General features: G+C 38.9%; 1 protein-coding gene across 4 annotated transcripts; it reads left to right on the forward strand.

Annotated features, from left to right (window-relative positions):
* Positions 1 to 16253: 16253 nt before the first annotated feature.
* Ccdc85a (coiled-coil domain containing 85A) lies at positions 16254 to 211987 on the forward strand. Of its 4 annotated transcripts, XM_059274990.1 has the most exons (7): positions 16254 to 16514; positions 22228 to 23182; positions 169123 to 169199; positions 199307 to 199441; positions 202902 to 203021; positions 206328 to 206426; positions 210245 to 211987. In XM_059274990.1, the coding sequence occupies exons 1-7, from the start codon at positions 16254 to 16256 to the stop codon at positions 210332 to 210334; spliced, it is 1737 nt and encodes a 578-aa protein (XP_059130973.1). In that variant the 3' UTR covers positions 210335 to 211987. The 4 variants fall into 4 exon arrangements, 2 of the variants coding, with proteins under 2 accessions (XP_059130973.1, XP_059130974.1); XM_059274991.1 differs by lacking the exon at positions 206328 to 206426; XR_009381707.1 differs by lacking the exons at positions 16254 to 16514; positions 22228 to 23182; positions 199307 to 199441; positions 202902 to 203021; positions 206328 to 206426 and adding exons at positions 49083 to 49188; positions 50945 to 51214.
* Positions 211988 to 288358: the final 76371 nt, after the last annotated feature.

Genomic DNA, 288358 nt, shown 5'->3' on the forward strand with positions numbered 1-288358 from the left:
TGCTGTCTACTCTCCTTGAGTGTGCTTATTTCTTTTTGTTCTAGAGCTTTCAGGTATGCTGTTAAGTTGCTAGTATTAGATCGCTCCAATTATTTTATGTAGGCAATTAATGCCATGAACTTTTCTATTTAGTACCACTTTCATTGAGTCCTATAAGTTCAGTATGCTGCGTGTTCATTTTCATTGAGCTTAGAAAGTCTTTAATTTCTTTATTCCTGTCCTGACCCATTTTTTATTCAGTAGAGAGTTGATCAGTTTTCATGAGTTTGTAAGCTTGCTGTTGTTTCTGTTGTTGTTGAAAACCAGCTTTAGTCTATACTGGTCTAATAAGATGCAGGGAGTTATTTCAATTTTCTTATATCTATTGAGACTTTATTTTTGTCCAAGTATGTGGTCAACTTTGTAGAAAGTTTCATGAGGTGTAGAGAAGAAGTTATACTCTTTTGTGTTTGGGTGGAATGTTCTGAAAATATCTGTTAGGTTCATTTGTTTTATAATGTCAATTAGCTCTGGCATTTCTCTGTTTTGATTTTGTTTCGATGACATGTCCATTGGTGAGAATGGGATATTGAAGTCTTCTACTATCAGTGTGTGAGCCTCTTATATGATTGAAGTTGTAGTAGTGGGTGTCCCTGTGTTTGAGGAATCGATGTTGAGAATTAAAATGTCATCTTGGTGGATTTTTCCTTTGATAAATATGCAGTGTCTTTCTCCATCTCTTTTGACTAATTTTGGTTTGAAGTCTAGTTTTTTAAGTTGTTAAAATGCCTACACCAGCTTGCTTCTTAGGTCCATTTGCTTGGAATATGTTTTCCAACACTTTATTGAGGTTATGTCTATCCTTGATGTTGAGGTGTGTTTCTTGTACACAGCAGATGGATGGGTCCTGTTTTCAAATCCATTCTGTTGATCTGTGTCCTTTTATTGGAGGAATTGAGTCCACTGATATTGAGAGATATCAGTGACTAAGGATTGTTAATTCTTGTTATTGTGTTGTTGGTTTTGGTGGTGTTGGTGGTGTGCGAGTGTGTGTGTGTGTGTGTGTGTGTGTGTGTGTGTGTGTGTGTGTCCCTTCTTTTGGTTTGGCTGGTGTGAGATCATTTTTTTTCCTGTGTTTTTATTGGTGTATTTAACCTCCTTGGTTTGGATTTTTTATTCTAGCACCTTCTGTAGGGCTATATTTGTAGATATTGTTTAAATTTGACTTTATCATGAAATTTCTTATTTTCTCCATCTATGGTGATTGAAAGTTCTGCTGAAATTAGTCTGGGCTGGCATCTGTGGTCTCTTACAGTCTGCAGCACATATGTCTAGGCCCTAATGGCTTTTAATATCTCCATTGAGGAGTAAGGTATAACTCTAATTATTCTAATTAATTTTACTTGTTTTTTTTCCTTTGCAGCTCTTAATATTCTTTCTTTTGTTTGTATATATAGTGTTTTGATTTTTTTTTTAAGATTTATTTATTTATTATGTATACAGCATGTATGACTGCAGGCCAGAAGAGGGCACCAGATCTCATTACAGATGGTTGTGAGCCACCATGTGGTTGCTGGGAATTGAACTCAGGACCTCTGGAAGAGCAGTCAGTGCTCTTAACCTCTGAGCCATCTCTCCAGCCCCGTGTTTTGATTATTATGTGCTGATGGGAATTTCTTTTCTGGTTCCACCTATTTGGTTTTCCCTATGCTTCTTGTACCTTGATAGGCATCAACTTCTTTAGGTTAGGAAAATTTTCTCCCATCATTTTGTTGAAAATATGTTCTGGGTCTTTGAACTGGTATTATTCTTTTTCCTCTGTTCCTATTATTCATAGGTTTGGTCTTTTCATAATGTCCCAGATTTCCTGTATGTTTTGTGTCAGGAAATCTTCTTATTTAACCTTTTCTTTTGACTGATATATCTATCTTCTATTGTATTTTCAATGCCTATGATTACCTTTTCCATCACTTGTATTCTTTTTGTGAAGCTTGCCTCTGTAGTTCCTGTTTGCATTACATTTTTCATTTGTAGGAGTCCCTCAGTTTATATTTTCTTTATTGCTTCTATTACCATTTTAAGGTCTTAAACAGTTTTGTTTCCTTCAACTATTTGCTTGTGGTTTCCTGGCTTTTTTTTTTTTTTTAAAGGGATTTATTCACTTCCCCTTTAAGGACCTCTACCATCTTCATATAGTTGGCTTTAAGGTCTTTTTTTTGTGTGTGTGATTCAAGTATGTTAGAATATTCAGGGCTTGCTGTAGGATGATAGCTGGGCTATGGTGGAAACATATTGCCCTGGATGTTATTGATTATGTTATTACACTGGTGTCTAGGTATCTGGAATTGGGGTGATTATAGGTTTAGGTTCTGATGTCTGGGTTTGTCTTTGTTGGGTAGCTGTTTTGTTCCTTGGTTTCTGTTTCCTTTCTGGGTTTTTAGAGAGTGTGTTGATTGAGTGTTGCCTATTTTACTGGCTTTCCCAGCTGATGTGTTCATGGGAAAGCTTTCTGGTGTTAGAGGCTGGGGGAAGGGAAGACCAGGGGGAGATGGTCCTAGGGGTCCACAGGAGATGTGGACAGAGGGAAGGGGAAGCTGCAGCTGGTATTCTGTTGCAGCATTGGGGGTGACCAGGAGGATTGGTTCTGGGTTAACAGAGAGAATGTGGAAGTCCCTCAGGTAGCCTCCTGGTCTTCTGGCAGGAGTGACCAGTGCTATTATCAGTTTTCTATTTCAAGTAATATTTATGTCTTAAATACAATTTAGAATAAATATAATTGTGTATAAATTATTTTTCTTATGATGATTCATAAGTTTGGGTTTTCAGGCTATTATATTGTAGTGGCTTTGAATAAATGCCACTTTACAGGAAGATGTATCTTTTTACATTTCTCTGTGTAATTTGAAAGTGCCCTTTCTATATACCTTCAATATCAATATCACAGTGTTAAAATTGTTTTGCTTGTCATTTTGATAAAGAAGAGATTAAGATAGCCTGGATGAGAACAAGATAATCAGCCCTCTACACCATCAGTGGATTTGCTCAGCATCCAGTCAACTTGAGAAAAGTCGGGTTTGGAGTAAACTAATGGTTCTTGTCTTTATTTCCTAAACAATACAACTCCTTACTCAGCACATTCACTGCAGTAGGGCCTAACACAGAATGATCTAAATTACACAAGATGGTGTGTTTATCTTATATTTTACTGAAGAAAGTTGACTATACATGGGCTTTTTGAAATTGTGGCAAGGAAGGACTGTCCTAGAAACCTCCTCCCCAAATAGAAGCTGTGTGGGGTATAGAAGGAAGGCTTATTAGCCTGGCTTCTTGCTCTGAAGTTAGATCCTATATTGGTGTCTTGTCATTGATGCTTTTACCAAAATTTTAAATGATCTGCCACAAAGGAAAGGTGTAGTGGATACTTGTTCTGTGACCCTGAAGCACAGCCCTAGAGACATAGCAGGTAACTGCTCTACCTGCCTATGACCTTGAAATATATGCCCCTGGGGCATGGCCTCTTGGCTACCCCTTAAGACCTGAGATACATATATGCATCTTTCTCTTCGTTCCCTCCTGGGACTTGGATGTTGGGACAGTCTCAGGTGTGGAAGAACAGAGTGGGTTTATGCCTCATCTTTTTCCGGACCCTGTGACAATTCCTGTTTTGTCTTGTGAGGTTTTTTGTTGTTGTTGTTGTTGTTTTTATTTTTTATTTTTCCTTATAAATCCCTTTGCCCTTTAAGCAGACTCCGTGGTTTTTTTGCTTTATCTGGCACCCAACATGGGTGGGCCATCCATGGCCCTTATCCATGTGGAGAAACTTTCACATGGGCTAGTCTTTTTACACCCCCCACTCCCCCCTCACCCCCTTACCCCCCCCCCCCCCCCCCCAGCTCACATCCTGCCCAAGGCTTCCATAGGTTTGGTCAGAGCATAGCAGTTCCCTTCTGCCCACCTCGCTGGTGTGGAGATAGTATCCGTAAGCTGCTGGATTCCCCTCACATCTTAGGGTGCCTGATGTATCTCACCACATTTGCGCATTTGCTCTGTGTGCCACTCATGGGCAGCCCGGGTGATCTGTTGCCTGCTGGAGCTGAAGGCAGCTCAGATTCTACCCACGGAGACCGGGTTCCTCCTGAACCGCCCCTACGTTCCCAGGCCTGGAGTCTCCCGACCTGCGTCTATGTTCCACATTGTTCCACAGCCCAGAGCTAGCTAGCACGAGATCTCTTCCTTGCCAGCAATCAGCCGCGCCCGTGGAAGATTTGTACTCCCCATTTTGAGCTACCGCCGAGTGCCTGCGTGCCGCAGGTTACCAGAGCTCTCTAGGGCACTCCCCGGAACAGTGCCCGGCGTCGCTGCCGCTGCACATTCCTCACCAGGGATTGATGCTGAGAGCTGGCCCAGCCCGCGCACCTGCACGCCCACTCGCCCCTTGTCGCTCAGTAGCCGGCCAAGGGGTTGGACAGACTTGACCTCCCCCGACCCTCTCTGCGCAAGACTGCGCGATGCCGGCTGTATAATGCTGGTTCCGTGGTCCCAGACACCAGCAACTAACTGCATGCCTTTTCATGGTCACAGCTGTGCACTAGCGCAGTGGGTGAGACAGCCTGGGCCCACAGACGCCAGAGAGTGCCAACGGGCAGCTCCCTCGTTATTAAACCTGTTCTTTGTAGCTGTTTAAGCCTATACAGGTCAACATCTTTGGAACAGAGCTTCAGGACCCGCTTTAGGGCTATACCTCCGACACCTGCTGGCCGAACATCGCTACTACACCCAAAATTTGCCCAACATGGTAAATTACCTCTAGAACATCTAGACACTCAGGACAATCTCTCCAGGAGCTTATCTGAGATAAAATTATTCAATAAATTTATACCTCAAACTGATGAATGAGTGAATAAGTAAGTAAGTAAGTAAGTAAGTAAGTAAGTAAGTAAGTAAGTAAATAAATAAATAAATAAATAAATAAATAAATAAATAAATGAAATTTTTACCTTTACAAATTTAAAATATTTCTCATAAAATGGCGGATAATATAACTATTCAGGAATTTAAAAACTTCTTTGCTTATACTATGGATGAAATTTTACAAGACATATTTGACCTTCCTGGAGTGTATACAATGTTTGCCATAGTAATGATTAGCATAATGATTCATATCATATCATTGAAAAACTGGCTTAATAACAACACCAAAAATGAGACATTAATGGGACTGATACAGATTGCACAGCTTCAATACATAGAATGGGAGGCAGCCTTTCATCCTGGACCTGTGTGTATTGAAACCACTCCTCTCCTCTTTTAATATGCTGAGAGAGGGTCAAGATCATGAGAAACTCTTATTGAGATGTTCAAGTTGAGATCTCAAAACCTAAGGGGAGCATCTGAGGCTGCTCAGCATGCAAAGTAGAGGGGAGACAAGAGAAAAGACCACGGCCCTTGGGTTAAAGCGGATGTGGAGCACGAGAGAGTGCTAAACGGCCTAGGTCATGGGAGATCAAAGATGAGAGGGAACTCAGATTTGGATAGGTTAGCTTTGGGAAGCCCACTGAACATGCATGCTGTGCTGTGCAGGGAGAGCAGACCGTGCACTTTACAAGCAGACTGATGAGAAGCCGTCTGTAATGTTTGGTCTTGGTGGTCAACTTCACCACATTAACAGATATCTGAGACTGAAAAACCACACTTCTGTGTGTCTTTGGGGGTGTTTCCAGAGAGGATTGACATGTAAGACAATGACTGGTGAGGAAAGATCTGTCCTCAATGAAGCAGCAACTTCCATTGGGCTGTAAATCCTGGTGAAGAGAAGTCTAGGTAGGCCGTTTTCTTTGCTGAGCAGTAGTGCCTGTCATCACTGCACTCGTCCACCCATGCTGTACAATCCAGTCCAATAAATCTCCTTGCACAATACATACACATTCTTTTGTTTCTGTTATAATAGAAGATCCTGACCAGGTCCAGTTTCACTAAGTGGAGAGTTAAATACTAGAGGCCCTTGGAAGCCCAGGTGTTGTGTGAACAGGCTACTTTGCATCTCACTTTCCCAGCCACTGAGATTAAGCTGAGTTTCTCCAGGAATTGGTATTGATTTTTCAACAACTACACTGGTACATGAGAGCTCTCTTATGCCATCAATGGTCAGAGTTTGACACTCCGTGTGAAATAAAGGACTTATAACCACCTGTCTCTAAGAGCCTGTCTCCTTGTGCCTAGAACTCATTTCCAGGTTTTCAGATGTTAGGGATGAGCTCAGAAGTATATTTTAATATAAGGCAATTTGTGCTTATCCTTTAAGTTTTTTTCAATTTTTGAGAATTCTATGAGAAAGTACACTGTATTTACATCTGTTTGAGTCCCTTTCCTTCCCCCAACTCTTCCCATGACCCTCTTGAATTTGTGACCTCTTTTGAATTTATGACCTCTTCTGAGATTATTATTGTTGTGATTATATGTATACATATGTACACATATACATCTTACAAAGTCCAATTAGTGTTGCTCATATGTATATGTATTTAGGACTGTCTACTTAGGCCTGGGTGACCTATCATGAGACTTGTCCCTGAAGAACACTCCCTTAGCAGCCATTGACTGCTTATAGCTCTTCATCTAGAGGTGGGGCCTTGTGAACTTTTTTCCCAGCCATGTTGGCATGACTGTTTTTGTGCAGGTCATGTGCTAGCATGTATTGTTGAGAGATCATGGCTGACAGCTTCCTTGTCATGTCTAGAAGAGAGCATCTTTCAGTAGTCATCCTGGTCCTCTGGCTCTTAAAATCTGTCTGTCCTGCCTTCATGGTGGTCCCTGAACCTTAAGTATAGGAGATATGTTGTAGATGATCCAGTGGGCTCAGCCCTCCACAGTCACTTATTCTCTGCCCTTTAGCCAGTTGTGTCTGTAATGGCCTTGATCTGTTGGTTATCAATTTTTTTTATGAGGGGGAATAGCTGCACTTTGTGTATGAGGAGAAGTATTTAGAAGGTACTTGGACACTATATTAACTTAACAAAATGGCAGTAATAGGTTTTCTTCCAAGGTTTATGACCTTTCCAGCCATGGGTTCTTTCCTATTAACTTCCCTTTAAGTAAAATTAGGCAGTTGTTAGTTACTCCCAACATATCAGTGCCTTCATTGCACACTTGGGGTATCTTGCCATGCTGGTCATTGTTGTGCTCAGTTTACAATTTGGAAGGACTGATGATAACTTCTTCCTCGGCAGCTTGCATAACACTTCTGACACTAGGAGAGCTGGTGCTCAGGAAGGAGGTTTCCAGGTCAGCACCAGCTTGATCATTCCAATTTTGTAATGGACCTGTGTGGTGTCTTCAGCAACAGATTTGGCAGGCAACCAAGAACAATAGCCTTGATTATTAGGGGTTTCTTGGACCTCCTGACAACTCAAAGGGAAGTATCGATTGCTGGTATTGGGATTTCTGTCACGTAGTCTCTGGCTCTTGGGAGAGCATTATTCTCCATGTGGAGTAGCTCCATTTAAACTATATCTGTGTACATATGTATTTATTATATGTATATTTTAAAGTAATCTTATAGAATATAGGTTTCCCTATGGCTTTTTCAAACATTCTTAGTATTATTTATCACCCCTCCCTCTCTCTCCCTCTTCCTTTCCTCTTCTCTGTTAGGTTGATCTGTTTATCTTTTTGGAATAAAAAAAATACATTTCCACTGCAGAGTCACATTTAGCTTTTCAGCCTGTTACCATAGCAAGAGCTCTCTATCCCCAGCTTTCCCTGGCTGCGTTGTTTATATTTCTTGGCCAATATCTGAGGCATTTCTCTTCTCAGTCTCATGGCACCGCTGTCTACTCCCTCCATTTGTGGTGTTAACATTTGTGTACAGTACCTGTGAAATCACATGGAGACTTCATGTGCACCCCTCTCCCTTCTCCATTTGTAGAAGAGACAAAAACATGTTGATTGGCTGTTTTCTGATGCCAGCTGCATAGTGTTCTTAGGCTTGGGACATTCCACTGCTAGTTGTCACACATGTGTTGAACTGAGAGTACCCTGTCTGCGCTGGTAAACAATGACTCATTCCTTCTGTTGTGCTCTTGCCCCAGCACCATTTCTAGGACTCAGAGCTCACAGAATGCTTACTCAGTTTTTATTTCTGTTTATTTCCCTATTTGTTTATATCATTCCTGGCCTTGTGAACTCTCATTTTTCCTTTCCTGATTTTTTTGATTTTGTTTATTTTCTCTGTTCTCTTATTTCTAGCTCAGGTGAACATTTTTCACAGACTTGCCAGTTGAGGAAATTTGTGTGTGTGTGTTTTCACTGAAAGGGAAAGTTCAGCATTGTATTCTTTCCATATGTACTTCATTTAACTCAGATGCTTTTCTGGGAAGAACCCCATGTTAAAAACAAACAAACAAACAAACAATAATAATAAAACACTAAAATGATGCTTCATTCCAGCAGCTTATAAAGTGGTCTACCCTTTGTTGGGGTATTAGATGTCACCTAAAGCAATGATCAGTTCAGAAACTAATAGAAGTGAGGGAGGATCGAAGGATTGGAGACCTATGGAGGCAAGACTATAAGTACCAATTCTAAAACAGATGGGCAGTACTTAGAGCAGATATAAGGTAGGCCATAGGAAGAGCTACTGCGTGATTTAGTAGGCTGAGGTTTTTCTACTAGGGTACCCAGCTTGGGGGAAGATGGAGCTTGGAATGCGGCTTATGGCTCACCATACCTGACTGGGCCATTTTAATGTGAATAATTGATTAAAACTCTTCTGGGCAAGTCTTCAAGACATTTCTGGACAAGGTTAACATCTGTGCAGTAGATTGAGTAAGGCAATGCACTCCCCACTGCAAATAGAGCTAATCTAATCCATTGAGGTCCTAGCAAAATAAAGGTAGAATGAGGAAGAATTCTCTGTCTGTCTTCAAGCTGGGGTAGATTTTTGATTTCACACTTGGACTCAGACTATAACCCACACTGTTGTTCTCCTGGTTCCCAGATCTTCAGTGTCACATAAGTCAATACTGTTGGCTCTCTAGCAATCAGGCTCAGCTCTTGGGTCTTCTTAGCCTCTTTAATTATATTCTATAATAAATCAATGTCTGTACGTTCTGTATATATACATCCATCCATCTGTCCATCCACTCATCCATCCAGCCATCCACCTGTAGGCCTGTCTACCTGGTTTTGTTTATCAGGAAAACCCAGAGTAACACATAGCTGGACATATCATTGCAGAAAGGTGTAGCTATTGCTACTCATACAAAGCTTCCCTTATGGATTAACCAGGACTTCAGAGTTGATTTGGGCATGGGTATGGAAAGATTGGTGGAAACAGCTGAAAACTCATGTTCCCCTTTATTTCAATGTAGCTTAGGGGTTGGCTGTGGGGTGAAACTCTGCTTAGTCAATCTTGCAACTCTAGAGGGACAGAAGCAAACAGGACCTTAGTTCCTTGACTGGATGAGTGATGAATCTTTAGAGGGTACTTTGTTGGTTGGAGAGTAGCAAAGTAGGGATGAATAATATCCATCAAATACTCAAACTTCACATGTTTAGTCACATACTATAATTTAGGAACATATTCCCTTCATATTTTGACAGAAGACCTGATTCTTACTGCTCTTTTCATTTTAAAGGTATAGAAACCAGAGCTAGAAAGGAGATGCCATGGCCTAGTTGTAACTGGAGGTCAGTTTTCTGTCCTAGTTAAGCTGTACTCTGGGCTTCTAGTAGCTTGCTATCTTAGTTCCACACAATTTCAGATTTTACTGAAATCCTCTGGTCTAAGTTGTTAGAAAATATGGGATGATCTTCTCAGGAACATACTTTTCTTAAAGCACCAACATTGGGAATCTGGATGGTATGGAGTTTATGTCTTTTGTAATGAGATAATGGGCCTATCATTACATATGCTAGTGTAGTTTCCTGCGGTCATTGTCTGAGGCCTTGTCTATTCTAATAGCTCTACAGATGAGAATCCATACACTTTCAAATGCACCCTGATAGCACATGGACACATATCAAGTATAGATTTACACACACACACACACACACACACACACACACACACACACACACACACGACACATGTAAAATGTGGCCATTTTATTCAGTGATTTACTAAAATGAGTACTCAAACTTTACTCAGGCCGCCATGGTATTACAGAGACCTCTGTAACAGGCCAAATGAGAAGTTTTGTTTGCAGTACCTAAGGTGCTTACCCTCAGCCAGTAGTGAACAAATAGCAAGAATGTATGATGTAATTGAGAATTCTGTGTGTCCCACGGAGAAGATGGAAGTCACCTGGAGAACCCATGTGTTAGTTTGGTTGTGCTTCCCACTACTCTGCTTGCCTTTATGATTCCTTGAACTTTTTTACATAAGCTTCCTTCTGGGGCACTGCATGCAAATTAAAGCAACATAGTCATCTACACTTTGAACCAGAAATAAGAGGAATTGGAGAACCAGCACATTATATTTACAAGCACTAGTAACAGATTCTTGAACAGTTGTCTAAGCAATGGTAAGCCTCACATTCACACATAACTGGAGGAGGGTTAGTAAACATTCTAGGAGGAGAATATTTAAAAGAAAATGACAGAAACAGATCTCAAAAACTACTTCAGAATTATCTTCCCTGACAAATTACTGCTTACTGAAAGGTTCAGCTCTAGGTCGCAAAGCTGTGGCCTATTAGGGACAGGAAGAAGCTATTCTTAGGTCTCAAGTGAGCTTTCACTCTCTTTGACAAATGAAAGCAAGGCGAGCCTTACTTTCCAGCTCATATACTCTTGGATGTGATAGAAGCTTGAGCACTCTACAGAAGGATTTCCTCTAAGAGAGGAACACCTTAGATTGTAAGGGATTTTCCTCTAGTTCACTATTGGCTTCTATTTGACTCTGGTTTGTGTTAGTGCCTGACTCTGGTGTGCTCACAAATCACCTGGGGCCCTGTTAAAGGACAGATGCCTCTTCAATAATCCTGAGATACAGGTGGAGAGCCTGATTACCCAGTGTTGCTGGCCCGTGGGGCTTGGGAGACCTTGTAAAGACAAAATGAAGTTTCCCTCTCTGGTCTTTTAGTCCCTTTCCACTGTCCCGCTGGTATGATCTCAGGGTGCCTGGGGCTGTCATTTCCAACACCATTCCTCATCTATAACTGAGAGTATTTAAGAGAGCTTTTGCTCACTGTTTTGGCCATTAGATTCAAGATGAGGGGATCCATTTTCAGTGGTGCTGGTTGGCGATGTTGTCTGTTTTGGTGCTGTGAAGTTGAGACTTCAAGACAAATGAACCAGCCAGCAGCATGGTAGTGCAGAAGCAGGGAGCTTCATGTGTCAACATCTCTCTCTGATGGGCATATCACTAGGTTTAGAAACTTCCAATAGTCCTAGAGAAACCAAAGAGACAAGCCACTACTCCCTTTCTGGTGCATTATTCTACAACTAGGACTCTTTACTAGGTGGCAAAGTCTAGAGACTCACCTTCTGCTATCCTCAAAGCCTGTTCTCGTTTTTTTTATTTGCCTTTTCACTAATGCCCCAAAGTTTTATTTTTTATTGCTTTTTAAATTTTCATTTACTTTATTTTGTCATTTGCTCTTTCAATAATGCCCAAACTCTGTCTCATTGAATTCACCACAGAGGACCTCAGGCTGCCTACTTGGGGGCTCTCAAACCTTTTCTCCCTTTTCTAGCAAATGTGGACGTCAGAAGCAACTCCATTACCAGCTGCAAGAGTTTGGCCTGAGCCTCAGACTCCTTCTCTGAAAATGAGCTAGTAACGCATCCTGTAGGTGATCACTAAGACTGTGCATTCATTGTTGAGAAAGCACTTCTCCAGTCACAGTGTGGCTGTGACACTTTGAAGCAGGGCTGAGTCTGTTCTGAAGGGCACTGAGAAGGACTCCATTTTTAGTCTCCTATTTAACACACTGAATTTTTCGGGGTGAGGGGAACTTGACACAAACATCTTGGTTGATACCACAGCTGTCAGAGCCTGGACTGTTGGAGAAAGAGAGAACAGACTTCCTTCCTAAACTGCCTGATCCACTGTGACTTCCGTATACAAGACAAAACAAAACAGATCTCACACAATGTGTGACGAGGTGTGGTGTTTTCACTTGTAAGACATGAACCGAGGGACTGCACTCTTCCAGATGTGATGGCTCAGGGTTGAGGACAAGCAGCAGTGGATGAGTTCTGCAGGGATTTTGCCTTGCAAGTCAGCCCTGATAGGTAGGCCTTGCATTTAGCACTCTCTTTTCTCTGTCCCCGAGGTTATGGATTCTCAGAAATGTTCCACGTGATGGAGCCTGCAGTGGCTGTGGTGTTGTGTGTGATCTGTTGTTTCCCATATGGAGATCCCTTCAGGAAGCCTTCCTCCTTTTGTGCTTTTCTTGTGTGCACATCAGAGCACAGGCACCCCAGGGACTGAGCTGCAGACACATTTGAACAACTTTTACTGAGCTTCTACAACAAACACTTTACTGGCCAGGTGTGGTAGAGAATTCACTGATGAATGAAATCCTTGCCCTCCGAAAAGGAGGGGGCTGGGTGGGACCAGTAGTTATTCACCAGCCATAGAGCCAGGAAGACAGCAGCAACTAAAGCATGCCTTGTTTTAGGTGGTATTCTACTGGCTTCCTGTAGAGGCTACAAACCTACTGCCTTAAAATAACAGAAATGCAGTCTTTCATAGAAAGGCAGAAATCTGAAACGAATCTCAGAGAGTTGAAATGGGTGTATCAGGGGACTGTGTTCCTCTGAAAGGCCCCAGCAATATCTGTTTCTGACTCTCCCAGCTTCCAGTGGCTGCTACAGAGACTGGAGGAGACTGCAAGGCTCCAGACCCTGCTTCTGTGGTCCCACTGCCTCCTCCTTGTCCCCTGAGATACTGTGATACCATCTCAGACTCTCTCTTCCCAGATTGGTTGAGACTAAGGATGGGAGGGTGTATTTCTTTTTGCATCATTGTGACCATATCTAGCAAGAAGAACGGTGGGAAGATGGGGGATATTTTGGCTCATAGTCTTAGCAAGTCCATCGGGCACAGAGGGCATAATTCTGGACTCAATTGGGTGTCAAAGGTGAACAGTAATGCATTTGTGCTGAGTTTTGCATGTTTCCTGGGAAATTGACTCTTGGTGAAACAAGACAGAATGTTTCTATAGTTGCCTGTACTTCTGGGCTCAACACAGATAAAGTGAGGTCTATTCTGTCTTACCATGCAGATTGCTTTTGTCTGGTATCATTAGCAAAAATCCTGTCAACTGAAGGCATTTTGCAGAAATTTGAGGCTAAATCATTATAGTCACATTTTATCCTAATTTTAAAAAATTTTGAAAAGGTTCCAACTGTTTACCACTTCTCCAACTTCCCCCACAGAACAATTAATTAATTACTAAACAGTATGAATAATTAATTACTTAACAGTAATTAATATTTTCAAAATTAAGAGGGCTTGTGCATATGTTGTGGGTTGTAAGACAATCCAAACAGAGAGACTAAAAGAACCCAGACAAAGAAAAGTCCCTGGAATGCTTGTTCCCTTCAACCTCATTCTTTTCTCCTTTTAAAGTCAGTTAGGAAGTGGATCTTGTCTTTAAGGAGTTAGGGGTTCACAGAGGGAAAACACAGTTTCTTAGCTGGCCTACTATTGGGTGACTTACAGACATTAGACCTTTCTTTCCCACAGTTCTGGAGCCTGTGAAGTCTAAGATTAGGGGTCAGTAGTAGAAGTGGGATATGCTGAAAGTGTACCTCAAGAAGGGGACTACAAAGGATGAATGCATGGCAAAGGAGCAGAAAGGACACAAGATAAGTCTGAGGAGTAAGCTGTTGTCCGGGGATAAGTATCATGGTGGTTCCAAGGCCCAGACAAGAAGCTGCCCCTGGGCACTGTGATCAGTGGGCTTGACTTCAGAGTCCCCAATGACAGCACTTAAACGCTCCATCCCTATGATGGCCTAAGTGCCAGTAACTCCAGATGGTTCATTTAAGAACAAGTAGCAAGACTCAGAATTCTCCATCTTCCATTTTCTCTTCCCATCCCCAAACTGGTCTGAAGCACTGTCTTGAAGACCTTCTGTGCATTTATTTGAGAGACAGGAAAGTATCAAGAAAATTGCATGGGATGTAGTCAAGACCATCACAACGGGGAGAGACTGGAGAAGTTACCTGAAATGAAAGGGTGGGATGGTTGTGGACCAAGGTGAGCAGTCGGAAGTGCTGGAGGACTAGCTGAGGCTTGGTCTCTGTCTAAGAATGCTGACTGACAAGTCAAGCTCCTTCCCTCTGCAAACAGGAGAGGGGAGCCACCTTCTCGGTTTATTACAGTGCCTCCATGTCCCAAGAAAGATTTCTGGGTTGTAAATCTGACCAAAAGTTGATGGGGAGGAGAGTTAGATCCCAGTGTGTGAGAGAATGTTGGAGGAAGTACATGCTGTGAGAAGGAAGGTCAAGGGCTCAGATATAGAAGCCTTTGGAAAGTCAGTTACATGATGGGTGGGGGTTGGGGACAGGAAGATGTCTTGGTCAGGGGGCAGCAGTACGGCCTTCCATTGCTATCTAGAAAGCAAAAGTCTCAGTCCCTAACTCATCATCTTTTACTAGGTGGCAGCTTTAAAGAGGACACACAGTGCCTCGCTGGTGGGACAGTGATTGAAATCCTCATGGTGAGGGAAGCCTGGGGTGGGATAGGGTGTATGATTTTGTAAATTTCCAGTCCTGTCAGCTTCCCAGAAATGACGTTGTCAGGGCCTTGTGCAGGACCTTTAGGAAAATAGGTTATTTTCAGCTCAAAGAGGGTTGCACTCTACTTAACCAGAGGCTAGCCCATGCATAGAATCCAAAGAATTTCCTTCTGGATAAGACCATCAAAGGCCAGCCCAGCCTGCTGCGGCCTGCAGCACAGAGGAGAGGAAAGATCCATTGGTATTTGTTGGTATTTCAGCTCCTCTGTGGGAGAGCCTTGCTTTGCTGAGGCAGGGGGTGTGCAGACCTTAAATCCAGGTCCCAGAAGAAGCAGAAGTTATTTTATTTTCTAAAGGCCTTGATGTTTCTCAAATGAAAATTTAAAAGGCTCAGTACTTCCCCCTTCTTCATAAGATGGTGAGTTTTTAGAGAAAACAAAGGCCTGGGGGTGGGGTGGATGTTCCCAAAGAACTAGGTTCAGCAGCTGCTTTTCTGAGCTTCAGGATTTTGTGACCTCGGTACAGGCTTTTTCCCTCTTTTCCAGTACCGCGAAGTGTATCTAGCTAGTTATCCCATAGGTCTTGTTCTCGTGTTTTCTGCATCTCCAATCCTTCCAAGTACTGAATGTCTCTCATTTTGGTCAGCAGGCTGTCTCTCCTGCCTGGTAACTAGTCTGGCTTGCAGAGATGGAAGGGAGGGGACCACCTTCAGTCACTTGGTGGCGCGCTCGAGCCTCGAAAGGCCCTGGCGACTCCTGCTCCGCACCTGCTCTCGACTCTGGCCCCACCCGCATCCCTGCGCTCTTAGAGCCGCGCCCCCATCCATCCCTGGCTGTAGAACATCGAATGCTCAGGGTCCCGGGAAGCAGCCTGAGTGGCAGCCGCTTCTACCCCTTGCCTGAGGCGCTGCGGGATGCTGGCGCCCGGGGCGCCAGCCTCCTCCCCCTGCCGCTCCCCAACCCTCCCCCCTCTTCCGGTGGGCTCTGAAAACCCAAGGCTTCTCAGAACAGTTTAGGATCAGCCGAAGGAGGACTACAGCCAGCCGGCGGCGCCGAGCCTTCCGGGAAGGGCAGCGGCGCGGCGTGCTAGAGTCTTCCTGGGAAGGCCGGGCGCTCAGCAAGCCCTGGGCAGCTAGGAGAGCAGCGGAGTCCTGGGCTGAGCAAGGAGGAGAGAAGGGCGTGTGCGTGCGTGTGACAGAGAGCGGTGGTGGTGGTGGGTGGCGACTGTCTCGATCTGGGCGGAGGAGAGGGCAGGGGACCGAGGCAGAGTCCTCTGGGTGTCCCCGCCCGCTCCCGCTCCCCGGCGCCCTTCACCATGGACTTGAGTGGAGTTGGGATGGACCACTGCAGCCACCCGCGGCTGGCTGTCGGGCCCCGGGATTCGGCAGGTGCGCGCGCGCGGATGGCGAGGTAGGATGGCCGCGCAGCGCGATCCCTGCCGTCTCCACTCATCGGTCCCCGGGCGGTGCTGCTGACACTCGGAGCGCACAGGGGTGTGGGCGGAGGCCGCCCAGCCGCGCCCGCGCCTTAGCCAGTCACTTCGCCTCTTCCACCCACTCGCACCTGCCGCCGCGCGGATACCATGTCGAAGGCGACTGGAGGCGCGGCGCCGGCGGCGGAAAGTTGTCCCTCGGCTCCAGCGGGCGTATCGGCAGCCCCGGGCGTGGAGGATTTGTCTAAAGTGACGGACGAAGAGCTGCTGCAGTGGAGCAAGGAGGAGCTGATCCGCAGCCTGCGGCGCGCGGAGGCCGAGAAGGTGAGCGCGATGCTGGACCACAGCAACCTCATTCGGGAGGTCAACCGCCGCCTGCAGCTGCATCTCGGCGAGATCCGAGGGCTCAAGGTGAGCATTGGGCCTGGCGATAAGGCCGGGCTGGGCGGGGAAGGGATCTGGGAGTGGGGCCGGGGGTGGGGTGGGGTGGGGGGAGGCAGTCAAACTTTCGTCCCTCGGTCAACAGGTGAGCTTCCCCTTTCTCCTAGTAGCATCCCTTGTCCCCATCTCCAGCCCTTAAGAAAGTTTTCCAAACTTTAGAGGCTTTTGCCTCCTTCTTATGGGGACTTAAAGGCATCTGGCTTTCTCTTTGACTCTTCTGATACTAGGGGAGCAAGAGCCAAGGGTGCCAGAAGTCAGGGAGGGACACGGTGAGCACGGGGAGCTTAGAAAGTCGATGCTTTAGGAATTAGGTTACAGTACCCCGCGGGAGAAGACTAGTGAGCTTGCCACCCCAGGCGTCTCCACCTTTAGGGGTCTAGTGTAGCTGCTCTGGCGTCACTAGCTTTCTAGTGAATAGAGGGCAAAGAAAGGGCACCGCTGCTGGGAACCGGAGAGAAGGAAGCATCGGACTCTACCCGAGAAGCCCGTGTGAGTGTGCTGTGTGCGAGTGAGCCTGATTTCTGCCTTCAAGTCTTAACTAGCTCCCATGATTTCCTTAGCCTAAGGTTGGCGTCACCTGGAGTTGCTTTACTTCCCTGCGCTAGTCACTCCGGATTTCACATTGATTTTATTAAGCGTGGGTGGGGACCACTGTAGAAGGCGCCGGTAAGTGTCCTTAGTGATGTCCTTAGTTCTTTTATGTTTGGAGAGCTCTAATGTGCTAGCCAGGCTGCCACAGACCCACCGGGAACCGCCCTGCCGCTGTGCACTGCAAACTTCCTCTGCTCACAGCTCGCCTGGTGCCTTCTGGTATTCCTTCCTCTCATTGTTCTGCTTTTGTTTATAGGAAGCCAGACACAAACGAAACCAAAGTAGGAACCCCAGGGACCAAATTCCCTCCAGGCACAAACTGTTCCTGTCTCTCTCCTCTCCCACTGTTTGTTAATTGCCCCAGCTCTCCAGCTCTGGGATTCTGGAGTACTGAGGAATGGGAAGGGCCAGATGCTCCAGGCTCACCTATGTGTGAGCCCCAGTGGAAATGACTCTCTCAGGTCCAAACCCAGTGTCACACACTCCCTAGTGTGGGAACAGATAGGAATATTCCCACAGTCAAAATCTTTCTCGTTTTAATTCATTACTAATGGATTATTTATTAAGTACCAGACTCCTCGGGGAAATGAGAGGAAGGCTAGAATAGTAGGAATATGATCTTGGAAGTAAGGACCCTCATCTACCAGGGAGGCAAGCTTGTGTAATTAATTTCTCAGATCCTTGTTTTGTTGATTAATAAAATATGGATGATAAGATCTACTTCCTAAAGATGTTGTGGAAATAAGGCACAGCACTGTAGAGGGAAGGTTTGATGCTGAAACTGACTGGTAGTTATTGTCTTCAGGAGAATGCACCCGTGTAGAACCACGGGCCTCTAGAGCTGGGTGTCTCAGGCAAGGCTGGGCAATAGCGTTTGTTTGTGGTGCTGTCGTTTAGTCTTCTCTCATGGTTTGAAACACAATGTGTACTGGAAAAGTTTTTTCATTAACTTCCTAAAGGTTTCACTCAGATAAAGAACTAATGTTAATAACATGTGCAGGTCTAGGAGAGAGTGTGGAGGAGTGGTATTAGGCCACATTATCTGGTCAATCCCTCCAGTAGCCTCATTTAGAGAAAGAGATATTGGGTCAGTTAAAGCAATTTTACCCTAAGTAGTAAATTTCAAGGTCTGGATTCATGACCTGATATTACAAGGTTTTGTAGGCTACCTCCTTATCGAGTTCAGAAGCGATTGAGGCTGGTCCCTATGATGTTCTTTTGTGGCTTGGATTCCAGAACCCTGACTAGGGGTGACCAGGGAATGAAGGAATGACAACACACAGACACATGAAGAGAAGGTGGGATTTGGTGGGACGTACTCAACTCTGATGGAAGAGTGGAGCCACAGCATCCTTCAATCTCAGTGTGTTTGTCATATACAGTTGAACAAGGAGGCAGAGTTATTGCATATAGGGAAGTAAGAGGTGAGGTTATTATATGTAGCTTAACAAGGAGGAAGGTTTGGCTAATCAATGCAGGAGGTGTCTCTGTATGGGAGCAGTCTTCAGGCTGTGAACACCTGGGGAAGGGAGAAAACTACAGTGATATTTCTGCACACACTGTCAATATTTTTGACATATTTGAACCCGAGGAAGTCTTTGTCATCCTTTTGAGCCTCACCTGGGTAGAGTTTGCCACTCCCATGGGGCTATGGTATTAGGGTCCTTGACATGGCCATGCGCATGTTAACAGCACTCACTCAGGAGACCACTTACTCCTAACAGGTCATCTCCTATCGCAAATTCTGCTTCCTTCTTGTGGTAAACATGGTAGTCCCCAGGCCTTTTGTCCATCCTGAGTATATTGTGGTTTGAAGTCTCTTCGAGGCCAGTGTTCTCCCTTCTGTTCACCAGTTGGGATGAGAGCTTCCTTGGATTCCATAGGGAGCCATGAATATGCTTGATTGAATGAACGATGGGTACATTTTCTTATTTTTTGTCTTAACTGGAAGAAAGTGATTCCATTTGGGGGTCCTCTGAGGGTCTGGCACTCTTGAAAACTGCAAATGTTGAGTAACTGGGATGACAACACCTGTAACCTGACTTTAAAAATCGTATCTAACTATTTTGAAGTGGTTAAGTGGGAGTGCCATTGTACAGTTTGGTCAGCTTAGGGAAACTTGGCTCTCAGCCTCAATCTTCCAATCTGTCCAATGGGGATTTTGATAGTATCTGAGGTTTTATGAAGATTAAACATTGCACATGTACAGAGAGACTGATGGGTTGAGAATGCTTTCTCAACAGAGTAATGTTTAGAAAAGGCTTAGTGGATGTTCTCTGTGTCCAGTGTGTGGATCCAGAAGACATGGTGAAGGGGTTTTTGTTAGAGTTCTGGTGCTGTGAAGAACTGAAAACCGTCTTTTTGTGCTGCTGAGTCTGGTCCAGGTGGGGACTGCTCTGGAGGAATTGAGTAGCTACAGCTGTGTTGCACTTATTAATTTTATCACTTGCTCAGTTGCTGTGATGAAACACCCTGGCCACGGCAGTTTGTAGAAGAAAGAGTTTATTTGTACTTATGATTCCAGGGAGATAAGAGTCCATCAGGCATGGTGGCAGGAGCAGGAAGCTGAGAGCTCACATCTTCAACTGCTAGCACAAAGCAGATAACGGAGATAACAGGTGGAGGAGTGAGCCCACCTCCTGTAACACACTTCTCCAGCAAAACATCGACCAGATAGCAACATCAATTGGAGGTTTGTTCAGAGCCTGGGGGTGGGGGCATTCTCATTCAAATCACTATACTCCTTAACCCCCCATATCTGCAGAGAACATAAAGAACCACATGAAAACAATTTTCTTGTACTAGAGACACAGCTTTTAGTAGGTTGAAATCTTGAGTGATTTAAACTTTTAAAAGGCTACTTTAGGCACTTAAAGTAATATCTTGTGGCCTGTGGAGATGTTAAAAGAACATCTAGTTTTTTTGTTTTTGTTTTTTTAAAAGAAAGTCTATATCTTAATGCGCCAGATTTGAAGAAGCTAGTTCACAAGGTTATTGGTTCAAGCTGGTTGCTTATCTGTCCATCAATCAAAGGTGAAGAAAATAGATCAACATTGGAAACAAATAATATTCTCAAGAACAGGAATAGGAAGCAGGAGCTATGGAAGGTGTAAATGGGCCCACACTGCTGGACCACCTACTCTGGAATGTTGGAAAGTGTCCATTTCAGTTCTTAAGGAAAAGCCTATGATAATAGCAATCCTGTACATTATCATTCTGGATAAGTCAAGAACAGCCACAGCATAGACACATCCAAGTGTTTTCAGGTGGAAATGCGTTCAGATGAAGAACAACACAACTTGAATTTCATCTCAAATGCCTTGGTGGAGCTAAATGTTGATTAATTTTTAAAGCTTATCAAGATTGATTTTATTTGGTATCATTTTCTCTGAATACCCAGAACTTCTGATTTCTTCTAAAGCATCAATATCAAGTGATAACTTACCCTCATTCTACTGTACATCCCAATATAACAGGGTCCAGCTGAAAACAGCATGGAATTCCTTTTGGGTAACTACAGCTGTAGCTTGTTTGGTCCATAGACCTAGAGCTTTAAAGAAGATGGACATTGAGATGTTCATAAATACATATTGTGTTCACTGTATGTGTCCATGCAGCAAAGAATGACAACTGTGTTGCATAACTGGAAAGTTTCCGAACCCCAATATTAAGCCTCTCCGCTGATGCAGTAAATCAGTAAGTCTAGGTTTAATCTGAGCAGAACATTCCTGGGTGGTCCCAGGGGAAGAGGAGAAGCCATGAGGGGAACCAGCAGGGGAAGTCCATGGGCCATACCTTAAATATCCTCTGGGAGTGGAGCTGCTTGGTGGGCTTTCTCAGGTGTGGGGTCTCGGGGGGAGAGAGAGAGGTGGGGCTGAGGTGAGGCTTCCACCTAAACATAAACAGAAACTTCAGACATCTGATTTTCACATTGTCAGAACTGTACATGAGGCAGGTGATGAAGGTCATGTCTAGTGAATGCTCAAGTATGCCAAAGGCGTTAAGCATTGGATTGAAGTGTCATCTCATCATGGGTGATGTTATGGTACTAGGGGACACTTCTCAGAGGAATCGTTTTGTGTAAGTTCATATCGAGAAAGGGATGACCCTGTGTTCTTATAAAGAGTAAAAGGTGTAGGTGGCATTTGCTGAGGGGTGCAGTTTGGGGAGGAGTATTATAATAGCAGCAGCTCTGGTTTATGGTAAATGTTGAGCTTAGGTGAATTCCCAGTGGTTATGGTCAGTAAGGGTGGATACAGTGGACTAGATTGCCACCAGGGGGCACTGTGCTTTTCCCTAGGGGTTGGGGGAATGGGACAGCTCATCCCCTGTTGAGTCTGAAAACTTCACAGCAGCGTTTGAAAGATGCTGCCTCAGCCTCTCCACAGTCACAAGGCATAAACAACTTTCTTTTCCTCTTCTCTTCCTTTTTCTCTTTTTCTCTCACTGGCATGAAACTCACTGTGTGGCCTAGAATAGCCTTGAAGTCCTATGGAGGCTCCTGCTTCTGCCTCCCAGGTTTCTGGATTACCTGTGTAAGCCACCATGCCACCATCTTTGTCTCTGAAGTGTAGGGCAATAATTTCCTGTCAAGGCTGCTCTCCAGCTGCTGGCAGAATGAAGCTCCTGGAAGCCCAGGTTCTTCTGTAAAAGGGTCATAATTATTATCCCCTAAACTCTGGGGTGAAAAACTGAATAAAATAACTGTTAGAGTATCCCTTAGGGAACATAACCAGTACCTATAGTTTAACTTCATGGATATCTGCAATCTTTCAACTTTCTGTGGTCTCTTACCTGATGTACAGTGGTTCTCAACCCTCCTATTGCTGCTACCCTTTAATATGGTTCCTCATGTTGTGGTGACCCTCAATCATAATGTTGTTTACATTGCTACTTCATATCTGTAATCTTGCTACTGTTATGAATCATAATGTAAATACTTTTAGAGCTAGGAGTTTTCCAAAGGGGTTGTGACCCACATGTTGAGAACCTATGTAAGGATTCTCCAGTTCTGGGACTTTCCCTGGCAAAGGTCTAGGCTCAGTGCCACCTCTTCTGTTTGACTCCATTGAACTCCCATCTCTCTTTTCAGGATATTAACCAGAAACTCCAGGAGGACAACCAGGAACTGAGGGACCTATGCTGTTTCCTGGATGATGACCGGCAGAAAGGCAAAAGGGTGTCCCGGGAGTGGCAGAGATTGGGTCGCTACACGGCTGGGGTGATGCACAAGGAGGTGGCCTTATATCTACAGAAGCTGAAGGAGCTGGAGGTGAAGCAGGAGGAGGTGGTAAAGGAGAACATGGAGCTTAAGGAGCTCTGTGTGCTGCTGGATGAGGAGAAGGGCGCAGGATGTGCAGGCAGCCGCTGCTCCATCGACAGCCAGGCCAGCCTGTGCCAACTGGTGGCCACCGCCGCACCCTATGTGCGGGATGTGGGTGATGGCAGCAGCACCTCCAGCACCGGCAGCACCGACAGTCCTGACCACCACAAACACCATGCTAGTGGGGGCAGCCCTGAGCATCTCCAGAAGCCCCGAAGCGAGGGCAGCCCAGAGCATACCAAACACAGGAGCTCCAGCCCTGAACATCTGCACAAACCCAGGGCTTCTGGGACCCCAGATCACCCCAAAGCACTGAAAGGACCTAGCCCTGAGCACCACAAGCCCTTGTGCAAAGGCAGCCCGGAGCAGCAGAGGCACCCACATTCAGGGAGCAGCCCGGAAATGCTGCCCAAACACGTGTTGAGTGGAAGCCCTGAACATTTCCAGAAGCACAGACCAGGGGGCAGCCCAGAACATGCCAGGCACAGCGGAGGGAGCCCTGAGCATCTCCAGAAACATGCCCTCGGTGGGAGCCTGGAGCACCTCCCCAGAGCCAGGGGAACAAGCCCAGAGCATCTCAAACAACATTACGGGGGCAGCCCTGATCACAAGCACGTAGGTGGCAGTGGAGGCAGCGGCGGGGGCAGCAGGGAGGGCACCCTCCGACGGCAGGCTCAAGAGGACTCAGCACCCCATCACCGAAATGTCTACAGTGGCATGAACGGTGGGTCAGTACGCGCTGGGGAACTGCTTTCCTCGGGAACTCAGCAGACCCCTGAGAATTCAGAGGTGCTCTCCAGCAGTTTTAGGAAGGGGAGTACTGGCTAAGTGTGGGTAGGTAGGAGACCTGACATTTCTCCGGGATAATGATCATGCGTTTCTTCTCCACTCTCCCCATATTTATTTTATCTTATATAGCTTGGGTGTGAGGGTAGGGAGGAGAGGTGAACTGTCCATCTTGGGCTGCTGAGTTGCCAGAGTGAAATCTGTACTGTGTTGGATAGAAATAGATTCATTGACTCTGACCTTGAATGTTTTCCTAGCTGTTTGCTGTTTCCTAACCAGGGATCACTTGTGGCATGGCTTCCAGATGATTTTGAAATCCAGTGAATAGCTTATGTATAGGAAGAAATGAATATTTAAACACAACAAAGAAATTTCATGTCCCTAAACAGTCTCTGTGGGTTTTGCTTAAAGACCTATGCATGTACCTTTATCTTGAATTTTTTTTTTAAATTTTCTGTCGGGTTGGAGGTGGTAGCATCAATCTGTGACCTCTATTTGCATTTAAAATGCAGCAAACGATTCCTTCCCTACTCACAGCCTATCACCCTCTTCTCCACAGTCTCAGCCATATTCTAACAGGATGTACTTGCACTGCAGGAGATGTCTTTCTGGGTCATTTAAGTGTGCCTGTTTAAAATGTGCACTGTCTGGAGGCTGGAAGCGGAACATCCACTGTATTTGCTGAGGCAACATTATACTAGCGCTTTTAAACCTTTTGGAAGAGGCTTAATTTTCTGCATCTTGGTTCTGAAATCACTTTGAACCTGAAAAAGAAATCATTTCTTAAAGAAAATAAAAAAGCCTAACTCCCCCCATAATTCTTCTGTGTTATCTATGGTTGGGTTGGAGTGGACATGATTGGTTTTTATCAACTGTCGTTTTTCTATTCAAGATATCTGAAATTTATCATTTTATTTGAAAACTGCTCTGGAGTCTGTGGGCAGCCAGCTCCAAGCAGGGGTGGAGGCGGCAGCCAGGTTTTGCAGTGACACAAAAGGGTAAATTTTCAATATTGTGCCTGGGGATTTACCTGTTGGGTTCCATTTCATCCTAATCCTTCTCTCTAGTGCTGAAACTGACTCTGGAAGTTTGCCTTCCAGTGTATCCAGTGTTCTTTTGAGTGAAAAAGGAGAGGTGGGGGCATTCAAAGCTGCAGGTTTCTTTGTTGTTCACATTGAGAGGTGGCTGGGAGAAGCCAGTCCCCTGTTGTGGTACCCTGATGGCTGCTGGCAACTTGGCCCTACAGCTCTCCATAAGAGTCCAAAGTCATTTAGAAGACAATTTGGTTGCTGCTGTCATGAGTTGGGTCACTCTTCATGACACTTGTCTTCAGGGGACACCATGGGTTAATGGGAAGGTAAACTTAATGACTTTTCCATTTCTTGATTAGTTTTTAATGAGCTTGAGAAGTAACTCTGTGTACTATTTTAAGGAAACTTTTCTTAAAAAAATACTGAGGGACAAGTGATTCACTTACAAAATGGTTATTTAAATAAAGAACTACAGTTCATTTTTTATCTTATGCTTAAGACATTACTCTTTTCATTTACAAATATTATTGTATATATTTATTGGGTAAAATGTGGTTGGTTGATACTGTATATACAATGTGGCGTGGTTAAATCAATCTAAATAGCATATCCATTACCCAGCTCACAAATCATGTTTGTGTTGGGACATTTGAAGTTTGCCTTTTTAGTTATTTTGAGATACACAATACTTTGTTAGTGCCTGTAGCCATCCTGTCTATGCCTATGCCTACTCCTTCTGTCTCTTCCGACTCAGTGGCAGAGTGTTTGTGTAGTGAGTACAAGGTCCTGAGTTTGATCATCAGCTCAGAAAACAAAATCATTGATCAAATATGTGTGTCTATTCTTGGAGTTTCCTATCTTGTTCCATTGGTCAATGTGTCTTTTAAAAAGTTTTTTATTGTACTATGTTGTTTTTATTATAATCACTTTATAATATGTTTTAAAATTGAATGTGATGCCTCTAGCTTTTTTTTGTTGTTGTTGTTGTTTAATATTGTTTTGGATATTCAAGATCATTTATATATTCATTTTAATTTAAGATTTTTTGACCATTTCTTTGAAAAATGGCATTGAGATTTTGGTAAAGATTATGTTGATTCTTTCAAAAGCTTGTAGTGGTTTTACAGTATTAATTGTTCCAATCCATGATTATAGAATATCCTTTAGTTTACCTTTATTTTTCTTCAATTTATTTCATTAATGTTTTATAGTTTTCAGTATACAGACCCTTTACCTCCTTAATTGTGTGTATATATATGGTGGTGCATGCACAGATGTGCTCCTGTACTGAGTTTGGAGGAAGGACATTAGGAGTCATACTGTATCCCTCTCCTTATTTCCCTGAGATGGGGTCTCTTATTGAACCTGGAGCTAGGCTGTGACCATCTGTTTCTGCATTCCACTCTCTGCCCCCCAGTGCTGGGATATCTGGCTTTTTATGTGGGTGATGGAGATTAGAACTAAGGTCCTTATGCCTGCTTAGCAAGTGCTCCTACCCACTGAACCATTTTACCAGATCCTCTTTCTCTAAATTTATATAGCTCTTTTTGCTATTTGTTATTGTTTTTCCTAGTATAAGTGGGATTCCCCTCCCCCTTAATTTCTTTGTTGAATAGCTGCTAGTAGTTAATAGAAATGTTACTTATTTGAGGTCACTGGGTTTATTGTCCTTCAAGGTTACCTAATCTGATTACCAGGTCTAACATGTTTTTGTAGATACTTTAGAAATATCTCTATAAAAATCATGTTACCAGCAAATCCAGGCAATTTCATTTCTTCCTTTCTTAATAGGATGTCTCTTATTTGTACCTGGGCAAGACTTTCGGTCCTGTGATAAACAGTCATGAGCGTGGGCATCTTAGAGGAAAACGTTTACACTTCCTCTGCTGAGAATGGTTGTAATGCTGGCCTTTATTGTGCTGAGGTGCATTTCTTCTCTAATCCATTGGCTTCCTTTTTTGAAAAGATGTTGATTTTTGTCAAATGCTTTTAAGGATGATATCAGATATGACTCATTGTTACCTGAATTTAGTTAAATTTAGTGGGCCAAACAAATGATTTTAAAAATATAACAGTATAATAATTTAACTATAAATCTATTGTAATGGTACCATTATTGAAAATTTCGTATGTAGTTCAATTCTTGTGTCTAAATATTTTCATTTTTAAGTAATGGCTCTTCTGCTAAGAGTTGATATCCTCACCACAGTGTGATTCAAGCACATTTGCATTGCATTTTTATTTCAGTAATTAATTGGAAAATGAAGTGGCACAATGAGATATTTCCGGATCATCAACCTGTAAACTTGGGCATTGGTAGCTTGTATTTATTCTGCCATTACAAATTAATTTTTGATATGGATGGTAAAACATACTTTCCTCTACTTTTAAATCCACATACAATTTGTTGTAATCATTGGTGTATGAACAGATAAGAACCAGCCAGGAAGTTAATCCTGAATTGCAGATTGACTGAGTCATTTCCAGAGCCACTCTGTTTGGGGTTGGTGTGAAATATGAATGCTGTGGATTAAGCTCTTGCATATTTTTGCATGAACAAAAAGCTGGTGAAAGCAAGTGAGAAGGTGGTTTGAACTGTGGCAGCTGAAACAGGTAAACAGCCTGCAGGGTGTTGTCCTCGCCAAGGAAGTGCATTCCCACAACCACACCCATGCACACTGAGGGAATCTTACTGAAAACATCTCAGCTGACTGTGCCTCCATCATCTTTAAGTTCTCTCATGCTTTCACTTATAAACTCTGGAGTCTTTGAAATTTATCTATTAGTTTCCTTTGGTTGCACAGTTGATGTAATCTCCAAGTAGAATGCACAGGTAAATTTTAGATAACATTTTCTCTTTAAGTTCTAATAATCATTTCTTATAGCCTTTTGAAAAACAACAGAATCAGCACACAAAGGCACATATCTTCAAAACTAACCCAGATCTTTGAACATGGGTGTACTTCCATGTTCAAAGGGTAAGTTTCCTTTTCTTCTTAGTTTATAGAGTTCCATTTTCGAAAATGAAGTACATTCAACATTTACTGCATTTCAATATTAAGGCATTGGCCAACTTATCAAAGTTGCTTATTGTGCTTCAGAATTACAATTAGAGTCCACAAATAGCTAGCTACTCCTAGCTATAAATCTTTACAAACTGGACCCCAAGCATTGAAAGGGTGGGTTTTATTACCTGACTCTGTTGAAATCTGACATTAAGCTGAAGTTTCTTAGGAGGTGCAGGTGTCTTCTTTCACAAGACTTGCTTGCAGATGAAGCTGGAAGATCTTTGCTTTTTTTAAAAGCAGGATTCTAGCTCAGGTCCTGGATACCTTAGATTACTCAGGTTCTTTTTAGCAACAGCTTTTCTCTGTTGATCAGAGACAGTTTACCCACTCAGCATTATCAGAAAACAAACAATTAATAAAAGTTTTTGATTTTAATTCCAGAGGCATACATTGTTGGTTATCATAAAAAGAGAAGGGAAATATAGAACAAACAATAGCCTTTATTGTATTGTCTTCTTTTTCTAAAAGCATGAGGGTCACATAAATGATCCCTTTGCTTCTTTTGAGCCCATTTCTTTTCCTCCCGCCCTCCCTCCTTCTTTCTTTATTTTATCTTCTCACATACAATTCATCCTGAGTGAAGCTTTCCCTGCCTTCACTTCTCCCAGTTCTCCCTTACTTCCCCTCTCCACAGCTCCCCCACCCACCAGTGTCTCTCCTGAGAAAAGAACAGGCATCAGCATGACACAAGATGCAATAACACTAGGCACAAACCCTCACATCAAGGCTGGCAAGGCAACCCCGTAGGAGAAAAAGAATGCTAAGAACAGGCAACAGAGTCAGAAATACCTCCATTCCCACTGTTAGGAGTCTACCCAAAATACCAAGCTAACAACCATAGCATATATGCAGAGAACCTAGAGTAGATCCGTGAAGGCTCTCCAATTGCCACCCCACTCTCTGTGAGCTCCCATGAGCCCTGCTTAGTTGAGCCTATCAAAAATCAGGTATCCATAGGTGTGTGGATTTATGTCTGGGTCTTCAATTTGATTCTATTGATTGACATGTCTGTTTTTATGCTGTATTGTGGTTTTTAGTACTATAGCTTTGTAGTAGAGTTTGAAATCAGGGATGGTGATACCTTGGGAAGCTCATTTATTGTTCAGGATTGTTTAATTGTCCTGGGTTTTTTGTTTTCCATATGAAGTTGAGTATTGTCCTTTCAAGGTGTGTTAAGAATTGTGTTGGAATTTTGATGGTGGTTGTGTTGAATCTGTAGGTTGTTTGTGGTAGGACGGCCATTTTCACTATATTAATCCTGCCAATCCATGAGCATGGAAGACCTTTCTATCTTCTGATATCGTCTTCAATTTCTTTCTTCAAATTCTTGAAGGTTTTTTTATTTTTAATTTTTAATTTTTATCATACAGGTCTTTCACTTGCTTGGTTAGAGTTACCCCAAGATATTTTATATAATTTGCTGCTATTGTGAAGGGTGATGTTTCCCTGATTTCTTTCTCAGTCTGTTTGCCATTTGCATATAAGAGGGCTGTTGATTGTTTTGAGTTAATGTTGTATCCGGACACTTTGATGAAACTCTTTATCAGCTGTAGGAATTCCCTGGTAGAATTTTTGGGGTCACTTATATATACTATCACGTCATCTGCAAATAATGATACTTTGGCTCCTTCCTTTCTAATTTGCATCCTTATGTCCTACAGTTGTCTTATTGCTCTGGCTACAACTTCAAGTACTATATTGAATAGATATGGAGAGAATGGACAGCCTTGTCCTATCCCTGATTTTAGTGGAATTGCTTCGAGTTTCTCTCCACTTAATTTGATGTTGACTTACTGGCTTGCTGTGATTTGCCTTTATTATGTTTAGGTATGTCCCGTGTATCCCTGGTCTCTCAAAGACTTTTATCATGAAGGAGTGTTGGATTTTGTCAAAGGTTTTTTTGGAATGCAATGAGATGATCATGTGGTTTTTGTCTTTCAATTTCTTTTTATGGTGGTTTACATTGACTAACTTCCATATGTTGATTTCATTCCATATGAGATCCCTACATCTCTGAAATGAAGCCTACTTGGTCATGGTGGATAATCTTTTTTTATTTGTTCTTGGATTTGGTTTGCAAGTATTTTGTTGAGTATTTTTGCATCTATGTTCATAAGGGGAATTCATCTGAAATTCTCTCAGCTAAATCTTTGTGTAGTTTGGAGTATTAGGGTAACCCTGGCCTCATTAAATGAATTGGGTATGTTCCTTCTGTTATATTTTGTGGTAGAATTTGAGAAGTATTGGCATTAGCTCTTCTTTGAAAGTCTGTTAAAATTCTGTGCTAAAACTGTTTGGCCTTGGCCTTTTAAAAAATCTATCTATCTATCTATCTATCTATCTATCTATCTATCTATCATCTATCTCGAGAGATTTTAACGACTGCTTCTATTTCCTTAGGGGTTATAGGTCTATTTATACTGTTTATTTGATCTTCATTTAACTTTGGTAAATGGTATCTATCAAGAAAATTATCCATTTTCCAATTAGTTAGAGTACAGGTTTTTAAAGTATGCCCATTTGATTCTCCTGATTTTCTTGGTGTCTATTGTTACGTCTCCCTTCTTGTTTCTGATTTGTTAATTTGAATGTTTTCTCTCCATCTTTTAGTTGGTTTGGAAATACTTTGTCTATCTTGTTGATTTTTTTCAAAGAACCAACTCATTTCATTGATTCTTTGTATTGTTCTCTTTGTTTCTAATTTATTGATTTCAGCAGCTCTCTGTTTGATTATTTCCTACCATCTACTACTCTTGGGTGTGCTTAATTCTTTTTGTTTAGAGCTTTCAGGTATGCTGTTATGTTGCTTGTGTGAGATCTCTCAACATTTTTTATGTAGGCACTTAGTTCTATGAACTTTCCTCTTAGCATAATTTTCATAGTGTATCATAAGTTTGGGTATGTTGTGTATTCATTTTCATTGAATTCTAGAAAATCCTTAATTTCTTTCTTTGTTTCTATCTTGACCCAGTTTTCATTCAGTAGAGAGTTGTTCATTTTCCATGAGTTTGTAGGCTTCCTGAAATCCAGCTTTAGTCTGTGGTGGTCTGATAGGATGCAGGGAGTATTTCAGTTTTCTTGTGTCTGTTGAGATTTTCTTTGTGACTGAGTATGTGGTCAGTTTTGGAGAAAGTGAGTTTGGGTGAAATGCTCTGTAGATATCTATTAGGTCCATTTGGTTCATAATATCTGCTAGCTCCAGTATTTCTGTTTTAGTTTTTGGCTGGATGTCTTTTACATTGGTGAGAGTTGGGTATTAAGTCTCCCACTATCAATGCGTGAAGGTCAGTGTGTGATTTAAGCTTTAGTAATGTTTTATAAAAGTGGGTGCCTTTCCTTTGGGGCATAGGTATTAAGAATTGAAAGATCATCTTGGTAGATTTTTCCTTTGATAAGTATGAAGTGTCCTTCCCTGTCTCTTTTGATTAGTTTTGGTTTGAAGTCTATTTTGTTAGACATTAGAATGGCTACACCAGCTTGTTTCTTAGGTCCATTTGCTTGGAAAACCTTCCACCCCTTTACTCTGAGATAATGTCTGTCTTTGATGTTAAGGTATGTTTCTTTTATGTAGCAGAAGGATGGATCCTGTTTTACATCCATTCTGTTAGTCTGTGTGTTTTTATTGGGGGAATTAAATTCATTGATATTGAGAGATATCAATGACCTATAATTGTAATTCCTGTTATTTTGTTGTTGGTGGTGTTGATTGTGGTAATGGTGGTATGTGTGTCTGTGTGTGGGGTTCCCTTCTTTTGGTTTTGCTGGTGATTTTTTATTTGATGGAGATTATTTAATTCCTGTATTTTCATCAGTGTAGTTAACCTCATTGGGTTGGAGTTTTCCTTCTAGTATCTTTTGAAGGGCTGGATTTGTGGATAGATATTATTTAAATTTGACTTTATCATAGACTATCTTGTTTTTTTCCTCCTATGGTGATTGAAAATTTGGCTGGCTATAGTAGTCTGGGCTGGCATCTGTGGTCTCTTAGAGACTGCAGCACGTCTGTTCACGCCCTTCTGGCTTTTAGAGTCTCCCTTGAGAAATCAGGTATAATTTTAATAGGTCTGCTTTTATATGTTACTTGCAACTTTTTTCCTTGCTGCTTTTAATATTCTTTGTTCTGTATGTTTAGTGTTTTATTATTTTTGATGAGGGTACTTTCTTTTCTTGTTCAATCTATTTGGTGTTTTGTATGTTTCGTATACCTTTCTAGGCATGCTCTTTTTTAGGTTAGGAAAATTTTCTTTCATGATTTGTTGAAAATATTTTCTGGGCCTTTGAGCTGGTATTTTTCTACTTCTTCTATTTCTATTATTCTCATATTTGTTTTTTTCATGGTGCCCCAGATTTCCTCAATGTTTTGTGTTAGGAATTTTCCAGATTTAACATTTTATTTGACGAATGTATCCATTTCTTCTGTTGCATCTTCCATTCCTGAGATTCTCTCTTCTCTCTATTGTACTCTGTTTGTGAAGTTTGCCTCTGTAGTTCTTGTTCACTTACCTAGATTTTTCATTTCCAGGATTTCCTCAGTTTATATTTTCTTTATTGTTTCTATTTCCATTTTTCAGGTCTTGAACAGTTCTATTTATTTCCTTCAATTGCTTGTTTGTTTTTTAAATTGACTATCTTAGCTTTTTAAAAGTTATTTATTCATTTCCTCCATTTTTTTTTGTTTATTTGTGTTTCCCTGGATTCTTTTGATTGTCTTCTCCTCAATTCCTTTAAGGGATTTATTCATTTCCTTTTTAAGGACCTCTATCATCTTCATAAAGTTGGTTTTAAGGTCCTTTTCTTGTGCTTCAGCTGTGTTCAAATATTCAGGGCTTGCTGTTGTAGAATATTCTCTGGTGGTGACCTATTGCCTTGGCTATTGTTGATTATGTTCTTACACTAGCATGTAGGCATCTGGGTTTGGGGTGATTATAGGTCTTGGTGCTGATTTCTGAGTTTGTCTTTGTTGAAAGGATGATTTGTTCTTTGTTTTCTGTTTTCTCTGGTCTTTTGGCAGATGTGGCCTCTGGTTGAGCAGGATGTCTCTCCTTAAGTTGAGGGCTGGGCCGTGGCAAGAGGAGGGATGGAGGGATTGGGGATAGGGTTGGGTGGGGCACTAAGAGAGTTGAGGAGATCCTCTGGCAGGTGGCCTACCTGGACTTCTAGGGGCCTGCGTAGTATATGATCAATCAGGGGTCTCTGCCCCAGTTGCTTTTGAGTACATGTCAATGGACAATAACTGTGTTCTCCTACATCACCCTAGCCACCAGGACGTACAAAAAAAATCCTTTGATCAGAATAAGTCAGGTCTCTTTAGAGGAGCTTTGGCCTCACTGGTAGGAATGGCAGAGTTACATGCCCAACTCTTGAGAGTTTCTTGCTTTCCTTGTGTTGGCAGTTTAGAGACTCTAGAGACAGAAAGAGAGGTTGTATCTCCTCTTCCTACATAGGAGCAAATGTATCTAGACACCACCAGTCCTTCCAGTTTGGGGGAGGGCAAAATTAAAGCAAGGTTTTCTACATGGCTCATGCTAACCTGGACTTAGTGATCCTTCTGCTTCCTGGTCCACCTCCCCAGTGCTGCGATTCCAGGTACGCTGGTTTTATAAAACTGCTCTTCATTGTGCTGGTTTCTAACCTAGGTGCAGATTAAATTTACTGTGGCCTTGAAAACATCAGTTGTTGAGGCCTTTACTCATGTATGCAGATGATGTTGACTGGGTGCTTCCACAGGCACTTAGTAGTGGTGTGAATGACCAGGCCAGGAGAAAAACCATTCCATGTATAAGGAGCTGTGGGTTTGCATAAAAGCCTCAAACACTAAAGCATTCTGGGAAATGAAGAACGTTTGCTTCTCTTTTCCATTGATTAACCCCATGAATAGAAGGACTGAATATAGCAGGTATTGTGAGTCTTCACTTCTCTCAACTCTAGGTCAGGGCTGTCTGAACGTTCAACTGCTTTGAGGAAGAAAAATCTGTATTTTTGGTCCATGGGGTTGTCAGGCTACTTTCAGGGGAAAGCTGACATGTGAGCAGTGGAGGATTACCTTACTATTTAAAGGCTTTGTGTCCAGCTGGGAAATGAATATGGCTTTCTATATCATTCACAGTGGAGATTGGTGGTGTATATAGATCACACAAGCCCTGCAATGCTGAGTGTTTTCCACAAGACAATGCCACATTTGAAACCTCCCACTTCATTGGATTTTGCCCAGAGTTTTACACTGTTTCTAATTTTATACCAAGGTCATTAATAAATAAGGAAAACCACATGAAAGTAGCTTTATCTGTAAGTATAAGATAAACCTGTAGGAGGAACTCCGCAGGATTTCTCCAGACTTCCAATCCAAGGTTGTCTGGGTTATGCAGTGCTGTTTGATAGCAGAAATGATCACTCTTTGAAAGCAAAAGCCATAGCACTGCATATTGATGCATCCAGACAGCAGAAAAAAATTGAAGGTCTCTTGAGAGACCTTTAGTTATGGAATGTTAGCAACGAGTTTCATCTTGTGTATGTTGTGTTGTGTTGTGTTAGACAGTTAATGGGACAGATAGTGTGTTTTTTCTTAAGATCTTAGCATAATTTGGTAACTATATGTATTTTGATAGGAAAGCAATTGAAGTTTTGAAAAGTAGAATCATACTTGTATGCATAAAGCATATTGCACTAATTGTAAAAGCCATTTGATTAAATGACTTAAAAATCACAAAGTATCTAAGAGGCAAGCAATTAGAAAACTTTGATGATTAAAACAATTTAAGAACTTTTAAAAAGTAGAATTTATTGTACCATACTTGTATGTGCAAAACATCTTGCATTAATCATGAAATATATTTAAATGACAAACTATTTCAAATATTATGCTTTTTGTTTATGACAATCCCAGAGTGTCTGAGAGGCCATTGGAAAACTTGAAAGGTTTAGGAATGTGCCAGCTGGTGCTGTGACCAGTTTTCACCTCCACTGGAAGTGATTCCACAAAGCTATGAATGTTCTTTAAATCTAGGTGGCCAGGATTTTCTGTAGGAAGGTTGTTCATGTTTGCCCATGTGTATGTATTTATGTACATTTTGATAACTCAAATATTGTATCTGAACAATGCCAAACACTCAACTGATTATTTAGTCAAGCAAATATTGAAATGCCACTTTGGCATTTCTGGCACCCAGCCACATGAGCTGTTCCTGTGAATTCAATCAAGAATCTCTTCCCATTGGTAAAGGGCCTATTCTTTTACACCCAATTTAAATTATTTAAATATTTCTATATTTTGGCAATTGCAACTTTTAGAATATATAATAGAAATAATAGGATCATTGAACTGGAATTTAGAGCAAAGCCTGTGAAATACAAACCTGTGAGCTGTTGAGTTTCATTAGGTAAAGACTTTAAAAACGTGACCTGTGGATATAGATGCATGGGTGGATGTTCATCACCACATAAACAGGAAAATACTATGGGAACGAGAAATACTATGGGAACTGCCTACTCAGTAAAGACAAAGTATTCTGGAAGCATTGTTGTAGGGATCTTAGTTAATCTTCACTCTCAGAAACAAAAATGTGAACCCAAATTTTTTCAAAGTTATAAGAAAATGAACAACCATAATGCTTGTTTTTGTAGCACCACAGGGCCAGCCAGTGTGACCTTGATGGGAAGACATTTTCCAGACAAAGTTTCTGATAGAGGCTTTCACACTTCTCCAACTGTACTCATGTCCCTGGATGGGGCATGGTACTATGCTATCATGCTATCAGGGGCACTGTCTTCCATCTCAGGCAGGCCTCACTCATGTTGTCACTTCTGATAGTATACTGTAGCTTGGGAACGTGGACAGCCACAACTGTTTATAACTCTATGTGTAAAGAACAAATGAGCTGTCCTTCTGTGAGTAAAGTGTCATCTCTGTGTATTTTGCCTTTATTTTCCTCTCTCTGGTGTGTAGCATATTTATGTGTGTGTTTGTGTGTGAGAGCATTCATGTGGACACAGAGGTTGACCTCTGGTGTCAACCTTACACATCACATTGTTGGAGATGTGGTCTCTCCTGAACCTGGAGAGCAGCAAGCTCTGGAGATTTGCCTGTCTTTGCCTGCTAGGATTACAGATGTGTATGATCTGAATACAGGCCCTTATGTTTACCAACTCAACTGTCTCCCCATTGCCAATTTGGCCTTTTCAATATTTATTCTTTATTTCCCAGGTCTAGACTATACTTCAGATAATGAACTTTTCTGTAATATAAGAACTGAAATAATTATGTTTTTGGTAGTTTGTCATAAGCATGCCCTGCGCTTAATGATATCTTAACACATAATGTGTATGATGAGCATTGTATATATTTGTAATATTAATTTTGAACTTGATTCCAAGACGTATTCAGGATAGTTTCATGTTCTGAAATGAGCTGATTTTAAGAAAGCCGGGGAAATTGAGAGTAGACCAGAAGCACTTGAAAACAGACGAAATCTTGGCACTCATTTATGGTGGTCTGTCATCGGGGAGGTTCAGTGACAGAAACCGCATTCTCAGGAGTGGCGGGCCAGGGTTTCCAGGAGGAAGAAGCTGCTCTTTCTTAAGCAGAGTACCTAGAGAGGCAGGAGGGTGGCAGAGGGCACAGCAGGTTGTGTTCTTATCCTGAATAAGTCAAGGCCGCATCTCCTCTCTAAGATAAAAGGTGATAATTGGGCTGTGTAATGTGGCTGCTTACCTCCAGGGTTCATGTAACTACTCCAAGTCCCCTGTATTCAGAAGCCACTGCAGCTCAGACTGGCAGGGAGGAAACTGCAGGAACAGAACCCTCAGAACTTTAGGTCTCCCTGCTTTTCTCTGGGGCAGAAAATGGTGGATTTTAGAGTTATGCAAAGACTATACTCACTATTTGTACGGTTTCTCTGATTTTTCCACTTCCTCCCACTTTCCCTTTCTCTCTACTCCCTAACACTCCCCTTTAATTTCTTTCTTTTTCTTTTTGTATTTGTGTGTCTGTGTGCATGTATGTGGGGAGTACATGTGTGGTCGTGGGGGGGTACAAGTGTACATGTTTGTGTGAGGTACACGTGTGTGTGTGTGTGTGTGTGTGTGTGTGTGTGTGTGTGTGATACATGTGTGCATGTGTGTGGGGTTACATGTCTGCATGTTTATGGAAGCTATATGTGACTTCAGGTGGGTGTTGTCCTAGATAACTTTCCAATTCATGTCTGAGACAGTTTCTCCTTGAGCCCCAGAGCTCACTGCTCAGCTATAGAGTGGCTAATAGTTCCTGGGGATTCTCTTCTCCCTGATGGCCACCATCGTCCCCCACCAGTTCTGCAGTAACCAAGGCTAGCTTTTATGTGCATTCTCAGTATTCAAACTTAGGTCTTCACGTTTGTATGACTGGCAGTTTGTCAACTGAGCCATCTTTCCAGCCCTCTGTACCTCTTTGTCCTTGACCATATGTAGAGTTAAGTACCTTATATGTACATTCATTGAACATTAAATGCTTTGAATTTAAATAACTGAGTGACTTTCCCCACATGTATGTCTTTTACCTTCATTTTCAGTTACAGAAAAGAAAATTGAATCCTTTAAATCTGGCAAATGAAAATTCACATTTTTGACTACTGGTATGGTTGGGGTACAGAAATGCTTTAGCTGATTTCTTTAAAGGTGTGTGTTTTACTTTCTAAAGTTAAAATACATCATATTTCCCTTCCCTTTCCTTCAGCCCTTCCCTATGGATTACTCAGCGTCTGGGGATTTTGCTATGTCCGACATGGGATATCTGGGGGGAAAAGTCTACATACACTTTGCTCTTATGTCTGTTAACTTTATTCCTCTACGACAAAATTCTATCAGTTCAGCTACAGCTCTGTCAGGCATTCAGGGCAGGAATAAATCTAGACACAAAGCTCTTTGTCCCTCTACTTCTCTGGGATGAAATCCTACCTACATAGCTTCAGTTCCATCCTGACACTCAGTTCCTCTTTGTCCTCTCATTTACTGTCCTCTCATAGTCCTGCTAACAACTAAGTTCTTATGCTTCCAGCCTCACCTTTGTCCTGTTTCTTTGCCTTCCATTTCTACTTGCTCTCTACTCCTGGCTCTGATAAACTCTAGGAGAGTTCTGCCTTACCATCTACTAGGCCTCTGTGTTCTTCTCTTCTCCCTGTTCATGCCCTTCTGTCTGCCTCTACAGAAAACACCTGTTTCTTCTCCCCAAGGCCACTGAGGTTCCCTGTTTGCCCTACCTTCCACCTTGATATGTAAAAACATCTTTTGTTCTCAGTCAATTGCTTTGGAGAGCCACTTAGGCCTCAAGGCAAGGGAATGGTCTGAGCTTCATTAGCACAAGAAACAAAGCTATGCATCTCCAGCCAGCTTGTCTCTTAGGCTCAGTGAAGGAGTTACCTAGAAGTTCAGCAGGTCTGAGGAGCTGAACTGTTTGCCAATTGGTCTGGGAATATTTGGGCACTCAAGAATTTCATAGTAGAAGACAGCTGAAATACTAAAAGCTGGATAACAGCAAATATTCTTAATAAATGGCTTGCCTTTTGATAGACCCTTGGCCAGTCAAAGTATAGCTTTAATACACAGCTGAGTCTCTATAATATATTCTTGTGGCCCACCACACTTCCCATGTACCTACCCCTTGCTCTCTATCAAATTCATACCCTCTATTTCTTTAATTGTTGTTATGTATGTGTGTGCACCTAAATATAGAAATATAAACTGCTAAGTTTGTATAATGTTACTTGTATGTATATAATTTCAGGGCTGACCACTAGGTATTGGATAACCATTTTCAGGACTCTTCCCTGGGAAAGATTATTTCTCCTCCTCCCAGATTTTTGTAGTTGACTATAGTTTTTTATCTAGGGTTGAGGTCCCATGATATTTCCCTCTTCCATGTGAGTGTGTCCATTGGTATCATCATTGTTCAGGTCTTGTTTATGCAGGTGATAAGACTTCATGGGTGTAGCTTTGTTGTGATCAGATCGAGACCCCCAGAGAGACCACCAAAGACGAGCATGCCGGAATGCAAAAGCAAGGTTTAATCCGGGATATCCAAAAGAGCAATACAAGCCTAGACAGAGACTTCGTCCAACAGATCCAATGCAGTGGATGCTGGAGGAAGTGTCCGCCTTTCTGCAAGTTCAGTTTTTAAAGGCAAAAGCCACAAGGTTACATCATTTAGGGGTGCTAGCATGGGTAAAATTCTGATTGGCTCACTTCTAGGGACTCCCTAGAAATCATGGCTTAACCTTACTTCTAAGGGAGTGGTTGCCTGCCACCATTTCTCATTGGCTGCCCTCAGGTGGGGACATTTTTATGGTCAGTTACTCTGGAAACCAGGGAGAGGACATTCCATAGCCCAGCAGTCATTACCTCATGACTACCTTTTGACTCTGTACTTTTACACTTCCTGGTTCCTGGAATCTTAACTGACTAGTTTTAGTAACTCTTGACCTATTCCAGTAACTCATGGCCTGTATCTAAAAGGAGAAATCTTAGGCCTTAGTTTTAGGGTGAAAGCATTTGGTCTTATTTCTAAGATGGCTCATTTTGGTCTCACAGCTTCTCTGACATTGCTAGGAGACAAAATCTCACAGCAACTTCCTGTTCCTCTGGCTCTTACAAGCTTTCTCCCCCTTTCCTCCACTATGATCTCTGAGCCATAGGTGCAGGAGTTGTGTTGGGGCTGGACACCACACAGTCACTTCCTCTAAGCATTTTGATCAGTTGTGGTTTTCTGTAGAGGTCTCTGTCTATTGCAAAGTAACTTTTTAATTTTATTTTTTGCTGAGGAGTGAAACCTAGTGTAAGGATAAATATTCAAACATTCAGATGTAGGTAAGGAATTATACTTGTTAAGTGGCAATTTAGGTTTTCCTCCAAGATCCATGACTTCACTAGCCTTGGCTAGGTTTCCAGTACCAGGCATGATTTTCCTCTTGTTGAGTGGGCCTTAAGTCCAGTTACTGATAAGTATGCCTGCCACCATTGCACCCTTAGAGTTACCATGTTATACTGGTCATTGGTTTAGTTCATAGAATTATAGCTGGGTAGGAGTATTGGTTGCTTTGCTCCCTTGGAAGCTTATATGGCGCCTTCTGATGCTATGAAAGATAGTCCCCAGGGAGGAAGCTTTCAGGTCAGATCCAGTCCAGTCCTCCAGATCTTATGTCCCAAGTCTTTAGCCAATAGGGATTTACCTTCAACCTTGGGAGGCAACCAAGGGCAAAACCAATAGCTTATAATGTTTTAGGTGTCACTTGGACAACTCTGACCAACAACTCAAAAGGGTCTTCTCATACTTGGTCTTGGGATTTTTGTTAGATAGTTTATAGTTCTTTGGGGGACCATTGTCAGCACAGATATGAAAACTTTATTTAAACTGTATATTTATATGTATACATAGACCTATATATGCTATATATAATTTTAGGTAGATTGAACTGGCAAGTTTTATGTCAACTTGACACAAGCTAGATTCACTAGAGAGGAGGGAGCCTTGATTCTTGTTTGAGAGAGTACCTTGCCCGGTCCCGCGGGCCAGGTTATTTGATGAGACTCGAGGAGGCACCTCCTGAAAGATCAATGGGGGCGAGAGAGAAAGGAGACCAGGCGCGTAAAGGAAGAGAGAGACATTCTGAGTTGCGTCGAGGTCTCCGTTTATTGACTGGGTGTTGGGGCTTATAAACAGGGCTTCAGGCAGGGAGGGGGAACAGGGAAAGCACGGAGAGAAGAATGGAAAATTCCTAAGGGAGGGTGAGGTCGCTTTGGTCCCAGGCCCCTGCAGCTGGCTGATTAGCAGGTACTCCAGGAAGTTGTACAGCCCGAGGTTAGGCCAGGAACTTCCTGCCTTTGTAAGGTTTGATAAAGTAAGGACACCACTGTCCGGAATCGGTCCCCAACAGTACCTCAATAAGATGGGCTGTAGGTAGGTGTAGTTAGTTTTTTTTTTTTTCCTTTCTTTTGTTTTTACTCTTTTTCTCTTTTGTCTCTTTGCTCTTTGGGGACCCAACACCCAGCTTGCAAATAAATCACACATGGAGACTTTTTCTTACTTATAAATGCCAAGCCTTAGTCTGACTTGTTTCTTGCCAGCTTTTCCTAACTTAAATTAGTCCATCTACCTTTTGCCTCTGGGCTTTTACATTTCTCTATTTCTGTATATACTTACTTTCACTCTTACTCCATGGCTTGCTATGTAGCTAGGTGGTTGGCCCCTGATGTCCTCCTCCTCTCCTTCTTTTCTTGCTCCCTAATTTTTTCTTCCCAGATTTCTCCTCTATTTATTCTCTCTGCCTGACAATCCAGCCTATCCTATCTCCTGCCTTGCTATTGGCTGTTCAGCTCTTTATTAGACCAATCAAGTGTTTTAGACAGGCAAAGTAACACAGCTTCACAGAATTAAACAAATGCAACGTAAAAGAATGCCACACATCTTTGCATCATTCAAACAAATGTTCCATAGCATAAACAAATGTAACATACCTTAAAATAATATTCCATAACAGGTAGGCCTATGGGGTATTTTCTTAATTAGTGATTGATGTGGGAGAGACCAAGCCATTGTGGCTGGGACCACCCTGGGCAGGTGGTTCTCGGTTCCATAAGAAAGCAGACTGAGGAAGCCTTGGAGAACAAGGCTAAGTAACACTCTTCAATGGCCTTTGCATCAGCTCTTGCCTCTAGGTTCCTGCCCTGTTCGAGTTCCTGTTCTGACTTCCTTTGATGATGAACAGATATGAACACATAAGCTAAATAAATCCTTTCCTCCCCAACTTGCTTTTGGTCATAGTGTTTCAACGCAGCAGTAGAAATCCTGCCTAAGACATAGATTAATAATACTATGATTCCTCGACTTTTTCAGACATCCTGCTGTTATTTTGCTCTCTTCCTGCCTTTTGTATTTATCTCTTTCTACTGTCTCTAATTAAAACTCCCCCATGATTTTTCTTATTTCCTCTTTCAGATCACTTGTTCCCTGCTTTGGCCCTTTCTCTCCGACCCCCAAATATGGTTTCTTTTTATTTTCCTGGTTTCTGAAGTTACTCTACATCTGAAGATTTGAAGCTAGGAACTGCAGATAAGAGAACATGATGTTTGTCTTTCCGGATCAAAGTTATGCCACTCAATATGATCTTTTCTAGTTCTATTCATTTAACTGCAAATTCATGATTTCATTTTTTTCCACATCTGAACAGTATTCCATAGTGTATATGTATCACATTTCATTACGCATTTGTCAATAGGAGGAGAATTAAATTGTTTTCATTTCTTAGCTGTTGTGAATATAGGCCTGCCTACAGCCTTATCTTATTGAGGCAGTTCCTCAGTTGAGGTTCTCTCCTTTCCAATGACTAGCTTGTATCAAATTGACATAAAATTAGCCAGCACAATGGACCCTTTGTCACCTTGACACACAAATATATCACTTTTAAGCCACAGACTTTCCTTTCTTATTTATCCTCAAGATGTCCTCTCTCTCTCTCCCTCTCTCCCTCCCTCTCTCTCTCTCTCTCTCTCTCTCTCTCTCTCTCTCTCCCTCTCTCTCTCTCTCTTTTTGGCTAGTTTGGCCAAGGATCTGTCAGTCTTATTTATTTTCTCAAGGCATCAGCTGTTAGATTTGCTTGCTGTTAGTTTTAGCTTTATTGCATTATGATTTATAGGATACATGAAGTTATTTCTTACTCTGAAACTTTTAAGATTTGTTTCTTAGGATGTGATCTATTTTTTGGTCTGTTTTAGAGAACATTTCATATTCTGCTGGGTATCTAGATAGAATATTGTATAGATAACTGTTAAGTCCATTTAATGTATGGTCAGTTAATTCTGAGGTCTTTTTGATTAGGCTTGTTGTTGTTTTATTTTGTTTTGTTTTTTAGATGACCAGTCTATTGAAGAGAGTGGGGTATTGAAATGAAATAACTTACTATTATTGAATTGATGTTAATCTATGTCCGTAACTCCAGTAAGTTTTACAAAATTGGATGTACTCAAGTTTGGCATGTGTATGTTTAGGATAATATGTCTTCTTGGTTAAATGTTTCTTTGATATGAATGAAGTATTCCTTTTTATCTCTTCTGACTGGTTTTAGCTTGAGACCTGCTTCGTCAGAGATGATAGAAATACCTGCTTGTTTTCTGGGCCTGTTTGACTAAAGTACTTTTGTCCACTGTAAGGAGGTGCTCAGTATTGTGTGACAGAACTTTTCCTAGGGAAGAAACTCACTCCAGATACAGAACCCACGACAGACCAAAGGGAACCAATGACAGACCACCGTATGGAATACCAAAGTCACTCTGGGTGAACTAATGAGTTCTCTTGGGTTATTTATAGGAATATTGGTGAAGGGTTACTTACAAGAGCAGAAGTGACTCAAAGAGAGCTATATCACCAACGTCCACCCTAGCATGTGGATTCACAAAATCTGGGAACTTGGAGCACACTGTATAACCTGCAGGCAGCTCAACAGGTTGGAGAACATTCTTTCCAAGTGACTCTGGTCTAAACCTCTTCTAAGAAGCTCTGCTAATTTCTGCTTCTAGACATCGGTTTGGTCTGATAGTCTTCTTTTTAGCTTGGCTTTTTTTGTCTGAGAGGGACTCTCAGCTTTTATTGCTTACTCTGGCAGGGTGGGGGTGGGTGGTGGGGTCGAGTGGGGTGGGGTGGGTGTGGGTGGGTGTAGTGCATCTGGTCAGTTTTCCTTCAGGGTGGAATGTTTTACTTTCGGAAAAACTGTCATACAAGAACCTTCTGAAGCTAAGATGTTTTTCTTCCTATCAAAAGATATATGGATTTTGTTTTTTGATCCATTCAGCCAGCTGTGTCTTTTGACTGGAGAATTGATGCTATAATATTAAAAATTATTATTGAAAGGTATTATCTTCATTACTGTTCTATTGCTGAGAGAAGTCACCACAATCAAAGCAACTTTAAAGAAAGCATTTAACTTTCTTAACTTTCAGAGGATTAATCCATGACTATCATGGCAAGGAATGTGGCATCAGGCAGGCAGGTGTGGTGTTGGAGCAGGAGCTGAGAGCTCACATCTATGGTCAAGTTGCAAGCAAAGAGAGAGAGAAAGACACACACAGACAGAGAGAAGGAGAGAGACAGAGATGGAGATAGACAGAGAGACATAGACTTGTAGGCAGAGAAAGAGTCTCTCACACACATAGACACACACACACACACACACACACACACACAGAGAGAGAGAGAGAGAGAGAGAGAGAGAGAGAGAGAGAGAGAGAGAGAGAGAAACAGACAGAGAGACAGACAGAGATAGAGAAGCAGATACTAGGTCATGGGCTTTAGAAACCTCAAAGCCCACCCCAGTGACACAGGTTTTCCAATAAGACCACACCTCCTAATCCTTCTCAAATAGTTCTACCAACTGGGAACCAAGCATTCAAGCAGATGAACCTATGAGGCCATTCTTATTCAGACTACCACAGTGTGTGCTTGTCCTTTTTTTTTTTTTTTAACTTGGCACAAGGTACAGTTATCTGGGAAGAGGAACCTCAACTGAGAAAATGCTTTCATCAGATTGCCTGTAGTCAAGTGTGTTGGGGCATTTTTCTTGATTAATGATTGATGGGGAAGGGTTCAGCCCATTGTGGGTGGTATCGTCCTGAGGATAGTGGTCCTGGGTTGTATAAGAAAGCAGGCTCAGCAAGTCATGAGTAACAAGCCTGTATTCAGCATACTCAGATACCATTGTGTTATAGATACCTACATGTTTGGAATAGTAACCTGTAGTCTAGGAGCCATAGACTATACCATGTAGCCTATGTGTTTAGTAGGTGTTATCATCTAGGTTCATTTAAGAACACTCTGATATTTGCTTAATGACAACATCAACTTTTTCATGTCTTAAAAAGTATCTCTGCTGGGTGCAGTGGTGCATGCGTATAGTCCCAGCCACTCAGGAGGCTTAGACAGAGAGAATCATGTGAGTCTAGGAGTTCTGGCCTATAGTGTGCTATGCTGATAGAGTGTCCTCACTAAGTTCAGCATCAACATAGTAACCTTCCATGAGTGGGAGACCACCAGATTGCCCAAGGAGTAGTGAACTGGCCCAGGTTCGAAAGTAATCCCCGCGACCCCACTGTATGCTTGCACATGTAGAAGCACATACGTAGTTACTTGTTTTATTATAAATTCACTTGTGACTAGATGTTTATTTCAATGTTAAAAATAGAAATTAGGACAGTGCAGTTAAGTTCAGTTCAGAAAATCATGTAATAGAACTTAGTTATAGAGCTCTCTGCACTAGAGATATCAAAGTATTCAAGTTTCCAGTCTTTTGAAAAAGAATCTAACTGACTACTAGAGCTGAATGAATTGCTCAAGGCTGGTTTCCAGTTGGTATAGAACTAGAGAACTTCAGTTACTCCTAGGGCACAGAGCAGTTATGTGAAGAGGGCAGGGCATTTGTTCTAGCTTTCAAGGCCACTTGAGGGAGGATTGCTTAATAGAAATGGAACCATTTTTATCCCATTCCTATTGAAAAGTTAAAATACTGAGAGACATAGAATGATGAGAGTGTGAGCTGGTGGCTGGCAATAGACTCTGGCTTGAGAAAAGTTCTAGAAGATGAAGTGAGTTCAGTTTGTTTCCTAGGGTTCTCTGGTCCACGCATATGGGGTATATACGGTTTACAATAGAGTGCCATTTCCCAGATTAGTTTTTTATGGGGAAAGTTTTCTCAGTCTTAGCCTGGAGTCCAGTAACTTTGCTGCTCTCATGGACTCTGCCTACCCCATGGCTACATTCTTTTCTGAGATGCATTCTTGGCAAGATGGCCTGACCTTCATCCAGTCCTCACACACCCACTTGTACACTAACTGCCAACATGCTATGTGTCTGGAGAAGTGTTGACTTCTGGTCAGCAAACAGCAGAAAGGAACGGGACCAGGAATGAGGGGACCAGCCAGATGGCAACACCAACTGCTCTCAAGGAGCTGTGCTTTTAATAACTCAGCTCACTGCAAACAAAACTAATTAAGCCAGTTATTCTGATTATGATACTACAGGCAGAAGTAAAAAGTATACTCACATTCCACTTTTGATGGCATTTAAAAGGTCAGGATATCTGATTTCTTTTTCTCATAGCAGTTGGTCTGTCAGGCTACACTTGAGAATTCAAATTAACTGTATTCATTAATTCAGCATCTCTCTGATTTCCCTAGATAGCAAGTGCCAATTCACCCTTCCACCTAACAGAATAATAAGACCCTGAAAGGCGAGTCATTAGTCATACCCGTAGATGATGAATTAGATATGATTTAATGGGAGAGGAAGATAAGAGTCCACTTATGACAAAGGGGAGAATGAAAACAGCAGATAAAGTCAGTCTAGAGACCCCAGTTTCTGAGGGGAACCTCCATAAAGAGTTGGCAAGAGTCTGTCTGTTGGGTGATACATCCTGCTCACAGGCTTAGGTTGATTAGCAGGGCAGGTACATTTAGTGCTACAGAGCCCACCCAGAGTTACTCTACCTGTGAGGCTATAGGGGAAAGTAGATGATGAGAGCTGGTTATAATTATGATGAATTTGAAGTCTTGGAATAAGTCTTACCCAGGTAGTTTGTCATGAATAGCCTCCCTAGTATAGTGACTTTCATGAGAAACTATTAGGAATCAGGCTTCTCAAACTCTGCGGGGGGGCAGACTTGAACTTCCTGATTCCTGCAGTGTCTCCTCAGCATTCATACAGATATCAATTCTTTAGCCCTTTCTATCCTAACACTATGTGCAATGTAGGTTTCATATCTTTGGGTTTTTGTTGTAGTCTCGCAAAACAGTGGGCACACTCTAGGAATTATTGGTCTAGTACACAAACATGTCTTTGAAAACACTTACCTAGAGTATATACAGTTGTGTATACAGTAACACTGACTTAGTGAAAGGCAAAGGATTTATAGGGTCTAAAGAGAAACCAGAATATATGACACTGACTTAGAAAAGAGCCTGGCTGGTGTTACTGTGCTGTTGACAATGCACAGCTAGTTATTTTTACATGTGTGAGTGTCTCTGGAATGTCACCCACATGGTAAAGTTACATGTAGACACTCATCTTTAAATGGGCATATCTAAGATTTACTTATACAGATTAAAGCAATGGAAAACAATTTGATAAACCTCTTCATCTCACCCTTCATCTAAATTCCTTAAAATGATGAAAGGTTGAGCAGAGTTTAAAGAGTGTGACATGCTAACTTAGGTAGGGTGGGTCGGTGTCACGTGTGCCTGGCTGCAGTTTAGATACAGAGTTGGCTCTGCTGCTCTCTTGCTGTGTGCCTTTCATACGGTGTGGCACTCTGGGAAAAATCATCTGGGAGTGAGAAGTCTTACATCAGCCGTCTCAGAATTTGGGCTTCACAAATAAAATTTGGGGATAAACATGGAAATTGCAGCTTTTTGCATCATTGGGTATAGACAATAAAATAATAATCCAGTGCCACCATTTCTTCAAAGAAGAACCTTTGAACATTCAAAAATAAAACACATACATTGAGTAAAGAACAGCCTGTCCCCAGAGAAATAGCTGGCGACATTTTACTGATATGTAACTTAAATTTTTGTTTGTTTGTTTTGGACTAAAATGTAGTTCTGGGATCTGATTCATCAATGCCATCCAGTGTGTGCTTCTAGTAAAGAATATGCTTTGGAAATTTATTTTCATTCCAGTTATAAAAACGTAGTTTCATGTCCATAAACATAGGCAAAGTTGAGGTGAGAAAGCTACAAGACACAGTCCATGCAGTTCCTATGCAGTTCCTTTTATTTCCTCTCAGTGGGACATGAAGTATGAAGACTCTAATCAGTTTAAATTGAGCCCCCTTTCCAATCTGTGGCCCTACCTAACTTTCAGACATCATGAAGCTGAGCTTAGTCTCAGCATGGAGAATGAGGACAGTTTCTAAAAAGAATTATCTGCAAATGTGGACATTTCACCATGCATGGCATGACCCAAATCCACTGCTTCAAGTTCCGTCTGTACTTTTGTGCACAGTAGGAAACTTGTGAGGGTTCCAGCAGTCCATCTAGTATTATGGATTGCCCAGAGTCTGGGGAAGACGATATGTCTGGGTGGGATATCTGAGGGAAAAAAAAAATCTATGTACATTATGCTCTTATGTCTGTTAACTTTATTCCTCTATGACAAAATTCTATCTATACAGCTACAGCTCTGTCAGGCATTCAGGGCAGGAATAAATCTAGATACACCAAGCTCTTTGTCCATCTACTTTATTTCTCTGGGATGAAATTCTGTCTACATGGCTTCAGTTCCATCCTGACACTCAGTTCCTCTTTGTCTCTGTGGCGAGCACATACCCCGTTTATGGGGGAGGAATAATCACTCTTGATTCAGACTTGGTATAACACTCATTTATTCACACAGTAAGATTACAAGCAATATTTATCCTGTCTTCCAAGTGGAAACGGGAATACCTCTCCAGGTGTACAGGTCTGGACTCGCCATGTCTGTTCCTCTGGATCTTGGTCAACCTCGTCTGTGCTGAGGGCAGGAGCCCAAGTCTCTGAAGGAGAAGAGTCGTCTCACAGGAGGGTCTGAGGAGCTCTGTTGGTCAGGTCTGAGGCTTCATCTTTTATACCCCTTTCTGGCTAGGTTTCTAGCCTTATCACAACTTCCACACATAACTTATCTCTACTCCATTTGTGGTTTATTTACGTCATTCTATTCCTGACCAGGGTTGTTCACACTAGGTCTTACTTGTTCCTTACAATCTCCTCTTTTATTGCCCTCTCATAGTCCTGCTAACGACTAAGCTTCCAGCCCCATCTTTGTCCTCTGTTTCTTCGCCCTCCATCTCTACTTGCTCTCTACTCCTGGCTCTGATGAACTCTGTAAGAGTCCTGCCTTACCATCTACAAAACCTCTGTGTTCTTCCCTTCTCCCTGGTCATGTTGTTCTGTCTGCCTCTACAGAAACACTTGTTTCTTCTTCCCCTGGCCACGCTGTTCTCAGCCTCCCCAGGAATGTTGCTCCATCCTACCTTCCACCTTGATATGTAAAAACCTCTTTTGTTCTCAGTCAATTGCTCTGGAGAGCCATTTAGGCCTCAAGGCAAGGGAATGGTCTGAGCTTCATTTGCACTAGGAACAAAGCTATGCATTTACCACCTGCTTGTTCTGCCTATGTGACCTTATCCAAGTACTGGCCTGAGTAGGAAGTTCATACAAGAATTCTATGGGAATTGTGAGCACAAGAAATTTATAACAAGGCACAGCTGAATATTAAACTGTTTAACACCAAATAGTTCATGCTAGATGGCTTGCCACTTGACTGACCCTTGGCTTGGTCAAGGTATAGCTTTAATACACAGCTAGACTCCTTATAACATATTCTTGTGGCTCACCACATAGTATGTTGAATGGATCCTTTTCTCTCAGAAGCCCCACAGCAATGAGTCTGAACACTATAGGTGAATACAGAACTTAAGAAAGTTTAGGGAGGGAATGTGGGGTTTGGGCAGTTCTAAAGTCTGCTGATGCTGTTTCTTTTGCTTGGGCAAGTCGCGGATTGCATGTACTCACATGTGCTGACCATTGTGAAGTGTGCATTCTGTTGAGACTCTTACCTTTCTTACTTTTTCATGTTGCTTAGTGTGCTAGTAAGCTGGAAGATCAGAGTGAGGACATCACTTTCTGTTCCATCACAGACAGGATTATCTCAAAATTCTATTGTGTCTGCCTTATCTGTTGGCAGAGTATGTTTGGTTTATTAACTCATATGTGGGGGAGAGTAGGCCATTGGCAAGCTAGTGGTGAGACAATGGCCCGTGGCTTTCTTTGTCCTTTATCATGTTCTGCGTTAGCAAAAGGTATTGTCTGTTTTGTGTACAATAACAGAATCACCAAGAATGGATACTTTGCAAAGTAAAGAGGTTCATTTGGCTCATGAATTTGCAAGTCCAAGAATGTAGTTCTGGTGAGTGAATGACTTCTGGTGAGGGCCATGTTCTATGTTATGCTCCAATCTATGGCAGAAAGTGGAGTGCAAGACAGCAAAGAAGATGCCAGACTCACCTGCTGTCTGAATAACTAATCCTCTCAGGCAAGGAGTCTGATCTCAGGACAAATTAGTCCCTGTTAAAGACTCTGCCACTGCTCAGCACCATTGCATCACACTGAGAAACAAGCCTCAGCATGAGTTTTGATATGGATTAAACTATTCACTGTGTACCACCAGAGTTTGATTGTCCTGTCTAGGAATCTTTGGCTAAAAATGCACATTGTCCTCTTTCTTTGGCACTTTAGTATGGTTATTTTACAGCTAGAGCTTGAACTTGTTTAGAATAAAGCCTTCAGTGAAACTGGGAGGGTCATGGGTACTGAAGGGAAGTGTGTACTCTATAGCGGTTTCATTATAAATCATTGCCTTGACTAATCAGGCAGCCATGCATTCTAAGTAATGGCAGGGATAATGGAGATTTATTACAACAAATTAAAGGCTAATCAGAGTGTGTCCTGAGATAAACACCAAAGTAAAACAAACAATGACAGTAAAGGAAAGGCTTATGAGTGTGGTTGGTAGAGGGAAGGCGGAGTCTGTTCATATTTCTCTTGTATAAGTTTCTGCACTGTTCTGTAAGCAGATGAGAAATTGAAAATACACATACACTCGTTTATTCCAGAAATATTTATTTTTGTGTTCCACATGGGTGCAGTATAATGATGGACACTGCCAGGTAGGGTAGCATAATGAGAGATTAGAAGTTTGGGGTCTGACATGTCCACAGTATAAGGGAAATAGTGACTGGGGCTGTATAACTAAGAGCCCAAGGGACAGGGTGTGTGGTTGGAACTATGGGATTTTATGGTCTGGGACATGGCTTACAGACTACATGTCATATTGGGGTTGGCTACTCAAAAGAGGAATGCTGTGTGGTTGGTTCCTGAGCAGTGTTTGTGTTTGGGTGACAGGCATGTGTGAGCTCTGAGAGGCTGTAGAGGTGAAAATAGTAGTGTTTAAGGAACAGTGAGAAGGTTAGTAGTTGGGTGCTGAGCTGTTGCTTAGGCTGTGACAGTACATTAGACAGTGTGTGAGGCCAGGTTACATGAGCATTGGATGTCAGCGCTGGATGTTTTCTAACAGCACAAGAGGAGTCATGGGAAATGGGAAATGTTCTCATATTCACTGTTTTCCTTGTTAAGTTGACCAAAAAGCAATGTAAGGGAGAGTTTATTATGGCTTATGATTTGAGCAGACACAGTTATGGCAGGCAAGGCACGGAGGCAAGCTGCTCTATGGAGGACACAGGGTGGGGTGGGGTTAGCAGCTGCTTGTTCATGTCTCCTCAGTGCAATCAGGTTTGCGGTGTAAACATGAAGACCTGCCCCCAGTGACTGTTCCCTCTAGTATTCCCTTCCTAAAAGTTACACACCTTTGTAAGACATTGCCACCAGCTGAGTATGTAAATAGTTGAGTTGCCAGAACAGTTCTTCATTTTTCAGACTTTGGGATTAAACTTAGTGGACCAGGGAAGGAAGTACCTTAGTACAAACAAAATTCTTATTGGAATTTTATAACTCAATTTAATTCTAATAGTTTATGTCTTTTTTTTTTTTTCTCCTAAGGGCTCCTGAACTAAAAGGTTTTACATCAGTATGTGAGGGCTTTGTTTTCCCTGATTTAAGCCGTTCAGTCCTCTTCAGATTTTATTTTATTTTTCCAAGCCAGTGTTACAATGAATTACGGTTTTGCTACTGTTGGAGAGTTTACAACCAGAGAGTCAGCAGTTAAGAGAATCCATCTTCCAATTAGAGCGTCTGAGACAATAATAAAGATGCTCTAAGGTTTTGGGAAAATACAGCCTCGTTGTCCAGAAGGCAGACATACACTGACTGGTAAGTGAAAATCAATTAACTAATTCTTTACAACAACAGAGATAGAAAAATAACCTGGGAACATTGTCAACTCTGATTCCTCAGGTGTAGCAGTCAGTGTATGACTTCACCACTTTATCATTTTATGTTTTTCCTACTGTAGTGTTTTGACCTCATTTTATTCTGTTGTGTTCTCTATCAAGCCTTGCATGATTTTCATATCTCGCTTCACAGGACGTGTAGAATTTCTTGGGGCTGGTGGAGGCTATGTTGGGGAGTAGGGTCTCAATCACCCCACTTACCTCATCGCAGATGCTTTCCAACTAAAGCACCCCTACATTAAACTAGTTGATTGTTTATACTTTTGCTTAATGTCTTCCTTGAAAAAAAAGTGACTTTTTAAAGTTAGAAAACCACTAATCTAACCTCACGAAACCAAAAGAGACAGTAATTTTGGATGCTCAAGTCAGGCTCCTGGGTCAGTAAATAGATGTTCCTGAACAATACTATTTCTTTTCTTTTTTGTGTGTCTTTGCGAAGCTGGGTCTTCACTTTCTCCTCTTTCGTGTCCATCACCTGATCCTGGTTTTGTGAAACTGTACTGGCCAGTTTCAAGTCAGCTTGATACAAGCTAGAGTCATCTGAGAGGACAAACCTCAGTTGGGAAAACGCCTCTAGAGCAGTGGTTCTCAACCTTCTTAACACTGCAACCCTTTAATGCAGTTCATGTTGTGGTGACCCCCAACCATAACATTATTTTCATTGCTACTTTATAACTGTAATTCTGCTATTGTTATGAACCATAATGTAAGTATCTTTTTTTTTGATGGTCTTAGGTGGTGAAAGGGTCTTTTGAACCCCCGGGGGTCATGACCCACAAATTGAGAACCACTGAGATCAGGCTACAGGCAAGCCTGTAGGACATATTCCTAATTAGTGATTGATGTAGAAGAGCCCAGCCCATTGTGGGTGGGGCCATCCCTGGGCTGGTGGTTCTGGGTTATATAAGAAAGCAGACTGAGCAAGCCATGAGGAGCAAGCCAGTGAACAGCTCCCCTCCATGGCCTCTGCATCAGCTCCTGTCTCCAGGTTCCTGCCCTGACTTTCCAATGATGGACCAAGATTTGGAAGTGTAAGCCAAATAAATGCTTTCTTCCCCAACTTGCTTTTGGACATGGTGTTTCATCACAGCATTAGTAACTAAGATAGATGCCTTCTGGAAAGAAATCAAGCTTTTTGCGATCTGCCTAAAGCTACTGAGATGATGATAATATTTAAGATTCTTAGGAAGTAATGAACTTTTCCTAAGAAACATAACTCAATGTTTCTATTTGAATCATGAGCCCTTGCCCCTTTCCTGTGCTTAGCCGATCTTTCCTTAGTCACTATGTGTACAGAATCTGTCTTAATGGTTTGATTAGATTAGTGCTATCTTTCTATGATATCAGTGAGTCACCATTACAAAACTTTGAGTTCCAGTTTTAGTTTCTTATTCTGCCTTCAATTCCAAGCCTTACAAGAACACGGACTTTTTTAGAGGCAGTTTCTTTTTATAGTATTCAGAATGCTAAATTTTATCAGCTTATAAGCAACTAAGCTAAATGGCTGCTTACAGCAATTCTATCTATAAATGAAATCTGAGGACAGTCTCCCTCTGCTACCCCTTATGCACACACACAAATGCATGCATAAGCCAAATGCTAGCAACACTAGAAGCTAAGCTCATGGCAGCAGGGTCTCTTGAAAGAGAAGTATGCATTACATCCCAGGTGTCGTCATTCCATGCTGTCCCAGCTGCCAGAATGGTAAGTCAATGAACAGCAAGAAGAATTGGCGAGAATTTACTAGGCACAGGGTGATTTACTTTCCTGTGGGTCAAGACATGTCCTGAGCCTAGCTCTACTCACAGGGTCCTTCAGCTTCCATAGTGAACGTGTCAGCTTCAAAACGATCAAATGATTTGTCTGCGCCATTCCCAGCCCACTACTTTCACCTCTTTCAGGCTCATCCAGTGTATGTGGTAGATGAAGAGGAGGTAAGGACAAAGGAACACTGTCAGGAGAGTTTTGGTTCTTTGTCTCAGGATGCTTCTTTTTTATCTTAATACTGGCTTGTGTACTTCATGGTCTCCAGCATTCAATTATAAATGCCTAAGTACCCAGAATTTCCTTGGTACTCCACAGTAGCCTCAAAACCCATCCACTTATAATCTAGATGGGAAGAGGCAAGGATTCTTCAATTTTCTCAAGGCTCCCTTGTACAAACAGAGTATCAGTCCACTGTAGCAGAAACTAGAAACTTAAAAAGGAGCCTTGAGTCTAGTGTCAATGTTTGACCATTCTGAGCCTTTATACCCTTAAAAGACCTGGTGACAAGGTCTGAGGATGGTGGCAAATGCAAGCTGGCTGCCCAAATTACAATTAACTCTTGATATTCCAGCTTCTGGTCAGGTGGTGTGGCATAGTGATTTCACAGACAATACATAAGAATGCTCATTCCTTCAACGCACTTGAAACTGAACATTCTTATTGAATCTCATGTGATTTTTTTTCTGTGTTCCATAGAAAGAAAATTAAATAAACAGATGAGCAGATAAAACCCCAGTCACTTACAAGAAGATTAATTTAAGCCTGGCTGATATTTTTGATAAATTGCAAAGACACACATCTGTTTTCTCTCTTTTTCTTTCTCATAATGAACTGTGTAATATTCCTTATTGAGTAGTTTAGATGGTAATGGCTCCTTTCAGTTGTTTAGTATACTCACTTTAGAGAAAGATTTTAATGTATAGTGGGCTGCAATGAACCAGCTCTATCGGTAGGCCTCCACTTGTTATAGAAAATTTGGAGAACTTGTCATTTCTGCTTTTGAGATCTGACAATGCACATAGTCCAGGGACAAATGGTTCTGATGAGTTAGAAAATTTTGTCTTTATGGAGGTGTCAAAATACAGAATAAGAGAAAGCCAAATCAGTCCTCACCTGACAAAAACTATTTATTTATTTATTTATTTATTTATTTATTTATTTATTTATTTATTTATTCACCTGACAAAAGCTATTTATTTATTTATTTATTTATTTATTTATTTATTTATTTATTCGCCCGACAAAAGCTATTTATTTATTTATTTATTTATTTATTCATTCATTCATTCATTTATTCATTTATTTATTTATTTATCTGAGCTACTGTTACGTGTTAGGTCATGCTTCCTGGCTACATGAGCTCATATTTACCTCTGAACATACTGGTCCCTGACCTTGGTTGACATCACCATGATTTTCAGTAACTAAATTGTGAACTATAAAATGTAGGGGAGATTTGAATGTAAAGTAGATGTTGGAGTGTTGTTGGGGTCCACAGAGGTTTCCTAGTGAGATCTGAACTTGCTTTACACAGCAGGGCTGCATAAGGGGATGGATTGACCATGTTCATGGTTACCAGGTGTTTGGAAGAGTCTGCACTTGGCTGTGCTAAGGGAAGGTCTTTTGCTCCACCCCTTGGCATTTCTATAAATAGCCCTTTAGAAGAGACTGAAGGGGCTGGTGGGTTTTGACTCAGGACCTCCCTAGGCTATCCTGTGTTTCTGTCTCTCTCCCTCTATATTTCTATCTAAATATTTCTCACTTCTCACTCAAGAGTACCCTGGGGGAAAAAGTGGGAGCAGGTCCCCCACAGAGTGTTGAGGAGATTACAGTCTTCAGTGGAGACTCCCCGACTGTGTAAGGAAATGTAGCTCCAGAGGCTGGAAAGGCAGCAAGGCTGACACACTGCTGGGCTAGCGCTGTCCTCTTTGCAAGAGGCTCCCAGTGGGAGCAGAATAGTTTGTTTCTTCTCTACATTGTGTCATAGCTTAGAGGACTTTGGTTCTGGGGTTGGAATTTTGTGGTGGTTTCTTAACATATATGTCACATGCCTGGGGTAGGAGAAGTGGTGTTCTTTGGGCAATCTGTGCTGTCCGGGGGAGATTCCAGAATTTCCATGTGGTCCAGTAGCAACCTGAATGTTCACTTTGGGGGAAAGAATAGCAGGTGTGAAAAACTCCTTTAGAGCTGAGTTAGAGAGACTCCATGGAGTGGGCCACATTCCTTTGGGCATGTCCTGTTTTTCACTTGCAGGAATGTGCTCTCATCCCCACTTTTCATTTCTTAATCCTGGTGTGTGCACTTCTTCCTGTCATACCTCCTCCTGGGAAGCATGTGTCCTTCATTCGCTTGATTGTTATTTTCAATATGTTCAAAGACTACTGTTACTATTATTGTAGATAATGAAATCATATTTGGTTCTAGGAATTCCTAGACACTTTAGAAATAGGTTTTTTTCTTTTTTTTGTTGTTGTTGTTTTTTGCTTTTTTTTTTTTTTTTTTTTTTTTTGAGATAGGGTTTCTTTGTGTAACAGTCTTGGCTGTCCTGGATCTCACTTGTAGACCAGGCTGGCCTTGAACTCACTGAGATCCACCTGCCTCTGTCTCCCAAGTGCTGGGATTAAAGGAATGCACCACCGCCTGGCTTGAAAGCACAGTTTTAATAAAATGAAAATATCTAAAACTAGCATTGCAATCATTTTTATTTTCACTGGTGTTCCTCCTTCAGTGAACTAACGAAAGAAGTAGTTTCGCTGCCTGGGGGACCAGCCTCCAGCAGCATGGGGCTCAAAGGGAATCCACAGAATCTGCAGGCACTAAGACTGAGGGGTTAGGGAAAAAGACACTCACACACTCTCTTGATGGTTTCCTTCAAACCTTCTTTTTACTCTTTTGCATTCTCTATTCTTTATTTTCCTGGTGATTTCCTTCTTTCATTCTTGATGTTTTCATTTTAACTCCTTCTAACTCTCTCATTCCTGATGTTTTTATTTAACTCATTTTAACTCTATCTTTAGTATTTCCCTCACAACTTACATACCCCAGCAAAATCTTCCAGGCAGTATAAAAATTACAATGTTGTTACATTCTGTTTTTTGAGTGAATGATTACAATGAATACAAGTAAAAAAAATTCATGTTTTCCATATCCCTTACTTGATTAAGCATTTTATGTATTACAGTTAAAAAACAAATGATTCCAAGATCCCACATACATTCATACCCAAGCAACTTGTTATAGATTAACAGGGTGTAAGCAAGCAAGATATTCTTTTACTGGCAAGCTGCATTTTGTGGTTATAAAAAAAGAACCAATCACTTTATTACTTATCTTGAAAGGTAACCTTATAAGGAGTCTTAAAGGAATCACAAACCTAAACTGTATGTGAAAAACAATCAATCAGCTCTACTTTAAATCTTTAGGGTGCATACCCATTCGTTAATAGTTTCTTATATCAAGAGATTGAGGGCAGAAATGGGTGTAAGGAATTAATCATCACCTTGGTCATCAACCAGTCCTAGCAAAAAAGATACTATAGCTAATGATAACTGGGCTGCTTTGTTCTTATTCCCTGACCTTAATGAGTTCCTCATTCAACTTTGTGCTTTTCTAAAACTTTAGATTGTCTTCTTGGGTTTCTCATCTCAAAGCTATTTGACAAAAAAACACCTTAGTCTAACTTTGTTATTTGCAACGCTTTGTTTCAGCTATGATGTACTCCAAAACCTGTGTACACATCTCCCAACATTAAGGTTAAAAGAATTTAAGCTAGCTGGGCTACTGGGACTCATTTGTTTTTCTCAATTATTAATCCTAGTCACAGTCTATATGGTTCCTCAATAAGAATTCATGGTTCCAGCTGTGTAACCCTTCCTTGTTTTATTTTTAATCATCAAAACTATTTAAACTAACATTATTAATTGTCAATTAGAAAATACAGCTTAGGAAGAAACCATCTTCATAATAATCCACAGGTAAAATGCCCACTAGAATGGAATGTTTCCATGAGATAAACACACTACATTACAGGCAGTGGGGATCTCATTCACAGCATGCTCAATACCAGAGAAACATAGTAGCAGCAACCATTAGAGGCACAGCAGAAGCAAAAGACATTCTGGAGTCTGTGGTCTCAGGGCCTTGTCTATCTGAGATTCAGTCATCAGGGATTTATCTCCTGGTGGGCTGACACCTAAACTTCAATTGCCACCTGCTGCTCCTCCGACATGACCTTTGGAATACTGGATGCTATCTCTCCCTCTTGATTGTCTAACTTTTCAGACCATATACAGACATAGGCAATCTGTACTCCCAAGCAGTTCTTTTATCTGTCTCCATCTCTGCTGTTATTTCCTTAGCTCAGACCTACATTGCTTCTCTCCTGGGGCCAAAGGTCATGGGCCCTTCACCTTTACTTTTCCATCCTCTCTGATACCTTCTCATTTCAAAGAGCCCTGGATTTCAGAGTAATTGTACTAAAATCTCTATTAGAGCAGCCTGATTCTCTGATAATAAGCCAATAGTAGAGTTTCATTACCTCCAAAATAAAACCTAGTCTCTCTCTCTCTCTCTCTTTTCTTTTGTATGTTGTACAGAAAATCTGTTGTACAGTTTAGCTCTTATACCACATATTTAGGTTGCTTTATCCTTCTTTCATAGTGGTTCTCAATCTATGAGTTTTTTCAGGGGTTGCCTAAGATCATCAGAAAACACAGATATTTACATTGCAATTCATAGCAGTAGCAAATTTAGAGTTATGAAGTAACAGTGAAAATAATTTTATGGTTGGGGGTCACCACAACATGAGGGTCACAGTGTTGGAAAGGTTGAGAACCACTGCTGTAACACATCTACAGTTCAAGCTGCTCTGGTTGTAGCTGGCTGCTTGCTTCTAAGTATTTGCTAGGTATATGTTTTAGTTAGACCTTCATTGCTGTGGATAGATGCCATGACCACGGCAACTCTTATAGAGGAAAATATTTAATTGGGGCTTACTTTCAGTTCAGAGGTTTAGTCCATTATCATCAGGGTGGGAAGCATGACAGCATGCAGGTAGACACAATACCTGAATTCTACATCTAGATCCGCAGGAAACAGGAAGAGAGAGAGAGACTGGTCAGGCTCGAGCATCTGAAACCTCAAAGCCCACCTCCAGTGACAAGGCCACAGGCCATACCTACTCCAACAAGGTTACACCTCCAATAACTCCACTTGTTGAGTCTGTGGGGGCCATTTTTATTCAAATCACCACAGTATATCTGGCCAAATTTTACACTGGAAAGCCTTCTCTGGTGTTCCATTTCCTTGCCAAATGTTTCATTGCTGTGTTTTGTAGCATCCCATAGCATTTATTTGAGCATAATAGTTTGTTTACTGTCTGTCTTCCCAATTCTAATTTAGATCTCTTAAGGGAAGTAAATCCTTTGTTTCCTTCCATCAATACTTGGAATAATAGTGCTCTTGGTAAGTGTCTGTGAGGTGGCTGGCTGAGTGAAGCCCGCGGGGATCCCGTTCTGGATTTCTCTCTTTGAGGAGCAGTGTTCTGTGTGGACTTACAGTGGGAGAGAGGAGGCTTTGGGTTCATATTTGATAGGGAGAATGCATCACTTTCTGTGTTGTTCACACTATAAGGGAAAACGTATTTATTTGGGAAGATAAATAGGGATGATCTTTATCCACAAACCATCACTTGATTATTTCTATGTGCGTATCACCAAAATATAAAGTTCACTGAAGAATGTGTCTGACTGAACTTGTGACCCTTTTCCTGCATCCCCCAGTGAACAGACTGTATTTCCACAGAAATTCTATTAGAAGCTGCCTGACAGGGAGAAGAACATGCTGTTTGGAGCCAGGTGCCCTCTGCCCAGATTCTGGCTGGAGTTTTTCATAAGCTTCGTGCCAGTGGGGAGGCTTACATTCCTTCTCAGTAGCTCATCTTCCTTAGGAAGTGTGGGCAGCGGTTCTGCAGAATGCTGACGAGTGCTGGAAGTTTTGCCTTTTTTGCTCCATAGAGAACATAATAGTTCACTTCCATTTTTATTTGTTTGACAACAGAATAGCCATCTCCTTTAACTCTTAGTTGCTGATTGTGTTGTTTCAACCTGGGCAGCTAAGAAGCTAATATAGTTACCATTAATGATGCACAAAAGGGACATAACCTCACAGAATCAAGAAAACTCAAGGGGAAGAGCTCTCCATTCATAGAGACTTAGTCAGGGCTCCAGACTTCCCTGTTTGTCCTTTATTATTCTGTTTTGAGACAGGCTAGTCTTGAGCTTGATATATAACTGAGGATGACCCTGAACTCCTGATCATGTCTCTGTCTCCCTGGTGCTGGGATGGCAGTGATCACTTTGGCCACTGTAGTTTGCCAAAGCAGTAAGCAGTGAGCTAGGCTCTGGCTGTCTTTAGACTTCAGGAGTTTAGGTCCACTTAGACCTGGAATTAAGTCAACATTTCACAGTTATTTGTTATTTCTCCCCCATGTAGACAGGCTGCGAGTGGCTCCATGGGAAAAAACCGGAGCACCTTTTCTGACAAAGATCTGCCTCTAAGTTAGGATCAGGTGTGTGTGGCCAAGAGGTGAAGCTAAGAAGCTAAAATTACCTACTGGAAACAAAAGCAGTTCTTCTAGGAACGCCTTTTTGTGGAGTATGCTGGGGGAAGGGGGTACAGATGACTTCTGCTTGGGTAGCTATACTCTAGGAACTAGGCCAAACAGGCATTGAACTGCCTCTTAAAATTTTTATTATTCTGCACTCTAGGAACCCATTGAAAAAGAGACTAATGCACATTTAATGACTGGATTTTAAAGAGTATTTATTTCAAGTATAAAAGTTGCTGTTGAAGTGATTTTCTCTTCAGCCTTGTCTCAATTTAGGCACAGACAGAGAAAATCCTCGTAATTGGAAATAGAACAACCCAAATAGCCTCTTTTCATAAGTGTGGCCTCATCACAGAGGCTGCAGGTTGGTGGGGAAGCTTCATAGTGAACTGAAAGTTTGGGGAAGGTCAATCAGCAGCAGGTAATGAGAGAAGCATGATGCATCTATAAAGCTGGGTAGACATGTGGACCAGGATTGGCTGGTGGAAGATGGTGATTCTGAACACTACTGAGATATGACTAAATGGCTTAGCACAACTTTCTGGGGGAAAAGCTTCTGTCAGTGTACTGTGTAAAACACACAGGTTTAAATCCTGGCATTTCCAATTGCTACTTGAATGACTTTAGACAAATTATATAACCTTGGGACTTAGATTTCTCATTAAAAAATATTTTGTGTGTATGTGTGTTTTGCCTGCATGCATGTCTACATACCATGTGTGTGCACTACCCATGGAGGGCAGAAAGAGGGTCTCCTGGGGCTGGAGTTACAGCGGGTAGTGAGCTGGCATGTGGGTGCTAGAATTGAACCTGGGTCCTCTGGAAGAGGACCTAGTGCTCTAAACCACCAAGTCATCTCTCCAGCCCAAGGGCTCTCATTTTTAAGAAGAGTCTTGTAATAAGTCGCACTTTATAGAATGTCTAATTAAGAGAATGTGTAGGTAAATCAATGATGCCTGTATGCAAGTGCTACACAAATGTCTAATCTGAATTGTGAGGATTTCCCAATGATCATCATGCTGTTTGCAAACTATAGGTGAGGACCAATGATAAGGTAAGTGGGAAGCATGCATATGGTCAGTGAGTTTTGTGGTTGTGATGGTTTGATTAGGAATGGCCCCCATAGGCTCAAATATTTGAATGCTTGGTCATCAGGGAAGGGCACTACTTGAGGAATGAGGTTGGAATAGGTTGTTGGAGGAAGTACATCACTAGGGGTGGGCTTTGCGATTTCAAAAGCTTAAGCCAGGCCCAGTTTCACTCTCTGCAGGCTGCCTATGAATCTTGATGTAGAATTCTCAACTTTTCCAGCACCGTTTCTGCCTACCTGCTGCCATGCTCCCTGGTATGATGACAATGAACTAAACCTCTGAAACAGTAAGCAAGCCCCAGTTAAATGCTTTTCTTTGTAAGAGTTGCCAGGATCATGGTGTCTCTTCACAGCAATAAAATACTGACTAAGACAGTGACTTACGCTTAGGTATATGGTTCATTTTGAATTAATTTTTATGAAGTTTTAAAGTTAGTGTCCACATTTTTTGGAATCATGTCGACCTCCAGTTGTCTCAGTGTCTTCTGAAAGGATGTTCTTTCTCTATTGAACTGACTATTCCTTTGTTAAAGGTTTTTTTTTTTTTTTTTTTTTTTTTGGTTTTTCGAGACAGGGTTTCTCTGTATAGCTTTGCGCCTTTCCTGGGACTCACTTGGTAGTCCAGGCTGGCCTGGAACTCACAGAGATCCACCTGGCTCTGCCTCCCGAGTGCTGGGATTAAAGGCGTGTGCCACCACCGCCCGGCATTGTTAAAGATTAATAGATATAATTATGTAGATCCATTTCTGAGTCCTCACTTCTGCTTCATTGATAGTGTGTCTATTCTTTTGGTAATTTCACATTGTGCTAATAGTTACATAGTGGTTCTTTGGAGTAATTATAAAGTTTGTTTTAGATGACTCCAACAAGCCCATTGTTCTTCAGTATTGTGTGTGGTGGTATTGTGTTCCCCAAAATATTGTGTACCTTAATAAACTTATCTGGGGTCAGAGAACAGAAAAGCCACAAGATACTTAGGCTAGAAAATGTTAGCACACACCTTTAATCCTAGCATTCCAGAGGTAGAAATCCTTCTGGATCTCTGTGAGTTCAAGGCCGCTTTGGAAACAGCCAGGCATGGTGACTCACACCTTTAATCCCAGAAAGCAGCCTTTAATCCCAGGGAGTGGTGGTAGAAAGCAGAAAGGTTTATAAGGCATGAGGACCAGAAACTAGAAGCATTTGGCTGGTTAGGAAGCATTTGGCTGGTTAAGCAGCATTTGGCTGGTTAAGCGTTCAGGCTTTCGAGCAGCAGTTCAGCTGAGAGCCATTGGGATGAGGACTCAGAAGCTTCCAGTTTGAGGAAACAAGACCAGCTGAGAAGTTGGCCAGGTGAGGTTAGCTGTGGCTTGTTCTAGTTCTTTGATCTTCCAGTTCACCCCAATAACTGGCCTCAGGTTTGATTTTATTAATAAGACTCTTTAACATTCATGCTACAATTGTGTTAGCCATTCTTGGTCTTTTATTTACCTACCTAAACATTAAAATCAATGCACAGATACACATAAAAATGTTTTGTTTTAAATTTTATTTAATTCCACTAAACTTGTAGATCAAGCTTAAAAGAAATGGTATCTTCATTATATTGAGTCTTGTTATCCATGGGCATGTATTGCCTCTCTATTTATATCTCATTTTTTTCACTAGTTTTGTAGTTTTCTGCATATAGACTTATTTTATTAGCTATCAGGTATTTTACATTCTTCTAGTTGACTTTTAATTCCAGCTCTTCACTGATACAGTTCTTAGCAATAGTTCTTTTCTTTTATTTTTTAATTTTTTAATTTTTTTATTTTTTTTTGGTTTTTCGAGACAGGGTTTCTCTGTGTAGCTTTGCTCCTTTCCTGGGACTCACTTGGTAGCCCAGGCTGGCCTCGAACTCACAGAGATCCGCCTGGCTCTGCCTCCTGAGTGCTGGGATTAAAGGCGTGCGCCACCACCGCCTGGCAGTAGTATTTCCTTTTCTTGTCTTATTATGTGAAGTGAGACTTCTAATATAATGTTGAGCAGGAATGGAGAGAGAATATTTCACCTTATTCAGGATCTAGACTCTAGCTTCTTACTATTAAATATGATATTAACTATAGAGTTCATGGCTAGATCAGTGGTTCTCAACCTTTGGCAAACCTCTATCTCTAAAAATATTTTCATTATAATTCATAACAGTAGCGAGATTACAGTTATGAAATAGGAAAACAACTTTTTGGTTGAGGGTCATCACAACATTAGGAACTGTATTAAAGGGTCACAGCATTAGGAAGGTTGAGAAACACTGTGTGTGTGTGTGTGTTCGTTCATGAGTACATGTGTACATGTGTGTATGTGTGTATGTGTGTATGTGCATATGGAGACCAGAGGACAACCTCAGGGATAATTGCTCAGATGTCATATACTCTTATTTTTGAGACAAGGTTTTTCAGTGGCCTGAAACTCACCAAGCAGGCTAAACTCCACTTCAACCCTGCTGTGATTACATGCATATGCCACCATGCCTGACTCTTTCTGCAAGGATTCTAGAGCTTGAGCTTGGATTCTCGTGCTTTCAAGGCCAGCACTCTACTGACTGAGCCATCTATTCAGCACTCAGCATTCCTTATTAAGTTGAGAAAGTTCTCTTCCTAGTGTTTATAGATACAGGTCTCAGGTTTTGTTAAATGATTTTTCTGTGTCAGTTGATAGCATATGCTTTTGCCTTTCTAGGATTTATTCTCTTTGAACTTGTTAATTTAAATATCAGTCTTGGTGCTGAAGATTCTTTGGTCTTGTACATCTAATGGACTTTGTACATTAAAACATTGCTACATAGCAGGGATCAGTAAGCTAAGCTGTAGACTGTGGACTATGGCCGCTCCTGAGCTTGTTTTATTTGACCTGAAAGCCAATGTTTTTTTTAATATTATAAAATATTTGAGAAAGATTCAAAAAAATTTTGTGGTGTGGGTGATGCCATTCAAATTTTATCACCCACAAATAGTTGGAACACGACGGCTCTTAGTCAGAAGAGTTCAGATGTTCTTCAAGCCTAAAAGATTTAGCATTTGGCTCTTTGTGCAAGAAATGTTTGCTGTTGTGTAATATTCTACATGAACAGCTCACAAGCTATCTACTCAATCTACTACTGATGAGTTTGTTTTGCTAGTTCTTGTCAATTATGTAAAAAGCTGTCATGAATATATTTATGTGTGCATATTTGTGTACCTAAGCACACAGACTTTGCATGGAGTATCATTTCTGAGCCATGCAATATGTCTGTGCTTGACTTTGTTTACAAGGCCACATTTTTCAGAGTGCATTGATATTCCAGCCTCCTTTGCACTGTTGGTGGATGGACTCTTGATTCCTCTGAATGTTCACCAGCTGCTGGTATTGTATAGTTTAGTGCTATTTGCTGTCTTAGTTAGGGCTTCTATTGCTGTATAAAACACCGTGACCAAAGAGCAAGTTGGGGAGGAAAGGGTTTATTTGGCTTACACTTCCACATTGCTGTTCATCACTGAAGGAAGTCAGGACAGGAATTCACAGAGGGCAAGATCCTGGAGGCAGGAGCTGATAAAGAGGACATGGAGAGGAGCTACTTACTGGCTTGCTTCCCATGGCTTGCTCAGCCCATCTTATAGATCCCAGTACCATCAGCCCAGGGATAGCACCACCCACAATGGGCTGTGTCCTTCCCCATTGATCACTAATTGAGAAAATGCCTTATAGCTGGATTCATGGAGGCATTTCCTCAAATGAGGCTCCTTCCTCTTTGATAACTCTAGCTTGTGTCAAGTTGACACACAAAACAAGTCAGTACATTTGCCAACATGGTAATCTAGTTTTTCTTGTAGATTTTTCTTCCTGAAGAACAGTGAAGGCTTATTAAATTTTTGAACATTTTTCTGTATTATTTCCCTGTAACATGAATTTCTAAATAGTTTTATTAAATAAAAAATTCAGGGGAGCCAGGTATTGGGGTGAATTTTGAAGGGTCAGAGAAGCAGAACAAGCCACAGCTAACCTCACCTCGCCAACTTCTCAGCCAATCCTGTTTCCTCAAACTGGAAGCCTCTGAGTCCTCATCAGAGTGGATCTCAGCTGAACTGCTGCTAAAAAGCCCAAAAACTTAAAAGCCTAAAAGCTTCTAGTTCCTGGTCTTCATGCCTTATATGCCTTTCTGCTTCCTGCCATCACTTGCTAGGATTAAAGACATGTGTTGTTCCCAAGCAAGACATGAGAACTCAAGTCCTGGGATTAAAGGCATGTGCTACCATGCTCACCTCTGTTTCCAGTGTGGCCTTGAACTCAAAGAGATCCAGATGGATTTCTGCCTCTGGAATGCTAGGATTACAGGCGTGTGCCACCACTGCCTAACCTCTATGTTTAATATGGTGGCCGTTCTGTTCTCTGACCCCCAGATAAGTTTATTGGGGTGCATAATATATCAACCACATTTCTCCCCCTTTCAACACACTCATATTACATTATGTGTGCTTTCTTTTCTGAGCCTCCAGCCTACTCCTCTACTCCCTACCTCTTTTAGTTTTATTTAAATGTGTGTGGTTGTTTTTGCCTGTGCACCATGTGTGTGCGGTGCCTGAGGAGGCCAGAAGAGGGTGCAGGATCCTCTGGGACTGAAGTTACAGATGGTTCTGAGCCACTTTGTAGGTGCAAGGAATGGAACCCTGGTCCTCTGGAAGAACAGCTAGTGCTCTGTCCTTTTGAGCCATCCTTCCCGCTCCTACTCACTTGTTTCTGATTTTGAACTCAATTGTATTCATACCATAAATCCCTCTAATACCTTTTTATTTTAGTAATATTTTCTTTTTTTTTTTCCTACTTATTTTTATTTGAAGTCCACAGTCTATATACATCCACCTAGGCAAACACTCATACACATAGACTAAGAATAAAATAAAATCTTTGAAAAAATGGAATTGTTATCAAGATAAACGTGTATACTATGGTATAATTATATATAGCAATTCAGTAAGCAATTATCAATTTGAAATGGCTTATGTGTAGAGTAATATTCTGCTGAAAGAAAGATGTACTTTCAAGAACTGGGACAAAAACCACTCAGAAGGAGTGGCCGGTTGTTTTCTAGAAACCTTATCCCTTATCCATTCATTGCAGGCAGCTTAGCAGGTCAGACATTTCTGAGAAGGTATTTTGTACTTCATTATTATTTCTCAATAGCTAAATGGCATTCCGGAAGATTGCACATCAGAAATGTCAGTATTCTTAATGACAGTACAAACCACAAATGGATTGTCTAAAAGCTCTCTGTGACTGGCTTTACCTAACAAAGTAGCGAAGGTAGTTCATCTCTACTTTTTTGTTGCTTTCTCATTTCCCAAAATAGCATATAATGAAAATTTCCCCACAAATCTGGAGGGAAAGGAAATGTATGTTAGGTGGTCAAGGATATGTGGCTCTTGATTTGGCTATATATGATTTCTCCACTGCCTTTAAAGATCTTCATCCAGCCAATTTGTAGCACTGAATTGAACTATATCCATTGTGTTTTCAAAGCGAATTTCCATTTTGTGAGAACATCACTTTTAAAGTTCTAATTCTCTTGGTATTTCTTGTGGTTCTTTTCTTCCTGACTTTCTTCCCAGGTATGCACATAGCAAGCACTAGCTTATGAATAAGAGATGAATCACATAGAAAAGTCTGAGGTAGGCTGGACTCACAGGTGGTCACTCAGGAATAGAATCTGTCCATGTGTACCATTTATCTTGGCATTTAAAATCATCAGCTGCCAAGGCACTGAGTGTTTGTGAACCACATATGAACTTTTGCAGTGGAAGTGTATCAAGATGGCTAATCATGACATTCACTTGATGCATCTGGGAAGAGGGAACATCAGTTGGAGAATTGCTCCTATCAGGTTGGCCTGTGGGTGTATCTGTAGGGCATTGGCTTAATCACTAGTTGATGAAGGAGGGCCTGGTCTACTGTGGGTGGTGGTATCCCTAGGCAGGTGGGCCTGGACCATATAAAAACAGGGAGTTGAGCAAGCCAGAGGGAACAAAGCTATTCTTTCATGGCTTCTGCCTTGGCTTCTCCCCGTGAGGGACTGTGACCTGCAAACCAAATTAAACCTTTCCTCCCCCAAGTTGGTTTTGTCCATGATTTATCACAGCTGCAAAACCAAACTAGAATGTACTTATCCAGCTCTTCCTTTCATCATGGTTTTCTCCGTCAAACATTGACGGATGCTCATTTGGCTAAGTTGGAGCTAGAAGGACACCGTGCACGTGTCCTACCAGTTGTTTGCTTACTCCAAGCTGGCTTGTGTATTTCCAGACCTCCTTCATGTTGCTTGCAATTATTAAACATCTAATTTCAGAACTTAGTGAAACAGTATGTAGATGATGAGCTAAGAATTTGTTTCTATGAAAAACAAATGAAATATTCTGGAGAGTTTCAGTAAAGTTAAGTTGCTTAATGAGAAATGTCATGTGGTTGGAGATGGATAAGAAAATGATAAATATTTGGAAACATAATCATAAAAATACAGAATTTTCTAAGCTATAAATTTCTGATTCCATTGTGAGGATTTTTTTTTTCTTTTTGAGATGGAGTTTCTCTGTGTAGCTTTGGAACCTATCCTGGAACTCGCTCCGTAGACCAGGCTGGCCTTGAACTCACAGAGATCCACCTGCCTCTGCCTCCCAAGTGCTGGGATTAAAGGTATGCATCACCACCACCAGGCCCATTGTGAGTTTTTTAGGTGTGTTTCTGTCTCACTTTTGCTTTTTGAGAAAGGGCTCACCTTGTAGCCCTAGCTGGCCTAGAACATCAGCTTTTGTCTCCTTAGTGGGATTTAAGTATATGCCCCCACACCCAGCCAGCTGTATTAGAGAGGAAAACTAGAAAATACTGGTTCTTTTTAATTGTGTGTTTCTCTCCCTCCCTCCTCGGCCATAGTTCAGCTTTTAGAGAAACATCTGCTTACATTTATTACATTAATGTTGATTGTCAAATTGAAGTTTTTAATTGAGATTACAAATTTAAGTTACAAGCACGATGTTTTGTTACTCATAAAATGATTCCTAGCTTTAAAAATCACTAAGATACTGGAGTTAGGCACCATTTTAGGCAAAATGCTGAAGTACAGGAACTCTTGTTTTTGTGCACAGCTGTGCAGAGGGAATTCCCTGGGAGGATGCTGAACTGGAACACTTCGCCTTTTCCATTTTCTTTTTTAATAGAAGAATGAATTTGTGGACCTAGTCTAGGAAAGTGCTGTGCAAGCCCTTCAGCTATTAGGGAACCCATCATGGATAACTGAAACACAGAGAGTTAACGTCATTGTAAATCTATTTTCCTGGCACATTATATTCAGGGGCACATCAGCCACATTTTTCCACCCATTGACAACATATGTATCTGAAGTTTCCAGTTTGAGATGTGACTGGGAAATAGAGCGGCAGATTTAACCAATACTCTAGAATTTAGACATCCAAATATGTTTGCTTTTTCAAAATAGTGACAGCAGGAGGCTCAACAATTATTTGAAAGATGCTGTGTTTATTTAAAGTCATTTTTAGAACTCATTTGAAATTGCTTTTAAAGACAGTTCACAGGCTTTGTGGGATCACAACTGACTTGCTTCAGAGACATTCCTGATTTTAAAGCAATGGCAGTTTTACCTATTGTGATTTGTCATTGTGGTTCCAAATAACAACCTATCTACCACAAATACCAAAGTTTTCTATGGGTATGATGTTCACATGTGTATGCTCCAGGCCTCAGAGCTCCCAGATTAATTTCAGGAGTGGCAAGTTGAACAAGGATAAACATCATTAAGATATGAACTACATAGTGAGGTGAATGCTTTAAAGAAGGGTGCATTTGGATGTATATATTGGTTATTAAAAATTAGATCATTAATATTTTTCTGGAGAGGTATCAGCAAAATATTTCTTAAAAGACCAGATTATAAATATTTTAGACTTTGCAGTCTGTATATCTCTGTCACCCCCATTTCATGCTGTATAAAACAGAGACATAATACATGAATGAACACACATGACTATTTGCAAACACAGACAGCAGGTTGTATTTTGGCCCTAGATTGCAGTATGTAAATCATGATACTGTTTATTCCTGAAAAGCAAATTGATTATATATCTGAATTTCATCCACAGAAAATATTCATTGAAATTATTACTTTGGTTTTTGATACAGTAATTACTATTCGATAGAACAGTCAATTGTATCAAAGGAAAATTGGCCAAGGTATAATTATAACCGAATATTTTTAGTAATCAAACTATAGGGGAATTCACTTTTATATTGTCAGTTAAAGGGACCTCTATGGTATTCTGACCACCACTGTTTTTTTGTTTTTTCGAGACAGGGTTTCTCTGTGTAGCTTTGAGCCTTTCCTGGAACTCACTTGGTAGCCCAGGCTGGCCTTGAACTCACAGAGATCTGCCTGGCTCTGCCTCCCGAGTACTGGGATTAAAGGCGTGCGCCACCACATCCCGGCTACTACCTAGCATTTTTTAATGCATAGTCATCTTTTAGTTTGTATCAGCAATATATTTTTTATTGATAAATCATATATTGTTGTATACATCTGTCAGTTTTTGTTTTTTAAGATTTATTTATTATGTATACAGTGTTCTGCCTGCATGTATGCCTCCAGGCCAGAAGAGGGCACCAGATCCCACTATAGATGGTTGTGAGCCACCATGTGGTTGTAGGTAATTGAACTCAGGACCTCTGGAAGAGCAGCCACTGCTCTTAACTGCTGAGTTATCTCTCTAGCCCCCACATCTGTTAGGTTTTTAGAATCTCTTCTTCAACAGAAGGATAGTTAGATTGCTTTCACTTTTGGCTATTGTGAATATCGCCACCTAGAATTTTTGTACAGAAATGCTTTCATAATCTTGGATAAATATTTAAAAATAGAATTGTTAGCTCATGTAACAATATATGTGACCGAGTTTCTGTTGTTGTGATAAAACGCCATGACTAAGAGCAACACAAGGAGGAGACTATTTAGGTTTACAGTTCCAGAGGTCTGAAGTCTATAATGCTAGATGTCTTAGTTTGGTTTCTTTTGATGTGGCAAAGCACCTTGAACAAAAGCAGTTTTGTTCAAGGGAGAAAAGGGTTTGTTTCGGCCTAGACTACCAATCTCAGTCCATCACTGAGGGAAGTTCAATGTAGGAATTTGGAGGCAAAAACTGAAGCAGAAGCCAGCAAGGGGTGCTGCTCACTGGCTTGTTCCTCATGGCTTGCTCAGCCTGTTTTCTTATACAATTTGGGACCACCTGCCCGGTGGGGGGGAGGAGGCACCATTCCTAAGGAGCTGGGCCCTCCCATGTCAGTCATTAAAAAGACATTACCCGACAGACTTTCCTATGAGCCAATTTTAATGGAGGCATTTTCTCAAAAAAGATTCTCTCTTCCCATGCTGTGGAAATAGTTGTTATACTGCATTGTTCAGTGCATAGCTACCCCCAAAAGTCCATGTATGTTCAATACAGATGTATTTCCTGAATATTTTGAACCTGTGAATGCAAACTTATGAAAATAGTGGGCTGACTGTGCTCAGCATTGGGGATACATCCTGAGTCATTTCAATGTGCAAACTTTAGTGCCTTTTACTCCAGAAGGGAACAAAAGGCAATGAAAGTCTTTTAGTGTCTGCAAGTGAATAACTGCAGCTGCTATGGTAAGAAACGCCATTGTCATGTTATTGCACATCTACAGCAATCCGAGTAGCTGTGGATGGTATCCTTTGTTTTTAGCTCCACATAGGAGGCTCCTACAGTTCAAGAATCTATGGCTCGCTATTTTAAGGATGAAAGCCCAACGCTTTGGTATGAGCCCTTTTCTTTACTTTTGTGTGTGTGCTTATTTTTAAGACATCAACCTGTAATCCAGAGATCCTCTTTCTATATCCATTCTATTCAGTTAAGGATGTTGATCAAGGTCTCAGATCTTATCAGAGCAAAAGAGTGTTGCTTGGCAACTGAGAAAAAGATAAAAGGTTTCATATTTTAAAAATTCAGGATTTTCCAGTTTATTTTGTTAAAAATATTTCACTATTTGTGGGAAAACGTCTTGGAGGAAGAGAAGAGACTATGGCAGCCATTCTTGCAGTTGTGCAGTCAATGTGAGCAGGGATTGGACTTTATTTATCCTTTGGCCCATGTGTGTATCCTGACTGTGTCCTCAGCTCCTGCTCTGAATATCTGTCCATTGTGTATGATGCTCCTCTTCCCCTCCTCCTTCCCTCCTTTCTCCTTCCATCTCTCCTCCTCTCTTCTTTTTCACCTTCATTCCTTTCCTAAATTTACATTGTGTGTTTAAAAAAATATTATAGCCCAGTAGCCCACAAGCCTTCTTCCTCAGCAAGCCACCATGAATTGAGAGCCTTATCCACTGTCGGGCCCACTGGGATTTCGGATTATTTTCCGTTTATGTCAGTAGTGATGACACATTGGCCTGATGTCTCTCTCCCCTGCCTGAGTGTAAGTTTCTGGCTGTGTTTTAGTCAAGTTGATGTTACTGACTTGGCGCTTCCTTTTCACTCTGAATGGAGAGAGAATAAATGGAAGATGTGAGACAGCTGTTTGTAGTGATGGGTCTGGAGGCTGGGGCATCCGAGAGCATGAAGGGGAACCTGGCCTCTGGCGCTGCACAACTAGCAAAGGACATCGTGCAGCAAGAGAGTAGGAGTTCATTCTGACATGGCTCTTTTGCTTTATGGCTGAGGATGAACATTAGGAAAAAGAGAGAAGTGAGCATCTATTAGCTTCTTTGAAAGGTGCATGAACTACCTTAGCTTCTCCATCCTAGCCCTGCCTTTTAAAGCTTCAACATCTCCCAGTAGTACTCCAGGCCAGGGACCATGCCGTCAGCACACAGGCCTATTCTAGATCCCCTCGATGGGCTGCTTGTTGGTTGGTTATCTGATGACCTTTTGAAGTTTGCTCACCTCCATTTGAAGACTTTGGAAGAGGTTCTATAATTTGGCCATCTATGTGCTCTGTGTGGTGCTTACCACTTTTTTGGGGCATTTCATTATGACCAAAAATCCTATAGCAGTCTGATTTTTGAATTATAGAAATTGCTGGATTATTGAGAAAGGAAGAGGTGCTTTTTCCAAGGACATTCTAGAACATCACTTAAGACTAAAGTTCCCTCACTGCATAGGTTTAGAATATCTATTTAACTGAGAGCTACTTTTGTGAAGTCCTCCAGGCTAGTATTAACTTTCTGTTTCTGTTACTCACCAGCTCTGTGACAAGGGAAAGTCTTTTAACTTTGCTGTGCCCCACTTCCATGTAAGTAGAGACTGGTAATAGCAGTCAGACTAAGAAATTGTTCTCAGAATTCAATGAGATGATATAGTTTCTGGCACATAGTATATAATAAACATTTACTCAATTGTAGTTGATATACCTCGCATTTAGTGCAGTAACTGAGGTCTCTATGTTATGTATTTTCTTCTCTGACCGTTCCTTCTCCTCTTTGTAAGATTTAAATTAAAATTTAAAATTAAATTGAGAAATCTTATGTTCTAGACTTTGTGTTAATTGATCTGGTTAAATAATGAGTCATCTCATTTTACCTTTCCCACTACCTGACAGAAAATAATAGAACCTGTGGTGACAGTAACTGTCAAGTTTATGAACTTCTTCCTGCTTAGGAGTGTTTCTGTCTGTCTCTTTCTCTCTACTGAAAAACTAAATCAACAGAAAATATGCCCCCATAGTACATGATGGCTGTGATATGGATACTTTTATCAGCAAAACTGAATGCCTGTCTTCACTGTTTGAAAAGTTTGGTTCCCTTAGATGGAATAATCAAAATCTTCACTTACAATTCATATCCATCAGGTGCTTCCTTTACAGTATTAGGTCATAGGAAGCTTAATCTCACATGATCAAGAAGCAGGCTTACATCTGTTAATTTCTACACGGTATCTCACTTATTTTATTTTTCCTTTTTTTTACATATGTATATTGTTTATTTTTAAAAATATGATTGATAATAACATTGCCACTAGTGATAATAGTAAAATGTATGATATCAATGATTGACAGTAAAATGTATGATATCAATGATTGACAGCTGTTTTAGATCTCAGTTATATGAAGTTTTGTAATTTGGTCCTTGGGGTTTGTTTTGTGAGTATTGGCAGCACATCTAGTTTATAGATGATAGAGGTGGAAGGGTAAGAATAACGTGTGAGGACAGAGGAAGAGGAAGGAGGACAGTGGAGCCCCATTTGACACATGATGGACATCTGACTTCTGCTGGTAACCAGGTAGATTTTTTTTTTCTTGGCCTATTAGTCTCTTTAAAGGCAGAGAAAACATTCCAAAGCACAATTGCAAATAACCAAGTCTGAAGCCTAGATAGTTTTTCTAAATGAAGCATAATTTTTCAAAGTAATACATGGTACAAATTGAGATTAAAGAGTCTACATCACCTTTTTATTTTCTTTGTTTTAATCTGAGGGCAAGATGAATTAGTTCTCAACAGATGTGTTTTTGCCAAGGAATCAATATGACTTCACCTTGAACTAACTCTGCACTAACATAAGCAAAGTATATCTAAGTTTTACTTCTGATGCTTCATTGGGAAGACATGAATAAAAGACACACACACACACACACACACACACACTTCTGCAGTCTCTTATTCTCTGCATAATGACCAGCTGTGAGTCACTGTGTTAATCATCACTTATGGCAGACAGAAACTTCTCAGGTGAGAGGTGGCAGATGCATTGATCTATGGTTATAATGATAAATCATTAGGAGTCAGTTTAATACTATGTCCATTTATCAACATAATAGTAATAGATTCTACCTAAGGAGAATCTGTCTAGCCATAGGTTCTTAGCCCAATAATGATGCCAAGCATGGGTTTCATCCTGCGTAGTAGGACTTAAATCTAATCTGAAAGTGGTTTGTTGCTTCCGTGATCTTTGTGCCACGATGACATCAGTGGGCACAACTTATAAGGCTAGCCATTGTTGTAGCTGGCAGGGTTTATAGCTCTTTTGTCTTACTATTGTTGCCTAATATCTGCTTTGGTGCTTAAACGAGCTGCAAAGCATGATCCCTATGGGGGATCTCTTTTTACGTCTTAGCATTGTTCTAAAAAAACAGAACAAAAATTGTGATGTATAGTCTAGTAGTCGCCCTTTATACTAAATGGCAACTTGTCAACTGAAGTTACAATTTAGAAGCAAACCATATATATAAACAATTTGGTCCTTGAATACTATTTAGTGTTTTTATTAGATTCTGACTCTGTAGGGTCTGATTACTTAATAATTATGGCTGCTTAGTCACTCAGTGTGAGACCAGAGTCTCTCCTGAAAAGTTTTGAAGAATCAAAGTATTTTAACTGCCTTGTTGATGAAAGATCTTAGGCTAATCATATTCTCCCCTGCCTGAGATGGCAGGAATAGCATCAGTTAACAAGATGAGCTCTTGAAGCCTATGAATACAGACGGTCTCTCAAGAGACGAGTCCTTTCATAGCCTTCACTGTCAAAGTCAGCCTGAAAGAAGGCAGCAAAGCAGTTAGAATCATCTTGACTACTCTTAGTATAGATAAGCTGATGGGCAATGATTTTAAATGATCCTACTTTAGAACAAAGGAGCATTCCAATGTGACCAACTTTATGGGTAACTAAATGACTTTATAAAACTGGAACTAGTTATAGACTCATGACTCTTTCTGAGAATCCATAACTTGGTTTTTTACTATAGACCAAGCTTTTGGAATGCTTACCATTGGAAAGAGTTTTTGGTTTTAGAGAGAATTGTGTTTAATGGCCCTGCCTTAGTTTTTCTTAGTTACTGTTCTATTGCTGTGATGAAACACCATGATCAAGTCAACTCATACAATGAAGCATTTAATTGGGGTCTTGCTTATAGTTTCAGAAGGTTAGTTCATGACCATCATGGCAGGGAGGCAGGGAGGCAGGGGGGGAGGGGGACCAGGGGGGAGGGGGCAGGGAGGCAGTCATGGTGCTGGAGCAGTAGCTGAGAACTCACAGATGATCTATAAATTGCAGGGGGGGGGGAGAGGATGGAGAGAGAAGGAGAGAGAGAAAGAGAGAGAGAGAGAGAGAAAACTGTGTCTGGTGTGAGCTTTTGAAACCTCAAAGCCACTGACACATATTCTCTAATAAGGCCATATCTCCCAATCCTTCTCAAATAGTTCTATTAACTGGGGACCAAGCATTCAAACATGTGAGTAAGCTTATGGGGGACCGTTCCCATTCAAATTACCACAGGACCCCTAATATTTGAGGCTATGTGTATCTGTATACATATCCTTCCAGGAGAGAGATTCTCACCTATCCTGGGTTCTAGTTACAACTTCAACTTCCTTACTTTGTGTTCTCCTCTCTTTTCTTCTTTCTTTCCAGTAGTTCTTCAGTTCCCTGCACTTTCTTGGGACAGCTAGCTCCATGGTGATGTCAGAGGGCACTAACCTCACCATCTGACAGACAGCTTTCCTTCTTTATAATGCTGTCTTTTTCACCATACCTCTTGGTCTCCATTTTTTTTCTTCTGGACTTGTGGTGATAATATTGTGTACCCTAATAAACATATCTGGGATCAGAGGACAGAGCCAGCCACTAGATTAAATATAGAGGCCAGGCAGTGGTGGCACACACCCTTAATCCTATCACTCCGGGAGGCAGAGATCCATTTGGATCTCTGTGAGTTCAAGGCCACACTGGAAACAGAGCCAGGAGTGGTGGCACACACCTTTAATCCCAGGAAGTGGTGTCAGAGCAGACAAAAGTATATAAGGCATGAGGAAACACTCTCTTTAGGCTGAGGATTTCATAGAGGTAAGCTAGTGGCTGGCTGTTCTGCTTCTCAGATCTTTCAGCTTTCACCCCAATATCTGGCTCCAGGTTTTTTTTTTTTTTCACTAATAAGACCATTTAGCAATTCATGTTACATGGACTTGTTCTTATTCCTCTGTTTTGGACTCACCAGGATAGGATAGATAATGGAATATTTTCTCTGAGTTTGCCAAATACAGATAGACTAGACATTGTAAATGTAATTTTTACCTGATAATTATTATATAAAGTTTTATTATGTTAGAGTTAAAACCTTTCCTTTCCTTTTTAATTAGACAAAAAAGGGGAAAATGTTGTGGGAAAATGATACTTGTACATTGTGTGAAAATACATTGCTGTGATTGTTGTAATAAAAAACTTAACAGCCTAGGCAGGAGGTATAGGTGTGATTTCTGGGAAGAGAAAGGAAGAGGAGGGTGAATCTAGGCACATGAAAGACACCAGGAGATATGGAGAGGAAACAGTAGATGAAAGACAGAAGAGAGGTAACCCCACATGATAGAATATAGATTAATAGAAATGGTTTAGTTTAAGTAATAAGAGCTAGTTAGGAACAAGCCTAAGCTATAGGCCAAACCTCGGGATAAATAATAATGTCTCCATGGCATTATTTGTGAGCTGGAGGTCCAAAGAAAGTCCAGCTACACCTCTGTGTGATCTCTTAATGCTGGACTGCCCAAGGTCTTCCTCCTATGTTCCTCTTTTATTCTTGCCTGGTTAGGCAGATTCATCTGCCCCCATAGCTTTATATGTTGACTTAATGCAGATGCTGTCCCCGCAGCTGGGGCTTCTCCAAGGACCTCATGTGCTTGTTTGTAAATCCCTCTTCAGCATCTCTTTAGGGCATTCCACTAGTGTCTAATAAATAACATGCCCACAGCCAGACTTGGAATTTTTTTCTCAGGGCTACTTTCTTTCTAGAATCATTGACCTTAGAAAAATGGTACCCTCTGTTTTAAAAAAAATGAAAGAAAGAAAAAGAAAAAAGTTAAATTTGATCCCTTGCATGACTTTCCACATCCAATTCACTGGCAAGTTCATTTCCATAATTCTTCACAAAGTTTCCCCAAAGTCTGAATCTGTCCTGCAATCATCCAATTCCCAGGCACCATCACTGTACCCACCTAAACAATTTGATTTCTAGCCTCCCAAGGGACACCTCTTTTGATGCAGATTGTGTTGGATCATTCCCTCTATTAAAGCTCAATAGTGATGTGACTGTAGTAATATCAGAATTCCCTTGCCTTCCTCTGGAGAGGCCCTCCTTGCCTCATTGTTCAGCCCACACAGTCCCTCTCTCCATCTCTGGAGGCCACTGCACAGGTGTTGCACTGTCTGGGATGCTCCTTTGTTTTCTAGGCAGACTCTCATCATCATTTAGATCTCAGCTTACCTCTCCTGCTTCAGAAACTACTCAGGACTGCCAGACAGTTTTCTTGTTGATTTAGTTGCTAATTTATAATGTGAAACACTCTCCTCCCCATGAAGGAGGAAAGCACTCCAGCATGCTCATGATGAGCTGCTCACCTCTTTCTCCTTCTCAGCATCTCTGAGAACATCTATCTGGAAAGTTATTCTAGACTGCCATGGAACTTGAAGGCCCCTGGTGCAGGATTAACTTGGTTTTACCATTTTTCTGGATGACACAGAACTGGAGGGCAAGGTCAGCTCAGCAAATCGTAGCATTCTAATGCCCAGTGGGACCTCACACTTGGTAGGACCTCACTAAATAGCTCTTGAATTGTGCAGGTTAGGGGCTTCTTTAGACCTTCATTTTTAAGCAGCTGTTCTTATTACCTGGCAGTGTCTTGGCCACAGTTGCTTTTGTGAAAAAAATCAAGGCTCAGAGAACGTCATGAGAGAGGAGGCAGAAAGGTCTAGGTACCAGCCAGTAGAGGGAAGCCGCAACAGCTGGAAGCTTTGCACACACCAACTCACACCAGGCCAGGCTTATCTGCTCAAGACCTGCGCTGGGTCAAACTTGTCAAAGTTTCAGCATGGGTCAGGAAGGGGCCCTTGAGTCCCCACCCCATGCCTAAGTTAGGAGCTGTTGAGGGTTAATGGCTGCCAGAGAAAGAAGATACAGTCTCTTTTGGGGATGTAGACACTGGTACACAGTGAATGATTCCACATCCGTGCATGAATGGCCAGCAGTAATTGAACTTGGGACTATGAACTACAGGAAAGGGAAGGAGAGAGAGAGAGAGAGAGAGAGAGAGAGAGAGAGAGAGAGAGAGAGAGAGAGAGGAGGGAGGGAGGGAGGGAGGGAGGGAGGAAGGAAGGAAGGAAGGAAGGAAGGAAGGAAGGAAGGAAGGAAGAAGAGAGAAAAGAACATGAACTTGGGTGGAGCGGGCACTGTGTTGGTTCATTTATGTCAACTAGACACATACTAGAGTCATTTGGATAGGTTGTCCTTGAGAGTATAAAGAAGCAGGCTGAGCAAGCCATGAGCGGTAAATGTGCAGTGCCCCTCCATGGCTTCTGCTTCAGTTCCTGTCTCTCCATGTTCCTCCCCTGCCTGAGTTCCTGCCCTGGCTTCCCTCAGTGATGGATTGTACTGTGGAACTGTGGATTGAAAAAAACCCTTTCCTCCCCAAGTTGCTTTTGGCCATGGTGTTTTGTCACAGCGTTAGAATCCTGATTATGACAAGCACTAAGCGGAGATGGAGGGAGTTCTGATAGGTGGATATGATAAAATGCATTCTATACATTTCAAAGAATAATGAAGATATTGAAATTCCCAAAGTTGCATGGGGATTTTCTTTGTCATGTTTCCTTCTCAGCCATAATTTGTTTCCTCTTGAAGGTCCTCCGTTTTTTTTCCTCAAATTTGCCAGTTTCCTTTCAGTCATTCATGTACATTTATCCTGAGTTTCATTTCCCTTATGAATGTGCACTTTCTTCAGAGCCCACTTAGAGTTTTCCTAAAGATATTCAGAAGCGAGCTCTTCTTTTTAACATCTTTATTATGTATTCATCTTCTATCCCTATTTATACATTCTTTTCCTGTCCTGCCTGCTTTCTGACTTTAGGGAAGACACTATGTTTTAATTATTTGTTGAATAATAATTAGTACATTATGAAAGGCTGAACGGTTTTTATCATCTCTTCTGATAGAAATAGCTTAGTAGATATTCACATATACCTGTAAGCCTAGCATAAATGAGTTCATCTCAGGTTGTGAAAAATAATTTAGTTAAGTCAGAAACAAATCAAAACAGATGTGAGATTGGGGGCAATTAATTTCCATGGAGAGTTAGGAGCAAGATGAAAATATCTTCAGAGAGTTATTTGCAGAAGTTATAGCTTCTTCAGTGTTGTGTAGTGTGATGGGGAAGGACCTGAAGCTCAGTGCTTATTCCCAGTCTGTAAGATTGTGAATGGCAGTGTGGATAGCTTATTCCCAATATGTAAGATTGTGAATGGCAGTGTGGATAGCTTATTTCCAATCTGTAAGATAGTGAATGGCAGTGTGGATAGATTATTCCCAATCTGTAAGATTGTGAATGGCAGTATGGATAGCTTATTCCCAATCTGTAAGATAGTGAATGGCAATGTGATTAGTTTATTCCCAATCTGTAAGATAGTGAATGGCAGTGTGGATAGATTATTCTCAATCTGTAAGATTGTGAATGGCAGTGTGGATAGCTCATTATGTGATATGGCTTTAACGCCTACATAGGTAGCTTGTTGTACAGACTCTTAGCTTTCTGTTAACATCCATTTACTGTGGTACCAACTGGAACCTTGGTTAAACAGATATCATCAGATCTATTTTGAATAATAATATAGTGTTCATTATTATATTTATTTTATAATAATTATAATATGATCATATTACATTATCATATATAAATATAAAATAATAAATATATCACAAGTATAATGTAATATATATTATATTATAAATATAGCCTATAGTTGATTTTTTTTTAACATGTGAATGAAAAGGGTACATTAAGGAAAAACTCAAATCTGAACTGAAAAGGAGAGAATATATTAGAAACTGAAAGCAGACATTAGGTGTTCTTTTGTTCTAAGTTGATGCTTCTCTACAAGGCTTTCCTGCAGCAAACGTGTGGTGTACTGAGCTGAGCATATGGCTCTGCTGCTGCTGTCACCCTCTTGAAGGATGGCAGTGTCCTAGAGGAGAGAGACCCACAAAAGCAAATGCAAGTTCCAGAATGGTGGTACAAAAACTAGGGAATGACATTTATTTTTTAGCTGATAGGTTCAAGAGATACTCGGAGGAGGTATGTTGAGATCAGCTTTGAAAAGTGGTACCTTTTAATAAGAGCATACCTGCTGGTAGGGAAGCCACCAGCCAGCAAGAGGTAAAAGACAAAGTGTGAAAAATAGGAGTAGAAGACAATAATCCCAGTTCATTTTCTGGAAAAGAGGTTGAAAATGCCTATTGACTAAGTACAGTATTATTTAAAAACACTGGGATAGTCACAACTGCTCTGTAATAGGAACAATAGCAGCTTCCTTTGAGTCGTCATAAGCATTGGGAATCAAGAAGGAAGGGTTTTCCATAGTACTGGTACCCAGTGTGCAGTGTCATAGCTGCTTTGACTAGAGTGGAGGGTTCAGGGAGCTATTCCCAGTTCCAACAGACAAATGCCACAACCATGGCACTGGGAAGTTTGGAGACATGCATGCCTGAGGGATTGAAGAGAGAATCAGTGACAGTGTGATTTGTGCCTGGCTTCTATGGTCCAGTTTTCACTTGTCCTCTCTCCTAAGTTAGAGAAGTCAGGTTTTGGTAGTAATGAGAGAGCTGAGTGGCAGAGCAAGAATGAAGGCTGGATGATGCAGGGGACCTCATGCTCTTGACCGGAAGTGGTCACTCAGGTTTACTTCTTGTCAATCTCTACTCATGTTTCTCACATCTCACTTCAGATTGTCTGAATAAGGAGTGCTAAGTCAAGGTAGATAGGACGAAATAAACACCAGACTTGGCTGGCAGAGGTGTGGAGAGAACCCACAGCTCCTCAGTGAGTCCTTCCTTCACTATAAATGGAGGCTTCTGCATTTTAGCTTCATATTTATGCAAATTTCTTGAGTCTCCCAAATGCCCACAGCTCTCACTCATTTCTGAGTACCTAAGTGATACTGGTATTGTCTTCTGAGGAAGAAGCAGGGCAGAGGGTTTCTGGTGTAAGAATGATTCATTCTGGACTGTTGTTTTCAGTTGTGTTCCGCTTCTCTAAGAATTCCTTACTTACATGGCTTTTGGGGATGTGTTTCAGTTGGTTACTAATTTTTGCAAAATGCCGATATAGACACAAAAGGCCATCCTCCTGGTATGATGTTGGAGTTCGGCTGTGCTCTGACAGCCTCAGTGAGATGCTAACTGTACAGTTTGTCCAGTGTGGTGAGTACATCACTCAGCTGTGGCTTGCACAACTTTGACAAAGGCAGCTAGTCCTTTTAGATTGCTGGCATGAGTTAGAGACTAAAAGCAACCTGCAATTAGCCTGTCAAGTGTACTTTGTTGTGGTCATTATCAAAATTATAGGCAGGCCCAGCTTCCCTGGCAGGGAAGGTTGGGCTCCAGAACCAGACAGCAGGTGTCTGTGTCCTGATGTTGCTTTGATATGTCATGACTGAGATTCAGAGAATCGATCTCTAAAGCAGTTCAGTGGGGAAAGTCACATTAGAATGTGCTAAGCAAGGATGGTAATTGCTAATGTGTTGAACAGTTTGTTAAGCAATTTATCAGAACATTTCCTTTAAGCCCCACAACAATCCATTGAAAAAAGTACCTCCTTATGCTTACTTTAAAGATACAGAGACTGAGTTCGGGAGGCTTTGTCTTCCTTTCTCTTCTCCCTGAGTGGAGCTCTTCCTGACTTCTTACTGCGCTATCAAGTAGAAGAAAAGCGGCTAGGATGAGATTCACAGTGAGGTACAATTGCTTTTTTTCTTTTTCTTCCTTAAATTTTTAATTGAACCTTGTTGAAGTGATGTTTCCATAGTAAATGAAGGGAAGAATATTGCCCCCTTGTTTCAGGCCTCTTCTCAGAAATCAATGCCTTGCCCTAGAGTCTGGCACTGTGGTGTGCTATGCACGTGGTGTTGATTTTCTGAATGTGAGTACACACTGGGGAAATCGACCTTCAGTGTGCTGTTGTGGGGTTTGAAGGAAATGTTCTGTTAAACTGCTTAACAAAATGGTGACTTTGAGGGGTGGCTATTACCCTATATTGTAGAAGGGGCTGATGAGGTTTGAGAAGGTGTCTGTAGGCCTTTCCTAGCGCATACAGTCAGTCTCGGAGAGTGCTGGACTTACAGTGCAGGTGAGTTAAAGCATCCTGCTCTCTGTGCTCAACACTGAGCCAACTGCTTTTTCTCTCACTAAAAATAAACAAGCATAATAAGCAGTATATCCCTTTACTAGAAATAGCGTTTATCATCTGTGACCTTCCTAGCATAGTCTATGTAATCCATATTCTCATCTCTTGAACTCTGTGCATGTCAAGAATTTAGAATATGAAGAGAGAGTTTTGGAAGTTATTTCAAGGGCATATCTTTATGTGGATACTAGATTAACTGGAGTGACTAAATTGTGAGATTTGTTCATAGTCACAGGGTCTCTTTTTCTTATAAAAATTGATAGTTTTCTTTATACAGAAGTACTCTGCAAGAGTGAAAAAAATCAGACTGCTTTTGAAACACAGCTTCCGCACAAACTCCTCCTTTTTATGAAAGATTTACCCACCTCAGTGGTGTGCTGTGACCTCAGTTGTTAGGCTCTGCAGTGGGTTTTGTGACGGTTCTTTAACTACTCTAATTATTCTTTCATTTTTTTTCCCTAATGAATTGGAGTAGCATACTGATATGCTTACTTCTTACCCACAAGTGTGAAGGACCCTTATAATTAAGCATTCTCTTATTAGCAAAATATGAATGCAAGAGTTTCAGAAGGAAAGACAAGCTGCTCTCCAAAGTTTTAAATGATGAAGCAAAATGGCTCTGCATTTTTAAGTTCCTTGAGCAGACATTTTGTTTTTTGCAGCAGATGTCAAGGTCACTGTATGACTGTAGAGGCTGTAAATCCGCCCTTCATGGCTCAGGAACAGGGATAATTAAGTGTTCTCATCCTCAGTGTGGGTATCTGAACACTCCTTTTGTTTAAACACACTAGACAGGAGAGAGATACCTCTGGATCGGGAAGCCCCAGAGAGAAAGGACTGAAGTGACTTGCTTGTGCAGGCGCGGTCTTCTGCCTTGTCTTTGCTGACAGATTTCTCTCTGTTGGGTTTATCCACTATGCTTCTACTTCCTCTTCCAAATAACTTATAGGAAACTGTATGATGCCAGGAGAGGCCCAAATGCCTTTCACTTATGTTAGGGGCCTGTCTGAAAGGCCTTTAGAACAGCTCTAATGTTTCCTACTCAGGCTACTTGATGGGATGTAATTAGCACTGTTTGTTTTTGAGGATGGAAGGTTCATTAAACAGCATTTCTGGGGTGAGGTTTGCTTCGTCTAAGGTCTCTCAGTACTCATTAATCTTGGTTCTTAAGGCCAAAGCTGAGTTTAGGCTTTAGAAAGGGCATGGTGTGGCTTTATTTGAAGAAATATTTCTGAGCAGCAGTGGCAATCACTGGAAACATAATGGTTTAGCAGCTGATTCTTAGAGAAGTTTGTTGAGAGACCACCAAGCACACTTTGAAAAATTATCATAGTTTGAAACTCCTTTTCCTAGCTTGTTACTTTATGTGTGTAATGTGCCATATTTTTAGTGGGAATACTTGAGCCTTACCAAAACTTGACATACTTTTAAAATCTGCATATGACTCAAGTATGACTTTTTTTTCTGAAATTTTGGATATAATTCATATATGCTATGATTTATTCATTGGCATTTCAATGGTCTTAAATATTTAGGGGAACTATATAGCAATCAACTTTATCTCATTTTAATTTACTATTTGTCACACCAAGAAGGGACAGCACACCTGTTAGCAATTACCCCATTTCCTCTTCCTTCAGTGACTGGCAACCACTGATCCATCGTGTGTCTCTCTGGACTCTGCTGTTGTGGACCCAGGTGGACTCATGTAACATCATGTGACCCTTTGTTTTTGTGTCTTTTATTTCACATGGAGTTTTTAAAGGTTCATTCACTATGTATCAGTTATTTATCCTTTCCAAGACTGAGTAATAGTTCCTTGTGTGGATATGTACACATCTATCTTACTTATCTATCTATCTATCTATCTATCTATCTATCTATCTATCTATCTACAGATATAAATATCCACATATGATATACATATATCTCATATTTTATCATTTTATTTACCCATTTGCCAGCTTATTGACATTAGGCTATTCTCACATTTTTTACTATTTTGAATGATGCTACATTAATGTTTATGTATAGTACTTATGTGGGCATATGTCTTGAATTTGAATTGTTTTTGGTTACTCTTTGCCTAATATTTTGAGGAGATACCAAACTGGATTCCAAAGTGGATGCACCATTTTACATGCCTACAGGCACATGTGAATATTTCAGTTTCTCCTCATCTTTGCCCACATTTACTACTGCCTGTATTTGGACCACAGTTATCTTAGGTGTGGGGTAGTAGCTCATTATGGCTTTGATGTGCATCTCCTTAATAACTAAAAAGCTTATTTTTAGGTTACCAAATATATTATCTGGAGAAATGCCTATTCAAATCCTTTGGTACTTTTTGATTTGGATAATCTGGGCAAACTCTTTATGACTGAGCTTCAGGCCAAGTTCTCTATATAACCTAAGCATAAGCTGTTTATCAAACATAATCTGCAAACGCCTTTTTTGATTCTGTCCATTCCATTTTCTTGTGAGTGTCCTTTGAAGCACAAAAATTTTAATGTTGATAATAAAGTCCCCTTTGTATTATTTGACTTTGTTTTTGGAAATTGAAAACTCCTCTAAATCTTGTTTAAAGTATATGTTTTCTTGTAAGAGTGTTATAGTTTTAGTGATAATAACTTAAATTTTGATTAATTTGTTGCTATATGATATAAAGTAGATTCTGACTTCATTGTGTGTTTGTGTCTGTGTATCTGTGTGTGTCTGTGTATTCAGTTGTCCCAGTACCACTGGTTGGAAAGACTTCTTTCTTCAGTGAATGGCATTGCTACCTTGTCAGAACTCAGCTGACCCCACATACACGTGCGCACAATTGTCCTACACAGCTCTGTGAATCCATTTTCACACTGTCTCGATTGCCATAGCATTTCTAGTAAGTCTTCATTAGATTTATGACTTTTCCAAGTCTGTTCTTCTTTCTGAAGACTATTTTAGTTATTCTGGGTCCCTGGGTTTTTTGTTTTCACCTTAGGAACAAATTAATATTTACAAAGAATCTTTTTATGATTTTGATAGATTTTTGCCAAATCTATAGGTCATTTTGGTCTTTAATTACACATTAACAATGTTAAATTTTCTGGTTAATACAAATTTATTCAAGGCTTCTATAATTTGAACAATGTTTTGAAATTCTCAGTGTACAAATTTTACATTCTCCTGTTGTATTTATTCTTGTGGATTTCATCTTTATGAGTTTCTTTTTTCTTAATTTTAGTACTGGTAATATTTAGACATACAGTTGATTGGTATATATTGATATAATATTTTGAAAATTAAAAGAAATACAACTTATTAGAGTCAAAAAATACAACATGGTAGAATAATCAGCTTAAGTTTGATCTAGCTGTCACTGGGTATTTAGAAACTTCTACTGGAAAAAATTTTAGCTAGGTATTTACTTGTAGGTATAATTTTGTTTTGTTGTATGGACGGTTGATGATCTAAGAATCCTTTGTTTCTGACTTCATGCTGGGAAAATATGTTTATTTTGAGAGAAGCCATTTTCTCCAGTCATCTTTATAATTCAAGTCTGTGCAAAGGACTCAGAAGAGTTTTATTATTATAACATCCAAAAACATTTTATGAATGTTCATTAACTCATTGATAACTAACCATAGCAGAACATATAAAGACCATTAAAAGATGTAAACATAGATGAGTATACCATAGGGAACATGGGGGACACTCACGGTAGAAGATACATTTTTCCTACTATTCTTCTGTAAAATGCAGCTATGTTTGTTTTCTCATTTAGATGACTGAAAAGAAGGGAAGCACTGTGGGACAAACAAGCAGGGAGTGGGGATGTTAGTCTTGGCCTTCCTGTTTGCTGCTTCTCGAAGCTATTTAGAGGAGGCTAAGCTGTTCACAGGAGGAAGAGAAAGGTTCCTGCAGAAATGCTCCTGCCTAATGAGGCACAGGGAGATGCATGCTTCACCAGCTGTGCAGAGTGCCACAGCAACTTCACTTTTTTCTCTCACTGGATCATTTCAGAAAGTGACAAGGTATATAAGTGATATTACTCAGATGGCTGTTTCTAGATGTCTCAATTTCTGCAAGTTAGGATATGTCATCATGATAAATGCTGCTGCTTCTGAATATTCTACAGAAATATTGGTTGTGGGGGGAGGACATCTTACCAGCTGGCACAAAAACATGATGGATGTAAAGGGAAGCCATGTCCTGAGCCTAGCTGGCCCTGGCTGGCCCTGGCGGGCCCTGGCTGGCCTTGGCTGGCCTTGGCCGGCTCTTGCTTGGCTCTCTGTTCCAACGACTTCTACTTTGTGACAGTGCTGCTGTCCTCATCAGGTGGGAACACTGTACTCACATGAGGACTACTCACTGAACCAGTATGGTCTTCTAGGCCATTCCTCTTCATCCTGAGCACTTTTATATAGCAGGAACTGAGTCAATTGCTGTATTCATGATTTAATTGCTGTAAAAATACTCTGAACTGTATTTCCAAGAACCTCCATATTGCAGAAGCTTGAAGAAGGCAGGTCATTCGTGCAGTCATAAGATACTGACTGGCAAGGTCAGAATTCTGATCAGGTAGTCTGATTCTGTAACCCATATTCTGAGCTATTATAATTGCTTTGAAGAGCATATGGGAGTGGGCCTGGATAGATTATGGCAATGTCAGATTGGACTCTTAGCAAAAGGAAAAGCAATGTTTGTGACCTTTAGTTATAATGAACATGGCCAAGCCCAAGAAGATGATTTGTACCATGATCTTACCCTCACCCCTATCACTTTCCTTAAGTTACTTCCTGGTTATCAACCCTAGAGGGGAGCCAGAGGCTGGAAGGCTCTATTGCTGCTATCCACACAGATCAGAGATTTTGGGGGAGGAAATGGTCCTCACATAAGGCTTTGCCTTAGGCTAGAAGGTTGTACCCAAGTCTAACACACAACTTCCTGGGAAGTGAACCTATCTTTTCTCTCTTGCTTCCATTTCTTCCCATGGACTATATATGTTGCCTGGGTCCGTGAGACAGATTGACAGAGTCTTCTGGTTTCCAGGCCTGGAGACCAGACTGAACCTGGAAAAGTGTGTGAAAAAAGTCTTAGAAAGCCTGTTTGTGAATCTATTCCTGAAGGACAACCTCAGAACACACATTGCGGTGACTTTGAGGTCAGTGTGTCTTGGTCAGCAGCTGTATTTAGGCCAGTAAGCTTTGTGTGTACAGCATCTTTTCTTGATATAGAAACATGACCTTTTTGCACATTATGTGACTCCAGGCTTCAAGAAGAATCTTACATCTGTTTACTTTGCCTTTTAAGTAAAGACTAGCATTTTTTTCCCCTAGAGGGAAGGTCTTCCCACATTTGTATGTCTTGTGTGTTTTGGAAACCTTGACCCTGAATGGGCATGGCATGTAGCTGTTTCTCTGTCTACACCTGGGCCCTGGGGCATTATGTCCTTTGGCTGCTCCTTTCTCTGATAAACTTCCTGAAGGTTCAGCATTTTCTTTGTCTCATTAAAATTTAATTTGCTGTAACATTGCCAGCTCCTGCTGTGGCTATATTTACATGGCTTTGTCGCATTGTTCCTTTTGAGGACTCTGAAGCAGTAAATGCCTTCACTTGTGCCAGCATGTGAAGGACAGGTGGGCTGTGTAGGTGAGATTTGTCTGTTCATTGGTTTTGCTTCTCTGCAAGGCCTGAGGAAGAAGATGGTGGGAGGGGCCTACTTGGACCAAGGAATTGCTTGGAAATAACCATTCAAGAGCTTGGTACTTCAAGTTTTTTGGGATGTTCACTCAGTGTATTGCATTTTTAAAGCTAGAATGCTCTTGTAATGAGCAATGGAAATATTTCTGTACTCTGTTCTGTAACTGGCACAAATACAGCGGTGGTGTTTTAAAACCAAGCCTAAGCCCATGAAAAATATTCTCAGGAGTCAGAAAATAGAGTAAACTTCCTGTTTAGACATCATTGAGAAAGTTGGGGCACTGCTGTGAATCATGAATATAATTAATCTTAATAAAGACCCGGGAGTCAGATATCAAGGGTGAAAGCCGAAAGGTCAGAGAAGCAGAGCAGCAGCACCAGAGACTTCTCACCTCGACGAACTCTCAGACCAAATAGGGGGCAATCCTGTCTCCATGAATCCTCAGACTGAATGGACAAGGCCCTGTCTCCACCCGCTTTATATTCCTGTCTCCACCTCCCTAGTGCTGGGATTGAAATAGGGAGCCTCCCAGGTGATGGGGTCAAAGTTGTGAGCCACCACAGTCCCTCTCTGTTTTTCTTTTAGACTGGTTCAATTTTGAGTAGCCCAGAGTGGCCTTGAACTCCTGATCTTCCTGCTTCCTCTTCCCAAGTGCTGGGATTAAAGGTGTGTGCCACCACTGCCTGGCCTCTATGATTAACAAGTGACTAGTTCCTCCCTCTGATCTCCAAGCAAGCTTTGTCAGAACATAAACAAAATATCATACAACACTGCTGTTTCAAGAATGAGATGATAAAAACTTGATAAGGGGAAAAGAAAGGAATGAGGAACCCCCCCCCCCCCCAACAACATGCAGAAGGCAGCTGGATGGTTTTGGGAAGAAAGGAGACAGGAAGGAGATGAGAAGTGTTATTTATAATTTTGTTAGTCTCCTAAGAGACCCTCTTCCTAAGGAGATGGCTTTATTTCATTTGGTGTCATGAAGCAGAGATGAGGTGCCTGGGAACCAACAGTTTGTTCAGGGACCAAAGAATAGAGAACAGAGAGACAGTAAAAATGAAACAAACCCCAAGTAAGTAGGGCCCAGGAGACCACTCTGTCACAAATGCTTGTTATGTATGCATGAACAAGGACTTGAGTCTGATGTTTTGCACTTATGAAAAGACCTGGGCTCTGAAGTGCTCTTGTAATCCCAGTATTAGTGAGGTACATAGACAGAGTTCCTAGGGCTTGTCGGCCAAATGGCCTGGCCTCTTTGGAGAGTCCCAGGTCTAATTGAGAGACATTGCTGGAGAAATAAAGTAAATAGTTCTAGTGGTATGACATCCAAGGTGGCCCTCACATCCATATGCACACATGTAATGTGCATAAGTGCACATGCATATGGACACACATACAAAATACCAAAGAATAAACCTAACCAAGGAGGTAAAATACCTTATAATGAAAACTTGAAGATGCCAAAGGAACAAGCTGAAGAAGACACTAGGAGATTAGAAGATCTTCCATACTTGTGGCTTGGCAGACTTAATATTATGAAAATGGCTATGTTATTGAAAGTAATCTACATATTCAATACAACGTTAATACAGTCAATATAATCCCCATCAACTTTCAAATTATATTCTATACAGAACTAAGAAAAACTATCCTAAAATTCATATGGAAACAAATGATCATGACTAGCTAATATAGACATAATTAACAGAGTTCAATACCAGTGAAATGGTAAAGCCACCCTATCCAGAGGAAAACCCATCAATGTTATCCTAAGAAGCAGCCCTTGTCTACTACTCTTGTTTGTTACATTTCCCAGTGCTCAGGGTTAGCTGCCCTGGCTGCCCTGGCTGCTGGCTGGAGTCTGCAGGCTCCTGTTTTCACTGACCCCTCTGCACCTGCTGTGTCTCCTCTTACTGTCTTCAGTCTTGTTGTTGTGGAGCTTTGGCCCTTTTCTTTTCTCTCTCAGCCTTCCTGACCATCACTGGATTGCCTTTCCAGTGTAAAAAAATCTTCTAATGTATTGTGCCAGAACAAACCCTAGAAAGTGAAAGGGGCCCTGAGCAAGTAGAAGGTCTACAGCAGGACAGAAGGTAGCTGTGCCATTTGCTTAGACCTAGTTTTGTATTTCTCAATGGAGTCCATCCCATTATAGTTTCTCTGGTTTAGTCATTAAATATTAAGTACTTGTCTACACAGCTTACTCCTGTGGCACTTAAGAGTTGAGTGGGGGCGTAGTAAGCATTAATCAAATGATACAAAAATTTCAGCTTTGAAATATGTAATACATAAAAGGGGAATATATATGGCCATTGTGTACAATTTTTTAAAGAACTTATTAAAGTAAAATATATAGGAAGGAAGCAAACATATTATAGATGAGTAGTTCCATGTATCTTCACAGTGGATGCTCATATGGTTGACACAATGTTAAGAAACAGAACCTCACCAGTACCCAGAATGTCTCTTTGTTCTCCTTGAGTTCTTAACTTTTATCAAAGGACAAGCTGGTTGTATCTTTTTAATGAGGCAAGTCAGTCTAGAGATTTTTATTTTGTATGGTGGTCAGAGTTGAGATCTGAAGGATGAATAGGACAGATAATTAAGATAAGGATTGAAGGGAGAGTTTCCAGGTGAGACATTTCTTGGCAGGAGGGAGGATTTGATGAACTAAAAGAGCAGAATAGGATGGAAAGAGGTTTCTATACAGGATGAGACTGGAGTCAAAGGCAGTAGTGTAAAGAAGTGGGTAGATTTGAAAGGGCAAAAATTGACAAGTGTTGTTGATGGATAAAGACTGCAAAAGAAAGGTATTAAGAGTGATTTCTAAGTCTGTATTGGAAAGATGGAGGATTAATGAAACTTAATTTACTCTTCAGAATATAGATTTTGTGCCAAAGTCATGTTGCAGAAGGACAGGTTGTGATTGGTTTTGTGCCAATTTAAGCAGATGTGGGCTTTGATGATTTTTCAGTTGTAGATTAGCATATTTAGTTATTAACTGAATGGGCATTTATCTATGTATCTTTTATTCCCTTCACCTGAGGAGAACATGAGGGTATGAGTACAAATCAATAGCCATCTCTTCAATGACTGTTACCATAGCTTTGCAGAAAATAGTACCATCCAGTACTTTGCATGTAGATGTAGTCACATGATCAGCCTGGCCAGTGGGTCATGCATGGATATATACATATATACACATGTGTAGCTCAATGTATAGTATATGTATACTTTCCCTTTTAGTAGGCAGAAGTTATCAAATTTTATGGATAAGAGAGGATTAATACCTCAGTCCTGTTTTCTCAAATAAACCTTCTTAACAAGCTCTTAAAGCAGTGCTTCTCAACCTTCCTGATGTTTGGACCCTTTAATACAGTTCCTCATGTGGTGACCTGTAACCATAAAGTCATTTCATTGCTACTTCATAAGCATAATTTTGCTATTGTTACGAATCAATTTAATATCTACCATGCAGGATATCTGATATACAACCCCTATGAAGGGGTCATTTGTTCCCCAAAGGGGTGGTGACCCACAGGATGAGAACCACTGTCTTAGCAGGATCTCTGCAGTTTTCTTTGTGATTCTCCTATATAGATTTCATTTGTGCTGTCTCATTATACTTGGGAATGGGAGGATAGCCGTGGCATTAAGGGTAAGTGTACTATGCCATGAAACAAATTGAATAGAAAAGGCATTTAAATGGGTATCTATTATGTACGAGGATATCATATTCATTCCTATTATTAGATAATGCAAATACAAACATTAGCTCAATTAAAAAATTTTTTTTCCAACTGGAAGTTGATGGCACATACCTTTAATCCTAGCACTCGGGAGCCAGAGGCAGGTGGATCTCTTTGAGGCCAGCCTCGTCTACAGAGCAAGTTCCAGGACAGCCAGGGCTACAAAGAGAAACCCTGTCTTGAAAAAGTCCCAAAATAAATGTTTTTCAGCTTGTTACTTTGTGAAACTGGGCAGGGTGTTCAATGGTGAACTAAAACAAGAATGGTGTCTCTGATTATGCATGCAGCATATTGCAGGCCAGTAGAAGAGATGGGTTTAAAAATCAAAGTATCAACAACAGTGACACATATACTAAAAATAGATATATGGTGTTATGAGAGCATTAAAAATAGAGTATTGAATCTAGTTAAAGCATCTGTGGCAGCTTCTTTGGAGAACTGATAAGATGATCGAAGAGTAATATCATTTGGACAGAGAAACCATGGAGAAGAACATCTTATCTAATAGGATATTTTGAAGAAGTGAGAGAGAAAGCAGATTAGGATATATGGGAAAAACACAACCTAAATTCTAGGAACCAACAAAATGGATTATTTTTTTTTCCTTTCACTAAATGAATGATGTGGCTTGGTGTGGATATTCTGTTTTTTATTGGAATTTAGTGAAAAATAATTTAGGGATGTATCCGTTTCCAAAGTATTGTGATCACTGCAATGTGAGAAGAGAACACAGAGTTCTCACTCCTATGTTTTTCTCTATTGCTTACTTACTAAGCAATAGAGAAAAGTAACTTACCATGTTGGTTCATAACCCATTTCATTGGCCATGCTGATCCCATGACTACTTACATGTAATGTACTGGGTAGTGTTTTCTGTGTGTGACTATAATAACATTAATTAATGTAATTGTTATGGATATGTAGAAGTAACACATGTCAATAACTATGCAAATTTTGTCTCAATTATTTAGTGGTTGAAAAGAAATGAGTAAGAAGGAGTTTTAAAAGAGAGATAGCTTTTGGCACCTGATTATGAAGGCTCTGGGGGAGAGAGGAAGGAAAAAAGGTTTAGTTTCATTTTGTTCACAGCATTGAAAGCACAGGCTGTTGGAAGTTTAGGACTAGATCTTTCCAGAGGAGTAGGGCTGTAGAATGCATTGTGGGGTGGTATAAATATGGATGTGCGAGGTAAAGAGAAGCAATGATACAAACTTTACATATAGAAACACTTCCATGTCAATCCCAGGAGCAATAGCGGCATCAGAAGAGACAGAAGATGAGGCAAATGATGGTACATGGATGAATGTCAACTGTGTAAGGACATTGCAGTGCCATAGACATTGAAGATGATGGAGAGTAAGACCATGTTTTTGGTTCATTTGGGGGGACAGGAAGGACATGGTTGTTATGCTAGGAAGGAGGAAAAAATAGTGGAATTGTGTGAGATATTAAAGTCATTGCTCATGGCTTCATTTTAGGCAGAGACATAATGTTGGACACAATGATAGGCATAGAGTAAGGAATGTGGGGATAAAGAGAAAACAAGGATTCAAGAGTGAGTAGAATATACAGTAATGTGTAGTAACAGGGAAGGAGATTTCATTCTTAGAGAAATTTCAAGGGCTGCACCTATGTAGCATTAGGACCTGAGTTCTGTTATGGGAACCCATATGAAAATGCTGAGCATGGGGGCATGTGCAGAGAGGCAGACAGGCAGGTCTTAGGCTCTCATGGCCAGCCTGGCCTAGCCTAATTGGTGAGCACCAGGTCAGTGAAAAAGTCTGTCCCATAAGTGGAGAAAAGGGCTCCTGAGGGATAAAAATAAGGCTATCTTCTAGCCTCCACTTTCAAACACTCATGAACTCATACACAAAAGCATGTATGCATATAAACACATATGAGTACAAATACATAATACAAACTAGAGAACTAAAAATTATAAAGAGTCATTTGAAGCAGTGAACAGGTTATAGGAATAATTGAAAATTTGTGTGTCTTATAATTCAGAATCTTTAAGGATTTCCTGTATACAACCCTGACAGGTATGATAGGCTTTTTATTAAATCTAGTTGGTTGAGAAAGGTCAGAATTCAACTAGACCATGGTTACAGCCTAAAATATAGCAGTTAACCTATAGTTGTAGATGAATTTCTAAATGGTCTTACTAAATAAAAAACTTGGAGCCAAATATAGGGGTGAAAGCCTTAGAGATCAGGGAGATAGGTAAAGCCAGCAGCCAACCTTACCTCACCAACTCTGCAGCTTCCATATGTGAGCTACTTCCTGTCTACCCACCCCTTTATATGCCTTGCTTTTCTGCCCTCTCATTGGCTCTTAGCCCAGCTACCTCACTTCCTTGTCACTGTTTGTCCGTATAGACCTCCAGGTTTCTATGGTTGGTACTGGGATTAAATGCGTGTGTCACCATGCTTGGCTCTGTTCCCTAATATGGCCTTGAACACACAGAGACCCTGCCTGCTAAGTGATTTGAGTAAGGGCATGTGCTGCCTGACTTTGTTTAATTAAAATAGCTGGCCTTTTACCCCTGATCTCCAGGCAAGCTTTATTTATTTATTTATTTATTTATTTATTTATTTATTTATTTATTTTTGGTTTTTCGAGACAGGGTTTCTCTGTGTAGCTTTGCCCCTTTCCTGGAGCTCACTTGGTAGCCCAGGCTGGCCTCGAACTCACAGAGATCCGCCTGGCTCTGCCTCCCAAGTGCTGGGATTAAAGGCGTGCGCCACCACCTCCCGGCAAGGCAAGCTTTATTTATCAAACACAAATAAAATATCACCACATATAGTAGTAAAGGCTTCATATTGAATTAACTATGCATTTTCTGTTATAATATTTTTATGGGAACTCAGGTCCAACTGCTGGGTAAAAATGACTATGTAATTGTTTTAAGCTGTCAAGGGTATCTTATAGGTATCTGTATGTGAGAATTAATTAATGAGAATATCTTTCAGATGTCAGGATCCTGTTCATTATTAGTTTATTAAATGAGCACAATGTGTCCTTGGTGGCCTATTGATTAGCGTTATCAGTTTAAAACATGTCAGTCACCCTATCTGTGAATTGCCTGAAGAAAATTCAATTATAATGTAGTTGACTAAAATAAAATAGTTCATTCTCCTTGAGAATGAATTTTACCTATTAGAATTCATTTGTAGTATAAAATCAGATTTATTTTAGGAGATTTGGTCTTTGATGTAAAATTCAAAGTAACAGGCCCTTTTACTCCTTGTGTAGGAGATACACAGTTGACTTAGGTATTATTTATCTGGGTCTGATTTCAGCCAGATAAAGAAAACCTTCTTGATTCAATGCCTATCCTGTTTGAAGGACTTACTTAGGTAAATTCACTGTAACTTCAGAATTTGTGAAAAGAGTACAAACTCATCAGAAGACTTAGAATAAAATCAGCCACCACTTGTTAGTAATGCTGGATGAATATAGTTTATATTTCATTTTATGCTTGAAGTTTTTAAAAATAACTAGAAATAATCTCAAACAGATTCAACTTGTCAAAATGTTTGGCAGGAACAGAGAAAACGTGCTTATGGAGGTGAACTTGGCTGAATTCTATGTAGTAGTGCCAGGCCATCTCATTAACTCAGAACAACTGAAGTGGCTCACTCTGTGATTGAGTGCAGGTCATTTAGTATTCACGATGCTATGGTATGGACTTTAGGAGTGTAAACATAAGACTCGGTCTTTGGCTTAAGGGATATTAGAATGTCATACAATTTATCCAGAGGGGAAATGGTGGTAAGGTAAGTTACAGTAGGGAAGGCTTCATGAAGAAGATATTCATAATGTGAGGTGAGCCCAAATTATAGTGTAATGGTGGAAGGTTGGTATGGATATCGAGTCCTAAGAGTACAATGAAGAGTAAAGGTATAGGAGGAAAACAGGAAGAGCAGAGGTGAATGCCATTTTATGTGGCAGACACAAGGGAAGGGGAAGGAAGTCCCTGGAGAAATATCTGGGAAGAGTGTGACATTGCGAACATTATGGGGACCTTAGAATCCCCATTATGGGGACTGAGGATGTGGTACTCCTTTTTTTTTTTTTTTGTGGTACTCTCTTAAATGGAGAAAGTCAATAACAAAAAACATTTAAGAAGCTTAATCAAGAGTGTGTTTGGGTATGCATTAGAGAGAAGGGATATTGGAGACAGGAGATGAGTTAGAGAACAATTGTAATGATACAAATGAGAAATCACAAAGATTTGAACCAGGAAACTTGTTATCTAAACTGCCATGAAGGGAAGTTATCAAAAGTGCTGTAGATGCCTCATCATTGGGAAGAGAAGGGAAAGAGATTGGAGGTAGCACAAAGATACTGATTTCCTTTCCATCAACAGAAATAGTGAGATCAGAAGCAAGAGATGTTTTATTCAATGAATGTAACAGGTTTGCATGTGTACTTGTTATAGCCATAGTAGGACTTAATCAGAGATCTTCCGTGGTGTGTCTCCCTGTACTAATAGCATGGCATTGGAAGAATTAATCAGTCTCTAAGGAGGGAGTAGGAGAATGTAGAAGGTTGAGTACAGAGTTCAGCAGGCCACATTAGGAGAGGAGGTGGTAAAGGTGCAACAGAAGTGTGGCTGTGGGCAATGGAGGAGATACAGGCAGAGAGGAGAAGACTGGCTCTTGTTGGGACACAGGCCTATTCACTCTGTGGTCACACTGAGAGTAGGATAAGCAATGTGCCCAAGTGTGCAGGATCAGCCACCACTTTTACAACCCAGGGTACTCTTGAGTAGGGAGAAATGAGAAATATTAGCTAGAAAGAGATACCTAGATGATGAGAGGAAAGACAGAAAACACAGGATATCTTTGGGAGGGCCTGAGTCTGAATGCACCAGCTTTGAACTTTATTCCAAGGGGCTTTTTATCACAATGCCAGGGGGTGGAGCAAAAGACCTCCCCCTTGCTCAATACAGCCAAGTGTAGATCCTTCCAAACACCTGATACTCAGGTCCATGGTCCAGTCATCCTCTTTATACAGACCTGCTGGATAAAGTCACCAGGAAACCCAGATGGACTCCAACACCCAAGGAGAACCTCCAGACCTCTGATATGTAAATGTGGGATTCATTAATTCTCCTGTCCTCTTCTGGTTCTTGAGTGTCAACGAAGTTCTAGCCTTCAATTAATTCTCTGAGCACTTGCTTGGCGTGGGCATATGCCTAGATTTCTGCTTGAATCCAGAATTACTTTGGACTCTTCGGACCTGGCTTGCTTGGCTCGAATTGTTACCTCCCTAGAAGTGCCTTACACTTGTTTTCTAAGGACTGGAAACTCATCCTTTAACAGAAGTCTTGCTTCTGCTGACTTAAAATAGTGTCACTGTTTTGCCCTCTAAGACATAATAGTCTGTTTATTTGGAATCTGAAGAAATGCCACATTTGTAATTACTCATCTCGGAGGTTATTCCGAAAGTGGAACTATCTCCATTAAACACAGGAAGGCCTGGCTCCTTTGAATGGGATTGCAAACTCACTAAGTGTTGTCGTATTGAATTGAGGGATTTGTTGAAAATAATAGCTGCAACCAAACTCTCATTTAGAACAGGAAAGCAGAAGTCGACATGAAAGAAGAGAACTAGGGGTCAAAGTGCAAGAAGACTGAAGGATGCTGGAGCAATACGTGTGTGGAAAGTTAATTTATGTCTTTTGGTCTGTGTAGTGTGAGACCAAAAAGATAGGGAAGAGCGGGCAAGGGACAGACAGAAGATGACCAGTGTTGTGTGCATTTTTTTTTTATTTGCTTGCTTTTCCTAAGTATTTCAGCTAGAATTAGAGTCAGCATGAGGTAATGAGAAAGTTAGAGTCTGATAGACAAGCAACAGACTTTTTCCTTTGACTAATGTCCTTTTCAGGAAGATGTTTGTGAGTGTCTATAATGTGAGAGGTTATGTTTGAAATAAAACTTTAGTGGAAATAGTTTATTCACATTTGTACTTTAAAAAAATGAGAACTTTATCCAGGTTATTTTGAAAAGTCCCCCCCCCCCATTTTTTGTTATCATCATGTATATCTGTACCATACCGCACAGGTAGAGGTCAGAGGACAGCTTTCTGGGATCAAATTCAGGCCACTGGCCTTGTGTGGTAGACGGTCCCTGGCTCGCAGGTTCCTTAACTTCTCTAAGGTCTAGGTAGTTTATCTGCCAGCAGAAGTAACATGTGATGTGGCTTCATATTCCAGCCTAATGAGAGGACAAGGCTGTGTTAGCAATTGTGCTGTGCTGGTGACTTTCATGAGGTATGGCAGGCAAGATGTGTCATTTGGGGGTGAGGTGGCCTGGCAATGACATGAACCTTAGTAGCTGTGAAACACACATATGTTGCATGCATGTTTAAATAATTATTGACTTATTAAGTTCATTTATTTAGGATAAATAAATAAAAAATAAATAAAATTTAAAAATGTGGACATTTAAAAGAGTGCTGTCTTTTAAACATTTATAGTAATTCTGTTTGTTGGCTGCCTTAGCTGGCCCAGATTGTCTCTGTTGTTCTAGGGCAGTGAACCTTTCCTCTAACTCATATATCTTGCCTTTACAAAAACAACGTTTTAAATTATTTTTTATTATTATTATTTTTACATCCCGACTGGCAGTTTCTCCTCCCTCCTGTTCTCCTATTCTCTCCCCACTGATGTCTTCTCTGCCCCTCCCCCCAATCCACTCTTCCTCTGTTTCTGTTCAGATACTTCAGGCCTCCCATGAGTACCAACAAAGCATGGCATATCAAATTGCAGTAGAAATAAGCAACCCCTCTCCCTGCTTTTATTAAGGCTGGGCAAGGCAACCCAGTATGAGGAACAGGTTCCCAAAAGCCAGTCAAAGCCTTAGGGATAGCCCCTGCTCCCACTGTTAGGAGTCCTACAAGAAGACTAAGGTATACAACTATAACATATATGCAGAGGGCCTAGGTCAGCCCCATGTGGGCTCCCTGGTTGTCAGTTCTGGCTCTGGGAGCTCCTATGAGCCCAGATGAGTTGATTCTGCATGTTTTCTTGTGGTGTCCTTGACCCTTCTGGCTCCTTCTGGCTCCTTCTGGCTCCTACAATACTCCCATTCTTCTGCAAGATTCTCCAAGTTCCTCCTAATGTTTGGCTGTGGGTCTCTGCATCTGTTTCCATCAGTTTCCACTCTGAGGACAATTAGGCCAGGCACCAATCTATGAATATAGAAGAATATCATTAGGTATCATTACATTGACTTACATTGACTTTTTTTTTTTTTTTTTTTTTGCCAGTCATGTTTGGTTCTATCCTAGGTCTCTGGGCTGTCCAGCCTCTGGTTCCTGGTCCTCTGGGCAGTACTGTAGAAGGCTCCCTCTTGTGGTATTGTTCTCAGATTGGACTAGTCATTGGTTGGCTGCTCTCAAAATTTCTGTGTACTTTTACCCCAGTACATCTTGTACTTGGATGGAAAACTAAAAAATTTTAAGCACTTTATTTTTCAAAATAATCATGTACACATTTTTTTGTTTTTACTTTATTTTTCCTTTTAAGACATAGAACCAACTTGGATTAGTAATAAATGTAACTCGATCATCATGACCTTGGGTTTGTGTCCTAGGTGAGCTTGAGGAGTTTAGAAAGCTTCTTGGCAATTCAGTCTCCTGACTCTTATGTGGGGTTTAATGAGGCTTCCTTCATTCAAAGGAATGTGAAAGAAGCATGTTGGAAACCCCGGTGCTATGTAAAATACCACTCTTGAGTTAGAACCATGACTAAGCCTTGCAGAGAGAAACAGGCCAGAGAAGTGCTCATAGCACTGGGGCTGTATTCTTCTCCTTCCTTATACTGATGTTCTATGCTCACTGCCATTGCACTTGGATGGGCACTGCAGCAGGGGTGATGTCGGCATGGGCAGGCCTGCTGCCCTTTAGAGCATTCAGGTCTCAGTTAGCCAAATCCATATGTTAAGATTTAGCTCCTGAACCAGTCTGAAATTTAAAATGCATTGCATCTCAGTAGGAACTCTTTGAATGTATTCCCAGAATTTGTGATTTGTGTTAGTACAAATTGTCTAACATATACTGAATGAGCATCCAGTATGTGCAAGGTATGGCGTTAGACATTGGAAAGTACAAAGATTTATATGGTATGGCTGTGCCTTAAATAGCTTCTTTTTTCTTTCTGATGGAATGAGTTGGAGAGCATAAATGTAGCTAATTATTCATGGTCAAATGTGTTAGATACACAAGTTTTAATAGCATCCCTCACATGCTCCCTGCCTACATACTGAGGCTGTCAGTTGCCCAGAAGTCCAGCCCATGCCATGTTCTGGCTCTTCTTTTTCAACACCTTTTTGGTATCCAGTGTCCAGATGGACAACTACAAAGAGCTAATGAAACCCACATTCCATCTGTTCATCTATCCATCCAATAAGCATTTAGTGAACATCTGCCACATGATGTGTAACAGGGCTTTGGAGTGGTTTCAAATTAAGGAAAGACATGAGTTTACTTTAACTCTGGTGGTAAAAATCACACTTGCCAAGAGTCCAGTTGTTAAGAAATTTGTTAGGTCAATGGGGAGCCTCCTGTAGCTGTGCAATTATTTGCCATGTTCTCCTGATTCTTCTGTTTAAGACTTGGTTAAATTATGGCTAATAAGAGTAGGCTATGCAGAAAACACTATTTTCAAACTTCATACTATTTTGATATGAATATGAATATATCAGATGTTCTGGGAACTAAATGCTAACAGAATGATTGAGTTTGTTCATAAATACTTATTTCACTCTATTTTATGACTAATTACTTCTTTTCTTTCCCCTGTCTAATACAAATTAGTCTTATCTCAGATTTCCTTGGCTCTAAAGGGCTTTCTTTTTCTTCATGAGAAGAGCTGGACTGGGGATTTAGATGCTACTGGATAAACTGGTGTGAATCAAGAGCCCGTAGGTAATTGAGAGTTGTCTTCACCTCACTGGGAAATAGTCAGTCCCTATGGTGACCATCAATAAGCCATCTACACATTGCTCAGGTTTCATTAAATTCTCTGTGGTGCCCAGTAGCAAGTGGCAATAGTGTTTCTGAGAGAGCACAGCAGGGTCAGAACTCGTGTTCAAAGTAAAGTTGAGGCAGAACATGGATTTCTTCATTTCTGTTATGCTTCATGATAGAGTGAATCATCTTAGGCAAGCTCCTCGGTGCAACAAATATCCATGTAAAACCAACAGAACAGTTAACAAATAGAAAATGTAAGTACTTAAATCACTTGTCTCTACCAGGACAGACTTTTCCAATTCCTAACCCTAGTGGATTACTGAATTTAGGCAAAATATAGCTACAGTGTCTAATTCTACTGCATGGAAAATAGGGCATGCATCAGAGAACATTCTTTTCATCAAGACCGCTTAAAGCCTTGATTAACAAAGAGACCAGTGGAGACTAAATGAATACTTAGTTCAGAAAAGCACTAGAAATACACAAGTAGAATAAAACAAGTGAAAGTACTTAATTAGAATTTATAAGAGTTGACCTTTCATGAGCACTATGACATCCTATAGAAATAAGTAGAGACAAGAGGCACAGGAGTCCTCCTATGGAGAGCCTGACACACCTAGGATTGCTATAGTCCTGATTCCCAAGAAGGGGGCATCATAGTGTTCTTTGTCTGGCGCTTCGCACATGGTTAAGGAGAGCTCCTAGTTAGCACTCATTTCTATAAAACCTGGGTGAATGTGAGGAGACAAGTAAATAAATCTACCTTTTTGGCTTTTGCTCTTTTTAGGGGAAATACTCTGTAGCTGAATTGGAACACGACCATAAAGTTGAGATGAGCTGGGTGGTGGAGGCATATGCCTTTAATCCCAGAGCTGAGGAGGCAGAAGCAGGATGATCTCTGTGAGTTCGAGGCCAGCCTGGTCTATAGAGTAAGTTCTAGGACAGCCAAGACTACACTGAGAAACCCTGTCTTGAAAACAACAACAATAACAAAAAAGTTGAGATGAATTCCCTGTTCCACTGCCCGTTTCTGCTGGTCTGATGAGGTAGGTGGAGGTAGCTGACTTAGCTGACTTGCTAGCTGCTCCTAGAGAGCCAACACTAGACTGCAAGGCTACATTCTTAGTGTGCTCCCAAGTGTGTGCTGCAGTTGTACATTAGGCTAGTCCTGTGAATGGGAAAGGTGAGTATGCATATATGGAAGCATGTATTTTCTAGAGTAATGCCTGTGTCCATAGGAGATCTGTGCTCTGGAATGGGTTAGTGTGGACAGTTGAACCACCTTCTTTCTGCAGTATAGAACATGGGTCCTGGGAAGTGTAAGCTGCATCATTTTCCTATGTACTCAAGTCTCAAATTCTATCTCTAACCTGAACCTCCTTCAAGAATTCCAAATGACTGTATATACTAACCTATTTGATATTTCTTCTAGAATGTCCAGGAAGTTTCAAAGCATCACACATTGCAGACTCACTAAATCCTGCCCACAAACCTGCCAAATGCTGCTCCTCTGGCTGCCTGCTAAAGAATCCAGGTCTATTTCTAAGGACAGGATCTCAGGAGTCACTCTCAACTCTTTCATGGCTTAATTATGTCTCTATCTATCTATCTATCTTTTTTTTTTTTTTTTTTTTTTTTTTTGAGACAGGGTTTCTCTGTGTAACAGTCCTGGCTGTCCTAGAACTCACTTTGTAGTCCAGGCTGGCCTTCAACTCACTGAGATCCACCTGCCTCTGCCTCCCAAGTGCTGGGATTAAAGGCGTGTACCACCACCACCTGGCTTAATTATATCTCTTATATTCAACACACCAGAAAAATCTTTGCAGCTCTATGTTCAGAATATATCCAGAATTCACCTGTTTCCCTTACCATCTAGCCTCAGGCTCTCTTGTTTCTCTCCTGGACTGCACTTCCTGAATGTCTGAACTTCCTGCATGTAACTGTGCTTTCTGTCTCTATATTCACAGACGTCCCAAAAGACTCCCATGGGTCTAAAAGTAAGTGGCCGTACAGACTTAAAATCAGGCATGCTGTGATCTGACCCCTTGCCTTTTTGCTTTCTCCACCATGTTTATCTCTCTCTAAGTCATTGCTGTCTTTTTCTGTAGTCATACCAAGAACTCTTCTTTCTTAGGACTATTGTGTGTGCCATTCCCTCATTCTCACCTTCAGGTGTCTTCAGGACTTAGACTCTCACGTCCTTTGGGTTTCCCTGAAAAGGTCACACTTTAAGGGATCATTGCTATACTTGGGCTTGTAAAATAACACACTCCCAGTTCCTTACCCTTAGTTTCATCTCTGCCTTTTGTTCTTTTCTCCAGCGTATCTTCCACATGGTGGCTTAATGGTCTAGTGTCTCAAACGTTGCTCGTGGATGCTTCAAACTCTTTCAAATCTTAGGCAAGGTGTAGAAAGAGGGAAAAGGAGAAAACAGATGATGTTGAGCACAGAAGGAGAAAACAGATGATGAAAGGCGATGGACAAGCTATAGAAAGAAGAAAAACTTTTTATCATTTCCCCAAGAGTCTTATCCTATTCTGAATGGAAACTGTTCCTACTTTTGTCTCCCAGCCATTACTGCTGTCCTTTGCACCCATACCCCCAATTACATTCTTTCTACTAAAGATACAAGTTGTTGGGTGAAGGCTTCCAGGACGCATCAGCAGTGAATCCCAGCTGCTCTACTGTTGTGAAGCAAGCAACAGGCTAAAAGCCTATGAACGTTAAAGAGGGCGGTACAGTTTGCTTAGAAGAAAACTTGAGTCAGTGTCAGAAACATGTCCTATGGAAAATAAAATCTTGGAGGATTCTATTTGTAGTATCCATGTGTGCTTGCACACACAAAGATAGGCTCATCTATTACTTTTTTAATGCCATGAAGTGAATAGTGGAATATGTAATTATGGACAATGAAATGTGGTTATGGGCTTGGTCTGTGACATTTCCAACTGAGAAGCTAACACTGTTCTAAAATGGAACAGTGTTCACAGGTCCTAAAAATAGTCATCAGCTCCTCCTCCTCACCCCTTGACCCTAAAGTCTTGTTAATTCTGTGGGTCTCACCACCTCTAGCCAAGGCAGAAGAATGGATTTCAAGCCAGCATCCTAAGCCAATCTAACAAACAATATTATTATTTTTTAATTTTATTTTTAATAAAATATCTGAAGAAAGATTGAACAAGTCTATTGGCAGTAGGTGTTTTTTAAGTTCTCTTTGCCCATTTGCGTGTAATCCACACTTAAAATTATATTTATGCTATTTTAATTAATGCAGATTTTGATTCTTCCTCCAAAATGTAATTATTTAACATAGTGCATAGAGCCCCAAATTCATCTGGACTTGGGCCAGATCAGACAAGTTCAGAATGACATTTGGCTCGGGCATGCTGGCATATAGTGCTAGCCCTGGAGGCGTTGAGGTTTTGCTGAGTGCTTACAGCCTCTGTAGAGCAGAAAACTGGCTGGCTGACACAGTGAACCTAAGAGCATAACCAAGCACATATATGTTTTACTAAGAACATTAGAGAGTGGGATTTAGCATAATTCTAGATTATTTTGAACTTCCTTTAGACCTGTGTTTATGATAAAACCTGATTGGTCAAGTACCTATTACGATTTAGAAACATCTGGAATAGCTCCTTTAACATAATTATAGCAACAGACTAAATGGTTAGCAGTCTCATGATCTGGTGATGTTTGATATGACATGTGGTAGTTAAAAAAATCAACCATGATTTTTTTTCCTAGTATATTCTACCAAGAAACCAGGAAAGTAATTCAAATCTTCCTCCTAGAAAAAATTATTCAACTTTGTTTTTATTTTCTTTTAAAATTTATCAGTAGCTTGGAAAAATTCAGCTTTCAGTCACAAAATTCCATGTATATATTTATGAGTGATATCAAATTTGGAAGACTATTAATAAAGTTTATTTTACTATCATTTTGTAAGATTTGGAAGTCTTTTACACTAGTTTCTGGCTCTGGGCTTATATTTCAAGGCTGTCTTTCTTCACACCATTACTTGTTCCTGATGGTCATTCTAGGCCACATTTATTTTACAATCTCTTGTCTTACATCTTTAAGAAACAACAGAGAGGGACCACCAAGCAGTGGGCAATATCTGCATTCCCAGAAGCCTTTCTCTATCTAGACCTGGAGAAATGACTTTTCCTTCTTACAAAAAAAAAAAAAAAAAAAAAAAAAATCACATAAACATAGCCCAAAGTCCCAATTAAATGAACTCTTAAATACATTTCAGCTTGGTCCCCAAATCGCTGTGTACCTACCATACCCGTTAGCAGGGATGTATGCTTATAGGACAGGAGAGAGGCTGAAGCAGAAGGAGATGGTCTCATGGTGATGGTAATAGATCACACTTGTTCAGATTGTGTAAAATGTAAATCAGTGAGATCACGTTCAGAGGGCTCCTTCCAGGCGCTCACAAGAGGCTCCTGTGAGACCTGAGGTTATGCTTCATCATCTGCATCATAAATTGCCTTTGCTAATTAATATGCAATGATGATTCACTGAGTCCAGCATCAGGAGCACTCTCTAGAGGCAGTGCGACACTTCACCAGCAACCCCGATCCTCAGGATCACTTGGGTGTCATAATTTATGCATGCCCTTTGAAACTTCTGAATGTGGTTGACGCTGTCTTGCTCCTCCCACTGACACCATCCTTCTCACTCAAATGCTCACTTTTAGGTTGGGGATATGTTGATATTATGCTGGTTCTGGCACAAAGTAGAGTTAATACCCATCTATCCCCTTGTTATCTCAAATAGTCCATTTCTGTTCGCAGCATTATTTTGTTTTCCATATGTATAAGCTTTGTTAGTGGTTTTTATTTTATACTTAACACAGAGCATACAAATCTGTCAGCTAGATCACAGATAACCCTGTCTGCTAAGTGTTTTCTCACAGTAGTGGTTTTGTCACATTCATCTTGTGGAGAAATAGCCTGCCATGTGTTTTCATTATGCAGTAGGAATTCCCAAGATTTTAGAGGGAGATATATATATATATATATATATATATATATATATATATATATATGTGCTTATGTTGGTCCGGATCAGATGTTTGCACTTTCATTTACACTAATTAGTCATAGAAGCCAGAAAGGTGTGATGACTTAGTGAATAAAAGTTGGCAAAGTTTCAGAAATTATGCAAAAATTAGCATCATTTTTCTAAGTGTGATTCATATAGTTTTATACATTAGTAATGAAAACAATGTGTTAAAAATGGATCAATTAATTTTCTGTTCCTATTAGTTCACTAAACATCCTTGAATGCTGAATCTTTAGGATGAGTCCTGTGCAATCACACAGAATATATCTACAACTCACATTTTCAAAGAAAATGTGATCATAAAACACTAAAGAAAAGCTTTGCATGGAATAGCATCCTAGCAGTGTGGTTTAAACAGAGGGGTAAAAACAGAACATAATGTGGGGGTATCCAAATTTTGTTAGTGCTGGGCACTTCCTGAGCTGCATTTCCATTTATATCATGAATTGTTTAATCTAGAGGAATAGTTTTGTGTTATTTTTATGGGCTCAAATGAATTTGAATACTCCTCATTTTTATTTTGGTATTTTAGTGTACACTAGATGTTGCAATGTCTCAAAGGTTGTTTGGTCACATATAATTGAAATTTGAGGTGCTTTGAGTACCCAGAAGTCAGGTAGAACTATGGAAATTGGGGCTCAGTGGTTAAGAGCACATAATGCTCTTCTAGAGGACCCAAGCTTGTAACAAGCCTTTCTTTGTCCCGCTAGCTCCCAAATAATGACATAGAGACTTCTTATTAATTATGAAAGCTTGGCCTTTGCTTAGGCTTGTCCCCAAATAGCTCGTATAACTTAAATGAACCCATTTGTATTAATCTATATTCTGCACATGGCATTACTTCATTTCTATACTGCCCATCTTGCTTCCTCCGATCCTGGCTGGTAACTCCACCTTTCTTATTCCCAGAGTTCTCTCTCTATCTGGAAGTACCGCCTATACCTCCTGTCTGGCTATTGGATGTTCAGCTTTTTGTTACACCAATTGGAGCAATACATCTTCACACAGTTTACAAATATCCCATAGCACAAGCTTGGTTCCCAGCATCCATGTCAGGTTGTTCACAACCACTTGTAGCTCCATGGGATCCAATGCTTCTGGCTTCTGTGGGCGCTTAACGCTCTTATGCACTCATATTCCATAGACATGTAACTAAAAACAATAAAAGTAAATCTTTAAAAATTAATTTAATTTGGAAATTGAAGGCTCTGTTAGATAAGCCAGAGCTTTCTCAGACATTTATTGCAATCCATCATAGAAAGACACTAAATACCTCATGGTTCTGAGACTTTATCTAGTTGCTTGTTCTGTCTTATGAACAGTACCAATAACCTTGTCAAACCACCAAACCCTTTGAATTAGGATTTATTTTCACTACAATTAAAATAGGGAGGTAAGCTCAAGGGACTGCAATGACTTGCTCAAGATGCGACAGCTAAGCAGTAGAACTGTATCAAATCCAAGACTGCCTGGCTCCAGCATCTAACCTGTAATAATAATCTGTATCATTTCACCCTAGAATTGACTAAACAGCAGTGATGGGGAAAGAGTCAAACTTTGCTCAGTTATGAGGAGATGTAAACTTTGCTCAGGGGCTTATCTGGAGCAAGGAAGAGAGTAATTTCGGTAATGAGTTGTCATTGAACTCTATAGTGGGAGACTGCTAGGTCTTGAGTGAAGCAAGTGAAGGAGTGGACCAGGACAGCAAAGCTAACAAAGACAGGACCTGGAACCTGCTAGTTCCTTGGCTAGGTTGGTAGGACTCAGGCTCTCGAGCAGTCGGAGCACTAATTGGAGGTGTGAGTTGAATTGACCTCTAGCCCTTTTCTATGTTGGGTGCTCGCTTTGGGTTCATAGGCCCTACATAGCAGATGTTGGATGTACAGCTGGGCAGAGAGGCTGGAGATCGCCTTGTGAAAACACAAACTGTCAACACAGGCCATGCTGATTTTCCTTCTTCCACTCAAATTCCTCCAATAACCATCATTATATCACAAAGATTTGACCAATTATGAGGCCACCTATTGCTGAAAAACTACCTAGGCATGATGGAAGGTAAGCCATGGACCAAGGCGTTTGGTTTCCTGAGTGTCTAGATGTGGGAGAAGCACTTACTCAGCCAAGTCAGTTGCTGTGATGTTACAGATGTAATGTAAGGACATTAAACTCAGGAGTAGATATGAGTCAGGTTCTAGGATTCCTATTCTTGGGCAAGTGTCTTTGGTCTTTATAAAATGATGGCTTTAATGATATGCCATTTGGATGAGCTTCCCTCTTGTCCTATGATTTTTGCTAAGAGTTGGAACCCTGGATAGAAGCTAAGGAGATTAGATAGTGTGGGACATGGACATTTCCAAATATGTTTTTTTTTTTTTTTTTCTGTGTTATAGGCTGATAGTCTTCATTTTAAAGGGGCATAGTTTAACATGACAGATTCTCCTTGGTTTTGCTGTCCGTCTTCACTGGAGATGTTATCAAGCAATATTATAAGTATTAAGTGATGATGTTAAGTATTAATCCACTGGCTAGAGAAAATTGGATAGGAGGCACCAAGGGTAACAGGTTTTGTAATGAAGTTTAGCAGAGTGAAATGCAGAAAGAGGAGAAGTAATGAACTTGTCTAGAAAGCAGAAACTAGCACCTGCCATCCTGTAGAGGAAAGAACTAACCAGAAGCTGGAAGCAAGTAGATGGGCTTCACAAGATTCCTGGTGATGTTACAACTGCCGAGTCATACAGGGGTGCCAAAGGGATGAGTCTTAAATTCCCAACACACTGTGATTCAGTGAGATCATACACAGTGGAAGAGTTTAGAGATCCCTATACCTTTCTCCACCCAACATGATCATGTGATGTCCTCTCCATTGCATCCCATTCCTTTCATATAGAAGAATCAAGGTTTATTTTTAGGAAAAAATTATTGGGAAGCCCCGTGGCCAAGGATATCTTGTGTAGCAGAGAGAATGTGTGACTCACAGGGCTGAAAATTACAGATGTCATAAAGCTACATAGTATGTGCTTCTGAGGTAGGGAAGCAGGATATTAGTGTCTTGTGAAACAGAATATTTGAGTATAAGAGATTTCTGCCTGTATATTTGAAAATCTCACATATGTGAAGGCATTTTCACAGGCTCAATCTTCTTCAATGTGAGGCTCATGAATGTGAATATGGAGATAAAAATTACATGGCATTTGAGGGGAACATTCAATGGTAAAGTCAAAATAAAGTAAACTAGTAGGAAAAATATAAAGCTATGTGTCAAAATAGTATTTAAGAATATTTGAATGTTTATATTTGAGTCAGCATTATATAAACTAAGAACAGGATGAAATAATAAAGGATGATAAGGGGAAAGGGGATCTTATTAACAAAAATATATGTCACCAAAAAAACTAAAGGATAGTTTGGAAAGCAACCATCCTAGTAAGTAAATAAAAGCAATAGAATGGAAAAAAAAAGATATAAAACTTAGGAAAACCAAGAGACAATATTCAAATCTGATATGAAATCTAGAAAGAGATCAGAGAATGGGGAACAGAGACTTAACATAGAAGTAATTTAAAAATTCTCAAAACTAGAAGAAGCTTGTTTGTAAAGAATACACCAAGAAACTTAGTATAGGGTTGGAGAACCTAGAACAATAGAATGATTGTAGATTGTAGAAATCCATAACACAGAGAAAAAAAATATATAAAAAGGAATTGGAGTCACAGACCTATATTAACAACATTGGAGTTCAGAAAGCATAAGAATAACATCTTTAAAATTAGGAGCTTTGATTTTTCAACTTAATATTTCATTCCCAAGAAAATGAACATCCAGGTGTATGTTGCTAGAGTTTTCCTGCCTGGCCCACAGTCAGGACAAATCTCTTTCACCTGCCAGTCCCACAGCCACTCAGACCCGACCAAGTAAACACAGAGACTTATATTGGTTACAAACTGTATGGCCGTGGCAGGCTTCTTGCTAACTGTTCTTACAGCTTAAATTAATCCATTTCCATTAGTCTATACCTTGCCTCATGGCTCATGGCTTACCGGTATCTTCACATGCTGTTTGTCATCATGGTGGCGGCTGGCAGTGTCTCTCTGACTCAGCCTTCCACTTCCCAGCTTTATTCTCCTCCTTGCCCCACCTATACTTCCTGCCTAGCCAACGGCCAATCAGTGTTTTATTGATTAATTAGCAACACATTTGCCATACATCCCACAGCACTTCCCCCCCCCCTTTTTTTTTTTTCAAAAAGGAAGGTTTTAACCTTAACAAAGTAAAATTACATATAATTTGGAAATTTGGGCGTAGCTTCTCTTACTACTTCCTGCTGGAAGGGGGCGCTGTATCTTATGGGGAAACAAAGAAAATTTTAGAATTATGGAATAGTCCATGAGGCTGTATCATCTGAGCCAGATGCCTTCAAACCATTCTGGATGTTGGATCATCTGGGCCATGGTGTCATCGGAGACCTTTCAGGGGGTCTTGGCTGGTCAAACCTGATGTATCTTAATCTGGAACAATTCCATAGCCTTTGGCTTTCTGTGGAAACAAAAGAGACTCTTTTCCAAAGCAACATATCCTTATATCCAAATTTTGAAGTCAAGGTATCTTTAAAGTATACATATTGGTTTAACTCAGCTTCCTTTGCAATCAAATATCTCTCTGCAGTTAAAAATCCCAAAGACAACACAATCCAGATTCTCTGTGTAATATCCATTTTTACATGGCTTTTTTTTATACTACCTTTACTGTCTCTTTAAAGACTTTATTTTTAAAAACTGTTTATTTCTTTATATAACTGTATATATTCCTTTTTCTCTCTTTCAAGCCTACGTACATTTTTACATACATTGTAAACTATTACATCTGAATCTGTCTTATTGTGAATCTATTGCCTTAAACTGCAGCAGCTGTGGCTGCTGGCTCTGCCCACCTCAGCTTCCCAACATGGCTACGTTTACCACCAGCTCTGGGAGCTATCATGGGTCTATGCTTTTATCAAAGCAGCATGTAGTCCAGAAACCTCTTTTTTTTGTTTTGTGCTAGCAAAGGCTAAATCCACCATGCAGCTTAATGTGCCACTTGCAGAGGCCTGATTCCCGCCATACTGCAGGTTGAGCACGCACGCCAGGAACCCACCAGTAGCTGAAACCAGCAGCTGCTGCTCATTTGAGAGAGACAATTAGGAAGCTGTTTTTAGCTCCATTTTAGAATCTTTTTTTCTCAGTTTTTAGGTGGAAACTCTTGCCACCACGTTGGACGCCATTTGTTGCTAGAGTTTTCCTGCCTGGCCCACAGTCAGGACAAATCTCTTTCACCTGCCAGTCCCACAGCCACTCAGACCCGACCAAATAAACACAGAGACTTATATTGGTTACAAACTGTATGGCCGTGGCAGGCTTCTTGCTAACTGTTCTTACAGCTTAAATTAATCCATTTCCATTAGTCTATACCTTGTCACATGGCTCGTGGCTTACCGGTATCTTCACATGCTGTTTGTCATCATGGTGGCGGCTGGCAGTGTCTCTCTGACTCAGCCTTCCACTTCCCAGCTTTATTCTCCTCCTTGCCCCGCCTATACTTCCTGCCTAGCCAACGGCCAATCAGTGTTTTATTGATTAATTAGCAACACATTTGCCATACATCCCACAGCAGGTGTACAGCAAAATAACCACACTTTAGAAATATACTAAAATATATCCTTTCTCAGAAAGCTACAGGTGGATGTGCTCAGCAAGATGAATGGGTAAATCATGAAAAAGGAGGGCAGAGGTGACAGAAGTACCACACTAGAGAAAAAAAGGGAAGTCCTAGATTACATCTGAGCTGAGGCTGGGGAAGCCAATGCTTAGTGAGGGTCTAGAATAAAGCAGTCCATAGATTGCTGTTGCTTCATCGTGGGGACAGTAATACACATCTTTTTTTTCTTTTCTTTCCTTTCCTTTCCTTCCCTTTCCTTTACTTTTCTTTCTTTCCTTTTTTGAGAGAGGATTTCTCAGTGTGGCTTTAGTCCCTGTCCTGGATCTCGCCCTGTAGACTAGGCCAGCTGGCCTCAAACTCACAGAGATCCACCTGCCTCTGCCTCCCGAGTGCTGGGATTAAAGGCGTGCGCCACCACTGACTGGTCAGTAATGCAAGTATTAAAGCAAAGTAAGTTAAATGGTTTTAATGATAAACCTTGGTTACTGTCACTGAGGAAAGCCCAAAGTTAATGTGGTAAACATGACCATATACATAAGATTAAAACTTTTAAATATAAATAAATCTATATACAATTATATACTTCAGTATTATAAATCTAAAATACAATCATATAATTCAGTGGGCTTGTGTAATTATACCAGTCCTTGCAGGTAGTCTGTCACAGCTTTGTTTTTTTTATTCTTATTGTCCATCTGTTATCTATCTCAATCATTATCTTTCTCATATTTGGAATGTACTGTTCAATCTACACTGTGTATTAGGGCTCTACAGCTCATGTGTACGTGTGTGGGTGTGCATGTATTATTGATACTGTCTAGCAGGAAGGTTCTTCTTCCCCAATTAGACAAACAATTAAAAGACAGGAACATGGCACAGTACAAAGTGAAATTGCTTATTAGCAAGTACTACAGAATTCTTGGGAAGCAAAGGGGCCCCCAGAACTGGGGAGAGTACTGACTGTAAGGATTTGGGGTCTTCATTTGGGTTTAAGGTGTTGCACTCAAATTCCCTCTCCCTTTCTTTCTCTATTGATGTAGAGGTGTCTGTGTGCTCCTTCTATGGGCAGTGAGTGGGTCTTTGTCTCTGTAACTGCTGACTGGTAGGGGTAAGTGTGGATATCCTAACCTTCTGCTCCATTGTGCAACAGGTACAGAGAGATCCACTTCATGAGAGGGGTAGAAACTCACTCCTCAGGACAAAAAGTAGAAAGAAATGGAAATTTGCTGCCCCTTTCTGGGCAGAAAGAAAAAAAAGAAAGAAAAGAAGGAAGGAAGAAAGGAAGAAAGGAAGAAAGGAAAGAAGGAAAGAAAGAAAAAGAAAGAAAGAAGGAAGGAAGGAAGGAAGGAAGGAAGGAAGGAAGGAAGGAAGGAAGGAAGAGACCCTCAAATGGACTATTTTGTTCCCTTTCTCCAATCCCAGAAGCCCTTGGAACAGGACACTGGAGAAACAAGTTATTCCAAGCCCAGTTTGGTGAATCCATTGAATGTCGTGAGGTTTCCTACAGTGGGATAAATAAGCAGTTCGCTCACAGCAGTATGACTAACTCAACGGCAGCTGTGTCCCCTAAAAGCCTTCTGCGTGGTGACTTATGTGGCTCCATCTTAGAGTTCCCTGCTTGACCAAGGTAGCGCCCTCAGCTCTACCCTCAGGAACTGTACACTGTTTTTACAGTCTCAGGAACCTCATGTATGTTGAAACTTTCTCAGCTTCCTGAGCTTTCTTTCTTAACTTTCCAAGTCTCATGGGCCTCCTTCCTTCCTCCAGAAGGGGCTGTTTCAATTCAGAGGAAATAGCTACACAATAATGAAGTGCAGAGATACATCAGAGCCCACAAATCATTTGGGCCAGGTTCCTAACCATGTTCTACTTTGATTTTCTGTTCTCCTGTCTAAACACTTTCACTTAAAAAGCAACTTGGGGAAGAAAAGGGTTTATTTTCTTTAACAATTCCAGGTCACCATCAGGGAGATCAGGGCAGGAACCTGGAACCATGAAAGAATGCTGCTGACTGGCTCACTCACTGGTTTTAGCCCAGTTGGCTTTCTTATATATCCCAGGCTCCTCACCTGGGATAGTATTGCCCACAGTGGTCTGGACCTTCTCATATCAATCATCAGTCAAGACAATATCTCGAACACATACCAAAGGCTATATGATTGAGGCAATTCTTAGGCGATGTTCCCTCTTTCAGGTGAATCCAGGTAGTGTCTAGTTTATAATCAGGGCAGTATCCATGTGTCCAGTTTAAACTTAGTTAGGAAAGAAGGATTTTACACTCAGAGTTCAGTATGACTGATGGCTTTGTGAGACTTTTACACAGTATGAAATGAGAGCATCCCCCTCCTTATTTTCCTGTTAGGTAAATTTAGAAACTCATTAATCTTCTGTTTTTCTTCTTTCTAGAACTTTTAGGTATCAGTGTAAAATTATTCCCAGGATTCTACCACAATTGATTAACAAGGTTATAGACCTAGAAACTTGATTTCTTTTCTTTCTTTCTTTCTTTCTTTCTTTTTTTTGTTTTTGTTTTTTGTTTTTGTTTTTTGTTTTTTTGTTTCTCAAGGCAGGGTTTCTCTGTGTACCCGCTGTGGCTGTCCTGGAACTTACTTGGTCGACCAGGCTGGCCTCAAACTCATGGAGAGCCACCTGCTTCTGCCTCCTGAGAGCTGGTGTTACAGGCATCTGCCACTACCACCTAGTTAGAAACTTTATCATAAGTGCTTCTGTATTTATGTTCTGATTGCTGGTTCACTAGCTTCTGGGGATGCCTGCTGGATGGACCCAGGGAAGGTTTGGTGTCTTGGGAATTTTATTTTCACTTGAAGGTGGATGTGCACCTAGATTTCAAATGCAAACCACTGATCACTGAGCCAAGTATCTTCTGTTTCAGAAATGAACTCTGTTCACAATTTTTAGTTCATACTAAAGACACCAGGTCTTAACATGACTGGCATCACCCTTAAGTGCAGAGGGCACAGCCTTCAGATCCTTTGAGTAGGCTAGTTCTAAGTTTCTTGGAGTTCCTAGGACTCTCTCAATTATACAGTCCTTTCCTCTGGACATTTTATTTTCAAGTTCCCTTTTAGGTGAGAGGTTATCAGTTTTTTCCCCCATCTTCCTTGTTAAACCATAGAGCAGTACAAAGTATATCCCCACCACATGTTTAATTAACGCTTTTACATTAATTTTTTTCTTTTAAGGCAGGGTCTTACTACGTAGCTCAGGCTGTCCTGAAACTTAAAATTTTCCTGCTTAGTCCCATACTGGTAAGATTACAAATGTATGCCATATTGTTGAGATTTCATGGGTGAAACTTCTTGCCATATTTAAAAGATAGTGCCTAAGAAGTGTCTCCATCCCTGGTTCTTGCATTCTTTTCATCCCTTTTTCCATGATGTACCCTGTGACTTTCCATGTGGTGATCTAAACAAGACATGTAGAATGACCACACCAGTTGAAATGCCAACATAGATGGGGAAAATTTCACAAAGCCCTGCCTCTAGATGAATAGTTATGGGCCGTCATTGGCTGCTGAGAGGGAGAATCAGTTTTCTTAAGGGACAAAAGTGGTCAGGCCTAAATATATGTACATAAGAATAACACTGAATGAACTCAGTTGTATGTGATTGATATGTATACATATATATGTATGTATATACATACACACACATTTGTGTGTGTTACATATAATTATGTGTAGCTGGAAGTTTTCCTGTGTCCTGGCTGGCCAGCCAGTGGTCAGGACAAATCTTTTCCACTTGTGTTGAGCGCCAATTGTAGATGAATTTCTAAATGGTCTTATTAAATAAAAAACACGGAGCTAGATATAGGGGTTAAAACCTGAGAGAGATTAGAGGAATAGGAATAGCCATGAGCTAACCTCACCTTACCGATACCTAAGCTTTCAAATGCAAGCAACTTCCTGTCTACCCATGACTATATGCCTTGCTGTTCTGCCATCTGATTTGCTCTCTCTGTCCAGCTACATCACTTCCTCTTCCTGCCCAACTCTGTCACTTCCTGTCTATCTGCACAGACCTCCAGACCTCCATGGTTAACTAGTGTTGGAATTTAAGGTGTGTGCCAGTACACCTAGCTGTTTCCAGTGTGGCCTTGAACTCACAGAGATTCAGGCAGATGTCTGCCTGCCAAGTGATAGGATTAAAGGTATGTGCTAATACTGCATGACTTTTGTTTTTACTTATAATGGCTTGTTTTTTTTTCTAAACTCCAGGAAAGCTTTATTTATTAAAGCACAAATAAAATATCACCACATCTCAGCATCAGCACAAATAAAATATCAGCTATCCCCTTTTCTTCTTTTAGAAAGAGATTGACTATGACCAATTACAATTTGTAACTAACAACCTAAATAAATACAAACATCCATAATCCATTTTTTTGGGAATGTGGGTGTAGTGTTCTAGGCTACCTCCTGCTGATAGGGGTTGCTGGTAGTTTTATGGGGATCCTGAGAAAATTCGAGATAATAGTCAAGTCCTGGGAAGACTGGCTATAACTTTTGTTGATAGGTACCATCTGCTAAGGTTCAGGAGATCTGGCTTGCTCAAATCTGATCCATCTTAACCTGGAACAAATCTGTAGCCTCTTTGTTCCTGGGGAAACAAAAGCAGAGCCTCCTTTCCAAAGCAACAGATCCTTATATCCAAATTTTGAAGTCAAAATACCCTTAAAATATACATTTTTTGTTTAACTGAGCAGTTTTTACAATCAAATGTCTTTCTGCAGTTAAAAATCCCAAAGACAATATAATCCAGACTTTTTGTCTGATTTCCATCCTTACATGGCTTATTTTTTATATTACTTTCTCTCTCTCTCTCCCTCTCCCTCCCTCCCTCCCCTCCCTCCCTCCCTCCCTCCCTCTCTCTCTCCCTCTCTCTCTCTCTCTCTCTCTCTCTCTCTCTCTCTCTCTCTCTCTCTCTCTTCTCTTATTTTTTGGTTTTTTGAGACAGGATTTCTCTGTGTAGTTTTGGTGCCTGTCCTGGATCTAGCTCTTTAGACCAGGCTCGGCACAAAATGCATCTGGAAGTTTTCCTGTGTCCTGGCCAGCCAGCTGACAGTCAGGACAAATGTTTCCCACTTGCGTCCCCCAAGTAAACACACAGAGGCTTATATTAATCATAACTGCTTGGCCATTAGCTCAGGCTTATTACTGACTAGCTCTTACACTTAAATGAACTCATAATTCTTATTTATGTTTAGCCACGTAGATTGGTACCTTTTCTCAGTTCTGCCTTGTCATCTTGATTTCTCTGTGTCTGGCTGGTGACTCCTGACTCAGGCTTCCTCTTCTCTGAATTCTCCTTGTCTGCTTGTCTGGTCTATACTTCCTATCTGGTTACTGGCCAATCAGCATTTTATTTATCAACCAATCAGAGCAACACATAATCCCAGCATATTGAATGACATTCCACAGCACTTATGTATGTATACATATAGTTATAATATATTTATATATACATATATATCTATGTGTATATATATATATACACACACATATATATATGTAGGAAAGGAGGTATGTATTTAAATAATTCTGCATGGTCTCTCATTTTAACAGTGTGATTGGGCAACTTAGAATAGATGAATTGAGTCTTCTCCTCTTGAAAATTTCTTCGGAGTGAAATTTTCAAATGTTACTCATTTTCTCCTCTTCCTTATTGATTAATTTATAGCTTCCTGAACACTTTCCCTGTTGATTCTACAAAGAGACCCAGAAACTCATGGATTTCTATAGCCAAAAAAAAAAATCTTTGAAGATTATTTAACCATTTTCTCTATTTGACACTGGTGATGTGGATATGAAAAACTCATGACTTGTTAAAAGTCATAGGGCAGTGCTGAAATTGACTCACTAAATGAAGAGTGTTTTATATATTGCATTTGAAAATTTTCTGGAGGAAACCCATGAAAGGCATGTCCTCATTCACTCTTTAGCTAGTATTTGCTGAGCAGCTTCTGGGAATTATGCACTCTGTTCAATATGAGAAATGGCAGTATGACTAATTTTGACTCAGTGTCTTCTTGGGTGATGCTCCTAAATTTCTTCTTAGTACATGCCATAGCATGGTGACAGAGCTGCTTTAATTTCTAGGAGGCAATGAATGACTCTTGGTCTTATTTAGTAGCTGACAAACTCCCTGTTCCTGTGTTTAGTTTAGATAGTATCACAGAAAAAAATGAGATGTGGGTGGGAGGCAATGATGCTAACAATTCCATCTCATCGAGAAGTTATTTCTAGCTCATTCTCTCTTTCCGTCTCAAACATTCACGGAGGAGGTAGTACTATATGTTAATGAGTTCCAGTATTATCTAGTTTTACAGTGATTAAACTTCAGATCTTCCTTTCATGTTGGAGCCATTATATGTCTTAGTTTTTTACTTTTTAAAGATAAAACTTAATAGAATAAGCTGCATATGTTAAGTATTCATACTGTTACACTTTATGGACATACTGGCCTGCTACACTGTAAAGAGCTTTCATTGTCTATTGTAATTTTTGTCTTGATCTTTGTTTCTTATCAGTTCTGCTACACCAGTATTCCTGTGTGCATCATTTGCATGCTGTGCATTTTCTGTGATCTTTTATATGGTTTTTGATTGTGTTTCAGTTAGAATTACTTAGTATATTTCTATTTAATATTCTTGCTGATATTGTCGATACTCTACCTTTTTGTAACTTGTTTCTCTTTGTCCTGTCTTCCTTTCCCTTCTCTTTGGCACCTTTGTTTTATTTTAATTTGATCCAATACATTAATGAAATATTACAGTTTATTTTTTAAAACCATTTTAAAACCATTGCTCTGAAAGTTAGAGCATACATACAGAAACTGTCATTTCTCAGAATTTATGTTGTAAACTTCATGATTGAAGTTGCAAGTTGTTAAAAATAATTTTTTTTTAATTCAGGCCTGAAATTCACAATCCTGCCTTAGCCTCCCGAATGACAAGATGTATACATCATCATGCTCAGCTTAAATCCTAAATAGTTACTTTTATGGTCTTTTGTGTGTAGCGTCATATATTTTACTTCTGCTTGCATCCTAGACCAGACAGTGCAGTATCACTCTTTCTATACAAAGTCTGTTTTCTTTAATGAAATTAAGAGGGAAAGGCTGCCTCTTGTTGTTTACACAGTAGCTGTCTCCCATGTTCCTCTTCCTCCTTTGAAATTGGTATGATTTTCCTACAACTTGAAGAAATAGCTCTTTCTCCATCCTGTAGAAAGACTATTAGTGGTGAGGTAATACACACACACACTCGTATTCACACATACATACATACTCTTACACACATTCACACACATAGTCTCTCTCATACACACATATACTCATAACACATACACACACACACACACACACACACACACACACACAGAGCATAGCACACAGAGAAAAAGATCTTCTACAGAAAATAGTGGGGGAGTTTGAGAAGCAGAAGTCAAGTCCTTTCTTGAGGTTCGGGGTCTTTAGAGTCTTTCTGGGGGGTCTTCCCCTACCAATTTAAGGTTAATTAATTTGAAACCAGACAGAGAGTCTGATAGGTCCACAAGTTTGTTTTCGTCTGACCTCGACCTTCTCTGATGGTCCACAGACAGGGAGTCTACTGGCAGGAGAACAATCCCACCAGGCTTTGTCTCAGAGCAGGAGGGTGAGGAAGAAGGCAGCCATCTTGGAAATTTGCCATTCTTATTATCTGGGCTTGGCCCTCTCCCTGTCAATCTGCCTGTTAGAGAATCTAACTGCTAGTCCCTCATGCCTCGCTTTGAGGCTCAGACTGAACAACTTCTCCTTTGAGTGCAGATGAAGGAGACAAGGCTAAGATTTTGTGTTTATACACCCTCTTTGTTTTGCCACCCTCAGGGATGTGGTCACAGGGTGAGGAATGTTGGCTTGGGGATAAAGATGGCATTTCTGCTCCTGAATGCTCTGAGGGGAAGTTCACTGTCGTCCAAATGTCTGCTCCTCAAGTCCCTTCCATTTATTTTTGTGGCCGCTTTAATGATTTTTCTCTGTATCTTTGGTTTTCAATAGTTTGACAGTATGAGGTTATCTGTAATTTTGTTTGCATTAGTGGTTTACTGAGCCTTTTGGATCTGTAGATATTTTCAGCAATCTAGAAGAGAATCAGCCACTATTCCTTTAAATATTTTCATGCTCTGTTCTTCTGTTTCCATTTTCACCTAAAAGTTGCATCCCTTAGGCCAATTGGGATTGTTGAGAATATCTTCACTGAAATTCTTTTACACTTGAAAAAATATTTCATCAATATTATTTAAATTCAATAATTAAAAAAAAATCTGTCCTTAAGTTCAGAATCTTTTTTATTGTCTTCAATTTGCTACTCACCTGCTTGGTGCATTTTTTGAATTTTAAATATATTACTTTTCAGTTCTAGAATTGGTTCACTAAGGGTTCACCATCTGTGCTCTCACATGTCCATATTTCCCCTGGGCCCCTGCACGTATTTACAATACCTATTTAAAAAGTTCTCTTCTAATTCTTACATCTGGATAATCTTTTGGCCAGTTTACATTGGCTGCTTACTTTTCTCTATCATGTCATGTGTTCTTGCTTCTTTATATGACTTACAATTTATGTTGTAAATTCAGTGTCGAAGATACATTTCCTATATGGAATCTGGAGTATATTGCCTTCTTCAAAACCAAATTGAATTTTTTTTTCTAGTGGTGAGTTAAATTTCTTTCAGTCTTCTTGATCCCATCAAATGTACTTTTATGTTAGGATGGTTCTCTTTGAGGCTTGCTCTTAGGGCTTGGCCTTAACTGTAGAGGTGAACTCCAAGATGTGGCCTCTTCTATAATCTTAGAGAAGGGCTCAGGTCTCCAGTGAGACTGTCCTCCAGTAGCACTGATATCTGGTGTCTCTCAGAAAGGTGTGACACTTAGTGGCTTCTTTTAAATCTCTGAGCATTGAGGTATCTGCTTTCTGTCTGTCCTGCCAGCCTCAATGTACCTATATAGCGCAGCTGTTAAGTCAAGGCCCCATGGAGGAGGCCTGTTCCTTCTCCTTCATTTTTTTCATCTTTACCCTCTCTGAAGTCTTCCTCCTTTCACAGTTTGCCTGATTGCAAGAAATGGGACATGGTAGCACCCAACGTGTACTGTGCATATAAATGAGAACTACTTTTGGGGGTGTGAAAAGTTTTTCCAAATTTGGAATCTGACTTTAGGCCTGAAGTTCCCCTCCTGTTATCCTCCGGGTGTCCCTCTTCTCAACACAGCTGTCACTGGGGAGGCTGAGTCACAGCAGAGACCCTCTGGGAAAGCTGGTGATCTCTCCCCTTCCTGAGGCCCCATACGGAGCCTGGTGTTTGGATCAGCCTGGAACCCACAGTTGACAGCTCACTTTCCACTAGTGAGTAGTGTGGCAAGATCATTCATTACAGAGGGATGGGTGAACTGAGGGAACGGAAGTCTTCAGATTAGTTATTTATGGCAAGATTTTTCACGATGCAGCAGGCTTTGTAATCATTCACAGTTCCTTACTTAAATTTTCCTTTTGTTCAGTATTTTTTTCTTTGTAGCATCAAGATAATCATCTGCATATTTATTACCTAAAGCAGAAAGAACGTTGGAGATGAATCACAAGGAAAACCATTGCCAGTTTTAAAGTTCTTCTAATGTATAAAAACTATTTCAATGTTTTTGATTGACACTTTTCAATAAATAATGAAGTTATTATGAGTTATAATAAAATTAGTTATATCTCCTTGCATATTTTAGCTTCAGAGAATATGTTTAGTGATGTACTTTTGATGTATTATCCACAACTATGTTTACCTTTAATTTGGCATGAAAATTATAGAACCAACTTATGTGGAATATTTTCAGATACCTCAATGGAGAATAGCACATCATCTCCCAGTCCTGTTTCTGCTTTCCCTGTCATCCCATCACCATTAAAGCCAAATCAATGGTTTTTTTACTTCTGTTTTTATTTATTTTTTTAATGAATCTGGTTGTAATGAAATGGAAAATTTTAAGACCAAAGCATCACATTTAGCACCAACTTCTAGTGATATATGGCTCAGTGTCTATGCCAATGGTTGAAAGGACTTGTGGGGCCCTCATGCAATAAAAGAATGTTAATTATATCCAAAGGTTGATGTATGAAAAGCCTCATATGCATAATGCAGTAATTATACCCACATAAACTGACCCTTCTGTTGCTGAGTTTTGCTTACCTGGCAGTAAGCATCTTGGTAGTGCAAGCAGCCATGACTTAATAGCCCAGAAGGATTCAGAGTGTAGACCAGACTTAAACTTCCAGGTAGATTTGTCTAAACTGCAATTAGCATGTCAATTAGAAGTATATGTATTCACTAGTCAGTAGGCACTAGGACCCATGGTTTTTGATTGTTTGCTCAATTCAGTCTTAGTTCTTCATCTCTTTTGGGCATGGGATTTTACAAATATTTATTAATTCTCCCTGCATTTACTAATCACTTCTTAGTAATTACTATGACAAAATTGCAAATATGACCTAGAAAGTAAATTGTCAAGTAAATAGATCATCCAAGTGTTTTGGTATAGCATGGAGACAATGGAGGTGAGGTATCTGAACCAAGTCTTGAAAGATGAGTACGCCTTAGCCCTGCAGAGTGTGATCTGCGTGGGGAAAGGACATGATGTGAGAGCATGTTCCCCTTAGGTAGGAACATAGACAGTCTGGGGTAGATGGCGTGCAGAGCCCAGAGCAGTCAAGTGTAGGTGGCAGTGAGAGATGGGACTGGACAAGTGCACATGACCCCGTTCTCGAAAAGCCTCCTCAGTTGCCACCCGGAATCTTCTCTCCAGTGTCCTTTTATTTATGTGCTTTTTACAGAGTAAAAGCACTTCCAATGTCTAAATTGTCATGAACTTTAACTAGTCTAGTTTAAATTAATGGTTTTATTATTTTTAAAGGGGCTCAGTTCAACGCATTAAGACTTTTGAGTTGTAAAAGAACAGGCTGATAGCAAACCTTGTTTTCTTTGTCAAACACTTTTAATATTGTACCCACAGGTAAAGTACAAGAGCCTTTCTCTGTGACCAGGCCAAGCTGTGTCCCAGAGGGCATGAATGGTGCCTGTCCTGGTTCTGAGCCAGGCTCTCTCTTCCTCCTCTTCTGTGGTTCTGAGGAACTCTCCGATCTGCCGCTCTGCTTTGTGACACTGGACCACACCTGACCCGGTTTCCTGCTTTTGTTCTTGAGTCAGTGCTGACGGGACCCTGTGGTGTGGCCCTCAGACCGAAGCCGTCACTCTTCGGTCACTCTTCGGTCGCTCTTGGATTGTTTCGAACTCCATGGTCCACGTGAATCCTACAGCTTAGCATTTGTCTGTGCTGGCGTGATGCCCCTTGTCTTCCTCTGTTCCTCCAACCTTGGTTTTGGTGACAGATCCTTATAAAGACTGGCGAGGGAAGAGCATGCTGCCTTGTGTGTTTCCATGCTTGTGAAATAGACCCAGCTCTGCCATCTCACTATAGCCAATAAAGTCAAATGACTTTTATTTCTGCCTGTGGTGAAGTTTTGCTGTTGCATTGTTTCAGAATTATCCAGCTTTGGTTGAATTTACAGTTAATAACCATACTTATGGTGATTCTTCAAACCTCCAGAAGAAAAACAAGGAAATGGTATAAATAACTCTAAAATCTTGGAATCTTTGATTTACAGAAAACTGACTTTTGGATTTCTTTATGTTTTAAATGTAAATCATCATTATGCCTTGAACCCAGAGACTGTCTCTCAAGGAAATTTATTTGGATATATATATATATATATATATATATAAAACAATTATTTCTCAAGTATGAAGACTATTGGCTGATTAATATTGATAGAATAAAGATTCTGAATTAATCATTAATTAATTAATTAATCCAGAATCTTGGGTTAAACAGGTGATAGTTCATCAGGCTTCCTTACACCAATTCTTTTGGAGCTTTTAAAATGCTAGTGTGCATTGTGAGCTTCTGAGGTAAGAAAATAAGGAAAAAAGTAGTAATGTGTACTGTTTCTTAAATTCACATGACCATTACACTCTTTCAGGGTGTACTATTCTGAACTGATGTTGTGTGATAATCACCATGAGCACAACTGAACTGATTGTGAAACTTTCATCTTAAATGGATTGCTTTCTCATTTAGAGACAAATAATGAGTAGAACTAGACTATTGAGGAAATTTTTTCTTATTATTTTAGAAACTTGATGATTGATGGCAGAAACTGAATAGACTGATTCAAGCACTTTATAGGTTTTTATTTATTAACATTTAAAAAGCACTGATCACATCCCCTACCCTGAGCTGACTTGTGTGCTGGGCGCCAGGGATCCATCTCTGAACAGATAGCATCAGTTATTAGACTATGAAAACATCTAGTAGTGAATGCTGTAGAGTGACGGTAGCTACAGAGAAAATCAGGTGTGAGCCACTATGGCAGGAGTAGTTAGGGAGGTTCTTTTGAGTAGCTAGTGCCAAGGTGAGCTGTAAGGAATAGGGACATGTCAGTCCCTTGAAATAGGAAGAAGAGATCAATATAGCAGAAAGTCCCTAAAGTGGGAAAGAATAGTCAGAGCCAATGTGGTTGAAACTTTGCAAGTTAAGGGACCCTAGAATGCAATGAGATCATACTTACAGATAATGCACAAAGCCCTACAAGGGAAGTTACATTTTTAGCTTTCATTCAAAGAAAAATGAGAGCCCAATATAGAGATCTAGGAAAACAGCAACATAACCTGAATCTCTATAATTTGATTTGCAAGTTAAAACATTAAGCTGATTTTTCCCATAGAAACAATGTAAGAAGAGGGTCAAAGTAGGTAGGCCAGGTGTAGCCTGGCACAGGCCCATGAGAGAGATGGTGAAGTCTAGCTTGTCCTAGTGTGATTTTTATGGGTATAGATGGAAGAAATTAGGCAAATTTTGTGTCATGAGTCTCAGAAAAACAGATGCAATAAATTAAAACATTTATTGCAGCAAAATTACATTTTGAATTGCAGTATATTTATAGCTTGACAGAAAATGGACATTTTTCTTGGGTTTATCAAGTGTATCAACCTGTGGCCTATGCACATGTGCACCAGGATATCTGTGAATGGTTCTCACTACCAAGTTGCAAACTTATTTCAAACATTATGAGATTGTGTCTGTGCGTAGGTGTGCATGACTTGATTGTAGGATCCACAAGCAGGAGCTTTGCAGATAGTGTTGTGTCACAATGTCAAAGATTTGGACAGTCCTGTAATTCTTACTTTCCTGCTTTCCACCCTTTCAGAATCCTGCCTCAGTCTTTTGGGAAGGGGAGTAATAAGATTTAGTTGTTTTTAGGTAGCGTGGAGGATGACTTAGCTTAGGCTGTTTTTATGTTGTAGGTTAGAAACACCTGGTCCTCACATAGGAGCAGCCCCTCCTATCACTCAACGTGATTCATGCTGAGTTACTAGGGGTCTCTATGGAGTTTGTGTTCCTTTAGATGTATTTGTTCATTGTATGTGTATCTTCCTCCTGGAACCACAGAAGCACTGTCAGGAAGGATTTCTGATCATAGAGCTTGGGTCTTGGCTGAGTATGATCCCATTCCACCAGAGCCAACACTGATTATCCCATCTATAGAAAGAAATTGAGATGGGTTGTATTTACACCTATATATGCGTTGCTTTCTTTGGATATTTAGAAACAGTAGCTCATCTTAAGATCCCAGCTGATTAAAAGAGGCATTAGATTAACTCTCCAGCTTTTTATGTTATGACATACATTGAAACAACAGTTTTTACAGCAATAGGCAAAATACAAAAGACCCTCTCAGTTGGAGGTTTAGGCCCTAGGGTACTAGGTCACACCTCTGATGGAGGAGTAGGTTTGCATATAATGACTCATTAGCTACCTCTGAGATGTATCAGTTGGACTGTTCCAGAGTCAGAGACATTACATACAGAAAACCAAGGGCTCATCTGGCAATGAGCCTCTGATGTCAGTATTCTAAATCACAGCATTTGACAAGGCTGGTGTTATCTGCTCATGGGGAGTTTTTGTCTATTCTTAGTTTATTCTCTTGCTTATCTCAATGAGATAACTCTTCTCAGGGCTGACAATAACTACTTAGAGTTGATTCACATCTGTTTAGTTACTTGCTTTCTGTTAACATAGGAACCAACTGACCATTATAGATAAACTATTACCTAAGCATCATTAAAACTTGGGACTTATGTATGAAAAGAGGATCATGTTTCTGGATTTTAAGGCCAGAAAGGGGCCTTCCGGAAACTTTCACATTGAAGACTGAGTCCACTTCAAATGTTGAAGCAAGTGTTACTTGTTAGGGAGGGTATGGTTGCTCCTAAGGTCTGTATATCAATTTCTATCCTCCCAAAATACCCAACATGAGTTCATGGTGTTAGTCCAAACAGTAATGACAGTGACAGTGACTTTGGCAGTGCTGATGTCATGTTACTGAGTCATTGAACTGAACATATTACTAGATATGAATATGAGGCATAGTATTTACATCACCCAGTGCTTGGTTGGTGGGTTGTTTTTTTTTTTTTTTTTTTTGTTCAGTTTGTTTCCATTGACACAAGTAGTTGTTTCTGTTTTTCTCTATTCCCCAGATGAGTCAGACTCTTTACTGAACATCTGTAAAAGATACTGGTTCCTGGCCTAAAAGAAAAAGGCTGTTTGACCAATGCATTGTTTGGGTTTTAAATTGAGTTTTCACTCTTGTTGTTTTTAAGATTGTGGCTTCTGAACTCTATAACAGGCTTTGTTGTTGTTGTGCTGTGAGTTCTACATAAGATTTCCATTATATTTATGAAACATGTTCTTCCATGATTTGTTTTTTCACAAATGGTTGAATTTTCCTATGACATAAATATAACTAATGTGTAGATAGCTTTTTACTTATGTGGTTCAGGAGTTCAGCCCAGATACAGGTCAAGGAAAGCAAGTTGACATCTTTCTGAAAATGTGTCATTGGAGTCTACACTTCAGGACCCAGGTTTCTGGCAAAAGGCCTGAGTATGGTGGTATTTTATTTGTACTGAAATGTGATTTTAAGTGTATGTTAATAAATAAAGTTGCCCGGGGGTCAGAGCTATTAGAGCCATAGCAAGAGCGTGGCGGTGGTGGTGCACACCTTTAATCCCAGCACTTGGTAGGCAGAGCTAGGTAGATCTCTGTGTGTTCAAGGATACAGCCAGCATTGGAGACACACGCCTTTAATCTCAATCCCAACCATAGAAGACCTGGAAGTCTCTACAGACAGGCAGTTACGAGGCAGTCATGTGTTTGGGTTTACACCCAACGAGAAGGCAGAACAGAAAGACTATATAAGACAAACACACAGGAAGTAGGTCCCCTTTCGGAGAGCTCTCTTGGCTGAAGCAGGAAAGGTAAGGCTCTTAGTTCTGACCTCTTGGCTTTCTTCTCTGAATTGGCTCTGTGTTTCTTATTTAATAAGACGGTTGGTTACATCTACACCTGAGTGACAAGTATGGGCTCATCTATTGAGTTGTGGGCGTCTTCCCTCAGTATTGTTCCAAGTTAACACTGTTCAAACTATGAAGGCAGGATGTACATAGAAACTTTTCCTTGTGGGTGTTAATATCATTACTTAGTGCCGGGGAAACTCTTTAGCAAATAGAAGAAGAAGGTCATGTGTGGTGATATTTTATTTGTGCTGAAATGTGACATTTTATTTGAATGTTAATAAATAAAGTTTGCCTGGAGATCAGAGGTCAAAAGTGGTGGTAGCACACGCCCTTAATCTGATCACATGGCAGGCAGAGTCTCTGTGTGGTCAAAGACACAGCCAAACATGGTGACACATGCCTTTAATCCCATTACCAACCATAGAGACCTGGAGGTCTGTATAGACAGGCAGTGACGAGGAAGTGATGTGGCTGGGCTTAGAGCCAATGGGAAGGCAGAACAGGAAGGTAATAAAAACACAGGTTAGACAGGAAGAAGCTCTCTCTTGGGAAGCTACAATGAGGTGGTAAGCTAAGGTTAGTCAGTGGCTCCTCGCTATTTCTCTGATCTCTTCAGCTATTACCCCTGTATTTGGCTCTGTGTTTCTTATTTAATAAGACTGTTTAGAAATTCATCTACACTCATGCATGGTGGAGTTGCCGTCCCATAGAAGAACCAGACTGCATGCATCCCTGCCCAGGCAATGGATGTCTGTGTTAGGGTTCCACCAATGTAGCTGACAGGTTTTCTCAATTTTCCAATTAAGTCTATATGTGTTAACATCTTACATATGATGAAAAGGAGATGGAAGGCAGGCAGCTCTGAAATGGAAAAGATGCTAGTTTTTAACATTTGAGTCATAGGTAACAATTTCCTTTTTCAGGATGTGAAAATGACATCAAGAACTTCAGCACACCAGCAAGAGCCTTGGGTGTAGCTTTCATGCTGTGTTTTATTCTCTTTTTATGTGTTCCCCATGTGCAGAAGCATATATATATATATATCTGCCAAATATGCATGCCATATCTGCGGTCAGAACAGCACCTTGTTAAATGTTTATCTCAAAGAGCCAATACTAGTTCAAAAGGGCTTCTCCTTATCAGCTGTGCCAAAATGCTAGGAAAGAATTTTATGCTATTTATAACATACTAAGAAAGTCCTGGGGTGTGATAGTTACCTTAATTCCCTTTCCATAAACAACAAATAGAATGAGTTTGTGGACTGTCCCCACACCCACAGAAGGTGGAAGCACACATGTCACCAAGGGACCTTGCCATTAGCTATTAGTTACATGGAGAGATTCAGATGGTCCCCAACTAGGGTTCTTGTTGAAAGCAATGTTACAGTAGCATGTGGAGTAGTTAAGATAGTTTTCGAGGTTTCTCTTGTTGACTGAACATTAAGAAGACATTATCCTGAAATACTTTCTAGGGGTTGTAGCCTGCTTTATAAAAGAATCATAGGACCGAGCACTCAAGTCATAGATTTTGGGAATGAGGGAAGGGCAGCCTGTAGGAAGAGACTTTTCATTTTCCTTTGGAAGTACCAAGTTATCTCTAATAATGCAGAGAGAAAAGAGTTAGCAATTTAAACAATTTACATAGCAAATTAATAGTGCAATAATTATTCATTGGTTTATTTAAAATGGGCCAAGAATGCCTACTTTTTTAGTGGAAGATTATTTCATTGCACATACTAAAATAGAATAATGCCATATAGAAAAGCAATAAAAGTGAAGTAAGACTTTTGAAAACATATTAATGTATAAAATATTTATTGTACAGCGTCAGTAGTGTTTGCATTTAATCATTTTTATTGTAGATTGGGGGCTAGTCACTTCATTGTGAATTCTGAAAAATGAACAGAAGATGTTTTGCAAGCACTGCTTTTTCTGGAGTGTGCTCTCAGTGGGCTTTACTGAGGTAATACTGACTTGTTTAAAAGCAGGGTCATGTGTCTATAAGCACATTACAAATGCTTCCCACAGTGACACTAAAAGAATCAGAGGAAATGAGAGGCAAAGCTAGGCAAGGTTGCTGCTCTGGCATGGATTCTTATTGGTATGCTTAGTGAACTACAGATGAAGTAAGAAACTTACTCAGAACCATTGAGAAGTAGTTTCCTATCTGCATTTAGAATATTACTCCTCTCTTTCCTCCCCTGTCCATTCACCTATTCCCCCCTTCCCTTTTCTTTCTCATCTTTGAACTGGCCTTTGTTTTCCATATGTGATCCTTATGGAAAATACAACACAACATGTGTTCTGTACACAAAGTATGCAGATATGATTGTTCAGCAATTAGGACCAGGCCAGAAGGATGGTTCAGTAGAAATGCTCTTGCCACCAAGCCTGATCACCTAAGTTTGATCCCCAGAACTCACACGGTGGGAGGAGAGAATCAACTCTTGCAAGTTGACCTCTGACCTCCACAAATACAAGTGGCATGCATAAGGCTCTCTTACAAAATAAGCATAATAATTTTTCAAGCATTTAGCATACTTTGTTGTATTATTTAAATGCCAGAATAACTCAATTGGGAGATCACTAGACTGAAGAATTAAAGCCAAGAGTCAAGGTATTTATGTTAACTGAGAAAATGGTGATAGTTTCAAGCTGCATCACAATGTAGGGCCTTGGACTGTGGTTTCTCATTGGCATGCTTTCTGTGTTAAATTGTGAGGTCATGAGGGGCAGAATATCCTCCTCTCAGGAATGCCTAATAACACAGGCCAGAGGGCAAGTGAGTTTAGAATGAGCCCCTCTGAGTTTAGAATGTGCTTCTGGAGATGATGTGGATGTCTTGTATATTGGTATTTGGAATTAGGTCCTAAGTCTTATTCTACAGATTACTTTGGAAGACTGAATGTCAGCTAGCAGATTGTTACCTGGACCTTGGCACCAACCACTGGCTGTTTAAGATCATAAAAAGGTCTCCAAATTGGTAAAAAACCTTCCAACCAGGGACATGGTGCTCCACTCATAATGCTCTCAACAATGTATTTATCTCTGGAGAGGATTACAGCTGTGATTCCTGACGGTGTCTTGCATAGACTGCAAGGGGTTATGACGAGGTGGGTCTGACGCATGAAAGCCATGAATGCTTCCTAAAGTTGATGCTGGGTCAAAAAATGATTTTTTATTGGCAGATGCAACAGTTGAATGGTAACTCTCATCACAGATATTTTCAGGAAACTGGGGGCTGACTGAGTAGCACTGCTGATAAATGATAGAAAGGACAAGATAGAAGGGACAAGAATATGCAAGGTTAACATGATATCCAGGGTATGAGACTGGTAGGGTGATTGCTAAAGTGAGACGCTGATGTGTGATTAAATTCTCTGCAGGCCTAATTGCTAGAAAACACCACTGAATTTCAGATCAGAAAGAGCATCAGTTAGGGGAGCCCTCATTTCAACTCTCTTATTGGCTGCATTATAGGTTAAAAACAATTGTTCTTTAGTTGATAAAGTGAACATTCGGAGTAAGTGTTTAGATCCTGAGTTCTGTTTCAAGGCTGTGCTGAAATTTAAGAAATTCTAAAGGTAAACTTTACAAATATATACGGGATATCTTGTAATCTCCAAAGAATTGACAGACTTAGGTGATATTTTAGTTCTTTTAACTGACAATGTTTTTCCATTTCCTTCTTGGATAATTCAGTCCAGGAAATCACCTAATTGTTTGTGGGGGAAGCACTAATCAAAACAAACAAACAAACAAACACAACCAACCAACCAAACAAAAAAACCCCGAGAGAACAGTTGGAAATCAGAGAACAGGCAGAGATAGGAGGCTGTAAATTTAGGGTGTTACTAATGGAGTATTTAACCATGTATATCACTTATATCTACCTTGTAGCCTCTGAAATGCTGTGGTTTCATTTGCTTGTTAAATTCCCGGAGTTTGGAGGTCAGAGGCCTGGTTGGGGGTTGCCCTAAGAGAACAACCTGAACAGCTGACAGTGGCTAAGGCTGAGATCAAAGGACAGCATCATCCTCAGCTCTGCCATCCTCATTACCATTTGGAACACACAGGCTAGCAAATCCAGTCACACAGGCAGCAGATGCCAGGCTTAGCTGTGCATTAGCGGCAGTCCTGAGTAAAGCTTCCTGCACCTGAAGTTCTCATGCATTATTTATCCCAGTACCTCCGTTCTTGCTCCTCTTATAACTGCACTCAGTCTGGAAGAAGAGAGGGGGCACAGGAAACCTCAGTTCCTGGCTCTGTGCACTCAGAGAATATTGCCTGCCAATTTAGTAACCGTGATAACAGCAGCAATATCCTTGGGTAGCTTGTTTCCAGGGCATCTTTAATGGGAGAAGAGGATGTAAGGAGGCTATTAGCTGTGGCTATGTTAAGTTTAGAGTGCTGTCAGTGATCCTCTGCATGAATGCCCCCTACTGATTTCTTTCTTGATTAGCTTGTCCTAATGTTCTTGTTTGGATGCATCTGTACTGCGTGAGAGAATTAAAATTTATAACTTTGGCTTGAGAACCTGAGGTCATACACCCTCTATTCAGGAGTACACATCTCTTTTTTCCTTGCATTACCACTGGAAACAGATCTTTGAGCAAGTTTGTTGATCATTGATTTAATAGCCCTGGATACTGAAAGTGCCCAGAACAGAGGATAGTCAATTACTTTCTTTCTGACTTACAAGAGGAGATTCTAGTTGCTACATAGATTAGCCAGGACTGTAGTCAAGAAACTAGGTAACAGACAAGGCATTTTCAGCTAGCGAGGAGGCTAAATAAATTCTCCAAAGTAAAATTAGCCATGATTCTTGTTCTCATGCTTTCAACACCCCTGTTTCTTATAGCTGAATTAATAAGTCTTACATAGGGGCAGGAGTGAGTTTTTCACCAAAGGTCTATGGGACTTCACTGTAAGTACAATGAAGGCAGAATTATTTAGGTTCTCTAATGAGGTTATTCAGGTGGCCTAGTGGGAAATAGAAGAGTTAGCTTTACCTAGCTGGGGAGAACTCAGAGGGAAATAGTTGGACAGGCTTGTTTAGTACTGAGGATAAACAGATATAGTCTGTTCACAAGGGTAGAGATGCTGATTCATTCATGACCTGAGTTAGACATACCCAACACTCTACTCTCTCACAATTCCCACCCTAAGGGGAGGTTTGATCCTCTTGGAGCAAAGTTGACCTTGGATTTTGGAGGAGCTGGCTTGAGCTGTACTAAATGGCATTGCTGGGGAAGAAGAGAAATGTGGATGTAAAACTACAGCTATGCTATTAAAGGCTACGGGCACACTGCTGCCTGGCTGCCAAAGAGAAAATTCCTTTAAATCCATGTATTCTCTCTTCTTCCAGGGGAGTTAGGGACTGTATTCAAAGTACATTCTGTGTAACTAGATGCGATAAAGCAGGTAACAGCATCTGGTGTGGCAGTGTGATGGCTGGCCTGCTCCTATGATACCCATTTTGGGAATGATAATTTTTCTAAGCATAAATTCAGTGACGACATTTTCCCTATGAAGTTAGAGAATCTTGCTATGTAAGCCTGTATTTTACATCATATTTAATCACTTTGTTTATCACTGTGTTTACAGGAAAACACAAAGGAGAAGAAAATATGAAAGGCTGAGCCCCTGCTCTCAATGACTACCCAAGGCTGGCTATGGAGGGCCATCAGAGCAAGGCGCACAAGAGTGCCCTTAACAGCATAAAACAAAACACACAGTGTGTCCAGTGCAAATATATTTAGAAATGAGCTTTTTGTTGAAGTCATAAAAGGGGCCCAAGATTAATGAGGTGCCTTTGTGATTAACACTCAGTTTATGTTTTCCTGTAAACAAAGACTGCAGTCTTTACCCTGGAGTGTTACCCAATGGTTAGGGTTTTCAAAGCTCTTGTTCTGTCAGCAGCCATCAGGAGAACAGCCATTAGCCCATCTTCCTGCTTTTCCCAAGTCTGTTCGAGGAGGAAATAAATAGGTTTGCAACTGAAACTGTGTTGGGCAGTGGTGGCACACACCTTTAATCCCAGCACTTGGGAGGCAGAGCCAGGCAGATCTCTGTGAGTTCGAGACCAGACTGGGCTACAGAGTGAGTTCCAGGAAAGGCGCAAAGCTACACAGAGAAACCCTGTCTCGAAAAACCAAAAAAAAAAAAAAAAAAAAAAAAAAAAAACCAAAAACTATGTAGAAGTCACCGCTGGGTTTCAGGTGCTTTCATGGAAACAATAAAAAGGCTGTATAAGCACATTTGTGAAATAAAATAGCATACTAGTATTTATGAACACATGACCAAATTTTTATATATATATATATATATATATATATATATATATATATATATGTTATATGTACGTGTGTGTGTGTCTTGTGTATATGGTGTATCTTATGTATATTTAACATGTAGGAATGTACGAAGAACTGCCAAAAGAAGTATTTGCTTTGGAACACTCTATTGGGGTATGATCTTTTGGCTACTTGTGACAGAATCACCCAAGGGCTGGTTAGAATGTGATCAACACCAAGAAGCTAGGAGGAAAGAAGGAAAGGCCATTGGAGTTGGCATCAGTGGTACTGGAGAAAAGCAACAGAGAATACAGGATCTGATTTTTCTAGAGACGGAAGTAGAGTTTTCATGCCCAGTATGAGAGAAGAATTTGCTTGACATGGTAGGGTTTAATGAGGGTGGGAGCAGCGGTTGGAATCAGGCTGGTAATGTCCTTGAAAGTAACTCATAGTACTTTGCTCATAGGGTTCTTTTATGTCATCATGAGACACTGCAATCCACATAGATGCTAGAGTTTCCAAACAGAAAAATCAATTTTGGATGACCAGAGGAATGTTCTCCAAGAGAAATGTATATGATTTTGTACTAAAAGCTCTGGACACAGAGTGACCCAATACCATCTTTCCAACACAAAGGCACCCCATTAACCTTGGGCGCCTCTTATGACTTCACATAAAGCTCGTTTCACATACATTGGACACACTGTGTGTTTTGTTTATTTACACTGTTAAGGGCACTCTTGTGCACCTTGCTTTGATGGCCTCCATAGCCAGCCTTGTGTAGTCATTGGGAACAGGGTCTTAGCAGATCATATTTTCTTCTTCTTTGATGTTCTTGCTGACCCTGTGAGGAAAGGAATTTGAGCTCTAAAAACTAACTGAGGAGAAGGTTCAGTGGCATGCTGAATGTCATGCCTGGCTGCGTGACACAGGAGTGAAGCAGGGTTTTAGCTCCTCAAACTGGTACTTTTTTTTCTTATGGACTATGACTGTTTTTTTGGTGGTCATGATAGTGTCTCAAACACCATCCTCTCCTGAGGAGAATCCGTTACAAATCTGTCTCCTTACACTGCAACTTTTCAATAGTTTACCATTGGCTGTACTGATTTTGGAATGAACTTTCTGTGGTCTGGTGCCAAGTCTCTCCTATGCCACGTATTTCTAGTCCTGACAAGTAGTAATCATGATATAAGCTCAAACCAAAGAATACACTTACCTCTGTGGTCACAGTAAAAATAGTTCAGAAGACACAACTGTAGGGGCCCTGCAGAGGCTCCCTAGTAAGACCTTAGTCAAGGTCAGAAAGTCTAAGCTTGCTTTGCCTGGCAGGGCTGCATAAGAGGATGATTTGGCCAGGGGCACGGTTATCAAGTGTTTTGAAGGGTTTACACTTGGCTGCACATTGTGCTTTGATCTTAAAAGGGGGAGGTCTTTTGCCTCTCCCCTTGGTAGTGTATAAAAAAACCATTTAAATAAAACTTGAGGTGACTGGATATTGACCCAGGGCCCTCCAGAAGCTATATTGTGTCTCTGTTTTTCTCATAGTCTGTCTATATTTCTATCTAATATTTCCTCATTTCTCCCCCCTCTCCCCAAGAACCTTTGGACAGGTTGGAGTTGGTCTCCTACATATAACACTAGATTCCAGGAATCTACATGGTATCCACTGTTTTAATTTTTTTTTTCTGTCTGGAACTATCAATCTTGGCACAAAAATGGCGCATTGTAAGGTTCATTCAGTAACAACTGCATAAAGTAATAGAGGAAAATTTGTCATTGGTGAACAATAACTTGATATGAACTAGAAAGCTAGTCAACTGAGTTGGGTCTCCTACAGGACAGTAGTAGGAAAGATGTCATAAGGATGGTTCCTGCTGTGAGTGAAAGGTGAGAGAATGGGGGACTTAGTCCTTAGTGAACTGTGTGGCTATTTTTTCTCTGAATGTTTGCTGTGTTTGTAGTGCAGAGAGGTCACTAGGCATTTTCACTTTTGATTGAGAAAAGACAATTACTGTCTTTATAAAAGTTGTGAATTGTCCTGTCCAAATTAAAGGATCACTTATTTGGTAAGTGTGGATTAGAGTCGTAAATTTTGAAATCATTAATAGATGAGCAATGTGTCAGTGGATGCCTAGGAGTCTGCAAGGGCACTCCGGAAATAGGTGCTGATAGCTGAGGCAGTGGATTGTATCAAGTGTGTCAGGGAGGAGCTGTGAGAGAGACAGGAGAGGAGAAAGGGAGGAGAGTAACTTTACCCATCCTGACCTCATGCTCATCAAACGAAAGCCCTTGCTTGTGCTATTTCAGTCAGGTGGCTACTGTGATTGTTCCTTGTACTGGTGGAACCTGGGCTTTTGTAATTTGTGTTTTCATTAGGAAATTTCTTTCTCACATTATTCTTAAGGAAATAGGAGGCGGTATCTGAAATCTTAACCCATTTCATGGTCAATGCCACTGGCAATAGGCTTTACCATAGATTCTGTAGTTCTATATTTTAATTATAGTTGTTTACTTATCTTGGTAGCAAGGAAGCATTTGCCACATGTGTACATGTGAAGAAGCTCAGAGGACAACTTGCAAATGTTCATTCTTCCCTTCCGCTGTGTGGGGTCCAAGGATTGAATCTAGATTATCAGACTCGACAGCAAGCACCTTAACCCACTGAGCCATCTTTGTGGCCCCCGATTCTGTAGTTTTAGTTGAATTGAGCACCTATAATTAGGGTTTTCTGGAGTTATGAAGAATTCATAGAACTGGCATTTCAAAGAAATCATGTTTTTGAAATATTCTCGTGCTAAACAACGGCACTGAAGATGTGTTTTGCATATAATCTTAGCTCTGAGGAAAAAGATATGCCTGAAAAAGTGACTCTTGCTTTGTGGCTCTGATAATTTCCTTTAAAACTGTGAGAGTTCACCAGGCCAACCTGATTTAATTACAAGGTGAATGAGCTTTCTGTGATTATTTGTGACTTTGATGGTGATGGAATAGGAAACTCAAATTGTGTGAAAAACTGTTGGGCCACTCACAGCAGTGCAATAAAAATAAAACAGAAAAGCTGAAATAACAAATATTCAAAAATGATTTTCTTGATTCTTACCCTGTGCACTTGTACCCATAGAAGATCTGGGAAATAGGAAAATGATGGACTTCACTATATTCTTTTAAACAATGCAACAGAAAAACCTGTGAACTATTATCCTTGAGATTATTTGGATAATAAAAAGAATAAATTGATGGTCTTAAATATTTTTGGGATGCAATACCACTGATACAAGATTAAGCAATGGAATTAATGCATGCATGCATTAGTAATTGCTGAACACTTACCATTTAGTAAGTACTATTTTAAGTATTTCACAGGTATTATTTCGATCTTCCAATAAGCATGTGACATGGGTCCTACTGATGCATAAACTAAATCACAAAGATTTAAAGTGAGCTGTCCACAGATGCACAGCTGGGAAGTGAGGATTTGAACTTGCATAGTCTGTAGTTCTGTGCTTTTAAACATGTTTAAACTCCCTGGGTTTGGTGGCAGCAAGGTGCTTTTGGAATACAGCTTCTGCCAGTTCCTCAGAAGGTAAGGGCACAGCCCAGAGATAATGACATTTCCAAAAGATTCTGTAATTTGTTTATCTGCCTCACAGGCAACAAGATTAGGTTTCAACAATGACTTAAGTTTCATTAGATGTAGACTTCAGCAAATTGTATTTCAGCTTTCACTGATTAAAGCCATGCTCTTGGTTTTAATTGATTGGCTGGTTTATATGCTTAAAATTCAATATTGATATTTACAAGTGGGCATTGGCTGTGATTAATTGCTGAATTTAATTCAGCTCAGAGTACTTCTCATTCTGTAATCAGCATTGCTGATTTAATAATCAAGTCCTCCTGTTTCCTAGATAATGATATTAGATTCCAAAAATGACAATTGGATGATTGACACATTTCTTTTTATTTCAACTATAAACTTGCTCCACAAAATGATCCCCTCCTGCCTCTATGCACTCTTCCTACATTGCCTTCCCAAATCCTGAAGCCAGGAGCCAATGCTGTGCCAAGTGTGATGGCTGTAGTGGTGCTTACAGCAGGAAAATTGTGGCTGCTCTTCTTTTTTTGCAACTTTCTTGAGACTTCTAATATATCACATTTTCTTAAGTAATAGGTTTGAGTTAGGTTGGATATAATTGCCAATATATATAACTGTCTGCTTGTGTTAAATAACCACTCATACAAATATATATCTAAAGGACATTAACTCAGCAAAATGTGAGACTGCAAGTTTAAGATGGTGAAACATATGAATTATGATTGTTTTATCACTCTATATTTATTTCATACAGTAACCTGATGGCCCATAAAATGCTTCCAGCTGGGAACCTGGCAAGTATGCTCAAATCTCAAATAAGCTTGTCAGCCACCGGCATTGGCAGAAGCTGTTTACCGAACACCTTCTGTGCCGAGCCTGAGTTAGAGGCTGAATTGTTGCAGTGACCACAAGCCGAGCCTGTACAGCCGAACAAGGACGTGGGCGGGAGTGAGGCAACTGTCAGCAGTTTGCCTTGCACAGTTGTTGCTGTGTTTGGAAGACATATCGTCTAGCTGAGGTGATGTTAGATGATTTCATATTGAATAACTGAAAATTCTAACTTCGCAGTTTTACTTGATTGATAAGACTGTCTTTTAGATCTTAAAGATGGAGACAAACATTCAAATTGAAAAAATTTGAGAACTAAATCTAAAGCCCAGAGAAATCTGAGGAATTATCTTTATAATTTAGTGAATTTATTTTGAAGTGATTCAATTGGAGCTTTTATAAAGAAAAGTCACATTATAAAGAATGTTTTTGAGTTCATTTTTATTTTTATCTAAGATAGATGTCTTACTGGCTACAGAGGTTGCCTCTATATGGAAAAAAAGAAAGACGACCAAGTCTATCACGATGAAATAGGAACTCCACAGTGTGAGATTTACTGCAGATATTCTAAAACATCTGCTTCAAATCCCAGGGCAGCAAGATCAGCTTTTCATTGATGTCAAGCTCCATGCACACTACCCTTTTCTAGTGGTTGATGCCCAGTCCCCAACCTGGTGGCAAGAGGCAGCATAAAGCTTCATGATCTAAGAAGCACTTGCTGAAGAAATTAACCCTTGTTTTTACTGGATGACCTTGACACATGAAAACCTTAGAATCATTCGTTTTAGCTGTTGTATGCAGGTATGGGTAATAATTAGCACAGCACTGAATGCTGATTTTGTTCCAGTTTAATTTAATTATTTCTTTAGAGCTATTTCCCTGGATATTTTTATAGCTCTCAGAATTGAGGCTCAAGGAAATTAAGGTCCATGGAAATAATATACTTAGTCAATGTCAGAATCAGGATTAAAACTCACACCTCTATCATTTCAAAACTCAAGAAGCTTTCCCACATATTATAAAGATGGTAAATCTGGTGTGGGCTTCATGAAGAACAGCATCATCCTTGGCCACAGGGTATTTGAACACTGTTCCCATATGCAATGACTAGGTTAGCTCACAGTGGGTGCTGTTTAGTTTTGCTTCTTGTAATGACCAGGATGTTCCTGCTGTCTCCAGCATTGCCTTGAAGGAATTGGATCTCTGGCTAAAGGAAACCATTATGAAATATTTTGATATTTAGAAACTTTGATTTATATAAACAGAAAACAACTCCAGAAATATCTGTCATGTGCAGGCAGGTGGGCATGATCCATATGTAGAGATGACGTCTTCAGTGTTCTGAGCAATGATTATTTCCAGTAAAAGTGAGGCTGGCTGGCTGGCTGTGTGTATGATCACAGAGAAGAAAAGCCTTTTTAAACTGTCATAATGACGTCATTGTCGGCCACAAACCCTTAAGTGTTATTATGATGAACATTTTACATGAGTCACTCCAATTCTGAAGTTCATTGATGACAATAAAAATCTCACTTTATTTTCATAGTATGAGTAAGCTTTTAGGGATGTTCTCTGGTGAGTCTGACATTCTGGGCACATCTTGACATTTCTTCAAACCAGTCCTGAGGATGTGGCACACTTCACTGCCTTCAGGTATTTTGTCCAGCATGATGTTCACTGTTGTGTTGCTGATCTAAGTCTTACTGAGCTGTTTGTACTCCTGAAGAGAGAACTCCCCTGTCCCCACTGAGGCTTGGATTGAAATGAAAGACTGTGCTAGGGAATCTCTTATTGGCATAGCAATGCAGAGGTTCTAGATTCACCCAGATGTTCATTTAGACAAGTTGGTTTTATTTAGAAAGTTGTGTTTTATTAAGATCTGCTCAAGATGGGAGGTGATAAGATTTGATTTCTTTGGACTCAGAAAAACCAGGGCTTGGAATGTGCCTTAGCTGTCTTCTAGCTGCTGAAAATAGAAAGTAAAACAGCAGCAACAACAAAGCTTAGTCTCGATGCATCTCAGCTTTGCTGAACTGAAATTGGGACCCAAGAACATCTACCTTGGCTATTTGTTGCAGGCTTACTTCTGCTTGGGTCTTTCATCTACTAGAAGAAGAGAGGTCACTTCATCCTGACTCACATTTGTTTGTGAACAGGAGGAAAGACAACCCAGTTATTGAATGTGCACAGAACTGAGTCCACTGGCAGATTCTCTGCAATTGCTGCCTCGCTTGATCTCAGCCCTGGAGGAGAAGGAAAGGGACTAGGCTTTGGAGTCACATGGGTTTAGGACCGAATCTTCATTGTGTATTTAGGAGGCTATTGGATGGGGGAAGTGGGAGGAAGAATCTTGTGTTAAGAGGAGCTGGGAAAGAAAGGGATGTTCTAGAAACCAGTGTTTCTCCTTAGGTAGTGAGAAATGTGGATCTCCTACTTTCCAGCCTTGCTCAGTTTGGGTCACTGTGGAACTAATGAGAAATTAATATTATTCGTACAATAGTTCAACTGAACTTGGCATTAAATATGGTTTCTTTTGGCCTAATGGAAACTTTTGTGCTTACTTACATGTAAAAATTAAATAGAAATAAGTATAAAAATGAAGTTTTGGGGAAAACCTTTTCATAAGAATACTGTCTGTAGAGTAAAATTTCAGTTTTATTTATTGTTTAGGGGCTTTTCAGAAGCAAGAAAATTATAAATAGTTTATGATATGAGGCCTTGCTAAGATGATTGATGGCAGATCTAGCTCCTGGCTATGATAGGCATCTGTGTAGACCATAGCATCTTTATAACTGTGTTTTATAGGCTTCAGCTCGGAACACATCAACTGACACTGCCAACTTAATCATCATAAAGTTTCATAGACCTTCATTGGCAATGCAGTTACATTTCTAAAATGTTTCATGGTATACTGATGACCTACTTAATGCCACAAATTACAATAATCCTCACAAAATAACGGTGATCTCAAAGGAAGAGGGATCAACTGTATGTAGCTTTGGTTTAACAAAGCAATTTCAGAAATAAAGTTTGGGGCAGTTAGATCAACTGGGGCAGCTCAGGGGGTTGGGGAGGTGAGTGTATTTGGAAGGCTTACCTTCTGATTGTCACTTTTGGGAAACAGCTTTTAGAGGAGTTTGACCACATGAGACTACTGTGTGTGTTGATAGGAAAGGCTGCCCTTGCCTTTGGCCACTGTGCAGCTGAGGCCTGTGGGATGCATGCTGATGGAAGAGCACCTTTGGAGAGTGCTCTGGGGCCTAGGCAGTGATGTTGTTGTGGACTCCGTCACAGCACGGCTGACTGTCAGGTCCTTCCCAGGCTTGTTGCAGTGGCTTCTCAAGTGTGTCACATAATGTGCACTTGCCCAGTATAGCATGTAGCTGGTTGTTTTTACTCGTTACTCTTTGCTCTTTTGGGGGCCCGCCACCCAGCTCCCAAATAATCACACACACTTATCATTACTTATAAATACCTGGCCTTAGCTTGGTTTGTTTACTGCCAGCTTTTCTTAGTTTTAAATTATTCCATCTACCTTTTGCTTGTGGGCCTTTTCCTTTTCTTATTCCTGTATATCTTACTTTCCCTCTTACTCTGTGGCTGGCTGTGTGGCCAGGTGGCTAGGTGGCTGACCCCTGGCAACCTCCTCTCCTTGTTTCTTCTTCTCCTCCAAGATTTCCCCTTGTATTTATTCTCTCTGTCTGCCAGCCCCACCTATCCTTTCTCCTGCCTCACTATTAGCTATTCAGCTCTCTATTAGACCATCAAGTGTTTTAGACAGGCAAAGTAACAGCTTCACAGAGTTAACAAATGCAACATAAAAGAATGTAGCACATCTTTGCATCACTGAACAAATATTCCACAGCATAAACAAATGTAACACACCTTAAAATAATATCCCACAACATAGGAAGATTACGATTACTTGTTCCCAGTCTCATCCAACTGTGACATGGTTAAAGTTATTTTCTGTCCTTGCCTCCAGCCACTGTTGCCTTCACTGACATCTCCAGTGAAGTTGGGTTATGCCTTGGGTGAAATGTCATGACCATGTTCACTGACACAGCTCATGGTTGAGCGGATGCTGGCTTGCTTTGACAGGAAAGAGACATTTTGGTAGGAAAGCTCCCTGAAGTAGAAGAAGCAGTTTCAGACTGAGGAAGGGCTGGCTAGTCTAGGATCACAGAGAGCCGAGCACATCTTTCTGGAATGTAGTATGTTGCTAGTTAGCTGCCTTCTGTGGCTGCTAGAGTAACAACAAATCTAAGTGTTCATCTGGAGTGTAGTAGAAGCTTCAGAAGAATTGCTTTTTAGACAGAATAGCTTTCCTCTATTCTAATTTACAAAAAAAAATTGCAGAGTTCAATCGCATTTATAGGTTAAGAACCAAGCCAATTCAGATATACTAAAGAATTAAACATCAAATGAAACAAAAGCTGAAACAACTCACGTGCTTAAGCATTTGAGAATGCCCATTAGAAATGCTCTCCAGAGGAAGCAAAATATGGGATTTGCATTGTTAGAGCTATTCCCTTCCCATGTAGTCACACATGTTTAGAGCACTCCCTGTCACTGAGAAAGAGAAGCAGCTGGCTCTCCCCTAGAATGCAAGGGAAGCAATGCTATGGGGATAATAGTGTGCTCTCCAGGGAGAGAAGGTGCATTTGATTTGATTTTCCACCTCAGTTTCTAGGTCTGAATAGACAGCACACAGACTCCGAGCAAGTCAAGTTCTCCCCAAAGCTTGAGACATCTGCCTTTCTTCTAATTTGACCTTCAAGGAACCTTTACGATGGCAGTGACTTTAAATTTTGGGAGACAATATGAGATATGACTTTTCCCCTCAAATTTTCTCTCCACTGAGAATGCTTATCCATGACACACTTAAGATGTTTCCAGGCCTGCATAATTTTCATGTGCTAGTGTTTTGATGTGTAGCATAGAAGGGTAAAAACAGTTTTGATTCATATATTGTTGTAGATTTAAAGCATTTGTTAAATCAATCCACATGAGTCTATTAATGGGTAATAAGGATTTATTGATATAAACTGAGGAAATACACTCACGAATACAGAACTGAGTAAACAGTTGAAGTTGTCCTCTGTCTGTCCAGGAGTGAATGCACCTGGCCATCCAATCACACCAGGAAGAAGCAAGGAGACGTGTGTGTGACCCTTCTCTCTTTCCTTTAAGAGGTCACATACCAAGGCAAGAAGCACTACCTATTTTGGGCCATATAGCCCAAGGTTATGGGTGGAGCAAATACCATTACAAGCATTCTTGAAAATTCTTGATCTCTGATGATAGGGGAGAGAAAGAGAAGGAGAAACACAGACTTATGTCTCAATTTGTAGTCAAGCATTTGGAGTAGCCTTTCTCTTGGCTTCTGCTCACTTTCTGCCCTCACCTACACCATGTAGTTTTTGCCTTATCCTTCAGGTCTCAATGTTTTATCCCACTTATTTGATGGCTTCTATCAACGCTCAAATATAAGATTTTGGCTTTCAGCAATTCTGATGAGTGTTGTTTTGAAATTGCTTCTAAAAACCTCAAGCCAATGCGATGTTAATTGTTGACGTTGTAGTTTTTAACAACTACAACATTGAAGAGTAAGTAACTAACAGTTAGTGAGAATCTATCTATGTGTCAGGAATGTAGCAAAGCTTTTTTTACACAAGTTTAATTGATAATTCTAATGTGCTAGGAGTGTAGCTCAGTAAAAGAACACAAGTTCAGCCTTGAGTTTGATACACCACCACCAAAAATATATCAATGTAATTGTCTTTGGCGAATATCTAAAATGCTCTGAGGACATGATAATAATTAGTTGAGGTCACACTTGGGGCAACATGGAGAATGAATTCAAGCACGCACTATGCTTGAAATACTTCTTCTCTTAACAGATTTTTCTTAAATGAACTCAAAGAGTATCCTCCCAAGATACATCTACTGAATCTATCATGTAATAAGATTACTTGAGTGCACATTCCAGTTTGAGAACAGAAGTTCAGATACAGGGGAAACAACAGTAGATGAAGGGTTCCATCACCCTCTCTCTAGTGGCCTTGATTGGGTATGAAGCTTGGTATATCCCTTTTCAGCTTCAAGTGAGGCCAGTGATAGATGATGAATGGCAAAGAGCAGCACCAAGTTAGTGTGCTCTTTTGCATGTAGGAGCATACTCTTCACTCTCATAATCAATAGCAAACACCTCTCAAGTGTCTTGTTTTGAGGATAGCTATCTGAGTTGATGAAACGATTTGAGATGTCTCTGCTGTAGGTGTATTTATTAGGAATAAATGGGAGCCTAAACTCAGAGTATCTCACACAACGTTTGTATACTAGGAGACAGTGCTGAAAAGGCAAGAAATAATTTTAATGAAAGGTTCACTGCTTAGTACATCTCCTCAAGTACTTTAAGTTTTAATGTCTAATAACATTGTGTTTTGTGATGTACGTACAATTTATGGTACATTAGGGCCCTTTGTGTAATCATTGTGTACTGTATATGGTACCCATACTGTAGGGCTTGAAAAATAATCTTATTATTATCCATGGTTATAAGGGCTTACGATTATTTTATATGTACTTTATGGCACTGTAAATCATGTTCATGACAGCTGTAACACTGATTCCTTGCTTAGGAAGAAAGGACCAATTTTAGCAGTTTGAGGAAGAAAGCACGGTGTGCCTCAGGCACATCCAGCTTATACAGTGAGCTAAAGGATTTTAACTGGGCAGAGAGAAAATTACTTTCTGCTTAGCACTTTGGTTGCAATAGCCATCCCTTCAATGTTTAGTGAGTACCTATTATATACTAAGTAAATTCATTTCTAATTTGAAAATATGTTATTATTTACTGAATATCAGTTGAGTCATGAAACTCAACTGATGTAATTTTTCTAAAGTTTTATTTCCCAAGGGTAGCCGTTTTAGCTTAGATTTGGTCCCTGAAATGCACAAGCATGAAAATTAGCGAAGCTCTTTATTCTTCCACCACAGCACTTCCAAACACACCATCTTATTTAATCATCAAATTGGTTAAGTATTATGCCAATCATATAGAAAGGTGGATGAGCTAGATGATGTCATTGCCTTGTGAGTGACTGCCACATTGCTCTGAAGAGTGTTATTGTTTGTATGACATAATTGATTACACATATTGCTTTTTATTTTCATCTCTATAGCTGTAAGTCATATTTATCTTTTCTATGCATTTGAGGTTAATTTTTTCTTACTTCTCTGAAAATCTCTTATGTGCTTATTTTTCTTAACATGGTCCTGAATTTATTTGATTGAGTAGAAATAGGGATGAGAATTGATAGCCTACTTCTTCATTTGCTTCATTTCTTGGGTTGTATTTTTTATCCAGATTGGGCTGTATTTTTTAATCCAGGTTGGTCAGGCCTATGATGTTCTCTCTCTATGTTCTTACCTTAAGCTGTGTCATTGTCCAATAGACCATGGTGCAGCAAAGAGGATTTGAAATATAATACACTCTGCTTTGCCAAAGGTTCACTGCTCTAGTAAACCACCCATTGGCTAAGCTAACTTTGGGGAATTATCTAGGGACTTTAATTCTATTTCCTCGACCCATCTGGTTGCCATGGATACTTGCTGTGGCAGAAGGTTGTCCTACAGGAGCGAGTACATGATGTTGCCTCTGGCAACAAATAGCTGTGTAGGTGGAGAAGGAACAGGGCTAGGACATGAGTGCCAGGTATTTCGAGATGCAAGGACAATAGTTGGAGCCAGCAGAGACTATGGGTGGCATTCTGATAAGCATTGGGGCTGGGCTTGTTGAGAGAGTATGTATATCAGGAGATTGTGCTGCTGCCAGCAGATAATTAGCCTTGAGGAGATCCACTCACTAATGCAGCAGGTGGTATGAGGACGCCAGCAGGAGGGAATCTAGGCTTGTTGAGAGAGTATGTATATCAGGAGATTGTGCTGCTGCAAGCAGATAATTAGCCTTGAGGAGATCCACTCACTAATGCAGCAGGTGGTATGAGGACGCCAGCAGGAGGGAATCTACAGAGATTCAGGTGAGCTAGAAGCTGAAACTGGATCTAAGAATGAATAAAACAAGGGAACAGAGTCAAGGGAGTGACTTGAGTCCTCAGACACTGGGGGCAGGGTGGAGAAAGACAGCAAGGGCCTCGGAAAATATAAAGAGAGAAAATGTGACTAAAGCAGATTTTGCTTGATGGATTTGAATTTGTGATCTGTGCTGGAATCCAAACATGCAGAATGGTATAGAAGGATGAGATTTACCAGGAATAGGATGGATAGACCTGAGTTCTAGTCTATGCTATCCAGTTCTTTTGCTTCTGTGTGTCTCAGTTTCCTCATCTATTGATAAAGAGTGTGAGATGATGGTGATTTTCCTTCATATGACCTACATACTGTTAACCTTTGCAAGAAGAATTGTTGAAATAGTTTTTGGAAATGCTACATAGTTTATCTTCTCCCAACCTGGATAACAGCTCTAATGCTTTCATCAGTATTAAAGTACCCCTAATAAATGGTGATTAATTTGTTTTTAGTCTAGGGGATCTAAAGCTGCGTAGGACATCGCCTACAGTATGTCAGTCGTCCACTTACAGGCCTGTTGGTGCATAAAACCACCCATATTTGGAGAGCCAGAGTTGATTCCTTCCCTTCTCATAACTTTTAATTCAGTATTTCCTTCTCTTCTTCCTGGAAGTTCTAGTATAGATTCTGTTTTTGTTTGAAATTTCCCATGCCCTAGCTCTGGAGCTCTGTGATCTGATCCTCAGTACTTCATTTGGAGCAAGGGGTGTGGATGATGATCTAATTGTTCCTCTTTCCTTCCGAGTCTCCTTAGGGGTTACAGTGGGCTCTCCCAGATTTGCTTCAGTGTCTTCACTAGGGTGTCTCAGCTTCTCACTCCCCTGATTTCCTGTCATAGGCTTCTGGAAAATGAACCTCATGGGCAGCATTTTTTCTGCCATGAGAGTTGAGCCTTCCCCCTTCCCCACCTAGTAATTTACAAGTAGACATTTGGAAATCCCATGGGTTGACTAAGGTAAGCTCTTAAAGACAATCTGTTTAAACATTTTACAGAGGAAGAAACAGACTAATTGTTTTATCAGACTACATTTTGCATAAATAGCAATAGCAACCCCCCCCCCCCCACACACACACACACACCAGCCTTTGGGAATGGAGAAATTCAGAATAAACCTGGTGGAAATAAATTTATGGTAATGCTTTTAAGACAGAAAATCTTTGCTCAAATATCAAGTACTTAAGTGGGTCATAACACCTATCTTCTCACTCCTGCACTTAAGAAGAAGTGCATGTATGTGAGGAGGTAGAACCACAATATGAAATGAGTGTTAATCTGTTTGGATCCTCACTGAAGTGATGGAAAATATAGAGTGAATTCAGATACCAGAGTGATTCTCATAGGCTAATTTAGTGAAGGAAGGCTCTGGCAAGATGGAAGCATACATGCTTGGTTCTTGGAATTACAAAGTCTTCAGAAAAAGGTAACAATGTTTAGATGGGCAAATGCATGAAGGAATTTAGCATCTTCAAAAAAAAAAGTATTGAAACCCTGCTGTGTGTTAGTGCACTTTTAAAAAGTATTTTTTTTTCCTTTTATTTGTGAGAATGTCTGTGTGGGTGCCTGCCTGCAGAATCCAGAAGAGGGTGTTACCTGGATTAAACTGGTGCTGGAGTTAAACGTGGTGCTACCATATGTGAGTTCCAGGGACATATCTAAGCTTCTCGAAGAGTAGCAAGCACTTTGAGCCACTAAGCCATCTCTCCACCCCACTGGCTTGCCTTCTAATCAATGGAGAGGTCTTCATTAAAGTGGAAAATGTGTATGGGACTTTGAGAATGAATGTCTTTAAGCTGTGATGGAAGGATAGTTAATTCCAAATTCCCTGCTGATTTTAGCATTAGACTTTCCTAGTATGGTGCGATTGTGTAGATCAACCAGGGGGGCCAGCTCAGTGCCATACTTGTCCTAGGAAGACCTACTAAAGGGTAGCAGCGGTGTGCAAGGTCAACTTTGATTCTGGGACCATGTCTCATGAACTTGAGATTTGGACTGGTTAACAGTTAATGATATAATGAATGTCACATAAAATGTTGTCAGTCTTCATAGGCAATAATTGTAAGGTCTGTCCCATGGTCAAGTTTGGTTTGTGTAGCATTTAACCATTGACTTCAGCTACTGACTTAAAAGGCTCTACCATAGTCTATTAAATAGCAAGGACAAAACTTAGATAGTTTTCATTTTCTTCATCTATTCAAACCTTAGAATTTTAGTTCTGATTTGGCCTAGTATAAGCATCTATGCAAAGGAACAGGTAGTGAAGACCATAAGTTCACTTATAGCTTTGCTTATAGTTTATAGTTTAGAGAAATGAACACAGCATTGATGAAGCTCAGTGGTCAGTTCTTTGAAGCCGTTGACATAAATTGAACCAGATTCTTGGTTGACTAAATAAACCATGGTCTCATTTTACTGGATCTCTTCTGCCTTTCCTGATAAATAGAGATGATGCTATTGTGAAGATAAGCAGAGAGTAGAATATATTGTAAGGCAATGTTCTCTTAAATATACTTTGGAGCTTTTTATGTCAGTATAGGTGAATACTTTTGACTACCCATAAATGTTTAAATAAGTTCATGGATCGAGATTCCCATTTCTGTTTCAGGGAATTATTTACAGAATGGTAAAAATGTCAGTTTTCTACAGTAAACAGACATCACTGACATTCACTAAATTGAAAGTATTAATAATAGTTGTCACGAAAAGTTTTAAAATAACTTTCTGTGTGTTATCACATATGGCTTGTAAAGTGTCCCCAAACCAGAGTTGTAATTTTTTTTATTGTGTTCAAGTAGACTTTCTATTAATAGGATATATTCTAGCTTCAAATATTTAGAAATAACTCAGATTATCTTATGTTATAAGAGATACACATATACATGAAAGATGATAAAACAGACGGATTTTCTTCTATTGTTAAAAGCCAGCATTTTGCAGAGCTAAGCCAATGAAGTAAAGAAGTCTAAGCTTCTCCTTTTGAGTAGCAAACTTTAATTAAAGTATATAGTTGCTATGGTTTCCTATTTATACATTTAAATGGTTTATGTGTAAAGATACTTTCATAAATAATATGCGTGTTAATTTGAATTTTACTTTTTCCTTTAAGGAGCACACCTACTCAAATGTGGAATAATCTACAAGTTTTGACTAGGAAACATGATGACATTTTTATAAATATTAATGCATGAATGAAGGTTATTTCCCTAGTCTTGCAAAGATAAGTGGAAAATTAAATACTTAGCCAGGCAACCCAGTTCATCTGTCCCCAGACTCTTCTCTTTCCTCATTACGAGGAAATTTTACCTGAAATATTGAGTTGCATTCATAATTGGAAATGAGGTTTTCAGAATGGACTTGAAAAAGCCTGTTTGTTTCAGAGTCTCCTGCAGAGCCTTTTGACCCATGTTCTTGGACAACCCTTTTATTTATTTATAAAAATTAACTTTTATTTTAAATTAAATCACTATTTTAGTGTAGAAAAGACATTGTAGCTTTCACCTCCTAGCCCCTTCTTAGATGCTGCTTCCTGCTTTCTCTGTCTATGCCTCCTCCATGACAAATCTAGGGATGGAGTTGGGGGGGTCACCTGGCCTTGCCTCACTCTCATGTCTACAGCCCTCTCTGGTTTCTGTGTCCTATATGGAAGACTAGTGCCCACTGCGCTCATGATCTGCTGACATGCTGCTGTGGCATTTTGTGTAGCTCAGTGTGCTACCACCAATAATATTGGTCTCATCTGCTGATCAGTACCCCATTTCCTATTGAGATTTGTGGAGTTTAATCATGTATTCTATTAACATAGGTGGAAGACATGGGGCTTAATGTTTAATTTAAAATGCTTTCTCCTACTGGTAGCCCCTATTAAAGTATTTTTTGTCCTCAGTTGAATAACCTATAAAACCTCTTTTGACCTCTTCTTCCTCATTGCAAAGGCTGGAGCTAATGAGCAGGCAAGGCTCTCCGTGCTCATGTCCTGTTAAGTTCCTCCACCACAGGCCCTTTGTATGAGCTGTCTTCAGTCTCAAATTTCCATTTTCCAATTGTGGCTGTCTCCCCCTCTTTCGTTAGTTATAAACTAAATGCCTTGACTAGCCAGTTCCTTTATATTATTTACTATGCTCAAAATAGTTTTACTTGGGGTAGGAGACATGGCTCAGGGGTTAAGAGAACTTTCTGCTTTTGCAGAATATGTGAGTTCAGTTCCTAGTGCTCATATGGTAGACCACAACTGTCTGTAACTACTCTTCCAGGAGATCCAATACCCCCTTCCAACCTTTGCAAGTATAAGGCATGTATGTATGTACACATATGTACTTATAGGCAAACACTTATCTACATGAAAAATAAAATAATAATTTTACTTGTTTACTTCCTTGTTTCTTATCTCTTTGTCCTCTATTATTTCCTCATATCTGTAACATCCATGCATTGTTGAACAAAGAAATACACTGTTTAATGTATCATCCTTACTCTTACCTAATTTTAAAGGTTATTAACAGCTGACATATAATTTAATAGTTTAGTAATGTCAGGGGGAGAAATTTTGTAGGTATAGTCATTTAGTCAGTGTTGCTCAAAGACATAACGCATATGCATTCTTCCACACGCCTTTTAATCTTCTTATCTCTTCATAGTCAAGTTTTCACATCTGTCACAGGTTTCTCCTTCTCCTTTCTAGTGTTCGCTACAGCAGTGAGGGTATACTCACTGGAAGTTGTCTTTTGCTGGTATGACACAACAGCTTGCAATGTCTGGGGCAGGAATCTAGGCTGAAGATGACTGTGTGGGTAAATGTTCCATACAAATGTTGAGCATCATCTTATTTTCTGTTATACCACTAGGGTGGAGTACAAGCAAGCAATCTATTGGAGAAGGCAGAGGAACAGGGGTGATAGCTAAGACACACATAGCAGCAGAATGAAGTGCAGGTGATAATAAAAATTGCTATGTGGTCGATACTGACTTAGATTACTTACACATATTAATCCAATCCTCAGGAAAGTTCTATGGGGTAGATGTTTTTAATTGGTCTATTTTATAATAGGAAAGCAGAGATGTGAGAATTTAATATGTTACTAAAAGCCGTGTTAATAGAGGTAGTATTCAGACCTATGCAGTCCAGATCCATGACCTTTGTTTTCACCTGTGAGTCTCAAATGAATTCCAGAAATGTGTCTTCAAGGAGGTAATAGTTAAAATAGCATAAAGGGAACATTAGAGAAGACAGAGTAAGGTTAAGTACCCAGACTACTTTTACAAAGCTCACAATAATTCCTGGTAATGATGTTTTCTATAAACATTCTGTGCTCTTTTCAGCTCCTCTGAACACTGGACTTAAGTATGCAGAAAGACTAAGCTGATGTTATCCTCATGCTGAACAAGTGAGGAACTGTGAAAAATTATTTTATTCTGGTTCCAGCCACCGTTGGTGTGTCCTTTGGAGTTGGCAAATCTGATTTATGGCATCTGAAGTCAGGTAGAAGACAGACTGTACACAACAGGACACTGGTAATGTTCTGATCATGAACTCTGATCTTCTGTGCTGAGAGACTAGACAGCAAGACAGAGTTTAGCTTCTGAAAGTATAGGGATAAGGGAAACATCCATCTGAAATGATGGTCTGCACTTGAGCTCTGGGGAGAGTCTGCATTGTAGAGCACTTTGTTGCAATGAGACCCAACTGAGTAGATGGTGGTTAATGAATGTTCTGGTACTGTGAGCTTCAGAAAATTCTAAATGTCCATTATTATTATTATTACTATTACTTCTGAGTTTATAATATAATTGAATCATTTCCTCCTTCCTATTAGCCCTGCAACCCTCTAATGTACCCCCTTTTCTTGATCTCTAAGCTACACCCATGAAATCTCACTAACATGGTTGCCTCAACATGACTTGAACAAATGTCACCCTTTTGATATTCCTTCTTCAGGTGGAATCTTTCTCAAGCTTATATGAAGGGTTGAGCTGAGCTTGTAAACTGATTTTTCTTCCCTCTAAATTTATCCACTAGGCCATCAAGATGATAATCACAAGGAGACTTTTTTAAACCTCAAAACCAAAGCCTGATTGAATCTTATTAGCCCAGAGTAGAAGAGTTCTTGCTTTAAAATTATGATGTGTACTGCTTCCAAGTAGCTAATTTTTCTCTGAGTGTTTTAGGAAATATATTCCTAGCTTGATAATAATGAATATATATGAGAGGTTGATTTATCTTAGTGATAGATTGACTCCTCAGGCACTCCCACATAGACTGCATCTAGGACAATAAATTTCAAAGGAATTGTTATGTAGACTAAGAAGATTAATCTGTCTTTAGATAAGTTCATTAAAATGATATTTTTTGAAAAATATATAGATTTGTAAATGTAAGAAGTATCCAACATTTGTCTTGACTGTGAATTTACACAGACTGTGGGTCTATTGTTTTATTCTGTCTTAATGTTTTTGGTGCTTTCTAAGGACAGACTGCAATTTAAAAACAATTCATCTTGTGCCATTCCTTCCTCTAATGTGATGATTCAAGAAGCCTTCCTCAGTCATTCTGCAATGCCCACATCTCTGTTGGCCTGGGTTGTTGGTTTTGACAGAAAGCTGAGCTGAGAGAAGAGAGAACGGCTCTTTCATGATGATTCTATTAGCAGACCTTCCCCTTGCTTGCACTGCTTTAAATCTTGTGTAACTTTGCTTATTCTTCCAGGGAAAGCAGACCCATCATAGTGTGGCTGTATTCCCCACAGCTGTGCACTCCCAGAAGAGCCAGGAGAGAATAATATGAATAATTAATTAAAGAAATGGGGCAAGAGATACCCCTATGTCCAGGCTCCTTTTATCTAACATGCATGAGGATATTTTATTAAAATAATATTTTCCCAAGTACATAAATCTTATTTAATTATTATTACTTTTAATTAGAATGCCTCACTGAAACCATATGGGACCACATGGACTTTTCTTTTTTCTTTAATCTTATTGCAGCTTCAAGGAGGAGTGTTTGACTTATGCTGTGTGGGCTGATACTTTATTCACAATATTTTTTATTTCACAAGTCAACTTTTGTACTTTATCTTAGCTCCCATTGTCCTGAACTTTATGGGAATCTTTTAAACTCTTATGGATGTTTTCCTGTTGAAAGGCATGTGCATTAGTTTAGTACTTACTGCTTGGGCCTTAAGATTGATGTCTAACTTGGGTCTTTTCCTCACAGGCATGAAGTTCACAGCCTATGTGAAATTTTTATAGTTTTTTTTTAACTTCTGATTTATAAATTTCTTTTTGTTTATGTGTTAAGGTCTTCCTTAAACACAGTGACTATGTACTGAAAATAGGTAACTAAAGTGAAAATTGAAAGATTTTTCAACGTCATCTGCTTTGAAAGGAAAAGCAATACTTGTCTTTTGTGGAGGTAAGAAAAAAAACAGCTATTGATTTAAAAAAGCCATTTTGTAGTACAACATGAAGTACCTTCAGAGTGATATAAAAAAATCAATCTTAAAGATAGTGCAAGCTGCATAAAACTTAACAAATTCCATTGTCTGGCCAAAATGAATTTAAAATATCCTTTTGTATGGAATTGTATCTAGTGCAATAAACCACTATTTTCAAAGTATAGTCTTTTAGGTATAAAAATTGATTCTATTTTACTCTAGTTTCCAGATACTGTAAACACTGATATATACTTTGAGAGTTCATAGAATTTTGTTGTCAGAAATTATGACTCTGTGTGTGTGTGTGTGTGTGTGTGTGTGTGTGTGTGTGTGAAAGAGAGAGGGAGGGGGTGGGGAGGGGGAGGTATGTATGCATATGTATGTAAGTCCAGCATTTGACATTGCTTTCCATGTTATTTTTTGAGTCAAGGTTTCTCTGTGAACCTGGAGCACAGATGCAGATTGACAGACTGGGCAGATGCACCATTTCCACCTCCCCAGGGCTAACATTACAAGTATACTCTTCTCTGCAGCTGATTTTTTTTTTTTTTTTTTTTTAACATGGTGCTAGGCATTGGACTTCGGCACCCTCTTGCTGGCTCAGCAAGCACGTCAGCAACGGAGCCATCTCCCCAGCCCTAGTAATTTTTGCTTTTAAAATAGTAGTCTGAGGTATCTGATTTTTGGGAAAAAAAACTCAACTTCCTCCCAAATGCCTTAATTATTTCCTTTTGGTGATACACAACAGATTCTCTTTGCTATTTCTCAGGATTAATGTCAACAGCATCAGTAGTCATGACTTTTAGAGGAATCACTGTTTCTCTACCTTTCTTGATTGCTAAAAGACAGTTAAGAAAGCAGCTCCTGCCAGTCCTGTTTGGTTCTATGCTAGGTCTCTGGGCTATCCAGCCTCTGGGTCCTGGCCAATATCATGAATGGGCTCCATCTCATGGAGTCTCAAGTTGGATCAGTCATTGGTTGGCCACTTCTGCAAATTCCATGCCTCTTTAACCCTAGTACATCTTGCAGGCAGGACAAATTGTAGGTTTTAGACAGACAGATTTTTCTTTGGGACACCAGCTCACAAAAAATGTCGTGGAGACTTATAATTAATGAAGAAAGTTCAGCTTTAGTTTAGGCTTATTCCTATTTAGTTCTTATAACTTAATCTATAACTTAATCTAACCCATGTCTTTTAATCTATGTTCTTTTATGTGGCTCGGTTACCTTTATTCTGTATTGTTCATCCTGCTTCCTCTTTGTCTGGCTGGTGAGTCTGCCTTCTTCCCAGTGTTCTCTCTTCCCGGAAGTCCCACCTATCTCTCCTAGCTGTTGGCTGTTCAGCTTTTTATTAAACCAGTCACAGCAATACATGTTCACAGTGTATAAATATTGCATAAAAGTAGGTTGAAGGTTTTGTGGCTGGGCTGGTGTCCCAGTCCCTCCACTGGAGGCCTTGCCTAGTTACAGAGATGGCCTGTTTAGGCTCCATATCCTTCATTACTATGAGTCTTCACTAGGGCTAGCCTTGTAATTTTCAGGAAATTTCCATTACACTAGGTTTCTACCTCATCCCTGAAATACCCCCCAATTCTAGTTATCTTTTCTAGTACTTTTTCTCTCTCTCTCTCAATCCTTCCCCCACATGATCCCTCCTGTTCTCATCCCCACCCACCCCTATTCCACTCACAAAATCTGTTCTGTTTCCCTTTCCCAGTGAGATCCATTCATCCCCCCTTGAGCCCTCCTTGTTACTTAGCTTCTCTGGGACTGGATTTTAGCATGATTGTCCTTTACAGCTAAGTGAATATATACCATGTTTGTCTTTCTGAGTCTGGGTTACTTCACTCAGGATTTTTTTTTTTTCTAGTTCCATCCATTTGCCTATAATGTCATGATGTCATTGGTTTTCACAGTTGAGTAATACTCTATTGTGTAAATGTACCATATTTTTTTTTATCTATTCTTTGGTTGAAGGATACCTAGGACACCAGGGAGCCTCCATGGGTCTGACCTAGATCCTCTACATATGTGTTTTGTTTGTGTAGCTTGGTGTTTTTGTGGGACTCCTAACAGTGGCAGTGGGGGTGTCTCTGACCCTTTTCCTGTGTTTGGGAACCTTTTCCTCCTACTCAGTTGCCTTGTCCAGCCTTGACATGAAGGTATGTCTTATTGGAACTTGATATGCCATGTTTGGTTAATATCCCTGGGGGGACTGTTCTTTTTTGAAGGGAAACAGAAGCAGAGTGGACCTGGGGAAGATGGGAGATGGGGAAGGGACTGAGAGTAGTGGAGGGAGGGGAAACTGAGGTCAGGGTATAAAATATGAGAGAAGAATAAATACATTAATTAATTAAAAAAGAAAGCAGCTCCTTTGAAAATAGTGAGTCAGTAGTCTCTGTTAATTGTCTATGTCCATCATTTCCTCCTCAGCCTACGACCTTGTAAGTTTCCAGAACTTTCACACACTAGCGTCTGTGTTAATCAGCCCACTAACAATTAGCAGTTCTAGCATTTGGCTGGGGTCGTTTGCTTATTCGTCACTTTGGCTGACTCATTTACCCAAAGGAACGATCAAAAAGATGAATTACTTACCATTGAAAACTGTGGTTTTCCTTCTACAACTGTATCAACTGAGTGACAGGTGGCATTCAGGAATAGGACAGGGAAGGCAGTTTAAATCTTGCAGTATATACGGTGCTTCTCACAGTCTTTGGGAAATAATTTATGGAGGTCTTTGGGGTTGCCCTACTGTGGTTTCTGTAGTGTGGAGTGTAATGCTCCAGTGGTAGGTTTGGGTGGTTTGGGGCCTCAGGTTGTGTTCTAGAACTATCTATAGCCTACTAGTTTTATGACTTTCTTAACATCTCTAATTGTTCCATCTTTCACCTAAGATGAGGATCACACCTACATCATGTTTAGCCATGTAGATTAAGAATAGTCTGTCATGTCTATGCCTTTTGATTTTTTTAAGTGTTTGACATGGGAAATCAAATAGAAGTTACTACCTACAGTGCTACCTCATTTGTTTGAATGATGAAATTCACTATTCTGTTGTTGTCTAATAACTGTGTAGTGAAGACAAAATAATAGAATCTTTTCAAGACTAGAGAAGCCCAAATGAACTAGGTGGCCAGTAGAAATCTTCCTGACCAGGTCTCTGGAAGCTTTCAATTGTCTCTGTATTCAAAGGGTGCAATGAAAGGAGTGAATATATTAGGTTAGCTGATGTTGCTCATACTCAACAAGAAGTTTTAGATTCGTTAATAGTAGTTTAAAACCTGAAATCTTAACATTCCATATAGGTAAAATTTCTTTCCTTTGATTTACTTTTTACGGTTAGAAACAAAGTAGGTTTCATTAGGCATTCTTCTGTATGTCATTAGACTTTGTTCTGACTTGTTCCCTCCTTCTGCCCTCTGCCATCTCTTTGCCTCCATTTGTTAACCTCCTTTGTCCCTTCAGATAGTTCTCCCCTTCACTTGCGTGTCACATGAAATCAGTTTAAAAAACCCCTGAGCCGGGTGGTGGGGGCTCACACCTTTAATCCCAGTACTCAGGAGGCAGAGCCAGGCAGATCTCTGTGAGTTCAAGGCCATCCTGCTCTAGAGTGAGATCCAGGACAGACACCAACCAAAGAAACCCTGTCTTGAAAAACCAAAAAAAAAAAAAAAACCCCTGAAATTTTAAGTTATGTTAAAAATACCAACAATCAAATAAATGCTTAATTTAGTTCTGACAATTTTTAATTTTTTAAATTAAAATATAATTGTATCACTTTCCCCCTTTTCTTTCCTTTATCCCCTTCTATGCTCCCTCTCAAACTGATAGTCTCTTTTTCTTTATTATTTTTATCTTTATCTTTAAATCTGTGTATCTATAATTTATTTACATCTGTCTATAACTGTATAATCTATCAATCATATATAACACACACAACACACATACACATATACATTTGACAACTGTTGGTTATTGCAAAGATATGAGTACCACTATATATCTTGCCATGCTAGTCATTGTTATAGTTCATAGGCATCATGGCTGTGTAGGACTATTGACTGCTTCCCTTCCTTGGCAGCTTATGTAGTACTTTCTGGTACTATGAAAACTAGAGTGCAGGAAGGAGACTTTCAGTTTAGATAGAATCTTCTGAGTCCTTTGGCTGCAGTGTGTGGGGTCTTCAATAATAGGCAACCCATTTCAACCTCCGAGATTCAACCAAAGGCATCAACAATAACTATCGCCATGTAGCTCTGCTCACTGTAGTTCTACTTCTGCTCCCGTTCTTCAACATAGCTATTTGCTATTGGCTTCCACATTTAAAAGAAAACTCCTCTCTTTTTTTTGAGATCCAGACTTTGACTGCTTACTCAATGTCTTGCCGTGGTTATCTATTATCTAAGCTGAAGAACAAAATAGACCACCTAATTTCAGATGCCAATCCTGCTCTTTCTCCAGACTGTCACACACTTATCACCACCGTCCCCTAATCACTCATGCCAAATATAGTCTGTATCATTATTTTTCCTTAGTTCCTCACTTCTACCTTATACATACGCTTTGTTGAATTACTTCCTAGAGACACACTGAATCTGTTTTTTGCATCACTGATATGGCTCATATTCATCCCTTGCTTTTCTATCAGCCCGCCTTCTACAGTGTCCTTTTCAGTGTCCACCAATAACCATTCTTTTAACTCTTCTTTCCATTCTCTATAAAAGCCAGAACAACCATTTTAAGGTCTGATAAGGCATGGCTTTGTGTCCCATCTCTTCTTCCAATGGCTCTCTGCTGCAAACAGCATAAACCTTTAAGGTGCTTTACTTCCCTTTCTAAGAGACAGGTCTGTCTCTTTTCCCTTGTTCTCTGCTCAGGTCTTTCGGTGCCCAACTTCATGTACTCTAGTTTTCTCCTCATTCTTTCAATGTCTCCAGCTCATTCCTGTCTTGGAAATATCACAAATTCTATCCTTGTTTCTTTGAAATTTTCGTCTAAAATGTTTGTATTTATTTGTGGACTTGGATACCCAGGTCTTGTCTGGTGATCTAAATGTAAACTAAAGGATGGGATGTATATAGGACAGTGATATATATAATGTGTCTGTCTATTCTTACTACAATATTCTTTGAAGAAAAGAAGAAAAGTAAAGTCAATGAAGTGTGTCTGGTACGTGAAAGAGTGCCTAGAGCATAGTAAATGCTCAATAAGTAGGTTAGTCCACAATAATTGAAAAGCACTTGATAAATATACTATCCTAGATAAAAATATATTTCAATGTATATAGTTTTCCCCTTAATCAAGTTAATTGCTAGTGATCACTTTAAATATATAAAATGTTGCAGAAATGAGCTTGTTTTGCTATTGTTTCATAGCTAGAATAAAGAATGTACATAGACTGAATTCTGCAAAATCCTTATGAATTCCCAATAGATGAAGTTCAAGTTAATGACTCTTTGCTGCATAATTTGATATTTTTATCTTCTGAAAAGTCTAATAGCAATAAGAAAGCAACTTTAGGCTTATAACATATCTAAAGATATATAAAGGATATTCATTATTCTCGGAGAAAATAACATTTTCATAGGGTTATTTTCTTTTAGAAATTTGTTTTTTACAGATTTCCTTCCTTGTGCACTCATTGACAATATTTTTGAGATGCATTTACAAGGAAGCCGCATACATTAAATTGTTACATGTATTAAAATGACAGCCATTTTTATCCTCTTGCATTAGGCAAGACAGTTATTGTCTCTGGGAAATGACAACAGCAGCAGCAGCAGCAGAGCTATGGGAAGTAAGACACATCTTAGCCCTGAAAAGCTGTTAATGTGGTGCTTATGCCAAGGAGCTCTTTGGAATTTGAAATATTTTCTGTATATTCCCAGTTCTTTAGCCCAATTGATTGCTACTTACCTGCATCTTCTTTGTGGGCTTGATGTTTTTAAAGGATACAGTAAAAGTGAATGCAATATCAGAGCAGAGCAAGCCAGCCTTCAGGTAGTTTGCTTGTTAGTGTGTTTTATTAGAGGAACTTGGGCTACAGTTTAAGTTAACTGCCTCAAATAGTCCAGGGAACACAAAAACTTGTATAAGGTCCTAGGGCATTTTAGAGCAGAGCACACTCAACAATAAGCTATTGAACACCATCATTCCAAAAACATTGTGGTCATCTTAGGAAAGCCCGGGAAAGAACTATAAGGTGAGACCTTGCCAAAAGGAGCCTCCAGCTCATGTATAAAGAGACAGAAATAGAAGCTGTAACAATGAGGTTCCAACTCTCTTTTTCTGTTGCTATTATAGATTATCTGAGACTAGCTATTTTATAAAGAAAAGAGGGCCTGAAGGGTGAAAAATCCCAGAGCTCTGTGCTGACAATTGCACAGCTTCTGAGTGGGTGATGGGTATAGTGAGATGGGGCACACATGCCAGAGAAAATTTTCTATAACAGTGAACCCCTTCCTCGATAACCTGTCATTCCAGAGAGTTCTGTCCAATCACCCCCTAAAGGCCCCACCTGTCCACTACCAGTTGCATGTGACTTTGGGTATTTTCTTTCCATCACATGAAGTTTCAGGGACATATCCAATCTGCATCAAGGAGCAGGACTGCGTGTGGAAGAGCGAAAATATACAATAAAACACCATTTTATTCTAATCAGATACTTGGGATAAGAGAAATGAGCAAATTTTTGGTGGTTATTTTCTGGTATAAAAATTAGGATATAGACTTTTTTCTGATTTTTAAATTGATTTAGATATAAATTATTTTAGATGTCCATTTAGCCATTTATTCTTTTATAGAAAATAATGTAACAAACCAGAAAATATTCCAGAAGGCAGCTCTCATTGTACTGTAGAATAGCAAGCCTGATTTTTCTGTCAAACCATTCTAGATAAACAATCCAGAATCTACAGCATTTGTTCCAAACAAAATAAACAAGACAGCACCTGGCTTTGCTGTTCTTCCCATTCGAAGTGATGGATTTTTCTGATCTCAAAGACACACACTCTGTCTGATAAGAACCTCTGCTGGCAACCCTGCTCAGGCTGATCTCTGACTGCTCATACTCCCTCACTCAGTACCCAGCTAGCCCCTGCCCTATGTAATGTCTGATCCCTGGGTTTCTTTCTGCTCTCAGAGTAGAGCCCTGGTCAGGAGCAACAGGGAGAGAATGTCCAGATGATGTTTGATGTCTCCCAGGGATCAGTAGTAACCAAAAGCCTTCCTGACTAAAGCACATTTTCTGCAGAAGGACATTCATATTGTATTCTGAGATTTCAGAGGTAGATGTAGTTTACACATTGTATTTTTCTGCAACTGATTCTTTGCCCACATTTCCTCACATCTCTTTTCCATCTTAGTTTTTATTTATTATTTACTTTGTATAGATGCTTTAGTGAAATACCATATACTGGGTAACTTATAAACAGTCTAAGATGCACCAAACAGACTCAGGGCTTGGGTACCTCATGTTTTTCATCAATGGCACACCTGCTCACCTGCTGTGGAGGACAGGGGTCCTGCTGGCCTTCCTTGCAAGAGTTATCATTCTATCCCTCATGATCCAGGCAACTCACAAGCTTCCATCCCTTAAAATCATCAGAATGGGGATAAATTTCAATATAGGAAAATTTGTGGGGACATAATTATGCTGTGGGATGTTCTGTATGGCAAATGTGTTGCTAATTAGTCAATAAATAAAACACTGATTGGCCATTGGCTAGGCAGGAAGTGTAGGCGGGACAGGGAGGAGAATAAAGCTGGGAAGTGGAAGGCTGAGTGAGAGAGACACTGCCAGCCGCCACCATGACAAACAGCATGTGATGATGCCGGTAAGCCACGAGCCATGTGGCAAGGTATAGATTAATGGAAATGGATTAATTTAAGCTATAAGAACAGTTAGCAAGAAGCCTGCCACGGCCATACAGTTTGTAACCAATATAAGTCTCTGTGTTTACTTGGTCAGGTTTGAGCAGCTGTGGGACTGGCAGGTGAGAGAGATTTGTCCTGACTGTGGGCCAGGCAGGAAAACTCTAGCTACATAATTATTTAGATTATAGCAAATTTTCTTACACATACACAAGCATATAACCCAATGAGAAATCATGTCAAAATTTCTTACAAAATTTATCTTTTGAGAAAATATCTCATTCACATTTCCGTCTTCCATTGATTAGAGTACTTTTGTCCATCCTTTTACTCTAAGGTGGTTCCTTACAGTAAACTGAGGTGTATTTCTTGTAGGACAGATGTATTTTGTTTCTTGATTGATTCAGTTAATCTGTATCATTTTATTGGAGGATTGCGGTCATTGATATTTAAGGTTATTATTGAAATGTCTGTGTTGGTTATGGTCATCACGTTGTTGATAATTTCCTCAGTGGTATTTTGTGTTTTGATAATTATGGCTTCACATTTCTGAAGAGCAATTTTTAAGCAATATAAAAGAATTGATACTGATGTTCATTTAATACAAACCCTGTCTTGCATTAAATTATCAAAAGTGTAGACCTGCCTGTATTAGTAAATTGTTCCCAGGGTACACATGGTTGGTTTGTCTGTTCTATAGAATTTCATTGTTCCAGACACTATTCTAGAAACTTGTACTATGCCACTTAACACAACAGAAAATATCCTCCCACATAGAGTTTACATTTTAGTGTGAGAGATAGGTCTTATGAAATAAGCCTATGAATAAACCACTTTACATGATAGGAGGTGATGTAGAATTTTGACAAACAGACATAAACATGGTTAGGGCTATAGAATTATAACTATAAGTTAGGACTATAGGGTTAGGAGGTTGGGGGTATAGAGCTAGGACTATATGTTAGGACTATAGGTTAGGTTAAGACTATAGGGTTAGGACTGTAGGGTTGGGGGTATAGGTTTAGGACTATGTGTTGGGACTATAGGTTAGAATTATAGGGTTGGGGTATAGGTTTAGGACTATATTTTCAGACTATAGAGTTAGGATTATAGGGTTAGGAATATAGGTTATGTCTATAGGTTGAGACTATAGGGTTAGGACTGTATAGGGTTAGGAGTGTAGGTTAGGTTAGGACTGTAGGATAGAGGTGGTGGTAGTCTGCACAGTTAATTGAAAGGATGGAGTCTCACTGGAAAGTTGGAGAAGGGGAGGTCAGCCATACATCTGTGCAGGAAAGAAGACATTAGGAAAGTGTAGATGACTAAGGAAAAGTCTATGAGGCCAGAGACTAACTTTGGTGCTCAAGAAAGAAAAGAGGTCCTCCTATGTCCAAGATAGAGCAAGTGATGGCAGGAAACAGAAGTAATGGTTAGATCATGTGAGATCCCAGCAGATGTTGTAAGGACTTTGGCTTTTCTGTAGATCAAAGTAGGAAACAAAGAAGGGGGTGATCAGACTGAACACTTCAGGGAACTCTCCAGGTTCCAAATAGACTGAGAGTGAATGTCCATCTGGAGTAGGAGGGGCAAGAACATAAACAGGAGAGTCTCAAAAGATTGCGTCTTCTGAAGGCAGAGCAACCGTTTCCATGGATAAGAAACAGAGCATGTGAGAGAGAAGCCAGGCATAATGTGAAGTTTTTTTGTCAAAAGGAAAATAGTTGAAGTGGTTTACACAAGGTTTTAAAACTTGAGCGCTGTGGGAAGGTGACAGGATAAACAGTGCTTCCTCAAGCTGCTTTTGCTTCGTGACTAAGCCAGACTAAGCCAGGCTGTACACACTACCTTCCCTTCTGCCCAGAACTGCTTTTTTTTGCCTAGTCAGGTTTTTTTTTTTTTTTTTTTTTTTGCATATTTTACCTTCATAAACCGCCTCACGTGGTTTGACTATATGGTCTGTCTTCCCGTGGGAATGTTTATTCCATAAACACTCAGATCTTATCCTTTCTGCTTGCAGTCATATCTCAGTTAGGAGAGCATTTAACACACAGCAGACAGTAACTACTGGAGGAAGATAATGTTAATGTTAAAGCAAGCCATAGTGTGCTGGGGTGTTAGCCCTGCTGGGAGCAGCACTGTCAGTGCTGGAAATTGGGAACTATTTGGTCAAATATTGAAAGCAACACTGTAAATAAGTGGAGGAATCACAAGGCATCCGGTGTATAATTGTTTTGCAAGTGAGAAGAAAGCTAATAAGACATATGGAGTGGGACAAGTTTAAATGTAGAAATACTAACCTGCAGAGTCAAAGGTACCATCTGGGCCTCACTCACAACTATTTACAACATTTCCTGGAATTGTCTCTGAACACCTGTTATAGTGTGCTCTATATATTTACAAAGAAGTTTATTCTAATCACTGGTGAGTCTAATTACCTGAAAGCTACTTTTTATTTTGCTAATAGAAGAATAGGGAACATTTGACTAGGCAGTGGAATGAGGAGGATGCCTGGCTAACTTAGAGTTAGCCATTAATGGAACTCCAGGCCAATCAGAGACTGAACTGGTTTCCCCAAAAAGTAACTCCCTCAGTTCTCTGTCCAGCTGGCAGGGCTCTGGAATGTGATGGACATGGGCAAATCCAATTCTACTTTCTACTTATTTCAAGGAATTGTAGTTCCTTTTTTGGGGTGTGTGTGGGGGGAGTTGAGGTGTTTGTTTTATTACCCTAAAGACTATCTGCCAATAGGATGTCTGAATGACCTATCCAGACAAATCTGAAAGGGCTAATTCTTACAAGAATTTCTAAAAATAAGAAAAGCATCAAATTATAGTGAAAATTTTAATCACTTACACTTCTGTAGCTAATATAAATTCTCAATGGAAGGCTGACCTTTGCTTCCCAAGGAAGAAAGGGAAATGTATTTTGTCGGTTCTGAAATAATTTCTTTAGGAGTATGTAAAAGTCTGTGACTAGTGGGATTAAGATGGAACTCAGACAAACTGTTTTAGGAGCTTGGGGTTTGCTGAGGAGGTGGTCTATGAACTGGACTCTTGCTGAGACTCTTAGCTTGATCCATGCTGCTCTAACAGAGCACCAAATACTGCCTGATTTGTGCTGAGTAGATCTAAGCTACTGGGTCACAGTTCTAGGTGGGGCCAGTATCTGGTGAGGACCTGCCTCCTGCTAAATCCCTGGCTAAAGGACAAGAGAGCAAGATGGGTTTCACAGGCAAACTTCCCTGTTACAGAGGTACTCATCCCATCCATCATCTCTTCAAGGCCAAAGCGCCACCTCTCCATTTCAGGCCAGTGACATCAGAATTTGAACCTAAGGTTTGGAAAGGATAAGCATTTGGACAGAGCTCTCCTTCCTCTTTTTCTGTCTCCCTACCTATGGCCAGCAGTGTCTTCCATATTGACTCCATCTTCCTTTCATCCTTTAAATACCCTGGGCTGTGCTTGAGCTCCACAGTTAGATTTTATTTTCTGCCCTAAAGTTTTGAAGATATGACAGTGCTTTATGTAATCAAACCACGCAGAAGTTGAACAAACCCTAGTTTTCACTCAGATGATAAACTATCTACAATAGAGTGATTCGCGTGTGATTTTGGGGATATGTTTCCTTAGGGGGAAAAACAGTTGCTTCCTTCAGAAAGCAGGGAGGTAGAGATGGTTTTGTCTTTTCATCGTGTGCTTTCAAGCTGGGAAAGGATATCGTGACAGTTCTTTATAGTTCTTTTGGGTATGTTTCAGGAAAGTTATGTCAAGGAGAATGTCCAATAAAAACATTAGATTATTGCAAAGGTAGGTCCTTCAGGGATATTTTAAATCAAGGTGAAAAGGGGAAACTGTATTTAGATACCTATGCAAATGACTGACATAAAATGAGTGCATGATGAGAAGCTCCTAGATGAGGATTACTCTGATACCTTCATAATGAAACACAATTTTTAAAGATGTATTGGATTATAGAATGTTACATAATAACTTTTAAAAATCAAGTACTGCAGTGTAGTTCTCTCATTTGAAAACTGTTCTAGGAGTCGGGGGACTGCATGGATTAGAAAACCAGTATTGCATCTGTCTAACCATTGGAAACATTCAGAAAATACATAATTTAGAGCTGGAGTGGTGTCTCTGTGATTAAGACCACTGGCTACTCTTGCAGAAGACCCAGGTTCAATTCCCTGAACCCATGTAGCAGCTCACAATCATCTCTATTTCCAGCTACAGATCTGATGCATTCTTCTTGCCTCCATAGGCATTGCACACACGTGGTGCACAGATATACATGTACACAGATATGCACACTCATGTACATAAAATTAAAAAAAGTAACAAAATGAATATATATGTGTGTATATATATATATATATATATATATATATATATATATGACTCTTACACATATTTCTTCTTCCTGTTTCTTTAGTTTGTTTTATTCTGGTGGGGTTTGTTTTGTTGTTTGATTTGAGAGTGAGGATCTTCTCTATCTCTGATGGCTCGGCACCTGCTGTGTAGCTCAGGGTTTCTTTGAACTTGCAGTAGTCTCTGAAGAGCTGTGATTACAGATGTGGGACGATGCACTCAGTTTACATATACTTTGGACACTTATTTTATTATGAAGAAGTCCTATGAACTTCTACATGAAGGTTCAGGAGCAGTGAGGTACTAGGAGAGAAATTGCTTTTGCCTGAGTGTCTTGAGCATGTTGTTAGAGTATTAAATCAATTTTTAATTTTTTTTTGCCTAGTTTTTCCAATGCCCAAGTGACTATAAACATCCCAGAATGAAAAGAGAAATAAGAATCTTCAGGACAGTTAAAAGCAAATTGTCACATGTTGTGTGGCTGAGGCTGTTTCTTTGGACCTGGGACTGTAGCCGTTCCTCTGATAACCAGCTGGTCCTTTTTGTGCTGTCACACGATGGCTTTCCTTTTCTGTCTATAATAGGGTCAAGGATCTTTCTTGGATGCCTGTCTTGCTGTGGCTCCACATGTGCTTGGACCTATCATAGTTCTGTTGATCCATTCTTAAATGCAAGCTTTTTTTTAAAAAAATGAAGTCAACATGGATTGTTTTATTCCTTTGTCTTAGTACCGAGTTTCTTATTGCTACACGAGTTTGGATTTTTTTTTCTTCTCATCTAGTTGGAGATTTCTTAGAGATAAGGTCCTTCTTTATTTATAACACACATGCGTGTTCTCTGCCTGCCTCTCTGTCTCTGTCTCTGTCTCTCTCTCTCTCTGTGTCACACACACACACACACACACACACACACACACACACACACACACAATAGTAATTTATTTGTCTTATGATTTTTTGGAGCCTCACTGTAAAAACTAAAATGGCATACTGAAATCTCAGTCTTATGAGGCTTTTTGTCACTGGTATATAGTAACAGGCATTTGAATTACAATGCTATTTTGTGGTGATTTCTTTCTGATAGAAAGAATGTTCATGTTTGTCAAATAATTCTCTTAGTTTTTTCATGTTCCTTGTGAGGACTGAGAGACCAGCTTATTTTACAGTTGTTACCGTTGAAAATGGGGCAAAGGAAAAGGCTATAGAAAAAGAGTCTTAGTGAACATGGAGAATGAATTCTAACCATGGATGGGCTCTGTTTCTTTCTTACCCTACAAATGATTCTGTCAGTTTATTTAGAATCAGTTGAGACCAGGATGTAGCTCATGATGGGACTTTTAAAGCCATGGGTTTTCATATACTTTATCCTATTGTTTTATTTTTTAAAACTAGCATATATATTTGTATCCCATACTGGTTATTACTACTAGTCAAGCTTGGATGACCTATGGTTTAGAAACAAATAAACTTTGGAAATTTAAGGGATTAATAAGATACTTATTTACTGTTATTTGATGTCATAGTTGGAGAATTGCATAGTTTTTTCATTGACTCTTGATATAGAAATGCAGGATGTTGATATGCTGGAATAATCCAGACAAGTATGCCTATCCACCTGCTGTTATGGAGTGCACCGGCAGCATGAATACTCCAGTTTCCCATGAGATTAGATACTGGTCCCGTTTTTGTCCATAGGAGAATTTTTTTTCCCCAATGCGAGATAGCTATTGGTTGTTAAGGAGAATTGTGTGAGAAGGTAAACACTTGGGACAGTTGACAGGGCTTCTGGACAGACACCAGCTTGGAATCAAAAAGGAGACTTGTATTCTAAGGAGTATCTAATGACTTAGACTCCTTCCTGGAACAGTGACTGACACAAAGCAGTCACATGATCTTCTTATACAAAAGATTATATTCTTATAGACGAGATTAATTCTTAAAGAAGAGATGAACTCAAAACTTCTGTCTGTTTCCGTTGTAACATGATTTATGAAATGTGTATTTTACCTGTTTAAAGGCACTTCCCATCTCTTTACACCTGAGTCTTTACATACATATATATGATGCTTTCCATGTTGAAGAGTTGAAGAAACCATGAGCTGTGTTTCTTTTCTAAAGAGAGAGAAAAAGAAGAGCATGGAGTTGGGTAGGTTGGGAGGTGGGGAAGATCTGGAAGGAACTGGGGGGAAGGGAAACCGTGATCAGAATTTATTGCATGGAAGAAATTATTTTAAAAAAGTAACAACAACAAAGGATAAGTAGACTAAAGTGACTGGAGATGGTCACTGGATTCAAACAAATTCCTCCCAGTAGCATTTTCCAATCTCAGCAGAATCCATCTTCACAGATTGTGCTCACTCCTTTAAGTTTCACGGCCTCAGATATAGTGCAGTACAAGGAGAGAAGGACTAATAGAGAAAATAATTTCGTTTTCATTGGTTACATAGAACATGACTGACCAGTTGTTAATTCGGAAGGTCCTTAGCAGGAGGTTGTTTTTCTTGAGGAGAAAGTTGGGTTTGCAGAACTGTGTGAGTCAGCCAGTCCTCCCTGCATCTTCATCTGCAGAGCAAGGCAGAATAAGGTCTATAATCTCACTATTTATACAGTGTACTCTCCTTCCTTCTCTGGAGAAGTCCACAAAGCATAGCCTCCTCATGCCATTAAGCTTTGATGAGAGCACATTTCTAGTAAATGTCTTCAGTTTCCCCGGTGTTTCCACCTGTTTCTATGAAAAGTGTCTTGAGGTCAGTGTGTCAATATGTTGATGTTCTTGAGGGTGGCTTTCTGCAGATCTTTGTGAACATGCTATGTTTAAATGAGGTGAGCTTGTTTTATTTAGGAATTAAAAACTGGTACTTCTCATATTACCGGCTTCTTGCTTTTGAAGCCCAAAAGAAAGAAATGAGTTCATTTAAGCAATTCCCAGATAAAACTAATAACAATTTTTCATGCTGAATTTCAGATCACAGCATTATCGCATACGTATCTAAAGCTCCAACGACTGGGGCTACAAGCATTTGCTGTTAAATATGCTTCAGTTTCATTTACTTTTCTTGTGCCTTTCTGAGACCCTGGATCATGAAAACCTGGGGGCAGTCTGCTGCTCTAGTAAGTTGGATGGTTTGCCCTGCCATGCACTTTTTACTATACCTGAAATGTGTCTGTTCTTGGGTAATGTCAGACATGCCCTGCTGTATGAGACACTTGAATACTGTCATTTTACTGAAGAGTTACCATCAGTCATAATCTTCCCCAGAGCAAAACTCTACTTTCCTCCTTCTGTGACCCCTTTTATGCCAAGAAGCTAGAAAATGGAGAGTTTGTGTACGAACAGACATGGAACATAACACTTCTGAGCGTTCAGCATCTGAACTTTGAAAAATTTAAAACAAGTATCAACTGCAATTCTGTTGCCTTTAGTTTACTTAAAGATTGAAGGGTAGAGACATAAGCCAGACAAAGAAAGAAAGAATCAACAAATAAACAGATCATGGTCCTTGGACTCAGCCAAAATCCAAGTAAAAGCCCAGTCCTGATTTAAATATTTAGTGCTTGTATGGATATTCTCTAAATCACAGATAATATCTGTAGGTTACTGAGGAGAAGAATAAATGTTTCTCCTAAAACTTCTAATGCTTATTGGGAAAGTGAAAAAAAAAAACTTTGTGTTTGACACTCATATTAGTTGAAAAAGTTAATGAAACCTTGTAGTTGATTTTGTTTACAGATTACTTCACAAAAATGTCTGGTGTATGGGACAAGTAAAAATATGTGAAGAGAGTTCCCAGAAATTCTGAGGCCCAACTGGTGTGAAAAAGTTCAGCCTCCTCGTTGACAATTTTCTTGAATACTGATTAACATTGTACAACACTCAAAACTGTGTAGTATAAATGCTTTTTCTGGAAATAATTTTCTTTCTTTTCTAAAGAACAGACTAGTGACTTGGTCCAATTTAACAATCAACCAAAAATATCCTTAACAGTACAGCAAACAAGACCTTGTGTATAATGTGAGTTCTTTCTTTTTAATTTTAGAATCAACCTTGTCCTATGTTAGGCAGCTGGAGGCCAGAGTCAGACAGCTGGAAGAAGAAAATCGCATGCTGCCCCAGGTGGGTGACTTACAGAAGCACATAGCTAGCCAGTGTCGTTTGAAGTTTAAAGTCTCAATTACACGTTCTCCTTTAAATAGTAGAAATCATGTTGTAAATAGCCATTCATCATGTAGACTGTGATGACGTTCCATGATGGCCATCATCCTACCCAGACTTCTGAGTGGTGCACTAAAGGATGTGAATGTCAGTAAGAATGTGGAGCAATTTAAAGTGAGGGAGAGAACAACACTGAGTACTGCCCACGGCATCATGAGCTGGTGGGCAAAGAGAAGTGACTCATTTAAATTGAAATTTTGCTAATTTATGAGCTAAGTAAAGTTATTGGTTCGAAATTCATACTTTACTTAAATTAGTGCTTTCTAGAATTCTTTAATAAAATTGAACTCTTTTAGTGCAACAAAGTAATGATAGTAATTAGCAATGTTTACTTTGGGACTTCATTATTTATCCCTGGTGAGTGGAAAGTTGCATTTTTTTTTCTGGAATATTGAATGGCTCGTCATTTATTTCACTTAAATAATTGTTTCTGTACCTGCTAAATTGATAAGAATGAGGCTGTTTTTGTGAGGTGGTGGCTTTCAGAAAAGATTTTCTTGAGAAATTCAACAAATCCACAAATTCTAGTACCCTGTCTAACAACAATGCAGTAATGCATTTAAACATCTTATGAAGTTTCCAAGCAACAGATCCCCTGAATTCCTTCTACCTTCTATGACCATTTTCATTTTGTAAGTGACTAAGGGAAAATTGCCCCTCAGGCAATGAGTAAGTGATATTTTAAATAAAATAGACAAGCACATTCTAGTCAAAGACAATGTTTAAACCTGAAGGCACGGACACTTTGGAAAGACATTTTGGGTCTAGTAATTTGGCGTTGATTTTAAACCATTTTTGCTCTGTTGTGATCATTTGGGTTGTTGTGTACTGCATATGAGAATGCTTTCCTGTCTCTTTCATTGGTCAACTTATTTCTAGAAATCATGGGATTAATGAAGTGAATCTTCTCTTTATTCTCAGACTCCGCTTATACTCAAATTCATCATACCAGAAGGGACTGTTTGCATTGTGAAATAAGATACTGATACATTTTCTTTTTATGTTCTTCCTAACTATTCTGTTTTTTTTCCCAAATGTTCCCTTCAATGTTGGATTCATAGTATGACTGCACTAGAATCCTTGACTGAAAACAGTGAACTTCTCCCCTGTTATAAAGAAAATTATAAAACATGACTTCTTACACTTGCCATATCTCAGGCAACTATAAATTTGAAAGAAGAAAGGAAAAAGAAATGTAAAACAATATACTTGTGTTTCCCTTTTGTTAGGGATTGGACCTCATCTCAAACACTAAAATGCCAGTGCATGTGCCATCTTGTTAGAAAAAACAACTAATGAGAAAATGATGATTTTTTTTTTTAATGTGAGGCTGGAGGGGTGATACTGCAGGTAAAGGTACATGCTGCTAGGCCTGAGGGCCTGAGTTTGATCCCTAGGTTCTCACATAGTGGGAGGAGAGAACCTACTTCTGCTCATTGTCCTTTGAACCCCATACATGGCGTGGCATGTGCCCACATACACATGCAATAAATGAATAATAATAAAATGTTTTTAAATATGTAAAAATAATATATAAAACTCTTGAAGAAAGACAGAAGTGTTGTCAGATATGCCTGGAGTATGTGAATACTTAAATACGTAGGATTGCATATTAAAGTGAGGAGTTATTACATAATCCCTCATGTTAAAGTGTTGGGCTAAGTGTCCAATTATATGTTTTTAAATACATTGAGATTTTGCTATCAAGGGAAGTCTTTGTTTTGTTATTCTTCTAAAAAATGTGCAGGGAAGATCATATTTCATTGAACCTATGATGTTGATATAAGCAATGTATTTATTATATATGTAACATTATAAAAGAAAAAAGCATTATACCACATCAAATTCTAGGTATTAAAAATAGAAAAGCAGTCTTTCGTATTTAATTAAACACTTGCATATCACTTTAATACAAAATACATTTTAAAATGTATGCCAAGAATATGACTGATCTCAGTTTACAAACAATACTTTAAGTTTTTACTTTTGAGTATCTCCTTCACTTACAGCACTTAAACCAGAACTGCTGGTTTAACTGACCTTGTAAGCACAAGCTGGCACACACACACACACACACACACACACACACACACACACACACATATAAAGGAGAGAACCTAATATGGAGCACTATAAACTGATCCCAGAGTACTGAGAATCCTGTAAAGATATTCACCGAAAAGATTGAGACTTGGGCTGGATGGCACAAAGGCATACTCCATTTGTTTTTAGATGTTTTGGTGTGGTTGCAAATAGTGTCTGGTGATCCTTCCCTGCAGAAACTCTTTGTACTTGCATGATGTTAGCTTATGTGCAAGGTCAATCCAGTGCTACATGCTGACATTCCTGCATAAATAAATAGTTTCACTATTCAAACACTTGATTTTCAATTATAAGAGCTTTCTCACTGTGCCTTGATTAGAAGGTATCTTTTACTCCTAAACTTATTAAAGAGTGCCCATTTGTCTTTAGACTAATGGAAATAAGAATGCAGTTGCTAATTGGAATCTTAAGTATGTCAGGTTCCTTTGAGGCTATAGCCAGGTTCATTTCTGATTGTTCAGAGTTTAGCCTAATTATGTATGACAGTTACAGAAAAAGAAATCTCCTTTTAAAACACTACACTTATTCTTTATATAAAGTCCCAACTATAAAAGGTTGATCTCTTCATTTGTTAGCAACAAGGTTCTGTCTTTTACAATTGGGGTGTGTGTGTGTGTAGGGTAGGAATAAAGGCCTGAGTCCATATCATTTAACTGTGCAAAGTTATCAGGTCCCACAATGAAGTGCTGACTATATAGAACAGTTGCAAGAAGGTGGACATAATGGAGTTGGTTCTACCTGGTTGTGGAGTGTTTCCCACAGGAAGTAGGTGGGAGCCTTGCATCTGCTGAGCAGCAGGCTGTCCAGGGGAAGCAGAGTTTCTTGTACCATTGTGGTCACAAGAGTACCCTGCTAGCATTGAACTGCACTTCAAATCATGTTTATGGGCACCTTTCAATGATATCCAAAGGAGCAATCATTTTACTATACTTAGAAAATGGAATATTATTCTAGATATATTATTTCAGAAGAAATTGCCTTTTTAAAAGGCTGGTGTCCTAACAGCAAAGACTACCCAAACTTAGGATATTTGTCCTTGAGCACTAATGTGAATAGTTTTATTAAGACCACATTAAAAATATCCCAAAGGATTGTGTATCATCTCTAGCAATCCATATAATGCTAAAGTTGTTCAAACCCACCTTTCAGTTCCCTACATGCATGTTGGACATAATATGAACCATCAATGAAAATTGCTTGGTATTTAAATAAATTTAGCTGATATCTATACAATTTTATTGGCCTAATCAAAAAAACTAGAACCACCTGCTATAGCATAAATGACATTCATAAATAACAGACCCAAGGGGTATCAAGTTATAGTTGTTTAAGGAATTTTATGTCAAAATGAAAAGCATCACATCTGCTTTGACATAAACTCATATATAAATGCAAGATTTTTTTTCTGGATATAGAGCCGTAGATTCTCAGAACTAAATAGAAATTTACATGTCCTTTAAGATAACTCACATCTTAAGAATAGAATATCAGGTTCATAGAGATTAGGGGTATTATCCTATATAGACAGCTAGTTAAGAACTACTAAATCTATCATTTTATATATCTATTATTGTCTCATCCATTCTTGTGTGAAGAAAAATGTTTAGTTTTTGTGAAAGCAACAGTACCCATCACAAATATGAGAAGCCCTGTATTTCCCAATAGTCTTTCTCTATGGAACATCTCCAAAATACTTTAGAATCATAAAGTGTTATGCAATCACAAGTCTGCATAGAAAAATCACTCATGACAGTGTGACTAGAGAGGCTTTCTGTTCACGGACTGAAGAGGCTCGGTGAGTAGAGAGTCACAGTGGTGCTGCTCACATGAAGTTAATTGTCTAGCCCCAAATTCAAGCTCGTTTCAATCACTCTGCTCATTCCATCACTGTTGGCTTGATGGTCATGGGAATTTATTAATACCACCATATATATCTATTTATGTGCTGGACTGAAGTGAATAATTCTCTTCTACTAGAAGATGTCTTTAAATGGCTGGTGTACTTAGCTGATGACCTTAGTGTAAACATGTTGGTGCTGTCCTTTGAGGACTTCCATTGCTATTCATGTATATCCCAGAGGCAAACTATTGTTTTCTGGAAGAATTATCCTTGTCTATTCTGTATTGACTGAATTTTTCATCACAATGGGTGCTAAAACTGAAGCAAACAGTTTGTGGTAGGTCCAAAGCCAATTAAGTGCATTTGTTCCAAGTCCTATTGGGAAATCTGTTCCCTTTGATCAAATGCTCTGGTACTAACATCTGCTTGGCAAGAACTCTGTGTACTCTGTGCCATAAAGGCCCTTCCACGTACCTGCCCACCTCTTGAGAGCTGGGTTCCAGCACCAGTACAAGCACCCAGCACTGTCTGGTGTCCTTGCCCATTTTTGTGCTGTGCCTCAGCAGACCTGTGTGACAGATAAGGTTCTGGGATCTCCACCAAGTAGGCCCCTTTCAGCAAATATGGCTATTTCTGTTGCACTAATGCACACAGAAGTATCTAATTTTAGGTCTGGGAATGAAAACTTACCCTCTCATGTAATTTGGTCACAATGTGGCCTCACAATGCCATCTTTCAGAGCCTTGAGAAGGAATCAGGGCTGTTTCTGAACAAAGGAAAAGAACTGTCACTATTGCCAGAAGAGCTGAGAAGGGTACACAGGAGTGAAGGAAATTATGCCTCTTACTTCCATGGCAACACAGTATCAGTCCAACTTCACATCTCAGAAGAGCTCCTTCAGCTCTCCTGATGTGTGCAAACAGCAGCAGCCTAGTGCTTAGGCAGAGATGGCAGGACTCTGACAAATGCTGATCCTGCTCCTTTTCTCTTTTCTGTAGTGGACATTATTATATGTTGTTTTTGTCTCTTTTTCTTGTCACATTTCTGACTACATGATTTGCCAATATTTTTTAATTTTGTAGGACTGCAAGTACAGGTTTCTTTTGGGGTAGAAATTATTCTTGGGGAGATCAGTATCTCTCTGTCTCTGTCTCTCTGTCTCTCTCTCTCTCTCTGTCTCTCTGTCTCTCTCTCTCTCTCTCTCTCTCTCTCTCACACACACACACACACACACACACACACACACACACACACACACACACAGAGTCACAGTGTAAACCTTTCCGGCATACTTATAGCAAGTGGTGATGTTCTTTAGCTGCTGTTTGTATCACTCTGGGAATTAGTTAATCTTCTAAAGACTGACTACTTTTGGAGTCATATTGGGGCGAGGTAGATAATTCATATAATTAATATAAAGTTCAGTAGAACCTCAAAGGACAAATGAGAACTACATCAGTGTGGGAACATTGGAGTGGAGGCATATGTAGATACAGACAACAAATTGTTAAGGTGGCAAATATCATGCTAGGAAACCTACATGAATGGAGATTTAAACTAATGCTTACCAGGGAAAATGTCAATGAGTAAAATTTATAGAGAAGAAAAAGTTCAAGACAACATAAGAGTGTTCAAAATGCTAAGATATATTGCTTTTTAATGAGATCTTCTCATTCTTAAAGGATCCTGCTTAGGAATCTGATCCATAACCAGATGTTGTCATCCTAATGGGAGATTGTAGCTGAAATAGACATGTGTATTAAGCACATGGTTATGCTATTTCCTACCATTATTGATAAAATTATTGCATTTATCAAGTACTAAGTTATGTGGGGCCATATTATCAATAACTCATGCTTAGTATCTTTGACATATACAATGGAACATTAACAATTCTATCAACAGGGCATGTTCAAATTTTTAGATTTATGATAGACATTGTTGGATGAATTCAACAAAAATTAGACTTATTGAGCATCAGATATTTCTGTGTAGACACAAAAGCTAGAATTACAGATATTTGAATAAGCAGAAGTAGCCAGGACTAGTGATGAAGTGGGAGATGGTTCCACGAGAGACACAAACGTTGCTCTGTACCAGGAGTATGGCTTCTTCTCATCTTCACCCTTCCAAGAAGCCCAAAGAAAAGCCAAAAACCAAAGTTAAATATAAGTCAGTCATTTCTAACAAGATTAGGTAGCTAGCTCTTGTCTTGAAAGTGGAGGGCATAGTTTTATGTTTGATTTTGGAATTATTTTAATTCACTGTAAATATCATTGGGATGTAGATATCAAAACAGCAATCCATTAAGAAACATTGGCTTTCTAGAGACTCATAAATGGGCTGTGACTTCAGGTTGAGCTCAGGCTTACTAGATCTTCATTTTCAGATATACACTTCATCCTCTGTGACTGGGGTAGAGATGTCTATATCAAACTATCTTCTTCTTTCTGATTCTGACATTTCCTGTAATGGGATTCAATACATTTTCATGAAGTCTTATGTTCCCATATTATTCCTTGCTGTAGCCTGAACAAAGTAAATATTGCTCATGAAATATAACCTATTGAAAATTAAGGTTGTTGCCAACTTAATAATTGGTAATCATCTACATGTCCTTTCCATGTAAGACAGAAAACATGAATCCAAATAGGCAATATTTATATCATCTAAACTTAACTATATCATGCACAAGAAATATAATACAGGCAAATTATCTTCTTTAACAGCATAAGATTATTAAGTATATACATTTTAAGTGATTTGAGAATTCCTCAAATTATACTTAAATGCTGCTATTGCATGGGGAAAAGCATAATTCCATCATATTTAAGAAGCCTTAAATGTGACTTTGGACTTAGAGCAAGCAAGTAATCAAAAGACACTGTGACATGCTATAAAGAACACTGGACAGGGATCTATGAGAACTTGGTCTGAGATTTTTGTCTGACCTTACCTAGCTCATAGACCTGGAGGACACTCCTTAAAAAGTCCCCAAGCTTCATATTCCTTACCTATACCAGAGGGTCATCATAGGCAATACGGAAGGGTCTACCAAGCTCTGTACGTTTATAACTCTTATCAAGGGAGTTAAAATACAATATATACTAAAATAGGTGTGTGTGTCATTTATGTTTTGATATTAAAAATACCATAAAACTTTAATAATTTGCTGTGAGTTTTTAATATGTGTTTTTCTATCACTGTGGGTTATATAACTTAATTGGTTCTAAAGTTAATAAAATTTCACCAGGTATCTATTAAAACTATTTAAATAACATCAACATAGGTATGTATGTTTGAGGTACAAGTCACATTAAATACCCATGTAGTGGGTTCATATACTGAGCTGTGTTCATTTACATATATTTAAGTGATATGTATGTGTGTGTGTGTATATATATATAATATAAGATTCTTAACTTTTAATTTTTATAAGAAATTTTACATAGTGAACATCAAGACTCTAGTTTTCCTTAATAATATACATATTTAAAAATAAAACAATTATGATGAATGGTTGTGGATTCTCTGGTTATGCACAAATGCTTCATTTTCTTTATTTCTAAGTATGGTTTCTTCTAGCTCAGTGTATCCTGAGCCTGTATAATTAAAAGCCTGGTTCTGTGTGTACCACTGAAACAGATAAAATAAACACCATTGAAAGTTATAAAGTTTTAAAGCCCTAGAATAAAAAAAAAAGACTTTAAAAGTAGAGATTAAAGATGACATTGAAAATGAGTTGGGGCTACGCATTGGTGGGGAGCAGCCTGCAGTGAGAACAGGTGGGATGTTGGGACAGTATCTGTGGCAGGCTCTGGCCATGGAATGAGGGCTTTTTATGACATGCGCTATTGCAAGTATTACCAGAGACACTGAGTTGTTTTTCAAAAGTAGTGTGTAAATATGACCTTTAAGCAGAATCCAAAATTATCAACAGACTTATATTTTTAAAGGAAGTGCTATTTATTAGGTATTGCTGTTTGAGAAGAAAATCCCTTAAAAGTAGGCACAGGGACTGGAGAGATGCTTTGGTGGTTAAGAATACTTGCTAGTCTTCTGGGGGATCCCAGTTCAATTTCCAGTACCTACTGTGGGTAGTTTACAACTGCTCATAGCTACAAAGGGTTGGATGCCCTCTTCTAGCTTCTGTGAGCACCTGCACAAACACTTGCTTATGTGCACAAAACACAGAACACACACACACACACACACACACACACACACACACACACACACACACGAGAGAGACAGACAGACAGAAATAAAAATAAACCTTGAAAAAAGAAAAATAAGCAAAAATGATAAATATTACCCCAATTTAAGACATTATCTCTTACATCTATAAAAATACTTGCAATGTTACATGTCATAAAGAGAGATATGATATTTGATAGAGGGAATTTAACAAATTGTGACAAAAGAGAATGCAAACAGAAGAAATATAAGACCAGCTTTATCTACTCCTACTTTATAGTCAAACAATAGGTAATATTTATTTTAAAATGTACTACAAATTTTCAACATTCAGTTGTCAGATAAGACAAATTACTATGAAAAGGATATGTCAAAGACACAGGATATCATACATTAGCTTTATTTTATTTTTGTGGTGTTGCCAGATTGAGGAGAGAAACAGAAGAGAAGCTGCACATAAATCAAAGGCAGCTGAACTGTGACACTCAAAGAAGAGAGTGCAGAGGAAGAATGCATTTTTCAAAAGAGTTCTAATTTATTGGATTCATGCCATAGACCAAAGCATCAGAAATAGCAGCCAAGTAGCAGTGTATGAGGCCTCTCTGTAGAATGTGTGGTCCACGTAGAGAATAAGACAAAACAGTAGGAGGTACACTGTGGGACAACAATCAGTGTAGCTTTTACAGATTAAGGTATGTGCATATTTGGCCTTTTATATTGAGCATCATTAAGCCGATGTTAGCATGTGCCATTGATTAAAGGTGCTTCAAGGATCAGGATGCAGAGAACATACTAGATGAAGGACAGCATGATGTGACAGCTTTACTTGAGTCTTGCCTTAGCTAAGCAAATATTATTTAGAAGATTTAAGGGTTCTTGTGAAGTTCACTTTAGAAATTCTATGAAGTAGTTCTACATTGATAAGCAGTGGGATAATTTAGAAAACAACTCCAACATTTGTAAGTGCTGCATAACTGTTTCTTAGGCTATATCAGACCAAACAGGGGTCCCAGATGGTAACAGTACTCTCTACTGACTGTATGTGAGCCGGCTTGTAGGATGTTCCCCTGCCAAGCCTTCAGTTTTTCAGCTACTGTCTTAAGCCTAGTTATGTGGGTTTCTAGACTTTGACTCCCAACACTCTGCCCAGAACCTGATGTTGATTTCTCCTGCTTGCTCCAAAAAACCATTTCCATGGTGCTCCCAAATGCTCCAGCCATCTCTGAGCTGAAGAAATCCCTTAGTCTTACTTGGGTTCTGATTTATGACAGGCCACAGATCCATAAATTCACTCTTCACCCCAGGGTTCCAGGCAATGTATGTGGGAAGGAATAATTACTAGTCAAGAGTACAACATTAACTTTGATTCATGCGTGTCTACCTGGTCTGGTTCTTCCTACTGTGGGAACTTCATTCCTCCAAACTTCATAGGATCTCACAAAAACTGAAACATCTCAGTTATTGGTCATTTTAAAAGTCCTGAATCAAGACCTTCAAAAAATGAAACCCTCTCTCAGAATTTCTGCTTGTTTAAAATTTTAGTTGTTATCTTAAAATAGTAGGTAGCAATTAGAGAACTTTCATTGCTGTTGTCTTATGGTGAGAACTGTTTATGAAGCCCTTGTGAATAATGCCATATCCATGTTTAAAAACAAAACAAAACAAAAAGCCCTTCTATTAGAGCTCAGTGGAATAGGGACAAATTTACATTTATTATGTTTTAAAAGGGAAAAATAAATTACAAAAAGAAAATAGCTAACATTATCATGGTTGCCTGAAATCCACACTCTAACTATCTTTGTTAGTTCTATTTATGTAGTTTTTATTCTCAGAAAACATGTTTATTATTCTCAGGAAAAATGTTTAACTGAAAATATGAAGTTTACAGAAGAAATATCTGGCTTAAATGTAAGGCAGCAAATAAAGGAATTTGGCTTGGCCTTTCCATGACCCCTGATGCTCTTATTTGCCACACATAATGTTCAAGGCAAGAGTTTTAGTTTTTGACAGATAACAAATAACTAGTAAATTTAAAACCAGAAGGGAGCCATTTTGGACTGACATATTCACTGGCTCTGAGAAAGAAGGCTTTGTAGTAGCCAAGATGTATCAGCTGTTCCTGATCCCATGCTAGGTCGTCTCCATGTTGAAGAGAAAAAAATGATCTTTATTTAAGCATTTATTTACCAATCAAGGAAATATCCATAACTACAGAAATGGAACCCAGTGGATTTGGTCACAGTTAACTTGTATATGTGTGGTTTTTTGTTGGTTTGTTTGTGTGTGTGTGTGTGTGTGTGTGTGGTGGGGGCAGTGAGTTCTTCCTATTTATGGTGCTTCACCAGGACTGAATGTCAAAAGCGGACAGAAGTTCCAGCTAAGATTTCAATGGTATCTTTATAAAAAAAGGTTTTAAACAAAGAGGTATTTGGTAACTTTGTGCTTAAAAGTGTGTTATTTTTCTTTGGGGAAGCCTCATTCACTTTCTACTCATTTATCCCCTATCCAATCATATTTTAAGACATGATCTTTAGCCCATGAAACTTATAAACTTTTGTCAATAAGTGCCAGCCGAGGTTCTTTAGCAGTTGGAAAGGTCTTTAGAGAGTCTGTTCAGGACTGGCCTCTAATGGTTGCATGTGGCCTCATAGGAGTTGGTTCTCCTTGCAGAGAATTCTCTTGGTTAGGAAAACTGAGAATGCTCATTTTTTTTAGAGCTCGGAATGTGGCAAAGTTAGATAGGAAGGCATGGGAAGATTACTGCCTTCAAGTACTACTTCTTAAACATGAATCATGCTCAGGATCTTGATACTGACAAAGTTTATCAGACCCAGGCACGGGAGTATAGTAAGACATCTTTTCATTTGGTTAAGCAGTCCAGGTTGAGAACTCATGGCTATAAATGAATCTATCCTTATCAATTCAAAGGACCTTAATTATTTTGAAAAGTTCTGTATTGTTACATTATTTTAATACCTTATTGCTATGTCTGACAGAGTCTTTTTCTTTTCAATGTATTTTTATTTTGCAGTTTTGAAATATCAGTTCTGGTGAGTATTAAGTCTGTGTCAGGAATAATAATTTTTAGGCCATCTAAAGGACAGTTCCTAATTCCTGTATTTTTCATTGTGAGATGGACTTTTCTATGAGGAGGAGAGTTTTCTATATCATATATAATTCTTTTAAATCTGCAATCATTCAAGCTAGATCTGCCTTTGTTTGAAATTGGTGTGCAGGCTGGATAGTAGGATATCCATTCTATTCTGAGTTTGATCTCAATCACTAACTACTGTCCTCTATCACTGTGGTCCCATTCTTGAGTCCTTCTTGATGATGATTTAAATTCTTGGCTTCCATGATTATCTTCATTTTGTGGTGAGACAATGTTTACTAATAGAACAAGCAAGTTACACACCCAGAATTTCTGTTAGCACCAGACTGGTGTTCTTCCTGCTTACTCACACTTGTTTTTTATTTGGCACATGTCTTGTTTCTCTTGAAGTAAGGCATCTATTCAAACACTACTAGCACCATCTGAAGTAAAAGTGCCACTGTGTTGCCGTTGGGAAGCTTGGAGTTAGCAAGGAGGCCTGGGCTTAGTTTCTGGAATATCTATTTTGATGTTTGCTGTGAGATATTGTTACTCTTACAATTAGTCTGATAGTGAATGGTGTTACTTTTAGGAAGAATTAAGGAAACTTATACTCCTCAAATAAGTTGTTCCCTAGGGAAGAACATTTGTCTTATCACTGGTTTAGTCAGTTTCTCTTCAAATCTTGCCTATTTCCAGAAACTTCTCACTGTACCAATTTTCTCCTCCTCGTCCTCGTCCTCGTTCTCCTCCTCCTCCTCCTCCTCCTCCTTCTCCTTCTTTCTTCTGCTTCTGCTTCTTCCTTCTTTCTCATTTTTTGAGACAAGGTTTCTCTGTGTAGCTGCTCTGGCTGTCCTGGAACTCACTCTGTAGACCAGGCTGGCCTTGAACTCATAGAGATCCACCTGCCTCTGCCTCCTGAGTGCTAGAATTAAAGATGTGCACCACCACCACCTGGCTTCTTCTTTATTTATAGAAGTGGGAAAATGTCTAAAGGTCCAGTCAATAAATATTTTAAAATTTATTGTCATAAAAATATGTTGCAATTATTTATGCATGCCATCAAAGCATAAGAATAACAATACAACCACAGAGATCATCCAAATGATGAGTATGTTGGAATTTTTGTTTATTTTATTTGCTTTTAAATAAAACTTTATTGATGGAATAGGAAATAGGCTTCATTTAAGTTTGGCAATAGTTTGCTGACTCTGCCAGATGATTTCAAAACTAAGGTAAGTTTTCACCAGTTGCTTTGGATGATCTCTTACATATTCATCATGTTTTAAAAGAAAAGTTGATATCTATGCAGAGATGAAAATTTAGATGATAATACATATACTTCATTATACACACACTTTTTAGTAAGTGATTTTATTTTTAGTTCAAATTGTTTGTCTTTTTGTCCCCAAATCTACTAAAGTTACCAGTTTTGGGATTTGAACTGTGCTGTGATTGCACTGGGGGAGTTGTTAAGCACCAGCAAAGTCTCTTATATGAAAGGTCATCTTTGGGAGGAAAATGTTTCAGAGCCTGAGATGTTTGCATTTGACTTGGAAAGGCAAATTGCTTTTGTAGGCTTGTGCTCCACTTGAGTAGGAAAATTTTCAAACACTTATCTATAGCAATTGTAGCTGCATTTTAGTGAGTGATTGATTATATTAATTTTGTGTCCTGGCTGTTCTTACATGCCTTTGAGAGACTGCTAAGAAAATAACATGGGGGAGGCTTATCTTTAAAATAGATACCACATGTGTGGCAGTTTTGGAAAAAAAAAAAACACAAACAAAAAAAGCCATGAGTTTTTATACAGTCCTACAAAGACAAGTAAAATTCTAGTTTTGTGTTTATCAATGAATGAGGAAAGTTATTTTTGGCTAAGGAGGGGAAGTCTGAAATCAATCTCTCATTTTTCTTTAAGTGAGAGCATTTTATAGAAGAATGAGAAATTTGCAGACCTCTCTCGAAATTAAATAAATTCTGTATTTTTCAAGTCCTTCATGTTGATATCCTCTTTTCCCATTATCTTTATTCATGTGTGCTGATAAAAGACAGGTTACTGTTTATGCAGTATCTATTCATTAAGAATGTGCAGGGCACTTTAGGGAGAACAAACGCTACTTTACTATCTGCAGCATATTTTGTGTGCAGTGGGAATGTGAGGCGAGCCCTCACCCACTTGTCATTAAGATGGATTGACATTAGAAGAGCTGGGGGTAGAAAGGGGCTTTGAAAGTTCACGCAGTGTGATGTTCATGCTGTATCCTGTAATGTGTACATTTACCACTCGTCAATTAAAACAAAATAAAGCTTAAAAAGAAAGATGAGGTAAGAGTGTTCACAATGCTTGGGTGGTGACCCAATGACAACCTGACAATTACAAGGCCTCTCCATGGCACTTACCATTTTCAGAGTGCTTCACAATCACATTTATTAGTCACCCTTCACAGATGACACATGAAACTAATTGATAGGGCTCTCCATTCTCCTGTTGAGAACAAGTGGCTTATTGAGAGTCAGGCAGTCTCTGATCATTGTACCTTGAACTAGAACAGTACTTTCTACTTTTAGAGAAGACAGCTTTGACTAACCTTAGAATATCCACTTCCGCTGCTTAACCTGTCTCCTAGGAGAATGCTACTACAAAACTTCAAATTCAAAAAAGAACCTGAAAAGTTGACTTCCTTAAACCTTCATTTTAGCCCTTTCCAGACATTTTAAAATCAACCTCTCCAGTATCTGGGCTGATATGTTAAAGGTTACCTTTATTAAGTTTATAGCCTCAGGAATTTGGCCATTTGATTCCTTTCAAGTCACCCAGAAACATGAGGGGAAAAAAAACCCAGCATATTTCTAAACTAGAGAGCCTCAGTTTGTGTCTTTACCTGTGATCAAGACTTGTGTGGAGGGATGAGATGAAGTTATTATGTTAATGCTGTTCGTAATCCATAAAATCTCATGTAGATATTACTGTGTGGAAAGAGAATTGTGAACATTGGATTAGTTCACAAAAAATGGAATGTCAATAAGTGGAAGGAAATTAGTGGGTTCCATTTACTTTTGTGAGTATAACCAAACAACCCTGAATAAACAGGAGGCGGAATGTCTATATGTCACGAAAGGCTGTCCATTCTTTTACCTCTTGAATGTGTTTTGAGCATCTTACACAGGACCCTCTTTCAGGCAATCGGGATGTAATCTTGAATAAAAAAGCTAGGGTCTCTAACTTCATGCACTTTACAATTTAGCAGGTAGGTTACTCTTAAAACTGTAAATGGGCAATAATCACCCTGAAGCAAACAAAACAAGCATGTAGAATTGGAAAGTAATGGGAGTACCTGGAGTTAGAAGAATCCTCTCTGAAGAAGTGACATCAAAGTGTCATCAAAGGAAAGGGAAGGAGTGTGGTATAGAAATAGGGAGTCTGCAAAGCGAGGCCCAAGGACTAAAGCCTTTAAGAAAAAGTTGGGCATGACTGAGGAAACCAGAGTGAAAAGACCAGAATGGTGGTGTGGAGAGGATAGATCAGAGAGCAATAAGAAGTGAGCCAGAGTCAGGCTCATCTTTTGGGTTCTGTTAGTGAAGGTCAAGGTTTGGGGTTTGAGTCTGAGTTGGTAGAAAGCTACCAGTAGAATTGAGCTGGGGTCAGAGTACCATTATTTACATTATACAAAGGTCATTTTCAATATTTGGAGGCAATCAGACTGCTAAAGGTAGAAGTGGAGAGAGGGGACTGCACTCTTGAGTGAACTGTGTGGTAGTCTGACTTAACGGTGTCTTCAATTTGGAGTGGAGCTGAAGTCACTATATTTTAATATTTCTTTTTAAATATTTTGTGTGTGTGTGTGTGTGTGTGTGTGTGTGTGTGTGTGTGTGTGTGTGTACCTGAATATGTATGTGCACATGTCCACATACCTCATTCCTGTGGAGGTCAGAAGGGAGCATCAGATACTCTGGAACTGAAAATGCAGGTGGTGGTAAGCTGTCTGATATAGGTGTTGGGAACTGAATATGGGCTCTCGGCAAGATCAGCCAGTAGTCTGAACTACTGTGCCACCTCTCTAGCCCCCTCACTGTGTATTCTGAAATGGACCTAACAGTATTTAGGGATAGATTGGATATGGAACAGAAGGAGAAGAGGCTGCATATGGCTCTGTAAGCAGGCTAATGACAGCAGAATGAACCATGAACATAGGTAACTGTGGAACCGGGGAGGTATGGAATCCTCTACTGACCAGGGTTCCTTGGAAAAATCAGACATGACACTTGTAGTTTCATTTAAGCCTCTAGAATTGGGAGCAGTGCTTGTTGAGATGAGGAAGACTGGGATGGACAAGTAAGGAGCTTCAGGAGCAATCAAGTCCTGTTTGAGGTGTTAGATATCAACAGGGAGATGCGAGATACAGAGTTGGACATATGCATCTGCAGCTGTGTGAAGTCTTAATGAGATAAAACATTGAAACAGTAAAATACGTGTGTGTGTGTGTGTGTGTGTGTGTGTGTGTGTGTGTGTGTGTGTGTGAATACCCATTGTAACGTCATGGGTCTGAATGAAAACTTCCTGTCAGTAGTGAGAGAAGCAAAGTCCTGCTGGTTGTGTCCAGTAACAGCCTCTAATTTAAAGATAGGATGAGATAATCAGGCAGTGTAGACCAACAGAGAAAACAATATAGCCTTTTCAGTCTCCCAGAATCACTGAGCATGTGGGCCTTACTTCATGGCCTTATTCTGTAAAGATTTATTTGAACCCCTGGTGCATCTGAAAGTTACTTTAGGTGTTGTAAAGGAGCATAGTAGTATGAGTTCAAACATTTTTTTTCCCAGTATAAACTGATTTTTTTTGTTAGGAAACAGAACACATATTCAGTGTCTCAGTTTTCTTCGTAGTGATCCCTGTGTATGAGTGTGGGTTCAGGCTTCTTAGTGTGTGTGAGTGTAACTTCAGGCTTCTCAGTGTGTGGGAGTGGGAGTTCAGTGTTGTTCTCAGTGTATGACTGAGTCCAGAGTTCTTCTCAGTGTGTGTGTGTGTGTGTGTGTGTGTGTGTGTGTGTGTGTGTGTGTGTGTATGTGTATGTGTGTGTTCAGTCTTCTCAGTGTGTGTGAGTGTGAGCTCAGGCTTCTCAGTATATGTGAGCGTGGTTTTGCTTTTTCAGTTGACACACTTGGAAACCAAGGAGGCAGAGGACACACTGTTTAAGTCATTTTGACTGCTCTTGTTTTTTGTTTTCAATAAACCTCTCAGCATAAAATGAGTATTGATGTTCTAAGATCTTCAGTCGACAACCCCAGCGGAACTATAGCCTGTCACATGACTGCCGTGCCTCCTGCTGATCCTCTGACTTTATGTTGGCCTTCCCATTTTGTAGAAGAGCTTTATGTATCAGAAAACTCATTGAAGAAACTTAGGGTCTGTAAACAGATGACTCTCTCCTGCCCACCCGTTCCCAAATAACCAGTCAGAGGCTTAATATTCTTTACAAACAGTTTGGTCTATGGCTCAGGCTTTTTGCTAGCTAGCTCTGACAATTTAGATGATCCCATTTCTATAATCCACATTTTGCCATGTGGTCTTGGTGTTACCAGTCTGCTGACACCTTGTTCCTTGGGCAGCTGGATGGCATCTCTATGATTCTGCCTTTTTTTCTCCCATATCTCTCTTGGATTTCCTGCCTGGCTATAACCTGTCTTGCCATAGGCCAGAGCAGCTTCTTTATTAGCCAATGGGAACAACAGACAGCATACAGAAAGACAGCCTACAGCACTTCCCCTTTTCTGTTTAATGAGAGAGGAAGATTTTCATATACAAAGAGGAAGGTAAAATTACATATAACAAACAATTATCAAGTAAGAATTAGAGTTATTATATCGAGTCTATTTGCATTTGGCAAAATTAAAGAAAATATTCTATCATCTATCCTATTTTTGTGAGTCTAAAGTTTTATATCTAGTTTACCTTCTATCATAACTAAGGAAAACTATAATTATAACTGTCTAATTTTCAATTTCATCAAAGACTCCAGAAGGATATAATATCACCTAAGCAAACAGTTGTATTGCAAGCACCTCCAAAATTCTAGAAATGACAGAGACATCTAGCTGCCTGGACAGCCACCCAAAGTTCCTCCATAACATTAGGGCATCTATCTTCAGCCTATAAGTCTCTTCAGCCTATAGGTCTAGAGTATCTGGCATACTTCTCAGTGAAGCAAGAAATTTGACGGACTGTTTTGCCTATTGGCAAAGTTCATCAGTTATTTATCTCTGTATCCTGCAGAATGTCTGGCAGTTTCTTCTGTGAAGCAGGAACCTGAAGGATTATCTCTCCTTGTTTTGGCAAAGTTCAGTGGTCACTTTCCTATGGGTCCTGTATATCTAGTCTATACAACATATTGTCAAGCAGTCCAGGCAAGAACAGGTTTTTTTTTGCCCAAAAGGCTAACCTTTTCACAATGTAAGCAAACTCCATAACGAGTTTCTTTGATGCCCATCATCCTCTTTGAAGTAATTGGTGCTGCCAGGAGCAGACATGTCTCACTGTCCAGAAAAGTCCAAGTTCTTACATTTTAAACATTTAAACATTGTAAATGCCATATTCTGTAGGTCTTTGAAGTGTTTGAAGGTTATTTAATTGAAATATATCATTGTATACCTAAAATACTTAACTAACATGACTATAAGCTTGATTATCATAGACGACTATTAATTTGTATTTCTTAGTGATATGTTACAATTTTAAATGAGTTGCATAAATATAATACCTTAAACAAGAGTAGAAATATACATACAGTATAACAAAATTGATCTCAAATTTGTAGTAATAAACCAAAATCCATACCAATGTAGAGTATTTTGAAATTAACAGTTGTTTTTTGGATTAAAGTAGATTCAATAATCTACCCTTTTTATCATAGTAATCTACCCTTTCTTCATCATTTCTATATCATATTTTTCTTTAAATAAAAACAAACATTTATAAACAATATTTTGGGAATTTGGGTGTAGCTTTCTATACTACTTCCTGCTGATTGGGGACACTGGTAATTTTATGGGGAACTTGAGAAAATTTAGGTTTATGGTCAAATCCTGACTGTAGTAGTCTATGAGGCTGTATTGTTTCAGCCAATTGCCTTGAAGCTGTTCTGGATGTTGGATCATCTGGGTCATAGCTCCCATTGGAGACCTCTCAGGAGATCTTCTTTGATGGACTCATATTAACCTGGAAGGAATCCACAACTTCTCATCTTCTGTGGAAACAAAACCAGAACCTCTTTTCCAAAGCAACATATCCTTAGACACAAATTTTGAAGTCAAGATACCTTTAAAATATATATATTGTTTTAGCTTAGCAGCTCCCACAATCAAATGTCTCTCTGCAGTACAAAACCCAAAGACAACACAATAATATACAGTATCCAGACTCTCTGTGCATTTTCCATCTTTACATGTCTCACTATATATGCTACTACTCTATTTCTTTTTGTAAGTACTTTCTCTGTCCTTCCCACCCCCATCCTCCAAGCCTACATATATTTTTAAATACACTATAACCCATTTAGAGGTTTTGTCCATCTGAATCTCTTTGTGTATTTGTAATCATTTTCTGACCAGGAGAGTTTTTAAATGTTTTATCTGTGTGGTTAGGATGAATGCATGGGCTTTGGCTACTGGTTCCTTCCCACTTGGCTTAACAACATGGCACAGGTACCAAGGAGTCATGCTCACCTCCCCAATTATGGGGAGCAATATTACTCAGCATGGAGCTGTGTTCTTAAGTCTGCAGCTGTGCTCTCAAACCTGCAGACAGCAGCTGGGAGAATCCTCTCTGTGGGAGAGACTGCAGAAATCTACCATGCAGCTTAGCTCATGGCAGCAGTCAGCCAGCTCCATCTTGAAGGCAGATGTATTTCTGTGCTGCTGTTGGCATGAGACTGTGAGACTAGGAAGCCCAGTGTCGTTCTGTCTCTGTGTGTTCAGAATCTATTTTAAGCTTTCTCAGGTCTATGTGGATCCACGACAGATGGTCAGTGCCATTTGTAAACAGACGACTTTCTCCTACCTGCCTGTTCCCGAATAACCACCCAGAGTCTTTAATTTCAAACTGTTTAGTGTATAGCTCAGGCTTATTGCTATCTAGCTCTGAAAAATTAGATTAACCCATTTCTATTAATCTATATTTCACCATGTGGCTGGCATCTTGTTCCTTGGGCAGCTGAATGGCATCTCCCTGACTCCACCTTTCTTCTCCCCTATCTTTCTTGGATTTTCTGCCTGGCTATAACCTGTCTCAAATAGGCTAGAGCACCTTCTTTATGAACCAATGGTAGCAACACATATTCACAACATACAGAAGGACTATTCCACAGCAACATTATTATTATTATTTTTTTTTACAAAATCCAGAAAGTTATTCACCTCAATAAGTATTTTAAGTATTTATCATAAATAGCTTTTAGTCACAGGGGCTCCCCCTCTGTGTGTGTTCTGCTGCATTTTAATGGCCTGCTGAATGCTTTAACACAGTTATTAATGGGTTGTACTCTGTAACCAAATGCAATGTTAATGACTATTACTTCTTTGCCTATTGTTTCCATATTGCCAATTTAGTTCTTTGCTTTTCAATGTGTTCCACCTCACCCTCGCTGCCACTGTATAAGCCCCAAACCTAGAGATACTCAGACATATCCCTCTATGAAGCAATATCAGAAGTTCTTTTTCTATTTGATATTAACCAATCAGAAGGCAAATTATATGCAACACCCCTCAAAAAGAACTCAATTCTTCACTGGGAGTTGTATAGTTACTGAAAGTCTAAAATTAAGCACAAATGTACAGATGTACAGAAGCAGAATGTACAGAATGCAGTGGTCCACATTTCCCCCCTACTGTCCATCAGCTGCTTACTAATTAGACCTTTTTTGTTATGCTTTGTTGGCTGTTACTCTGGCTCTGAGGATACTGGATATTTGCTGTCTTAGCCTTTTCAAAACACTAATGCTTCTCTTCCTGGAGTTTTTCCTCTGTAATACTAATTTTAAAAATGTATTCTGCTCTAATTACTTATGTCTGTTTATTTATTTTTCTTGGGAATTACATTTATATGCTTCAAAACTTCATCTTAAGTAACAAATATTTCTATTTTCCCCAAAAATATTGCAGAGTTTAATCTCATATTATCACCAATAATGTGGTTGTCGTTGCATAAAACTAACAGTGTTTGTAAGTTAAATGGTTTGCAACCTCCTTTTTTAAAAAAAAATCTGGCACATCAAGAAAAAAACTATTTGGAGGGTACAAGTGAGGAAAAATGTTTCTGGAATTTGTAATGTCAATCACCTCTTCAATCTTGGATTTAAAAATCTGAGAAAGGAGGTAGATATGTTACTTCCTTTGGTATTTCCTAGCCTGGCTAGTGGCGTGACCACTTGGTACTCAGCCAGAAAGCAGAGAGCCATTGCAGATTCTTCCCAACCTCATCACATCCAAATCTACATCCAGGCTCATGTGGTCCTGCCCTTTAAATCATTACATCATTTTTTTTGTTCTTGTGCTATTATCCAGTATAGGCAGCAAATGATCATGCTTCACTTCAAGCATTTTTGTTAATTACCTTACCAAAACTTCATCTCAACCAAATTTGCCCCAATGAAATTATTCTCTGCAAGACAAATTGCTAAATGGTCTTATTAATAAAAAACCCAGAGCCAGATATTGGGGTGAAAAACTGAGAGATCAGAGGAATAGGACAAGCAACAATCAACCTCACCTCACCAACTCCTCAGCTTCCAAAGAGACCTACTTCCTGTATACCCACGCCTACATGCCTCTCTGTTCTGCCATCTCCCTTCCGCCCAGCCACGTCATTTTCTCTTTCTGCCCAGTTCTGTCACTTCCTGTCTGTCTGTACAGACCTCCAGACCTTTATGGTTAACTAGTGCTGGGATTAAAGGTGTGTGCCATCATGCCTGGCTCTGTTCCCAGTGTGGTCTTGAACTCACAGAGATCCAGAAGAATCTCTGCCTCCTGAATGCTAGGATTAAAGGCTTGTGCTACTATTTCCTGACTTCTATGTTTAATATAGTGGCTGGCTTTTTCCTCTCATCCTCAGATAAGTTTTATTAGGGTACACAATATATTGGGAGACATAATATATCACCACAATTCTCATGTGATTAGTAGATATGTCTATAAAATACTGTTAATTCCCTTACAGACTGTGGTTCTGTCTAAAACACTTTAATGTTTTCACATGACTTCAAAGATTACTTTGACTGCATGTCATGCCCACTTCAGTGTTTGTGGCTCTGTGCTTCACATCCTATGTGATGCTCATGTCAAATGTGCATTGCTTACATTTGCCTGACCTTAAACTCATAGAGATACAGATGAATCTCTGCCTCCCAAATACTAGGATTAAAGGCTTGTGCTACCACTGACTGTCCTCTATGTTTAGTATGGTGGCTGGCTTTGTCTTCAGATCCCCAGGCAAGCTTTATTTGTTAGAGTACAAATTATATATCACTACAGCTGCCATTGTAGGTATGTACTTAGCAGTAGAGTAAGCCACATGAGCACAGAGCTGATGTTCAGCCTGTGTGTGCCATACCATCCCTATCAGTCCATAAAATATGCTCTGAATATGATACCCCAGACCCAGAGATATTCAGACAGCCTGAATCTCCCCTAGGATCCCAAGACTCTATCCTTCAAGAGCTAGATCAGTAGACAAAGCAGAGAGTGTCCCATAGAGGAGTCCAACTAACAAGAGATCACTATGAAGTGTAAGTTATTAAGAACAATACCTGCCACCCAGTTAATTTTTTTTAAAATAAAAGTTTGGGGCCAGTGAGATGGCTCATCAGGTAAAATATTATACAAGTCTGATGACTTGTTTTATCCCTGCAACCCATGGTGGAGTAGAGACTTACTCCAAAAAGTTTTCCTTTATCTTCTCCATGTGTGGCATAGTGTGTACATACACATATAATATTAGGTGGACCATACACACAAGTACACAATAATAATAAATTAAACATTAAAAATTGTTTTTACATGAAATACAAAACACCGTGTCTCCAAAGATGTTTGGGAATACATATACAAGTGAAATGTGGAAATCTAGTTAATAAACATATGTACAAGCACATAGTTATTTTTGTTGCTATATGTCCACTGATAGCATTTTAAAACATAGGAATTATTGCCAACATATTATACAGTATGTCTCTTGAACTCTTATTCCTTCCTATTGATATACTGTACTCTTTGGCCAATATCTTCTTACCTTACCCTCCATTCACCTCTGGTAGCTACTCCATTTGCTTAACTTCTACAAGATAACCTTTATAGTTCCACTTATGAATAAGATCCTGTCATTTTTTTTATCATTCTTTGACTGGTTTATTTCATTTAATGTATTATCATTAAGACACATCCATATTCTCAAATATGATAAAATTTCACCCTCTGCTTGGTTGAATATTTTTCTATTTTTATATGTGTGTATGCGCACCCTTGTGTATGTGCAGGTGTCTCTGTTAGTTTGTTTAGATATCTTGGTTCTTTTCCATAGTATTGTAATGAAAATTGAAGGACAGACATTTATTCAGCCTCATTGTATGCATGCACCACTGGATTACATAATAATTCTATTTAAGGTGTTTGAGGAGGCTCCACATTGTTTTCCATAATAGTTGTAGTGGTTTACTTTTCCACCAGCAGTAAACGAATTCTACTTCTTCTGTACCCCTTTTCCAGCACTTGTTATCTCTTGCACCTAAAGTAATTATAATTTCTAACTGGGTTGTGATGTAGTTCATTGCATGTCCATGGTCATTAGGAGTAGTAATTTTTCCAATGCTTATTGGTTCACTCATTCTTTGTCTTTTTGAGGAATGTCCAATCAGGTTGCTTGCAGTGTCTCTGCCCTGTAATCCTAACATGCTGGAGGCTGAGGTAGTAGGCTAGTTAGCAAGTTCCAAGCCAGCCTGGGATGCAGAGGAAAGAGTAGGACTCTGCCTCAAACAAAAATGTGTTTTTGAGTTCCTGGTCCTTTTTCTTACTGAGTTATTTGGCTTTATGCTATTGAGTTGCCTGAATCCTTTACATTATTTGGATTTTCGTAGTCCATGTCTTATAAAAGGGGGTGCTCACATGTAATAGTAGTCTGTATTGGGCAGTATTAATATTTGGACTTATAGCACTGTGGTGGTCCTAACATGTGGGAACCCAGTGATTGGGAACAGTTGTCAGTAAGACAAGCTTTCCATGTATCTTCTATGCTCTGAGGAGACATGCATATAAATGGACTGAATGCCTCAGCTGTGTGCAAAGGAGACATTCATCACTGCTATGTCCAGGTTTCTTTATGATTTCTCTCTGCATGTTGTAGAATGGTTTGGTCAGGAACAGTATGTTGTTTTGCTTGTCAAAGTCTTTGCTTCTATTTGTCAGCAGTTTTCTTCTGTCCTAGTGAGTGTGCTTAAAATGTAGTGTAGAATGTTTGCCTTGTGTATTAAGGAAGCTCTGTTTTCTTTCACAGTTCCCACAAAACACTGCCGATTTTATTTGATATGTCTGCTTTTAGGGTATTGCAGCTTGCTATGTCTCTCTTTATGGGACTCTGTTCTTTGGACCATTGCCTTTTGTCTGCCTTTAATGCATATTTTCATATAGTATTGTTACATTAGGGTGTTTGGGCCACTTTTAATTTGAATACATTTCTTAGAGTAATTTCCTGTTCATTGATGTTACATAGATTGCTTGAGAACTGGAGTATAACTACTTTCTTTTTAAATGATTTTGAACTCTAAATATTTCTTCAAATGCATCATCTGCTATGGAGTTTGTATTAGTTACTTATAGCTGCAATGCTAAAATATCATGATCAAAGCAGTTTAGACAAGGAAGTATCTATTTAGGCTTATGGTTGTAGAGTGAGAATCCAATATTGTTGGGGAGGCATGACAGCAGGTGGCTGGAGAAAGAAGCTGAGAGATCACATCTTGTCATACTGAGAAAGCAAACTGGAAATGGGGTAAGGTCGTACACTCTCCAAGCCCTACGATGGACTTCCCCCAGAAGTCTACAGACACTTCCTAAAAGTCATCTCAGGGTGATCAAAGCAATGTAGATTTGTAGTTTTTGTACATAGTTCTCTTTCTCTAACGCAGGCTTTCTTAACAATTTGGGCAGCATACTTTTCTTTTTCTGATGGGATGAGACTGAGTTGTAAGATGTCTAGCAATATTTTAGACATCTATCAACTCAATGATCATAGAAATTGCCTAGTTTTAACAGTGGAATGACTATAGATATTTTTCCCCAAAGGTATTTCCCTGGGGAAGAAAATTGCCCCCGGTTGAGAGACATTTCTATATATAAAAACATGTGAAAGTAAATTGACACATTATAAAACGTGTTGACAACCAAATCCAAAACATCCCTGATAATGAGAGTAAGCAGAGCAGTCATATGGGAAAGGCAGTGATCGGAGAGATTGTTTCATGCCAGCTACCAAATCCATTGGGTGAGACATACCATTTTATCATTGCCTATATTTTGTAGATGAGGAAACTGAGGCATAAAGAGATCACATGGCTTTCTCAATGTCATACAGCTCCTAAATGCCACATAGAGTTCATAATTTGAACCTACTGTTTTCAATACAAATTTATTAAAATATATAGTTACGTGATGTTTGATATATTACCTGATAATTACCTAAAATAATTAAATGAACAAATAATCTCTGTAAGTATAGATTTATTTTTAATATAATAGTTCATTAACTCTTTGAGAATTTTATACATATATACGTAGGATGTAATTTGATCACTTGCTTCCCACTCCTCCTAACTCCTCCCAGATTCCCTTTTTACATTCCCTAGCAAGCCTCTTTGTTTTTGTTTTGTTAATAACCCATTCAATTTAATTAATGCTGTGGGGCAATCTCCTGGAAGATGGTCAGTTTACAAGATATCACACTTCTAAAGAAAACTGGTTATCCCTCTCTACTAGTCATTAACTGTCAGTAGCTACTTAGCTAGTGGCAAAGGCTCCTTGAGCCTCTCCATTCTCCATACTGGAATGCTGATTGGCTTGATCTTATGCAGGCAGCCAATAGCTTCAATGAGTTTATGAGTGCATTGCTCCTGTCATATCCAGAGGACAATTTTTCATCTTGGTCCTCCTGACTTCTTAAGTCTTTTCAACTCCTCTTCCAAAATTTCCCTGAGCCTGGGAGAAAAGGGATATGACAGAGATGTTCAATTTATAGCTAAACATTTCCCAGGCACTTATTCTCTGCACTTTGATGAGTTTTGAGTTTCTATGTTAATGACCTCCACTGAGTAAAGAAGCTTCTTTGATGAGAACTGAGGGCTGCATTAATCTGTGGGTATGGAGAATTGTAGTTATGGGGCAATTTGGTTCCAGGTCCATTTAGAAAAATAATAGTGGTAGGTTCACCCCTGGGTCATATTAGCTCCTTAACAATGGGTTCTTGATGAGATTTACAGTATCAGACATTTGTTTTCTCCTGTGTAATGAGCCCTAAATTCAATTAGAATATGGTTGGTTACATCCATAACATTCCTGCCACTGCTGAACCCAAGTGTATAACTTGCCAGGGTGGTCACTATTGTAGCTGACAGTGTTTATCTTTGCAAGGCTGTTCGCTTTTCTTTCCCAAAAGACTATGGAGCACCTTCTGGTACTTTGAGAGCTAGCCAGTGGTGAGGCAGCTTCCTTATCAGTACAGCTCCTTTTCTCCATGTCCTGTCACTAAAGTGTGTGGTATCTTCAACCAGAGTGTCATACTATCAAGTTCTGGTGAAGAGCCAAGAACAGTGGCAATAGCCTATATTGTTTTGAGAGAATCTCTCAAATGTTCTGGGAATTACCTCATCAACAACTTGAGGGGAGGTATACAAAATTTTTAAATAAATTTTTAATAGATTTTAAAAGTAGTTTTAGGTTTTCTTTGAATAAAAGCATTTATGTATTGTCTTGAATGCAAAACAGAGGCTACCAGCATTCCTAAGCCTATCTATGTGAAGAAATCTTATGGATAGTCTGCCAAGATGATCTCTAAGTCTGTCATCTAATCTGCACTTCTCTTTGTGTGCAGCTGCAGTTCTGCAGTACTTACTAAAGGATACTGAACAAAGACTTACCTTTGTCCTGTAATAATGAAGGACTGATTACACTCTTCACCCTAAAGCATGATTGTGTTCTGATGAGGTGTGAGGCACTACATAATAGCTTGTCCAAACTTTAGGACTTATAAAATATTAAGTATCTTTACCAGGAAACCATGTTAGCTGATCAATCTTCAAGTGTCCATAGCTGGCTTTTTATATTGATAGTAAGGGTCTGTCCTAAGTTCATTCTTCACATATTCCCTCTGATAAGTGGGAAGCCTGTGGCTATAGAGCACTGCAATATTATTTCATTCAGAAGTAAATATGTGTGTATATGTATATATTTGTATACATTCTACCCCCATATGTCTGTAGATGCACATACCCCACATATACATACATCTATTTATTCAGTAATATGTCTGATAGTTCAAGTTGCAGAATTCCATAGTAGAATGTAAATCTCAGGAAACATTATCATTTTGTAATTGCATTTTCCTTAGTTATAATGAATCACTGGGAAGGATTTTTGCGGAAGTTTAATTTTTAGGCAATTTTTTTTCTGTATTGTAGAGACTATAAATCAAATTCTGAATAATCATCTTTTGTGATTTGTGTTTCATCAAAGAGAATAATAGATATTTTAAATGACTTTGTGATTCCTATAAGGAATAATTAAACTATGAATTGACTCATTTGAGAAAACCATGATTGTAAAAGAAGTTACATTGTTTGTTGTACAAAATTGACTTTTGTTTCCTTAGGTTACATATATAACCCATTAAGAAAAAATAAGAAAGGATAATCTTAGAGAACCCTGTACATGTTCAGACAATTATGGCTATTCACTGGAAGAGTCCTGGATTGAAGATAAATGCCATGATGTGCTGCTTGAATGTTGAATTCATATTTAAGTACAGAGGAGTTTGAAAGAGGCACCAAACCTCTGGCCCTTCAAATCATGAGACTATAGGCATTGACTCTAGCAGTACCAATATGTTGTGGATATGAGAATGTTTCTTCTTCCTTTCTAAGTAAATGAGGTAGAAGGCTCAAGATCAGACTGACTCATAAGGGCTAAGATACCTTTGGCTTAAATATGAGCTACTTTATGTTTTCCGATCCTTTATTACTGAGATTTCCAATGAGTCATTATTATTGGACTAGTCTATTAGTCTTCTAATGGAAAGCTTTATTTTGTCTGATTTGTTGAGAAGCCTGGCATTATAGGAGTACACCCTGGACAGTCCCTTCTGTCTTCCTCTTAGGTCTTAATTTTCACTTTTCCTTTCTTCACCAATTTCCAAAGCATTGTGCTTTTCTACACTGTGCACCTTTCAAAAATTCCTGGAGTGTGAGAGAATAAAAACGAATCACTATTGTACACTTCTGTTGGAACTTAAGAAGAGTGATTCTTACTTTGACTCTCACCCATTTTTCCTTCCTCCCTTCAAATTCACTCATTTTTTTATTGACTCACATTGCCAAACCATACATAGGAATTACATTAAAGAATATATAGGAAATGAATACATTTGCAAATTTCAAAAATAATTTCAGTTTAATGGCATCCAGCTTATTGGAGGATAATTATTACTATATGGGGCAGTTGATGACCAGGATTGGGTTTCCCATGTTGCCAGAATTAATCCCAGAGGTGGAGATACTGAAAATTTCTTCTATTTTATGAAGTTGTCTTGAGAAAATTATATGGAGAGCTGGCAAAAATCTAAGAGTCATTGTTGTCAAAAGATAGTAGCTGTCTCAGAATGCATTTTCCATGTACCTCAATTTTAAAACACATATTGACATAAGTTAGCAAATCAAAAATCCTGATTCTCCAGAGGCATGTTTTTCATTAAAATAGTTATATCATCATCAAAGTAGAGACTCTGTTGTAGATTACATGGGTGAGGTAATATTTTACTATAAAGGACACATTGGGATTTGGCCTCACTGCATGGGAAGAGAGAATGAAAATAAGTTTAGTCCTGTATGATTTACTTATTTCACTGGATCTGGAAATTTTAAGGTCTGAGAGATGTCTACATCATGAAAATCACCAAATCCAGAAGACTTGTAAAAGGATCTATAAAATGTGCATTTATAATTAATGATCCTCTCAGAAATAGAACTGATGAGTGTGGGTGGATGGTAAAATTAAAGCTATCAACCATTTTATAAATTGTTGAATATAATTATTTTGATAATCAAATAGGTTAGGTATCTACATATAAGATAATTAACAAAAGAATGATTTTCACATCAATATTGCATGCTGAAGTGACCATTGACTCTAGCACAAATGTCCAAATTTTCTGTTACATATGTATAGCAGAGTATGCATGACTTGACATGTGTCCCTGGTGCTGACTTCACAGACTGAGTCCAGGGTTTGGGAGGATCAACTACCGTAAACAATGTACCTTTGACTTAAGACCGTGATGTGTTTTCCTCTCTTGTTCCATAAAGTTACAGTGAAAATGACGCCAAAGCACCAACTTCCAGGAAATGGATATGGAAACTAAAATACTTTTAAAAAATTTCTTTTATTTTTGAGATTATATTACATCATTTCCCTCTTATCCTTTTTCTGTTCAAACCCTCTCATATACTCTTTTTTTTTTTTCAAATTCATGGCCTCTTTTTCATTAGTTTTTGTTATGTGCACATATGTATGTACATATATGTTCCTAAATATAGCATGCTCAGTCTGTATGTTACTTATATGTATGTTTTCAGGTATTAGAAGGCCAATTTATGGTCTAATAGACAGGCAAAGTGGATGCGGAAAGACCATGAGGCCTCAGCCCTACAAAAGAGAACAAAAACATTTGATTCTCAGTTTCAGTATCTCAGAATTAACCTCCATGGGTCTACACTGGAATTAATAGCCATTGTGTGGAGGGATGTTTGGTTGTTTTTCCTAGGGACATAGTAGCTTTAGGAAGAAAAAGACACCTTGTTCTAATAAGTTCACTTGCTTCTCACCATTTTTATAGATTTATACAGGTTGGCCATGCAGGAAATCTGAAATTTCAGGAAACTTATTTTTAGAATGTTCTTTTTTGTTAATTTATATTATTCCTACTACCAGTTAGTATAGAAATTTGAACATTGAGTAACTAATAGAAATCTGGCATATAAAACTTATTTTTATACCTCTTAGGACTTTATAATTTTTCTTATGCAGCAATTTTTTTCTTGAAAATTTGACAAATTATCAGTTAAAATTCCAATTTGTATTTGTTGCCAAAAGTGCATATTGCTTCAAATTGCATTACTAATTATTTCTGTTAAATTCAGAAGTTCTACAGTTTGTATATCTGGAAGATTTGTGAGAATTTTGCTCCTAATAGGTGGAATCGGTGAAAGGACATTATTTTAATGTCTAAGTTATTTTCTTTATTTTCACCTTCATCACCTCCTTTTGACAGCTTGAGGGTGCAGTTATTATTGCCTAAGAGTCATCACTATTGGTTCCACTCTGAACTTCCCCCAGATACAGGTGCATGTTACAGCTTGCCATTGTGGTCATTGTGGTTCATCTCATTAAGCTTCTTATTCTATCTGCTTTCTTGAGTCTTGGGAAACAGTATTTTTCTGAGTGATTGTACCATATTGTTCCAAATATAAGGCCACCCAGAATAGAAGTCAACCTCCAACTAGAAACAGCTCAAATGTGGAGAAAGGCTGGGGGCCCAGAGCCCGGCGGGTCTTGCAGTGGTGGCAAGGGTGCCGAGGAATAGGACGATGCCTGCCCTCTCTCCCGGTGAGTGAAGACGAGCCAGCTGTCTACCTTTGCTTGTGTGGAACCAGGTGGCCTCTGTTGCTAGAGGAGTCACTACAGTTGGGGAGGCGGGTAGATGATGTCTGTGCCCATGGAGGAGGTGGCTGTATGGGGAGGGGGCAGACGATGTCTGTGCCCATGTAGGAGGTGGCTGAATGGGGAGAGGACAGATGATGTCTGTACCCATGGAGGAGGTGGCTGAATGGGGAGGGGACAGATGATGTCTGTACCCATGGAGGAGCTGGCTGAATGGGGAGGGGACAGATGCTGTCTGTACCCATGGAGGAGCTGGCTGAATGGGGAGGGGCAGGGAGGGCAGGAGTGAAATCTTTTACCTCTTACCAGTTTTCTTAGATTATTCTGACCCAGGGGTCAAGGGTGAGCAAGCCCAACTACACAAGAGGACAAAAATACCTTCAGGAAAAGAAGTGTAAAGTTCAGGTGCTTCCGGGAAGTCTGGAAAATTATCCCTTGCCCATGGACTGGTGACTGGAGATTTTTGCATATTATATGTGTTTGCAGCATGTCTTCACATGTGGCATGAACACAAGCAACTCAAGACGGGAATTATGGTTCAAATTTTATTAAAGTTTTCTACTTTTAAATTCCTCGTCTTCAGAGCCAGCCCAGTATAGTTTAAACAAGAGGCTTTAGTCTTATTGAAATAAGCTCCGAGAGACTATTTAGCATTATTTGTTGTACAGCATTCTACTCAGTAGCACATTAAAAACTAGTTTAGTCAAAATGTATAAGTCAACTGAGACTACATACTGAATGAGCCTAGGTAATTGTCCAAATGTAGCCTCATAAGCATTTAGATAGCTGAACTTCTGTTCTGTTAGAGGACAGAGTGAGATGCTGGTTTGTAGTGTTACACTCTAGAAAGTCATTTAGTACATTTGGTGTTTATTTATTTGGTTACTTTGAGGCCTCCTAAATAGAAACATATAATACACACACACACACACACACACACACACACACACACACACACACACACACACACTATTTAGGAGAGGAGAGGAGAGAGGGAGGGAGAACCTCGATCTTTCTAGTTGATTACTAGTTCATGCTCTCAAAGCTAATTTAAAGTTATTTTTGAAAGGTAATACATTTTCTCCTAATAAATATTCCAACTGAGAGCTTATTGTAATCATTTATTAAAGGAAACTAATAAGCTAGGTGGTGGTGGTGGCACATGTCTTTAATCTCAGCACTCAGGAAGTAGAGGCAGGTGGATCTCTGTGAGTTCAAGGCCAGCCTGGTCTACAGAGTGAGTTCCAGGACAGCCAAAGCTACACAGAGAAACCCTGTCTTGGGGGGAAGAAAAAAAATAATAAAAAACCACCACCAACAACAACAAAAGGAAACTAATAAAAGCATTTATTTGTTTGTTTCTTAATAGTTATGATCAGTAAAGGACTTTCCCTAAATTCAAGCAATCCCAGTTGATGATTATATTCAAAGACAGTATTAATGTTGATTTTCAAGTCTTCGTTAAGCCAAAGGATCCGTGCCCAAGCATGCCATTACTAATTTGCCTGCCTTTTGTCTAAATGTGGAAAGAGAAGCTTTAAAGATAAACTGTGCATAGAAGGGGGTTAAGGATGGAAATGGCGTGGTGGTCACCCAAAATGGGACTGTTTATTGCCTTAGGTTTCAGATCACCAAGAAACATGGCATAGTAATGCACTGTTCTAAATGGAAGGTGACCTGAACGCATACACCCTAAGCATGCTTTTCTGAAAGAGTTCCTAGGATACACCAGCAGGGGAGGAGAACTGAAGAGGAACAATGTCACTCAGAGAAGAAGAGTTTCCTTGCCCTCATCCAGTTTGGAATCACTTAACCTAAAGAGAAAAAAATGTATACAGTTTAGGGGATGGAAAGGTGTATTTTCCAACTATCATTAAATCTCAGATAATTGCCTTGTTATTATTCATATCAGTGTTATTATGTCTGACTTAAGTTACAAACCCATAAAAGGCAAACTTAATAATTTAATTTTCAAGAGGGTTTGGGGGCTTTATATTTGACAGACCTATTTCATTACCTGCTTTTAATGTAAGACTTTGTAGCAATCAAAGAGAGAAGCTAAAGAAGTATAACAATGTCTCATTGGACTGCTTCCTCTTCCTGGTGCTTAGTTTGGTTGGCAGGCAGGAGCAGTTAGATTGCACAGTTCTTATGGCATAGAAAATAATCCATCTTTCCTTCATAGGCTTGCTGGGAGTAATGTGGAGCCTTGAAGGGTGTTGGTAGAAATGACAACAACAAGAGAAGGGACATTATATTCCAAATTTTAGGGCTTGTTAAATTTTATGTGAGTAACATTGGGTGCAGATGGCCCGTAACTGTGGCTTCCTGTGTGCAGCTTGCCCCTTCACTCCCTAAAAGTGTCCACAATGAACATTCTCCTGTAGCTGTTATAACTGAATGAATGTCCCCAAACACTGTTGTCTCTCTCTTCATGAATTTACAGCGCACCCTCAGTGGTTCCTACTACTTAGGAATATTATTTTAACAGGACCCACTAAGTGGATTACTGATTAATCTATTAGTTGTGGCTGAATCTGTAGTTTTTTGATGGACAGAAATTAAAATCCTCAGGTTCCTTAAGAATGAAGGGCACACTCCACAAAAAAACAGGTTTGGAAATTTCTCCCTGCTACTTTTCTAAGAAGCTAATTGCTGCTGTCTTTTTCCTCGTTGATCCATTAGTCTTTTCTCAATCAATATTCAGAAAAGCTGCAGACCCCTGAGAGGAGTTCCCAGGTGACCATGGCTCACACAGGTTTAATTAATCATTTCTCACCCACTGAGTTGAAGAATTATTAATTAACAAATAAGTAACTTGTATCTATTTTGGTTTTCATTTTAACAGAGGCTAGGAAATGAATACTTGTTCAAAGAAATATTGAACTAAGCTAAGCCTCTTTTAAAATGTTCTGTTATTATAGTTATTATAGGCCTTTCCCAAAACAAGGATTTTATAAAAGACACAATTTCTCCAGTGCAACAGTGTTATGTGTTAGTGTTTTCCTGAGACATATGGAATATGACATTTGACCTGCTGAATAAATGTGTTTCACTCAGCTGAGGAGTACCTCACGAATCCCTTGTTCTTCGGGTCTTTAGGTTTCAAAAATCAGTCTTGATATGCTCTTAGTGGCCATTCCTTGGGAGTATTACACTCTTTGGTAAATTGCAGATGACATCCAGATGCTATTGGGGATGGTTTTTGTTTTTGCATCACTCAAGTAGCAAGAGTATTCCAGTGAATAGATTGTGTCTTAAGGTAGACTAAGAAAATTGGGGGTGGGTGATAGAAAAAAATAAGACTGATATTGCTCATTTGATGGTTAGACTGCATATTTAATGGCATCTGTATGGTTATAAACGACTTTTGTTTTAATAACAAAGTTGTTGATTTTCTACTAAGGGTTCTTTTAGGTTGTCATCAGGGGCTGATGGGAGTAACAGTTCACCCAACTCTCCAGCTAGCTTCAGTGGACATACCACACCTTCTCAGCAGCCTGAACCTGTGGTACATTCTCTTAAGGTAACCAATCGTGTGCAACCATTTCTCCAGAACCTCAGTTGTGTCATGGCTTGTTTGCTGTAGTCTGACAGTCCTCAGTCTTACTGTAACCATAGACACTTTATTTTTAACCCCTTTGTTGGTGTAACTTTTTAGTGTCTGTGATTTTAATTTGTGAACTGACAGTGGGCTTGAGTTTTTAAGGTTAAATATCTACTTTCGTTATTCTGCCTGAGTAATGTGATTCATTCCTATCTGCATTGAAGTTGAAGTCTGTTGTGCATGCATATCCATGTGAAAAGTATTGTTATAGGTTGTATATATTCAATGCTTATTGCACCACATGTATAGCATTAGAAAGATTGTCAAAGTGTGGAAGGTAATTGACAATATTATATAATTATTATTCAGTGACTATTGAAATAAACTTCAACCTACTTTTTCTTCTATTAAGTCAAAATTAAGTTTTCAAATTCCAGTTACAATTTCCTTATAGGCACATTAGGAAAAAATAGATGGTCTCCAGTTTTGGCTGTTACTTCAGATTCGATGGTGACTAATGAAAATTTGGGCAAAATTAATCATTTATTTCATTAACTAGTGATGTATCCCAGTAAATAAAGTTAATAAGTATTATAATTAAAATAAGTATTAAATAATTCAAATGTTTACCTAAGATTATAAACTGATTATTTATGTAGGTAATAAAAGTAACATTAAGAATTAAGATAATTTCTAAGTATGAAATGCTGTCCTTTAGACAGGTTTATGATTTTGAACAGTTTTTACCAACCCTATGTGAGCCATAATGCAGGTAGATGGCTTAAGGTCAAGTTTTGGCATATAAGTTTTCTAACTTTTCTTAAAATTATTTCACTTTCTGACTTACCATCAGATAGAAGTTGCCCTTTTTTAGAGTGTGCCATATCTTCTGTAGTAAGCTGGGTATGCAAATAAATTGATGATGAACAGGAGATTTAGCTCTCAGGATATTTTGCTTTGGCTAACAGAAAATGAGTTCACCTTCCTCAAACATGTACTGATTGCAGATGAGAGCAAGTAAGAGAGCCATGCTAGTGGCCACTGGCAATGCACTGGACTCTTTCTGTCTCAGGAGAATACTCACCCAGCAATTGAGTAGAATAGATGTAAAGTTACAGCAAGCATTTAGGGTCCTGCTCTGCCTCCTGCAGGTGCTGGCTTACTGACTGATGAGAACTTTTCTCTCCAGTTGAGCTTTAGTGTTAATCAGGCACTAACTGAAAGCATTTTAGAATTGGAAAAGACCAACAGATCAACTTCAATTTTGCAGCAGTTTAGTTTTTTGATCAAAATCCAAAAGCAACACCTTGCCCTGCTACTCAAACTGTTTGAAAGTCATTTCAGCCTGCTACCTTGTTGAATGTCAAATGTGACATTTGAATCCAATGCACATAATGAGCCACACTGAAATCTTCTAATTTCTCAGTGCAACTCTGAGTGTGGCCTCAAAGGACTGAAGGGCAAGGGAAAGACCCTCAATTTCCTATGAAATGATTCTCTAATTTCCATGTAAAATGTTGTCTCAAGAGAGGGAAGGGTTATCAGGAGACACATTGTTTCCTTGGTGGGTGGATAGTGAAACTAAGTGGGCAGAGATCTTCAGAAAATATGAAATATCCAACATGTTCACTACTGGGACTTCCCATGTCAGGAGAAGTGCATGTAGACATATACCTTGGAAAATGCCTCATAAGATCAGTATGCAAAAATAATATAGCCGTAGAATAATGGTTCAGATTTTCCCTGTTGATACATTTGAAAGAAAACACCAGGCTTTAATGAACACTGGGCTATGGAGAGTTCTACTTAGCCTACTTCTTTCCTAGCCCATCCTGACCAGTTTTGCTTTGTTGGGAAAAACATAAATCAGTGAGAGAAGCTGGTCTATTTTAGCAAAAGTACACTTCTGGCCTCCAAAGTATATGATGTTATTAATTAGAGCTTAATTTAATAGAAATTAACTGATTTGAAGTACACACTGTTTTGAGGTGTATTAAAAATCAGATTTGTAGGCTGATGTTTAAGGGGTCTTTACATTTTCTATTACTGAAGAGTCAGTGATTTCATCTCAGTATGTAAAGAATGATTATGAGGCTAATATCAAGACTTTTAAAGAAAATGTTGGTATCTGGATGGTGATGAGGAGTTTTTGAATAAGACTATTACAAAATTAAATTTAGTCTGTGTTTATGAACTTGACATGGAGACCCTAATTATTCCTTGTTGTTAATTATTGGTACACACCTTTGGGTGTGGCTTTCCTGACCATCATGACAATAAGAACAAGCTACTGGATGGTGATAATGAGGAGTTTTTGAATAAGACTATTATAAAATTAAACTTAGTCTCAGTGTTTATGAACTTGACATGGAGACCCTAATTATTCCTTGTTGTTAATTATTGAGACAGACCCTTAGATGTAACCTTCCTGACCATGATGACAATAGGAACAAGCTATTTAGTAAGTCACGGTTCAGAGTGGATGCTCTAGGATAAAGGTTAGTTTTTATTCTGTATCAATGCTTTGGCTTGCAAACCACTACAATAGTGACAAACAGCATCCTCTGTACCAAAGGCTGTTATTCCCTGAGAGTATTGACATTTTAAAAGTAGTATATTTAGCCTATTTAAGGGCAGTTTAGAGAAGTAGAAACATAGGCCAATAAACTTGTTTAAAAGACGGTTAAAGCACAATTTGCTCAAATGAAAAAAATATTTAAAGTGTTGCTTGAATATTTTCACTGTAAGGAGCCATGAGATATTTCTCTTCAAGATCCATCCCCACATTCCTTTCTTAGGCACTAGTCCAGGCAAGAACTCTAAACTCAGAGTCTTCATCTGCATACCTCCTATGCATATTCTTTTGTAGCCGTCTTTTCTATAGGCCTTGTCTACATATCACTCGGACAATTTGGTATATAATTAATTGTTTTCAATGCTGAATTGGACTAAGTTATTGACTATCCCCCAAATGATTCACACTACTAGATATCTTAATGACTAAATTAACTGCACCTAATTATTTTAAACATTAATGAATTCAATTGACTATTAGTGATATAATAGATTGCTTTTAACAGGCACTTGAAAAAAATTAATGAAATTCATTCCAGGTTTCAGAACAACTAACTATTTAAAAAAGATTTTGCCATGTATGAATCTATTCTGATATGCAGACATGGAAAAAAACTTAAGATTTGACAAAGTGGAGGTCCTTGATAGTGTTATCATAAACTAACAGATTTTTCCCATGTGAAATTTGCTTTTCTTTTTCAACAAATCCAGGTCTTGGATGTTCAGGAAGCTATAGATCGTCATCAGGGTAAAGAGTATGACCATGACCTTAGTGAGACAGAAAAAGCTATAGTCAGAGAAATGTGCAATGTAAGTCTGATATGCTTGATTGTGTATTCTGTGTTGACAGCCTCATCACAGCTTAGTTATTCTTTAAAATATCTGCTTTCAAAATTGCTGACCAAATGTCTTTACATTTTTACATGAAAATAAAACAATTGCCCTTGTTTTTATTTTCAGTTTGTTTTACAAGGATATCCATATAGTCATGCTAAAAACCACCAAGATCAGTGGGTTTGGCAATATAGTGCTTGCCCACTACATGCAAGGCCCTGGGTATGATCAAAAATGATCAGTCAGTTCTGTATTCCAGAATAACCTATGAACGTTTTTTAAGTATTAAATTTAAGACATTTTAAAAAGAATGAAGACTTACAATAAACAATCCCACAAAATCAATTACTTTGCTAGCTAATATTTACTTGGTTCACAGATGAGATATGGACCCTTCATATCAAACCTACATATTGTCTTCACCAACTCAAGCTTAGACACTAATAAGGCAAGATAGGTGCACCAGTGGGACAGATGAGTAGAAATCTGTCCATGAAGTCAGAGAACTCAGCTAAAACTTGACAATGTAATTGTTAATTGATATATTGTTTAATCATGAATACAGGCATGCAGCTTTGAAGAGCTAAATGGATTATTGTAGAAAAATACATTTGTTAAATTTAAGAAGTCATGGTTGAGCTCTAATTTTAATTGTCTTTGTATTTTTGTATTGTTTTTATCCTTACATTTTATGCTTATATCATAGAATAGCAAACTTCTTTAGAAATACCCTTTAGCTTTACATATATTCTCAGATCTGGTTCACCACCTCAAGATATTTCTGGAATCCAGTAAATGATCTTTAAGTCCCATGGGCATTTTATATGTGCTGGGGTGAGAATTTCCAAACCTTGCTTGCCTGTGTTGTGGCTACTTTTATTTTGCAATCCTTTCCAAGCACCTTTCTTTGCTATATGTCTGTTGTTTGGTTTTAATGATCATGGTTCTACGTATCATTTCCTGAATGCACTACTGTTTATCCCTTGTAGCTTTTCAACTTGTGCTTAAGGTCTTTCCATTTGAATATTTACCTTGTAAATTTATAGCTTTGATTTATAATTCTAGGGAATCAGTTGCTTCTCATTATTGACTGTCAAAACAGAAATAAAATTCAGTTGATGGGCCCTTTAGTACTGGGAGAGAAGCACAGAAAGCATCTTCTGGTGGCCTCCTAGGAGTGTGTGGCGCTCCCTAATTGGATTTCTCTATTTAACGTCAGTTACAGGTTATTTGGATGTGACACTTTGGCCAAGAGCCCCAACCCTCACATTGTATGTTTGAAGGGACTAAGACCCAGAAACGAAGTTACTTGCTCAAACTGATGGGTGAAGTCCATGTTTTAGCCAGGTCTCCTTTGAGGGCCAACTATTTTTAACTCTTACCATAAAGAATGAAAACACTGTATTTTACAGATAATACCTTGTCCATCATGCTTAATATCAGATTGGCTTTGGCCCTCAGTCCCTTTCCTTCCCTACCTTCCTTCCTTCCTTGTGAAAACTTCCTGAACACATCTTGGGATCATGATTAGTTCTTGTTGATCTTTCGTTTGCTTTAAAAGGACACTATGTTCTCGTGATCTTTTAACTATACAAGTTTTTAGCCCTACCTCACCCTTCTATTTATTTATTTTTAAAAGTCCCTCTAGGGTATCTTTTTCTAACTGTCCATGTTTTTCTTTGATCCTTATTCCAAAGGGAAAATGCAAACCACACCTTAGCCCTGATTCTTAAACTCTCACTTGGAAACTATTTAAAATAGTATCTGTGACACCATTATAAATTGCATAGCCATCAGCAGAGAAACCCTGTCTCAAAACAACAACAACAAAATTACATGTCCATCAAAAGTACACAATAAATATTGGGGAATAAACACAAGAGGACAATTGAAAGGTAGGTAATAAAGAAAGAAGATTACAAGGCAGTTTCATAAATAATTCTCTTGGAAGGTAGGTAACAAAGATTACAAAGCCTTCCTATTTAAGGATCTATAAACTTTTATAATGTCACAGAATTATGTGTGACATTATAAATTTAGTAAGTCTCTGGAAAAACTCAGGGCAATGGGAAACTTGTCAATTTCTGATATTCCTCCTGGATGGAAGTGGGTGACTTCCATCAAATTACCAAAAGACTATTATCCACAGATCATCACACTGTTTAATGAACAGTTAGTTGGTTCTCTTCTAAGGATAAACATACTGCTCCCCGAGAACCATAACATCGTCTTTAGTAACCTTGTCATTTAGGTTTGTCTGCAGTCTCCCAGTGACAACTGAGATACTTGGCCATCTCAGTCCTACTTGTGTGTACAGCCCTGCTCTGCTTTTTGTCCATACAGTACTCCCTTAGTGTCATTGCTCTATTGCAGAGTTCTGCCTTATGTAGCAATTTCCTTTCACCTCATTGTAATAGCTGGGTGTGGCTCATTGTGTTCTACAATTTAGTAACTAAAGAAGAGTTGCACTTTTTAGTTGCAGCAGCCAGTGTTTTTATATCTGTAGTTATTCTGTGGTCTGCAAATATATCCCTTACTTCCAAACCAGACCTTCAAAACATTCTTGGTAGAACTGATTATATCTATGGGCTAGAAAGGGGGAATGCATGTTATCTTTTGAGATGTTCTTGACTTCCTGTGTATAGCTGAAGCTGTCCATTGATATAAAATTCTATTCCTGGTATTTAAAGGCCATAACTAAAATTCCCCTTGAGTGCAATAGGCCGTTTCTCCATGCAGTGGTGACTGTCTTAGTTCTGCTATCTTGGAAATGAAGAAAAGCAAAACTCTCTGTGTATCACTGTAAATGGCAGTGGATGACCCTGATGAATCTACTTCTAATTAAAAGCAAAATAGAAAGAAATAGTCTCTCAATTACTAATAAATTGGTTTTGTGTTCATGAGAGCATTATAAATTTGTGTGAGATTTGTCGATCTAACAGTCCTCATAGTGAGCACTCTAGGGGCGTTGTGGTTGTTTTACTGTGTGTGGACATGCATGTGCTTGTTTCAGTTAATGCTTGTATATTGGAATTTCTGGTGACCTCAATAATTTTATACTCATGTTATTCTTAATTTTACCTGTTGTCTAATATGATCCAAAATGGCCCACTATTTATTAGGGTGAATTGTATTTCTTTCAATATTTTCTGAATTCCCTTAATCCTATGTTTGGTTGTTTTCTGTTCAGGAAATATGAGAGAATTCTCCAGTAGCACATTAGCTGAGATTCATGACAGGTACATGCCCTACTTTGCAAAGATCAAGAAACTAAGAATAGAAGATTAGGACTTGTGGCTCAAGAATGCAAATTCATTTTTCTAGATGAAATAGACATTTTGTATATTTTGTTATAGATGTATGTTATAGGAGCCAGTATGCTCTCTTAACCAACGGCTCTTTATTCTAGATGTACATTAAAATCACTTTGAGAGCTTCAAATAAAAATACAGATACCAGTGCTCCTCTCTGCCAGCATCCTGAAAATTTCTGCAGGTGGGAATTATTAAGTCAGAGTTGAGTTCCACTCAGATAGCTAGGGGGAGATTTCAAGTCCTTCTATAATATCAGATCTGGTTGCTGGAGTGTGAGGTGTAGCAAGCATCCTAGCTCCAAAGAAGTTTTTATGTTTAGAAACTGTCTTTATCATGCTTTACTTTATGTTTGAACCCATCCGTGTGGAGTTTGTCTTGTCTTTGCACCTATCTTTGGCCCTCTCATAATTCCCCTGAAACTCACACATCTGTTTCTGGAAGACAGCACATAAGATGCTTACTTCTTCTTTTTCTTTTAAGGTTGTGTGGAGGAAACTTGGAGATGCTGCAGGCTCGTGTCCTGGAATTAGGCAACATTTGTCAGGAAACCAGTACAAAGGGCCCATGTGAGAAGAACTCCCTTCAAACATGAAATCACCACTACCAGAAAATAAAGAGAAGAAGAAAAAGAAAAAAAGTTGATTCCTACAAAATGGGACTCATGGCATCACACAGAGTGATTGTACATTGCACATATCTCCCCTCTAATCCCTTCAGTACAACTTCCCCATAAAGCTAAGATGCGCTATACTTCTCACTTTAGTGTTCACAGCAATCTCAAGGTAGCTTTGGAAAATCATCATTTCATTAGTATTTTCATGACAGCTGAAATGTTTTCAACTCTCCACACCTATGATTGACACATTGAGTAATCTGCATGGTTGGATGAGTGCAGTAGAGCCTCCATGGCTTTGATAGAGGTGGTTCATTGTAACTAATGGTGGGGACTTTTTACTATGTGGAATATATGAAGAGGTATTTTCCAGCATACAAGACTGGGAAGCTCCCTTCTATATTTCAGTTGTGGAAAGGTTGCTTCCTAACACATAATTAGTTGGATGCAAGATAATATTTGATTTTTGTTTTGAACTCCGAGGTGCTAAAAATATTACAAATTCTTTTACAAGCTAGAAAGGTAGCAGGAATTTTTAAAGTGCTTATCAGAGAGTATCATTTATTTCAGTTGGTCAAACTAAATATTTTAATTTTGATGAGTTGTTTATAAAGGCATGTCTTCGGAACACACAACCCTTCATATATATTCAGCACACCAATGTCAGCTAACAAAGAAGCAAACGTAATTTTTCTAAGTGTTTTGAGCTGTGAGATTGTCTTTCTACAATTTAGTTTCTAGACATGCTGTATATTTAATAAACTTTATGTAAAATTTAAAATATTGCACTGCACTTATGAAACAAAAGCTTTCTTTGCCTATTTACTGCAGCTATTTAATGTTTTATGAAATTAACGCATGTCCATAATTGAGGCTAAAAGCTCCTGTTCAGATCGCTTGAGGTGTGCTAGCTTTGCTTAGTTTTCTTATTTTTGATATAGATATGTAATATTAGAATGTGTGTACTGGAAATGCTGTGATAGATATTTTGTGTTTATCTAAAGGCAATGATAGTTTCTTGTATGAATGTGCAAGAGGCCTGTGATAGAATGCTGTTTTTACTGTAGTTTAAGATTATAAAAGTAGGGATGCAACAATTTCTGGGTATCTTCTAAACTTATGATTTGATTTACAGTCAATATTTTTTGTTGTTTTTAAATGGTCTTATTGTATAGCGTATTAATGGTTATTGGCAGGGGGATGAGAAGGAATTTTGTTATAGTAAACAGTATAATTATGATTTTAAAAGCTGCCCTCTGAAATTATTTTCTAAGATATTTTTCTGAAAATACTTACAAATTCATTTAATATAGAAGGATATTTCCAATTACCATAACTGGGTTATAATTTAAGACTCTTCCTTTAAAATGTTATATTTTAGTGTCCAAGAGAAAAGTGTTTGCTATGTGTATACCTTTCCTCATAGAAGCGTCCCTCAATTGTTGCATTCCTACAATCTGGAGACATTTAAACATGTTTTGTGCCTGCAGCAGAGCCGGCAGTAGCAGATACAAAGGACATTGGTCTTTTGACAAGATCCTTGTGTAAATTTTGATACAGTATTAAAACTATTTTTTTAAAGTTCCACATAAAATTGAGTAATAAGTAGATGTGTTCATCTTAGCAACAGTAATAAATTATTTAATCTCACAGTATTTTTGTCTGTTTTGAAATGTTTTTCTTTAATGGAATAGATTTCTAATAGTCACTGAATATCATTCTACTTTGTGTGATTATGATAATAATAGTAATGTAGAGAAATAAGTGTAGAAAAAAAGCATATTTTAAAATATGCCTACAGAGGACTTAATAGTCAGAGACATCTTATCTGAATTCACACCATTTTCTATTATAGTGTCTAAGAGGATTATTTAGTCACAGTAGAATTTTGTAGTAAAATTCTCGCTCTTTAAATTTATACTTGAAGGGAAATACTAAAACAGTTTTTTAAATAATAAAAGTTATTTTACATGTTTGGGGGAAATATACAATAGTATGCAAGACTTCTCAGAATTTGTAAATAAGATGGCAAAATAAGGCTTCCTAAATTGAGCATTAGCCCAGTTTTAAAAGCAGAGTACATTGATCACATGAGTAACACTTACAGGATTGTTTTTATAAATTTGCTATCTAATCATTCCTGCAACAAAGGCAATTTCCATATCTTGACAGTACATAGTTGCACTGAGGCTGATAGACTAACAATCACAATCTAACTTTTAATGAATGCCTTTGTCATTTTCAGCACATGCTTAAAGCTCCATAGAAAATCAGATCATCTCATGTGACAGTCCAAAAATTTAATTGGTAGATTTTATTTACCCTTAGTTTTTATTGCACCTTAGTTCAGTGAACCCTTAGTGAATACCTTGGTGCATACAGTTTTGGTTCTCAGCTAATGGTTCTTAGGAATTTGCAAAACATGCAGGGATTAATATATCTCAGGTGTCAGCAGGAGATTCCTTTATCCTGGATACCTAAAATAAGATTGTTTTAAATATCCATTTCACTTGATTTGAAGGAAGAGCCCCCTGAGTGCCTTCCATTAATTCTCAGACTTTACATGCTGTAATAAACTTCTTGCAGCTGCATTCTGCCTCAACCTAATGAAGAAATTTTGGCATTTATTCCTATAAGCTATCCTATAATAGTAGATCACTAACAAGATCAAGACAACTGTGAGAAAATCACATATTGACTTCTAAAGAATAAAAACTTCACCATTTTTAAGATACCACATTGGGCTGAACAACATGAGATTGCTACACATGATCTTTGTCTATAAAAACTGCAATTTCTTATGGTTCATCCTCAGAGGAGGGAGAAATAAAGATAATATCTGTTAGAGAAGAGAAAATCACCACATTGGTCATGACTGTGTTAAAATATATTGATCTACTAAAGATTAGAATAAACAGTGTTTGACTTTAGATGGGCTGACCTTGAGCATGCAAGTTCAGAATTTGACTATTATAAAGTCTATGAGTTTAAACAACTTCACTGAGCCTCAGTGCCCCCATGTACTGAAGAGAAATGACACCTATATTGCTGAGTCATTTTAAGGTTCTTACTGTGTCTGTTGAGTCTAAGATTCTATAGTATTTGAAGTACATGAAGAATAATAGCAAGTCCATTGTGACACAGAAAACTAGACATATAGGCTGTAGTAGCAGCATTAGGCTGGGGAAGAAAAACATCAGAGCTGAAGGATTTGTTTACCCACTATCATATAATGACATTCTTTTTTTTTTTTTTTTTTTTTTTTTTTTTTTTTTTTTTTTTTTTTTTGGTTTTTCGAGACAGGGTTTCTCTGTGTAGCTTTACACCTTTCCTGGAACTCACTTGGTAGCCCAGGCTGGCCTCGAACTCACAGAGATCTGCCTGGCTCTGCCTCCCGAGTGCTGGGATTAAAGGCATGCGCCACCACTGCCCGGCTCATAATGACATTCTTAATAAGGACTTTCTAGCTACACAATTATATGCTATCACATTCTATTTTTTATGTATTACCCAACCTATAAACCCTATATTATACGGTAACTGTATTATAGTGACAAGTGACAAGAGGGCAAGAGATTCCTATTATTCCTGTTATATTAAGATGAGATCCCCACTACTATGTAATTCTATATTCATGTCCCTGGAAAGAAAAAAAACACATCAGAATAAATATTTCTAATTCATGGTGGCAGAACCTGCTATTGCTTTCTCTTTTGCTCACATCTTAAAATTATTTAAAAGCCATTTTTAATAAATCCATGATCCCACTATAGCAGATGAAACAATGTGTTCCATGGCCCAGAGACTTGTATTAAGTCTTACAAGAGAGACAACTAGATTTGAATGAGGAATGACTCTACAACCAGCACCCATGATGGAGGCATTGACAGCACCCATGATGGAGGCATTGACAAAGAACGATGTTCTAAAGAAAGCAGAGTTTGGTGTGGGTTTTGTGGGTCCCTAGGGTAAAGGACAATAGCTAGCCACTTTAATTTCTGTGTATAACCTTGCCTTCACTGGGTCAGACAAAGGAAAACAGAGATGGTTTCTCCCAGGCAAGAGTAAAGAAAAAGACACAGATCTCAGATTGTAATAACTAGCGTGGGAATGGACCTTTGAGACTCAGATCAGCAGCCCTGGTATAAGCTACTCAGAAGTTTATTCCACTGTTTCCTACATATTAAAGAGGCTTCTATGTCTCCTAAAGTCCTGAAGCCAACATGCAAGTTGTAGAATAAATATCACAGGCTAACACAGGGATTTACTCCTAAACTGAATATTTGTCATCCACTGCAAATTGGAGGGACGACTCAACTATGCAGAAACAAAACCAAATGAAGAATATCCACCATGTAAAACAGTTTGGGAATTTCATTTAGAAGAGATAATATGGTGCCCAGTGTGGTGGCACATGCATTTAATTCCATTTAATTCCAGCGTTTGTGAGGCAGAGGCAGCCAATCTTTATGAGTTAGAGGTCAGCCTGGTCTACATAGTGAATTCCAGGGTAACATAGTAAGGCTTTCTCAAAAAGTTAATTCAACAAAATGATTAATATTTGATGGCTGAATAGAAATGCCCAACCTCCACTTCCTCTTTTCCAAGGAAGAATAGACTGAAACCTGGTCAAATCAGAAGCCTGAGACAAAGCATAGTAATAGAAATAAGGCATCTGCAAGCCTGGAGCCACAGCTAGGCAGAAGAACTTTCCCCTTCACAGGGGTAAGGGTAAACAAGGAAACAAGCCAACCATATAGATGCTATCTGTCCTGGCTACTGGAAAAACTAACAATCCCGACAGGCTTACAGCCACTCACATTGGAATCTGAAAACTGTATGGTATCCTTGCTTTGGAAAGGATTTCACATCCTGACAAAAGATCTAACCTCTCAACTTAGACTCTTTTAGGGATTCAAAGTCCGTTCATATTATTGTCGCTGGTGCTCTGTTGACAATCTAGTATGCTGGCATAAAGGTATAGCTGCCACACTACAACTTGACACAGTGTAGTGAATGACCTAAGCCCTCTGGGTTTACTGCACTGCATGGAACTAGTGGTGTCACCAGGAAGGAGATGTTGTAAACTGCTCCCAAGAGTCAGGGAGTTGGAACATTTACCCTCAGAGAAAGAGTGTGTGACTTGCTGCATGTGAACTCACAACAGTAACAAGACTGAAGGAAGCCACCCATGTGGTTTTGGCTACCTTTCTCAGGTACGATTCTTGGGTGCTTGCTGCTGACAAACCAGGGAGGGGATACTGACATTCTTGCCATTCTACCCACAGTGGCTTGCTGAAATGGCCTTATAAAACTCCTTGTTTCATTTCCTGAATAGAACACTAGTAGTACAGACACTAAGATCAATAATTAATAAATGGGACCTTATAAAACTGAAAAGCTTCTGTAGGGCAAAGGATACCATCAATAGGACAAAATGTCAGCATACAGAATGGGAAAAAAGTCTTCACTAACCTCATAACTGACACACTAAATTTCAAACATATAAAGTGTGGGGGACCAGCCACCACTTTTACAGGCCAGGGTACTCTTGAGTAGGGAGAAGTGAGAAATATTAGACAGAAAGAGATGTAGCTGGAGTTTTTCTGGTCCTGCCTGGCCCATGGTCAGGACAAATCTCTCTTATCCTCCAGTCCCACAGGTGCTCAGACCCAACCATGTAAACACACAGAGACTTACTTTGCTTACAAACTGTGGTCATGGCAGGCTTCTTGTTATCTACTTCTTCTACCTTAAATTAGCCCATTTCTATTAATCTATAAATTGCCACATGGCTTGTGGCTTACAGGTATCTTTACATGTTGCTTGTCATGGCGGCAGCTGGCAGCGTCTCCCTGCCTCAGCCTTCCACTTCCCAAAATTCTCTTCTCTGCTTGTCCCACCTATAGTTCCTGCCTGGCTATTGGCCAATCAGCATTTTATTTATACAGAGTGATATCCACAGCAAAGAGATACTTAGACAGTGAGAGGAAAGACAGAAACGCAGGATAGCCTCAGTAGGACCTGGATCAGTCCTACAGTCCACCAGCCCCAAACTTTATACAACAGGGATTTTTATCACAATGACCAAGGGAGGGGCAAAGACCTCCCTCTTGCTAGATACAGCCAAGTGTAGACTTTACCAAGCACCTAGTACTTAGGCCCATGATCCAATTATCCTCTTTAAGCATACCTGCTGGTTAAAGCCACTAGGAAAACTAAATGGGCTCCAACAGGTAACCCCCTTCTTAATATTAAAAAACAACAACAAAAAAACAAAAAACAACTCTCCATTAAGAACTCACAGCAATCCCCATAGCTGTCACACCTCCTAGTGAAGGAAGAGAGGATGATACAGTTGGAATGTCCTTTTTGGAATTTGTCTAAGATGACGACAGCAGTCTTAACTGCTTCAAGCCCTTTCTAAATCAAAAAAACTTTTGGTGCAACCACATCTATAAACTCCTGATGCAATTGCATCGAACTTAAAGACTCCCTTAGCTTCATCATTAACATTAATAGGTTAACATAATTCTAACATAAATATTGCTATACATAATTACAATTCTCTCAAACTTACACCCAAAAGCAAACTCTTAATAGAACCATTAACACTTTAAAAACTTTAGCAAAAATCTAAAAGCAATTTCTTAATAAAACTCTTTATACTCTAAAGCAATCTCTTAATATAACTATTTGCATTTCTTACTAACACAACATAGGATAAATTTCTGATGCATCTACATCAAACTTAAATACTCCCTTAACTTCATCAAACAATAGTGTATCAATATCAATAGGTTAGCATAATAACTATCATAAATATTACCATGCACAATTACAATTCCTACAAATTTACATTCAAAAGCAATTTCTTAATAGACTATACTATTCTAACTATACAAACATAACATTAATCCACTCAAGTAACAAGAAAATATTTTTTAAATTAAATAGACTAAGGAATATTAACTCTCCCTTTTCTTTATAATTTTTTAAACTAAATTTCAAGACTAGTTAGAAAAAAATTCCAAACTTCTCCATTTAGGATAACATAATAACTAACATAAATATTATTATACAACATTATAATTCCTACAAACCTACATTCAAAAGCAATATTCTCAATATACCATTAATAGTTCATAAACTTTCACAAAACATCCAAAAGCAATTTCTTAATAGAACTATACAAGACATAACATTAAACCACTCAAATAACAAGAAAATATTTTTAAATTAAATAGACTGAGGAATATTAACTCTCTTTTTTCTTCATAATTTTTAAACTAAATCTTGAGTCTAGTTAGAAGAAAACCCCAAACTTCTCCATTTAAACAGTTCCATTTTTAACACAAAACCAGTTTCATAAACAGTTCCATAAAACAGTTCCATTTTTAACACAAAACAATTCATGAATCACCACAGTTAATAGAGCATATATGCATACACAAAACTACACCTTGAGCCTAAATAGAAAAAATTAATTTCTCCATTTAAACAGTTCCATTTTTAACACAAATAATTCCATAAAATATTTCCTAAGTTATCACCATGGACAGAGTCTATATGCATAAGTAAATTCAAAATTCTTCCATTGCAATGAAATCACTCCTGTCCAACTCATTTCTTAAGCCCCCAAATTCAAATAATAAATTCTGATACCAGCCTTCAGAATATGAAGAAACCCATAATCAAAACCTTTTTATAGTTTTATCTCATTTTTTTAAGTTCAAAAAGTTAAAAAAATAAATTTAAGTACCAGACTTCCATTTCCAAATATGAAGAAGTGTTTCCCACAGCCAAAAACTTTTTGCACTTAACAGATTTAGTTCAAACAAGCATCTCTGCCACTTTCATATTCAGGGATAGAGGCACTTTCAACTACAATAGCATTTTATGGCATTTTTTCCCTCAGGGGGAAACCTATTAGCTCCACAAGAGCTGGCTGGTGTAAAGTCCTCTCAAAAGAGACTTTCTTACAGTCAGCAAACAGAAACTGCAAAGCTTTTGCTGCTAACTCAGTTCAGGTTTTTACAGCTTTTGCAGTCCCAGTCTGTCTGTGCCTCCTGTAATCTGGGCTGTTTCCAGGACTTCTGTGTCCTCTGGCTAGAAAGTTCTCAATCACCTCATACCACATGGGTTCATGATTTCTCTAGCTGCTATGAGCTGAGCTGTGGCTTTCCTAAGACAAGCCTGGCTCCAGGAGGAAATCCAGCCACTACAAACTGCAATTTTCTTGGGTCCCATTTACCTGCTTCACTGGCTGTCCCATGCTCAGCACCCTGGGGCCTGAAAACCTCTGTATACTATCCTGCTTACATGGCTGTAGCCCCAAAGCAATTCCATGGTTCCAGCCATACCTTGCTGCTGGAAGTTTAGACTGCTTCAGTCTCAGCAGTTCCCACAGAGCCCGAGTCTGGCTGTTCATCTTGAAGCATTCAGCAATTCCCTAGGCTACAGCTCTCCAGCTGCCCACTCTGCTCTCAGCCTTCCCCATGGAGCCTCTGCTGAGCCACCTGCTTGGCTCTCCACCTCTCCCATCACGTCTTGGGCTCTGGACACCAGGGACTGCAGCTCTGAGACAGACCTGTGCCAGCAGCTGGGGTCTGAAGTCTTTGCTGCACTGCAAGCCACTGCCTGCCATAGAGTCTCCACTATGCTCCTCACCATGGCTTCCTTTCAGCAGAAAGCTTGCAGGCCCTCAGGCATCTACCACCTGCACTGTGGTGATGTTCCTTGGGTCTCAGCTGCAGATGCCTGGCTATGGCTGTTGTGCTGGCTCTGCCATCCACCATTCTTAGCAGCTTCTGGAGCTTCTGAAGCCTCTCAGATTGACAAATTCACAGTCTGCTAGGGATGCTACCATGTGTGTCCCAGGTTGGGAAAACCTACTCTACTCTAAATTCACCTAAGCCTTCACAATTTCTACATATCTAAAGCTTATTCTACCTTAATATCTCAAACTAAACTTATGACTTACTTTACTAGAAAGAGAGAAACATAGACAGAGACAAGCACTTGCTGCAGCACTTGGGCATCCTTTTAGCCCCTCTCACTCCCAAGAATAGAATAGATTACCCCTACCTACACAACATAGTTGGACATACCCTAACTTCCCATGGGGCCCTCTACCCTACTAATTCCCTGGCATCCCTATTCTGTGGCACCAATAAAGAACCTAAGAAACTAGATATCAACAAACCAAATAACGCACTTAAAAATTGGAATGCAGATCTAAACAGAAAATTCTCAACAGAAGAATTTCAAATGGCCTAGAAACAGTTAAAAAAAAAAAGGTTCAACACCCTTAGCCATCAGGAAAATGCAAATCAAAATGACTCTGAGATTCCATCTTACACCTATCAGAATGGCTAGTATCAATAACACAAGTGACAGCTCATACTGGAGAGGAAGTGGAGTAAGAGGAACACTCTCATTGCTAGTGGGAGCACAAACTTGTATAGCCACTTTGGAGAACAATATGGTATTTTCTCAAAAAATTGGGAATCCATCTACCGTAAGTCACAGCTATACCATTCTTGGTTGCTCAATCATATCAAAAGGATACTTGCTCAGCTATGTTTATAGCAGCTTTATTCATAATAATCAGAACCTAGAAATAACTTAAATGCCACTCAACCAAGGAATGAATAAAGAAAATGTGGTACATTTACACAATGGATTTACACTCAACTTTTAAAAGCAATGACATCATGAAATCTGCAGGCAAATGGATGGAACTAGAAAAAAAATTATTCTGAGTGAGGCAACCCAGGCCCAGAATGACAAACATGGAATGTATGCACTTATAAGTGGATATTAGCTGTAAAATAAAGGATAACCATGCTACAATCCACAGACTCAGAGACACTAGTTAACAAGGAAGGCCCAAGGGGAGATGTATGGATCTTCTGGGAAGGGAAAAATCAAGATCTTGTGAGTAGACTGCAGGAAGGTAGGGATGTGACAAGAGGGATTGGGTTGGGGTATAGATGGAGGGGGAAAGTACTGAAAAAAATGACTAGAAAGGGGGCATTTTGGAGTCAGGTAGAAACCTGGTGTAAGGGGAACTCCCAGAAATCTACAAGGATGATTCCAGCTAAGATTCCTAGCAATAAGGGATCTGTAGCCTGAACTGGCCATCTCCTGTGACCAGGCAAGACTTCTAGTGGAGGGATTGGGACATAAACCCAGCCACATAACATTCAACTTATAGTATGTCCTGCCTATGTGATGTCTTGGTGGGAGGGTGGTAAAGAGATTATAGGAGTGGCCAACCAATGACTGGTCCAGCCATGAGAGTGAGCCCACCTCTGACACTGCCTGGAGCACCAGGACCCAGAAGCTGAATGTCCCAGAGACCTAGGATAGAACCAAACAAGACTGGAGAAAAAATGTCAACATAATGATGATTACTAATATTCTGCTATACTCATAGCTTGGTGCCTAGCCCAATTGTCATCAGAGAGCCTTCATACAGTAATAATGGAAGCAGATTCAGAGACTCATAGCCAAATATTAGGCCAAGTTTGGGAAAACCTGCTAAAGAGAGGGAGGAAGGATTATTTTGAGCCAGAGTCAGAGGAATCAAGAACATCACAAGTAAACCCACATAAATAACCAACCTGGGCTCATAAGGAGCTTACCAAGTCTGAAACAACAACCAGAGAGCCTACATGGGACTGACCTAAGCCATCTACATAAATGTGACAGTTGTGTAGCTTGTTCTACTTGTGGGACTCCCAGTGGTGGAAGCAGATGCTGTCTCTAATTCTTGGGCTGGCTTTCAAGAACCTATTCCTCATACTTGATTGCCTTGCCCAGCCTTAATAGAAGGGGAAGTGCTAGTCCTACCTCAACTTGATATGCTATGCTTTGTTGAAATGCATGGGAGGCCTGCCTGTTTCTGAACAGAAACAGAGGAGGACTGGGGTGGGGGATGGGATGAGAGGAGGGAGAGAAAATTTTGTTCAGAATGTAAAATAAGCAAATAAATTTAATAAATCAAAAACAAAATAGACAAAACAAACAAATAAACACCTCTTTGTCTCTCTACTTACTATTTTGTAGCATGATTATGAAGACACAGCATGGCCTTGGTCCTGGCAGATATTGTCACCAAAGCCACAGAAAGGAATACCAGTTTCCACCATCACCCTATCTACAGTTTTTCCCACTTTCCTTCTCCACACCTGGTCTTATCATGGACAGAATTGGTGTGAATGACAGACTACTGTGAAGGTTGCCCGAGGAATCTCCCATTGTTTAACAGGTGCCATGACACCCCTTTTTGAAGTAGGAATCATGATCTGTCACATACTAAACCTGCTGGACTACTAAAGTATACTCACTGTTTAATTGTCCATCTCCAGCTCTGCCACCGAATATACTGGGCCCAGGTTTATTAGCATGAGAGAAGCTACTGGGAGAGCTAGAGTGTCCAGCTAGCATCAAAGCCAATATTAAATACAAAACAGACACCTTAAGATAAAATTTCAGGAGAAAATTGTTTACCATAAGGTCACTTAATAAATATGGCAACAGAGATCTGATGTGATATGCAAATCTCAGCATATCCCTCCTCAACATAAATGTGAAAAATGCAAGATAGTGTGATACCCAAAGACTAAGATAAGAACTCTCTTCCCAGTATATTCTGAAGCTATCAAAATGAATAAAATACCTAAAAATTGATTTAAGAGATCACTATTTTAAAAGGTCAATGAGAATCAAAGTAATGTAAACAGTTAAAAGGAATTAAGAAGACATTGCAGAGTATGAATGAGAAATTCAGCATACATTTTAAAAAACCACACAGATCTTGAAGTGCTTAATAAATCAAACAATGGATGAGATCAAGTTGAAAGAAGACTCTCTGAGAACACAGACCATTTGAAAGATCTCTGATTTAAAAAAAATAAGCATGCAGTATTCAATTCATGTGGAATCTCATATTAATAGCAGTCTGTTCTTTTGAAAAGTCTGCAGTGAAAAGAGGTGGAGAGCAGAAAGCTATTCAGTAGACTATCATAAGACATGCATGTACAGAAATCCTTTAGGACATGTCATGATCTGGAAGGATCTTTATATGATGAGCTAATTGAACCATAAAAAGCACAAGACACAGAATTTTAAAATCTGAAAATAAAATGCCAAGTTAAATTTAAGGGTTTTCATTAGAGTAAGAACAATTTTGTATGTATTGTTCATTTTTCAAACAAAACATTATGAGCCAGGAGTGAACGCAGTGACATACTCTAGGTCCTAAAAGAAAATAACTGCCTGCCAAGATTACTGTATCTAGCAAGGCTGACCTTACCATATGAATGCAGAAACCTTCCAAGACTAGCAAAACCAGAAGAATTCATGAGCACCAGAATTCTACCAGAAATATATTCAGAAATAAAGAAAGAAATCTGTCATCATGAAAGCATGAGGCATATAAATCTCACCTGAAAGAAAATAGATTCACAGAAGACAACTAGAAAGAAACACTATTACTATAGAAAACCATAAAGATTAGAGAGGGAAGAAAAAAAAAAACAAAGTTTTCAAATCAAGTAGAAGATTATCACTGACATGTTACTAGTAAATCTTTATCAACTACAGCACAAAATTCTCTGTTAAACGACATGAACTGGCTAAAAAGTGTTGAAAAAAATGTTAAGATACACACAGTTTAAGGTGAAAACATGGAATGTGATATTCCAAAGAGGGAAAATGTAAAGCCCGTAGATATAACTAGACACACATTTGACAAGTAAGAGTTCAAGACAAACGTAGGGAAAGCAAAAACCCTTACATAATGATTGAGTAATCAGAATGAAGGTGTAGTGCTTGTAAGTCTACATCACTGAATGTCAGGGCATTGATTGTTATCAAGTGGATCCTGCTAGGCCCTCACAGATGAATGAGCTACACTACAATAATCATGAGAGACTTAACAGCCACCTGGATAACACTTCAAAAATACAGATAATAAAAACAAAACTTGGTAGACTGGATTATTTCAAACTAGGATGCTTCTTTAAAAGACAATATTTAAGGAGTGAATATACAACCTACAACATAGGAGAAAATATTCAAACAATTCAGGATTAACATCCAGAATATGTAAGGAACACAAAAGTGTAATAAAAGTAGGAAGTGGGTCAAATACTTTAAAAATTGTGCAAATGAGCTTAAGAGAAAATTCTCCAGAAAAAATATAAATATATCAAAAATTTACAATATTTTTAACATGAGAAAAATGAATATCAGAACACAAGGAGATACCACATTACTTTAGAATGGCCATTGCAGTGAAGGTAAAACTTAAGAACTGCTGGCAATGGCCCATTGAGAAAGCAGTAACTCTTCTGTTGGTAGATACATAAATTAGCATAGCTGTTGTGGCAAACACTAATAGAGGTACCTCAAAATTAAAATGTATCACATGATACGAATATTATACATAGATGTAAAAAAGCCCTCACAGGTTCATATGCTTGAATACTTTGGCCCCAGGTGGTTATAATGGGGAGCTATAGGACCTTTAAGATGTGGGCACCAATTAGATCCAGTGAGTGTTCTGGAGAGGCTAGAGCTTAGAGATTTATAGCCTTGCCCCTCCCTGCTCTATCCTCATCTTTGGTTATGGAACAAGCTGGAAAAAATGCTGTGCAGAAAGCTCCTGCTATGGATGAAGCCTTACACCATACCAGAGCAAAAGTGAGCCAAAATAAATCCCCCTTTCCCTATTTTGTTTCTTGTCAAGTATTCCATAATAACAATGCAAAAAGTTGCTAACACAGAAACCAGCAGCAATATTCTTATTACTGTCTGTGATGAAATTGGCCACATGGTTCTCAAACCCGTAAAATTTCTTTACAAGGGCATATATGTTTAGAGTTGTGGGCCAGGACCCTGGAATGCCATAAGCAAAGCTTAACAGATCATTCTGATGGGAGCATGGAGACAAGAATGCTAATAGAAACAGGGACAGTGAAGTCCTATCTCTTGAAGTTTCAGATAACAAAGGACTTTCTTGTGATTGGTCTTGAGGTTTTCATGCTGCATTCTATGAAGACTCTCAGTGCATTCTGGCTATACTGAAACTTGAGTGAGCCTTATCCAAAAGTAATAAATAATTTTCTTGACAGAAGAAATTTTTTAATTTTTAAATTTTATTTTATAATTTAATTTAATTTTACATATCAGCCATGAATTCCCTTGTTCTCCCCCCCCACCTTCCCCCCAGCCCACCCCCCATTCCCATCTCCTCCACGGCAAAGACTTCCCTGGGGATTGAGATCAACCTGGTAGATTCAGTCCAGGCAGGTCCACTCCCCTCCTCCCAGGCTGAGCCAAGTGTCCCTGTATAAGCCCCAGGTTCCAAACAGCCAGCACATGCACTGAGGACAGGTCCCAGTCCGACTGCCTGGATGCCTCCCAAACAGATCAAGCTAATCAACTGTCTCACTTATCCAGAGGGCCTGATCCAGTTGGGGGCTCCTCAGCTATTGGTTCATAGTTCATGTGTTTCCATTAGTTTGGCTATTTGTCCCTGTGCTTTTTCCAACCTTGGTCTCAATAATTCTCACTCATACAAACCCTTCTCTTTCTCACTAACTGGACTCCTGGAGTTCCACCTGAGGACTGGCCATGGAATTTTAACATACCATAATATTTAGAATATTGTGTGGTTATGAATCATTGAGTTTACCAAAATTTAGAATGAGAGAGAAGAAAGTGGAGAATACATGAAAAATGTGCAGTGTGGCATTTAAGTTGAAGACAGGGTAGCATAGATAAAGTATATAATTATTAGAGATATTAGTGCCATTAAGGAAAACCCCAGTGTAGCACAAATTTTAATTGGTCTTAATAATAAAAACCTTGAGTCAGATATTAGAGTAAATGCTGAAAGATCAAAGAAGTAAAGGAACTAGCCATCTAGTTACCTTTCCAACTCCTTAGTCTGAAAAAAAGCTGAGCTCCTGTCCCCTCCCACCTTATATTCCCCGCTCCACTCAACCATATCACTTCCTGTCTCCACGTCCCAAGTACAGGGATCAAAGACATGAGATCCCAAGTGCTGGGATCAAAGGTGTGTGCCACCACTTCCTGGCCTCTATGGTTAACTAGTGGCTAGCTCTGTTCTCTGATCTTCAGGCAAGCTTTATTTGTTAGAGCACAAAAAAAAATCACCACATTTCCCCCTTCTGTCTAAAACAAAACAAAACACAAGATGGTTAACTAATATAAGAAAAACTATATTCAATAAGTACAACTATATATAATATATACAGGCAATAATTACATCAACAATGTTTTGTCAATAAACATTTGACAATTTCAGAAAAAATACTCCATTATCTATCCTATTTTGGTGAGTCCAAAAGGTTGTACCTAATTCACTTTCTATTCTAACTTGCATTACCAAAACTCTTTTAATGTCTCTCAACCCTATACACTTTATACTTCTTTAGTGAATTTCTTTTTCTGAATCTGGTAACAAGGAAAACTATAACTATAACTATAACTATAAAGTCTTCAACTCCATCAGAGACTCACAAAGGAAATAATATTACCTGAGTAAGCAGCAAGTGCAAGCAAGCAACTTCCAAAAAAATGTAAGAAATGACAGAAACAACCAGCTTCCTGGACAGACACCCAAGGTTCCTCTGCAATATTGGGACATCCATCTTCATCCCTCAGGCCTAGAATATCTGAAAGACATTTCTGCAATATAGGATATTCTGACTTACATTGTCTTGGCAAAGTTTAGCAGTCACTTTCTTTTGTGTCCTGCTTGTCCAATTTGTATAGCACACTGTCAGCAGTCAAGGCAAAGTCATTTTCTTGCCCAGTGGCTAATTTTTGTCACAAGGAAAGTAAACTCCATGTGGAGTTTCTTCAATGTCCATCATCTTCTCCAAAGTATATTGGTGCTGCCAGGAGCACATATGTCTCATTGTCATAAAAAAAGAAACTATGTTATTAAAACACCTTAAATGCCACATTCTGTAGATCTCTGAAGTGTTTGAAGATGACCCGTCTATCAAAAATATATCTGTTTCACCTTGAAAACAAACCTAATATGACTACAAGTTTGATTGTAATAGGTGACTAAATACTAACCTGCATTTCCTTATTATCCCTAATACTTGGTAATAATAACTTTCAAGGACTAGAAATTTGCATTACATTATTAAATGAGTTCTATAGGTACAATACTTTTGAACAAAAGTAAAAAATATATGTGCAGTATGTTCTAACCAAAGTAATCTCAACTTTGTATCTTTATACAAAGATCCATATAAATGTAAAATATGTAAAGTTAATAGTTGTTTTTTTTAAAATAGACTTAATAATCTACCCTTTTATCTTATCATATCTATACCCCTTTTTTGCTTTCAGAGCACATTTAATAGTCTACCTTTTTATCCTGTCATTTCTATATCTCTCTTTTTTTCTTTCTTTTATTTTTTCAAAACAAGAACCCTGAATCTAGTCCTTTTGTTCAGCTTTTTTTTAATCTATTACCAATATCAGCTTGAAACAAACTGTTGCAAAAAATGACAAATATCCATAACCAATTGAAAGGCCCAAACCCACCTCTTAAGAATGTTGGTGTCTTGTTCTTAAAATTACTTCTTGCTGTCTGGGGGTGACAGTATCTTTAGGCGACCCTGAAAAAAATTGGAATAATTATCAAGTCCTGGGAGAGTTAGGTGTATCATTTGTTATCCAGTCTCTGTGTAATGGAAATATGCACATCTTTTTTCATGTCCTGGATAGAGTAGTCTGTGAGGCTGGACCATCTCAGCTAGCCACCTTGAAATTGTCCTGAGCAGTAGGCCAAAGCCAAAGTTTAGGTGATGTTTGTCAGCTTAGTGGTGTTATCATAATCCTGATGGAATCATTGTTGTGGAGCCCCATCCTCCTTTTGGAGACTTCAAAGATGACTATTAGGCATGATTATGGTTTATTGCAGAAAACTTAAACATTTTAAATGTCATGTGTTGCAGATCTCAAAGAAATTAAAGGATCAATATTTGTTATGTACATCCAGAGTACACAAACTTAATTCCTAGTTACCTAATAGAGAGTCAAATCTGAAATTGTATACAGGAAGCTAGATGAAGCTTTTTTCTAGAATTAGTTAGTACTCTATATGACCATTGATATCATGACAAAAAAATTAAAATATATATTAATTAAAAATTAATTAATTAAAAGTAATTAAAATTAAAAATTTTGAGATAATATTCATATTTTATGAAAAGTTTAAAGAGTCAAAATAAAACTAGAGAATAATGAAATTAGTGGCAATAAAATAGTCCCTAAATTTTGGTTTATCTTCTGTCCCATATCAGGTGGCTCCTCTGACAAGAGACAGGGATTTTGGATTTTACTTTAACAAGCATATTTGGGTTTAGAGAAGAGGAGAGCCATACTCCAACTCCAAAGCCAGCTTTAATTTTTAACTGGACTAGGAATACAAGAAGACCATTTGCATTGTGTACAAAAATAAAACTGCCCCAATCTTAATTTTGGGGAGATTTACCTTTTGGAACATTATATTATATCTGATCAAATGAGAAGCAATTGTTAGTCATATAAGTTAGTTTAGATTGAATGGTCATGCTGTTTGATGAACTATCACCTCTCCTAATCAAGAGGTCTCTCTTGATCACATGTAATCTTTATCAATTTTGATGGTATCCATAGCTTTTATTCTCCTGTGGAAACAAAGCAAACCTAATATAACACATATCTTTGTTTCCATTATGAGGTCAGCACATCTTAAACGATACAGGCTGATTTAATTCTGTATTTTTTCTATTATCCAATATCTTTTCACAGCTGTTGTTCCTTTCTCAATAGCATTTAAAAAATTCAAAGCTAATAAACTATTATGCAATCTACTTCTGGGGGTCTTTATTACCCCTTTCTGTTCATTTAGCATATCCTTTAGAATTTGAGCTGATCTTTCTGTAACTGCTTGCCCTGTAGGATTGTGTGGTATACCTGTAATATATATATGTAAAATATGTAAATTCTTATATATATATAAAATATGTAAATTCTTATAACTGAATAAATAACAAAGTTAATTCTGACTCAGCAGGAATAAATTCAGCAGTTTCAATACATAAAACAACTCCTTCTGCATACTAAAAGTCAGTAACCATGTTAAGAAGTTCTGTAAAATCCATTAATATCATCAGAATAGCATATAATTCTGATTTTGGACAGACTCATAAAGGCTTTGAGCCACTTTACTTAAATTTCCTGTCTTATAACCTGCCTTTCCTGATTTGTTTGTATCAGTATAAAATGTAGGGGCTCCAGAAATTTGTGTTCTCCATAAAATCAGAGGAAGATATAGTTAGTTCTCGTTATAAATTAAATTTTCTTGCTTTGGGGGTATTTGTTGTTAATCTCTCCCAAGTAAATTACTGGAAACTTTTTGCCAGTGTTTACTTTCTTCCAATAATTTGTCAATTTCATCATTAGTAAAAGGTACTACAATTTCTTCTGGGTCTATTCCTGCTAATTGATGAAGTCTCAATTTTCCAATTATAATCAACTCAGAAATCTTTTCCACATAAGTTTTTAAATTTTTACTCCATTTATGTGGTTAAAAGATCAGTTCTAAGATAATATCTTCCCTCTGCATTAATATTCCTGTAGGAGAATTCATAGATGGTAAAAATAACCAAAACACAATCAAGCTATGGATCCACAGGACCCACATGTGTATCCTGTAATTTCTTTTCCACCAAAGCCAATTCTTTCTCAGTTTCAGCTGATAATTCTCTTGGACTATTTAAATCATTATCACCTTTTAAGGTTTGGAACAAATGACTCAGTTCTTAATTCCCTATTCCAATGATGGACCAGAGATGGGCAATGTCTCTCAGCAAACTTTGACAGTCATTAAGAGTCCACAATTGATCTCTTCTGATTTGAACTTTTTGGGGTCTAAATTTTTGTTGACCTATTTTATATTCTAAATAATTAATAGAATCTCCTCTTTGTATTGTTTCAGAAGCAATTTGTAACCCCCAACAAGGCAAAATTTTCTTTACTTCTTCATTTTCGCCAAGGTATCTACATTTGAATCAGCAAATAAGATGTCATCCATATAATGGTAAATTATAGATTGAGGAAATTGCTTACACATCATTTCAAATGGCTGACATACACAATATTGTCAAAAGGTGGGGCTATTTAACATTACTTGTGGGAGAATCTTCCATTGATATCTCTTAACAGACTGAGAATTATTATAAGTAGGCACTGGGAATGCAATTTTTTTTCTGTCTTTTACTTGTAAAGGTATTGTGAAGAAACAGTTTTTTAAATTTATAACTATCAGAGGCCATCCTTTAGGTAACAAAGAAGGCAAAGGAATTCCAGACTGTAGAGAGCCTGTTGGCTGAATTACCTTATTGGCTGCCCTTAGATCTGTTCCAAGGGCTGGTTGATTCTTCAATATGCTGAGCATTTAGCTGCTCCTGTACCAGATGTCCTAAGGACTGTAATTTCTCTGATGTTAAAGATAATTTCTCAAACCATACAGGTTTGTCCCTCAGCCATTTTAAAGGTAGAGCTGTCAGTGCCTTTGAAAGATCAGCAGCTGTTGTGCTGTGGTCTTGTACAACCTGAATGTTTGGTGACTGTTCTTTATAATACCTTTATTATTTTCCCTGAAACACGTTAATTTATGATTTGTTTCTGAGACTGGAGGAATGTTGATCTGGATATTCCATTGCTGTAACAAATAATGTCCCCATAAATTTATTGCTATGTTAGCCACATATGGCTTTAATTTTCCTCTCTGTTCTTCTGATCCTATACATTCAACCCATCTCATGCTCTGTTTTACCTGAGATAATGCTCCAATCCCTAAAAACTGAACATTTACCTCCCAAAGAGGCCAATTTTGATGCCAAGATTCTGGTGTAATTAATTGTCACATCTGCACCTGTGTCTACAAGACCTTCAATGACAATGTCATTTATTTATATTTTTAATTTTGGTCTTAATTCCTTTGTCTGGGTCTGAATATCTCTACGATCCATTTTAATACATTTTTCTAAAACTTGTATCTTATCACTCATATTAACCAACTTTTTAATTGATAAAACAAAAACGATAAAACTGGTAATGTTTATAATGGACATTACATAAATCCCACCTAAATTAGTTATCCTCTCATTTAATTGTTCTATTTCAAACTGTCCAGTGTATTATCATACAGAGACCTGACTCCCTCCATTGTAATAGTGTTTCCTATTTTCTAATGTGAGAAAAAAAAACTCTCTCTTTTAGCTAATTTCTCCCTTCAAGAATTCCCAGTTGTCTTACAAAATCTGTCGATGATGATGATAAAAATGTGAGGCTGACTGCTTCTGTGTAGAAGAGTAGAAACCCAAGAAGGTTTTCAAGGCAGCTACCTAGTGTGGTGGCAGCCTGAGGAAGGGATCCAAGAAAAGCTCACAACCCACCAGGAGAGGGAACCCACTGTCTGAAAAATGCACATAGGAGACCATGGGGAAGAAACACGTGTGACAGGAGCTGCCTAAAGGCAGAACTGGCTGGTGGTGAGGGGCTAAGTCTGACAGTGTATTGAGCCCACACACCTATGGAGTTTTTTGCAGAGAGACTTCAACAAAATCTTAGGTGGTGGGGTAGTGACTTTGGCCACATGCAGCTCCATCTTGTGCCAGTGGCTGCAAAGCCACAGGCAAGAAGCTTTTTCATGAATCATGCCCCACAAGTTGGATGCCAGATGTAGCATGAATTCTAATTGGTCTTAATAATAATAACCTGGAGTCAGCTATTGGGGTAAAGGCTGAAAGATCAGAGAAGTAAAGGAGCCAGTGACTGGAGAGATTTCTTACCTCTACTAAATACTCAGACCAAAAAAAGCTGAGCACCTGTCTACTCCTGACTTATATTCCTTTCCCCACTGAGCTATATCACTTCCTGTCTCCATCTTCCTAGTGCTGGGATTAAAGGTATGGGCCACCACTGCCTAGTCTCTATGGTTAACTAGTGGTTAGCTCTGCCCTCTGGAAAGATTTATTTATTAGAACACAAACAAATATCACTACACCACAGACTACACAAGCACAATAGGAAAGATGACATGAAGACCGCACCCTACCCATCGTGAACCATAGGAGATAATATTACAAATTTGTTTGAAATATAGATACAGGGCCTCCCTGCAGTGTTCTCATGTTTAGCCAGGTAGGTATATGGAGGCCACATGTGGAAGAATATAGCTGTGGAAGAAAACAGCTGGATTCCAGCTTTGTTGGTAGCAGAGCTTCAAGAATGCAAGATGCAGGAGTGAAGGCATGCTGGAGGCTTGTGTACAGAGAGCCAGAGGCCAGACAATGTGATACAGATTTGGATTTCCTGAAGGTAGGCTCTGAGAGGCAATTGCTTGCAGCTGTTAACATGCAGCTTAAGTTGCAGTGGAAAACCCAGGATATTTCACATGTCAGATATATGTGGCATTCACAGAAAAAAAAAACTGAGTGGAAACATTTCCAAAGAAAAGTGAGAAGCATCAAAAGCAACAAAGTTGTAAGGGTAAGGCTATGCAAAACCATTGGAGCCCAGATGGTGCCCCAAAATCCCAAATACTGAATTAGACTGTTTGGAATTTTCTCTGCTGCCTTTCAGTCTTGTTTTGGTCTGACATTTCTTTGCTTTGTCTTTATTTCTTGCTTTTGGAATAGAAATGTTTTCTCTGTGATATTGTATGTGGTGTACTCCATGCCAGACACTTTCTCAGGTGGCTAAGAACATGAGACTAGATAGATCATGAACCTAGGGAAAACCAAATAGTACTGTGTTGATAAAGGAACAACAATAAAATGACTCCTAACAGCATATGTGGCAGCACACATAGGGCCTGCACAGGTCTGGGCCAGATAGGGCTCCAGTGCCAAGACGGGAAGTAGGTACAAGCCCCTATTCCTAACCTATCTCTAATTGATAACCCTTTGCAAGGGAAAAATAGTTTCCTCCGATGGAGTCTCACTGGGTATACAATCCACACACACTTAAAGCCAGGCCCATTGCCAACAAACACTGAACTCAATTGCAGTTTTGGGGACTTTTGTCTCACAGTACTTTGGTCTTTTTTTCCTTTATAGATCTATTGCTTATATATTGTGGTGTCTGATTTTGTGTTTGTGTGTGGGTTTTGTGTGTGTGAATGTGTGTCTCTGTTGTCCATATGTGTTTCTTATGCTTTTTTTTAGACTCCTCTTTCTATTTGTTTTCTATTCTGGTTTGCTTTTGTTTTTCTTATTATATTATTAGTATAATTTTTATATGCCTGCTTGTTTTCTCATGGGAGAGAGAAAGAAAGGAAGGATGTAGATTTTAGTGGGTAGATGGGTAGATGAGGAGGATATGGAAGGAGTTGGGAAAGGAAAATTGTATTCAGAACATATTATATAAAATATGTTTTCAATAAAAAGTAATTATGATAAGTTTTCATTGTAAAAGGATTCTGAAAAAATGGGAAATTTAGTTTTATGATTTTTTTATACTGTATCTTTTCCTTTATTCTTCTTTTCAATTTGTCTTTAAGTTCCTTGTTTTAAGAATTTTTATGGTAAGGGTTATTGCAAAATTATTTGGAAGGATTTCTTTGTGTATACTGAAAATTTGTTTGTTTCCTCTAAAATATAAAGTTTTCTTATTCCACACATTTGATCACTGCTTTGATGCCTGACTTATGATTTCATTTGGTCATATAACTAAGAAGTCCTTCCTTTACAGTTCCGGAACATTAACTATCTAGATTCTGCTTTGAGGTGATAGCATGCAACATATACCACCATAATTTCCATGGCAACAGATTCATATGGTAATCAGGAATGCAGTATTACATAGTAGCACAGAGCTTCTCTGTTTCATTGGTTCTTTATACCATTACTGGGTAGGAGCCAAACTTCATGAGCTTAATATAGCATTTAAAGAAGTTTATAGAAATCTGTTGCTTTGTTTTTTAAGAATCATGGTCAGTTAAAAACAAGGCCTATGGCAAATCGAACACCAGTCTCTAGGGTAATTTTTCACAAAATCAAGGGGAATTGGGGAAAATGGTTTGCAAATTCAGTGGTACATTTTCATCAGTCTGATGCTGGACTCTTCTTTGTTAAATGTCTTTGTTTTCTGTTGCCATAACAAAATACCCAACACTGAATAATGAATGAGAAAATATTGGTTTGTTTTGGGTCATAGATCTAGAGGGTGAAAAGCACTAAGACATAGAGCAGGTAAGGAGATCAGGCCTTACACTTGGTAGAAAACAGAAAAATCAGGACAAAACAGCCCTTGTTAGCAGTAACTACTACAGTCCCAAGAGAGCAAGAATCCACTCAACACCATGAGCAACAGTCCAGTCACACCAGAGTGGAACAGTAGCACCTCCAATACCTTTTAATGGCCCCACTGCCTCCCAAAACTATTCTACTAGACCAAGTTTATTTTCTTTATTCTTTTCATTTGCGAAGAGATTCATTCTTAATCATATGCATTATGTGTGTGGTGGGGCAGCACACTAAATTCTAGTGCCCTGGGACATCAGAGGCTTTCGATCTTCCTGGAGTTGAAGTTATAGGTGTTTGTGAGCCACGTAATGTGGGTACTGGGAAGTGAACTATGGACTTCTGCAAGAGCAGAACACTCTCTTATTCACTAAGTCCATCTCTCCAGTCACTTCAGTGTTTGCGTGTGTATAGAGTGTATATGTGTGTGTGTGTGTATGTGTGTGTGTGTGTGTGTGTGTGTGCACATGCATGTGTGTGTTATGCTTAGGTGTGGTGCATGTATTCCTGTATTTGTGTAGTGTGGTATGTACTTGTGTATTTGGGGATGTGTACACCATGTGCACACACTCATAGAGGACAAAGAATATTGAGTCTTCTGCTGTGTGTGTGTGTGTGTGTGCACAGTGTATGTGTATCTGTGTGTAGAGTGCTATGTACTTATGTGTGGTGCATGCATTCCTGTATTTGGGGATGTGTACAACATGTGCACACACTCAGAGGACAGAGACAATAGGTCTCCTGCTCTATCAGCCTTAGTCTTTTTCCTTTGAGACAGTGTCCTCCCACAGAACCTAGAGCTAGGGTGATGGCAAGCAAACACTGAATGGTACTATCTCTGCCTCTCATATCACTGCTGTCATGGGCATACACATAGCTGTGCTCAGGTTTTAGGTGGGTTCTTGTCAAGAACTCAAATCTTCATGCTTGTGCCACAAGTGCACTTACTCACCGAGCCATGTTTCTAAACTCCAAGCCCAAATTTCTACATGAGTTTTGGAAGGGAGAAATTATATTCAAATTATAGCAGTAATTTCACTCTCCCTAATAATAGGTTCAAAAGTCCAACTTAAGTATTTAGTATATGGCAGGCATCTCTGTTCGAATAGTGGCCACATGATCAAAAGTGGCTTGTTTCAACTCATTGGGAAGTATTTTTATTTCATATATAAGGTAGAGGTTTTTGTCTTTTCTCTCATACTAGCTTACATTGAAGAAGTTGTTGGAAGGTGAAAACATGAACACACAAAAAGGTAGAGCCAGAATATTGGAGAAAATCACTTAGATGATGATTCACTAATGGCTGGAGTCCCTTTCTACATTAGGAGTCCCAAATATGAAGATTATAAACTACTCTAATGCTTAAAGACATTTTAATTTGTTACAATTTTATAATTCTATAAAGAATGACTTTGGTATCTTGATAGGACTTGTATTAAGTTTATAGATTGCCTTGTATGCTATGACATTTTAACAATATTAATTATTCCAATCTATTGATATTAAAGAAGACAGAAATAAATGGAAGATATTCCATGTCTTTTACCCATGTTTTATATTTTTTATTGTAGAGCTCTCCCACATTCATAATTAAATGTATTCCTCAGTATTTTTTGTAGCTGTTATAAATGAAATTGTTCTCTTGATATCTTTTTCAGATAGCTCCCTATATTTTTATGTCATATATAAGGTAGGGTTTTTTTTTAATCTTATGAACAGATGTCTTTTTGACATATATGTGAAAAAAAATGGATCTTTTTGTGTGCTGACTTTTCATCTCAAAACTTGCCTGAATTTATTAGTTCCAACAGCTTTACGGTGAAGTTTTCAGGGCTTTCTCTATCAAGATCATGGAATCTGACAGTGACAGTTTGTCACGATTCCAATTTAGATGATGTATCTCTTGACAAGTTGCTCTGGCCAGGACTACAGTGCTTTGTGAATTTGTTGTGAATTTTTATCATGAGTGAGTTTTAGATTTTGTCAAATGTGTGTCTGCTAATATGATCATGTACTTTTTTTCTTTATCCTCTTTATGTGATACATTACTTTAACCAAATCTTACGTGTTGAACTAAACATAAATACATTGAATGAATAAAAACATTTTGGACATTTTCTACAATTTTTTAAAGCATGATTACTTTTGATTTGCTATTTCTAAGGATATTTCTGTACTTTTATATTCATGAGACACTTATCTTTATTCTTCTGGCAATATTTTTGTATGATTTTGTATATTTTTGGTATTAGAGAGTAATATTTGCCTCATAGAATGAGTCAGTATTCTCTCTCTGCTTATGCCTTTTGGAAGATACTATGAATAATTAGTGTAATTTAGTCCTTAAATGTTTAGTAGAATGAAATAGTGAATGAATCTGAACTTAGTGCTTAATGAGTTAGGAGATTTTAAATTGTTTACTGAATTTCATTAATAAACACAGGAAAATTCAGTGTGTCTACTTATTCTGCTATGAGTTTGTCAGGCTGTGTCTTTAAATGAGTTGATCCATTTCACTCAGGCTTTCAAATTTATTGACAAAAATTTGTAAAATAAGATTTCCTTATTTACCCTTTAGCATCCATGGGATTAGTAGTGAGGGTCCCCATTGTATTGCATATAACAGTAATTTGTGTCTTCTTGCTTTTATTTATTTTTTTCTTACATACTTGGCCAGGGAACATTGACTTCATCAATCTTTTCAAGGTTCATCATGGAGTCTGGATGCATGGGTCAGTGGATAATTGCTTGTTTCATAAGTGTCTCGAACCCTCAGAACCCACAAAAAGTCCTGGTAGGCGTGGTGGTCATCTGTAATCCTGGCACTGGGGAGGCAGAAGAAGGACAGACCTGAAGGAAGCTGTCTAGGTAAGATTAGCTGAGTCAGCAAGCTGTGCATTCATTCAATCACCCTATCTCAACAAAATTAAAAGAGAAATAATTGAAGAGGACACTCATTGTTAACTCTGAGCCTCCACATGCACACAAACACAGGCAAACATGCATATAAACATACATAACACACACATAAACACACACACACACACACACACACGCACTCATTTCTTTGCTTCTGCTTTCATGGACTTAATTTGCTATGACTTTTCTTACTGTTTTTGCTTCCTAATTACACAACATAGGTGACTGATTTTTGCTTCTTCTCCTCTTATGTAGTAATGCTACATATTCTCTCTAGTTGCTATTTTGGGTATATCATATGTATTTTGAAAAATTCATTTTTTAAATATTGCAGGTTTTTCTTGAGAAATTTTCCTTTTACCCATATGCTAATTGGAAATGTGTTTTTCTATATTCATGTGTCTTGAAGAATTTTACACCTTTCATTTTGTTATTCAATGGGCAATAATAATTGAATTGTTGAAATTTTAGTTTGTACAAACTGTTGTTTAATACATTTAAAAAAGGGTATTTTTACTATCATAAACTCAGTCATTATTAACTGCTCTGTTTTTCTTATGATATTTGAGTTGGGGGTGAGTGTCACTTTCTTGCTCTGGAAATCTTTTAAGTCCTTGTAAAGCAGCTCAACTCTCTCAAGGTTTGCTTCTATGAACTACTCCCAATTACTCCATTTTTTTCTATTTTTGAGATTATAATATAATCACAATATTTATCCCTTCTCTTTCTTCCCTCCAAATCCTCCCATATAACCACTTCTTGCTCTCCTTCAAATTCATTGCCTTTTTTTCCTCAATTGTTATTTTATGCTAATATATATATATATATATATATATATATATATATATATATATATCCCTAAATATAACCTGATGAGTCCATATAGTGTTCAGAATATTATCTGGAATGTGCCAGATGCCTAACTGAATGTTATAGATAAGTAAGCTCATTGTTATTATGGTCTTTAAGTTGTTTTTAAAAAAAGCAGTTTCAACTACAGAACATTTTCAGGTATGTGGTGCAGTGGATACAGAAATTTTGCAAGTCTAAAGAATATTAATGCATTTAGAATTAGATACAATCTTTCCACTATTGAAAAGCAGAGAGAGTAGGCTGATAAACAACAAAACAAAAACCCATAAAATCTATAAATAGCATCAGACAACAATAAACATCTCTCATGCTGCCATGGTAGTTTTTATATTATTATTATTATTCTTAGCAATGTTTTTTACATTATAATCTCTTTTATAAAGACCATTTTCATAACAATGTATCAGATCTCTATATCTATCATATGACATGAAGTTATAAGAAGATCAAAATCACTCTCCAAACTACTGAAAAATATAAAACAGAAACTAGAAAATACTGTTTACACATACTGAGTATATATTTTAAAAGTAGCATATATTCCTGTACATTTTTTCTTCTGTTAAAATTAAGCAAGGATGGTCGAAGTCACTAATGCCACAGAAGGACTACACTGTATATGTATGGATCTCCCAGGCTGGAATCACTACCACCTCCTTCACACAGGACATAAACTCCTACTAGTTCTTCTCTTGTTGAGAAGCTTCTGCAGGGCAGCAATTAGCTGTAAAGGAAATTTCTGTCATACCTGTCTTTAGTGGTGGACTAGGTGTCAAATATGAAAGCAACTATGCACTGGTGATATGTATTAGTACCTGAAACTAAATACTCAACTCCCTGACACTCCATATGTCAGTGTACACTTACCATGTTGTTCTGATTACTTGCAGAAATAATTTTAATTCAGCATGAAAGATCAATGCAATCCAGTAGAGATTCACTTTAATTATGATTTCTTTAATGTTTTAAAAGAACTCTTCTAAATGCAGAAGGAGCTAACATATGATTTTGACAGTTATTTGGAATATAATGAATAGTAAGAGGCACTTACACAATACATTATAGTTTGGCAAATCAATCTGTTGAGAAATGCCTCAGCAAAATTCAGCAGGACCACAACAAAGGAGAGAGAAGGGGACTGCTAGAAGATATATTGGTTGCTTCATTTTTAGAATAATGCCTTTGTTCTTTCTCCATGCTGGAGATTTCTTTCATTATGTGATGCCTTCTTACTTTTCTACTGCTAAGTAAAGCTTTTTTGACTTTCTAGTATCTCTTCAAAAGATTTCCTAATATATTATTACTACAACTTTTGATAACATTGTGTGTGTGTGTGTGTGTGTGTGTGTGTGTGTGTGTGTGTGTGTGTGCATGTATTGGAGAAACTATTACTAGCTCTTATCTCTTTCATCATTTAGGTCCAGCTTTGTAACTGTTTTTCTTGCAAGTCACTCAAGGATATCAGTCACTCCTTGATGGCACCTGTCCTGCTTACTTTTCTATTGTTGTGACAAAATGTCATGACCAAGGCAACTTATTAAAAAAAGCCTTTTATTGGATTTATAGTTTCTGAGAGTTAGACTCCATCATGGTGGGGCAATGGTATGGTGACAAGAACAGCTGAAAACTCATCCTGAGTACAAGTAGGAGTCAGAGAGAGAGAGCAATGGGAAAAGTGTGTGTCTTTCAAAACTTCAAAGCTCACTCCACTGACACACCTCCTCCAACAAGGCCACACCTCCTAACCCTTCCCAAACAGTTTCACCAACTGGGGACCAAGTAGTCAAACATAACAAACTATGGAGGCCACCACACACCCATGCACTTCTGAGGAACATCACTTACTGGGAATACTGTAAGACTATCTTACCCAGGCTCAGTTAGAAACAATGGGGGTGGAGACCACAATGATCAATGCATGCACCTTGTTCAGTGTGCATTTCTGCCAATGGAAGAATCACCTCAGTGACTCCCAAAAGGATGAAGCATAGAGTATTCATGTATCTTTTCAAATAGAATCCATAGTCAGCTTCTTCATACAAGTCATAAACAATTATTAGTTCTCCTCTGGTTGAGGAGCTTCTTCAGGACAGCAATTAGTCATGCACTAATGTTCGGGCTTACATGCAGTCAATGGTGGACTGGGTGCCAAATTAAATCTAGATGTGGAAGCACCTGAATGTTCACATGTAATCACATGTGAAAGGTTCATCTATCTTTGCACAACTTCAGAGGTGCAGATGGTATTCCAACTTAATTTTGGTTTTTATATGGATTTTTTTCAGACCAGCAAGCAAGTGAAGATAAGTTGTCCTCCAGAGGAGAACCTAACACTGTATGCTCCCAACTATCAAGCAATGCCCATAAAACACATGTTTTGATTCAGCCCACTTTAGCCTCAGAAGCATGTGCACATACATTTTTTTCCAGTGTACAGTCTCTGGCTCTGCCTATGACTGTGACTAATTAGCAACTACACACTCCACACAAACCTGGATCTCATCATGCAGCCTTGCCTAACATACTTCAAATATCATTGTCTAAGCAGGAAAGAACCTACAACCCTGCTCAGAGGTTATTGAAGAGACCAGCCTCCAAACCTTCTCAATACCTGAGTCCAGCTAGTAGTTCCACCAGACCAGGTAGCACAAGTAAGACCATTTAGCCACATAAGAGAGGAAGCAACAACCAAAATAGTAAGTGCAAATATCAAGAGCTCCTGTTGGGTAATGATTAACTGGCCCATCTCAAGCAATACTAGATGTATACTAAAGTGAAGTCTGTATTTATAATAAAGAAATAATACTACTGAAGAACACCTGCGAAGGAGAGAAGATGTATCCTCCTTAAATGCTAGACATCTATGTAAGGGAAATGATATTTAGAGATCAAGGAGGGGCTGGAAGAGTTGCTTGACAGTTCAGAAAATGTGCTGCTCTGGCAGTGGACTTAAGACATGCAGCTCACAAGTACCATCTCTAGGGAGTCTAACACACTTGTTTGGTCTCCAGGACCACCAGGCATGCATGTGGCATATAGGCATACATAAAGAAAAAAGAAAAAAATCTTTAATACATATGGATTATGTTTTCCAATTAAAAGGCATATAGAATACAAAAGAATTAAAGAACAAGATCCAATCACACATTGCATGTAGAGAGTCACTTTACCAGTAAAGCCTCCATGCACAGAGAATGAAAGTGAAGAATGAAGGAAAATCTATTTCAACAGAATCTGAAATAGAACAGAAATATCTTCACTTACATCAGGAAAAGAGACTTTAAAAAACAGTAAAAGGTTAATACACAATGATAAAGAAATAAAAATATACATGGTCACAACATTGCAACATTTATGTTCCTAAAGCAATGGCTAAGTGATCTGAGGAGAGGTGTGGGCTGCAGGGAGGGCCTACAATATCTACATTTTAACAAGGAATAGAGAATCTTAGAGACAGAAAAATCACTGGAGAAATTTTGTGCTAAAATCAAATTTTGAAACAAATGAATCTACTAGAAATATGGATTCTATCCAAAAGGAGCAGACTATGTATAATCTTGTTGGTACACATGAACATTCCCAAGGAGAGATAAGGCTACAAGACAGATCTTAAGTATTTATAAAGATTGAAACATATCAAGTAACTTTTCAGATCACAAAGGGGTATACATAAAGGTATAAATAATTACTTTTTGGAAACTATATATATATATTCTAAAGTTAAGCATGCTCCAAAATCACAAATGAGCTATAGAATAAGTTTTAAAAAGTTATAAAAACAGACTTGAGAGAAATTAAAGTGTAAACACAGCCTGTGTAAAGTTATTGAATGCAGGTCCTAAACCAGTGATATAATGTGATAAGCACCATATGCAGAAAGAACAAAGATCACAAATAATCTCACTTTGTAGCTTAAGAAACTAGAATAAAAGAATGGCAAACTAAGCATAAAGTTAGCAGAAGGAAGAAATTAGTGAGGATCAGAGCAGAATCAAGCAAACTAGAAGCTGGAAAACAGAAAAATCAGTTTTCTTCAGCAGTGCAGCTCATGGTGGGTGCTCATGGCTGGCACCATGCACACATGCAAATATGGGTAGCACTAATTAGACTTGGTGGGTTAAAAGCAGAGAAGGAGGAGAGAAGGGAGAGGAGATGAAGGAGAAGAAGAATTATAAAAAAAGACAGGAGAATGAAGAAGACTGGGAGAAAATAAAGCTGGCAGAGGGATGTGGGGAGGAACTGGATGGGAGATTGGAAGGTGGACATGCTCTAAATATGTTGTGTTAATAAATAAAATTACCAATTAATAAATAAAAATTTTAACAAAACTACCCAAACTGAGATTTGGTAAAGTCATAGCAGAAAAGCCCTTTGTCAGATTAGTGAAGAAAAAGTCAGAGACTGCTTATTTGAGATGAGAAATGAAAGGGAAGGTATACCAACTGATACCATCAAAATCCAAAGGATCACAAGAAATTACTCTCACAATGCTACAAGTTTGGTGACCTAAAGAAATATTGAATATGTCCCTAAATCACAATTCAATTCCAAAAGATTAAAGACCCAAATATAGGATATGAACAAAAAGGGACTAGAAAGAAACAAACAAAAAAATAATAGGCAGGACTTCTAGACCGTGATTCAGAAAAATCATTTTCTGGATAGGACTCCAAAAGCATAGTGAACAGAAACATTGACAAATGCGAGTGCATTCTAGAAGGTTTCTGCACAGCCAAGAAACAGGAGAGTGAAGAAATAGCCCACCGAATGTGGGGAAGTACTTGCCAACTATTCATTTGACAGTGGGTTAATAACTAGAATATATAAATAACCCAAAAATGTAAAACATTATCCAGTTAAAGTGGGTAGACAGTTTGAAAAGGCACATTTTTGTGAATTCAGGTGAGTATGTGTATGTGCATGAGTATGCATGTATCTTCCCCAATTGTGCTCCACCTTATATCTTGATGCATAGTTTCATGTTGAATCTAAAGATCACCATTACAGTCAACCTGGCCAATCAGTTTGTCCTGTGGATTCACTGTCCTTTGCTCCCATATGGAGGAATTAGAGGACAGCCACCACACCTACCCAACTTGTGTATGGATTCTGGGAATCTGAAATGCAGCCACCACTCTTGGGTGAGAAGCACTTTATCTGATGAACCTTCTTTTCAATTCTGAATATGTACTTCTCAAAGAAAAATGCAAATGACAAAACATATATGAAAAATGTCTCAATATACTTGGTCATCAGGGAAGCTTAACTCAAAACAACAAAATACTATGTCACCTCAGTTAGAATAGATATTATAAAACAAGTAATGAATGTTGATGAGGATATGGAGAATGGACAATTACACATTGTGAATGAGAATGGAAATTAGTATCATCATTATAAGAAAAGTATGGAGCTTCCACAAACACTTAAGAACAGAGCAGCCTAGCTATCCAAGTTCTAATAAATGCTCAGGGGGAACAAAATCAGTATACAAAGAGTTACATACATACACTTGTTTACTGTAGCATTCCTCTCAGAAGCTAAGATATGGATTCAGCCTGGTTATTCATCAACACAGAATATGTGTGTGTGTTTGTGTGTGTGCATATACATGAATACTACAAAGAAGATAGAGTATATATACAAAAGGAGAACCAAATTATTTCATTTTAGATAATATATCATACTGGAGGCAATTATGTTAGTAAACTAGGCCAGACACAGAAAGGCAAGGACCACATATTCTCCCACAGTTGGAAACCTAAAATAAGATCAGATAGGAAACAACACAGTAGTCACTAGAGACTGGGAAGTGGATATGGGGGTCAGGGTGCAAAAGGAAAAGGAAAAGTGAGGCTGGGTTTGGTCATTGCATGCTATATACATGCACAGAATAGGACATTGAACCTAATGTATGTGTAAATTAACCCAATCAGGGACACACTTTGTAAAACCCTGCAAATGGGTTTGTATGCGGCAGCAATATTTTTCCTTAGATGATGAAATAAAATAATAACACTTTCTCTGTTAGAAAATAGAGATCTGGGCAGAGTAGCACATGCTTATAACCCCAGGTACTGGGGGATTGAAGTGGGAGGATATGTGTTCAAGCTCACGTTAGTTACATAATGCAACCTCCCTCAAAAAATCAAATAAATAATTAGATATATCTTCTTAAACTATTTGAAAAAAAATTAATGTGGAGTGATTTTTGTCAAATTTTTTCTACAAGGCTAACATCATCCAACACTGCAACCATATAAAGATACTACAATATACAAAAACAGTAGGACAATACCTCTCCTTCTCATCAACAGAATATGAAAAACTTCATTTCAAGAGTACATTAGAAGTGTTCACAATAACCAAGTGAGGTTTATCCCAAGGTATGAGGATGGCTCCACTTATTCCTATTAAAGAATATTATACATCACATTTTTAAGATGAAGGATGAAAAAAGTCATAGAATCCTTTCAATAGATGCAGAAAGAATGTTTCATAAAATGCAATGCTCATTAATATAATAGTCATTACTTGTGGTTTTGTGCTGCTTTAAAAGAATACTTGAGGTTTGGTACTACACAAAGAAAAAATATATACCTCAAGTTTTGAGGCTCCAAATCCAAAGTACATGGTGTTGGCTCTTGGTCTGATTACCAGGGAAGAGTCACATCATGTCAGATGCCATCTTGCAGGCAGTAAGTCCTGTGAGGAGATCACATGTGAGACAGGAAACTAGAGACCAGGAGTTGGGCTTTATTCTAACAACCATGTTGTGGGAACAACTGGCATCTTCTATTCATTCCTTTCCAGGGAAGACTGTAAACATCTTTGAAGTGTCATTATCCTCCACCTCTTAAAGGTCTTATTAATTATTAATTTTGACAAACTGGCATCATGCTTTTAATGCATGAGCTTTGGGGGTATGGCCTATTGAAATTGTAGCAGAGATTGTATGCAAGGTACATATGATAAGCCTATGTCTGACAGCTCAACAGCAAAAAAACCTGACTGTTCTTTAAGATTAGGGACAGGACAAGAATGTTCATTTTTCATGATTCTCTTAAATATGATAAAAATGTTCTAGCCAAAACTGTTAGGTGAGAGACATAGAGAAAAGGCATGCTAATAAGAAAGAAAAAAAGTAAATTTTCTGATGATATCATCTTTTATGCAGAATATTCACAGGCACTAAGTCCACAGGGTGGTTGCATGAAGTCCACCTTATTTGTTTTTCTGAGATCAGGAGCTAACAATGATCTTGTAAGGTGTCCTGCAAGGCTATTGCACTTCTCCATCTTGAAATCAGGGAAATTACTGGGGTCTTGCCAGCTTTCAGGGTCAACGGCACTGTACCCTTCTCCATCTGAGGCTTAGCCACTGGTGAAAATGATTCCTGTTTGGTAAACTGCCATTTCTAAGCCAAGTTGCTGTCTATTTCTTACCCAAGCCAGTTGTGAACCAAGGTACTCTATTTCCATTTCCCAGCTAATGCTGCCTCTTGCCTTAGGGTCTGAGGTCAAGCTATATACACTGTCTGTGATAATAATGACTTGACTACCTCAAGCAGTCATGCATTCCTGTGAATGAACTGACCTAGGAAAATAGTGGTGTGGCTGACCAACGCAGTGATAGCCTTCTCCCCAGGCATAGGTTTCGGCAGCACCCTGCTTCTAAAGTAAATTTCAGAGCAGTCATATGCCTTGGGCCTAAGACAGTCATTGCCTTGGCTGAGCTGAGCTGAGCTAAGCTTAATACCGTAAAACTGACATTACAGGGTACCCTATGTGTTAGGGAAACTGAGTGTTGGCTAACTGAGAACCTTTTCCTATAGGTAGAACAAATCCTGTACCCCTTTCCTTTGGAGACAGTTCTTTGGTGTTCTCTGTTTACAAGCACCCATAAAATTTCTGAATTCACCACTCTGGGGTCTTTGATGCTGCTGCATCTCAGCTCACAGAGTCTGGGGTTCAACTAACATTCCATTGTCCAGCATTATCACTACCCAGAGCCTCATCCTCCAAGACCTGAGTTCCTACAGTGCCCTGTTGGGTTTTGTTTCCAAGTTGCAGCTCTGACCTGATTATTGACCTGTACCTACAGTTTTCTCAACAGTCACTCCAGTACTGTGTCCCGCCTCCTAGGATCAGAGTTGTGATACAATCTGCTGAGGAGGTGCTGAGCTGCTGTGTAGTGCTTCATGGTCTCCAATGTCAGCTCTGTACACCATCTACATTTGAACTTGTCTCCTTGTCTCAGGGTGTGATGCTGCACACCAAAACTGAGTAGGATAGTAGGCATATGAAACCTAGCCTAGGACACTTGTTTCATTGCTACTCAGATCACCTGCACCCGAGAATCTGGCTCTACTAAAGTGCTTGTAGGCTGCATTAAAACTAACACCAAGAGGTGTGTCCCTTTCTTAAGTCTTCTTACCATGAAGAAAACGAGCATATCCCTCCAAAATCTGTTGACACCAAGGACATTATCATGCCATTGTACTGGCATTGACTGTGCAGCTATGTCACTGTTGGTGTTGATCACAGCGGCCCAGAGGCTACTCCTCTGCATCTGTTTGGAATTAGAAGTATCTAGAAGTATCACAACCTTTCTAGGAAGTACTGTAAGACCAATTTTCAGGTGAAAGTCTCTCTATGAAAGTCACTGTTAGGAAAAGGTCACCTTCAGGTTCACATAAATCAAGGAGAGAACACAAAGTATACAATGCAGTGATAGCACATCTACTAGTGTGGAAACTCCCTAGTAACTGACCATAAAAGAGGGGAATTCATCAGTTACCTGAAAGGAATTCAAAACAATGATACAAAGGAAACTTTAGGCAGAAATGAAATCCAGAGAAGAATTCATGATCAGAAGAGGGTATACACCTTAGCATGGAAAAACAAAACAAAACAAAACAAAACACAAACAACTAAACCATGCAGAATAAGCATATAGTTGGAAGTTTTCCTGTGTCCCACCTGGTCTAAAGCCGCTCAGACCCAAGTAAACACACAGAGGCTTATATTAATTAAAACTGCTTAGCCATTAGCCTAGCCATTAGACTAGCTCTTACGTTTAAACTCAGCCCACTTCTGTTAATCTATATGTTGCCACATATTCTGTGGCATTGCCTGTGTGCCATTACATGCTGCTCCCTGGATGGTGGGCTGGTGTCACCTGCCCCAGACCTCCTTTTCCCAGAATTCCCCTTGTCTGCTTACCCCACCTATATTTCCTGCCTGGCTACTGGCCAATCAGTGTTTCATTTATCAACCAAATCAGAGTAACACATATTCACAGCATACAGAACAGTATCCAGGCAGCTGGCTGTTTCTGTCAACTCACATTTTTTTGGAAGTTGCTTGTTTGCACTTCCTGTTTCACTAGGTAATATTATTTCCTTCTTGGGTCTCTGAGGGAGTTGAAGATTAAATAGTTGTAGTAACAATTTTCCTTGCTAAGAAATTTCAGAAACAAAACTCACTAAGAGGTGTAAAGTATATATATATATATATATATATATATATATATATATATATATATATATATTTGAAAGACATTATAAGATAGTTCTCTGTTAGTAATATATGTTAGGATAGAAAGTGAATCAGGTACATTTTGTACTTACCAAAATAGGATAGATAATGGAATATTTTCTCTGGGTTTGTCAAATGCAAATGGACTAGACATTGTTGACATATTTATTGCTTGTATATATTGTATATAGTTATTGAACTTATTGTATATAGTTTTTCTTATATTAGTTATAACTTTATTTTTTATTTTTATTAAACAAAAAAGGGAAAATGTGTTGATATTTTATTTGTGCTGAAATGTGATATTTTATTTCTATGTTAATAAATAAAGTTTGCCTGGAGATCAGAGGAAATAGCAAGTCATTTTAAGTAAACACGAAAATCAGGCAGTGGTAGCACATGCCCTTAATCTGATCACTTGGTAAGCAGGGTCTCTGTGTGTTCAAGGCCATACTAGAGAACAAAGCCAAGCATGGTGACACACATCTTTAATCCCAGTACCAACCATAGAGACCTGGAGGTCTGTACAGACAGGCAGTGAAAAGGAAGTGGGGTAGCTGGGCTAATGAAAGGGCAGAACAGCAAGGCAATAAAAGCCTGGGTAGATAGGAAGTCATGGCACTTTGGAAGCTGTGGCCTGGTGAGGTAAGGTTATCTGGTGGCTATTCCTATTTCCCTGGTCTCTAAGGATTTCACCCCTATATTTGGCTCCCTGTTTTTTATTTAATGAGACCACTTAGAAATTTGCCTACATAAGCAAAAGCTGGAAGCTTTTTCTCTCAGATCTGGGGCAGATCAAGAATTAAGTTGGGTGGATAGGGAGATGGGGAGGGACTAGAAGGCACAGTGGGAAAGAAAAACATGAGCAAAGTATATTGTATGCATTTTTTTAGTTAAAAAAATACCCATTTCCACTTTTTAGCACAGAAGTCCTAACAGAGTATTTAGGCAAGAAATAGAAATAAAGACATATGAGTGGCAGGGAGGAGGTAAAAATTTCTCCTTTTGCAGATTACATAATCTTATTTAAAAATTTTAATTTTCCATGAGAAGGATATCTAAAATAATAAATTCAATAAAGTTTCAGAATACAAAACCACTATGAAGAATAACATTTCTATATGCTAAAAGTGAACTCTGAAAAAACAATAAGAAAATTATCTCATTTGTAATAGTAACTAAAACCATGTCTATGAACAGCCTGGACATGAGTAGGGGTAGTGAAGGGCGAGGGTCGAGGGAAAGAGAGCTTGGGGGAGCGGGAGATCCCAGCTGGATCAACAACAGAGAGGGAGAACAAGGAATAGGAGACCATGGTAAATGAAGACCACATGAGAATAGGAAGAAGCAAAGTGCTAGAGAGGCCCACAGAAATCCACAAAGATACCCCCACAACAGACTGCTGGCAATGGTCGAGAGACAGCCCGAACTGACCTACTCTGGTGATGGGATGGCCAAACACCTTAATTGTTGTGCTAGAAACCTCATCCAACTGCTGAGGGATCTGGATGCAGAGATCCATGGCTAGGCCCCTGGTGGATCTCTGGGAGTCCAATTAGCGAGAATGAGAATTGTTGAGACCAAGGTTGGATAAAGCACAGGGACAAATAGCCAAATGAATGGAAACACATGAACTATGAACCAATAGCTGAGGGGTCACCACCTGGATCAGGCCCTCTGAATGGGTGAGACAGTTGATTGGCTTAATCTGTTTGGGAGGCATCCAGGCAGTGGGACCGGGTCCTGTGCTCATTGCATGAGTCGGCTGTTTGAACCCTGGGACCTATGCAGGATATCTTGGCTCTGCCTGGGAGGAGGGGACTGGGCCTGCCTGGACTGAGTCTACCAGGTTGATCTCAGTCCCTGGGGGAGGCTTTTCCCTGGAGGAGGTGGGAATGGGGGGTGGGCTGGGGGAAAGGTGAAGGGGGCGGGAGGGGGGAGAACAAGGGAATCTGTGGCTGATATGTAGAACTGAATTGTATTGCAAAATAAAAATAAAAAAATTTAAAAAAAAAGATCTCTAAGGAAACTGGTAAAGCAGTGACAAGAGAAAGTGAAGGTCACACAAATGAAAAGAATTCTATACTCATTGTTTAGGGAAATTTATACCATCAATGTGCCCATACTACCTGAAATTATCCGTATAGTAGATGAAGTCCTTGTCAAAACCCTCAGGATATGTATTGCTTACAGAAACAGAAAAATTCTGAAATTTTTGAAATCATAAATATCTGAAAAGTCAACTAAATTTTGTGGCAGTAACACCAAAATATTCCCCAAATATTCCAAAACAAAATCAGAGGCATCAGACTAGCTGACTCACAAAATGTACCAGAAAGCCACAGTAAATAAATATGTGGCACAAAAGCAGGCTCACGGTGTGGCACAGTAGAAAATATGGACCAGAAGTAAATCCATACACATATAATTGACTGATTCTGGACAAAGGTGCCAAGAACCTACATTGGGGAAGAATGGTATTAGAGATCAATGGCTTTAAGAAAAAGGGGTATCCATATGCTGGAGTTAGACACTTACTTCACACTGAGTCCAACTATCAACTCAAAATGGATTAAGGGCTTAAACTTAAGACTTGAAACTATGAAAGTACCTCGAGAAAATACAGGGAATAAAACATAGAGAAATGGAATGCTATCAAACTGCAAAGCTTCTGCACAGCAAAGGAAATAAAACAGGAGGGGCAGAAGGAAAGGGGAAATGATACAAGTATAATCTCAAAACACCCAGTATAGAGACAATAGATAGTATGAGAGAAAATAAAGTATAAATTTAAAGTAATGTTTATATCTAATTTGCATATAGAATCAAATAGCAGCAGAAAAGAACAATAACTTAGAACAATTCAGTTTAAAATGCAGGCACAGGCTGGAGATGAACTCTGTGGTAGAACATATGTCCTGCAAACAAGAGGATTTGGTTTTCATCCCCAGGAATGAAGGAAAGAGAAGAAAACACCTAAATAAACATTCTTTTTAACAAAATATGATATGAGTCAATTGACATATGAAAAATTCTCAGTGCCACTAATAATCAGAGAAGTGCAAATTAAAATCACACCCAATATCAAGAACTAGGAAACCTCACAGAAGAGGGACACAGGAGAAGGTAAGAGCCAGAGGTTAGGCAGCACCGCTACAGGAATGTCTCTGAACAGGACAATGCTTTCTGTGAATTCATGTTCTCCATGAACTCATAGGCTCATAGCAGCTGTCGTTGCCTATACAAGACTTGACCAAGGCCAAGACGGTCACCATTCCTGCATGGAGGAGGAAGAGGCTCAAGGGGACCTATCCCTAGCTGAAAAACTATTGACAGTTGATGGCTGCTATTTTAGAATTGGTCCTCATAATCCTATTAGTTTAGAACTAGCGTAATATGGTGGGAAATAGAATATAATGGCTATTAAGCATGTAGAATTTTTAGTACACAGATCAGATACAAATTTCTATTTCTAAAACAAACATCATATTTTATTCAAGGAAGTTTAACTCATCTAAGTTCAATTAACCTCTAAAATGGGTTAAAATACTAATACAGTTATGAAAAGTGAATAAGACACTTGTAAGTGCACTACTTGACACATAACAATATCTTACTAAGATTAAATACAAGTTTTAACATATGCCTGATATCCTCAGCTTGGATGGTTATAAAATTACTGGGGACATTTTCAGTCAATTAAATTTTTTCTTTCTGTCAAAAAATTATAGCTGCATTTATGAGGATGGTATGTGACATGGGTATATTTTGAAATTCTTCAGGTGGTTTTGGTGTATTGATGTTTAACATTGACTAATATTTGTGTGATATATGTAAAGAAAAGATGAGCTGAATCATGCAGACTTGCATTCCATAGATACTGTTAATGTAGCTAATGTAGACGTCCCCAAGACAACGGAGACACAGACAGGCCTTTAGTGATCACTACTATGGTAGCCATTTTTTACTAGCTAAGGTCACCCAAAACTTATACTGGAAAATTTACTTTTTAACCTGGTAAGTTCAAGATGCCACACTGAATTATTTGATCTCTGATTTACATATTTCTGGTGCAATTTTGGTTTAGAAAAACACACAGAGAACAGTAAGAAGTAACCTGTTGGGACAGTGAGCAATATTTAAGCAAGGTAGCATTCTTCTGGAGAGTAAGCCAACATGGATTTGAGTCTCTTGAGGCTTCATTATAAGTTTGTACTTGGTTGCTTGTCCATTGATTACTTTTCTGAGTACAGAAGAGATTCAGTAATGTTGATTAGATTATGACAGGCTTTGCCCTAAATGAAGGCCTAAGGACCTGCTGTGACAGCCCTAGACTTGAGGGAGGCAGTTCTAAGCCCTGGCCTCTACTAACCTGATCCCAGTGTTGTTGTCTGGATAGCTAGGGAAATGCTAGATTTCCTCAGGAGCTTCCCACATCTTGTCATTGTGTTTCACTAGTGCTCACTGCAGAGAGGCTCGGCACTTGACACTGACATGATTAGGGTAAGTAAAGTCAGACATTTCCTGAGTGTGCTAGGTTGACATTTTTTTCTGAGACAGGAATATTACTACGCAGCTCAGGAACCCCTCCCTCAGCCTCACAAGTGCTGGTAGGAGAGTGTGCTCCACCACACTCTGCTTTGCCCACTGGATTCTGTAGATTCTTCCACTTCCATCACCAAAGGAAAATCCCAGTATTTCTAGCATGGTCTCCAATTTTTTGCATTCAATCTTTAATGATGGCCAGAGTTTCAAGCAATAGATAAAGATGGAGAAAGAGGGAAATAGGATAGTTATGCCCATGAGGAGAGTGAAAGTGAGTGTTGTATAGTGGAAGGATGGTGATAGGATAATAAATGACTATAGAGAATAGGTAGAGAATGACCATAGAGTGTAACCCACTAGCTGGCATTGAGTTTTTTATTAATAAGACCGTTTAAGATTTGTGTTATAATAAAGAGAAAGCACAAGACTGTAACTATGTCTAGTGAACCACTTGTATTTGTCTTCCTGGAAGCCCTATCCTTTTTACCATCTGAAAGAAGAGTTCTTGTGTGGAACTCTCACTAGTCAAGATTTGTGACACCATGATGAATCCATAGGTACAGACACAACTAAAAAAGTTTATCAGGGCTCTTCTTGGAGATTTGATGTTGACAATGAAATCTTATGTGAATGATAGCAGATTCTCACCACCAGGAGAATGTATGTACTAGGATGAAACCACACAGGGCCAGGAAAACAGAGGAAGAAAGAAAGCTTGTTAATCGGTTGAGTTTGGACCCATCTCACCACTCTTCCCAAAAATATTAGACCAGTTTCTTCTATTACCAAGCTAGGTAGGCAGAGTCACTGTCATAAAAAGTATGATCTATTTCACAATTCTGACAAGAATTATTCCTCTACAGGCACCAGCAATAGAACAATTTTCCCCTAGACTTAAAAGGTTGCCTCTCCTAATAGGAATGGTTCATCTTGAACTATTCCCTTTGTAGACATTTTCCTCTAGCCATTCCTCATGTTTTTCCTGCCCCTGTCAGAATAACAGTTCCTCAGGTGCATTCCAGATCTTGACCCAGAACACCTAAACACAGATTGGATACAGAATTTTTTCTACCCATTTTTATTCTTTTCAGCTGAGGCCACCCGTTAAAGCCTGCCTGGGGGAATGGAGTATGTGTAAAGGCTGAAGGAGACAGGAGTCATCACTGAAGAAATAACTGCAAATAATGACCAGAAGTCCTCCTTGACCATCCTATTTCCTCTCCTTATAAAGCAAGACCACTTTATATCCAAGAATTGAAATAATGCATTAGATATATCCTCAGGAGGTAGAGATGGTTCTTTGGAAGGAGACATGTTATAGATTATTGTGGGTTGGTAGTGCTAAGTGTGTAAGTAAATTGGTTGAAACAACTCTGGGTTTGGTCCTGGGTTTCAGCACCAACAATGTAAGTAAATTGGTTGCAACAACTCTGGGGAAAGGTGTCCTGACTACCTGGGGAGTCAGGCAACACCTTGAGCTGCTTAGGACAGCTCTGACAGCTGGAACTGCAAGGAGACAGTTCAGCTCTGAAGGGTGAGGTATCCCGGACACCTCAAGCTGCTCAGAACAACAGCTCTGCCCTGAAGGTGTCCTGGATATCTGGAGCTGTTTAGCACAGCTATGATGGCTGGAACTGCAAAGAAGCAGCCCAACCCTAAAATGGAAATTTTTCTGACTTCTCGGGAAAGTCAGGCCTGGAACTGCTTCAGCAGAGAAGAGTATTCTGACTGTTCGGTAAAGTCAAGATATACCTAGTGTGATAGGGGATGGTCTCCCTGCAGGATATAGCAATCCTGCTTCTCTCCTAGAGAGCCGCTACAGCTGAGCTTTGCTCAGCCGCCACTTAAGTGGGCTTCCTAGCAGAGCTCTGCTTCTCCGGCCTAAAATGTTGCTTCTTTTGCTTCACTCTGCAAAAGGGGAAACCCCTGCAGAAGTGTAGCAATCTGCGGCTCCGAGAAAAGTATTACTTTTCAGCTCTTTCTTGCTTTGTCCGCTGAGGGACGTCTCAGCAAAGATCTTCTATTCAGCTCCTCCTTGCTCTGCTCTTTCAGCTCTCTCTTGTTTTGTCCACTGGGGATGTCTCAGCAAGGATCTTCTCCATGCCAGTGACTGAAGATCTTCACACCCAAAACTCTTTTGAGAAAAAGATTTGTTTGGGAAAGAGGAGTCCAGGAGAGTAGCTGCCTGTACCAGGGTGGAGAGAAGAGCCTTTTTTCTAACTGACTAGGCAGGGCAGTTTACACAGGAGGTCTAGGGGGTGCAGTCAACCCCAGGCCCAGGGTTCTACTATCCTGCTCTGTGATTGTTTGGTTTCACAAGTCAGTTGGCCAGGGGCAGAGATGGCTCTGATTTGACTGAGCCAAACTGTATGTCCTTCTGCCCTGATCTGAGCCATCTTTCCCTAGTTCTGGGCTCCAGGGTCAGGGTGGTTTTCTTTAGCCAGCCCCTTTTCCCTACAAAGTGGGTGCTTTTGAAGAATACTGAAAATAGGTTTTAGAAAAATTTGACCCGTTCTCTCACATATGACCCGACACTGGGTGGATGTGGACCCTTATTGGTCTGATTAACAGGAACAATGCACAACAGGCAAATTTCCTTAACAGTCTGAGCCAGGAGGGCCATGTCATGCAAAGTGCTGAATCTTAGCCGGGACTGATACCCCTCTACAGTGCACATATGCAAAGGATGGAGATTATCTGGTCACCACAGCTTTGGGGGAGATTACTATAATATGAAAGTAGAACCAGACATTAAACAAAACTTCCTGCAATGTGCAGAACACCCTTGAAATGTGTGGCCTAAAGTGTGCATCATGTTGAAGTTAGAAAATGGTCAAAGATATTTGTAGTACCAGGGAAACATGGGTTGACACAGGGGAACACATACGTAGTTTTGTATGTGTGTAGTCATACTGCTTCTCAGTATGAATAAACACATAGAAGATGGAGAAATCTATCTGGTTCTCAGCTAGAAGCTTCACCCCTACTGGCTACCATTTGTAGTGCTGGAAGGTGCTATGCACACTATAGGAGGAGAGAAGTAATCATGAATCTCAATCACTATGTACCCTGTAAACTACAATAAAGATCTATCTAGTAGTGAAACAGTGGCACTAATGTTGTGGGAGCAACCAATCACTTTTTGGTTGGATTTAAATTTTATTTCATGGAATAGAACCCCCACCAGCCACTGTCAAGTAGACATGATCCTGTGCTTAGATAATCATGGACCCTGGGGGAAGGGGCTATTATTCTGCTTAAAGTACATAGCAATAAAACGATTTGTAATGACATATTGCCATACCCACACATCAGTGTGTCACTCAATTCTCATCAGAGAAGATGCTTCTTTAATTAGATGACAACTAACACAAAGACTCATAACTGGTTAATGTGTAGAAAATAAGAGACATGACAATACTTATCCCTAAATGGTACATCTGAAACACAGTCCTGCCATCTAAATCTTGGGGATCTAAATGGAAGAAGGGATAGAGAGATTGTAAGAGCTAGAGGTAGTGGCTGATTTTAAGGAAACAATGTTTTCCAGGCATGTAATGGCAGATAAATAGAGGGATACACAGTGTGTATCTACAAAAGCTCCAGGCAGACAAAATCCCAACTAGACTTGAGGGTTCTTTTTTTTGTGTGTTTGTTTTAAATTTAAGAGTGGAGAGGGAGATAATGAAGCTGAGTGAGTAGGGAGGTAGAGGAGAATCTGGGAAGAGTTGAGAGAGGGGCATGAATGTAATTAAGACATATTATATGAAGTTTTCAAAGAATAAATAAAACAATGTTTAAATATAAATATATAACTTAACAAATTATCACCTCATTGTAAAAGTAATTTCTTATCAGTCTCACCATCACCACTCTTACTGACTAGCTTCATTTTCTTAGTCTTCCTTCTACCTCAATCTTCTGGAGCATTTGGTACAACATAGAAACAAAATGATATTGGCAAAAACAAAAACAAAAAACAATCAACAATAAAAACAAGCCAGATAGTGCCACTTCTCTGCTCAGTCCCCTCCAGCTGCTCCCTGTGCTGTTCAGAGTCCACACAAAACTCCATATAGTTCGCTTGCAACCGTATGTTATCTATATGACCTTCTCCTTACTCTGAATTCACCTCCAGTTACTGCTATCCTTTGATGATTATTCAAGACAGTCTGGCCTTCTCTTTATTGTTCTTTGCATACAGCAGGCATATGCTTAACTAGAACACTTAGAGCTGTTTACTTTGCTAAAACTTTTTCTGTATTTGCGACAGATTGGAGGACCCAACCGCTGGTATGTGGCAAGGGTCTTGGTTGTAAGTGGTCTCTATTATTTTTTGTGAGAAGCAAACAAGTACTCTGCTGATTAATAGCTGTCAGATGCTCCTCATCTACCACAATATGCTGCAGTAGCAAATGCCTGCTACAGCTCCTGCTGACTACCAGGACTAGGCCACAACAGGTCCTACTCAACCATTGCTCCCTGTTATGGTCTTCAAGTCCAGTGGGACTGTGAACAGCATTGCTTCTGTTTCTGAAATTCCAGCCACTGTCATGACTCCAGCATTCCCATTTTACAGGTAGCATGGTAGCTGTCAATTAGAGAGCCACTTCTTCCAGCTTTCATCAGTAATAACCATTAATTTTTCAAGAAACCTCACCACAGGTGCAGATACCTACATGAGCTCTGATATAGATAATGATGCCCAAAGACAGCTCTTATCCAGCTATGGGAATAGCTATAACCAAGGCTGCTGTTTTAATCTCACTTTCCCTCAGTATGAATCTGCTGTAGTTTTAGTGCCTTCAACCATCATGGAGCTTCAGTGATGTTCTACTGGGTGAAACAGTTCCAGCTGACAGTGTATGTCTAGTCTGAAACTGCTGCAGAGGGTCTTACCTACTACTCCTGGGGACCTCATGACAGCTGGCCTCCTTCCTGTCAGAGGTGAGGCCCTGCTGCTCTGCACATGACCATTGGTGTACATCAGAGACTATCTGTATAAGCACAGCTCCTCTCAATCTCCTCCTGGCAGTCTGAGAGACTCCTCTCATGTATACTGCCTCCCTGTGTTGAAGATGAGGCAGAAATGAACACATTCTTCTGGACAATCTCTTACTGTCCACCTGTGGCCTTTATTATAAAGAGAACAGGCTGAGCTGGCTGCACGGGACAGACAAAACCTGGGGCTGTCAGCTTCAGGCACAATCCAGTGCCAAGAAATAAAGGAGGTTGAATAGTTCCAGAGCAGAGCTGGGAGGGGAGACTATGGTCTCTAAAGGACTATGGAAGTACCGAGAAGGCAAGACTCAGCAAACTGTGAAACTACAGAAAACAAGAGGCTGCAAAAGAACCAAGCAGAAGAACTACAGACTGTGGTGCAGGAAAAATGCTCAAAATACTAAGAGAAGCCATTCAGAGTGACTAAGCACCTAAGACACCAACCCTTGAATCTCAGGAACTGTAACAGCAGCTGAATGGTGCTTGGAAAACAGTTTTGACAAGACCGCAGTAAGTCTCTGGAAATGGAAACTTATACCCCTAAGTCTCTGGTTTTGCAGAACTAGAGCCAGAAACCCCTGGCTCTCCAGGCTTAGAGCTGTAAGTCCCTGCTTTGAAAGCCTAGCTTGAAAATTGCTGGTACCTCAGGATCAGACCAATAAGCTCTGAGATCCTACAATCATAAGACTGGAGCCATGAGCCCATAATTCACAAGATTTAAAGCTGTAAATGTCTGGCTTTTCCAGCCCAACTCATATGCCTTTGCCACTCAGAGACTCAGGGCTGTTGACATTCACAAAGATGCTATTTTCCTGCTTGTGCTTCCACCCGGATAGATGACACTTTGCACAAACAGATTTTTATAAGCGTTTGTACAAATACTATCTTTCCAGCATGCCTTAATTAAAAGTGGAAGCAGATTTCAGCAAAGGAAGAACATAGTGGGCAACACAAAGGTGTTGTCTGCTCCAGTCTCCAGAGAATTAAACAGAAGAAAATTGGCTAACAGCTTTTGGAAGAGGAGGATGATTGTCAAAAATCTTTTATGTCAGTAGAAATGCAAAACATAAATAGAAGATGTCCAGTCTGTCATAAAGAGGTAGGTGCAGCACTCTCTTTTCAATGAGAGGTAATGGCAGGAGGCATAGAGAAAGACAGTGAGCCCTAGAAAATCAGTACTGTGCCCTCAGGAACAGATGCTTTAAAGAGTCAGGGTGGAGAGAAAAGCTAAGCATGAAAATAGCAGCAGGAGAGCAGTTTGTGAACCCTCTTCTGAGGACACCATATAAGAAGCTCCCTGCTGAGTTGGTAGCATCTTTGTGGCCTGTAACACCTGTGAATCATACTATAGGAACCAAGAGCAAGGACTATATCTGAAATCTGGCTGGAGAATTGTCTCTAAACTGTGGAAAATTAACTTTGATTCAGAACTTCATATATTCAGCAAGATGGAATTCTAGTTGGAGTAATTATCTACAGGGGAATACAAACAAATTCCTAGCATCAAGTCAGATATCAAGAAGGATTGCCTAAGGATGGGACCATCATTGGTCAACTGACCAACTGCTAAAGAAGTGTCCAGAGTTGTGATCAGTGGCTATGATCCTGTCCTTGAAGGACCACACATTGATGGAACCAGAATCTGAGATGTGACTTCATGAAGGACTAGGCCAGAATGTGCATGGCATCTGGGAGCTCAGAAAGGAATACTGAGAGTTGAAGCTGGAACCAGCAAGCAGGTAGGACTGAATTTGACTCTTTATTTCATTCTGTTCTCTGCCTTCACACTTCTTCCAATAAGTCTGTTGGAAGTCTGATGTGCTCTGTTCTCATCCTTTCTCTCTACCTGAACACTTCTTCATTTTCATTTTAATAGGATTTCCCAAAGAACATAGGCTGACCTGGTTTACAAGGTCTTTGGGTCTAATCCTTCCGAGAGCTTAGACTGTTTTAGGTTATTTGATTGCATTTTTTTCATTTCACTTTTAGTCAGAACTGTTTCATTTCCCCTACCTGCCCTTCCTGTTTTCCCATTCTATTTATTTTTCCTGTTTTTACATTTCCTCTGTCAATCTAGTACTAATTTCATTTTCATTCTGTCACTTTACACTTATACCTACAATAACTAGTATTTTAGTATACACAGTACTGTCAATATTCCTTTACTTCATAAAACCATTGGGATTTGATAGGTAATGGTTTTTGCTTGACTGTTACTGAAATTTTCATAGTGGGCTGAGTGTCTAATGACTGAGCTAGACTTCAAATATAGCAGAGAAAAACAATAACTTAAGCCTTCTATAGCATAGTCTTTCTTGAACATTTCAAACATGTCAACTGAAAAAAAATAAGAGTGATTTAAAAAGTCCAATAATCTAAACCCAGATGCAGAATTTGTGACAAAAAACACAAGAAACAAAATTCCAAGTCAATATACTCATTCTAATATTGCGAATCTCAAAGTAAGGCCTCAAAAGAAAGTAAAATAGATGGAATTCTATACAAGGAATTCAAAATAAAAAGTATAAAGGCATCCAAAGGTATCCAAAAGGACACAAACTCCTGAAAAATTTTCCAAAGAACACAAACAGATGAATGAAATGAAATCAAAACAAGAGTAAGAAAATAGAACTCAATGGAGAGAAATGTTGTAAAATAATGTTTTAGTACAATATGAAGATTTGTCGTTTCAGATTGGTTTAATAAAAAGCTGAATGGCCAATAGCTAGGCAGCATTTTTGGTGCAGAGAAGATGCTGGGGAAAAAAGGGTAGAGATGCAAAGAGTCACCAGTGAGATGGACAGGATGCAGCATGGGCTTTACAGAATAAAGGTAACCAAACCACTTAAAAGAATGTAGATTAAAAGATATGGGTTAATTTAAATTATAAGAACTAGTTAGGAACAAGCCTAACCTATCAGCTGAGCTTTCACTATGAATAACTAGTCTTCATGTGGTTATTTGGGAGCAGACAGGTGGGACAAAAAAGTCTGGCTACAGAGAAATACTGGAGCAAACCTGGAATAGTGAAAATGAAAATTTCGGTAAGTTAAAGAAGTCTCGGGGAAGCATTATTAATAGAATAGATCACAGGGAAGATAGAATGTTAGGGCTTGAAGACAAAGTAGAGAAAATGGACATTCACATGACAGAGATAAAAAGTTATTAACAGAACATTCAATAGCAGAAACAACCCCCAAATCTCTCTGGTAATGACTATAGAAAAAGAAGAAGTAATTCAAACTGAAGACATAGGCAATATGTTCAATAAAATCACAACAAAAACATTTCTAAACCCAGAGAAAGAGATGACTGTATTTAGAACAGCATCCAGACAGATCAGAGGAGAACCTCTCCACATCTTAGCATTGTCAAAGCAGTAAATATAAAGAACAACTGCCAACTCAGGCTACCAAACCCAGTAAAACTATCTGTCATAATAGAAGGAGAGAAAATATTTTCTGTGATAAAAACAGGGAAAAGAAACTCATGACTGTTAAACAAGTTAGAATGAAGAAAAAGATAAGCATATCCTTATGGGTGCATAAGGATGTAGGAGGTAACCACACTATAGCAGTAGATAAGCAAACGAAGAAAAACTACAAAATAAAAATGTCAGGCATTAATACACACCTGTCAATAATAACCATGAATATTAATTATCTCAATTCTGCAATTGAAAGACACAAAATACATGCTAGCCAATTGAGTGGGTAGATTGCATCCCCAAAACATACTTTACCACCATAGACAAATGCAACCATAGTAACCAAGAATGGAAAAGGAATCTCAAGCAAATGGATTGAGAAATAAGTGTCACATTTCTAATATCTAACAAAATAGACTTCAAACTAAAATTAATAAGAGATAATGTAACTTTATACTGATTAAAGAACAATTCATCAAAAGGATAATATTAAACATGTCCACTGAGCACAGGTGGATCCACTTTAATAAAACAAGTACTACTACATATAAAGTCACAGGTTAACCAAAACACAATAATATCATGTGTCTTCCATACCTAACTCTCACCAATAGGAAGGTCATCCATCCAAAAACATAGAAACACCTACGTGAATGACATCATAGATCAAATGGAGATGACATGGATATTGAGCTGCACACTTCTGAATGATAAGAGAGCCACAGACAAAATCAGAAAGAAAATAAAACAAATAATTAGAATCAAATGGAAATGAAAATACAACATACTCAGTCCTATGGTATATAACGAAAGTAATCTTAAAATGGTAATTGAGAGCAACAAGTACCTATATTTAAAAGGCAGACATTCCAAATAAATAGCAGTTTTTCTGAGAGCAATATGAAAACACAGGCCAAATCCAAACAGACAGAAAATCTCAAGTAAATCAGGGAAGCAATTAATGAACAAATAATACAAAAGAAACAGTGAAACAAAGTTTATTCTTTCAAAATATTAATGAGACCAACATGCCCTTAGCCAAACTAATTGTAAGACAGACAAGATCCAAATTAATAAAATTATAAATAAAAAGGGAGATAGGCATTTCAATAGCTTCCAATAAAATTCAGAATGCACTCAAATTTTTTCAGTAGACATGAAAAAATCCACATTTTACATCATGATGGAAACATTAGTTAATTGAAAACATTGGGAGAATGCAGCAGACTGAGTAGAAGCTGGACACTGGACTTTTGCAGTCTCCATTTTTGGTTAGTACTCATTCAATTACAGTGTGTCTCTTTGTGTGAGAGTTTCTGGAGGGAATAACATGCCAATTGGCTCATGTGCAGTTTTTGGAAGTTAATATGAGATACTCTGCACAAAATTTCCAGTTGTGCAATTTCTTCCCTGCAATGAAGAACCCTGAAAATAAGAGCAGTCCCAACTGGTTAAAACTAAGTCAGTAAAGGCTGTGGTTCCTAGATATTCAACCCAGCTCTCCAGTATCACAATATTGCATCTCTGGGCTAGAGTTTGGGGACTTCTGAACTAAGGTTGCAAAATGTCTTATTGAGAATTGACACCATTTTTTGGTGTCTTAATAATGGCTATTTTCTGCACATATGACCTAAAAAATTAAATATGGATGTAAAATATCAACTAAACAGATCTGTACCAGGCTACAACATGGAAGTAATGAGAAATCTACCAAATAAAAACATGCATAAGTTCTAGCTGGTCAACATCTATTGGGGAGTGAAAATGTTCATGATCCCTATCTGTAATTGGTGAGCTATTGACAGGCAATGGCTTTCGGGGTAAGGAGAGTCCATTTTCTTTGTGGGTGTGGTTCCTGAAGGGTTGATCTCACTCCAGTGGATGGCTGCACACCCAGAAGTACATAGACAACACAAACTAGAGTTGATGGGTTATTGAATTTTTTTTAAAAAAGAACTCAAGTTGGGGGTAGGGAGATGAGGTTTGGTCTGGCAAGAGTTAAGGGAAGTAGTTGTGGAGTAATTATAATCAAAATACTTTGTACAAAATTGTCAAAGAACTGTACTAAACATATACTTAAATGTTGAAGTTCAGATAGATCTACTACTGAATTCTATAACACCCTTAACAAGGAACCAACACTGATGCTCTTAAAACTATTCCCAAAAAATGGAAAGGGAAGAAAGACTTCCAGTTTGTTTTACACAATTAGCATTATCCTAGGGACAAAATCCAATAAAGACACACAACAAGTGTAGCTGAAGTTTTCCTGTGTCCTGGCCTGCTAGCAGTTGGGACAAATCTCTTTCACTAGTGTCCCCCAAGTAAACACACAGAGACTTATATTACTTATAAACTGTATGTCCATGGCAGGCTTTTTGCTATCTGTTCTTATATCTTAGGCCATTTCTATTAATCTATGAGTTGCCACGTGGCTCGTGGCTTACCAGTATCTTACATCATGCTTCTCCTCATGGTGGCTGGCAGCGTCTCTTCTCTGCCTTCTTCCACCCAGCATTTTCCTCTCTCCTTGTCCCACCTACACTATCCTTCCTGCCTGGCTACTGGCCAGTCAGCATTTTATTTATCAATCAATCATAGCAACACATATTCACAGCATACAGGACATCCCACAGCACTTCCCTTTTTCTGTTTTTTCAAAAAGGAAGATTTTAACTTTAACATAGTAAAATTACATATAAGAAAACAATTATCAAGCAAGAATTACAGTTACAATATTTAGTTTATTTGTTTTTGGCAAAATTAAACAAGATATCCTATATATCCTATATTTGTGAGTCTAAGGTTTTATATCTAACTTTTTTTTATCATAATTAAGGAAATTATAACTATCTAGTCTTCAAATACATCAAAGACCTCAGAAGGACATAATATTACCTGAGAAATGGAGAAGGATGGAAGCAACTTTCAGGAGTCCTGCGAGAGTAGACAGAGACAGCTGGCAGCCTGGACAGTCATCCAATGTTCTGTAAAGGGGCATCTGTCTTCAGCCCACAGGCCTAGAGTCTCTCAGTCACCTCTCTCTGTGTCCTGTAGAATGTCTGGCAGTTTCCTATGCGAAGCAGGAACCTGAAGGACCATTTTGTCAAGCAAAGTTCAGTGGTCACCTTCCTATGGGTTTTACATGTCCAGTTAATCAAGCAGTCCAGGCAAGAACAGTTTCTTGCCCAAATGGCTATTTTTGCCAAGAACAAGATAAACTCCATATAGAGTTTATAAATTTGTATCAATAAACTAAAATCTATACCAATGTAAAACATTTTAAACAAGTTGTTCTTTAAAAGTAGGTTCAATAATATACCCTTTCATCCTATCATTATCTATACTGTCCCCTTTTCTTCTTTAGAAAGAGATTGTATTTATAATCAACTTGTTTTAAATAAAAATACTGGTTTTTATCTGTCCCACACCAGAGAGCTCTTCTGATATGGGACACAAAAATCTCTCAATCTTTTTTTTTAAGAATATGTTTGAGTTTAGAGAAGGAGTGAGCCAATTCCATCTCCAAAGCCAGGTTGGTATATTTGGGAATTTGGGTGTAGTTTCTCATGCTACTTCCTGCTGGGTGAGGGTACTGTATTCTTATGGGGACAGAAAGAAAAATTTAGGATTATGGAGTAGTCTATGAGCCTGCATTGTCTGGGCCAGTTGCCTTGAAACCATTCTGGATGTTGGATCATCTGGGCCATGGTGTCATTGAAGACCTTTCAGGGAGTCTTGGCTCGTCAAACTTGGTGTATCTTAATCTGGAACAAATCCGTAGCTTCCTGCTTTCTGTGGAAACAAAAAACAGAGCCTCCTTTCCAAAGCAACATATCCTTAGATCCAAATTTTGAAGTCAAGGTATGTTTAAAATATCCATATTGGCTTAATTCAACAGCTTTTACAATCAAATATCTTTCTGCAGTTAAAAATCCCAAAGACAACACAATCCAGATTCTCTGTGTAATATCCATCTTTATGTGGCTTATTTTTACACTACCTTTACTGTCTTTTTAAAGACTTTATTTTTGAAAAACATCTATTTCTTTATATAACTGCATATATTTTTTCTCTCTTTCAAGCCTATGTACATTTTTACATACATTGTAAACTGTTTAGAGGTTCATCCCATCTGAATCTGTCTTATTATGAATCTATTGCTTTAAACTGCAGCATTCTAAGACTGAAACAGCACTATGTCTGCTGGCTCCACCCACCTCAGCTTTTCAGCATGGTGGTGGTACATTTACTAGCAGCTCTGGGAACCATGCTTCCACAGACTCTGGGAAGCAGTGGGTCTAGGATTCCATCCAGCAGTGTGTAGTCCAGAAACCTCTTTTTTTTTTTTTTTTTTTTTTTTACCTAGCAAAAACTACATCCAACACACAGCATAGTGCCCAACTTGGAGACACCTCTGTGTAACATAGCAAAGGTTAAGCCCACATACCACGAACCCGCCATAGAGTAGCTCAAACCCGCAGGCTGCCGCTGACTTGAGAGAGACAACTAGGTAGCTGTTTTTGGCTCCATTTAGAGTCTTTTTTCCTCAGGTTTTAGGTGGTAACTCTTGCCAACCTGTTGGGCACCATTTGTAGCTCAAGTTTTCCTGTGTCCTGGCCTGCCAGCAGTCAAGACAAATCTCTCCCTCTAACATCCCCCAAGTAAACACACAGAGACTTATATTACTTGTAAACTGTATGGCCATGGCAGGCTTCTTGCTATCTGTTCTTATATCTTAAATTAACCCATTTCTATTAATCTATGAGTTGCCACATGGCTCGTGGCTTACCAGTATCTTACATCATGCTTCTCCTCATGGTGGCTGGCAGCATCTCTTCTCTGCCTGTGTGGCTGGCTCCTTCTTTTCTCTCTACTTGATCGCTTTTGCTTCTCTTCCTCCTTTTCTCCTGCTATTTATTCTCTGTGCCTGCTAGCCCCTTCTATCCTTTCTCTTGCCTTGTTATTGGCTGTTCAGCTCTTTATTAGAACAATCAGGTGTTTTAGACAAGCACAGTAACACAGCTTTACAGAGTTAAACTAATGCAACACATCTTTGTATCATTAAGCAAATCTTCCATAGCACAAACAAATGTAACATATCTTAAAATAATACTCTACAACATGTATCTCAATATAATAAATGGTAATATAAGGCAAATCTATAGCCAATATTACATGAAATGGGGAAAAACCTCAAAATATTCCCACTAAATTTCCTAAGAAGGCAAGAATATCAACTTCCTACATTGGTATTCAATATAATAGCTTAAATCTTAGTGAGAATAACGCAAGAGAAGGAAATAAAGGAGATAAGAATAGAAAGTAAAAATATCCTTATTTGCAGATTGTATAATTCCATATATAAGAATCTCCTATATTCTACATATAAGAATTCTATATATAAATAACTCCACTAGGAAAAACACATTCAACAATATTAGAGTAAAAAAAACCCACAGTAGTTTTCTTATAGTCTACTAACAAGCATGCTTAGAAAAAAAAATCAGGGAAAGAATCCCATGCACAACTCTAAAATTCAAAATACCAATCTCCATCTTCAAACAAACCACGCATCATTGACAACAACAAAGACAACAGCAACACATCCCTCAGAATAGAGATAACCAAAGAAGTGCAAAACTTCTATAGTGAAAATTGTGAAACATTGAGGACAGGAACTGAAGATGGTAATAAAGATGGAATGACTTCCCATTTTTTATGGACTAGAAGAACTAAAGTGATTAAAATATTTGTTCTGATAAAACCAATCTACAGATTCTATGTAATTATTATCAAAGTAATCATGCTACTCTCCACAGAAATAGCAAAAAAATTAAATTCATATGGAAGCACAAGAGACACCAGATAGCCAGAACATTCAACAAAAGTAAGAATATTGGATGTGTTACCATATCTGATTTCAAGTTTGCTATACATTCATAGTAACAAAAAATACATGGTCCTGGCACAAAAATAAACAAATAGATTATGGAATAGGATATAGCACTCAGATATAAACCCGTGCAGTTATAGCTACAAAATTTGTAGGCAGATTTTTTTGTTGGGTTTGCCAGCTCCCCAATAACTCACATGGAGACTTTTTTATGAACTATAAATGCTTGGTTGATAGCTTGGGCTTGTTATTAACTAGCTCTTTCAACTTAAATTAACCCATATTTCTTATTTGTGCTCTACCACATGGTGGTACTTTTTATCAGCACAGCATGTTCATCTCCTGCATCTTCTGCATCTGGCTAGTGACTCAGCCCTCCTTCATCCTTGTGCTCTCTTTTTGTCCACAAGTCCTGCCTAACCTCTACCTACCTAGCTATTGGCCATTTAGCCCTTTATTGAACCAATGAGAGCAACAAATATTCATCATGTACAAAAAGATTGTCCCATGGCACAATTTTTGCAAAGATACCAAAAAATACACATTAGAGACAAGACAGCCTCTTTTAAAGAATTTCTAAAAAACAGATTTATATGTTTTTTAAATTTATGAGCATTAGTGATTTTCCTGCATGTGTGTATGTCTACTATGTGCATGCCTTGTGTCCATGGAGGCCCAAAGAAGTCATTTGATTCTATAGAACTGGTGTTTCAGCTGTGTCATATAAGTGCCAGGAACTCACCCTGTGTTCTCTGCAGGAGCAGCAAGTTCTCTTTACTTCTGAGCTATCTCTCTAGCACCCCACCCCACCCCCCCAAAAAAAACCTCCTTTAACAAATGGTTCTGGGAAGACAAGACATCCAGATATAGAAGAATGAAACTAGATCTCTCTTCCATACTGTAGAAGAGTCAGTTTGCAAATGGATCAAGACTTGATATAAGACCTGTAACTCTGAAAACATTAGAGAAAATGAGAAGAGAAAATATTTAAGACATAGACACAGGGAAGGACTTTCTGACTAAAACCCCAGTTGTTCAGGAGATAGTGCTCAACAATTGAAAAAATAACCTTATGGAATTATTATCTTCTGCACCACAAAAAAGAAAAAGCCACTAATCCATGTGAAGGACAGCCTAGAGTGGGAAGAAGTCTTTGCTAGCTACACATCTGACAGAGGCTTAAAAAGGGAACAAGAAATCAAACAGTCCAGTCATTAAATGGGTAATGAAGTGAGTTTTCTCATTTCAATTAACCTATTCAAAGAAATCCCCCACAGAGATGCCCATAGGTTTGTCATGTGATAGTTTTAGTTATAATTCTGGGTCTTTTTAAGCTGACAATTAACCGTAACAATCACAGGAACTCTAAGAATTCAATAGGAGGGTCTTCAAAAAAAACTGAACATCAATCTACCATACTAATCAGCTATGGCACTCCTGGGTACTTTCCCAAATAATAGAGATACTGGCATCCATAGTCACTGCAACACTGTTCACAATAGTAAAGTTACTCAGCTCAGGAATGGGTAAGACAGTGTGGTATATATAGAGATTTTTTTTCACTCATAAAGAACAAAGTTACATCTTTTGCAGAAAAATAGATGCAAGTAGAAATTATTATATTAAACTAAATCATCTCAGAAGTAAATATTGTATATTTTCTCTCATTTGTGGTTCCAAGAATTTATCTAAACACATGAAATTGTGCATGTAATTGAAAGTAGAAGCAATATTGTATAAGGGGATAATGGGGGCATACAGCAGGGGGAAGGGACCGAAAAGCAAGGAATTGGGAAATATGCTCAATGCACATTACATACCTGCATGAAAACTGTCTATGTGACTCAGTGCCATGTATAACGAGAAATCAAACGGAGTCTGCTTAAGAGGTATTAGGGAGTTTATTATGATATAAGTTGGAGAGAACAACTCACTAAACAGGATAGGCAAAATTGTTGCAGAGTCCTGGAAGTTTGATGGCTAGTCCCATGCTGCTTCTGCCACCTGAGTCAGTACATACCTTCTGAGCCCACGGAGAGAAGAGAATAAGGCATACTTACCCCTCTGGTCTTAAGCTAGACCTGAGGTCTCGCCCTAGGGGCTGGTACCTCAAGGTCATATGTGGAACTGGTACCCACTACAACCATGCATGATGAATGCACATGATGAAAATTTTTAATTAAAAATGAAGAACACATTAAGAATATTTTGAAATGTAAAAATGTGAACCCATTATTATTGCCTTCCAAATCTGTTATATTATATACTACTCAATGTTTATTTCTTTTCCCCATACATTTTATAACTACATAAGTGGATATTTTTGACTATTGAATATTCTATCTCTAGTGAGTAAGTTCTTAATAACTTCTTTGAATTGATATTTATAATTCTTTAAATGAAACCACTGAAGAGAGAGTTATTAATAATGAAAAAGGGATCTTTTCAGTGGAAAAAAAAGTCAAGGTAAAAGGGAATGAGTTAAAGAATATTAAGCAATTAATTGGCCTTGACACATCTTCCTCTGTAACTGGACTGTACAGAAGTGCATGTGCTAATGGACAGAGGCACAGAAAGTGGAGAGAGCATGTGCGCTGTAGTTTCCGTTTTCTCATCGCCATAATGCCATTTGCTGTGACATCGGCAGGTATGTGACTAAGTAAAGCACGGGTATTTCAGAGGACTATATCCACAAGGCCTGGCTCTCCCTGTGGTTTCCCAAGTCCTTATAAATTTTGCTTTGTGAAGAGCAAACAGAGATTTGGTTACTGTGTATCATCTATAATGCTTTAAAAATAAAACTCTGGAATAGTTGGTAATTTCATTTTTATGCTCTCTAAAACCTGAAAAATAAAAACTGACGTATTTTTCTGCTGGTTATATCAAGGATCTAAACAAAATTATTTTGATGCTTTTCAAGTATAAATGCTGTTTCAAACACCAAATTTGATTCCTTTCTGTATTATCCAATTATTTGTCTAATTGAGTTTATTAAAGTTACCTTTCATTACCAATCACCCATCTTCAAATAGAAAAGATACATATTTGGATACAAATGGGAAAAATGACAAATTAATTTAACCTTTCAGTATGTGAATTATTTATATTTCAAGAAAGATTGGATTTGGCCAAGTAAATAATAAGATATAAAAATACCTCAAAAATCAATATAATTTTTTGTCTCTTTTGTAATGATTTTGGGGTTATCCTATGAGTATCACGGCAGCATTTCTGGCCTTCTGTGCCCTAGCTGCAAGCCTTTTCACAGGTGAACACAGAGATAACTGCAGTTCTACTCTTGGGAGACATATTATTAATGTTCTCTGGCAACTGCGAATGACTCCATCATTCAGCCATGTCTGATCTCAGACAGATATTGCAGACCTTGCCTTTGTGCAGAGTTTAGCTATCTGTGGTTTAATGGGAAAATATTAATAAATCTTTGCTGTTCGATGTCTTTTCAGGTTGATATCAAGGAATCTAGTTTGTATCTTTGGTCTTTTGCTTATTAAATGCATATAAAATGAATATGCTTGCTTTCATAAATTAATACAACTGCAAAACAACCTATGTAAATCACATCCCTCCTTACCATGCTGGCGAACAAGAAAATCAATGGCATGGATTTCCTGACAGTTATTATGGTTAGGTACATATTTACAATCCTTAAATCAAGAATTGTCCTAGACCAAAACTGAGTACACATACTCAGCTTTATTGAGAATATACTAATAAATAAGAATGATGATGATATTTTGGCAGCAGCATTGAAAACCACACAAGAATACAATATACACAATAGAGTAAAATTTTCCCTGTTAAAAGACAAACTAAATGCTTTTTTAATTTTTTGGGACAATATCAGCAACTAGCTGTGTACTTATCAAGTTATTTAACAGTGTGAAACTTTGAGCCATCATACCTTATTCTTATGGGTGAAGGGAAGGTGATCTACTCAGCACAATTTTATGCAAATTAAATGAGATAAATTTGTGCATAAATCGCAATCTTCTAACATTATAACTCATACAGATCTTTTGCTCACAGGCTTCAAGTCATTTCTAAACATATACACTGTGGATTGAATCAATCATGTTCACTATCTCATCTAAATGATATTGTTCTAGGTAATCATTTGAGCAATGTAGCACATACATACTGGGAAGATAGAAGGGGTTAAGCCCTCAAGTCTATCTATATCAACACACACACACACACACACACACACACACACACACACACACACACACACCTACAATTGAAGAAAAGAGGCCAGGAATTTGAAAAAAGAAAAAGCAAGGAGGTGCAAACATGGGATTGTGTGGAGAGCTGAAGGGAAGAGAGTATGATGTAATATATTACAGCCTCCAAACTATCTGACATCACCAACTTGTACTCAATGTACTCAGATTGAAATTACGAATAATAACTGTTGATTGTAAAAAAGTCATATAGTAGAAAAGAAAGGTAGAATAGCAAGACAGCAAAGTGCTACAGTTAATATTTTGCTTTAAATATGCATTTAAACTTCAGTTTATTCTAGGATAAAGCTTTATACAATGTCACCAAAACGAGGTCAGTCACCTCACAGTTTTGTTCTGTGTTTATGTGACCATGTGCTGTCTCTAGTATTTACTTTGGCTTGAATATGCTCTTTATCTCTCAGAGATCCACTGAATTAGGAACCTATGGCTCTTCAAAACTGAGTTTCTGACTATCTACTGACTATTTCTTTTCTAAAAAATAAGGCCCAAAGAACAAAATACAAAGTGCAAATCCACTAGAATTAGCTGGGTACCTTAAATCAGATAGACACTGGCCATACTTCACAGTTTCCAATTGCTGACTGCAGGCTACCTAGAGAATTCAACTGCATACGCCAAGGACAGAAATTCAAATAATGTTTAATTTTTATCATTAAAATTTGTATTAAATAATAATTGTACTAAAAGCTTGTGAACCACAGACATTTTAATTTTATTTTTCTTTGGGAAATTATTTAAGATGGCATAAGGATGTTTTCTGTCTATCTACCTGTTTTCTAACTATTCATTTTTTCTGTGGACAATACAAAGAACAGCATTTTGTACAGGAGCCACAAATAATAGTACTCATCTTTATCCAAACCAAGGAACTAGGTCTGAGACTAAATCACATTTTAAACATCATAAAGAATATTGCCCATAGGTTTCAGGAAGTTTCCACAACACCCCCAAGTATACATGAAATATATTGTGGTTCAGCTTTGGGTGTCTGTGGGACTCCTTAGAGTGGGAGTAGGAGTGTCTCTGACTCTTTTGCCTCTTTTGGGACCCTTTCCCTCCAACTGGGTTGCCTTGTCTGCCTTTTATGAGGGTTTGTGCCTAGTCTTAGTGCATCCTGTTAGGCCATGTTTGGTTGATATTCCTGAGAGGCCTGTTGTTTTCTGAAGGAAAACAGAGGAACAGTGAGTGGATCTGGGAAAGAAGGGAAGGTGGGGGAATAATGACTGGAAGGAGTGAAGGGAGGGGAGGCTGTAGCCAGGATGTATTGAATGAGAGAAGAATTTAAAAAAAGGATATCATCATATATTCACAACCCCTTTAGTGTTGAATTAATGCATACTCTTGAATGTCCAAAGAAGGGCTGACTCTTAAGTTTCCTTTACAAGATACTGGAAAGAGCCTAATGAATGTACTGACATCCATTTGTTGATTTTTCTTGAGACACATTTCTGTATTAAACCATCAGACAGTAAAGCACATTTACCACATTATCTCTGTCCTTTAAATAATTGCTTCCACTGTGGACAACTTTGCATAATGTTCTTTGCCTCAATTGAAGTTCGATACAGGAGTCATTAGTTTGATAGTGTTTATCTGTGTTAGAAGATTCCCCCACCCCCCTAGATACTCTCTGTATAAAGATCCAGGGAACAAATTTCTCTTTTTCTTAAGGAAAACATTTGTCCCTCACACCTGTTTATTGTTAATAAATAAGAAAATTAAAACTCCCTGCATTTCTATTTTTTCTTTAATATCTGAAAACCTAGAACCAAATCTCTTTGCTCTTATTATCTTGCTTTTTGCTTACTCTAGGAAATGCAATTTATTTAATAAGAGTGTAAAATGAATCTGTTCTTGCAACATATAATATAATGCACTTCAATAATCTGAGTTAACAATTCCTTAAAACACAAGATATATTAGCTAAAAGGAAATAATTTCCTTTATTTGGGGACTAAGACTTAACTACAATTTATTGTAGCATTCCAATAATGTGTATAAGAAACAATTTGTAAGAAAAAACTCAAAATATACTATTTATCTTCACAATGGCATTTCACATGCTATGTAAACTGCAAACTGATTTGTGAATAATTGGCCAGGGATAGAAAGATTATAAGAGAAAGTATAAAATGTGCTACATATTCAGGGCAAGTAAAAACCATTTCTATAAGTGTGTGACTGAAGCTGTGTTGTAGGGTGATTCATAGGTTAGGCAATATAACAAGGCAAAATTACTCAGTAGGTGATGCTCCACATTATTCATAGATATGTAAATTAGAGTATGTACCAGCCATGTTAGATATGTTCTTCCTTGATCTCTGCCTCTTTGTCACCACAGGATGCTGCAATAATGGGCTGCAACCTATTCAGTTAGAGTGTCTTCACTTATAAGGACTGTTTAGATGATCCTATGCCTTGAGAGATGGGTTGGCTGTTAAGAACTCTTCCTGTCCCTACAGAGAACTCAGGTTTGGTTCCTAGCACCTACATGATAGCTCACAAGTAACTGATTACTATTACCATTTTAGGGGATCTGATGCCCTCTTCAGCCTCAATAGGCACCAGGCATTTATATGCTGCACAAATGTGCATACAGGTAAAACACTCATAGACATAAATAAAAATACATAAATCTTAAAAAAATAAAACCACTGCAAACAGAGAATAGTTCTTATTGAATTGTAACTCAAGATTAGTAATGAGTAAGATAACTGAAATATTCTTTTTTCATGGTGGCGGTTATGAAAATGAATTTAGAAGAAAAAGGTGAAAGCCTTTTTACATCAAAAACTGCTATATATATATATGTACATAAAAATGTACTTGTAGTGAAATCCACAAAGTACATTAGCATCAAATCAAATTTTTATCAAATCAAATAGGTATCTTTTATATCTTGTCAGGTTTTACTAAACTACTTTGATAAGGGTCCCAAGTATTTGACCTATGATAAAAGGAAGCAGACAAAAATTCCTGTGTGTTTGTTGTTAAACAGTTCATGACACCAACTCAAGATCCTTTCAGCTGGACCAGTCTTTGAAGTCAAAGCAGAGTAATAGTTATAAGAAATTAGTGGAAGCCTTTATAAACATGGTAGATTCTTCATATTTTTAGCTCCTGCTTTTTAAGTTATAAGGCTATTACTAAAATAAAAAAATCAATAAAAATTGATATGATGCAAGGACAAAGCAAATGAGAACATTACCAAGAGAATGTAAGATGTATCCACAAAATAAATAAGATGAAAATAAGACACATGAGTATCCTAGGAGAAGGAGATGATGAGTAGCCACTTTCAGAGTGGAAGAGGATGATGAGTGTCCACTGTCCTAGTATAAGGAGATGATCAGTGGCCACTGTCATAGTGGGAAGACATCTCTGAAACTTAAAATCCTACATAGAAGAAAACCCAAGTAGTCACTTCTACCCACAGGACCCCAAGAGACCCATCAATTGGATAACTGTGTGGGAAGATAATGTAGGCAGAAGACAGACATGGTTCTGAGAAATAAGGATTTGTCAGAAGTCTTTGTAAGGCGAACTCAGACTCCCATATCTGTTCTCTGTGAGACATAAATCTGGAAGACCATTTGAACCTGGCACTTTGGTAAATGAGGCTACAATAATTTGAAGAGGGATATATAGATACTTAGCAAATAATACAGCACTTAGCATTTTTCCTAGTAAAGCTTTCCACTGTATTTTGTTCATAGAAATTATATTGAAGAAAACCGTTCATGGCTTGCTTTTGTTTTTTATTTTAGAAACACAGAATTTTAAGAAATGATGATTATAAGACAAATTAGAATTATGGCGAGTTATTAAATTGATTTTCAATAATAAAATACTTACATTGACTGTGTTCTCACAAAATTCTTATAGCCAGTTCTGTATTTGTCTCCCAGGCAGAGGATTAGAATCACCAACAAAAAGACTTAATCTAAAGTGAGGAAGTAGGTCTACTATATTTAGCCTGTGACCTGGTTAAAAGGCTAACCTGAAAAGGCTAAATATTTACTGAATAATTTATAGGAAGTTAATTAACTACATGCAAATGGAACTTATACATACCTCTAAAGCCTCAAAAGATACACAAAGACTATCCCTAGTGAAAAATAGACATAAACAGGAAAACAGTACATTCAAGATAGAATGCAATATTAAAACTTCATTATTAATGTTATAAGATAGTCAGTGTAAGTTATTATAACTATAATATGAAACCATTTTTATTAATAGAAAGAAATAATAAAAAAGAAATTACATTAGGACAACAGAAAATAAACATAAAAAGTTTTATATTTACGTTGAAAAAATTTTCAAAATTGGAAATAAAGGAAAAATTAGAAAACTAAAATCAACCACGATATCTCCAAATTTAATAGATTGCAGTTCTAACACCCAGAAACAAAGCACAGAAACTAAATAAGACAATAATTTACAAACAAAGTGTTATAAAATCATTCCCAAAGGAAATAGTGCCTCTAGATCAAAAAGATTTTTCAAGTACTCAGAGATAGAAGCCAAAATGTATGCTATGAAAATGAAGAAAAAAATTACTAAAGATAAAGAACCACTTTAAAAACAACTCAGGGTTGGGAAGCAGGATTGATCACAAATAATTAAAAAATCAGAGTTGCAGGACACTGTTGAGTAGCAAAACTGAAAGCCCAAGACAGTGGAGGAATGTTTCACCATTTTAGCACCTGGACACATTATTCACAACATAAAGTTTACTAAAACCCAAATTATAAACTCTGCATGAACTACAGACATTTTCTGAAACTAGAATTTAAAAGAAACATACGTTCTTACTGGCCTTGTTTGCTTTCTTTGCTGTGATAAAACAGTGACCAAAAGAAATATTTAGCTTACATATTACAGTCCACCATTAAAGGAAGCCATGGCTGGAACTTGAGGCAGGAACTGTAGCAGAGACCCCAGAGAAATGTGGCTTATAGGCTTGCTCAACTACTTCTCATATACAGCCCAGGTCCACTGGCCCAAGGATAGTATCATCCACAATGGCCTGGGCCCTCTTACATTAATTAGTGACTAAGAAAATGTCCCACTAACTTGTCCACAGGCCAATCTGATGGAAGCAATTCCTCAGTGAAGGTTCCCTCATTCCAGGTGTGTCAGATTGACAACTGAGCATAACTGTAACAACACTTTGTCAGGAATTCTGGTATGGTGCTCCTAGCTTACCACACAGTAACGACTCTTTTGCTGGGGAGTACACTCTGAATTCAGTCCAACTAAGAAAATCTTAATCAGAAACCTTCATGAAGATGCCATGGTTCCTGTGATTTAGGCATAGAGATGATATCTACAAAAACTAGGACACCAAATAGTTCTTTCAAAAGGTGAAACGCTGTGTTAAGAACTCTCCTCACTTTTCCTTCATGTGCAAGTGTGATGTCAGAGTCAGCAGGAATCATACATATTTTGAATGTATATATAAACTCAAATTACAAATAAAAAAGATATTAAGATATATCTAAATATATTTATGGTTTATTTATTAAATATATACATTTACAAATTTACTCATGAGACAGATTTCAGCACTGGGGGCCCCAGGACCATAGAGTCATCTTTGGAACTACCACGGGTTCATAGATCCACACTGTATTTGTCAGCAATGTAAAAGTAGACTGTTACTACGATAAATTTATCTTGCTAGCCCTTTTGGCTTAGAAGTTATTGCACAAAGATCCAAGCAGTTGGCTTTATCACATAAGTGTGCTAAAGTTAAGTTTTAAAATGATAGAGGAAGAGAGTAGAAAAACGACAATAGTATATAAGACCAAAAGAGCAATCAGTCCAGACTGAAGACAGTGGCCCCTCTCCCAACATGATTTTGACAGATTAAAATATTTTATAGCTCTTTTGTTGAACGTATACATGAAACCAAGTAGCCAAACACATATTCAATGCACTCATTAACTTCAATAAAAATAAAACACGTATGGAAACACAGTAATTGTCATGATTTGTAGTTAAGGGTTGAATAATATTTAACAAGGAGCCATCATCTAAAAAATTAAAGTTGTGGTTCTTAAGAGGAAGAAATGTTTTTCATAGAATAGTTGAGAATGTGTGTGTGTGTGTGTGTGTGTGTGTGTGTGTGTGTGTTGTGCACATGTTGAGATATGCTATAAAATCAAGTAGGAATGTACTAGTATTATTGTGAAAAATTCTACAGACCTTTACAACAAAGAAAAGACCACCCAATGTTAACAGTGCTGAGACAAAAACACCACCAGTAACAAAAACTTGGACTATCATAGTGTATTATAAATTCAGAAAAAATTAAAACAACAAAAAATTTCAGGGTAGAAATATAGATTTTTTTGTATGTGAGTAGAGGAGAGTAAAAGCTTGTGTATCACCCTACAGTCAATTTGATATCTAGAATTTAATACTCACGTGCTAAATATGTTATTTAAATATACTTTTATATTTAAATATATCACTTAAATATATTTGCATTTAAATATATTATTTAGAGATATAATGGCAAATATCATTTCAAACAACTTACAGTGATAAATGCGGTAAGTGCATTATGGTGCAGAGTAAGGAAGAACAGGTAAGATTATATTGTTTTCAATGTCACAACTAGCTTAGTAAAGTCATATCAATTAAAATATTTGTAGTAAACATTTAGAAAACATTTAAAAAATCAGAAAGTATAACAATATGAACTACCAAACTAAGTTTCTTGCTTCAAAGAAACAAAAAAGTAATCATTTCTTGCTTGGTTGAAACACCTTGTTAATTGGGCAACTTATCCTTTTATTCTTATCTTTCTAACTTGATTATCAAATGAGTCATTCAGCTCTGTTTGCATGTCTATTTTTCTCATACTATCTCTCCAGTGTCCATTATAGAGACTATAGCAGAGTACTAGTTTATGATGGAGAGACACAGATTGCCTTCTACTCCTGGACAAGGTGCAAAGCAGGACCAAAGTAACTACTGAAGTTTAGCTTGGTGAACTATGAGTTTACTGGGCTTACCAAGAGAACATGGGTGGAGTGTTACTTACAGGAGCATGAATGACCCCCAGCTATATTACTGCAAATCTTGCCCTGATAACCCTATAGCCTCATAGATGAACCCTCCTCTTCAGTTAATCTTCCACATCCTATCGATTCTTGTACTTCTCAAGACTGTAAGACAATGTGCAGCTAGAAAAGAATTGAATACAGCTGGGAGTGAGGTGTAGAATAGAGTGGCTGGAATCTGGGGGTGGTCTAGTGACACTTCTCATTTTTTTCTTCTATGAAGAATGTCAGAAGACCTGATCTTAAGAGTCTCTGTTGTTACCTCACTCAGGATGATCTTTTCTAGTTCCATCCATTTGCCAGTAAATTTCCTAATATTGTTTTTAACAGATAAGTAATACTCCATTGTGTATATGTACCTCATTTTCTTTATTCATTTTTCAGTTTAGGGAGATCTAGGTGTTTCCAGGATCTGGCTATTATGAATAAAGCTGCTATGAACACAGTTGAACAAGTGTCCAGTGGTATGGTGGAGAGGCCTTTGGAAATATGCCCAAGAGTGATATAGCTTGGCCTTGAAGTAGATTGATTCCTAGTTTTCTGAGAAACTGTCATATTGATTTCCAAAGTGGCTGTGCAAGGTTGTACTCCTACCAGCAATGAAGGAGTGTTCCCCTTGCTCCACATCCTCTCCAACATAAATTGTCACTTGTGTTTTTTATCTTAGCCATTCTGACCAGTATAAAATGGAATCTCAGAGTTATTTTAATTTGCATTTCCCTTATGGCTAAGGATACCGAACATTTCTTTAAGTGACTCTTGGCCATTTGAGGTTCCTTTATTAAGAATTCTGATTAGATCTGTACCCCATTTTAAATTGGATTGTTTGGTTTTTCAATGTCTAGTTTCTTGAGTTCCTTCTATATTTTGGACATTAGCCCTCTGTCAGATGTAGGTTTGGTAAAGATCTTTTCCCATTTTGTGGGCTGCCATTTTGTCTATCCTGAGTGAGGCAATGGAGACACAGAAAGACAAATATGGTATATAGTACCTCATAAGTAGATATTAGCAGTAAAGCAAAGGAGAAACATGCTGCAACACATAGACCCAGAGAAGCTAAGTAACAAAGAAGACTCAAGGTGGTTGTGGGGAGGATGAATGAATCTCACTGTGAAGGGGAAATAGAATGGATAATGCCAGTGGACAGGGAAATGGGCCTGGAAAAGGGATTGGGAACAGAAACAAGAGGGATCAGATCAGGGGATGATGGAGAGAGAGAATACTGAGAGAGACACCTGGAATCTGGGGGCTTCTCTGGGATAAGCTAGAAACCTAGAGCAATAGAAATTCCAAGGAATCTATTAGAGTAAACCTAGCTGAGATTCTTAGCAATGGGGTACACAGAGTCTGAACCAGCCATCTCCTGTAACCAGGTAAGACTTCCAGTGAAGGGACTGGAACATCAACCCAACACAAGCCCTTGACCTACAATTTGTCCTGCCTGCAAGATGTTCTGGGGTAAAGATGACACAGAAATTGTGGGAGTGGCCAACTAAAGACTGACTCAACTGGAGACCCATACCCTGAGAGAGAGCTCACCCTTGATTGCCAAGATTCAGAGGCAGGATACTGTAGATGAATTTCTAAATGGTCTTATTAAATAAAAAACACAAAGCCAGAAATTTGGGTTAAAGCCTTAGAGAGATCAGGGAAATATGAAAAGCTACCAGCTAGCTAACCTTACCTCACCAACTCCACAAATTCCAAGGAGTGACTTCCTGTCTACCCAGGCTTATATGACTTGCTTTTCTGCCCTCTTATTGGCTCTTAGCTCAGCCACCTCACTTCCTCTTCCTACACAGCTCTGTCACTGTCTGTTTGTACAGACCTCCAGATCTCTATAGTTAGTACTGGGATTAAAGGTGTGTCATCACACTTAGTTCTGTTCCCTAGTGTGGCCTTGAACACACAGAGATCCTGGCAGCTAAGGGATTAAGGGTGTATGCTGCCTGACTTCTTTGTTTACTTAAAATGATTGGCCTTTTCTCCCTGATCTCCAGGCAAGCTTTATTTATTACCACACAAATAAAATATCACCACATTTCCCCCTTTTTTGTCTAATAAAAATTAAAAAAAGTTATAACTAATGTAAGAAAAACTATATAAAATAAGTACAATAACTATATACAATATATACAAGCAATAAATACATCAACAATGTCTAGTCCATTTGCATTTGACAAATTTAGAGAAAATATTCCATTATCTGCCCTATTTTGGTGAGTCCAAAATGTACCTAACTAACTTTCTATCCTAACATATTACCAACAGAAAACTATCTTATGATGTCTTTCAAACTTACACACTTAACACTTCTTAGTGAGTTTCCTTTCTGAATTTCTTAACAGGTAAAACTCTTAACTCTAACTATCTAATCTTCAACTCCCCCAGAGACCCAAGAAAGAAATAATATTACCTAGTAAAACAGGAAGTGCAAACAAGCAACTTCTAAAAAATGAGTTTTAACTGGACAGTCACTCAAAGTTTCTTTGCACATTGGGACATCATCTTCAGCCTATAGGCTTAGCACATCTGACAGACTCATTTGTGAAGTAGGATGTACACAAGGCCTATAGCTTGATCTCATATTCAGGGCAATTATTTAATGTACCAGATAAACTTGAATTTCACAAGTGCCATGTCATGATTCAGGATTTTAAATTCTGGAAATTGCTGGTGTTTTTGAAATTTGGCTGCCCATTTTTCTCAGCTTGTGGGTGGCTTCATCTCCTTTATTAAATGCCAGTCTACCATTGAGAGGTTAGACTTGGTCAGCCTGGTTGCTCCATCAAGAATAACTGTTTCAGCTACTGTTTCACTGCACACCAGAAGTCATCGGTCCACTGCCTGTTCAACTGTCTTCAAAGAAAGGGCACTGTAACTTTTCCAGATTGCAAAGCCACTTCAGTGATGCGGCCATATTGTCCTGGCCTCAGAGGATGCCTGTTGCCAAAGCTGCAACCACACTTGTCTTGGCAAGGATTGTTAGACCTTTGGTTTGTGTCCTGTTTGTCCATTTTGGATAGCATACTGTCAGTAGTTAATGCAAGGGCACTTTCTTGCCCAGTGGCTAACTTTTGCCACAATGACAGTTAACTCCATATACAGATTCTTCATTGTCCATACTTTCTCTGAAATAGATTGGTGCTGCTAGAAGCAGACATGTCTCATAGTCATAAAAAAGGAAAAAAACTATATTAAAACATTTTAAATGCCATATTCTGTAGATCTCTGAAGGGTTTGAAGAGACCTGTCTAAAATATATCTCTGCTTGACTTGAAAACATACTTAATATGACTACAAGTTTGATTATAATGTCTAACTACTAACTTTCTTTTCTTTATATCCTAACAGTTGGTAATAATAAATTCAAGGATTAGCAAATTGCATTACATTGTTAAATAAACTGTACAATATCTTAAACAAGATTAGAAATATATGTATAGCATTTTCTAACAATATCAATCTCAATATATATAATTTGTATATAATATATAAAAATCCAATCCAATGTAAAGTATTTAAAACTAGCAGTTGTCTTTTAAAAGTAGATTAAATAATCTACCCTTTTTATCTATATCATATCTACAGCCTCTTTTTTCTTTTCAGAGTCGATTCAATAATCTACCCTTTATTCTATCATTTCTATATCTCTTTTTTAGAGTAGATTCAGTAATATACCTCCTATCTATAGCCTCTATTTTCTAGCCTATCTTTTTCTTTTTTTCTAAACAAGAACCTTAAATCTAATAACCTTTGTTTAGCTTCTTTCCTGACCATTAACAATAACAACTTGGAACCAACTCTCCTAACCAATGACCATTTTCCCAAGGCCAAAACCCATTGAAAGACCATAAACCAACTTTCCCACCCCACCTCTTGGGAATGTGGACGTCGTGTTCCTAAAATTGCTTTCTGCTGTTTGTGGATGAATGCATCTTTAGGGGATCCTGAAAGGAAAAATTTTGGTTGCCAAGAAATCTCTGCATAATGCAAAAGTGCAGGGCTTATCTCAAGTCCTCACTTGAATAGTCTGTGAGGCTGGATCATCTCAGCTAACCATCTTGTAATTGTTCTTAGCAGTTTGTAGTCCAATGCTGATCTTTGGGTGATGTTTGTCAACATAGTGGTATTATTATTGTCCATGTGGAATCGTCATTGTGGGACCCCATTGTCTTTCTGGAGACTTCAAATTCACTGTTAGGCATGGTCATGGTTCCCTGCAGAAAACTGATAGAGACTCCAACACAAAAACATGTATAGGCAGCTAAATAGAAGCCTTTTCTTCTAGAATAAACATTCTTTCTAGGAACGCCCTGTTTACACTCCCTTTTCAAATGACCTTGTTTACCACAACCAAAACATCTGACATTATTTGTAGCTTGAGTTTTCCTGTCTGGCCCACAGTCAGGGCAAATCTCTGTCACCCGCCAGTCCCACAGCCACTCAGACCCGACCAAGTAAACACAGAGACTTATATTGCTTACAAACTGTATGGCCGTGGCAGGCTTCTTGCTAACTGTTCTTACAGCTTAAATTAATCCATTTCTATTAATCTATACCTTGCCACATGGCTCGTGGCTTACCGGCATCTTCACATGCTGTTTGTCATCGTGGCGGCTGGCAGTGTCTCTCTGACTCAGCCTTCCACTTCCCAGCTTTATTTTCCTCCTTGTCCCACCTACACTTCCTACCTAGCCAATGGCCAATCAGTGTTTTATTTATTGACTAATTAGCAACACATTTGCCATACAGACCATCCCACAGCAATTATTTTTCCTCAAAGCTTTTGAAATTGCCTCTCCTATCCACGTCTCATGGTTATGAGACTCAATATTATTTGTGTCCCTGATCCAATCTCCAAGGGTGCTGATCTGGCTTTTAATGGCCTGATTATTCTTTTGCATGCTGCATTCACCTTCTCAAAAGCCAAAGATTCAATTATTATCTGTCTACCTTCTTAATTCAGTATCATTCTATTTACTGCTGAAGACAGGCTTTGTAAGAAATCTGTGAAGGATTCTTTTGGACCTTGTATAACTTTCATAAATAATTCAGCTTTTTTCACTACTTTTTCAATTCTGTCCCATGTATTCATGGCTGCCATGTGGCATAGAATTAAGGTTTATAAATAACATTGTCTTTGTATATCAGCATATTTGCCTTCTCCAAGAAGCTGATCCTGGGAAATTTTCACACCTCTAGTCCTACATTATTGTTCTATTGTTTTAGCCTCCTCTTTCAACCACATTCTCCATTGTAATTGTGCCCCAGCCTCTAGGACAGCTGTAATTAATTCTTTCCAGTCTTGAGGGATAATTATGTTACAAATTGACCACGAGTTTAATATTTGCTTTACAAATGGAGAATGCATGCCATATGATACTACAGCTTCTTTAAATCTCCTTAAATCTAGCATTTCCACTGGAGTCCAATTAGCTTATACACGCCATTGAGCAGGTAGTTCCTGTAAGGTTACCAGATAGATTAAGTTTGGTTGTTTGAAAACAGTCTGTCTCTCTCTAACTGTATATTTCAATCCTGAAATAATTTCACCTCTAAATTCTTCTGTCTGGGTCTGAATTTCTCTTTGATTCATTTTAACAGGTTTTTCTAAAGCTTTTATCTTGGCACTTAAATTGACTAACCTTTTTAATGCTAAAATAAAAATGATTAAACAAATAAAATTCATAATTGATGCTATGTACATCCCATCTACATTGATTGTCCTCTCATTTAATTGTTCCATTTTCAGACTTCCTAATGAGTTATCAAGCAGAGACTGAATTCCTTCCATGGTAAGAATGTTTTCCATTTTTTTTTAATGTGGGAAAAATTTCTCTTTTAACTAATTTCACCCTTTATGATATCTTAATTGACTCTGTTGACTGCATAGAAAAGTAGAATTCAGAGAGAATTTTAGTGTGGTGACAGATGGGAATCCAGAAAAAGAGAGAGAGAGAGAGAGAGAGAGAGAGAGAGAGAGAGAGAGAGAGAGAGAGAGAGAACCACCTACCAGGAGAAAGAAAAGCTAAAGAAAGTCCAGTCATGTTTTCTGGTCTGAGCAGTGCAACTGGGTCTGAGCCAGGGCCTCAGTAAGAGCACAAGCAGTCTGGCCATGTGTAGCTCCATCAGCATGCAGCTCTGGCCCCTTGTAACTCTGGCTGCATGCAGAGTGCAGCTCTGGTGGAGGTGGGGCCCACAAGGCCACAGACAAGTAGCTTTTTTAAAAATTCCTAGCCCACAGTTGAAAACCAAATATAGATGAATTTCTAAATGCTCTTATAAATAAAAAACATGGAGCCAGAAATTTGGGTTAAAGCCTTAGAGAGATCAGGGAAATACAGAAAGCCACCAGCTAACTTCACCTCACCAACTCTGCAGCTTCCCAGGAGTGGTTTCCTGTCTACACAGGCTTATATGACTTGCTTTTCAACCCTCTAACTGGCCCTAAGCCCAGCCACCTTACTTCCTCTTCCTACACAGCTCTGTCACTGTCTGTCTGTCTGTCCAGACCTCCAGGTCTCTGTAGTTGATACTGGGATTAAAGGTATGTGTCACCACACTTGGTTTTGTTCCCTAGTGTGGCCTTGAACACACAGAGATCCTGGCAGCTAAGGGATTAAGGGTGTGTGCTGCCTGACTTCTTTGTTTACTTAAAATGGCTGGCCGTTTCTCCCTGATCTCCAGGCAAGCTTTATTTATTACTGCACAAATAAAATATCACCATAGGATACCCAAGAGACCTAGGATAGAACCAAACATGACTGGTGGGGGGAAAAAGAGTCAATGAAATGATTCCTAATGATATTCTGCTATTCTCATAGATTGGTGCCTAGCCCACTGTCATCAGAGAGGCTTTATCCAGCAACTAATCAGAGCAGATGCAGACACCCACAGCCAAACTTAAGTGGAGCTTGAGAATCCTGCAGAAGAGGGGGAGGAAGGATTTTAGGAGCCAGAGGGGTCAAGGGCATCACAAGAAAACCCCCAAAATCAACAAACATGAGCTGGTAGGAGCTCACAGGGACTGAACTGACAACCAGAGAGCCTGTGTGGGACTAATTTAGGCTCTCTGCATGTATGTTACAGTTGTGTAGCTTGGTCTTCTTGTGATACTCCTAACAGTGGTAGCAGCAGCTGTCTCTGACTATGGTGCCTGCTTTTAAGACCAGTTCCTCCTACTGGATTGCCTCATCCAGCCTTAACTGAAGAGGAGGAGCCTAGTCTCACTGCAACTTGATATACATTGGCTGGCTGATATCCATGAGAAGCCCATCTGTATCTGAGAAGAAACACTGGAGCAGGAGGGGTTGGGGGGTTACAGGGAATGTGGTAAGGGGATTGGGAGGAAGAGAGGGAGGAGAACTTTGGTTGGAATGTAAAAACAAACAAATAAATAAACAACAATAACAAAAAAGAGTCTCTGTCTTGTAGTCACACTGCTCTCAGGAAGATGGCAATGACTGCTATGTGTTGAAAATAGCTTTCTACAACAATTCAATAAATGATTTAAGTATGTAAATTTGATATTTTTCTACTTAAAGTACATTCATAAGTCATTAAAAATATGTTGATACCAATAAAAAATAAACTGATGAATAATTCAAATAAATGCATATATCACTAATTATAGGAAAGATTATCTAAATTCACTTGTAGCCATAAACTTTAAAAGTTATGATATAGGCTGAAATTAAAATTACTCCATTAGCAAAAAAACCAATCAAAAACACTTAAAACAGTAAATCTGGAAAATGATTACTCCACTAGTCTATAGAGTAAATTACATAACTTCATGAAAAGTTATTTAACAATAGTTATCAAACCATTGGTGTGCATTTATTATAAAATTAGAAATTTCACTTTGCAAAATATGCATTAATGTAACAAACAGACAATATTCTTGAGATTTATGCAAATGTTTATCTTTGTATTATTTATAGACATAAATGCTTTGGAAATCTAAGAAAGTGACAAAATTATAGATGAATATATTAGGGTATAGTTAAATATCAATAAGCCCCAGAAATATATTTATGTGAATATATAATTACAGTAAGAAATTATAGTAAGAAATAAAACAAATGAAAAATATGTATTAATATATGTGAAATATAGACATGTATGTGTATTTATGAAAAATATGTGTGAATGCATAAGTACCATAAATCTAAGAATATATAAAAGTAAGTAGGAATTTTTCTATAGTATTACAGATGATGACAGTTTTCTCTACACTTTCATAGATTTTCTAAATCATTTATTCTGACAAAAAAGATTCTTGTATAATTCTTTTATGCATTAATTATTTTGAGAAATATAAATATCTATATTCTCTTGGAGGCCAGTTGAGGTGGCTTGAATAAAAATGGCCCCTGTAGGCTCATATTTTGTATATTTGGTTCTCAGTTACTGGAACTGTTTTGGGAAAGATTATGAAGTATGGTCTTGTTTGAAGAGGGGTGTTACTGAGGTGAGCTTTTAGGTTTCAAAGGCTCACACCATTCCCAGTTTGCTGTTTCTCTGCCCTGTGCTTGTGGAGCAGGATGCAAGTTCTCAGCTACTGCTCCAGCACCGTGCCTGCCTGTCTGGTGCCATGCTCCTCACCATGACTCTAATTCTATGAAAACATATGGCTCCAAATGCTTTCTTTTATAAATTTCCTTGGTCATTATGTCATATCACAGCAATAGAAAAGTAACTAAGATACACACCACTAAATTTCTATGCTGAAGACCTCTTAGTTTTCAGTTAAGTTGCAGGATAATCAAGCTGTACCACCTGAACCCAAAGACTGCAAGATTCAGCTCCCCTATCCATGACCTCCAGATTCTTCTCTGCTGCCAACGAGCCTGAGGAGAAGCTTTCGAGAATGTTTTATGACATTAACAACTCACAAGTACAGTAGCAGGATTAATGCTCTGATAGCAAGATAGTAAACAGTATTCCAGAAACAATACTTTCATTTTCTAACGGTGCTTCTTTTGGAACATCAGAATGTGCTTTTATGAGAAGTATGCTAGGACATTCATCATCACAATGAACATTTTAAACACATGGGTTTTTTTGTGTCCTTATAATTCTTTATAAGCTTATCTCAAGAAGCTATGAAGTTGAAGCAAATTAACAAATATGTTCATGTTAGACTCACACCTAGAGCTTGAAGAACACTGAGTAAGCAGGTTTACAAATGGATGGAAAGCTAAATACTATATGTCTAAATATTTAAATTACTTACCAAGTTAGAAACTGAGATAACTCATTCTTAGATGATTTTTCTTCCACTTTTACAAAAGTTACGTATAAAACTATGTTTTTGTGTAAATGACTTAAGTAGAATATGAACGATAATTGATTTTAATCATTGCATATACCACTGAACATGCTATTGCTGATCTGGCAATGTTTGGGCAAATTATAGAATAAAGACACAAAATTTACAAATTGTATTTGAAAATATTTTGTTTTAACTTAATTAAAACCATAAAATATTATGACATTATATTAGTTACATTAAAATGTAATCATTTATAATATAAATTGTCCTAGAATTCAGCATTCAAATTTTGAATATTTGTTAATCAAATATAAATTAAATATTAGTAATTTAAGATCAATATAGTAATGCTGTTACACATAGTTTCTCAGACATAATCTTGGAAAGTTTGTTATAATTGTCAGTCATTGTAGTATTCAGTATTTTCCATAGAATTTGAAAGGGTGAAAATCAATGCAAAGCAACTTTTGTACTATATTTTTTGTTCACATGTACTTTAAAACTTTATATTTTACTCTGGATAAGCACTTCTTTTAATAAGATGTATATATAAAATACATTAGTATTTTATTACTCTTAATAACATTATTGAGAAAGAACTTTTTTAAGATTTCCTCTTTTCTTAGGTAAGGAGTTATTTAGTTATACTCTGAAATTATAATACTAGGTTCAGATAATTTAATTAAGATGCTAATCAAATTATGATATTATAAAGGGTTTATTTTCTTGAGTTTAGAGTTTTTCATTACCAGGCTCTATAGTCAGTTTTTTTCTGATGCTTATTAAAATATTTTATTATTCTATTATAAACATCTTGGGAATATGGTTTTCACCACTGAAATGCTGTATTATGGGTCTATTAAGAGATTTTTCTCCTATTAAGCATAATTTAGAGGATTATGCTTAAGCATACAAACATGCAGAACTTACTGGTGAGAATAAATTCTGGATTGTCCTCTCTCTCCTATTTCTTTCTCTATTCTTACTAAGCAGAGTTGATAATTATAAGGACAATCAATGATTAGAAAACAGACTTTTTTTTTTTAGAAAAGAGGGCCATTCCCCTAGTCTTGGTTAAGTCTTGTAATCAGTGCCCTTCCTGGACATAGGTTTACAAATGGATGGAAAGCTAAATACTATATGTCTAAATATTTAGACCCTCAACTTTTCTATCTTCTTTTAAGAACTGCATGGTTTCCTTAAAGATGCCAACAACAATATTCCAGAGTTTCTTATTAGGAATAACAGGGACTTCCTTATTTCAAACAGGAAGTGGTCCCTCTTGCAGGAAGAGGTTTTTCTGTTCAGTGGAGTCTAGTATTTTGAAGTGTTAATTAGAAGGAAGTTTAAAAAGCTGACCTCAGTGAGGTGATGCCTAACACTCACAGGGGTTATCAGTGAAGTAATTCAATTAATTACTTGCTTTACTATGACAACAAATAATTGGTCTGGCACTTGCTTTACTGCACTGATTGAATTTGTGCCTCCATGATGTTAAAATGTGAACTCCTAAGAAAAAAATCAAATTGGTTGATGTGCATTCAAAACTTCAACCTAAAGCTTAAGTTGCAAGCACCTGGAGAGGCTGTACTCTGCTAGAGTGACAGTTCCACTTAGGATAGGATGTTGTCTCATCTCATCCCAACGGTCTGCAGTCTGTGTTTAGGGTGTGTTCTGGGTGCCTGGTTAGTTTCAAAACACCTGTCCACATCTGTTGAACCCTAGTTTTTAAAACAGCTAAAGTTCATTTTGGGGGTATTTGTTTTGTTTATTTTACTCTTATATTCTTTAGATATTTGCATTTAG

Source organism: Peromyscus eremicus, chromosome 10 (genome assembly GCF_949786415.1).
Source record: "Peromyscus eremicus chromosome 10, PerEre_H2_v1, whole genome shotgun sequence".
In the NCBI taxonomy this organism is placed as follows: Eukaryota; Metazoa; Chordata; class Mammalia; order Rodentia; family Cricetidae; genus Peromyscus; species Peromyscus eremicus.

Bases quoted from the DNA above. Each gene is read 5' to 3' on its own strand.
- Ccdc85a (XM_059274990.1), top strand. From the start codon at position 16,254: ATGTCGAAGGCGACTGGAGGCGCGGCGCCGGCGGCGGAAAGTTGTCCC. The intron at 23,183-169,122 runs GTGGGTCAGTAC...TTTTAATTTTAG, and splicing joins TGTCTACAGTGGCATGAACG to AATCAACCTTGTCCTATGTT. The intron at 169,200-199,306 runs GTGGGTGACTTA...TCCAAATATAAG, and splicing joins AAAATCGCATGCTGCCCCAG to GCCACCCAGAATAGAAGTCA.